At 43.2% G+C, this 288,358-nt stretch overlaps 1 protein-coding gene across 1 annotated transcript; it reads right to left on the bottom strand.

The window, feature by feature from the left end:
- Positions 1 to 57,413: 57,413 nt before the first annotated feature.
- HMGA2 (high mobility group AT-hook 2) lies at positions 57,414 to 226,030 on the bottom strand. Its single transcript, XM_050924290.1, has 5 exons — positions 225,869 to 226,030; positions 223,354 to 223,440; positions 214,604 to 214,654; positions 83,586 to 83,618; positions 57,414 to 60,477 (listed from the first exon to the last, which is right to left on the bottom strand). The coding sequence occupies exons 1-5, from the start codon at positions 225,983 to 225,985 to the stop codon at positions 60,421 to 60,423; spliced, it is 345 nt and encodes a 114-aa protein (XP_050780247.1). The 5' UTR covers positions 225,986 to 226,030; the 3' UTR covers positions 57,414 to 60,420.
- Between the last annotated feature and the right edge of the window lie 62,328 nt (positions 226,031 to 288,358).

Below are 288,358 nucleotides of genomic sequence, written 5' to 3'. Positions count from 1 at the left end.
ATAATTTTGGACTTACTGGGGCTCTGCATTGGCATAGATCCAGCTGTAGGATCAGAGGTTTTAACTGAAACTATGCTATGGAATTTTCAGATTTGTATCTTCTGAATGCTTACATTAAAACTCAGAAGTCCCGTTTAATCTCCTCCATGAGAAGAAGAGAACAGAATTTTTATATCTCCAAAAGGCAGAGGGGTTAAAGACCCCATGATGTCTACTAGGAACTTAGCTATTGCTAATCAATTTTACATAGAAGATACTCAGATGCCAGATGATGCATAGAAGTCTAAAACCCTAAGATGGACAGACGAAAAGACAGTGAAGTGGTGAAAAAATCTTGCTGAATCCTGATTTCAGGAAACATTGTTTTATTATAAAAAGAAAAATTCACAGTACCCAGTGCAAGTTTTGTCTAAGTGGAGAAAAAAGGCAGATAAATGTGCATTTTCAATTATCACACTTGTACCTCTAAGATGCTCTTCCTCAGAGTATTATTAACATGTAGAATGATAAACTGAGTTTGTACTAGCACTAAATTGTTATGATTATAGCAGGTCAGAAAATTTAGAGAAAAATAAAAAAAATACAAAAAATGTTTTCAAGCAAAAGTTTTTGATTTTTCAACAAAAAGTTGAAATTTTCCATGGAAAGCAGAAATATTTTGAAAACACAAGGGTTATCCAAAAATCTCTCAATTTTTTGTCAAAGAACAGGTTTGATGGAACTTTTTTTCAGTCAGCCCTAGTTATAATTTTTCCACATGCTGAGTTGGAAAGTTCAAATCAAGCACAATTAGACCATTTATGTAGTAACTGTCGTCATGTCTGTCTGGGTGTGTCTAAGTCTAATGGGAGGTTTTGTTAAGCACTGGAATAGGCTTCCAAAGGAGGTTGTGGAATCCCTATCACTGGAGGTTTTTAAAAACAGGTTGGGCAAACAGCTGTCTGGAATAGACCAGGTATATTGGATCCTGTTTCAGCTCAGGGGACGGGACTAGATGACCTCTCAAAGTCCCTTGCAGTCTGTAGTGAGGCAGTGTGGCTCCCCTCTGGCCCAGAGGAGGGAGAGCCCAGCCGGAGACAAGAGTTGGCGGGGCTAAGGAGCTCTGAGCCCGCCCCTCAAAGGGTCAGACACCGACCCGGAACTATAAAGGCCGGCCCACAGAGCTCAGTGAGGCCCCAGCAGCAGGAGAGAGCAGACATCCCGCAGGGAGCTCGAGACTGGGAAACACCTGCGGACCAGGCCGGCCGCCCAGACTGGCCTGAGCTTCCCCGCGCCTGCTACCCGGAGGAGCTCCCGGAGCTTCCCCGCGCCTGCTACCCGGAGGAGCTCCCGGAGCTTCCCCGCGCCTGCTACCCGGAGGAGCTCCCGGAGCTTCCCCGCCCTGCTACCCGGAGGAGCTCCCGGAGCTTCCCCGCGCCTGCTACCTGGAGGAGCCCCCTGAGCTTCCCCACGCCGGCTACCTGGAGGAGCTCCCGGAGCTTCCCCGCGCCTGCTACCCAGAGGAGCTCCCGGAGCTTCCCCACGCCTGCTACCCGGAGGAGCTCCCGGAGCTTCCCCACGCCTGCTACCTGGAGGAGCCCCTGGAGCTTCCCCGCGCCTGCTATCTGGAGGAGCTCCCGGAGCTTCCCCGCCCTGCTACCCGGAGGAGCTCCCGGAGCTTCCCCGCGCCTGCTACCCGGAGGAGCTCCCGGAGCTTCCCCGCCCTGCTACCCGGAGGAGCTCCCGGAGCTTCCCCGCGCCTGCTACCCGGAGGAGCTCCCGGAGCTTCCCCGCCCTGCTACCCGGAGGAGCTCCCGGAGCTTCCCCGCCCTGCTACCCGGAGGAGCTCCCGGAGCTTCCCCGCCCTGCTACCCGGAGGAGCCCCCGGAGCTTCCCCGCCCTGCTACCCGGAGGAGCCCCTGGAGCTTCCCCGCCCTGCTACCCGGAGGAGCCCCCGGAGCTTCCCCGCGCCTGCTACCCGGAGGAGCTCCCGGAGCTTCCCCGCGCCTGCTACCTGGAGGAGCCCCCTGAGCTTCCCCGCGCCTGCTACCTGGAGGAGCTCCCGGAGCTTCCCCGCGCCTGCTACCTGGAGGAGCTCCCGGAGCTTCCCCGCGCCTGCTACCCGGAGGAGCTCCCGGAGCTTCCCCGCCCTGCTACCCGGAGGAGCCCCCGGAGCTGTCCTGGCTGACTATCCAGAGAAGTTGCTGGACGTGCCACCCAGCCCTGGCCACGACGAGCCCATGCTCGTGGATCCTGCAGAGGTCGATGTTAGGACCCAGGTAGGTCCCGAGGGGGAGCTCGGAAGTAGCCTGGGGGCAGCCCACCCCTGTCTGGAACCTATGTCAGTGTGTTGCGGCCAGGATCCCCACTGACTGAGCAGCGGATCATCAGCCGCTGCTAGAGCCCCGGGCTGGGACGCAGTGGAGTGAGAGGGCCTGCGTCCCCCCTGCCACCCCAGTCCGGGGTGGCAGACTCCCCCTCTCCCTGGCCTGACGAGGCCGAAGCCAGTGTTTGCTGCCCTGCCCTGACCTAGGGCCGGGTCTTAAACTGTTATTGTTGCTCAGCCCTGCCCAAGGGCCTGAGCTCCTTGCCCCACAGGGCAGGCGATTGCCGTAGTGGGGCCAGCGTGGCTCCCCTCATCCCCCCGGAGAGGGTCGAGCCCCGGCCGCACTTGTGTACACAGTCCTATCTTTCTATGGTTCTATGATTTCCACTCTAGGACACATGTAGTTTTTAATCTATTGTTACATTACTGTACAAATGTGGCAAGTAACAACTGCAAGTATTTTTTACTTGGTGAAAAACTTTAAGACGTATTTTTAAAGCAAATTTAATTGCTGTTGGTCTCAGGAGTGTTGAAAAGTATTAGATAAAGTTTTAACAGTGGATGTATATGTTATACTTACAGCATGATTATACTAAGATACAGAAATCCAGTCTGTCACCATGCTTAGAACAAGCCTGTGAATGTCTGAGATTTAATGGCATATTAACACAATCTATTTTTGACTTTGTCTAATGCAGTCTCAGTGATAAAGGGACAGACCCTGCAAACGACTATAAATGTGAGTAATTTTACTCATGTGCATAAGATTTGATGCAATAAGGCCCCAATTCAACATAATACTTACATGCAGAGTTGGGGCTTTATGCACCTAACTTCACTCACATGAGTAGCCCAAGTGAGTTCAATGGAGCCATTCCTGTGAACAAAGATATTTACATGCAGGATCAGATCTTAAGCTATATTTGTCATGTGAGCAAAAGGAGTCAAAAGGTTTTATTTGCAAGAAAGTCTAAATGTAAAACAGATAATTTTAATGATTGATTTATAGCTAAAGGATTGTTTTTATATTAATTACCTACATAATTATTAATAAAAATGTATAACTGAAAGCATGTATCCTTTCTTCTGTTAAGTGCATCAATTCGCTTTTGTTCTATTGACTGGTTATTCTGTGCTCCTAAAGTCAATATCTGATGACAGAAACAGTCATGGAAGTAATTTAAAATTAGTCATACAGTAGGAACATAGGTATTGTATTACTGTAAAACTAGTGTATGTTTTATTCCTTTGTCCAGGAGCACCAGATTAGGACACTGCTTTTAGGAGTACTCTTTTCAAATGGTCTAGTAGGAAATTCCCTATGAGGAAGGTATCCCCATCTTTTCACACATCTTGAATTTGCGTGGAACTAAGATTGCATATTCTAAGACAGAATGTTTTCTTTCATCAGCACCAGGCGCAAAAGATTTTTTTAAAAACTGGCTTTAAGGATCTCCAGTGCTAATTTGTGTGTGTGAACAAAGCAATAAAACCCAGCAGACTATCCTGAGCTAGGCTCTGAGGTTTGAGAAGAAATCTGAAACTCCTTTTCAATTTCCCCTTTGGTTCCCCTGCCCCCACTCTTTCATATGTCTCCTGATGAAGGAGCAATACCAAGTGCTATTCAAACAGCATCTGAATCACTGTTCACTTGACATCATAGTTAAATGTTGCTGGGGCATTTTGCGCTGTGTGGTATTGCATCTTTTTGCTCTTACTCATTCATCTTCACAAGACTAAAATTTAATTAACTTCTTTAGATTGATGATTTTCAACTTCTTGACAAGTGACTAGCACAAAAAGTGCTCACATCAAGAACATACAGCAGTTATAACTCACAACCGATTCCAGGACATTTCACCAGCATAATGAATAGCAATTTGTTAATTCCATTGTTTGCCTCCAGAGGATAATCTTCCAACATATTAATTATGATAAAATCATTTAAAAAACAATCCACAAAATAATCAAAATATGCAAGGAAATATGCAGGCAAACTACAGTGTCCAATCAAACAGAAATTCAGAAGTTCAGTGTTTTAAACTATTTGTTGATTCCATTGGCAGTTGTAATCATTGCTGAGCTGACAATGGTAGAAATTAAAAGAAAATATCAGTTGCATTTATCATGACATTCAATATAATTGTTTACAGGTATATTTTGTACACAAGAGAGTCTCTTCTTCAGAGTAAAAATTTTGGTACAAAAGTAACATGTTTAAGATCAATGTAACACCTTGCTAGTACAGATACAGTCTGTAAGCAACATAAGCAAGGTTATTTTTATATGAAATAATTACTTCTTTGTGGCCCTGCTGAGAATTTTGCCATTGACTTTAACAGAAGCAGAATCCTATTGGATTCAATAGGAACAGAATCAGCCCTAAACTTGGTTCTAAGATCTGACTTCAGACTTGATGTTCTTGGGTCAGTCTTCTGTGTAAAAGAATTTCTTGGTTTAATGGAAATAATCCAAGTTTTGGATCCCAATACAGCAAAGTATTTAAGCACATGCATAACTTTAAGACTATGAGTAGTCGTATTGAAACCAATGGGACTACTCTCATGTGTAAGGTCACCCAGATGTTTAAGTACTTTGCTGGACTGAAGCCTTGTATCATGGTGATTTCAAAGTATATTTATTTATTACATCACTGTGCTATTCGGGGTACTGAATGAATAAATAAATGAGACAAGGGCAAGTCAAGCAGAAGCTGATTAGGGAGGGGAGTACCACATCCCATTCAAAATAAGAACATAGTAATAAGAATGTAGGAGATATGAATCAGCCACACAAGAATTTATAAATAAAAGAGAGTGGTATAGCTGGCTGAGATACCATTGTATTATGGTACATATTCTATAGCACTAACATATCAGTGCTGTGTGCTTTGGGCTTTAAATCTTCCCACATCTTAGGCAGCAACCTGTTTTCCAAGGCCAATGAGGTTTGGTCTGCGGGAGAGCTCAATCTCTCTCTGCATGAAATTTGATGCTATATGAAGTACAGTAACTGGTGCCAAGACTGCAGGGCACATTCAGGGCTTGGCATTAGATGTGGTATTGTTTTCTGTAGTTTTCTATAGGCCAGGGAACATTATTATTGCTTTTGCAGTGCCATAAGTATGCAAAACGCTTTACAGACAAATAAACCCCAGCAATTTCTTTCCCTGATGTGCTTGCAAACTAAATTAGACATAAGATAACTAGGGATGGCAATAAGCAAAGGTTGTGGGAGAGGATAAGCAAGGCAATGGTTACAGTGTGAAAGGGCATGAGATATACTTATTGGGCTAGATTCTCTGGAGAACTAGGGCCATAGCCTGAAAAATGGTTTGCAAAGGAAAAAAGTGTGTTCATGTCCTTTTCATTTTGTTCTTCAAGCTGTATACAGAATGAAAGCTCTTTTGTTAAAAAAGGTTAATTTTACTGATTGTTTTTCACCTTCGAAACATCAGGAATGCCAAATCTGGTTCTTCACTGGTTTTGTTGGGAGATGCCTTGGTTGACTTAGAACTGTATATTGGGAGTTCTCTTCCTGCTTAAGCAGAAGGAACAGGGGTGTTGAATTCTTAGCATTTCTCCAACTCCTTGTCCCCACCCCACTCAAACCCCTAAAAGTTTTTAAAAGTTTAAATAAAAATCATATCTTCTCTGTTACTCACGTTTAACCTCCATAGTACTTGTGATTTAATACATGTACCAGTTCTCCAGTCATCCATAAAATCACCTAAGTCAGAAAAGACCTGAATTACTAATGTCAAAAGGAAGGAGAAGGGGGCAAGAACTCTAACCCCCCCACCCCCAAAAATGCCTTTTACGGTCATTTTCATACATCATAAAGGATCCATAAAGAGCAAAAGTCTGCTAGTTTTCCTTTGAAGGTCTCCTTCAAGGATCCACTTCATTAGAGATGTTGGCTTACAGCTGGAAATAAAAAAAACAACTTTCCAGTCCTGTGGTGGCTGATGGAAAGAAAAGGCAAGCTTTCTGACCAAATATATCAAAAATTCCATAAGCCTTTTCTATTGAAAGCATGTATAGATATGATAGCAAGGTCACAGATTTATTTATACTTCCCTCTTTGAATCTTGCTAACAATGCTGCTGCCTGAGTATTTTTTAACTTTTTGTTTAGTTTTGCTTATTGTTCACAGATTAAAAAAAAAGATTTTCCCGGCATCATTTGTAACTTCGATATGTAGACTATCGACTAATCTAATAAAATGAAGTTTTACATATAGAAAAGGGCAAAGTCCCTACTATTTCCTTGAAACTCTTAGCACCTGACTTCACATTTGGTAGAATTTACAGGCAAGATGTCAGCAGCAGCTTGGTCACATGCTGCTAGCTCACAACAGAGCAATGACACTTGTTCTGTTAAAAGAGGATGTGTTCCATCCTTTTATTACATCAGCACACAGCATCACCACTGTAGTGAAGGCTGAGTTGCTCTTTCCATTATAAACCTCACTGAGGGTGGGTTATATCATAACTCTGCCTTCTTAGCTAATAACTGTGTTGCAAAGAGCTGAGTGTTATGCAGCTTAAGAGTGTGATCCAAAGCCTGTTGGAATGGGAGTATTTCCATTGCTTTCACTGGGCTTTTGATCATTTCCTAAGCCTGCAAACACTGACATATGAGTGACATTACTCTTGTAGGTAGTTCATTTGAGTAAGCTACTACTCACATGAGTAAAGCTACTCAGATGCGTACGTGTTTGCAGGCTCTGGCCCTTCATCTGTTTCAAGCAAAAACTCTGCAACTGTTTGCTATCTGGTGATTCAAATAACTGTATCTGTTAAACTAGTTTGTTGGGCAAAGGCAGTCTATAAACAAAACAAAATGCCTTTTTAAATGAAGGGCAGGGGAAAGCCAAGAAGTGCAGAGGACCACATGGTTTGAGCAGAATCATCCCTTAGGGATGACTGTATTAAAGGGGTAATTCCATATCCTAGTAAAGAGGACAGAAATAAGTTGGTAAAGTACAGGTGGGAGCTAATGAGGAACAGTCACACATAAGAGTCCCATTTAAAGATAACACACAAAAGCAAACAACTCAATATTGACAAAATTTACAAGTGCTTATGTACCAATGCTAGATGTCTAAATACTAAGCTGGGTGAACTAGAGTGGCTGGTATTAAATGAGGCTGTTGATAGAATAGACATCATGGAATCTTGGTGGAATGAAGAAAATCAATGGAACATGGTAATATCACTGTACAAAATATATTACAACAACAGAATGAGTCATGCTGGGGTAGGAATGGCACTATATATGAAAGAAAGCAGAGTCAAATAAAGTAAAAATCTTAAATCAATCAAACTATACCATAAAACCTCTGCTGATAGAAATTCCATGCTCGAACAATAAGAGTATAGCATTAGGAATATACTATTGACCACCTGACCAGGATGATGACAATAATTGTGTAATCCTCAGGTAGATTAGACAGGCTACAAAGGTAGAAAATGCAATAATAATGGACGATTTCTACTATCCTCATATTGACTAGGTATATGTCACCTCAGGACAGGATGCAGAGATATAATTTGCAGATAATGTTAATGACTGCTTTCTGGAGCAGCTTGTCCTGAAACCCACAAGGGTAGAGCAATTCTTGATTCAATATTAAATGGAGCACAGGATCTGGTGCACGAGGTGAATATAGCTGAACCATTTGGCAATAGCTACCATAATGTAATTAAGTTTAACATTCTTGGAGGGGACAAATTCCAAAGAAAGCAACCACAGTAGCATTTAACTTAAAAAAGAGGAACTACACTAAAATGAGTAAGCTAGTTAAACACAGATGAAAAGGAAGAATCACCTGGGTGATATGTCTGCAAACTGCAAGGATGCTATTTAAAAACACCATAATAGAGGCTCAAACTACATGGAAAAAACAATAAAAGGGCCAAAAATTGCCATGATGGCTGAACAGCAGAGTAAAAGAGGCAGTTAGAGGCAAAATGGCATCCTTTAAAAACTGGAAGTCAAATCCTAGTGAAGGATATAGAAGGAGCATAAACTCTGGTAAGTCCAGTGTAAAAGTATAATAAGGCAGCCAAAAAAAAAAATCTGAACAGCAGCTAGCTAAGGTCACAAGAACTAACAGCAATTAAAAAAAAATACATTAGAAGCATTACGCCTGCAAACAATCAGTGGGGCCACTGCACAATCAAGATGCTAAAGGAACACTTAAGGAAGACAGTTGAATGAATTCTCTGCATTAGACTTCACTGAAGAAGATGTGGGAGAGATCAAACTGACTGTGAAGAATTACAAAGAGATCTCATGAATTGGGTGACCGGGCAACAAAATGGTAGATGAAATTCAATGCTGATAAATGCAAAGTAATGCACATTGGAAAACTTACTCCCAACTATACATATCAAATGATGAGCTCTAAATTAGCTATTACCACTCAAGAAAGAGATCTTGGAGTTCTCATGGATAGTTCTCTGATCCACTCAATGTGCAGTGGCAGTCAAAAAACTAACAGAATGTTAGAAACCACTAGGAAAGGGATAGCTAAGAAAATAAAAAATATCATAATGCCACTATATAAATCCATGGTACAGCCACATCTTGTATATTGCATGCAGTTCTGGTGGTCCCAACTCAAAAAAGATATATAGGGATTGGAAAAATATACAAAGAAGGGCAACATAAATGATTAGGAGTATGGAACAGCTTCCATACAAGGAGAGATTAAAAAGACTAGGATTGTTCAGATTCGAAAAGAGACAACTTGGGGGGGGGGATGTTATGATAGATATCTATAAAATCAGGAGAAGTATTGAGAAATTGAATAGGGAAATGTTATTTACCCCTTCACATAACATAGGAATTAGGGATCACCCAATTAAATTAATAGGCAGCAGGTTTAAAACAAACAAAAGGAAGTATTTCTTTACTAATGCACAGTCAACTGACGGATGTCATTGCCAGAGGATGTTGTGAAGGCCAAGTCTAAAACAGGGTTCAAAAAAGAACTAAATAAATCTATGGAGAATAGATCCGTCAATGGCTATTAGCCAAGATGGTCAGGGATACCATGGTCCCTAAACCTCAAACTGACAGAAGCTGGGACTGGACAACAGAGGAGGGCTCACTCAAAATAGCCCTGTTCTATTCTTTCCCTCTAATACATCTGACACTGGCCACTATTAGGAGACAGGATACTGGGCTAGAGGGACCATTATTCTGGCCCAGTATGGCTGTTCTTATGGTCTTATATTCTTACCTATTCAAAAATGTTTTAAAATGGAAAACTAATCTAAAATATAGCCATTTTAAAAACATTTTTGTTAATGCTGTAGTAATCAATGTTAAAAGCAGGACAGTTTTTAAAATTAAATCTTTGTTGAAATTCTTACAAACAACATACAGTAGCATTTATGTTTCTTGTTTCATAACAGTTAATTCCATACTACTTCTTGAAAGAAAGAAAGAAAGAAAGAAAGAAAGAAAATTAGTTCTGTAGTACAGTAATGCCTCACTTGAAGTTGTCCCAATTAACATTGTTTTGTTGTTATGTTGCTGATCAATTAGGGAACATACTCATTTTAAGTTGTGCAATGCTCCACTCTTACATTGTTTGGCTGCCTGCTTTCTCCACAGCTGGCAGCCTCCTACGCTGGCACAGCGCCTCCTGCCCACCAGCAGACCCCCCGGATCAGCACCTTCCCCCTCCTCCTGGCCTTGACAATCAGCTGGCTTGCGGCATTTTGGAGGCAGGAGGGAAGAGCGAGGACTTGATATGCAGGCTCCTCCTCCCTCCCCTGCCTCCCGAACGCCGCAAGCCAGCTGATTGCCCCAGGCATGAGGCAGGGGGGGGAGGCAGAGGGAACCTGCGTCAAGTCCTCGCTCCTCCCCCCTCCCTCCTAAACACTGCACGGGGGGGAGGTTGCAGGGGAGAAGAAGTGGGTCTAGGGTGGGGGATTGGGGGAAGAGGTGAAGTGGGGGGACTGAGGGTTGATTCCCCCGCCCCTGGTGCTTGCAGAGTAGAGGAAACTGCCCTGGAACCTAACCCCCTCCATTTATATTAATTCTTATGGGGAAATTGGATTCGCTTAACATCATTTTGCTTAAAGTCACATTTTTCAGGAACATAACTACAACATTAAGTGAGGAGTTACTGTAATGCTATGAGAGCTGAATATATGTTAGCATTCCTGTGGTTGTAGGGTTCAGCTAACCTATATTTGTGTGTGTATATTTATTCTGAGGGGGATTTTCAAAGGCATACAGGACAATTAGTCACCCATCTCTCACTGGAAATCAATGGGATTTGCATTTTTGCCTTCCCTCACGCTTGAGAGGAGCTCCCCATGAACATCCTCAAAGCTACCTCACTGTCCTTCAGATCCCTCTTTAAAACTCTTCTTTGCCATGATACCTACAAAAAAAAAAAAAAAGAACAATGGCTTGGCAGTTGGTATGCAGAGACCACTGCTGATCATGCTGATTAATATTAACTCATTTTCTTGTCCTCCCCAATCTGTCTGACTGCCTCCATTTGTTGTCTCTTGCCTTCTACTTAGCGTGTAAGTAAATTCTATTGGGGAGGGAACTGTCTTCTCTTTGTTGTGTTTTTGTGCAGGATGTGGCACATTGGGTCTTGGCCGATGATTCGGGCTTTTAGGTGCTACCAGAATACAAATAATAAATAATACCAATAATGGGAATTGGGTGTCCCTTGTGCCTTTGAAAATTGTCCCCAGAATAAATATAAACACTGTGGCTATTCTGTAACTGATTGCTCTAATCCACAACACACATTCACACAAGGCCATTAGTTTCAAAGAGTTTAGGAAGACTGCACAATGCCTAGCACTATGGGGAAGTTCTATGCTGAGGTCAATGGGAATGAAGCATATTTTTCAGGAAGGGAAAAGTAGCACAGCGACAGACTAAGGTTACAGCTGAACGCACCTCTCAAAAAGGAAAGGTTGTTATATGTTGTTTAGGAGTGGGAACGGCTGGGCAGAGGCAGCAGTCTGGGGTGGCTGGAGTGGTAGGAAGGAGGGAAATTGTTTCACATCACGGGATCAATCACCAGATCTTTTTTTCTTATTGTTTGCCCATATAATCCTGCCCTGCACTCCTTTCAAATATGGTATTTCTTCTGCATGATGCCATTTATGTTTTAGAAGTACGACAAAATGATCCATTGAAAATCCAATTTGACACAATTAACAAAATGTCAAGTTTCAAGCTATCGCTGCTGCTTAGAAACGTGCAAGGCTTTTACTTTTGGACATAATCAAGACAACATGTTGGGTATTGGTTTATCCTTAAAAAGCAAAGTAAAAGCAGATGAAGTGTATTTATAGTCTCATCAGCCAATAAATGGATGAAAGGGAAAGAGAAATTAATGGGAAAATGTCAGCCAGGATGGAGGAGGAACTCACTGTGAAGTTCATGTCCAGACCAACTATTTGGAGTTAATTCTAAGACAGAGGTCTCTTGATTTACAATAGAAGAAGAATTGACACTTTATCTGCAGTAAATTTAGAAATAAAACAGTAAAAGAGCCCAATTTTACTAAGATTCCTTAATCAAGCTCCACCTTAGAAAGGGAAGAACTAGGAGGCACTTAAATCTGGCCATTTGGAAGTGTGTAGCTTTGATTTGACACTCAAAAACCTTAAACAAATGGCGAAGGTAGAAAAAATGTTACAAAATGAATTGCAGAATTCCTAGCTCTCCCCAGCCCCAGATAACTGGAGAGAAAGGGGGAGAGAGAAAGAGAGAGAGAGAGAGAGAGAGGAAAATGAAAGGAAAAGCAGAGCTATAAAGGGATGATGACCCACGTCTTTGTTGCTCTCCTACTAAGCCAAAAACACAACTCTTTGAGAGCATAACCTCATTTTAAAAAAGCCATTTCCCAGCAACGTTAGAGACAGATAAAAGCAGAAAGAAATAAAAGTCTCCATAATGCTAGGGGGAAGCCTGAGCATGGCAGTACAGAATCATCCCTCTTTTAGGGGTTTGGTAAAAATATCTCAAATTCCATAAAAATCCTATAGTCCATTCTAGTTCTCTCTTTAAAAAGGCTGGGGGGGGGGCAGCGGTATTGTAGAGCCAGACACAATGAAACTCAGCTCCAGGAAATGAGGAGGTCAAAGTAATCTAGTAGGTAGGGTTATTGCTGATTTTATTTCAAGCTCTGCTACTGTCTCACCCTATGGTCTTGAGAAAGTCATTTAAACACTCTGTCCATCAGTTTAGCCATTTGAACAAATACATTTTTACCTACCTTATAGGTGTGCAGTGAGGCTTAATTAATTCATGTTTGCAAACTGCTCTGAGATCCTCTGATGAAAGACACATATGTGCAATATATTGTATTATTACTATTCAGTGATTCCACTGAAAGAGCTCCTGCATGTCTTCCATAACTACAAAAGAGCATTTCCAAAAATCCATCTTTCACAAATTTGACTACAGGGGTATTGCTATGAATCAACCCATGCTCTAAAATATAAGCGAGAGTATAGAATTCTGAAATAAAATGCAACTGACATAACATACATACAGCTGGCAATACTTCACAGGTCATGATCTGATGATGAACTTTAATGAATGTATATTAGTTAATGGTCTAACTCAGTGTTAATTTAAATAAAGTAAATTGGAAATTTTGTGTTCACTGGGGAGATGAATGGAATAAAAACTGAACCACTTCCTTAATTCTCGTAGAACTCAGCACTCGAAATAGCCCCTTCAGGCTGGTTCCACATGAGCCATAGTGAAGTTTGCAAACCGGGGCTAATAATACAATTCATGTTCCAGAAAAGCAATAACCTGTGACACACAATAGAGGCTCAATACATAAAACTGTTCTTTTGTAATGTATTATTTGGGAGAGCTATTTCTTAAAAAAATGTAGAGCAGGACTATTTCTTATCGTTCCCACATAGAACAAGTGGTGAAAGGGTTGCAGAAATAATTTTTATTGCTATCATATGTTTTCTCTAAATGTTGCTATAGGAGTAGGCCTTTCTTGGTACTATTTACAATATGCTATTGTTTGACATCCAACATTATAAGTATGTTTGAATAGTTTATCCTTGTAGCATCCTTCTTTTTCTTTGCGGATTTAATTTGAGATAAATACACCAATGTTTTCCTGAGGTTTTAAAATTATTCTCACTGCAGCTGGATGACTGAATACTAAAGAAATGGCATGGATTGCCTTGGTGGCCTACACTTAGTGCATTGCATTTCCAAGTGTGAGATCTGGCTTTGAATCTTAGATTTAATAGCTTTTGCCTCCCAGACCCCAAGACGACTCTGTGTACTGATAGGCCACTCATCTGCAGATGAAGGAAGGGTTTTGTTGGGCCTCTTGGCTCTGTGCTGCTCCACTAAGCAGTGAGAATTCTCAAACTATTCAGCTGAGACTCAGCCAAAGGTCTGCAGCATATCTGGGAAAAAGTAAAGGTCTTCGTAACATTTGTTTTCTTTAATGTATTTGCCTAATTGACAGACACCAACACCAAAAGGTCAAGGAGTGTTCAATAAAGCTGGTGACGAAAATTTCTGGCAGAATATTTTCATTTCATTGGAAATTTTCCAGGTTTTCAAAAACTGAAAAAAGCAAAGAAATTTTTTCATTGTTAAAAGAGATAACCACCCACCCAACCAAAACAAAAAATCAAGCCAAACCCACCCACCTACTCTCTTTCTTTTTTCAGTGAAAATACATACATTTTCCTGTAATTAAACACATTAAAATGCCATTTTTTGACTGTTTTTGCTGAAAATACTTATCATTTTCCAACCAGCTGCAGACCATGTTAAAGACATATCAACTCATGTGCGGGTTTCATATGCTTCCATCGGCCTGTACTGGGCTGGCCAATGGCAACCTGGTCTAGCTCTTCAGCTGCTGTAAATCAGAATAATTCCATTGAAGTCAATGAAGCTATAGCTGAAGATCTAGCCCATAATTTTTATTCCTAATTTTGCCTAATTCTGTCACAGGCTGGGAGGTCTTTGATCATCTGATCAGAAATTCCATTGCATTCCCACGCAGAGTAACTGATGATGTCTTTCATATGTTGTTATAAATCACAGATAGATGAATAAAATTAATCTCCATTGTTGGGGTCAGAGTCTGACATTCTTACTCACACCGAGTAAGACCTTCCTCCACAAACAGCCCCACAGCAATCCATGGAACTAGTCACAGAGCCAGGATGGGATTTGCTGAAGTGCTTTAGTGATTTCAGAGTACAAGTCCCATTAATTTCCAAAGAAACGTGTGATGCTAAATTACAGACACTTTTGAAAATCCCACCCTAAGATATTACTAAGTTTGAATAATAGTGTAAGAAGCTGGCCCTTATTTTATTGCCATTAAGCCACATTTTTATTTAATTTAATATTTGGATGTTTGCACTTTTTCAGTGGGCTGCTAATCCTCAGACAAGCCTCGAAAAAGTTAACTCCCCGAGAGTTCTCCTTCCAGTGGTGACTTCTCTGACGTCTGCAACTGTTAGAAGAAATAACTCCTACTCTATGTATAGATAAATAGGGGGAAAGTATGATACTTGAGCCTGTGTAGGGTGCAGCATGAGTGAGGTGATCAACATTTGTCCATATTTAGAGTACCATGAAAACAAGAAGTCCCAAATTCACTGATGCTAAGTCAGGGGCTCAGAGCAATCTTTGGAAGGAGCCAAAGCCTCTTCGCAATGAGAAATCTTGGACAGGACATAAGTGGTTTTGGGTAAATGCAGTACTCATAAAGCTCTAATACATTAGTGTTGGTAGAAAGGCAGTGTGAAAAAGGCAACTGTCATAAACAGATAGCTAAGAGTTAATGTCTCTTTCACCTGGAAAGGAGTAACCTGAAACACCTGACCAGAGGACCAATGAGGAAACAAGACTTTTTCAAATCTGGGTGGAGGGAAGTTTGGGTGTGAGTTCTTTGTTTTTTGTCTTGTGTCTGACCCTCTCGGCTCGGAGAGTGATCTTTCTGTCTCCTGCCTTTCTAATCTTCTGTTTCCCAGTTGTAAGTACAAAGAGATAAGACAGTAGGGTTATGTTGTTTGTTTTTTTGTGTTTACATGTGCGTAGTTGCTGGAATGTGTTAAATTGTATTTTTTGTGGATAAGGCTGTTTATTCATATTTCTTTTAAGCAATTGACCCTGTATTTGTCACCTTAATACAGAGAGACCATTTTTATGTATTTTTCTTTCTTCTTATAAAGCTTTCTTTTTTAGACCTGTTGGAGTTTTTCGTTAGTGGGAATTCCAGGAAATTAAGTCTGCAACTCACCAGGGAATTGGTGGGAGGAAGAAGTCAGGGGGAAAATCTCTTTGTGTTAGATTTACTAAGCCTGACTTTGCATACCCTCTGGGTGAAGAGGGAAGTACTTGTGTTTCCAGGATGGAAACGGGGAGGGTGGAGTCCCTCTGTTTAGATTCACGGAGCTTGCTTCTGTGTATCTCTCCAGGAACCCAGGGAGGGAACACCTGGAAGGGAGAAGGCGGGGGGAAATGGTTTATTTCTCTTTGTTGTAAGACTCAAGGAATTTGGGTCTTTGGGGTCCCCAGGTAAGGCTTTTAGGGGGACCAGAGTGCCCCAAAACACTCTAACTTTTTGGGTGGTGGCAGCTTTATCAGGTCCAAGCTGGTAACTAAGCTTGGAGGTTTTCATGCTAACACCCATATTTTGGACACTAAGATCCAAATCTGAGAAATACGTTATGACAGCAACATAAAAGCTTTAATTAATTAGCAGTGAGAGAGGCAGTGTGGTCCAGGGAATGGGGTAGTGGTGTGTCAGTCAGGAGACCTGTGTGCTATTCCTATCTCCATCCCAACCTGCTGTGTGACCTTGGACTCTCTATGCCTGTTTTTCTTCCCACTTTGTATGTTTTATAAGCGCTTTGGGATAGAGACTGTCTCTCATGACCTGTTTGTATGATATCTAGCCAAATGGGGCCCTGATCTTGGCCTCTGGGTGTTATTGTGATACAAATAAAAGATTTACATTCCTATTATTATTATTTCTACAGTGGTCAGGCCTGGTAAAGCATAATTCGGTGTGCAGAATGATAGGACATTTCCCCCCTGAGCGTTATAAAGACTACTACCTCCATTTGTACACACTATATGCCGCCAACTTCTATGCTGTGAAGTAATTTAGTCTCAGTGCTAGCTTTATTATTCTGGGTCTCTCCTTAGCAGAGTGATTACCATTTGTGATTAATTATACGCTGCTCTTTGTCATGTGGGCTAGGGTCCACAAAAAACTGAACTGAGACCACAATCACAGAACTTAATTATGCTCAAATTGTGATCCCTGAGGTGGAAGATTTATACTCTATTAGCTAAGCAACCCAATATTTTTAACGGCATTGGGTTAATCAGCTTTCTTCAGGATTTACAGGCAATGGAGCATAATGATAAAAATGTATCTTGAATAGTTATTATAAAGTTTTCATCTCATTTTCAGTAATCATTTAAACAGAAGTGTTTAGTTTTAGATAAATGCTGACATGTTAAGCTGTATTCTACCTCTGTGTACTAACAAAGGTCATGAATAGAGTAATAAGTGTTTGAGGTTTGCTGGATTGCTTTGATGTAAATTCTATTTGCCACTGGTATTCGTCATTTACCACGTATGTCCCTTGGGAATGGCCTGCCTGCATAGCTTATAAATTTGTTATAAATCATAATGTTTCTGTTACATCATTTCCAGCCTATCAGGATAAAAGCACAATGTGATTTCTTTTTCCTATGTGAAATTTCCAGTTTGGTGGCATTTCTACTTCATAATAAATTCCAGATGGTCAATATTTCATGGTATATCTAAAGCCTGGACCTGATCTGGCTGACTGTTGAAAACAGTGGGAGTTTTGGTTCCAATAGGAGCAGAACTGGGCCCTTTATGTGCATTACTTTTATTTGGTGTAGTAAAATGGTGTTTTGGTGTTGGCCTCTTATTAAATAATATGTCTAGGTTTACAAATATCTGATGTGCTAATTATTTGCTGAAATGTGGATTTTGATGCCAGCTGGAAACAGAGGGTTGCTAAGTTTAAAAATCTTTGTTTTTCTTTAAATTATAGGGCTACAGAATGTAACCATTACACATTATAACAATGGTAAGTGAAGAAAATGTCAGCAGCTACTACACAATCGTATCCTATAGTAAAATGATTACAATGCTGTAGCATATTTCTGCTGTATATACGTTCACCATCAAATAGTGTAGGTGATGAAACTGTATAATTATCACATTTAAACTAATAGTCTATAGTACTTGGATTGAAGGGATATTTTGATTAGCTCACTAAAGGCTTAACATGAGTTCTAGTCCTGCAAACGTTTACATTCATGCGTATCTTTACGCACATAAGTAGTCTGTTTGAACTCAGTGGGATTGTTCATGTGTACAAAGTTACTCATGTGCATGTTTGTATGTTTGAGACTTTATTCAGTAAGATGCATAAAGCTGAGGTAAAACTCCTGCCTCTGTAGAGAATAATTTTTGGGGGGACAAATTCTGCCTGTGGATAGGTACATGCATTGAAGTCACAGTGAATCCTGGGCCCGTATCCAAGGGTCTAATTTGATACTTAGTCAGGTCTCTCTGCCTGTTTATGTAACTATTCTCCCTCATGTTTTTTATACCAGTAAAGCAAGTAGTGAGGTGTGTGATTGTGACACAATCAAAGGTAAAAAAAATCATGATGTAGGGTTGAGTAAGGTGCCAGTGTTATGATACAGTACCTCCATTATCACGAGGACTGCTTGAAAAACAGAAAAATAAACATATGTCACAATGTTCATGAAAATTTTCTCTCCTTTTTTCATCAAAAATATTCACAATTGAAAATGTTTTGACCAGCTCTATAGCTGGTTTAAAAATGGGTTGACTTTTTCATGAACATTTCACCAAACATAAGGTGGTTAATTGAACACTGTTCAGCAACATATTTCTCAATTGTTTATTCATGATAAAGTATTTCTTGGTCGTTCTTTAGTACCTTTTATAGTTCTTAAATATGCAGTCAACTTAGCTCCGCCCAGGCATTAAACAGGTATTGTAGATCAACGACAATCAGTTTACAAACAGATTTGTTGAGGCTTTCCAGCTATGAGTCAGGGAAGTCTTTGTGCTCTTTTTTTTTTTTGGTTGTTGTTCGCTCTTGGGACTAAGAGGGACCAGACGTCCATCCAGGCTTTCCAAATCTTTCTGAATCAGTCTCTCGTGTTTCAAAGTTGTACGTATAGTCAGGCAAGGCGTGTTAGTCTTAATTTTGTTTTCTCAACTTGTAAATGTTTCTTTTTGCTGAGAGAATTTTACCTCTGTTTGCTGTAACTTTGAACCTAAGGCTAGAGAGGGTTCCTCTGGGCTATACGAATTTGATTATCCTGTAAAAATCCATTCTGATTTTACAGAGATGATTTTTACCTTTCTTCTTTAATTAAAAGCTTTCTTTTTAAGAACCTGATTGATTTTTCCTTGTTTTAAGATCCAAGGGGATTGGATCTGTGTTCACCAGGGAATTGGTGAAGTCCCTCAAGGCCACTCAGGGAGGGGAGAGTTTGGGAGGGACAGGAAGTGCTCCAGACACTGAAGTTTCTGGATGGTGGCAGAGTTACCAGATCTAAGCTAGTAATTAAGCTTAGAAGTGTCCATGGAGGTCCCCACATTTGTACCCTAAAGTTCAGAGTGGGGAAGGAACCTTGACACCTGTATACCACAGGCAAGATGAAATTCTGACCCTGTTGAAGTCAACATCTCATTGATTTCAATAAGGCCAGGATTTCTCCCCCAAAATTTACCTTATTCTAATAGCACTTCAAAGATAGGTTTCTCTGTTACTACTACAGCCCCTTTCATACCAGGCTATGATTTGGCTGCTAAAATATTACAATATCAGCTTTCTTATAAAGCTGAAACTAATATTTAGATACTATGTCTCCTGGGATTGAGTAATTCATTTTTTATTAAAAAGCCATGAAAGCATTTTTCTGAATTGCCCCAAATAGATTTTCCCACCTAAAATATGCTGATCATTTTGTCAAGGATTTTTTTAATTGTTTTTATGGATTGCTTTGATCTTCTGTTTGACTCCTGCTTCATGGAAAAATGCTCATAAACCTTTACAAAAAGGCTTTCTTTGTTTCTAGCTTATTCAAGAAATATAAACAATTGATAGATCTATAGCAAAGCTATTTTAAGAGCACTTAGTACTAGAATGCTAATTTATTTGCTCACCGCCAGACATAAGGCTTAATTGTCCCATGAAGACTTAGAAAAACACTTTTAAGTGTATAGAAGTTTTCTGATTTTGATTACAGGCTCTAAAAAGGACAATCTTTTGAATATGTGATAAAGTATGAATAAGGTCACATCTATATTCATTCTGAAAAGCCTTCAAGAGTGCTATGGCAAGTCTATGCATAAACACAAATTCTATGGCTTACAAACAAATTATGGCCTGTTGTAATTCCAGGATAAAAACAGACCATAGGTCATTAGAGTGCAAACTAGCAAGCTGCCCTAATCCAAGATTACTACAGTTTTATTGCAGTGACTCCACAAATTACATATGTATGTGGAACTAATGTTTTTTTCAAACTGTTGTGATGTATGCTGGTTAAAAGTATAGAATTAAGAACTCCTAATTATTTAGCACTTATGCTACTAATGGTGTAATTTATTAATCAAACACAGGAAGAAACAATTAACTGTATTTGTTTTGCTATGTTTTATATTGTACTATTCTAATTCTGTTACGTATTTTGCCCTGCTCCATTAAAATATATCCTTTGTTGATTAAATATAGAACGGGTAACCTGAAATATAAAGGTTACAAAGCAAAGATGGAGAGTTATTGCTGCTTCTGTTTTAATGTTTAAGCTTCAGAGGGGTAGCCGTGTTAGTCTGGATCTGTAAAAGCAGGAAAGAGTCCTGTGGCACCTTATAGACTAACAGACGTTTTGGAGCATGAGCTTTCGTGGGTGAATACCCACTTGTTCGGATGTTTAAGCTGATCACATTATATTGTTTACTGATGGGAGAGCATACGCACACGCACTCAAAAAAGCCCTGGGTTGTAATTCCATGAGAGAATTCAGGCAAGTTTTGTTTCACTTGTATCCCAGACCAAAATATCCTAAATTAAAGTTTAACCTAGGTCCTTGAAGAAGCCAGAGCTCAATGACCCTAAAATGGGCCCAGTCCTGCAAGCAGACCATTGGGTGCATGCAGAGCCCATTGAAATCAGTTAGACCTCAACCATATTGCTCAAAGGAACCGCCTGAGAATCACGTTTGACTGCAACTACCAGAATGGATGAGGCTAGAGATTAACAGCAGTTCGTTGCTAAGTGTGCTCAGTGACAGTCTCTTGAGCTGGAAAAACAAAAACAAACTGACATAGCGGCTTCAGAAAGGGAAAGGGCATTTAAAATATAGGCGTCTCCCTCAGTCCTTCATGGAACGGGCCAATAGAATTAAACAGAAAGTGATAGCCTTTGGCTTAGTTTTTTAACCTTCTTTTAGAATTTAGTGGAGACTTCTGTGCCTACTACTGAATTCAACAGCATGGATTAAAAAAAACAATAGAAAAGATATAATTCTCCTTTACATTCCATAGTTTTTTAGGATAATTTCTACAGAATCTGAATGGGTTCATCTCTGTTAAATTCTATAGGATTTCTCAATAGAGGATGGTTGGTATTCATCCCTGGCTGATATTCATCCCCAGTGATTTAAGTCGATGAATTTGGCCAGTGTAGATGCTCTGCTGGGAGCTACACAAGTAGATAAAGGGGGAAGCAGAATCTTTGTAGGGGTTGAGGACCTTTACCGAAAGAATCTTACACAGGGCACCTATACAGCACCTAGTACATAGAAAATTGTTCTCATTTCTCCTATGCGGCTGTTGCCAATGAGGAGTAGAATGGGGTGTCTAAATATGGCAATAAGCCACAGCTAGCTGAACATGCCTTATCTGTGTGTGAGGCAGGAGGCCAAAGGCCTTCAGTAGCCAACTCATGTGTATTATTTTTCGAGTTCATTAGGACCACAGAAGCCTAGCTGCCTTATCAGCAGCAATGTGTGGCCCAGCAGCCCCTTTCACCTCAGGTTTATTTATTAAAAGTAGGGGCCAGATTCTGGAACTACTCACATGAGTGAAGTTACTCACATGCTTACAGGATTGCAGGACTGGGCCCTAAATTTGGCACACTGAACAGCTCCCTGTCTAGCTTTTATACTTGCAAGTCACTTAAAATTGGTTGCAGAGGCCACAACATGTTACTGATAGTGCAGAGAAAATGTATCATTATTTCCCCTCATTCTTCCTTTTCTTCCCTCCCTACCATTCCCACTTTAATTGGCTGCCTGTTCTGTTTCTGTCCTCTCATTAACATTCCTTCCAACATCTCAGCAAGGTGTATTTCACTTAGTGGGTGTAGGGATATTGTTTTAGTTGGTGCACAGTTGTGATGTCATCAAAACGGCCCAGCTGGTCAGTCGAAGTGTGTCTTTCAACAGCCATTGTTCCCAGCAGGAAACTGTATTATGACTTGAGTACCTGATCAATTGAAAGTTCAAAGAAATTAATGATTATCCAGGGCCCGTGTTAAGGTAATTACATTGTACAATGTTACCACATCTTAGCAAGGAGATCAGTCTTTAAATGTTTGATATAAAGTTGTTAGAAATAAAAATCTAAGTAGCTAATAATCTGCTGGGCCTGAATAATGCTTAGAAAATATGAAACAGAAAGTTGGATGATGTGAAAATTTAAATGTGATTTGCACTCTTACTAATCCATTGTTTCACACTGTGCTCTTTCTTTGATACCTTGCTGTCCTACTAACTGTAGTATGACATTTATGCACGACATGACATACCAGGTGCCCTTTGGATAGCTCAGTGACGACCTGAGGTGGAGTAGGGGACTACTCAGTGGGGTGAAAACAGCCAATAAGATGTTTGGCTGTATTAAGACAGGTATAAAGAATAATACAGAAAATGTTGTAGAGGCATCATGTAAATAGATGGTACCATCCTCTCCTCAATTCTGCATTTCATTTTCATAAAAAAGAACTAAAGAAGGAATAAAATAATTAGAAGAGTGGTATAGGCCACATAAAGACAAATTAAGGGCTTGATCCAAACCCCATTGAAGCCAATGGAAATCTTGCCATTGACTTCAATGGTCTAGCTCAGGCCCCGAGAGATTAGGGATGAAATCCTGGTCTCATAAAAATCAGTGACAAAACTCCCATTGACTTCAATGGGACCAGGATTTCAGTGTAGCACTGTTTACTTTGGAAACGAGAAAAGGTGATATGACAGGTGTATGTGAAATAATGAATGGTACAGAGAAAGCTGGTTCCAGCACTCTATTTACCCTCTCTTATACTATATGAACAAATGGGCACTAAATGAAACTAAATGGCAGGAAATGTAAGACAAATTAAAAGAAATATTTTCTTGCATAATACATAATGGAATTTTTGCTGCAGGAAATAGCTTAGTAGAAATAAAAAAATTAGACATGAATAATTACAGCATCTGCAGTTACATTACCTAGTGTAAAATTACAAAATTGCTAGTTGGACTCAGGATGAAAATTTCCTTCATGGTCTAGCGTGATATAATTAGGTATGTTGTGGGGTTTACATCTTCCTCTTAAATGTGCCTAAATGGCCATGCTGAGAACCAGCAAGATGGACCACTGATATTGTTTCAGTACACTAATTCTTACATTTTTTACTCTATAAGGTGTTTGAAAACTAGCAATATCATATGAAAAACTGAAGGCATCTGCAATATATGAACAGTTTTCAGAGGCTGTGCTAACCGTGAGACATAAATTCTGATTCCTTCTCATAAACAAAAACATAAAATGAAAAGGAATATATCTTAGAGATCTACCGGACAAGTATGTTACACTGTTTTAAAATTCAGATGAGTGGCTATGTTGATTTAACATACACACACGAAAAAAACAGACACATACAAGGACATTAGCAGTCATGAAGAGACACTATGATACATTGAGGTCTGACCTTTTAAACTCAGGAAATACAAATCAACCTATTTCTCATTAACCTAATCTCAAAAATCTGGTCAGTGGTACATACTCTTGTGCTTGCACCTTTTTCAAAAATGACTCCCCCTCCAGAATTGGTTTTGTTCACTGCTTAGCACAAACTTCCAATGTTAACAATCAAACTATCTTCTCATTACCCCTTGTATAAAGAAATTCTTCCTGAATTGTTTATGGACTAGCTCCCTCCTCCATTTCAGTCCATGACCTCTGGGTTGTAAATTAGATACTGTGTTAAGCATCTTATCCCATCAATCTGTTACTCCCCACTCAGGATCATATATACTTCCATGGGACCTCTCCTCTGCCCTTCCAGTTTCCTTTTATTTTGAAATAGGTATTTGCCAAATCTGACTCATCTTTCTATATAATTCATTCCTCCCAAACCCTGAATCATTTTAGTTGTCATCTGCTGCACCTTTTTAATCTTAGCAATATTCTTCCTGTAATAAGGTTTCCAAAATCACACTCAGTACTCTGAATATGTTCTCACCAGTGACTTTGATAGTGCTGGACTAGCTTCAGTTGATTTAAAAATCAGACTTCCTATATATCCAGAGAATTTGTCTGGCTTTCTGACAGTTGCCTAGCATGGTGCAGCTGGTTTTAGTTTATCCACCATTTACCACCAAGTGATTTCCCCCTTAAAATTAATAGAAGAAAAATATTTGGAAAGTGATAGCTGCTTGTTAGATATCACTTCTAGCATTCCTGTCCATATTTTTCTTTTTCTTCCCTCCAAGCCTCCCTTATGGATTTAGCCCTGTGATACTGTGGTGCTTGAGGCTGCAATTCAGCAAAGACCTAATGGTGCAAGCTGAGTTTCATTGAAGTCACTGACGTAAATGGGGCCAGGATTTGATCCAGGAAGCTCAATTCTGGCTTTGTCCCAAACCCCAAGTAAGGGAGAACACATAATTGAGCAGAGCAGGGAGCAGATGGTGTCTTAGAGCCCTCCCTTTGTCACCAGGAGCTCCAGGAGGTTAGTCATCTGCGCTAGCCCTGAACCGCGGGTGCATATTGTTTCCTCTTCCATGCTGGCTGGCATGTTGGAAAGGCATAGTGGCTCTGGCCCTCCCTACCTCTGTGGGAGGGGAGAGAAAGGGCCCTGCAGAAGCTGCTGTCTCTACCACTCCCTGCATGCTACTAACAATGATACAGGTAGGTAGCCCGTGTAAAGGAAGTGCGGGTAGATGATAACCCTTGACTGCCTTCCACAACTGTGTCCTTAAACATGGGTTTAATTCTAAGCATGAAAACATTGCCATTAACTTTATATGGCTATTCAGATTTATGCTTAGGGTTAAGCATATGCTTCAGTTCTTTGCTAAATCACAGGGATGTTTTTAAAGGTGAGGAATGCTATTAACATACAGCATGGCCCTTTCCCAAAGACCAGCATTTTACATTTTCCTTCACTGAGCTCTGTCTTCCCCACTTGCCTGCCTTGGCAGGGATGGGTTCCATTTTGGGAAGGTCTATTCCTGGCACTGTGCTATAATTAATGGATTTTAGGATTTTTAAAATCTGAATTTGTGATGCTACTATCCCATTTTAGGCCCACTAGAATGAGACCTGGGAACTTTTCATTTGCTTCTATACCGATTGCATGTGGATATCAAGCAGAGCTGGGAAAGAGGGGACTGGAAGATTTTTCTCCTTTCCTTTCTCTTTCACAAATTCGGTAGGCTAGATCTTTCTAGGTCCTTTCATCCTAGCCCATATGATGTCTCTGGCTGCTGCTAACATAAAGGGCCAGTACTAGTCACCCACAGTTCTCCAGTCATTATTGTGTCACAGTCTTGCAATATACCAGCTACAAGAGCCACTTATCAGAGTAGGATGTTACCATGCTATTTGACTAAAGCCATAGTACTGAGCAGACCTTCTAGAGGGAATGGCTGTGATATATTTGTATGGAGAATGATCCTTTTGTACCAAATATCTTACAACTTGTGAGGAATTGGGGTTCACCAAGCTCCCTTTGACTCCTTTAGAAATGATGTTCTATATAGACTCATAGACTCTAGGACTGGAAGGGACCTCGAGAGGTCATCGAGTCCAGTCCCCTGCCCTCATGGCAGGACCAAATACTGTCTAGACCATCCCTAATAGACATTTATCTAACCTACTTTTAAATATCTCCAGAGATGGAGATGCCACAACTTCCCTAGGCAATCTATTCCAGTGTTTAACTACTCTGACAGTTAGGAACTTTTTCCTAATGTCCAACCTAAATCTCCCTTGCTGCAGTTTAAGCCCATTGCTTCTTGTTCTATCATTGGAGGCTAAGGTGAACAAGTTTTCTCCCTCCTCCTGATGACACCCTTTTAGATACCTGAAAACTGCTATCATGTCCCCTCTCAGTCTTCTCTTTTCCAAACTAATCAAACCCAATTCCTTCAGCCTTCCTTCATAGGTCATGTTCTCAAGACCTTTAATCATTCTTGTTGCTCTTCTCTGGACCCTCTCCAATTTCTCCACATCTTTCTTGAAATGCAGTGCCCAGAACTGGACACAATACTCCAGTTGAGGCCTAACCAGCGCAGAGTAAAGCGGAAGAATGACTTCTCGTGTCTTGTTTACAACACACCTGTTAATGCATCCCAGAATCACGTTTGCTTTTTTTGCAACAGTATCACACTGTTGACTCATATTTAGCTTGTGGTCCACTATGACCCCTAGATCTCTTTCTGCCATACTCCTTCCTAGACAGTCTCTTCCCATTCTGTATTTGTGAAACTGATTGTTCCTTCCTAGGTGGAGCACTTTGCATTTATCTTTATTGAACTTCATCCTGTTTACCTCAGACCATTTCTCCAATTTGTCCAGATCATTTTGAATTTTGACCCTGTCCTCCAAAGCAGTTGCAATCCCTCCCAGTTTGGTATGGTCCGCAAACTTAATAAGCGTACTTTCTATGCCAACATCTAAATCGTTGAGGAAGATATTGAACAGAGCCGGTCCCAAAACAGACCCCTGTGGAACCCCACTTGTTATACCTTTCCAGCAGGATTGGGAGCCATTAATAACTACTCTCTGAGTACGGTTATCCAGCCAGTTATGCACCCACCTTATAGTAGCCCCATCTAAATTGTACTTTCCTAGTTTATCTATAAGAATATCATGCGAGACCGTATCAAATGCCTTACTAAAGTCTAGGTATACCACATCCACCGCTTTTCCCTTATCCACAAGGCTCGTTATCCTATCAAAGAATGCTATCAGATTAGTTTGACGCGATTTGTTCTTTACAAATCCATGCTGGCTATTCCCTATCACCTTACCACCTTCCAAGTGTTTGCAGATGATTTCTTTAATTACCTGCTCCATTATCTTCCCTGGCACAGAAGTTAAACTAACTGGTCTGTAGTTTCCTGGGTTGTTTTTATTTCCCTTTTTATAGATGGGCACTATATTTGCCCCCTTCCAGTCTTCTGGAATCTCCCCCGTCTCCCATGATTTCCCAAAGATAATAGCTAGAGGCTCAGATACCTCCTCTATTAACTCCTTGAGTATTCTAGGATGCATTTCATCAGGCCCTGGTGACTTGCAGGCATCTAACTTTTCTAAGTGATTTTTTACTTGCTCTTTTTTAATTTTATCTTCTAAACCTACCCTCTTCCCATAAGCATTCACTATATTAGACATTCCTTCAGACTTCTCAGTGAAGACCGAAACAAAGAAGTCATTAAGCATCTCTGCCATTTCCAAGTCTCCTGTTACTGTTTCCCCCTCCTCACTGAGCAGTGGGCCTACCCTGTCCTTGGTCTTCCTCTTGCTTCTAATGTATTGATAAAAAGTCTTCTTGTTTCCCTTTATTCCCATAGCTAGTTTGAGCTCATTTTGTGCCTTTGCCTTTCTAATCTTGCCTCTGCATTCCTGTGTTATTTGCCTATATTCGTCCTTTATAATCTGACCTAGTTTCCATTTTTTATATGACGCCTTTTTATTTTGTAGGTCACGCAAGATCTCGTGGTTAAGCCAAGGTGGTCTTTTGCCACATTTTCTATCTTTCCTAACCATCGGAATAGCTTGCTTTTGGGCCCTTAATAGCGTCTCTCAGAAAAACTGCCAACTCTCCTCAGTTGTTTTTCCTCTCAGTCTTAATTCCCATGGGACCTGACCTATCAGCTCTCTGAGCTTATCAAAATCCGCCTTCCTGAAATCCATTGTCTCTATTTTGCTGTACTCCCTTCTACCCTTCCTTAGAATTGCAAACTCTATGATTTCATGATCACTTTCACCCAAGCTTCCTTCTACTTTCAAATTCTCAATGAGTTCCTCCCTATTTGTTAAAATCAAGTCTAGAACAGCTTCCCCCCTAGTAGCTTTTTCAACTTCCTGAAATAAAAAGTTGTCTGCAATGCAGTCCAGGAACTTATTGGATAGTCTGTGCCCCGCGGTGTTATTTTCCCAACATATATCTGGATAGTTGAAGTCCCCCATCACCACCAAAGCTTGGGCTTTGGATGATTTTGTTAGTTGTTTGAAAAAAGCCTCATCCACCTCTTCCACTTGATTAGGTGGCCTGTAGTAGACTCCCAGCACGACATCACCCGTGTTTTTGACCCCTTTTAGCCTAACCCAGAGACTCTCAACACTTCCATCTCCTATGTCCATCTCCACCTCAGTCCAAGTGTGTACATTTTTAATTAATATGGCAACACCTCCTCCCTTTTTCCCCTGTCTATCCTTCCTGAGCAAACTATACCCATCCACACCAACATTCCAGTCGTGTGTATTATCCCACCAAGTTTCAGTAATGCCAACAATGTCATAGTTGTATTTATTTATTAGCACTTCCAGTTCTTCCTGCTTATTACCCATACTTCTTGCATTTGTATATAGGCATCTAAGATACTGGTTTGATCTTGCCTCCCAGCTTTGCCCTGAACCTCCTTTCTCTCTGCCATTATAGCCCGTGCTCCCTCCTGTTTCCAACCCATCTCCCAGGTCTTGTTCCCCACTTACCTGTGGGGTTTGCTCACCTGTCCCCGTCGAACCTAGTTTAAAGCCCTCCTTACTAGGTTAGCCAGTCTGTGCGCAAATAAGGCCTTTCCCCTCCGTGAAAGGTGAACGCCATCTGTGCCTAGCAGTCCTTCCTCGAATAGCATCCCGTGGTCAAGGAAGCCAAAGCCCTCCTGGCGACACCATCTTCGCAGCCAGGCATTCACCTCCACGATGCATCTGTCTCTGCCCGGGCCCCTACCTTCGACAGGAAGAATCGAAGAGAATACTGCCTGCACTCCAAACTCCTTAACCCGTACTCCCAGAGCCCTGTAGTCACTCTTGATCTGCTCAGTGTCACACCTTAGTATCATTTGTGCCCACATGGATGAGTAGCATGGGGTAGTAGTCAGAAGGCCGGATAATCCTCGACAATGCCTCTGCAACATCTCGGATACGGGCCCCTGGCAGGCAGCATACCTCCCGGTATGAACGGTCAGGGCGACAGATGGGTGTCTCTGTCCCCCTCAGCAGAGAGTCTCCAACCACCACTACCCTACGGTTCTTATTATCAGTGGTGGCAGCAGACCTCCCAGCCTTAGGGGTATGAGGCTTCCCCTCCTTAACTGTTGGGGGTGATTCCTTCTCTCCTGTATCAAGAAGAGCATAACGGTTATCTATTACCACAGCAGGAGGGTTCGCAGCAGGGGTGGAGCACTGCATGCTGCCAGAAGTAACCAGCTGCCAGTGTCCACCCTGAGCCATCTCCTCCTCCACTGGTGTGTCAGTAGTCCCGTGAACTGGGACAGCTACGTCGGCTGTCTCCACTGGATACTGTCCAGGAATTGCTCATGGATACGGATGTTCCTCAGCCTAGCCACCTCCTCCTGTAGCTCTCCCACCTGCTGCCTGAGAGATTCCACCAGTAGGCACCTTTCACATTGGATGCCACCCCCAGCCTGGATATCAGTAAGTGGAAATTGCAAGTTACAGTCTTTGCAAGCCCACACCAGAAGCTGGGTAAAAGCATCCATGCTTTGGTGCTCTGTCTGGCTACAGGCGCAGGTGGAGGAGACAGAAGCAGTGCTGCCACAGGTGTTGCGGGTCCTCCTCACCATCGTAAGCCTCCCTCTGTCAAACTCTCTCAAATTCCCGTCTGCAGCTCCCTGTCCGCTCTGCTCTGCTTTAAACAGAAAGGTTTTGGATGTGGCTTTGTTTATAGGTTCAGGGAACCAATGGGTCACAGATGAGACCGACAAGGGACCCCCACTCCCTTCCTACTCCCCTTCCAAACTCCCTAGCAAAACTCCCTGTTAGCGGCTCCTGGTCGCTTGTGCGCAGCTTTATAAAGCCCTGGCCTGAGTGAATGCCCCGCCCACTGGTTAAGGCTCAGCCAATTACCAGAGGCTTCTAGCTTTCAAACCTTCCTTGGTAGCTCTGCCTCCAACTGCCAGCTACAGCTCACGGTCCTTCAAACTGTCATAAACAGATAGCTAAGGGTTAATGTCTCTTTCACCTGAAGCACCTGACCAGAGGACCAATCAGGAAACCGGATTTTTTCAACTTTGGGTGGAGGGAATTGTGTGTCTGAGGTCTTTGTTTTCTGTCTGCCTGCTTTCTCTGAGCTTTGGAGAAGTAGTTGTATTTTCTAATCTTCTGTTTCTAAGTGTAAGGACAAAGAGATCAGATAGTAAGTTATATGGTTTCTTTTCTTTGGTATTTGCATGAATATAAGTGCTGGAGTGCTTTGATTTGTATTCTTTTTGAATAAGGCTGTTTATTCAATATTCTTTTAAGCAATTGACCCTGTGTTGTATCATCTTAATACAGAGAGCACATTTGTATGTATTTTTCTTTCTTTTTTATATAAAGCTTTCTTTTAAGACCTGTTGGAGTTTTTCTTTACTTCAGGGAAATTGAGTCTGTACTCACCAGGGAATTGGTGGGAGGAAGAAATCGGGGAGATCTGTGTGTTGGATTGCTAGCCTGATTTTGCATTCCCTCTGGGGGAATAGGAAAGTACTTTTTTGTTTCCAGGATTGGGAACAGAGAAGGGGAGTCTCTCTGTGTAGTTTCACAGAGCTTGTGACTGTGTATCTCTCCAGGAGCACCTGGAGGGGGGAAGGGAAAAAGGATTATTTCCCTTTGTTGTGAGACTCAAGGGATTTGGGTCTTGGGGTCCCCAGGGAAGGTTTTTCAGAGGGACCAGAGTGCCCCAAAACACTCTAATTTTTTGGGTGGTGGCAGCAGGTACCAGGTCCAAGCTGGTAACTAAGCTTGGAGGTTTTCATGCTAACCCCCATATTTTGGACGCTAAGGTCCAAATCTGGGACTAAGGTTATCATATGAGTGGCAGCTGGTGGGATATAGACAGAATCCAGAAGCCAGTAGGAATATTATATTTTTCTTTTCTCTGCTAAGGGCTTTTTAGCAGAGAGAGAAACAGTTGGTTTTAAAAGGGAACCAGAGAGATTTTTTTTTTCTGCTCTCTCTGGCAGTTTGTGGCTTGCATGTTAAGCGAGAAGCCATTACCAAACTGTTGAGGGCCTTTTGTCATGCAATAGCCCTCCCATTAGGAGGCAAGTACCAGCACTTATATGCATGCAAATAAAGTGGTTTTTCTGGTTTCCCTTCATTGAACATTAGCTAGAGAGAGAAAAGGAAAAAAGCACTGTTGCTAGGCAGACTCCAGGAGGCAACAGAGAACCTGCAGTTCAGAAGATAAACACCGGAGGGCACCCCAACACAAGAAAACAGGAACCATGACTTCTAAGGCAAAAATTGAGGCCGAAGAACAAATCAAAGAAGCTGAACACAGGCGAGAGATGGAAAAACACAAACAGGAACTGGAAATAAAACAAAAAGAGATGGAGATGAAAGAAAAGGAAGAAAGCATGAAACTGGCAGCCTTCCAAAGAGAACAGGCAGCCCAAGAGGCAGCACACAAAAGAAAACTAGAAGAAGAAGAGGTGGCCTACCGAAGGAAACAAGCAGAAGAAGAGTTGGCCCACAGAAGGAAGCAAGAAGAAGAAGAGGCGGCCCACCGCCGAGACATGGAAAAACACCAAAAAGAAATGGAAAAACAACAAAAAGAAATGGAAAAACAACATGAAGAGAAGGAAAAACAGAGAAAACATGAACTGGACTTGGCAAAAGCTGGGCTGCATGTGCCAGCCAACCCTAACAACCCGGCGCCAAATATTGCTCCACAGCACAGGAAATTTCCCACCTACAAGGCAGGTGATGACACCGAGGCCTTCTTGGAAAATTTTGAAAGAGCCTGTCTTGGGTACAACATCCCCGAAGACCAGTACATGGTAGAATTGAGGTCACAGCTCAGTGGACCTTTAGCAGAGGTGGCAGCTGAAATGCCTAAGCTGCAAATGAATGACTATAAACTTTTTCAAACCAAGGCCAGATACCGAATGGGGATAACCCCAGATCATGCCCGTCGGCGTTTCAGAACCCAAAAGTGGAAACCAGAGGTGTCATTTCCCAAACACGCCTACTACATTGCAAAAAACTATGAGGCCTGGATAACAGGAAACAACATTCAAACCTTGGAAGAACTGAACCTCCTCATACAAATGGAGCAGTTCTTGGATGGTGTTCCTGAAGACATCACACGGTACATACAAGATGGAAATCCCAAAGATATCGCTGAGGCGGGGGAGATTGGAGCCAAATGGATGGAACTGGCAGAAAGCAAGAAAGCTACTGTCAAGGGGAACGATTACCCCCGGGGGCACACAGACCATAAACCCTACAACCGAGGACTGCCAAAGACCCCACATACAACCCAAGTCAAGCCACAGACGCCCTACTCTTCCACCTCACCAGTCTCCAGTAACTCACCTCGGCCCAGTGACCCATCAGATGGAAGATGCTTTAAGTGTAATGAACTGGGACATATCAAGGCCAACTGTCCCAAGAACACCATGCGAGTGCAATTCATTACACCACCATCACACCAAAGATCCCCAGGCCCGGATGCCTCTCAAATACCCTTAGAGCGAAGGGAAAATTTGAGAGTGGGCGGAAAGAAGGTTACTGCGTGGAGAGACACGGGGGCACAAGTGTCAGCTATCCACCAATCCTTCGTTGACCCCAAATTCATCAACCCAAAGGCCAAAGTTACAATTTACCCCTTCATGTCACAAGCTGTAGACTTGCCTACAGCTCAACTGCCTGTCCAGTACAAAGGCTGGTCAGGAATGTGGACTTTTGCAGTCTATGACAATTATCCTATCCCCATGCTACTGGGGGAAGACTTGGCCAACCAGGTGAGGCGGGCCAAGAGAGTGGGAATGGTTACACGTAGCCAAACCAGGCAACCTTCCAGACCCATTCCTGTTCCTGAGCCGTCCACAGAGGCCCCGTCTGTGTTACCAGAGACCCAGACAGAGGTAGTGGACCCGGATTCCATGCCAACCACTGAAACAGCCACAGCACCTCCAGTCCCAGGCCCGGAACTGGAACAGCAACCAGCACCAGCGATTGCAACCCCATCTTCAAACTCAACGCCAGTGGGCGCCAGCGAGCCACAACTGGCAGAAGCAACAGACAGCCATACCCAAAAGGCTCAGCCAGAGCCTGAAATACCCTCAGGTGCACCAGCGGAGAGCGGTTCACCAGCAATGGAAACAACCCCATCACCTACATCGCTTCCAGAGGGACCAAGCCCAAGTCCACAGTCTGAGGAAGAACTGGTGACCCCAGCCTCAAGGGAACAGTTCCAGACTGAGCAGGAAGCAGATGACAGCCTTCAGAAAGCTTGGGCGGTGGCACGGAGCACCCCACCGCCTCTCAGCTCTTCTAATCGATCCCGGTTTGTTATAGACCAAGGACTTTTATACAAGGAAATTCTTTCTGGTGGACACCGGGAAGAATGGCAGCCGCAAAAACAGTTGGTGGTTCCAACTAAGTACCGGGAGAAGCTCTTAAGCTTAGCCCATGATCATCCCAGTGGCCATGCTGGGGTGAACAGAACCAAGGACCGGTTGGGGAAGTCCTTCCACTGGGAGGGGATGGGCAAGGACGTTGCCAAGTATGTCCGGTCTTGTGAGGTATGCCAAAGAGTGGGTAAGCCTCAAGACCAGGTCAAGGCCCCTCTCCAGCCACTCCCCATAATTGAGGTCCCATTTCAGCGAGTAGCTGTGGATATTCTGGGCCCTTTCCCAAAAAAGACGCCCAGAGGAAAGCAGTACGTACTAACTTTAGTGGACTTTGCTACCCGATGGCCAGAAGCAGTAGCTCTAGGCAACACCAGGGCTAACACTGTGTGCCTGGCCCTAACAGACATCTTTGCCAGGGTAGGTTGGCCCTGCAACATCCTTACAGATTCAGGGTCTAATTTCCTGGCAGGGACCATGGAAAAACTGTGGGAAACTCGTGGGGTGAATCACTTGGTTGCCACCCCTTACCACCATCAAACCAATGGCCTGGTGGAAAGGTTCAATGGAACTTTGGGGGCCATGATACGAAAATTCATCAACGAATTCTCCAATAATTGGGACCTAGTGTTGCAGCAGTTGCTGTTTGCCTACAGGGCTGTACCACATCCCAGTTTAGGGTTTTCACCATTTGAACTTGTGTATGGTCACGAGGTTAAGGGGCCATTACAGTTGGTGAAGCAGCAATGGGAGGGGTTTACGCCTTCTCCAGGAACTAACATTCTGGACTTTGTAAGCAACCTACAAAGCACCCTCCGACACTCTTTAGCCCTTGCTAGAGAGAACCTAAAGGATGCTCAAGAGGAGCAAAAGGCCTGGTATGACAGACATGCCAGAGAACGTTCCTTCAAGGTAGGAGACCAGGTTATGGTCTTGAAGGCGCAACAGGCCCATAAGATGGAAGCATCATGGGAAGGGCCATTCACGGTCCAAGAGCGCCTGGGAGCTGTAAACTACCTCATAGCATTTCCCAATTCCTCACTAAAGCCTAAAGTGTACCATGTTAATTCTCTCAAGCCTTTCTATTCCAGAGACTTACAGGTTTGTCAGTTTACAGTCCAGGGAGATGATGCTGAGTGGCCTGACGGTGTCTACTACGACGGGAAAAAAGACGGTGGCGTGGAAGAGGTCAACCTCTCAACCACCCTGGAACGTCTGCAGCGGCAACAAATCAAGGAGCTGTGCACTAGCTTCGCCCCATTGTTCTCAGCCACCCCAGGACAGACTGAACGGGCATACCACTCCATTGATACAGGTAATGCTCACCCAATCAGAACCCCACCCTACCGAGTGTCTCCTCATGCCCAAGCTGCTATAGAACGGGAGATCCAGAACATGCTACAGATGGGTATAATCCGCCCATCTACCAGTGCATGGGCATCTCCAGTGGTTCTGGTACCCAAACCAGATGGGGAAATACGCTTTTGCGTGGACTACCGTAAGCTAAATGCTGTAACTCGTCCGGACAACTATCCAATGCCACGTACCGATGAGCTATTGGAAAAGTTGGGACGTGCCCAGTTCATCTCTACAATAGACTTAACCAAGGGGTACTGGCAAGTACCGCTAGATGAACCTGCCAAGGAGAGGTCAGCATTCGTCACCCATGCGGGGGTCTATGAATTCAATGTCCTTCCTTTCGGCCTTCGAAATGCACCCGCCACCTTCCAGAGGCTGGTAGATGGTCTACTAGCTGGACTGGGAGAATTTGCAGTTGCCTACCTCGATGATGTGGCCATTTTTTCTGACTCCTGGCCCGAACACCTACTACACCTGGAAAAGGTCTTTGAGCGCATCAGGCAGGCAGGACTAACTGTTAAGGCCAAAAAGTGTCAAATAGGCCAAAACAGAGTGACTTACCTGGGGCACCAGGTGGGTCGAGGAACCATAAACCCCCTACAGGCCAAGGTGGATGCTATCCAAAAGTGGCCTGTCCCAAAGTCAAAGAAGCAGGTCCAATCCTTCTTAGGCTTGGCCGGATACTACAGGCGATTTGTACCACACTACAGCCAAATCGCTGCCCCACTGACCGACCTGACCAAAAAGACCCAGCCAAATGCAGTTAAGTGGACTGATGAGTGTCAAAAGGCCTTTACCCAACTTAAGGCAACGCTCATGTCTGACCCTGTGCTCAGGGCCCCGGACTTTGACAAGCCATTCCTAGTAACCACAGATGCATCTGAGCGTGGTATAGGAGCGGTGCTCATGCAGGAAGCAACAGATCACAACTTCCATCCTGTCGTGTTTCTCAGCAAGAAACTGTCTGAGAGGGAAAGTCACTGGTCAGTCAGTGAAAAGGAATGCTATGCCATTGTGTACGCCCTGGAAAAGCTACGCCCATATGTTTGGGGACGGTGGTTCCAACTACAAACTGACCATGCTGCACTAAAGTGGCTTCGTAATGCCAAGGGGAACAACAAGAAACTTCTTCGTTGGAGTTTAGCTCTCCAAGATTTTGATTTTGAAATTCAACACATCACAGGAGCTTCTAATAAAGTTGCTGATGCACTCTCCCGTGAGAGTTTCCCAGAATTCAGTAGTTAAACAGTGTTCTTAAAATGTAGAAGTCTGTTAGTTATATACTTAGGAGTATATGTAAAGGTGCATGTGTTGTATTAATCTGTTTATTTTAATGTTCTAGAAGGAAATCGCCGCCAGTGAGCTTCTCCACTGTCTGCAATTTGGGGGGCGTGTCATAAACAGATAGCTAAGGGTTAATGTCTCTTTCACCTGAAGCACCTGACCAGAGGACCAATCAGGAAACCGGATTTTTTCAACTTTGGGTGGAGGGAATTGTGTGTCTGAGGTCTTTGTTTTCTGTCTGCCTGCTTTCTCTGAGCTTTGGAGAAGTAGTTCTATTTTCTAATCTTCTGTTTCTAAGTGTAAGGACAAAGAGATCAGATAGTAAGTTATATGGTTTCTTTTCTTTGGTATTTGCATGAATATAAGTGCTGGAGTGCTTTGATTTGTATTCTTTTTGAATAAGGCTGTTTATTCAATATTCTTTTAAGCAATTGACCCTGTGTTGTATCATCTTAATACAGAGAGCACATTTGTATGTATTTTTCTTTCTTTTTTATATAAAGTTTTCTTTTAAGACCTGTTGGAGTTTTTCTTTACTTCAGGGAAATTGAGTCTGTACTCACCAGGGAATTGGTGGGAGGAAGAAATCGGGGAGATCTGTGTGTTGGATTGCTAGCCTGATTTTGCATTCCCTCTGGGGGAATAGGAAAGTACTTTTTTGTTTCCAGGATTGGGAACAGAGAAGGGGAGTCTCTCTGTGTAGTTTCACAGAGCTTGTGACTGTGTATCTCTCCAGGAGCACCTGGAGGGGGGAAGGGAAAAAGGATTATTTCCCTTTGTTGTGAGACTCAAGGGATTTGGGTCTTGGGGTCCCCAGGGAAGGTTTTTCAGAGGGACCAGAGTGCCCCAAAACACTCTAATTTTTTGGGTGGTGGCAGCAGGTACCAGGTCCAAGCTGGTAACTAAGCTTGGAGGTTTTCATGCTAACCCCCATATTTTGGACGCTAAGGTCCAAATCTGGGACTAAGGTCAAACAACCAAACAGACTGACAAACACAAGCTCAGCACACAGCAAGTAACCCCCAAACACAAACACACACACTGCAGACAGTCACTTACCCCACAGATGCTGTATGTGCTCCTCCTTCACCTGGAGAACTCCCTTGCGAAACTCCCTGTTAGAGGACTGGGCCATCTGATGAGGTTCAACAAGGACAAGTGCAGAGTCCTGCACTTAGGAAGGAAGAATCCCATGCACTGCTACAGACTAGGGACCGAGTGGCTAGGCAGCAGTTCTGCAGAAAAGGACCTAGGAGTTACAGTGGACGAGAATCTGGATATGAGTCAACAGTGTGCCCTTGTTGCCAAGAAGGCTAACAGCATTTTGGGCTTTATAAGTAGGGATGTTGCCAGCAGATTGAGGGACGTGATCATTCCCCTCTATTCGACATTGGTGAGGTCTTATCTGGAGTACTGTGTCCACTTTTGGGCCCCACACTACAAGAAGGAGGTGGAAAAATTGGAAAGAGTCCAGCGGAGGGCAACAAAAATGATTAGAGGGCTGGAGCACATGACTTATGAAGAGAGGCTGAGGGAACTGGGATTGTTTAGTCTGCAGAAGAAAAGAATGAGGGGGTATTGATAGCTGCTTTCAACTATCTGAAAGGGAGTTCCAAAGAGGATGGATCTAGACTGTTCTCAGTGGTAGCAGATGGCAGAACAAGGAGTAATGGTTTCAAGTTGCAGTGGGGGAGGTTTAGGTTGGATATTAAGAAAAACTTTTTGACTATGAGGGTGATGAAGCACTGGAATGGGTCACCTAGAGAGGTGGTAGAATCTCCTTCCTTAGAGGTTTTTAAGGTCAAACTTGACAAGGCCCTGGCTGGGATGATTTAGTTGGGGATTGGTCCTGCTTTGAGCAGAGGGTTGGACTAGATGACCTCCTGAGGTCCCTTCCAACCCTAATATTCTATGATTCTATGATTGCAATTGAGTTCAAATATTGAGGTAAGCACTTTAACAGCACAATAATACATTCCAGTGTACGTGTGTGTGGTTTCTAGCTCAGATTGTCACTGCTCAGGTGTTTGGAGATACAATACACCCAAAACACGTCAAGGGATTCTGGAGACACTGTAACCCATGCGATATTCAAGATGGCATTAAATTACATGGTCTGAAAAAATCTTGAAGGACATAATTCTTTTCTCCCTTGTATGGGTCTCACACTGGTGTTACTTTATTCGTTTCAGGGGAGGAATTGTTCCTGTTTTATGCTGTTGTAGCAGGAGAATCAGGCTTCTAATCGCTAATCGGGTTTTGACCCAGCTTCCCCACTCTCAGGTGGCGTCAGTTCTAGGAACACTTGCCTGCGCCCTCCAGTTTTGCCTCGGAACTTGACTGGTTGCATTTTCATCCTCTACTGGTGTCAATCAGAGTAACCCCATTGACTTCATGGAGCTATGTGGATTCATACCACCTGGGGATCTGGCACAAAGTATTAACATGGAAAGTACATCCTGACGTGGCGTTCTTCTTACATAGAGCAGAACAGCAGTAAGAATCTTTAGTCCTTTTGTTGACCATTCCTCAATCCCGATGTAGGGAATTTCCAGTTGTAAGATCCAATCAAAGCCCATCTGATATCGATGGGTCTCCTCTTCTGAGAGGGGAATAATGGTTTCTGTGGAAGAGCAGCTCTTCATGCTAATTAATGCCCGTCTCTGGTATGGTGATTCATGCAGTCACAGAAGCTCACAATATACTTACATTACAGTATAGAACACAGATATTATAAGTACGATTAATGCATTCAGCAACTCACAAGCATGCACTAGAGACAAAACACTTTCTTTAATTCTAATACCTATTCCATCAATACTAACCCCCAAGTGAGCCAGACAGATTCCAGTGATGTGTCTGTGAGCCTCCAGTTGAGACATGAGGATCTTGGCATGAGCTGGCACCTGGCCCACCAGTATCAAGCACAAATGCCCTTTCAGCAAATTTAATAACTAATTAAAGCTTAACGAGCTCAGCCTGAACAGACTTAGTGCCACTCTGGATGCAGGCAAGATGGAATAGTTCAACTAGTCCTCTCACTACCAACCTACAGTGTACCAATGCCCTTGTGAAATCTCTCAAAATGCACTTCTTCTGGAAACTGAGCCAGGGGATTGTAGAATGGGTACCCAGGGAAGTCTCAGATCTCAAAGGGTAGTTTTCACAAGGGAATCATCCTAGAATGCAGATGCTCTTAGTGGGGTTCTGCAGAGATTGGTACTAGGCCTGACACTAGTCAATATTTTCATCGATGATCTGGAAGTAAGTAAAAAATCACTGCTGATAAAATTTGCAGATGACACAAAGATAGCTGCAGTGATAAATAATGATGATGACAACAGCCATATAGAGCAGGGGTCCCCAGTGTGGTGCCCATGGGCGCCATGGCACCTGCCGGAGCATCTAAGTGCACCCACGTACTGGCCAGCGGAAGAGTATCCTCCGAAATGCCGCTGACAAGCAGCGTCATCCACAGGCATCGCCGCCAAAATGTCGCCAATTTTCGGTGGCATTTCTTTGACGACGCCTCTGGATGCTGCTGTTTGTCGGTGGTATTTTGGCAGTGACGCCTATTGACGTTGCCGCTTGTCGGCAGCATTTTGGCAGATGCTCATCCGCCACCACAGTCCTCCGTGGCTTGTTGTCTGGTGCCCGCCAGATGAAAAAGGTTGGGGACCACTGATATAGAGTAATCTGGATTGCTTGGTAATCAGGGCTAATTCAAACAACATACATTTTCATACAGTCAAATGCAAAGTTATACTTCTAGGAATAAAAAATACATGCCAGAAATACAGAGTGGGAGGCTGTATTCTGGAAAGCAGTGACTCTGAAAAGGATTTAGTGGTCACTGAGGACAAGCAACTCAACAGGAGTGCCCAGTGTGATGCTGTAGCAAAAAAAAAAAAAAAAAGGGGGGGGGGCTAATGCAATCCTTGGATGTATAAACAAGGGAGTAGTAAGTAGGGGTAGGGAGGGGATTTTACCTCTGCATACAGCATTGATGAGACCTGTACTGTTATACTGCAAACTGTTCTTGTACATACATTTTTAAAAAGATGTTGAAAAATTGGAGAATGCAGAAAAGAGCCACAAAACTGATTAAAAGGCTGGGGAAAATGTCTTAGAGTGAGAGGCTTACAGGCTCAATCTGTTCAGTTTATTAGAAAGAAGATTGAGAGGTGACTTTCTTACACTGTGTAAGTACCTTCATGGGGAGAACATACTAGGTACTAACAAGCTCTTTAATCTAGCAGAGAAAAGCATAACAATGGCTGAAAGCTGAAGCCAGACACATCCGCATTAGAAATAAGTAGAGTTGGTTGGAAAATTGTCAACAGAACATTTTTTTCTTGAAATTTGCTGTTTTTTTCACAAAGATGGTTCGATTTTGACAAAATTCTACGAGATACTAGGTTTGGAAACCTGTCTGGTTTCCTGCCAGCTCGCCCACCTGATTCCTTGGCAGCTTGTCTGGAGGCTGCTGGGCAGCTTGGGCTTCCAGACTTCTAGCTCTTGGGCAGCCTGCCTAGCAGCTGACAAGCTCTGGGAGCCTAGAAGTCCTAGGAGTCCTGTCTTTCAGGCTTAGCAGCTCCTCAGTAACCCAAGTTCCCAATGCTTAAAGGCTCCACAGCTCTGCAGTGGCCAGCCAGGTGAGCTGCTGTGAAGTCTTGGTTCCCAGTACAGTTGGGTGGAGTTAATTCTATTCTCTGCCCAGCCTGCTCTAGAAATAAGGCACATATGTTTAACAATGAGGATGAATAACCACTGGAACAAACTACCAAGGGAAGTGGTGGATTCTCCATCTCTTGATGTCTTCAGCCCAAGACAGGACACCTTTCTGGAAGATATTCTTTAGCCATCCACAAATTACCAAACTCAAGGCAGGGGTAACAGGGTGATGTTTAGTGGCTTGTGATATACAGGAGGGCAGACTAGAGGAGCCTATCTGGCTTTAATCTCTATGAATGAAATTGTGTAGGACAGTGCAAGCAGAGAGATTCAGCATGGCCAGTGTGGTTGCACTGAACTATTTGGGCTTAAACGAGTTCTGTACAATGTTTTCCGTTACAAATGGTTCATTTCTTTTGTGTAGACAAGGCCAAAATGCCAGCGCAGAAATCCAAATGAAATCAGAGATGTTGGTAGCGTAAAACTAGGCAGTTCTTTGGCTTGTCTCAACTCCCAAGACTATCCAAATCTCCCTTAGGGTTCCCATGATCTCTTCAGGAAGCCTTTCTAAAAGTCATGTGTCCTCCATGGTATGAAAATGTTTTTTCAATTGTGCAATTAGCACACGCCATGCCTTTATTTATCCCACAATTAATTTGCAACAGCTCTACTTCCCTTTTTGACGATGGAGATGGGCTGCTGTAATGTCCCCCTTGGTACAGCTTCCAGCAGGGTTTCCCCACCGCTTGTAGCTTGTTGTGAATACTGCATTGATTGAGCAGCCAGGATTCTGTTACTCTCCTGCCCCGCTAAATTGTGCCTGTAAAATGGGGGTACAGCTATTCTTGCTAGAGGTGTTATGAGACATAGGGTGGAATGTTCTTAAGTGACTTAGGAGGCTAAGTCCCAATTTCAAAAGTGACTTAGATACCGAACCTCAAAGATATTTAGGCCTGATTTCAATGAGAGTTAGGAGCCTGCATACCTGTGAGGAACTGGGTCCTAAGTCACTCAGGCCCAGATTTTCAAGGGTATTTAGGCATTGCTGTGTTCAGCATCGCAACAGCTAACTGATTTAGGAGCCTAAATCTCATTGTCAAAATGGATTTAGGCACTTAGGACTCCAAATTCCATTGACAGTCAATGGGATTTAAACTCCTATGTGCCTAGACCCCTTCTGAAAATGAAATGTAAGCTACTAAATCAGTTAGGTGTTGCAATGCTGAGCACAGCAATGCCTAGATAGCTTCAAAAATCTGGGCCTGAGGCCCTTTTGAAAATTCCTATTGTTTATGTAGAGCCTGGCAGACCTTTGAATGGAAGGTACCAATAATGCAAATTATGATTATTACTACTTTAAATTTTATAATTGCCCTGTCTGTTCTCCAAGCATCTCCAAACACTTATCACTAGTAAATGATTATTGGGACTAGGTTTCTGCAGACTGGGTTGAATATTTATGGGTATTTATGTGTGTCTAAATAATGAGACAGATTCGAATTTCATTTACAATAATATAAATGTGGGAAAGCTCAGAAAGCTGAGATTCTGACATCATCTGGTGAGCTAAGGCCATTGGGCTTTAAAAAAGTTTTGTCTATACTTAGGGTTGCCAGGTGTCTGGTTTTTGACTGGAAAGTCCAGTAGAAAAGGGGACCTGGCAGTGTCTGGTCAGATTTACGGACCAGACACCAAAAGGTTGGTTACCGTGGGTAGGGGTCATCAACCAGGTCATCAATTGCCAGGTCAGCAACCCATGCCAGTCCCTGCTTTAGGGTCCCCTTCTATCTAAATCTCATGGGCAGGCATGCAGCAGGCTCTGCGTCAAGCTGCAGCTCCCAGCCCAGGAAGCCCAGCTGCAGAGGTGGAGGAAAGGAGAGCAGCAAGCAATGGGGGGAAGGGGAATGAAGAACGAGTGAGGGGGAGGGTCTGGGGGAAGAGGAGTGAGTTGGGGATGGGACCTTGAGGAAAGAACAGCACAGAGATGGGAAGAGGCGGTGCAAGGAGTGGAGCCTTGTAGGGAAGAGGTGGGGCAGGTCCAGTTTTCAGCAGTTAGAAAGTTGGCAACCCTAACTATAGTATCTAAGGCTTTATCAGGCCATTAGCTCTAATAATGTGAAACAGGCAAGGAGTGTTTACTTCTGAATGTTTGGTTGATCGGCTTGCTCTTTTTCATTTTTTCTAAAGAGGAGAAAATACTGTGAACATGAATTAATAACAGAATATCAAGTTCATTAGGAACAGCATATTAGTCTCTCAATATATGCAGTGCCTTGAAGAAGAGCTACAGTTTTTAAGTGCTAAGTATAAGTATGATATTAGCTTTTTTTAATTCTTGCCACTAAAAACAAAGCTTGGGAGTAATGCAGCCATCCCAAATTCATGGTAATGAAACATTTATACTACCAGACCCCAATTATGAGTGTGTCTGTGACTGTATATACTCTCTCTCTCTCTCACACACACACACACACACACACACACACACACACACACACACACACACACTTTCTCGCTCTCTCTGTCTCTCTCTCTCTCACACACACACTCTCTCTCTCTTTTGCTCTCTCTCACATGCACACATATTCATTCTAACAGGTTTTTAAGGAATACATAAGAAAAATCTACTACAGGAAGACATATGTTCATCCTCTTGGGACTTTATTGTCCAAATTACTTATGCAGCAACCCAATGATTTGTGGTTTTGGCATTGCCAGGAAGGGTCTTTATTTATTCAAGACTAGTTACTTTTAGGGTTGCACATCCCAGAGGTGTCTATAGAACCTTGAGCTTCCTCATAATTTAGAGTTTAGAGGCTCACAAAAGAAAATCTGCATAAATCCGCATAATTTTTTGAGCATGAGGAAAATGCAATACCAAGGTCAGCTTTTCCAGGTCAAGGTTAATTACCAAAAAGAATAGAAACAACCCTGAAGTTGTTCAGGGAAAAGAGATAGAAAGAAGATTGTGAATGCTTCCTGTGTTCCAGAGGAAATGAACATTTCCTATATTCCTTTTTAAATCTATTTCCTATGGAAATCGGGACAGGAGATGCTTTATATAATTTTATGTCACTGTTAAGGACCAGGGAAAAACTGCTTTCATATCAGTTAGTTTGTGTCATATAGTTAACTGGATTGTCTACATGAGGGGGTTAATCTGAAGCTTTTCTATATGTGTCAGGTAACGTGAAGTACACAAGCTGCACAAATAGCGTTCACACGAGGCACTTGTGCCCTCTTTCGGTGTGTATCATTCTGTAAATAGAGTGATGTCTTCCCATCCTATGGCCCTTTGCTTTGCTGCTGAACAGTGTGCATCGTGTGATTTTTCTTGCTGTGCATTGTAAGATGCATAGCGAAAGCCAGGAGAGTTCAAATTTTTAAAAATTCCCATATTTCTTCTGTCTCTGCCCCATACTTCCTTCCTGGGTGGGCTAGCACCACTTTTGGATTCCCATTGGCCAGCATGGACCTGGCAATGCTCTGCACTGCTATGCTGGCAACCTTGAATATGCAGAGGCTGTTTGGGCTCAACACTCAAACCACATGACTTCACCTTTGGATTCCACCTACCAGATGACATGATGGCAGCAGCATCTCCTCCAGGTGTAGCAGGAGCTTCAACAGCAGAGGAAGTGGGATGAGGATGAAGAAGAAGAAGACACCGAGCAACTGATAGTACAGGAGCAGTTCCTGGAGCAGCTTCATACCCTGCAGTGCCATATCTGGGCTTGGGAAACCAGCATGGACTGGTAGGAAAGGGTCGTTCTGCAGGCCTGGGATGACCAGCAGTGGGGAGAGAATTTCGGAATGCAGAAGGCAACCTTGTTGGAGAGCTGTGCTGCACTAATGCTGGAGCTGCAGCAGCAGTGTACCAACAGGCAGTCTCTCAGACCCCGGACCAAGCAGTTTGCCTTTGCCATCTGGAAACTGACCACCCCCAAATGCTACCAGTTGATAACCAACCAACTTGACATGGGGCGATTGATGGTTGAGGCCATTGTAATGCAGGTGTATGATGCCATGCAAAAGATGCTGTTGCACTGGTTTATAAAGTTTGATAACACTAAGAAGATTATAGATGGCTTTGCATGCATGGGATTCTTCGTGGGCCTGATGTGCCTATAATTGGTGTAACCTCTCCCCCCACCATCAGGGATGAGAATTCATACACAGAAAGGGATATTTCTCCATGGTGCTCTAAGGGCTGTTTGACCACACATTGAGGGCAGCTGGAAGGGTCCACAATGTTAGGATCTTTTGGAATTCAGTTCTGTTAACCTCAATGGAGAAAGGAATGTTTGCCCCTAGAAACACTATGGACATTAATGTTGTGGACATGGCTTTGTCTATCCTGGGAGCTCCCGTTTATCCTCTGCTTCCTTGGTTAATGAAGCCATTTACAGCATGCTTGGACAGAAGGAAGAACTGTTTAACTACCATCTCCATAGTGGCAGACTGCTGGTGGAGTGTGCATCTGGCCATTTGAAAGGAAAGTCTTGCTCTTTGTGGAATGGGTGGGAAGCAGAAGAAAAAACATGACGAAACTTGGGGAAGCATATTGTATTTTGCACAGTATTTGTGAGAGTGAGGGAGAAAGCCCCAATGCTGGTTGGGAGGCTGAGGTGCAGAGACTTACTCAACAGTTTGAGCAATCAGCAAGGTAGCGAATACAAAATGGAAACTGCTGGAGCAGTATTGTCAGGTGCAGCTGTACGTTGAGCTGTTAACTGGTGCCGGGTGGGCTGGACTGAACAGTTCAGTATTGTTTCTGGGTGATGGAGGGGCACCCTGGTAGTCCTCCTTATTGTATCTTGCGTCTTTGCTCAGATACTTTTGTAGAACCTTATGAATGAGATAAAATGTTGGGTACTGTTCTGGGTACAATGCATTGTTGAAGCCTTCTGAATGACGCTGTCAAGGATTTTATTATCATTAAACAATCTATTATGGATCAAGCAAAACTAAACCTTTAAGAGCAACGATAACGCAACGACGTTTTTAAAAATTTTGAAACACTGTGTTAATCAACTGTGCAAGAAACCTTAGGGCAACAATGCCATGTAGAGCACAACACAAAAAGAGGGGAGGAGCTTAAAGTCACTGATGAGTAGCTGTGTGGCCTCTGCCTCTTCTTGTTCATGGGCCTTCTGGTGTTGAGTGTGGAGGCTTGAAGGTACCAGGAGAGGTGGAGGCCTCAAAAGAGGAGGTGCAACTGTTCCCAGTGCCCTGAGCTTGGGTGTATGAAGGGCATGGCTGCTGTGGTACAGCAGGGAAGTGTTGCTTTTGTTCCCAGTAGCCTGTATTGTCCTTGTGCTACATCACGTGGCTGGGTGCTGGTTTGCCATACTGCATTGCCTGCTGCCCTAACAGCAACATGCACTGCACCAGAGCCTTCTGGCTTTGTATTGCTTTCAGGAGTTGCCTCTGTAGCTCCCTGTTTTTCAACACTGTCTTTTGCCAGGGCAACACTGACCCTGGCACCCGCCCTACTGTCCTTGGCCACTCCCACGATTTCTCTGGAGAGCATTTGTCTGTCCTCAGATACTGCCTCTGCCTCTCCACTGTTTTTATTTTTTTGAGGTGGGGGGAGATTTGGAGGGGACTCTGCAATGATGTCTGTGAACATTTCAGCCTGACTTTTCTGTTTTCTCCCCCTCAGTTTTGCCAGTTTCTCAGCTGTTGATAAAGGCCCTGCCCTTGAGGATCAGGCTGGTGCAGGTGCATGGCTGAGGAAGGATTTAAACCTCCCCCCCAAAGGTGGTTCTTGTTTGTGTTTGACAGATGCTGTGATAGTATTTTTGGCATGTGCATTTCTGATGTTACCTCCCTGAGAATCTCCCCAGTCTGGGGAGGGGGGCACCTCAGAGATGGCAAGTGGTGTGTGCACTTGGCTTTTTGTCTGCATGGAACATGCTGGTTGGCTTTGCTGTTGTGCCTTGGAGGCTGCGTGTGTGTGTATGTGGTTGAGGAATTATGTTTCCAGTCTTGTGGAGAGGAGCAATGGTGGGAGGAGGAGGTTGGGAAGTATGTTCCTAGGCTTTTACAGATCCAGACTAACACGGCTACTCCTCTGATACTTGACACCGTGCAAGTCATGGCATTTAGCCGTATGAAGTGGAAATCCATCAACCTCATGAAGAAACTTGCACAAATACAAACAGATATCTTCCTTTCCAAATGCAAACGGATGGACATCATATCAAATGAACTAAAGGTAAAAAATCCACTGCTATCTACATACTACACAGACCACAGTGAGAGATTATGCCATACTCTATCAAAGAAACTGAGGAACCACCTGATCAGCATCCTATACAGCAAACAGGAAAACATTAAAAAAGAGATCTTCAACCTGGAGACTCTCATAAATAACCAAACTTCCATACAAACGGACTTCACTAAAATAAGACAGGAGATCTACATTACTCACTTCACCTCTCTACAAAGGAAAAAGGACTGTAAGCTGTCTAAATTCCTACCTGCCATATGGGGCCACAACCGTGGTACCCCTAACCCACCCAGCAATATCGTCAATCTATCCAACCACACACTCAGCCCAGAAGAAACGTCTGTCCTATCTCGGGGACTCTCTTTCTGCCCTGCCACCCCCACTAATATGATACAGTTCTACAGTGATCTGGAAGCCTACTTTCGCCATCTCCGACTCAAAGAATACTTTCAGGATAACACTGAACAGCCCACTGATACACAGTTACCCTCCCACCAACAGTACAAGAAGAAAAACTCCACATGGACTCCTCCTGAGGGTTGAAATGACAGTCTGGACCTATACATTGAATGCTTCCGCCAACGTGCACAGGCAGAAATTGTGGAAAAACAACATCGCTTGCCTCATAACCTAAGTCGTGCAGAACGCAATGCCATCCACAGCCTCAGAAACCACCCTGACATTATCATCAAAGAGGCATTATAATCAAATCATCATGAACAGGTCTGACTACCAAAAGGAGGCTGCCAGACAACTCTCCAATACCAAATTCTACAGGCCACTTCCCTCAGATCCCACTGAGGAATACACTAAGAAACTGCACCATCTGCTCAGGACACTCCCTACACTAACACTGAAACAAATCAACATACCCTTAGAGCCCCGACCAGGGTTATTTTATCTACTACCCAAGATCCACAAACCTGGAAAACCTGGAAGCCCCATCATCTCAGGCACTGGCACTCTCACTGAAGGACTGTCTGGATATGTGGACTCTCTACTCAGACCCTATGCCACCAGCACTCCCAGCTATCTCCGTGACACCACTGATTTCCTGAGGAAACTACAATGCATTGGTGACCTTCCAGAAAACACCATCCTAGCTACCATGGATGTAGAGGCTCTCTACACGAACATCCCACTCACAGATGGAATACAAGCTGTCAGGAACAGTATCCCTGATGATGCCACAGCACAACTGGTTGCTGAGCTCTGTGCCTTTATCCTCACACACAACTATTTCAAATTTGATGACAATATATACCTCCAGATCAGTGGCACTGCTATGAGCACCCGCATGGCCCCACAATATGCCAACATTTTTATGGCTGACCTGGAACAATGCTTCCTCAGCTCTTGTTCACTCAGGCCCCTTCTCTACCTATGCTACATTGATGACATCTTCATCATCTGGACCCATGGGAAGGAGACTCTGGAAAAATTCCACCACGATTTCAACAGCTTCCACCCCATCATCAACCTCAGCCTGGACCAATAAACACGGGAGGTCCACTTCCTAGACACCACGGTGCAAATAAGTGATGGTCACATTAACACCACGCTATACCGAAAACCTACCGACTGCTATGCCTACCTTCATGCCTCCAGCTTCCATCCCGGGCACACCACACTATCCATTGTCTACAGCCAAGCACTGAGGTACAACTGCATCTGCTGTAACCCCTCAGACAGAGACCAACACCTACAAAATCTCCACCAAGCATTCTCAAAACTACAATACTCACAGGAGGAAATAAGGAAACAGATCAACAGAGCCAGACGTGTACCCAGAAGCCTCCTACTGCTAGACAAACCCAAGAAAGAAACCAACAGGACTCCACTGGCCATCACATACAGTCCCCAATTAAAACCCCTCCAATGCATCATCAGGGATCTACAACCCATCCTGGACAATGATCCCAATCTTTCACAGGCCTTGGGTGGCAGGCCAGTCCTCACTCACAGACAACCTGCCAACCTGAAGCATATTCTCACCAATAACAGCACACTGCACCATAGTAACTCTAACTCAGGAACCAATCCATGCAACAAACCTCGATGCCAACTCTGCCCACATGGCTACACCAGCGACACCATCACAGGACCTAACCAGATCAGCCACACCATCACAGGTTCATTCACCTGCACGTCCACCAATGTAATATACGCCATCGTATGCCAGCAATGCCCCTCTGCTATGTACATCGGCCAAACTGGACAGTCTCTACGGAAAAGGATAAATGGACACAAATCAGATATTAGGAATGGCAATATACAAAAACCTGTAGGAGAACACTTCAACCTCCCTGGCCACACAATAGCAGACCTTAAGGTGGCCATCCTGCAGCAAAAAAACTTCAGGACCAGACTTCAAAGAGAAACTGCTGAGCTTCAGTTCATCTGCAAATTTGACACCATCAGCTCAGGATTAAACAAAGACTGTAAATGGATTGCCAACTACAGAACCAGTTTCTCCTTCCTTGGTTTTCACACCTCAGCTGCTAGAAGAGGGCCTCATCCTCCCTGACTGAACTAACCTCGTTATCTCTAGCTTGCTTCTTGCTTGCATATATATACCTGCCCCTGGAAATTTCCACTACATGCATCTGACGAAGTGGGTATTCACCCACGAAAGCTCATGCTCCAATATGTCTATTAGTCTATAAGGTGTCACAGGACTCTTTGCTGCTGTTCCTGGACTGACTGTGCAGTTTTGCTGTGCCTTGCAGGTGCCCATCAGGTGTCACAGGGGTTAGTGGTGTGAATCTGGGGGTGAGCAGGATATAGGGTGACCAGACAGCAAGCGTGAAAAATCGGGATGGGGTGGGGGTAATAGGAGCCTATATAAGACAAAGCACCAAATATTGTGACTGTCCCTATAAAATTGGGACATCTGGTCACCCTAGTTGAATAGCAATCCTCTCAACATCCCTTTTAGGCCGTCCTGGCTCTCAATGACATTGCACTGAGCCTAGTGACTGGGAGGCAGAGCATGGCCTTACTGAAAAAGGCAAAGGGCAGATCAGCAAAGTTATTCACCAAGGTGGTCCCCCCAGAAATGCTGCTGGGAGCTATACCGGGGGGGAATGACCCTGCAGCTATTCCTCGTCATGTCCAGACAAAAGCTAAGCAATCTTTCAATCTTACATCTTGCTTTATTTCCCCTGCGGACATGATGAAAGTGCAGAGAAAAACAGATAGGATTCTGCATTGCTTGTGTGAAGCAGTCACTGTTATCAGTCTTTCTGTATGTAAGCCTGTGAAAAGCCACTAAGGGCCTGTCTACACTTCAATTAAAAATCCCGCAGCACTGAGTCTTAAAGCTTGGGCTCACCGGGCTCTGGGCTAGAAATTGCAGTGTAGCTGTTTAGCCTCAGGCTGGAGCCCAGGCGCTGAGACTGCCTCCCTTTGCAGGGTCTCAGAGTCCAGGCTCCAGCCTGAGCCCAAATGTCTAGACAGACATTTTTCGCCGTACAGCCCAGGCCCCAAGAACCTGAGTCCACTGACCCAAGCTAGCCACTGCCATGCTATGGGTCTTTTATTGCAATGTAGAGATGTACCCTAAGAGCTTTGCTATCACTACAGTAAAACTTATGTGCTGTAGGAATGAGGCCTTTATATTTCAGCAGGGACAGGGAGCTATCCTCTTTGTAACTTTACAGGCATGGAATGTCCAGTCTACCTCATGTAAACTGAGAGCACTAACTAAACTTATTGCCTGGGGACCAGTGTTTCAATAAACTCACATATTTCTCCCAATGGCATGTTTTCATTATTCGGATTTGCTATGGGAGGAGAGGGTGAGATACAGGCCGTGGCTGCACCATGCTGCTGGCTGTCACTTGAAGCTGGTGAATGGGGTGGAGAGGGAGAAGGAAGAGGTTCTCTGGGAAGGCCAGATGAGGGAGGGGAAAATGAAAATAGATAGATGGTCATATTCTCCCCAGGGCATAGGCCTAAAAATGGTTGATAGTCAAGTCTTTATCATGAGAAGGCAGCTGATTGCCCAGCTGGCACAGCTGCCATTTTGGAAATGTGTAGAGGGAGGGGGCTGAATGGACTGAGGGGGGGAAGGGGGCTTGGACTGGAAAGTGTCCTAGCACTCACACCTACATTGGCTGCATCCATGAGGCACCTGGAATGGATGGTGACCCGACAGTATAGCACAATGATCAATTGTAAAGCTAGACATGCTGAGGTTTCTTCCATAGGATCAGTCTCCTCAGTCCTGGCCTGGGTTGCTGCCTAGGAGTCAGCGCTGGGTGCAGCAGGGCAGGAATCGGGCTTGCCTTCTACCAGGCCAGTGTCAGGGTCCTGAGTCCTGAAGAGTTCTGGCTTTCCAGGGAGATCTTGTCACTGTATTCCTCATGCTCACTCTCCAGTGAATTTTGCTGGTTGTCCTCAGGGGACAGAGGAAGACAGCAGCCAGCTGGGTTCAGCAGTTGTGCAAAATCCTGTCCAGCTCTTCAAAAAAATGGACAGGATTGTTTCCTGATGGACTTTTTCCTGTCATCCGTGGTTTTAATGTAAGGCCTCCTGAGCTGTGTGCTTTTTATTCAGCACTGGCCCAGTCATGACCCCGCTCATGGACAGCTGTTTAGCAACATTCACAAAAAGATCTTTATTATGGTGGCTGGCCCCAAGAGCTTCCTGCACCGAGGCGTCTCCCCAGATGGCGATGAGCTCTAGGGTCAGCACAACTCCAAGCTGCTGCTTGATACATTTTGTAGGGCTTCTGGCGTAATACTGCAGCAATTCTGATAGGCTCAAATCCAGAAGCAAATGGGCAAAATCAGGCCCTATGCCAACTTTTAAACAGGAGAAGGGCTGTCCAGTCAACTTGAAATGAGAGGCCACACAGGTAAACAGACAGGGCAGCTCGCCCACATGCAGTGTGGGATAGCCACTGGAGGCCTGCTAAAGCCATGTGCAGAGCATTGCATGGACACAAACAATGCACTGCACTAACTCAATTCACAGCAAAGTCAATTCACGTCTAAAGAGGCTTCAGAGTTCATGATAGTTAGTGTGCAATAATGATGCGTGTATGCAAGTATTTTCAAACTAGATTAACTCTGCTGAATCCGGTTTAAACCTCCCCCTCTCCCATGTAGATAAGCCAAATTCTGCACTCAAATAAGAACATCCAATTCTCAGTCAAAGGGACTTGTGTATGTATATCTGACAGCACAATTTGAGCCTTAGTAGTTTAATCACCAGCTGTGGCAAAATTACTTTTTGTTTTTTTAGAGAAGCCTTTGAACGATGGTGCAGTAAGCACCTTTGAATGATTTAACTTCCCATTAGATGAGTGTGTTTCGGTTTTGGATGATAAAAAAAGCTTCTGAAATTTAACATGGGCTGACGAAGCCACCTGCCCTTACTATGTGCCTGGAAAGTAGAGCGATTGTAGCCCTGCTTCAGTGGCTCATCTGAATTAAATCTGAATGATTGATTTAAGGCACTGCTTATCCATGGGAGATGGAGGTTTTTGCATTGCAAACAGTATGGACGCTGGTTTTACTGGGGTCATTGATAAGTGCATTTTTGGAACAAGGAACCTTAGCGTTGCCTTGTCAGGTGACAGTTTGTAAAGCATGGGTGTGAAGCCTCTAGAGATTCATTATAAATAGTTAAGGTGACATTCAGGAGCGGCGCCAGGGTTTTTGACGCCCTAGGTGGGGGCCTTCCGTGCTCCGGGTCTTCGGCGGCAATTCTGCGGCAGGTCCCGGAGCGAGTGAAGGACCCGCTGCAGAATTGCTGCCAAAGACCCGGAGCGCGGAAGGACCCCCTGGTGCCGAATTGCCACCGAGTGGCAAAATGCCGCCCCCCCCCCCAAATCCTAGCGCGGTCACCTAAATGGAAGAGCTGGCCCTGGTGACATTATCCATGGGACCAGGGTGATCCAGTTTTGTCCTCACCCTGACAGGCAGAGTGGGAGCCAGATCTTTTTCTCTTAATTGCAGTTTTTTTTTATTTTATTTTAATTCTATTTTAAAGAGGCTAGGGGCAGGAGGAGGAATGAGAGGGGGTTGCGAGTACCCTGGCCAGCACAGAAAACAGACCAGTTGATAAGGGCAGTAGAAGAGACAGAGAGAAGCTGGAACGCATCAACTGATGGCGTAACTGGGTGTGATAATGCTGGGTTGCTAAGAGATGATCTCTGATGGAGGAAAACAGAGTGAGGCTGATTGACTTATGGAGGGAGGCTGCCCCCAGGAACAGTTGTGGGCTCGGTAAGCCAGAGTCGCAGAGGATATAGCAGAACAAACAGGCACGAGCTCAGATGGAGCCCAGGATCATTTGGAACATGAAGCCGGCGAAACTTCTGTGCTGGCAGAAGCTGATCTTTTGATGTTTTTTTGATTTGCCTCTTCAGATTTGCTTATCTTGTTGAAAAAGCTGGACACTGTTCTCTAAGCGACGCGCCTTATTGGTGAAGGAGGGTAGCGAACTAGACAGACTCCTGTGGTTCATCCTGACAAAATGAGGTGCCCGGGGGGAAAATAGGCAGCACCCCAATGTGCCAAATGATCCTGGCATTTCACTGGGGTTCCTGCCTGTTTGTTGTGTGTGATGTGGATAGAGCCAAACAATCCAAGATGTACATATTGTGAACCTTGGCAACAATACGGGCCTACAGTGTCTTGGGCAGGAGAGTGATACTTCTTGGCTTCAAGTTCCTTTACAGTCCAATGCATTATAAATACCTTTTTGAACATTCTGTTAGTCATTCCTCATAAAATCCTTATCTTACAGGCTTACGGTAGTTTTAAGGATGATCCTCTGCAGTCCAGGCAAGCCCATAGCAGCCCCTCCCACGGAACTGCAGATTGTTTTCAAATGTTGATTTAAGTTTTAGAATTTGTTTTATTATGTGATAGTCCTAAAACTATGTTTTTATGGGTGAATGTGCTCCAGTGTAATAAAACTGTGCTTATTTTTCTGTCTACTCCGTGAACTAAGAATAAAATGCCTCGAGGGACTATATACATTTAATGGATTTTCTGAATTAAAAAAAAAAACCCTCAGATTAAAATCATAGTCTTTGGTGGTCCTACCCAATAGGCTGTTACTGACACTAACATACAACTTGGAAATAATAGTTTTAATGCTGTGACTTCTGCTTTCAGAGAACTCGTCTAGTGAAAATTAGGGTTTCTACTCAGTTTTGGGATCCACTCATACCTCACGTATGCGATTTTCACTCCTTGGTGAGCATTAATATAGTGTACATTAGGATCACTGCTCTCATCCTCTCCAGGAGCTGCCTCACTGTTGCTGACTGTAAGTCTATTACTTTATATGACAGCTCTGAATTTTTTGCTGTCATTAATTATGCCCGTACTATTATCATGCCCATTTTTGCAGATTTAGGTGTATACCTCTAATTGTTTAATCTTGTAATTTCCCTGTTTGCTACTGAGTAGATGAGAAGAATAAGCTTGTCTGCTATATCTATAACTAGCATAGATTATGGAGTCAACTCTTTACTGTTGGTGCTGATGCAGTCCTATTATTTGGCGTGTAAATGGTCAACACATTTCCTTATCAGAAATAAGTACCATTGGTCTAATATCTTAATTGCTAATAATAATTTACTTCATGTATTTTCAGATTATACTAACTGCAAGACTGTTCACTTTGACTATTGGAGCATCTGCAAACAAAGATTGAAGGAATGAGAGTCTGTAGCAGACAAAATAGGTGAACCAAAGGAAACACTAAAGGGAGGTAAGAAAGAGATGCCCCAGATGGGGGGAAAGGGTAATTGGAATGGAAGAGAGGTGATGGAAGGAATGATGCTGAACCTTTGTTCATTGTGTCACAGTGAATCAGCAAGAAAGGTACTGGCAGAAAAGCTCAGTAGTGATGGAAAACAAAGGGAGAATAAATGCAACATAAAGGTAATGGTTTAGTACAACATATGACTGGACCAGGCAGTCCATAGGGGAGACACAATAAATCAACTGCAGCGATCACTATACACGGGTAAATCAAGGACTAAGGTGAAGCAGCTTCTGTATAGAATGTTGTTAGGGGTATAGCAGGGTGGGAGAGCCACTCTGGAATGAAGAAAAGTGTGAATCATGCCAGTACATGAAATGACGAGAGGAATGCAAATGTACAAAGATTAATTTGTTTTTAAAGTATGGCAGCCAAAGTATTTCCTCTCTCTCTCTCATACACACACGAGAGTGATAATGCTATAGGTCACAGTGGTTTCCAATCAAAGAAAAATATGGGGCACCCAGACTTTCACTCACAGCTAGTGGAAGAAAGGTATGGATTCATGAATAAATATTTCTTGGGTTTTAAAAATAAATGCAGAAAGGAAGATTATGGGAAATTCAGAGCAGCTGAGTCCCTAGTGAGATGGGGAAAATTAACAGAAAAACGATGTGAAGGAATGCAAAGGTGTGAAGGTTGGAAATGATACTTCATTATGGTGTCAGGTAAAGAATGGGGTATGACAAGGCTGCATCCTATCTTCTGGGCATAAGATAACAGGAATCGCCACACTGGATCAGACCCATGGTCCATCTAGTCCAGTATCCTGTCTCCAACAGCGGCCAGCACCAGATGTTCAGAGGGAGCTGTAAGAAACCATGCGTTAGGCACTGTTGCATACATGGGCAGTGTCATAAACAGATAGTTAAGGGTTAATAGAACAGGAGTACTTCATGTCTCTTTTGACTGTAAAGGGTTAACAAGTTCAGTGAGCCTGGCTGTCACCTGACTAGAGGACCAGTCGGGGGACAGGATACTTTCAAATCTTGAGGGAGGGAAGTTTTTGTGTGTGCTGTTAGTGTTTGGTGGTTGTTCTCTCTGGGTTCTGAGAGCGACCAGACGTGCAACTAGGTTTCTCTCCAATCTCTCTGATACAGGCTCTTATGTGCTCAGAATAGTAAGTACTAGGTAGATAAGGCGAGTTAGGTTTATGTTTGTTTTCTTTATTTGCAAATGTGTATTTGGCTGGAAGGAGTTCAAATTTGTATTTTGCTGAAAGGATTTTAATTTGTACTTATATACTTAGGCTGGGAGGGTATTCCCAGTGTCTATAGCTGAAAGACCCTGTAACATATTCCATCTTAAATTTACAAAGAGAAGTTTTACTGTTTTTTCTTACTTTAATTAAAAGCTTTTCTTGTTTAAGTACCTGATTGTTTTTTTATTCTGGTGAGACCCCAGGGGACTGGGTCTGGATCCACCAGGGAATTGGTGGGGAGAAAGGAGGGAAGGGGGAGAGAGAGGTTAATTTTCTCTCTGTGTTAGGATTACTTTCTCTCTCAGGGAGAGTCTGGGAGGGGGAGAGAGAAGGAGGGGGAAGGTGAATTTTCCTCTCTGTTATAAGATTCAAGGAGTCTGAATCACAGTGATCTTCCAGGGTAACCCAGGGAGGGGAAGCCTGGGAGAGGCAACGGTGAGGGAAAGGGTTTACTTTCCTTGTGTTAAGATCCAGAGGGTCTGGGTCTTGGAAGTCCCCGGGCAAGCTTTTGGGGGGACCAGAGTGTACCAGGCACTGGAACTCCTGGTTGGTGGCAGCGCTAGAAGTACTGAGCTGGTAATTGAGCTTAGAGGAATTCATGCTGGTACCCCATCTTTTGGACGCTAAGGTTTAGCGTGGGGGATTATACCATGACAGGCAGTGAAACCACTATAAAATGAATATTAGCCAAGCTCCTGCAGCAACAGCATAAAAACCCCTCCCCAAATCTGACGTGAGAAAATGACCTGATGTGAGTTTAGTGACAGAGGTGAAAGTTTATCATAACCTTTGTTACAGTTGTACTGGACAGAGCAGAAACGTGGGAGCTGACAAACATAGGTCTCGATCCTGCAAACACTTGTGCACGTTTTAAACATGAGCAGTCCCATTGGGAAGTGCATCATGGATAGATTTATTGGAAGCTATCTCAAGAAGACAAGTGGGAGTGAGGTGATCTAGAGGAATGACTCATAAGAAGATATGGGGAGTTAAGCACAGTTACAGAAGTTCAGTGAGCTGGCCAATCCACCAGGTGGGCGGGTTACAGCTGGAGCATAAGATCAGATAAAATAACAGGAAGAGTTGAGTGATGGCAATCAGAGGGAGGTAGACCACCAGGAAAACTGAAATGTGAAATGGAATGGTCCTGTAACACTGTTGAGCAAGGAATGAGATTGGAGCAAAAGGGGACAGAAAATGCAATGAATGAAATTGCTCAGATCTCTGCTTCAGAACTGAAGTTACGTATATTACTTCTCAGTACTCGTGTTGGGATTATGTTCCAGGTTATTTGCCTTACAAAATAACCAAGTTCAAAAAGTACATGCCACCAAGCACTAGAAAAAATAATGGTTATAGGTTAGGTATGCTGAAAAGAGTAGCTTGGAAATAAACTAATACAGAGAACATGTGTAACTAAATATATGGACTAATAAGATTAGAACAATCACAGTAAGAGAGTGAGGCACAGTTGCAAACATAAATGTGTGGGCATATACCACAATCTTCCAAACTAACTCTGATTACTAAAGTCTTTAAAAACAACTCCCTTTAACTCAACCACAAAGATCTGTACATTATCCATGGTTCTCACACAAAAATGATTTGCATACAAACTTTTACAAATTTGGCCCACTGTGACCAAACTTTATTACCCATTTCATGGAGCTGTGACAAAAGTCTAAGAACCAAACAACTTGGGGATCACAGAGGCTATTATGTTTATTGTGCCGAACAGACTGTGATAATCCATTAAAGGACCATTTTCAACAAGCAAGCGATTCAAAGTACAATCATAGACAGCAATTCTACATGAAGAACAAAGCAAAAAAGGAACAGGAAAACAGTAACCTGCAGTTAAACATCTTGAAACTTGTTTCCTGCAAACATACCTATCTTGCAGAAATGGTAGAAATGTGTAATGTCCAGTTTTATTTACTAGTGACCAATGACAGCAAAGAACAGTCCTATAAAATTTATCTCCCACAAAAATAAACTATATATATAAAAAATTTTATGATGTTCTCACTGTTTCAATGGCCACGAGCAGTTTTCAGTCTGAAAAATGAGGTATAGGAGGCCCTAAGAGGTAGTAATGTGTTTTGATTGTACTACAATATATAGACAATATAAGATGAACTTGATCAGAGCTGTAAGTCCCTCGGAGCTTGATCCACACGCATCAACTACTTCTGTTTCATCTGTTGAACACTGTGTTTTGAAAAAACAAAACAAAATGCATTTGCTGAACATGAAATTGTTAGGACCTGATCCAGCGTCCTTCGAAGTCAACTGGAGTCCTTCCATTGACTTCAATGGGCAATGGATGCAGTCTTTAATGAGCTACAGAATGGATATGATTAGCCCTCGTTTAGTTAATATTAACATATCTAGTTTTAATACTCTGATCAGCTCTTTCTTGGCAATCCCCAAGAATGAGCCCTCTGCAGTCTTTTGAGGAGATCCTTGTTTCTTGATATCACGTCTTTGAAGAAGCCAGTAAGTAGTTATCTTTAGTTGCATTTGACTCAGTACTAAAGCCAAACTGATAGAAGCCTTCCTGAGAAACTACCCCCGGCCCAGTTAATAATACAATGTCACAAAGCAGATGTACTGACTAGGAGAGAGAGAGCGAGAGAGGGAGAGGGGGAGAGAGAGAGAGAGGAATAAAAAACTCTACATAAGAAGCATTTAAAATAAATCAGGTTTGAAACATTAAAAAAATCACATTTGTGTAAAATACATGAAAATACTTGTCAAGTATTTCCTTACAATCTACTAATTTTTTTTTTTAAAAACACATATTTGTGATTGCATTATGCAAAAGCTGAGCTTGTTGCTTCCCACCTACAAAGCTTCAAGTTTCTTTGAAGGTTTTTTTGTTTTTTGTTTTTAATATGAAAGTAATTTAATATGTGTTCATTTCCAGCAAAGGTCTTTTACAAAAAAGTTTTGAATTAGGGATTAGTTGCAGTCCTGTTTCAAACATCTCAAACTAATGCTGAAAGTAACAAGTTCATTCCATTTAAAGTCCGGAGGTAGGTCTTTGTCAATCGATTAGTCCATTTCTTTAAACAATTCATTTGAGGTACAAACTTGGACAGTAATATTTAAACATTACAACTAATGTTTTTCTATGTTATGTAGTGTCATTGAAAATTATCCTTACAAACCTATGAGTATTCAGTACAAAAATATATTCAAGTTAACAGTACATTACACAGAAATCTAGCAGAGAATAGGAATAAGTACATTAAAAAAAAGAAACATACATAGTCATGCTGAAACACATTAAAAATATTGCGTCATTAAGTGTTGAAGAAAAAAATAAGGAGAAAATAGAGATATTCATGATTATCTACCCAATAATAATTTCCTGCATTGTAGGTGTATAGCAGCATGTATTTATCAGGCTGTTGAGTTAATTGTAAAAATCAGAGGTAGTATTGAATAGTGGGATAATATTGCATCTGTTGCTAAAAGTGCTGTTTTGAGTGGAAAAGATGGAGAAATGTCACTGGAGTAAAACTGCCCAGCGAACCATCCTATGTCAAAGTATATTGCTTAAAGTAATACACAAGCTCACTTGAGGTACATGATATTGATTCTTACATCAAAACTGGTGAGTAATGAGAAGAGATTCATTCCCTTTGAAATATTGATACATGATGGGTAAAATTAGGTGAAGTCAAACAAAACATTTTTTTCTTGGTTCAGATAAGTTCCTGATTCGTTCTGGGATACCTTTTCATGATTTTTATCTCCAAAACCACTGTAATTGATAAATCTATGTCTTTATATGGCTTGAGAGTGTTTTGGTGTTAGTCACCTCTAGTTTTGTAAAAAATGTCTGGCTCTGCGGAAAGCTGAGTCTACCTGAATTTCTAGTTTTCTGAAGATGAGTGCTGTGAGTTTAATTTATTACTACTTCTGCTGATATGTTTGTATCTGTAAGTATACAACGTATCTTTGTCATCCCTTTTGAAAAATGAAAGTACCTATTTTTCCTTTCTTTTGATTATCGGCTGAATTAAGTGAAAAATCAGCTCTCAATTCTTCCTGAAATAACAGTAAGGTTTTAAAAAAATCAAGTACAAATCTACAAGGTTACAAAAAAAAGAGTAGTATCTATCCCTTATCTTTGGTGTTCTAAACAGGGAGTTTACTAAGCTAGGGAGTGGGTTCTTGGAGGTGTTGTAAGGCCAATGATGTTACACACCAAGCCTTTCCTATTTCAATGCCCGTTATAATTATGTTACAAGTCTCTTGTTTATATGCAGTGCAGTGAATGACTTAAATCTGATTCAAAGCTTTCCTGACCCAGTCACCCTTACTTAGCAGCTCAAACAAACTATTAGTAGGTTAAGAAAAAAGAAAACAGTAATTAAAAGTTGCATCGGTAATCTGTGTCCCCTTTGTGTTACAGCAGTTTTTCACTAAACCTGGGACTGTGAAGGGATTACAAAGAAGGTGATTAATATAGTCTTTTTTAAGGTTATGTGATTTTTTTCCCCCCAGGCATAAGTGGAAAGACCATGGCATAGAAAATAAGTGGTCAAGGCAGCGTCTTCTCCCTTCAAAAGACCCAACTGCTGATGAGGTAGAAATTGAATGGTGTGGTCTCCTAGTCTTCCTCTGCAGATTCTTGTGAGGACGTCTCTTCAGTTTCTTCAGTCTCTTCCTGGAATACACAAAATAAATAATTACCATTGTGTCTATGCCTTTCATTTACAAAGGCAGACATGGTTGCCACTGAGGACTTCTGCATAAATTATAATTACTTCCTAAGCTGAATGAACACTCTTTATAACCTTTACATTATTTCAAGGGTCCTCTTCCATGATACCTCCATACCCATGTAAATTAGAACATAAGAATGTAAGAATGGCCCTAGAAGGTCAGACCAAAGGTCCATCTAGCCCAGTATCCTGTTTTCCGACAGTGGCCAATGCCAGGTGCCCCAGAGGGAATGAACAGAACAGGTAATCAACATGTGATCCATCCCATTGCCCATTCCCAGCTTCTGGCAAACAGAGGCGAGGGACACCATCCTTGCCCATCCTGGCTAACAGCCATTGATGGACCTATTCTCCATGAACTTATCTAGTTCTTTTTTGAACCTTGTTATAGTCTTGGCTTTCACAACATCCTCTGGCAAAAAGTTCCATAGGCTGACTGTGTGTTGTGTGACGAAATACTTCCTTTTGTTTGTTTTAAACCTGCTGCCTATTAATTTCATTTGGTGACCCCCTAGTTCTAGTGTTATGAGAAACAGTAAACAACACTTCCTTATCTACTTTCTCTACACCAGTCACGATTTTATAGACCTCGCTCACATCCCCCCTTCGTCATTTCTTTTCCAAGCTGAAAAGTCTCCGTCTTATTAATTTTTCCTCATACGGAAACCATTCCATACCCCTAACAATTTTTGTTGCCTTTTTCTGAACCATTTTCAATTCTAATATATATTTTTTGAGATAGGGTGACCACATCTGCACACAGTATTCAAGATGTGGGCGTACCATAGATTTATATAGAGGCAACATGATATTTTCTGTCCTATTATCTATCTCTTTCATAATTATTCCCAGCATTCTGTTCGCTTTTTTGACTGCCACTGCACATTGAGTGGATGTTTTCAGAGAACTATCCACAATGACTCCAAGATCTCTTTCCTGAGTAGTAACAGCAAATTTTAGACTCCATCATTTTATATCTAGTTGGGCTTATGCTTTCCAATGTGCATTCCTTTGCATTTATTAACATTAAATTTCATCTGCCATTTTTTTGCCCAGTCACCCAGTTTTGAGAGATCCTTTTGTAGCTCTTCGCAGTCTGCTTGGGTCTTAACTATCTTTAGTAATTTTGTAAATTGGAAGGAAATGTTCTCTTCCAATGTCCAGCTATGCCTGTCCAAACTGTGGCTCTGACCTCTTGCCACCAGATGGAATCCAGAAAGAAACCAAGAACTTGGGGACCTCAACCCTCTTGGAAAAGGTACTGACCTGGTTGACCACATCAATTTATTTTTAGTTGTCTTTCAGTCTGCCCACTTTTAATTCTTTATGACCTATGCTGCTTTTATGTTGACTTAAGAGAGGTGAGACTAAATAAATAGCTAGGAATTGGAGGAGGCTTTGAGTACAACCATAATGATCTTGTTTTGGGTTTGACACTGGGGTGACTTTGATCGAGACATTTCTCATGCCAGAGGTACATTAAGTAGATGCAACCTTACTCATGTGTTTAAACAAGGAAAGAGGAGAGCATCATGTTCATTAACACCAGAATGCTCTTTTAGTTCTGATGTCCTCAGACAACATGAAGAAAAATATGAAAATATCTCTACTAAAAGTAGCAACTTCAACCCTGCAGTATTAGGTGGAGTTTCTTTCCTTTAACCTGACATCTTTCAAAGATTAAGAAGAGAAGTTGTTTGAGTAGATGTTTCTCAACTGTTGTTTAGAAGTTTAACCAAGTTCTGATGAACCACTTAGTCTGAACACTAAAATACATGTAAAAACAACTCTGCGGCAAGATGCAGTGTCTGAAAGGTGGGCTAGCCACGAAAAGTATATTTGACATATATCCTTGCAGGCCCCTCTCTTAAAAACAATTGCTCTCCTCTGCCCCATCCCTCTGGCCTTGATGTTTTCCTTCAGCAGGCCCAGCTCTGCCGTGCAATCCTCTTCACATGCTTATTTAATAAATGTGCAATACCTTTCAGGACATGGCTGGTAAACTGTAGACAATAAACATTTCTGATAAAAGGGCTGCTAGTGTGAGGTTGATTTTTATCAAAAGCTGCACATCCTCTCCTAAGACAGCATGTGAAACAGATCTAGGAAGAATAGGTAAACATTTACCCCTACAGCAAAGTGAGACCTTTTAAGAATGACTAGCTTAAAACAGCTTATAACAGTCTTCATACTTTAATAGATTTGATTTTCCACATGGCTTCATTTTGTCTGGGTGGCTAACTGACACAATTTATAACTCTCTTCCTTTCCCAGGCCGCTACAGTACACCATTCAGTAAAGCATGCCTTAAAGCTCGTCTGCATTATATGACCAAACTTCCATTCATTAGTGTTTGAAACACCTCAGCTGTGAAGGGCTCCTAAATGCTACCATGTGTGACAGTGCTGCACAAGAGCAGCATCGAGAAAAAAAACATTGGGCTTTAATCATAGGCCATTGCTTACTGCAATCTCTTTTCAAAAGGTGCTCCCCCCCCCCAAAAAAAAGGCTGAAAAAAGCTGTAAATCCAGGGAATAACCACAAGTACAAATGAATGGATGACAGCTTAAAAAATATAACCATAGCAGCATCAAGCCATGAGATTTCACACTGGTTTTGTTTAGTCTGCTTTGGGTTATGTGGGAAATGTGGAAAGCATGAAGCAAAAGCCCCCCTCCCTGCTAAACCATGGGCCTCAAATATTTAAGCCAGTAGGTTTATACCTCTTGACTAGGAAACAGGCCATGACCCTAGGGTACTCTCTGGAGTACTAGGCACAAAGAAAGATGTAGCATGATCAAAGCCATGGCCAGAAGAAAGAGAGCAAAGTCAAGTGTCAGCTGCCCTCTGACCTTGTCTTTTCAATTAGTATTTAAATTCCAGAAAGGCACTAAGCGAGCATGCAGATACACAATTTTCTTCCTCACAATGACCCCTTTCCAGTGACATGGGAGGTATTTAGATTACTGCAATGAAAGTTGTCACTGAACAGCAAGTGCATGGGTGAATTTTAATCCCCCTCACCAACGTTCAGAATATTCAGGTACTGAACCAATCTTTTTAACACTTCATAAAATTCATAAATACATGATATGTTTTCCCCACTCATTTCCCCATCTTGCAGAATGACATAGGGGGCTGTTGTAACAGTTCAGGCTAGAAGAAAATCAGTATCTGAAGCCATCTTTGTGCTGGCAAGTACTATAAGTGGAAGAAGCTGTTTTAAAACATATTGCATTGACACTCTGCAAATTCAGAGGCTCATCAAGATCACGACGAGCAACCACTTTGCTCAAAGCTGTCAGTGACTATTCAGCTGAAAATGATGACTTTGGATTCTGTTTTCTTTACTTAACATAACATACATAGATTTTTTTTTTAAAATGCTGCTTTCTACTGACTTTGAAGTTGTGTTAGCTTTGACATTTAATTAGTAATGGTATGAGGAGCAGCCTGGAAACCTCCAATGATTTTTAAGGCTATGTAGAGGGCAGCAATGAGTTGCCTGAACTTTCTAGAAGCCCATTTCACATACCCAACAGTTAAGCTACTACTCCTGGGGGAATTCTGTGCCAAAAAAATTAAAAATTCTGCACACAATATTTTACATTTCTGCAAAATTCTGCAAATTTTATTTGTCAAAATAACACTATATAACCATGCCATTTTCAATTATTTTGGTAATTTATTTCAAAACACCTGTCAGCAAGTATGTCTGTAACAATACAGACACACACAGAAATTCCCCTAGAAGGAGAGAGTTAAAGAAACCCCCATGACAACCCAGTTCCTGTTTCTCTGCCCCCTCCTCTCCAGAGCCCGTCTGGGGGGGGGGCTAGACAACCCAATCCCTCCCCCCCTGAGCCCAACTGTAGCCCCCCCCAGCCCAGATACTCATATCCCCTCCCCCCAGAGCCCAGCTGCAGGGCCCTCCCTAGCCCAGACACCCACCTCCTACCACTCAGAGCCCAGCCGTGGGCCCCCCAGAGCCCAGATACCTACACACCTTCCCCCCCACAGAGCCTAGCTGTGAGGCTCACCCTTGCCCAGATATCCACACCTCCCTCTCCTCTGAGCCCAGCTGTGAGGTACCCCCAGCCCAGATATCTGTCCCCTCTACTGCTCAGAGCCCAGCCACGCCCCCCGCCCAGATATCCGCATCCCCTCCCTTCCCAGAGCCAAGTCATGCCCCCCGCAAGCCCAGACACCCACCTCCCTATCCCTCATAACCCAGGGATCCAGAGGGAGAAACAGCCCAATGCTGGGTCTGCATTGCGCAGTGGTGCAGCATTCCCCCAGGAGTGCAGCTACAGGACCACTTGCATCATTTTATGATTGGCTAGTTGGGAGAATACTGCAACCTTAACTGGTTCTTTCTAAGAGCAGGTGGACTTCTGACCACACTATCAGAAAGGAAGAGCGGGGGGTTACTGGCAGCAGTCTCTGGAGAAAGTGTTTGTGGAAATAAGTGTTTCACAGCCAGCCTTGGAGAGCTGAAGAGACATCTTCATTGCCAAAGGGTATGTTGTAGTGCCAGCGTTGCAACCTCTTTTAATGTTATCAAAAGGCTTGTGATATTTAATAGTTTTTCTTAAAGTTCCAGCAAGAGATTGCATGAGAATCTTAGCTATTTTTTTTAAAGAAAGATTCTAGCCCTCATGATTGTGGTAAAAGGTTTGAAAATGTGATCCAAGGGCACCTTAAAGCTGAAATCCCAGAAATCAAGTAAATAGGACACCATATTTATTTATTTATTTATTTATTTATTTAAATCTCATGATTTTAAGACAATCTCATAATTTTGGGACTTGATTCATGATTTTTGAATGTTTGAGGTTGGCAATGCAGTGGATCATTTTGGTTTGGAAGAAGAGCTTTTCAAGAAGAAAAGCAGAACTGGAAAAGTTGTTACTCTGCTAAGGGGAGTGGAATATTGACTTGCAGACTGACAATTGTCTTGTGTGAAGCCTGGTTGAATTCCTTCTATGCAAACACTAAGACCAGAACACTTCGTTTAGGAGTGACAGTAGAAGAAAGATATTTGTAAGTAGCCTAGCCAGTAGTTATTATTTACTGGCTGTTTGGTATTGTACAAAACACAGAAGATGACATGCTTTCTGATTTGGAGTGCTTACCACCTAAACAGAGACAGAACAAAAATTAGGTGTGACAGATATGGCAATTTCCTGCAGTATCTTTGGAGGACCATACTGTCTTAAGCTTATGTATCATTGTGGGCCAGGGATTGCATGTAACTCCAGGGGTCAGGGTGACCATAGCTCCTCCAGGAACTAAGAACAGTGGGGGAAAATTCCCTCAGGTTGTAACTCCTGTAGAGCAGAACCACTGTCTGGAGAGATTTGCATATACTACTTCAAACTAGATTCTCCAGAGACCAACAGACAAAGAAAGGACTTCTGGATAAATAGCCTGAGTTTAAATTGACTCAAGGCCTTCCTTCTGATCTAGCAAACAGACAGGATCTTTTGTCCAAGTGGGGCCCCCAACCTTCCTATGAAAGGCTGGAAAGGCCTATCAAGGTTCTAAAATACTCTGGTAAGTGTTTAGCCTGCATATAGGAACTTTTATTGTTTGTTATGTGGCTTCTCTGTAATGCATTCACCTTAAGAATAAACGTGCTTGCTTAGAAAGAGCTGAGTGGTAACTTGTGACTGGTGGCTGTTCATCGCCTTTGAAGAGAAAGCAAAGGACAGACAGTGGTGTCCCCAGCCTCTGTTTGTCAGCAGATGGAGATGGATGGCAGGAGAGAGATCACTTGATCATTGTCTGTTAGGTTCACTCCCTCTGGGGTACTTGGCATTGGCCACTGTCAGTAGACAGATATTGGGCTAGATGGACCTTTCGTCTGACCTGGTACGGCCATTCTTATGTTCTTATGTACAGTGGCCTCTTTACAATGTCTGGAGCATTGGGCTATTACAGTGTAGGCAGGGAACTGTGCAGCCCAGAAAAACCTTGGTCAGGAGGCAAAGAGATGCATGTCTCTGCCCATGAGAAGTGATAACTGAGGAGCCAGGAGACTAGAGTGGGTGCCCTTGACAGACCACAGAGGGGAATACAGGTGAAGTTGCCTTGAACTGGGAGATCCAGAGGAAGTAAAGTAGTAAATCATCTTTTTTTTTGGAGACAGCACTTTGACAGAGGTGGATTAATGGTTATGGGTTCCATGGAAGAAGAGCGCTTTAAACAGAAATTTGAAAGGAGGGCAGGTGCACTATATACTAGCATTGGGAGACACTTCCTGGTGTTGAAGTTGGCAGAAGTGGTTAAATTTATCAGAATATTGTAACACAATGATTCTCAACCTCTCTCATGCCATGGCTTTATGTTACCATAGAAAAAGTATCCTCCCAGCCTGCTCCTGTGTAGCCACAGAATATCAGGGTTGGAAGGGACCTCAGGAAGTAATCTAGTCCAACCCCATGCTCAAAGCAGGACCATTCCCCAGGCAGATTTTCACCCCAGTTCCCTAAATGGCCCCCCTCAAGAATTGAGCTTACAACACTGGGTTTAGCAGGCCAATGCTTAAACCACTGAGCTATCCCTCCTCTGCCTGAAAAGGTGAGATGGTCAGGATCTTCTGAAACCTGTTTGCTACCCTGCTAGGGTTGCTTCTCTGACGGTGTGCAAACTTGTGCTGTTATACAGTATTCAAGAAATTAGAGCTCACTGAAGTCAGTGGGACTATTCCCATGTTTAAAGAGAAGCAGGTGCCTAAGTACTTCGCTCAGTTCCTTGCAGGACTGAGCCACTAGAGAGGAAGACATCACAGTCTTATGCAGTGCCTTCATGAGAGGATAATGTATTTTACACAGACCTACTGACTTGTATCTGGTGTTGCTGCATGCAATAGGACCAGGCACTGAGACAAAGCTTCAAACCAAAGAGAAGGATACTGTGTGATGGAGCAGGGAAACAGTCCCAACATTTAGGAGAAACAGGATGCTGGAATGAAAGGTTTTGTGGGTTCAGATGAACTCTGACCGAACTCAGCAGAGACACACATAATCTCAAGCATGAAGGGACAGTCACTGGGTGGGCATCAGAGATCCTGATCACGCAACACCAGTGCTAGATCCACCTACGGACATGCCACAAAATCAAGAACAAAACCACAGATCATGGAAATGGTGCAATCAGCTAAGCAATCAATTGAAAGGCTGCCTGGCTATCCTTAATTCAGGCACTTCTTAGCTTCTGAATGCTTGATTTTGCAACCTTAACTCTTTTAATGCAGTTATCTTAGCTGTAAGAGAAAGGCATTGTTTGAGTTAACTCGATTGTTCTGTAATCCAGTTTTTGCATTTATATGAAAAAATTGCTTTCTTTGTAACTGCTGCTGTTGTAGGCAATTAAAGGAGGACTGGTGGGAAGTGGGAGAACTACAAAATGCCTCTCAACCCTCTCCTGTATGGACTTAATTGTGACATAGAGTAAGGGGTGGTGTCTAGCTGCACCATCTCAATGGGAGCACTGAGGTACATTTTTCAGATGCTCTTAGGCACATAGAAGCTGAACAACTGCTACCACATCACTTTCTGTGGTGCATCTTATTGTCTCCTTGTGTGGCTGGCCAGATCAGCCGGCTGATGTGTAGGGGCAGGCCGTGACATGCCTGTGCATGTTTCTTGTTCCTAAGTGGTGCTGTGTGCCCTCAGGGAAGTAGGGACGAGCATTCCTAATGCTTCTCAGAGTGTAGGGGCTGCAGTTCTGCCTCATTCTCTTGCAAGCTGCTGCAATAAAAGCATGAAACACAGGAATTCTGGCAAGGGACTGCACTTTATTTCCTAGCTCCATTCCCATGACATAGGTTGGGACATCAAAAGGTTAACATCCCCCCCACATCATGTGGCAGGCGCTAATATCCCTGACTCCAGTGGCTACTGTTATATCTCCCTTCCTTCCCATCCCCCATTTTTTTTTGTTTTGAAAATCAAATGCATATAAACTGTCATATCAATAAAAATAACAACCACAAACTAATCCAACTACTTAATAAAAGTTAGAAGTAGAAACAGCTAGGATGGCGCTCAGGGTACAGCTGCCCGTAGGCACCCTATCAGAACCTCAATGCCTTTTTGATCACAAAGTTAGCCACTTCTTGTTCTCAAAACACTTCCTTCTGCAGTGGCCTAATCAGCTGCTGAGGTGGATCTGCTTCCTGGTGTCTTTGTTTGCTGCTCCTCATGTTTGCTGTTGTGAATAACCATGTGAGCATGTGTTGCTTTTGTAAGTACTGTCAGTAGCATTTTGAGTGTTCTCAAGACCAACAAGTCAGTGTATTCCTTGGTCTCCTTTGGATGTCGTCAGTTCCTCTTTCAAGCCTGACCCTCAGGGTAATTATGACATAAGACTTAGGTGATGAATCTAACATTCTCTCCCACTTGCAACAGGGAATAACTGCGTGGCATTTTTGCCATAGTATTTCTTCTGTTTAGTTTCCTAGTGTAAAATTCTTTTGTCACCACTTCAAGGTTAATTATCTTTGGCTCAAGAAGCTTGTTGGATGTTCGCACTAAGATTTTGGCAATATTCTAGCAATGCTAAGTAGTGATCCCTTGAATCTGCCGGGGCTTTCTTTAAAAATCAAATGATTTTATTTATACAGCTTTCTCTTACTGTGCCTTGTAAGGCCACGATGGGGAGTGCTTAAACTGATATGCCAAAGAGAATTGCAGAAATGACCAGCTTATGAACTGTGGACCATTGTCTGTTGCTAACTCCTCTGGAATTCCATGGAGAGCAAAGCAGGATTGTAACAGGAACCACTGGAGACTGTTGCTACTGTTACAGCTGCAGAAGGCGAGTAGGGGCTAAATGTGCACCCAGGTAAGGTCAGCGCTGTAGCTGGTAAGAATTTTAGCTTGAACCAAGTCTAGTTTGTTAAGTTTTGGCACTAGGAAGTGGTTTATCTTTATTTCTCTTGTAAACATTTCTGCTTTAATGCCTTGTACTTGTACTCACTTGAAGCCTATCTCTTTGTAGTTAAATACATTTGTTTTATTCTTTAATCAAAACTGATCCAGTGTTTTGGTTAAACAGGGCTCTGGGGTATCTCCATTTGAAGTAAAAACAGTTGGATATTGTTCCCTTACAGGCGCAATGGACCTCCAATATGTGGACTGTCCAGGAGAGAGCTGGACAGTGCAGAACACATGTTTTGGGGGAGAATTTGGGACTGGGAGTGTGGTGTGGTCAACCTGCATGTCGTAACCAGAGCTGCTGGTATCAGTGTTCCTGGAAGGCTGCAGTTACACACACACATTCAGGGTGTGACCTGCACGTTGGTTGGCTGTTTGTGAGGGGCTCAGGTTGGGAGCTACAGCACTAAAGCATTGTGAGGCACCCCAGGTTGCAGGGCAGGTGGTGACACAACCCCTGACTGGTCAGCACTGCATCTCAGAATGGGACACTTACTCTGCTTATAGTCCCAATGAAGTCAGTGATGTTACTTAATAGCAGAGTAAGGCTCTAGTAAATGTGAGTAAGAGTGGCAAAATCTGGATCCAAGGCCAATATTTTAAAGGTATTTAGGCATCACTCCACTCAGTGTTGCAAGTGACTTACACACTTAGGAGCCTGCGTATCACTGAAAGTCAATGAGACTTAGGCTCCTAGGTATCTCAGTCGCTTTTGAAAATGAGACAGCCATCTAAGTCACTCAGGCCTTGTGACACTGAGTGGAGTGATGCCTGAATACCTTTAAAAATATGGACTCACCTGACTAGAACTACAGTAAAAGCTGTCAGCTGGCAAAATTGAGCACTTCTTATAACGGGTCAGAGGACTTTTTGCACAGAGCAGAGTTCAAGCATATATTCTATATAGCATTTACACTGGGGACAAATCCTGCTTGCAGAAATCTTAGGGGGGCTGTACAAACTCAGATAAAGAGATACACCCTGCCCTGGAGAGTTCACATGCTAAAAGACAAAACCAGGTCACCTAGGAGTGAAATAAAATATTAAAGAAAGTAAGGAGGCATTCCTAATGCATATTGGTTGAATCAGTAGTGTGACCTTATACAACCTTGTGGCAGACTGGCAAATCCCAAGGTTTGGAAACAGCTTTTACAAATTGTCATTTAGACTATAAGCCCGTTAAGTTAAGGACTATAATTTACTATATGTTTTCACAGCACACAGTATAATGAGGCCATGACCTGGATGGGTTTGAGGTGCTAAAAACAATATAAATAGAACAACTGATAATAATAAATTAACAAGCACATAGCTCTGAGGTCAGTAATTCCTAGTATTTAGGCCTGTGCACTACACTGACAAATTACAGGCCTTGGTATAAACTCTTCCTCCCGATGGTAGAAAAGATTATCAGTACCAGAGAAATGTTCCTGTCAATGCAGGTGGAAATGATATAATCTATAATACCATTGAAGAGTTCCTAAAGACTCATGCATGAAACAGCATATATTTCTGTGCATCCCACCTGTTTAATTACAGTCAGTATTACAGCAATGATTTTGTTTTTGGTAGGCGTGAGATGTCAGAATATGAAAGAACAGGGAGACGACAATCCAAATAAAGGTGTGGGTTGAAATCCATATGACCTGTTTTAGCCAAGCCTAACATCATGATCTCCTATCTCACTGAAGTGAGAGTCTCCTTAGGGCATGTCTACACTGCAATTAAAAACCCGCAGCTGACTTGGGCTTAAGGGCTCGGGCTAAGGGGCTGTTTAATTGCAGTGTAGACGTTCGGGCTTGTGCTGCAGCCCGAGGTCTGAGATCCTTCCTCCCTGCAGGATCCTAGAGCCCAGGCTGCAGTCTAAGCCCAAATGTCTACACCTCAATTAAACAGCCCCTTAGCCCAAGTCAACTAGCACACGTCAGCCGCGGGTTTTCAATTGCTGTGTAGACATATCCTTAGTGTGTGTTGTAGAATAGGAAAGAAGAGGCACCAATCAGATATCTGGGGGGCCTCCTGTTATAAAAAGACATACAAAGCTGAGGACAGAGTTTTGTCCTTTTAATTCCTCAAAAGAGTAATTGCTTGTTGCAGGCTGATAAGGAATGCCCAATGACACTGAAATCCTAACCATAACCTCTTACAACAGCATTATAATTAATTTACAGACAGGTGGCAACAATGATTTTTCTGAGTAGCCAAATTGATATTATATATATTATTAATAACTAGCATTTGAAACACAGCTGAAAGGTTTTGCCAAGTGCTAAAACTTGGTTAGACCTCAAAGCTCCTGCTTTGAAGTAATAAGAAAGAGATTGAAAAACTGTAGCCAAGAGCTGCACACACCTCATTAGGGCCAAGCAATGTGGGAAGGCCAACCTGCAGCTTCCTGCTCAAGCGTGCTTATCCATTGGAAAGGGGCTTCAGGAAGGTAAGATAAAAGAGCCTTTCAAAGTGGAAGTGCACAGTGCCATTTTTATGAGTGCTAATCATGAAGGCTTCTAAACACTGAACAACTCAGCCATTTACATAACCTACTTCACAAAGAAAACGACGGCTGCTACAAGGAGCACAACAAGCCCATTCTTTGAGGGAAGGGGAAGGTTGAGTTGGAGAACTTTGTTTTTATTATTGCTGTTTCTAAATCTCACTGATTTGCTCTTCATTTGTTTTCACTCATGAAAGGAAAAGTTTAACAAATATGGCTCTACCTTACCCCCAAGAGTGCTCAGAAAAGCTCCCAGAATAAGAAACATATTTCTGAAAGAAAGCTGGGTCCTCTGACTTGGTTCAACAAAGTTCATGCGAGACCTTGCGGTGTAATATATCTACATGATTTGTCTCTTAAATAAATAAATAAATCAACAAAATCAATGAAAGAAGAAAACACTAAAGGCTAAAAGCCTTGTAAAATCGCTTTTAAAATGTCTGAACAGTTTAATCCGAGATTTTACCACACAGACACTGGTGAGGCTGTGCGCTGGCAGCAAAGCAGAGGATTTAACTTTGAGAGCCTAAGTGCTGGGTTTAATTTTCAGTTTCAGACTAAACAGAGGGTCTGCAGTTAAAGGCAGGGCAACGAGGACTCCTGAGTGAAATGGGGTAATGGAAATGGTTTCCTTGCAAGCTTTAGTGATTGTGTAATCATGGAGCACCTCCTTGTGCATGCAAAAGAACACAAAAATCAGAGAACTTTGTGTAGGCTTTAATAAGAACCCCTGTTTTCCCTCTCTTTTTTACTGCAAAAAATTCTGTTGCTATTTTATTATAATATGCTGCGGGCTAAAAATATATCCCTAATTTAAGCCATCTTGCCAATAAATCTACAAATATCTGGTAATCCAAAAAGGGTAGTTATGGTTTAATGACATACTCTTCTTGTCATCTTAATATGTTCAACTCCTAAGGGATTTAGAGTCACGCATTTAAAGATTTTTCAACTTCTTGAATATCTCTGAGCAGTCTGGTGGAAAAGGCAATAAAGTATGGACCTCTTCATCATGGCACATGAACCAACTTTTTGAGTTCCATCTGCTAAGTGATTCATATTACCACAGAGCTGAGACTTTTCTTTTTCTACATTGGATAGTTTGATTTAAAAATACATAGGGGCTGTCTCATTTAATGGATGGTGATTATTTCCTTTTGACTAGAGAACTTTATGGTAGTTTTTTTTTTAAATGGAACATGTCTAACCCCTATAATCTAATAGAAAAAAGCACCTGATGGAAACCTATGCACAAAATACTTTTTCTTTGAAGACAAAGAAAGATTTATGGAAGTTTATACCTCAGTGTTCAACTGTTTTCCTCTTCCTAAATGTAAAAAAAATTGAACTAAAATAAATTACAGTTAATGCCTCATTATATAACATTCTTCTTTGGAAGACTTTGTTAAAGTGAAGGGGAGGCGGCCTAAAATACTCTATCTGTCCCTGTGTTGTTCCGATTTCAGTTTCCAGATTTCATCTCAAAGCAGCCATGGGAAATAGGGAGGAAAAAACCTATTCACTGTCCTCACTGTAGATCCCTGGGTCCTAGAGCTCAGTGTTTCATTCTGCCAGACTCCTTGTCTGGTTTCAATACAGTGCTCTCTTTCCCTCCCCACCCCCCCATCCATCCTGTCTGTGAGATTAGCCATTGGTAACTCTGAGAGACATTATAAACTGCAATGTGGGAAACTAGAGATGAAAATTTAGGCAGAATTTGAGTGATTTGGTTTTTCTTTATTTCTCTCCTTTTTTCCCCCATGGCTGTTGGGTGGCAGATAATCTTCAAAACCAGAGTTCAGAGATCAGAATCAAACTACTTCAGCAGCTCGCTGACCAAAAATTCAGCAAGTTTAGGAATGATAGTTTTCCCTTCACTTCATCAGATGTCAAGATTCTCAAATGCTATAAACAGGGTTAAGATAAAGCAAGGGGTATCATAGCAAAACTCTAGTGGAGTTAGACAGAATCAGGGATCATTAAAAATAAAGTACAGATTGTGAGCAAAATTTTCAAAAGCGCCTAAATCCCATTTTCAGAAGTGCATAAGTAACCTGACTTTTCATGGGACCTAAGCTGCTTACACTTAGGTGCTTTTGAAAATATTACTGTGCGTCTATAACCACAGTAGTACCATAATATCAGTAATCACAGTAATTGTGTAGCCCATGATAATAGTGCTCTGACCTACTATTGCAACAGGATGCCTGCAGCCTCCAACCCTTTGCACGGTCCAGCACAGCACTGGGATAAGGGTGGCTTTTGGAACCTTCAAGTTAGAGCCAATAAACAAGCAAGATTGCTTACTACCAACATGCCAACATACCAACAGAGGCAGACACGGTGAGAGTTCTATTCCAAATGATGTGGATTCAGCTGGAGTTAAAAACATTTTTTAAATGTGTGTGTGTTCTGTGATTTTGTAGGTTTGGATTTTCGTGGGGTTTTTAAAGGTTTTTTTTTACTAAGGCCCAGTTAATGCACATGAGGGGGCACACTGGTATGCCTGCATGGTCTTAGCAAAGGTACTGGTATCATGCTCTGATTGGCTGCCCATATGTGGTCCGGAGACAGCAATCAGCACTGGTGTAGTGTGATATAACCGTGATTTCAAAGAAAACAATTCTATAACTGCCCATCATTAATATAGTAGCTGTATAATGCTTCCTATTCATATTCTAAGAGGTTTTTTGGTGTGTGTTTGTGTGATGGGGAGGGATTGGGGCTTATCACTTACTCTTCCAGGGACAGTTTTCATAGCGAGACTTTATAAAATGCCAGAAATACTGAGGAATCCTTAAAGAATAAAATGTTTTTCTCCCAATCGTCTTCTCCCAGGAAGCATACATCAATAAATGATTATAGATTATTAGGGTTGGAAGGGACCTCAGGAGATCATCTAGTCCAATGCCCTACTCAAAGCAGGACCAATCCCCAAATGGCCCCCTCAAGGATTGAATTCACAACCCTGGGTTTAGCAGGCCAATGCTCAAACCACTGAAGCACACAGCTATTTCTACTCACAAATTGTTTTTTTTTTTCAGTTGTGCTTGGTATGAAAGGACCATAATTGACAATAATAGGCAAAGACTATATTTAATCAATGACAATGCATTATATTCACTGGTTCATTTAGTCATTCTGTGGTTCCTATATTTTCCCAACATTTCTTATTCTATTTCTGCTACTTCATATCTAAATGTTTGTATGTATTATAGTACAACATGTGAAACCAGTCTGAAAAGACCAACGGGCTTGGAGATTTCAAGCACTGGGTAATAGATATCTTTGTATAGGAAATTAAACTGTGAATCAGTTTTGTCATCTGAGACGATGTGGTACAATTCTGAGAGAACAATCTGATGCATTAGTGCTTTATCTTCCACCCTTTCTGATGTAGTTGATGATCTGTTATGTCCTTGTATAATTTTAGTACATCCAAGCATTTAAAGACCTAATCCCAAACCCACAGAAGTCAACGGGAGTCTTTCCATTGACTTAACTAGCTTGGTGTTAGGATCTATGAACTTGATTGTAAAAGTTGCTAAACACTCATAACTCTATAGGTGTTCTATGAAACCCTGTCTCCTGGATCTAATAAATGTCTTTTTTTTGAAGTAACACTCCAACTCACATCACCTTCAATGATTAGTGTGATGGGACATACAGGTCACACACTGGCAAGGATGGGGTTATTGAGGGCCTGTGGACCAAACTGCCTCTGCCCCACCGCACCTGTAACATGTCAGGAGTGAAGAGGGATACCCAGCTTGATTTGAGGCTGACCAAGGAGGAAATTAGAGCTCTGCTTCTCTGTTGGTGAGAGAGGCCTGGTTTCAGCCAATAATCTGAGACCGCTTGCTGCCTGGACGAACCTCCTGGGGGATGGGACAACTGAGACCACTGACTGGCTGAATGAAGACAAGCCCTAAGCAGAAGGGTGGCATCCTGCCAAAGACTCTTGGGACAAATCTAGTTTTGAGTTCATAGTATTCCTTTAGTTTCTAACTTTATATCTTGGAAGGGGTGAGACTCAATTGTGCCTTGGCCAGAGAGCTAAAGTGCCACTGCACCAGACAGTGAGAGGTGGCAACCAATCGTTGAAGTCCCTACGACAGCTTGAGCAGTGTCCCATTGGGGCATCATGGAGAGAGGTCCGGTCACAACTGGTTTATTGATTATCTTTGTTGTCACAGGTATAAGACAAAGTCCAAGATTTTCTGGGAGTTCTTATTTTTTGATGTCTTTCTGGAGACACCTTCAAGTGGTTTGAATTTAGAGAGTGGGTGCTCAAAATTTCTGGCAGTCAGGCTCCTTTAAGATGTCTCAAGTTGGGCACCTAGAAATTATAGCACTCAAAGAATCACAGAAATGACACGCTGGAAGGGACCCCAGAAGGTAATCTAGTCCAGTGGTTCTCAACCAGGGGTCTGTGGCCCCCTGGGAGTCCATGATATGTGCTTGGTATGTAAACCTGGTGCCCCAAGCCCCTGGGGCTGAGGCTGACCCCCGGCGCTCCCATGGCACAAGGCTCCCCCAAACTGCTGTGCCTTACCCAGAGTGGGGCAGTTCCGAGGAAGCTCCTTTCCCCAGTCCCTCTCAGGCCCAGCCCTCTGTCCAGGTCATAGGTGAGAAGCCAGAGGCATGCAGTGTGCGGAACCTGCTCCTCTGGCTGGTGGTGCCATGGAGCGGGCAGCCGTGGCATTCCACCGTCAGCTGCTGGGGCCTGGAGTTGCGTCTGCTCCTCATTTCCCAGCCCCTTTGACTGCTCACGCAGCCGGTAAGAGCTGCCTGGGCAGGGTGGTGTCTTGCTGAGGTGAGTCAGGAGGTGGAGGTGGCACTTCATCCCTGGACCCTGCTATGGAGAGCTGTCCCAACAGATATTTGTCTAAGTTGTCTTAATGATATATCACTGCAGGAAATCTTGGCTAAATTATATGATATAAATAATGGCAAAACTTTTTATTTACTGGCAACGGTAATTGTTTTTTTAATAGATGCACCCCCCACACCATCATTCTCAATGATGTTGCCCAAATATACTTCAGACACCCTTTCTGCTGTGTCTACTGTTAGGGATATTTTGGGCCCTTTCAGCTCTGGACTCAGTTCTTAACTCCATGTAGTTCATCCCCTAAGCATCTTTTGCCAAATATGCTTCTGTGGACTCCTGACTACAACATAAAACATAAAGATACTCTGCGCACAAGCACCATCTGCTCTTCTCTGCTGTTGAATAGCCAATGGGATAGAATGACCAATGCTGACTCAGGGAGGTATAGCCTTTCCTTTCAGCACCAGTGGGAGCAAAAAGTCCTCTGAAGACCACTTCAGAGTAGGGTAAGACTATGAATCCACTGACTACTCCTTGGCATGTATCTAGCTATATTTATATTTATCTCCTAGCATCATAGTACCTAATGGAAGCAGGATGGAAAAGACCTCTCCAAAGACTTCAGTCCTTTGCAGGCATTCTGCTTCAGAACACATCCGATTTGGTTCAGAACAAAACATCATGGAGGTGCATAACACACTCAGTGTCCTCTACACTGTCCAGATAGCATGAGAACTAATTAAACATAGTGCCCAATGGATAGCTTTGTAAAGGTATTTGGGCACCAAAATCAAAGGGAGTTAGGCACCTAAATACTTGTGAAAACCTGGCTCTGAATGCTTTACAACCATTGATCAAATCACTAGTGGGAGGGAGGCAAGCACTACCTTCCCCAGTTTTACAGATGGGGAGCAGATCCCCAGATCCCATAGGCAGCGGATAGAATAGACCTGAGGGGGCTAAGCCTCCCCTGTGGCACAGCCGCTGACCTGCTGCCTTTTAGCGTGCGGATGACTGGGTTGTGGTGGCTCTGCCTGCACTCTGCCCCCAAAGTCCCCTCCCGCTTTTTGCCCTTGACCCCACCCACCTCTGCCTCTTCCCGTCCCTGCTCACCCCTCCGCTGAGGCGCCTGCCAATTCTCATTGAGTCCCTCCTCTCCTGAGATGCCCCCACCTCCTGCCGCTTGCTGAGTTCCTCCTCTCCTCCACCCCTCTCACCCAAGGTCCCCACCGTCTGCCACTCGCTGGGTCCCTCCACCCCCCAATGCTCCCCCCCACTACTCAGGAGAGGGGGAGGGACTTAAAGAGTTGGGGAGGGCCACGGGGGATAGGAAGTGGAAGAGAGGAGGGACTTGGTGACTGGTGGGCAGGCAGGGGGGGACCTTCGGGTACGAGGCCTAGCATGAATGGGGCCTGGGGCAGAGTGTGGGTGGAGCATGGGCAGGGCCTCAGGGGGAGGAGGCCGAGTGGGGGTGGGACCACGGTCTAGGCACTGAGGGAGTTTCCAGCACTAAGGCCAGCCTCCCCACGCACCGCCCATGCCAGATTCTCAAAGGTATTTAGGTGCCTAACTCTCACTGATTTCTGTAGACGTCAAGCACCTAAATACCTTGGAGAATGTGGGCCAGAGAGACTAAACACCAGATTTTTAAAGGTATTCAACCATCTAAAGATGAAGACAGGTGCTTTGTAGGATATTCAAAAGCACCTGGATACCTAATTCCCATGGAACCACAAGGCGATCCTTCATTCCCCTTCATAGAGGGGAGCCAGCAGTGCAATGAATACTCCAGCCCTGAGGCTGTTCAACAGCCTAGGGAAGATATTTCCCTCCCTTCCACAGAAACTCCCCTCCAGAGCAGAGTCTGGTTTCCTGGGCTATGAACTTGGGGCAGGATTAGGGAAATTCTTTGAGGGAATGGGTCATGACGTATGCATGTATTTGTAATTCACTTTATAAAGACCTGCTGGGCATACTCTATATTCTTGGTGAAATGGTGGAAATGCTAAGTAAACCCTTCAGTAGCTTTATCATAGGTGTTTTCAATAGGTTTCATAAGGGAAAATGTTCAAATCAGCCATGATCGACGCTAGTTCTTATAAAGGTGAATTTCATTGTAGAGAGCTATACTTGTGCTGGCTCATTGGTTGTCACCCTCTGCTTAACAGGTGTCTGCATTTCCAACCTGATGCAGCTATACAATTGGTAAGTGCTTTGTGATAAAAGGCACTATTTAAATGCAAAATAATAGAGTAATAACAATGCTTAGCGCTTGCCCAGTTACTTTTATCTTCAGATCGCCTTACAAACATGAACTTTGCTCTTCAGATTGGCCTTGTGATTTGGGACCTTTTTAAAGGTGATTAACCTCAACATGTTCTTTTTTAAAAGTAATTTTTCTCCCTTCCCTGCCTTCTTCTTGGCCACGTAAAATCTTGGCTTGTTTAACTCATTTAAAGAGGAGTTTCTGGGAAGCAGCAGTCTCAGAAATGTCACTCAATATAGTTACAAAATAAACAAAAATTACAAAAAATATTTAGAACCGAGGAAATCCAAATCTTAGACCAGTTTGGGAATCTACAAAGAGCCTAGGGCGCAGTAACATTCTTTAGATTCTGCTCAGAAGTGATGTCATATAAACAACAAGAAACTCCCTTCCAAAAAACATCTGATTTCCTCTTCTAACCCCTAGTTCTTTAATACAGCTTAGTTTATTGCTTCATCTGTTTACAAAATCAGTCACTAAACTGCTAATCATTACTTGTTTGTTTTTATTTTTTCTTTCTGAACAGACATCTTTTGGCGTGCTGTCAGAGCTCTCAAAAACTGTCCTTGTGGGGGTTTTTTTCTTGCTCATCATAACAACCTTTGAGGCACCCTGTCATGGTAACATCCTACTGCCCAAAGAAGACTAGAGACAACTTCCTGTAGAAACCATACCCAACAATGCTATATATTCATCATCTGAAGTGATAGGAGTTGCTTTGGAGTGAGTCTAAGGGCTTGTCTACATTACAGAGCCATGGCTGGCATAGCTATGGCAGTATAGCTATGCTAACAGAGCCCTCTAGTGTCGACGCAGTATAAGCCAACAAAAGGAGCTCTTCTGCCATCATAGCTACACCATTGTCTACTGGAATGATATTAGCTACGTCATATGCAGTGTTGACATTTCAGTCCCAGGATATTAGAGAGACAAGGTGGGTGAGGTAAGATCTTTTACTGGACCAACTCTCATCAACAGAAGTTGGTTCTATAAAAGATCTTACCTCACCCACTTTGTCTCTCTAATTAGCTATACTAACAGAAGCATTCTTCTGTTGGTATAGTTATGTCTACATCAGTGGTTTTGTTGGCATAGCTATGTTGACAAAGGACTGTGATTATTTATTTTCAAAACTTTGTGGTGTAGACAAGGCTTAAACACTCAGCCTATGCTGCATTGTCCGGCGGGAAAGTGAGAGGTTGGGAATAGAAATCAAACTTGTCTCTCTCCTTTCACACTGGAGAGCAGTGCCACCTCCTAATTTTTTAACCTGATTCTGCAATTCAGCGGCTTGTTGTTACTCTAATTCAGGGTTCGGCAACCTTCGGCACGCAGCCAATCAGGGTATTCCACTGGTGGGTCGCAAGACATTTTGTATATGTTGACCGTCCACAGGCACGGGCCCCCCGCAGCTCCCAGTGGCCGAGAATGGGAGCTGCCAGGGGCCATGCCTGCAGACATTCAACGTAAACAAAATGTCTCGTGGGCTAACCTGATGGGTTGCGTGCCTAAGGTTGCTGACCTCTGCTCTAATTTTTATTTGTTTTATGCTCAACAATGTTTAGAGATATTTTAAATATAAACAGTTGAGCTAGTCAAAACACAGAAAAACAGTTTCAAACTTGACCCATTTTCCATTAAAGTTTCTGTAAAATTTAAGATAATTTTTTTATCAAAATCATGTCCAAAACTGTTATAGAATATTTTTGTTCACAGAAAGCTGCATTTGGGGTAAGCAAAAATGTTTAATGATGATTTCAAACATAATTTAAATTTAAAAATTTGATTAAAATGTCACAAAACTTTCACAAAAAAACAGAAACATTTCAAAAATATCAACAATTTTTGGCAAAAGATTCCATTTTTTAAAAAAAGGCCAAATTGCTATGAACTTTTTGTGCAAATTTTTTTGACCAGCTCCAAAAACCATCCTTACCACTGCCCTTGAAGTCTCTGTGAACACAGCCAATATTTGCTTAAAATAAATAAACAAACAAACAAAAAGTAAGATAACCAAATGTTTTGGAAATTCTTTTGCAATGGCGCTTGTCACCCCTATACAATTACTTCCAGGTAACAACTATATGTGCTATTGGACAATAAAGCTTCCTGCCTCTTATGAATTGTAAACTTCCAGTTCTCAGCCTCAATGAACATAGAATAACTACATTTATCCTTATGTGCTAAGGGACTGATTCAAAGCCCCTTGTAGTCAATGGGAAGATGAGTGAAGTCCAATGGACTTCAGTCCCTAGAGGATTAAATTTATGTGATACTGAATAATTGAGTCAATGAGCACTGAAGGCATGCCACTCCTTGCCAAAGGGTAGGCAGCACTTCAGAGGTTCAAGTTGCTGGAGCAAAGTTTAGACCCCAATTCAGGAAAACACTTAACCATATGCTTAACTTTAATAATGACAGGGATTCTTTCGTGAATGAGGACCTTAATTAGCAAGTAAGACACACAAAAAATTTACTGGATTTGCATTTGTACCTATTAAAAAAGAATGCTTTTCTTTTTTCCTTGTATTGTTGTTATCGTGTTCATTTGCTTGGTGTTTTTTTTTTTAATTTAAGCAATTTATTTACTATTAGGTAAAAAAAGTTACTTAACTGCAGGTAAAATATATTTGGACTCATGTTCTTTTTTCTGAATTCAGTTATGAGATCCAGAGACTCTAACATCTCTGATATTTAGGCTCCCCCCCATATGGATCATTAAACCGTTTCAAAAGCTAGTGGACTCAGACTATTTCTATTCTGCAGAAAAGATAAAAATAAAACCTGTCCTGTTCCCCAAAAAAACTCTGATAACCTTCATGATGTTTCCCTAAAAAATATATCAATTTCTTTTGTATTACTTAAGAACGCAGCTAATCTATATGCCATCAGCTGAGGATCCAGCTGTTACAAATCACTTAAAAATGAGGAAAGTGGCTACTTAGTCCTTACTTAGTCACTTAAATGAGAATATGGTAGATCTTACTAGTAAGATCTGTTTGTTTGTTTTTTTCTGGTGACTAAAACCTATTTGAAGCAGATACCTGAGACTTCTCATCTTTTGAGATTTTTAGATACCTATCCTTCACAGAGACTTTAAATTTACTGATGGCTTGCAGTAAGATTTTTCCAGTGTAAGTTCACCATGGTATGTGTGTGTGTTTCCCCATTGATACAAGTCACCTGGTGACCATCATGAATACATACAGATCGTATGATTTACATGTTTGCATTGATTCTGTGGACATATCTCTTTCCAGTGGAACTTGATGTTGCATTTACCACCGGCAAGATGGGGAATCCTTTGGGTTCTGTGGATGTTTGACAATATCATAGGTGTTTACATGGCACTGTCATGGCCTTAAACTGGACAGCAGCTGTCCATAAAAGGAGATATAGAGAATGCCTGAGACCTGGAGAATGCCTAAAACCTGGGACATGGTGACATTTACAGAACTGTTATGACTACAAGAAGAACTATCTGTTTTTGCTTCTGTGCCTTTTAAAATGCAAAACAATCAACAGTCGTTCCATCTGAGTTGGCAACAAGGGTAACAACTTGATGTAAACTAACACTAATCCAAAATCCTTGAGAATGAACATCTCCAGAAATTCAAACCACAGCATTCAATGATAAGTCTGATCAAGGGTTATGCTTCTTTTATTCAACCAAACTGTGGCAACATACTCACTATCACAAAGCAGTGCTTGAACGTAACCTTTCAAAGCCCCGCTGATGAAGAAAAGATACACTTCTAACTTAATCCAGACTGCCACATTGAAAAACCATCTGTGAGGATATTTTGAAGGAAACAGATAGAAAAGGAAGAGATTCCTCTGAATGCAGTGTAAGATTTACATTATCCTCATGAACTTCCATGTAGTCTGCATGTTTATATAATTTATCACTATTTCCTTAGACAGCTCAGATTAGTAAACTCGCATGAGCTCATGTTCGTGCTGTTAATTCTGAGTCTGAACTCCTCTCCTTTAAAGGGAAATTCAGTAGTTTTATTGATTTTTTTTTAGAAACTGGACTCCTACACATGCTTTGGAGAGCTTATATCTTTTTACCATTAGAACTTTCTGTTTCTATTCCTAATTCAGGTTATTTTACAGCAATACATTCAAACCATAAGAAAGACTAGCAAAAGTACTATTCCTTCAAAAAAAGCAGACCTATCTCAAGAAGAGTTCTGTACCCTTAGCAGTCCACCTGTATTCATCAAAGCACTAAGCACACGCGTAAGTACTTTTCTGAATATGGATGGACTTAAGCCGATATGTAAATGCTTGGCTGAAATGGGGCCTATATATTATACTGAAAAATATTTAGTGGACAAGTTGGGTTTATTTTCTTGTGTGGTTTTAATTGATTATTTAAATGATCAGTGCATTTTTCCATTTATTAAGTACTAATTACATTACTTACAACAAACATTGCTAATTTACGTGCTCAAGAACCAAGGATATTAAGGTAATCTACAGAATTAATTTATATAAACATTTCTTACCTGAGCAGGCTTCTTCTGAACCACTTGTTGTGGCTGTAAAGAAAAGTAAAGATTAGCCTTTTTATGAACAAGAAAATACATTGAGGTCATATTTCATTTGCTAAGGTCTGAAACAACATATAGAAAAAGGACCAAATTCAAAGATGATGTGAAAAATAGTGGACATCTCCTGCACTCACTCAGACACCCTAGTCATACTTACATCCTGTCGCCCAGTGTTCAAAGGTGTCTCAGTTGATGTAATGCACACTGTGTGGAGGCAGACATATATGTAAGGGTAAATTAAAGCAAGGTGAGGGCTGTGTTAATATGCACCTTCCTCCAGCTCCTCAGGGTGTGTATTACAGGAGCTTTACACATCAGAAGAGTTTAAACAGTTATAGAGTCTGAATGTAGAGGAGTCTGTTACTGTAAGGGAGTCTGCCTTATAGCATCTTCTATATCCCCTCTGAATTTGTCCCCAAAGATGAAATTTTAGTTTAGTTTCAAAAGTAATTTTATTGATACTGTGTTAGATTTTGATATGTGTTTGTGAGTACATATCAAATAACTTTTGGGAAGCTTATATTACCCAGAAATGTTCCTCATATCTGACACTGAACATTCTGTAAGCAGGCTGACCCCCATTCAGTCTCTCAGAGCTGTCTGTGTGGTTGCAGGTGCACATTCATACTCCAAAAGTGGCATTTCTGTGGTCCTATGATCTGGCTGGCCCGGGAATGGGCACACAACACCATTGCAGACCCCTGATGATTTTACTCATTCCAGCAACACAGGTAATTCCAGCAGAGGATGGGGGGATGGGTGAGCTAACATAAACACACCAATCTCCTTGAGCCCAGGTCCTATCTGAAATACTATCTCTGTAGCTCTGATGACCTGTAGAGCATGACCTCCACAGGTCTTGATAAAGGCACAAAATAATAAAACTACTTAGCACTCAGAGGGTGAAATCCTGGCCTCACTAAGTCAATAGGAGTTTTCCCAATAACTTTAATGGGGCAAACTTGCACTCACATAATTTTTTTTAGATATATTCAAAGCACATCTAATGATTTTCTTCCTGGCCATTGCTTTCTGGATGTGTTACCTATTCCCAACTTTGCCTGTTCCCAGCTCAAGGCCTGTGTTTGTCTCCTTACTTGGGCATAAGCCAATAAGTCATTTGGATATCCAAAGGCTGATTTTCATTATAATGTGTTAGAAAATTGCTTAAATTTTTCAAAATAAACAATGTGATGTATTTGGGCCTTCAGAGCAATATTTTAGTGGGTGGGAAAAATCAGTGAAAATGTAAAACAAAAGTAACTGACGCTAGGATCAATTTACACTGCCCACCACAAAGCATTCTATTTTAGCAATAGATACTTTGTTTACCTGCAATATCTTTCTAATTCTGTGGAGTCCTGTTAATGATATATTTTTGTATCTGTGCATAAACCTCTAAGGAAATACTAGAAAAGAAAGTGCCAGTTACTAAGTCCATTTTTAAAAATCTTAGCGTTGACCCTTTGTTTTCCATTAGATAACTGTGCAGTGGAGAAGCAATCAAAAATGCACACTTTTTTGTTGATGTCTTCCCCAGGTGACCACAGGCCCTGGGCTGATTAGCACATTTGCTGCCTCTTGGGAAATGAGTGTTGGTGCAAAGAGATGATTTGGTTCAAAAGAATCATTTGTAACAATAGAATTCATTGAGCTCATCAATAATCTCAATCATTAGCACTTCCCTGACTTTTCTTCCCCCTGCTGATTACACCTGTACACGTTTACTCACAAACCACACAAAATCCACAGACATTCTCACTGGCTGACTTGATTCCTATAGCTCAGAAATACCCATTTTTTTTGGCTGTGGACCCTGCATTCATGTGACTATTGCACACTATAGCTCAATGAAATCCACTGAAAGAGCTGCCAACTCACCAAATTTTCCATGAATTAGCTCCTGACACTTCAATGAGGGGAAAGACAATGTCTGAAACAAGGCCAGCTCTGGCTCCTTGCCTAGTATGTGTCACAGTAATTCTACCAGCTGCCCTTCTACACAGCACTTCATACTTTTCAGACCACCAAAAAGACCCTTGAATACTTTCAATACCAGTTGGGGTTAGAGCTGCCAGTATGTTTTCCCAGGCTCTGGCACCCGATGGCTTCAGATTGAACCTAGAAAGTTTTGTGTGTGTTTGTTCTGTTTTTATTTTTATGAATGGCTTTAGTAGAGGACTCTGATTGAAGCACAATACTGCAGTCATTCATAAAAAGTGAAGGGAAAATGTTGTACTTTGCCTGCCTGGAAACTGTTTCTGATACTGACCAAGTTTTATGAGACTCTTACTCACTTGGGACCTTTGCTATCTTACTGCTGAGAGCAGTTTGTTCCTTGCTAGCTAGAGTTCTTGTGATTCAAAATACTGTGGATTTGTGGTCTTGGATATGCTGCTTATTATGCTTTTATAAGGAAGAATGAATGACTTAGATTAAGCTTTAAAGCAGGGGTCAGATCCTCAGCTGGCGTAAATCAGCATATTTTCTTGAAGCCCATGACATTTAAAGCTTTGCCACTTCGGAAGCAATGATTTGTATGAGCTGGGAGCCTGCAGTTTGAATCAATGGGTGCTTTGTTTGCATAAGGGCTGCAAATATTGCTTGGTAAAGTCAAGCGAGATTTAGTCTGGTCCCCTGAGGCTTGGAGTGTCCCCTGCCTTGAAGGCAATGAGAGAGTTCAGGGAAACTGACTCTGCACAGAATCAGGGCCTATGTGTCCTGCTCTAGTGATGCTTTCTTCGACTGTAGCAGCTGCGTATCTGTTGGCTCCTTTGTCAACTCTGAAAAGCTAATGATGTAACCTCCTCTGCTCACTAAGCTTTCACTTCATTGTGTTAACAGATCTCTGCATCTTCCAATGAGTGTCTTGAAATGAGACACCTCTAATTCAAAAGGCTGTTGCATTTAAATGTACAACTCGCTGAGGTGAAAGAGAATTCATCTGGGATATTAAAAAAAGTTAGCGCCTATAAAAAATGCCAGAGACAAAGGACTTCAAAGAAATCCTTTAGAGCAAAATAACATTGTACACAGAAATGGACAGCCCTGAATAAAAGACTTCATCAGCTGAGAGTATCACTTATGGCTTCTGTACAGCAAAGGGTGGTATCTCTGACTGTAATCAAAGATGTCTAGTCTTGATTATTTCAAAGCTCACATTTGGGATAGCTTAGCCCAATATAAAACTTTCAAGTCTTATTTTTTGCCTAGTTTTAAAGTAGACTATTTTATATTGCCTGGAATTTCAGTCACAAGTCTGGACACGTGAAAGCAAAATTCATCTCTTTTGGTCAAACACGATTATAAGACACAGTTCTATACTGCGTCCTCAAATTCATGCACTACAGGGAATACAAAGCAAAAGTGTTAAAATGATGACAGATATTAAAAAAATTCCTGTGAGAAGAGAATTTAAATAGCAATAATTTCTTTTAGTATAAAAAGGAAACTAGAATAGAGCAGGATTTTCTTCACCAACTTTAAAATTGTGTTGTTTCAGTGTGCTAGCTAAAGCAAAATAAAATTAACTGTATACTTTTATGGTACGATACTGCACTTTGGATGGAAAAAAACAACTGTGGTGACAACATGAACAGACCTTTCATATGTCTTGTCCTCAGCTTAAACTTCCCACAATTAAATCCTGACTCCTTATCTTTCCTAACAAACCTTCTTCACTTCCTTCATCCTCTATTACTGCTGTCAATCACCACTATTCTCTCTGTCACCCAGGCCTAGGGATTAGTTTTGACTTCTTTTCTCTTGCCCTGACATCCAGGTCATATCCAAATCCTGCCACCTTTTCCTTCTCAACATCCGAGATGCATCCTTTCCTTTCCCTCCCCACAGTCAAATCTCTTGCTCAGCCCTCATTGTATCCTGCCTCAATGACTACAACGTCCTCCTCTAAAAAGTCCATAATATCAGATATTGTCTACCTGTGTAGGGAACTACAGACCCTGATCAAATCACTTCTTAACCCGTCTCTTCACAGACTAGTTTGAGCCTGTTTACTCTCTCATTGTAAGACATGATCTCCAGACCACAAATCATTTTTGTAGCTCTTCTTTGAACCCATTCAATTTTTTTTAAACTAGACACATTATTCCAGCAGTGGTTTCATCAGTACCAAATACAAAAGCAATATCATCTCCATACTCCTGCTCAATATCATCCTGTTTATATTTCCAAGTAGGAATGCTAAGTTAGCCCTTGTTAGTGTTTCATACTTGGACGTTCACAGACTTTGCTGAATGCCATGCAAGTAATCCTTCCAATGTTTTCAGTATTAATTGGGAGACTTCGATAAGTTAGATTTTGAAACGTCATGGCACTGGCTGGAAGAATATGCATAGCTTTTCCTTTAAATAAAATGAACAATGCTGGAACACATATATAATGATTATAGATGAAAATACTATGCATGAATTCAATCTATTAATTGATTTCTGTCCCCAAAGTGCAGCAATCCACACTGTTCTTAAGTATTAAAAGTTTGCATTTGGATCTGTCTCTCTCCCTTATTAAAGTGAGTTTAGTGCTGTGAAAAGTGCTAGATGGACAATCCCTGGAAACTAAAGTTCTCTGTTTTATCCACAAGCAAATACAATATCAACAGTAACAATAAAATTCTATGTCGGTAGCTCTGTTTGTGAGATTAGCAAGAAAGGTGAAAAACTAATGGCAGTTACGATAGCTACACTAATGCCAACTAAGTACTGTATTGAGACGATCAACTCATTTCATAGGTAACCCTAGCATTTGTAGCTCTAATTTAACAGAAGTGTAAAATGATATGTACAAATCCCTGCTGATCTACACACCCAAGGAGGTTCAAGAACTCAAATAATACTAGCTAAACTGAAATGAATCCAAATCAAAAAATATATCCCTCCAAACAGTTTCAAGAGGTGGCACAATTATTCCTGTTTTAACCCCAACTTCCCTCAACCAGTTTTAATCCCACTTTGGCCACGCCTACTTGACAACTGTGCATATTAGGCGATCCGTGTTTTGGGAGATTGGAAGTGGATCCTTAGTTATGGACAAAGGCTGCTTTTAGCTTCTTAACTGCATACATGAATCCACAATGCAGAAAAGATGGTTACTCACCTTTGTAACTGTTGTTCTTCGAGACGTGTTGCTCATATCCATTCCAGTTAGGTGTGTGCACGCCGTCTGCATGTTCGTTGGAAGATTTTTACCCTAGCAACCATCGGTGGGTCGGCTGGGCGCCCCCTGGAGTGGCGCCACTATAGCGCCGGATATATACCCCTGCCGACCCAGCCACCCTTCAGTTCCTTCTTGCTGGCTACTCCGACAGTGGGGAAGGAGGGTGGGTTTGGAATGGATACGAGCAACACATCTCGAAGAACAACAGTTACAAAGGTGTGTAACCGTCTTTTATTCTTCGAGTGCTTGCTCATATCCATTCCAGTTAGGTGATTCCCAAGCCTTAACTAGGCGGTGGGGTCGGAGTGAAATGTGGCAGAATGTAAAACTGCTGAGCCAGAGGCTGCAGCATCTCTTGACTGTTGAACCAGAGCATGATGCGAAGCAAAGGTATGGACCGAGGACCATGGAGCTGCGTGACAGATCTTGTGGGTAGGTACACGAGCCAGCAAGGCGGCAGATGAAGCCTGAGCCCTGGTAGAAGGCACGGCGATGTGGCTTGGGGAAATATGAGCCAAATCATAACAAGTGCGGATGCACGCCATCACCCAAGATGAGATCCTCAGAGGAAACGGGTAGGCCTATCCTTCGGTCTGCTACCGCAACAGAGAGTTGGGGGGTTTTACGAAATGGTTTTGTCCGCTCAATATAAAATGCGAGCGCTCTACGGACGTCCAGGGAGTGAAATTGTTGCCCCCATTGCGTTTAGTGTGGTTAACATGAAAGGCCGAAACCACCTTAGGGAGGAAGGCCAGGTGTGGTCGTAACTGCACCTTGTCTTTGTGGAACATAGTGTACGGTGGAACCACCATAAGAGCCCTGAGCTCGGAGACTCGTCTGGCCGATGTAATGGCTACGAGGAAAGCTGTCTTCCAAGACAGGTATAGCAGCGAGCAGGTCGCTAATGGCTTGAACGAGGGAGACATAAGTCTGGTTAAAAACAGGTTGAGGTCCCAGGTTGGGGCTGGGCGGCGTACTTGAGGGTATAAGTGCTCCAAGCCCTTGAGGAACCTTGAAACCATAGAGCGTGAGAACACGGAACGTCCACCTTAGCCTGGGTGGAAGGTAGAGATGGCTGCCAAGTGTACCCTCAGCGATGATACTGCTAGGCCCTGCTGTTTTAGGCCAGGGGTAGTCCAAAATAGAGGGGATGGAGACCTCAGTAGGAGTAAGATCAAGCATTTCGCACCTGTAGGAGAAACGCTTCCACTCGGCCAGGTACTTTGACCAGGTGGAAGGCTTCCTGCTACCCTGGTTTAGCCGCGCAGCAGCCACACCGTGAGGTGAAGAGACAGCAGGTCTGGGTGGCGAAGCCTGCCGTGGTCCTGAGTTATGAGGTCTGAGTGGAGTGGCAGGGTAATTGGGTTGGCTATCGACAGGTCAAGGCACGTAGTGTATCAGTGCTGCTTGGATGATCATAATGATGCGCGCTCTGCCCCCGTGGAGTTTCAACAGGACCCTAAGAATCAGCGGGAACGGTGGGAAGGCATAAAGGAGTTGGCCCTTCCACGGCATCAGGAAAGCGTCCGAGATCGATCCCGGGGAGAGACCTTGGAAGGAGCAGAACATCTGGCATGTCCTATTCTCCCTGTAAGCGAACAGGTCTATGTGGGGAAAAAATCCCCACTTCTGGAAAACAGAATGCATTACATCGGGGCAGATCGACCACTTCTGAGACAGGAAAGACCTGCTGAGTCAATGCGCTAAGGTGTTCTGAACGCCTGGGAGAAAGGACGCTACCAGATTTATCGAGTGGGCTATGCAAAAGTCCCAGAGATGGATGGCCTCCTGACAAAAGGGGGAGGACCATGTCCCTCCCTGGTTGTTTATGTAGCACATGGCCGTTGTGTTGGCTGTAAACATTGAGACACCACAGCCTTGCAGCTGCTGCTGGAACCCTTGGCACACCAGGCGGACTGCTCTCATTTTTGGACATTTATGTGGAATGCCAGCTCCTGAGAAGACCAAAGGCCTTAAGCTCAAAGGTGACCGAGGTGAGCACCCCAGCTGAGAGATGACGCGTCCATCGTCAGGGACATTGAGGGCCGAGGCGGATGGAACGGCATCCCTGCCCACACCAGGGAGGGAGTTAGCCACCATTCTAGGGAGCCTAGAGTGCTCGAGGGAATGGTGACTATTGTGACCATTGGGTCCCTGTCCAGGCGGTACACCGAGTTGAGCCAAACTTGGAGAGGACGGAGGCGGAGCCTGGCAATTTTGGTTACAAACTTGCAGGCAGCCATGGGATGCAGGAGACCAAGACAAGTGCGAGCCGAGGTCGTTGGGAAAGTCTGCAGACCTCGGATGAATGTTGCCATCGCCTGAAACCGTGGCTGTGGTAAGCAGGCTCCGGCTAGATTGGAGTCCAGGATAGCTCCTATGAAGTTTAACCTCTGCGTGGGAACCAGAGTGGATTTTTCTATATTTATCATCAGGCCTAGACATGTGAATAGGTCCTTGACGATGCCCACATGCTGAGTGATTTGTGTCTCGGAGTCTCCTCGGATAAGCCCCAATCGTCCAGATACAGAAAACGCATATCCGACGTCGGCGGAGGTAGGCGGTGACTACGGCCATACACTTGGTCAATACCAGTGGGGCTGTAGAAAGGCCAAACAGGACCGTAAACTGGAAATACTGATGGTTGGCTAGAAAGCGGAGGTATCTCCTGTGCGGAGGGAAGATGGAGATGTGAAAGTACGCGCCCTTCATATCAAGGGAGGCATACCAGTCTCCAGGATCTAAGGACGGGATAATGGTTCCCAGGGGTACCATGTGGAACTTCAACCTTATCATAAACTGGTTGGGTCCTCGCAGGTCTAGGATAGGGCTGAGACCTCCGTTCAACTTGGGGATTAGGGAATAATGAGAGTAAAACCCCTTGCCCCTTTCGACCATCGGCGTCTGCACCTCTTGTAAGAGGAGTTGCTCGTGAGAGGGGTCCCTGAAGAGGGACAGGGTTGGAACAAATTGGAGGTGGTACCCATACTCCAGCCTGTGTAGGACCCAGGGATCTGAAGTTAACTGGGACCCCGTCAGGAGGAAGTAGGAGTGGGAACCTGGCCTGTAACTGGTAGGCCGCCCTCGGGTGCACCTTCAGAAGTTCGTCTTTGGTCCCGGTGGTGGTTGTGAGGGACCTTGATCCTGGCCCTCTTGGGGTCCTGACGGTCGTCTGCGACCACCTCGGCTGCGCCGCCTGCCAAAGTCCTGTCTCTGGCTAGGCACAGAGTACGGCGGTGTGGCTGCAGACGGAAAGACCTGCGTTTGGTCACCGGCGTATGCATGCCGAGAGAGCGCATTAGGACCCTGTTGTCCTTCAGGCTTTGCAGCCTGGGGCAGTCTTTGCTGCAAAGAGGCCTTTACCATCAAATGGTAAGTCCTGAATGGTATACTGCAGCTCCGGTGGGAGGTTTGAAACCTGAAGCCATGAGATGCGCCTCATGGCAACACCCGAGGCCAGAGTCCTGGCTGCTGAGTCTGCTGCATCCAACGAGGCCTGGAGGGAAGTTCTGGCCACCTTTTTCCCTTCCTCCAAGAGGGCAGCGAACTCTTGGCGGGAGTCTTGAGGGAGAAGCTCCATAAACTTACCCACTGCCACCCAGGTGTTATAATTATAGCAGCTAAGCAAGGCTTGCTGATTTGCCACCCAGATCTGTAAGGCCCCTGCAGAGTACACCTTGCAGCCGAGTAGGTTCATTCGCCTAGTCTCCTTCGATTTTGGGGCTGGCACCTGCTGGCCATGCCATTCCCTCTCCTTAACGGACTGAATGACTAGTGAGCAGGGAGGAGGACGGAGATACAAGTAGTCGTACCCTTTAGAGGGCACCATATATTTACGCTCGACTCCCCTGGCCGCAGGAGGGATAGAGGCTGGGAACTGCCATATAGTACCAGTATTCGCCTGGATGGTCCGAATAAACGGGTAGGGCCTCTCTATCGGGGCATCCGGTGATAGAATGTCCACTACCAGGTCCTCTACCTCCGGGACCTCCTCCACCTGGAGGTCCATATTGAGCGCTACCCTCCTTAGGAGGTCCTGATGGGCTCTCAGGTTGTTGGTGGGCACATCAGAATCGCGGTCCTGAGCACAAGAGCTGTCCGTGTGGAATGACACTGATGTGTGTCTGGATGGCCATGGAGGTGCTGAAATCCATGGGCATAGTCTCTGTCTCTATCGGACCTTGCCCAACTCGGCACCGGGGACCGGTGCCAGGAGGCGTACCAGTACCTGGAACAAGATCCGGATCTGCGGCCAGAGTTATGCTGGGAGGTCGACTGAGATCTTGAGGCTCGAGGTCGGGAGTAGCTTCGGGAGTCACGATGCCTGTAGCAGTGCTGGGAGCTGGAATGGTGCCGAGAGTAGCGGGTCGGCGAATGGGATACCGACCGGTGCAGCGAGTGCGACTGGTACCGAGGAGGAGAACAGCACCGGGACTGCAAGTGGCGTCGGGAGCGAGAGTGCCGACAAGACCTGGAGCATCTGCGGGACCATGATTATGAACAGTGCCACTTGGCAATGAGATCCCTCACCATTGGGAAAGTCTCCAGCGTGGAGGGAACAGTAAGCTCAACCACAGCGCGTACCGGGGAGCTGTCAGGCACCGGATTCGACGGCCCTCGTGGGACCGGGATCGACGGTGCCGATGTTGTCGGTGCCTCGGCAGGTGTCGGTGCTGGGTGATCCGACTTAGACAGGCTCTCTGGCTGCGGTGCAGTTGGCACGGAAGCAGCAGTAGCAGGGAGCTCAACCACAGCGCGTGCCGGGGAGCAGTCAGGCACTGGATTCGGCAGCCCCGTGGGACCAGAATCGATGGTGCTGACGTCATTGGTGCCTCTGCAGGTGTTGGTCCCGGGCGATCCGACTTAGACGAGCTCTCTGGCTGCGGTGCAGTTGGCACGGAAGCAGCAGGAGCAGGGAGCTCAACCACAGCGCGTGCCGGGGAGCAGTCAGGCACTGGATTCGGTGGCCCCGTGGGACCAGAATCGACGGTGCCGACGTCATTAGTGCCTCTGCAGGTGTTGGTCCCGGGCGATCCGACTTAGATGAGCTCTCTGGCTGCAGTGCAGTTGGCACGGAAACAGCAGGAGCAGGGAGCTCAACCACAGCGCGTGCCGGGGAGCAGTCAGGCACTGGATTCGGCGGCCCTGTGGGACCAGAATCGACGGTGCCGACGTCATTGGTGCCTCTGCAGGTGTTGGTCCTGGGCGATCCGACTTAGATGAGCTCTCTGGCTGCAGTGCAGTTGGCACGGAAACAGCAGGAGCAGGGAGCTCAACCACAGCGCATGCCAGGGAGCTGTCAGGCACTGGATTCAGCGGCCCCGTGGGACTGGAATCGACGGTGCCGACATCATCGGTGCCTCTGCAGGTGTGGGTGCCAGGCGATCCGACTTAGACGAGTGCTCTGGCTGTGGTGCAGTTGGCACGGAAGCAGGAGGAGTCTTAGGTTTTCTTGACCTTGGAGAGAGGGAGCGGTGCCGAGTCGACGTCGGTGCTGGCGACGGCCGGTGCCAAGAGGCCTTGGCAGTACCGGCGCGGTCCGGTGCCGAGGAGGTGCTTTGCCCGCTGAGTGACCAGCGCTCGGTGCCGAAGGCGGAGGGGTAAGTGAAAGTCCTGCTCCTTTTTGTTCTCGGCTTAAAAGCCTTGCAAATGGGGCACTTAGCTGTCAAGTGCGATTCCCCAAGGCGCTTCAAACAGGAGTCGTGCGGATCTCCTGTCGGCATCGGCTTGTGGCAGGCCGAGCCCGGTTTGAAATCCAGTGAGTCGGGCATGGGCTCCGGCACCGGGTGTGGGGAAGGGGCTACTCCCCGAACCCTGCTAACTATTACTAAACTAACTATGCTAGTAAAGAAAAAAATGTATAACTATATATAGATATATATATATATATAAATATAAAAGGATTATAACGATATAACTATATACAAGATAACGAACGAGAACTACGAGTAGCTAGGGAAGTGGAGGTCAGCTAAGCCGCGCTCCACTGTTCCAACGACCGACACGGGCAGTAAGAAGGAACTGAAAGGTGGCTGGGTCGGCAGGGGTATATATCCGGCGCCATAGTGGCGCCACTCCAGGGCGCGCCCAGCCGACCCACTGAGTGTTGCTAGGGTAAAAATCTTCCAACGAACATGCATGCGGAGCGCACACACCTAACTGGAATAGATATGAGCAAGCACTCGAAGCAGAACTTGTGATATATTGGCTTATATATATGCATACTCTTGCCCTCTATCCAATAAAACCAAGTATGTAGGTTTCTCAGTTGGAGACTACTGTGCACTACAGTGGTTAGAGACCTAAAAACAATATGTATGTCCAACCGTCACCAAGAGCTACAGCATATTCTCTATTAGCTCAGTAAGTAAATGCCTGAAAATTTTGGGAGCAAAAGATCATGAATTCTATTGCCTACAGCCCATGTTTGCAGTTAACAGGCAACCATGGTATCTGTGTATGCGCACAGCCAAGGGTCACTAGAATCTAAGGGCTTGGCTACACTGGAGAGTTGCAGCGCTGGTGGTGGCTTTACAGCGCTGCAACTCACACACCGTCCACACTTGCAAGGCATATCCAGCGCTGTATCTCCCTGGATACAGTGCTGGCTGTACTCTACCTCTTCCTGGGGAATAACGACTGCAGCGCTGGTGATGCAGCACTGCTCTGCCAGTGTGGCCACCAAAAGCACTGTTATTGGGCTCCAGAGGTATTCGGAAGTATCCCAGAATGCCTGTTCAGCCACTCTGCTCATCAGTTTGAACTCTATTGCCCTGGCCTCAGGTGACCCGCCCTTTAAATGCCCTGGGAATTTTAAAAATCCCCTTCCTATTTGCTCAGCCAGGTGTGGAGTGCAATCAGTGAATCTTTCCAGATGACCATGCCTCCACGCGCCAAACGAGCCCGAGCTTGGAGCAATGGTGAGTTGCTGGACCTCATCAGTGTTTGGGGGGAGGAAGCTGTGCAGTCCCAGCTGTGCTCCAGCCGTAGGAATTACGATACCTATGGGCAGATATCAAGGGCCATGCTGGAAAGGGGCCATGACCGGGACGCGCTGCAGTGCAGGGTTAAAGTGAAGGAGCTGCGGAGTGCCTATTGCAAAGCCTGTGAGGGAAACTGCCGCTCTGGTGCTGCCCCCACGATCTGCCGTTTTTACAAAGAGCTGGACGCGATACTTGGGGGGTGACCTCAGCGCCAATCTGAGGACCATGATGGACACTTCAGAGCAGGGAGGGGAGGCAGAGAAGGGGTGGGGGAGGAAACCGAGAGTGAGGGTACTGGGATGGGGGGGACACCCCGGAGTCCCAGGAAGCATGCAGCCAGGAGCTCTTCTCAAGCCAGGAGGAAGGTAGCCAGTTGCAGCAGCCGGTACTTGGTGAAGGACAAGCAGAGGAGCGGGTTTCCAGTAAGCGGCTTGTATTTTCAGGATGAAAATGTTTCAGGAGAGGAGGGAGGGTTAGGGCTGTATGCATGCACGCCTAGATGTGGAATAGCCCATTGATGTGGTCTATCATGTCGTGGTAATTGGCCTCGGTAATCTCTTCAAAAGTTCCAGCCAGAGCGTGGGCAATGCGCTTGCACAAGTTTATTGGGAGAGCCACTGTGGTCCTTGTCCCAGTCAGGCTAATGTGTCCACGCCACTGTGCCACGAGGGGTGGGGGGACCATTGCTGCACACAGGCAAGCTGCATAGGGGCCAGGGCGGAATCTGCATTGCTGCAGAAGACCCTCTCGCTCTTCCCAGGTGACCCGCAGCAGCGAGATATCTTGCAGGATCAACTCCTGTGGAAAATGTTGGGAGACTGTTCGGTGTAGGTGCCCCCTGCAGCTGTTTGCTTTCCCCAATGCACAAAAACCCCAGTACAGCCCAGAAGCAATCAGTCCCCCTTACTTACCATTTCGGGGCTCCTGTGGGTTATGTGCACTCTCTTTGGCATGGGAAAATTATGCTATTGTGAAGACTGTAAACTCCTTCACTGTGTGGGAATAACTGTCTGAGATATAAACAATGCTGCCTCTGTTAACTGTTGCCTTTTTTGCCTTTCTACAAGTAACCTTGACTTCTCGGATGCCCGTGTTATCAACAGCTGAAAGACTCCAAAACCTCCGGAAGAAGCCGTGAAAAAGCAAAGACGACCTGCTGCAAGCAGTTATGGATCACTCTGCGAGAGAGATCAAAAACTGCAGGACTGGAGGGAAAAGGAAAGCAGGATCTGCCAGAGAAATGCAGCGGCCAGGAAGAAAAGCACAAAGCAGCTGATAAGCATCCTGGTGCGCCAAGCGGACTCTATCCAGGCGCTTGTAGCCATGCAGGCAGAGCACTACCGCGCCGGCCCCCCCCCCCATCCCAAAGCTTTTTCACTTGTGCCCCAATGTCAGCTCAAAACCCCCTTCCCCAGCACCCAGGTTCTTACCACCACCAGCTGCCTCCAACACCTGTACGTTCACCAACTAGCCCTGAGAACTACGACCCTTACCCTCTGCACTCAACCCCCATCACCATGTAGTATAGGCATCCTGAAGTGCAGCAGTCATTGCACAGCACTCCAGACAGGACATATTCAAACCTGTGACTGTACAGTTCCCCACAGCACCCCCCTGCCCTTTTAGGTTCCTAAAATGTTGTGTGTCTGTCAATAAAGTTATTTTCTTTTCAATAAATGAATTCTTGGCTTTGAAAACAGTCTTTATTATTGCAGAAAGTAAAAAGATACCTTAGCCCAGGAAAGAAAAAGGCACTGCAAATCAGCTTAGGAAAAACATATTCCTACTAACTTTGTAACCACTGAACTTCACTCCCGTGCAAGGCACCAAACATTACTGTTGGTTTTCAGCCTCAAATTCCTCCCTCAAGGCATCCGTAATCCCTGAAGCCTTGTGCAGGGCCTCTCTACTAGCCCTGCTCTCTGGCTCTGCAAATTCAGCCTCCAGGCGTTGAACCTCAGAGGTCCATGCCTGACTGAATGTTTCACCCTTCCCTTCACAAATATTATGGAGGGTACAGCACGCAGATATAACCGCAGGGATGCTGCTTTCCCCCAAGTCTAGCTTCCCATACAGAGATCTCCAGCGCCCCTTTAAACAGCCAAAAGCACACTCCACAGTCATTCGGCACCGGCTCAGCCTGCAGTTATAGACTCATAGACTAATAGACTCTAGGACTGGAAGGGACCTCCAAAGGTCATCGAGTCCAGTCCCCTGCCCTCATGGCAGGACCAAATACTGTCTAGACCATCCCTAATAGACATTTATCTAACCTACTCTTAAATATCTCCAGAGATGGAGATTCCACAACTTCCCTAGGCAATCTATTCCAGTGTTTAACTACCCTGACAGTTAGGAACTTTTTCCTAATGTCCAACCTAAATCTCCCTATCATAACCTTAGTCCCAGATTTGGACCTTAGCGTCCAAAATATGGGGGTTAGCATGAAAACCTCCAAGCTTAGCTACCAGCTTGGACCTGGTACTTGCTGCCACCACCCAAAAAATTAGAGTGTTTTGGGGCACTCTGGTCCCCCTGAAAAGCCTTCCCTGGGGACCCCAAGACCCAAATCCCTTGAGTCTCACAACAAAGGGAAATAATCCTTTTTCCCTTCCCCCCTCCAGGTGCTCCTGGAGAGATACACAGACACAAGCTCTGTGAATCCAAACAGAGTGACTCCCCCTCTCCGTTCCCAGCCCTGGAAACAAAAAGCACTTTCCTCTTCACCCAGAGGGAATGCAAGATCAGGCTAGCAAATTCAACACACACAGATCTCCCCCTGATTTCTTCCTCCCACCAATTCCCTGGTGAGTACAGACTCAATTTCCCTGAAGTAAAGAAAAACTCCAACAGGTCTTAAAAGAAAGCTTTATATAAAAAGAAAGAAAAATACATACAAATGGTCTCTCTGTATTAAGGTGACGAAATACAGGGTCAATTGCTTAAAAGAATATTGAATAAACAGCCTTATTCAAAAAGAATACAAATCAAAGCACTCCAGCACTTATATTCATGCAAATACCAAAGAAAAGAAACCATATAACTTACTATCTGATCTCTTTGTCCTTACACTTAGAACCAGAAGATTAGAAAGCAGAACTACTTCTCCAAAGCTCAGAGAAAGCAGGCAGACAGACAAAGACCTCAGACACAAAATTCCCTCCACCCAAAGTTGAAAAAATCTGGTTTCCTGATTGGTCCTCTGGTCAGGTGCTTCAGGTGAAAGAGACATTAACCCTTAGCTATCTGTTTATGACACGCCCCCCAAATTGCAGACAGTGGGGAAGCTCACTGGCGGCGATTTCCTTCTAGAACTTGAAAATAAACAGATTACTACAACACATGCATCTTTACATATACTACTAAGTATATAACTAACAGACTTTTACATTTTAAGAACACTTTTTAACTACTGAATTCTGGGAAACTCTCACGGGAGAGTGCATCAGCAACTTTGTTAGAAGCTCCTGTGATGTGTTGAATTTCAAAATCAAAATCTTGGAGAGCTAAACTCCAACGAAGAAGTTTCTTGTTGTTCCCCTTGGCATTATGAAGCCATTTTAGTGCAGCATGGTCAGTTTGTAGTTGGAACCGCCGTCCCCAAACATATGGGCGTAGCTTTTCCAGGGCGTACACAATGGCATAGCATTCCTTTTCACTGACTGACCAGTGACTTTCCCTCTCAGACAGTTTCTTGCTGAGAAACACGACAGGATGGAAGGTGTGATCTGTTGCTTCCTGCATGAGCACTGCTCCTATACCACGCTCAGATGCATCCGTGGTTACTAGGAATGGTTTGTCAAAATCCGGGGCCCTGAGCACAGGGTCAGACATGAGCGTTGCCTTAAGTTGGGTAAAGGCCTTTTGACACTCATCAGTCCACTTAACTGCATTTGGCTGGGTCTTTTTGGTCAGGTCGGTCAGTGGGGCAGCGATTTGGCTGTAGTGTGGTACAAATCGCCTGTAGTATCCGGCCAAGCCTAAGAAGGATTGGACCTGTTTCTTTGACCTTGGGACAGGCCACTTTTGGATTGCATCCACCTTGGCCTGTAGGGGTTTTATGGTTCCTCGACCCACCTGGTGCCCCAGGTAAGTCACTCTGTTTTGGCCTATTTGACACTTTTTGGCCTTAACAGTTAGTCCGGCCTGCCTGATGCGCTCAAAGACCTTTTCCAGGTGTAGTAGGTGTTGGGGCCAGGAGTCTGAAAAAATGGCCACATCATCAAGGTAGGCAACTGCAAATTCTCCCAGTCCAGCCAGTAGACCATCTACCAGCCTCTGGAAGGTGGCGGGTGCATTTCGAAGGCCGAAAGGAAGGACATTGAATTCATACACCCCCGCATGGGTGACGAATGCTGACCTCTCCTTGGCAGGTTCATCTAGCGGTACTTGCCAGTACCCCTTGGTTAAGTCTATTGTAGAGATGAACTGTGTTCAGCTTCTTTGAATTGCTCTTCGGCCTCAATTTTTGCCTTAGAAGTCATGATTCCTGTTTTCTTGTGTTGGGGTGCCCTCCGGTGTTTATCTTCTGAACTGCAGGTTCTCTGTTGCCTCCTGAAGTCTGCCTAGCAACAATGCTTTTTTCCCTTTCTCTCTCTAGCTAATGTTCAATGAAAGGAAACCAGGAAAACCACTTTATTTGCATGCATATAGTGCTGGTACTTGCCTCCTAATGGGAGGGCTATTGCATGACAAAAGACCCTTAAAAGTCTGGTAATGGCTTCTTGCTTAACATGCAAGCCACAAACTGCCAGAGAGAGCAGAAAAAAAAATTCTCTTTGGTTCCCTTTTAAAACCAAACTGTTTCTCTCTGCTAAAAAGCCCCTAGCAGAGAAAAGAAAAATAAAATATTTCCACTGGCTTCTGGATTCTGTCTATCTCCCACCGCTGCTACTCATATCATAACCTTAGTCCCAGATTTGGACCTTAGCGTCCAAAATATGGGGGTTAGCATGAAAACCTCCAAGCTTAGCTACCAGCTTGGACCTGGTACTTGCTGCCACCACCCAAAAAATTAGAGTGTTTTGGGGCACTCTGGTCCCCCTGAAAAGCCTTCCCTGGGAACCCCAAGACCCAAATCCCTTGAGTCTCACAACAAAGGGAAATAATCCTTTTTCCCTTCCCCCCTCCAGGTGCTCCTGGAGAGATACACAGACACAAGCTCTGTGAATCCAAACAGAGTGACTCCCCCTCTCCGTTCCCAGCCCTGGAAACAAAAAGCACTTTCCTCTTCACCCAGAGGGAATGCAAGATCAGGCTAGCAAATTCAACACACACAGATCTCCCCCTGATTTCTTCCTCCCACCAATTCCCTGGTGAGTACAGACTCAATTTCCCTGAAGTAAAGAAAAACTCCAACAGGTCTTAAAAGAAAGCTTTATATAAAAAGAAAGAAAAATACATACAAATGGTCTCTCTGTATTAAGGTGACGAAATACAGGGTCAATTGCTTAAAAGAATATTGAATAAACAGCCTTATTCAAAAAGAATACAAATCAAAGCACTCCAGCACTTATATTCATGCAAATACCAAAGAAAAGAAACCATATAACTTACTATCTGATCTCTTTGTCCTTACACTTAGAACCAGAAGATTAGAAAGCAGAACTACTTCTCCAAAGCTCAGAGAAAGCAGGCAGACAGACAAAGACCTCAGACACAAAATTCCCTCCACCCAAAGTTCAAAAAATCTGGTTTCCTGATTGGTCCTCTGGTCAGGTGCTTCAGGTGAAAGAGACATTAACCCTTAGCTATCTGTTTATGACACTCCCTTGCTGCAGTTTAAGCCCATTGCTTCTTGTTCTATCATTGGAGGCTAAGGTGAACAAGTTTTCTCCCTCCTCCTGATGACACCCTTTTAGATACCTGAAAACTGCTATCATGTCCCCTCTCAGTCTTCTCTTTTCCAAACTAAACAAACACAATTCTTTCAGCCTTCCTTCATAGGTCATGTTCTCAAGACCTTTAATCATTCTCGTTGCTCTTCTCTGGACCCTCTCCAATTTCTCCACATCTTTCTTGAAATGCAGTGCCCAGAACTGGACACAATACTCCAGTTGAGGCCTAACCAGCGCAGAGTAAAGCGGAAGAATGACTTCTCGTGTCTTGTTTACAACACACCTGTTAATGCATCCCAGAATCACGTTTGCTTTTTTTGCAACAGTATCACACTGTTGACTCATATTAAGCTTGTGGTCTACTATGACCACTAGATCTCTTTCTGCCATACTACTTCCTAGACAGTCTCTTCCCATTCTGTATTTGTGAAACTGATTGTTCCTTCCTAAGTGGAGCACTTTGCATTTATCTTTATGGAACTTCATCCTGTTTACCTCAGACCATTTCTCCAATTTGTCCAGATCATTTTGAATTTTGACCCTGTCCTCCAAAGCAGTTGCAATCCCTCCCAGTTTGGTATCGTCCGCAAACTTAATAAGCGTACTTTCTATGCCAACATCTAAATCGGTGATGAAGATATTGAACAGAACTGGTACCAAAACAGACCCCTGTGGAACCCCACTTGTTATACCTTTCCAGCAGGATTGGGAGCCATTAATAACTACTCTCTGAGTACGGTTATCCAGCCAGTTATGCACCCACCTTATAGTAGCCCAATCTAAATTGTACTTTCCTAGTTTATCTATAAGAATATCATGCGAGACCGTATCAAATGCCTTACTAAAGTCTAGGTATATCACATCCACCGCTTCTCCCTTATCCACAAGGCTCGTTATCCTATCAAAGAATGCTATCAGATTAGTTTGACACGATTTGTACTTTACAAATCCATGCTGGCTATTCCCTATCACCTTACCACCTTCCAAGTGTTTGCAGATGATTTCTTTAATTACCTGCTCCATTATCTTCCCTGGCACAGAAGTTAAACTAACTGGTCTGTAGTTTCCTGGGTTGTTTTTATTTCCTTTTTTATAGATGGGCACTATATTTGCCCCCTTCCAGTCTTCTGGAATCTCCCCCGTCTCCCATGATTTCCCAAAGATAATAGCTAGAGGCTCAGATACCTCCTCTATTAACTCCTTGAGTATTCTAGGATGCATTTCATCAGGCCCTGGTGACTTGCAGGCATCTAACTCTTCTAAGTGATTTTTTAATTGCCCTTTTTTATTTTATCTTCTAAACCTACCCTCTTCCCGTAAGCATTCACTATATTAGACATTCCTTCAGACTTCTCAGTGAAGACCGAAACAAAGAAGTCATTAAGCATCTCTGCCATTTCCAAGTCTCCCGTTACTGTTTCCCCCTCCTCACTGAGCAGTGGGCCTACCCTGTCCTTGGTCTTGCTCTTGCTTCTAATGTATTGATAAAAAGTCTTCTTGTTTCCCTTTATTCCCATAGCTAGTTTGAGCTCATTTTGTGCCTTTGCCTTTCTAATCTTGCCTCTGTATTCCTGTGTTATTTGCCTATATTCGTCCTTTGTAATCTGACCTAGTTTCCATTTTTTATATGACGCCTTTTTATTTTGTAGGTCACGCAAGATCTCGTGGTTAAGCCAAGGTGGTCTTTTGCCACATTTTCTATCTTTCCTAACCATCGGAATAGCTTGCTTTTGGGCCCTTAATAGTGTCCCTCTGAAAAACTGCCAACTCTAATCAGTTGTTTTTCCCCTCAGTCTTGATTCCCATGGGACCTTACCTATCAGCTCTCTGAGTTTATCAAAATCCGCCTTCCTGAAATCCATTGTCTCTATTTTGCTGTACTCCCTTCTACCCTTCCTTAGAATTACAAACTCTATGATTTCATGATCACTTTCACCCAAGCTTCCTTCTACTTTCAAATTCTCAACGAGTTCCTCCCTATTTGTTAAAATCAAGTCTAGAACAGCTTCCCCCAGTAGCTTTTTCAACTTTCTGAATAAAAAGTTGTCTACAATGCAGTCCAGGAACTTATTGGCTAGTCTGTGCCCCGCGGTGCTATTTTCCCAACATATATCTGGATAGTTGAAGTCCCCCATCCCCACCAAATCTTGGGCTTTGGATGATTTTGTTAGTTGTTTGAAAAAAGCCTCATCCACCTCTTCCACCTGATTTAGGTGGCCTGTAGTAGACTCCCAGCATGACATCACCCGTGTTTTTTACCCCTTTTAGCCTAACCCAGAGACTCTCAACACTTCCATCTCCTATGTCCATCTCCACCTCAGTCCAAGTGTGTACATTTTTAATATATAAGGCAACACCTCCTCCCTTTTTCCCCTGTCTATCCTTCCTGAGCAAACTATACCCATCCACACCAACATTCCAGTCGTGTGTATTATCCCACCAAGTTTCAGTAATGCCAACAATGTCATAGTTGTAGTTATTTCTTAGCACTTCCAGTTCTTCCTGCTTATTACCCATACTTCTTGCATTTGTATATAGGCATCTGAGATACTGGTTTGATCTTGCCTCCCAGCTTTGCCCTGACCCTCCTTTCTCTCTGCCATTATAGCCCGTGCTCCCTCCTGTTTCCGACCCATCTCCCAGGTCTTGTTCCCCACTTACCTGTGGGGTTTGCTCACCTGTCCCCGTCGAACCTAGTTTAAAGCCCTCTTTACTAGGTTAGCCAGTCTGTGCGCAAATAAGGCCTTTCCCCTCCTCGAAAGGTGAATGCCATCTCTGTCCAGCAGTCCTAGTTGAACCGGTCCTTGCTCCTGTCAAGCTTCCCTGTATACGGTTTCATGAGCCAAGGTATTAACGGGTAAGCAGGGTCTCCAAGGATCACAATGGGCATTTCAACGTCCCCTACTGCGATCTTCCGGTCTGGGAAAAAAGTCCCTGCCTGCAGCTTCCTGAACAGGCCAGCGTTCCGAAAGATGCATGCATCATGCACCCTTCCAGGCCAGCCTGTGTTAATGTCAATGAAATGTCCACGGTGATCCACAAGCGCCTGGAGAACCATAGAGAAATACCCCTTCCGATTAACGTACTCAGATGATAGGTGGGGTGGTGCCAGAATAGGAATATGCGTCCCATCTATCACCCCTCCACAGTTAGGGAAACCCATTTGTGCAAAGCCATCCACAATGTCCTGAACGTTCCCCTGAGTCACGGTTCTTCTTAGCAGGATGCGATTAATAGCCCTGAAAACTTGCATCAAAATGATTCCAACGGTGGACTTTCCCACTCCAAACTGGTTCCTGACCGATCGGTAGCTGTCTGGAGTTGCCAGCTTCCAGACTGCAATAGCCAGCCGCTTCTCCACCGGCAGGACAGCTCTCAATCTTGTGTCCTTGCGCCGCAGGGTGGGGGCGAGCTCAGCACACAGTCCCATGAAAGTGGCTTTTCTCATCCGAAAGTTCTGCAGCCACTGCTCGTCATCCTATACTTCCATGTCGATGTGATCCCACCACTCAGTGCTTGTTTTCCAAGCCCAAAAGCGGCGTTCCACGGTGCTGAGCATTTCCGTGAATGCCACAAGCAATTTAGTGTCATTTAGCGTCAGGCGACTCGCTATCATCGTCGGACTCCTCATCACTTTGGATCATAAGGAATAGCTCAACTGCCAAACGTGATGTGCTGGCGAGACTCGTCAGCATACTCCTCAGCAGTTCGGGCTCCATTTCCCACAGAAATCGCGCTGCACAGAAACCGTTGAGAGAGTCAAGATGGTGCCAAATGTGGACGGAAAAACAGGGATTGCTGGGATGTGAAGCGATCCATCACGAGGCGTTGGAACAGGAAGCAGAATGACAAGCACCCTCCGCCCCCTTCCCACAACCCACGGTGCCAAAATGGGACGAGGTGCTCTGTGGGATAGCTGCCCATAATGCACCACTCCCAACAGCGTTGCAAATCTGGCCACACTGCAGCGCTGGTAGCTGTCAGTGTGGCCACACTGCAGCGCTTTCCCTACACAGCTGTAACTCCCAGCGCTGCACATCTGCAAGTGTAGCCAAGGCCTATCAGTAATACTATCAGGCCCGTATAGTGCAAAGATTTCATAGTCCTCTGTGTAGTCTCATAAACTGGGATAATAGTAATCTGTGGAGAATTTTGGCAAATATGTGCTATTTCGAGCCTTTATTTTCTATCCTACTTGGTCCTATTTTTAGATTTCAATAGCAAAGACAAAGTAGGATCATTGAAAAACTATTCATTAGTTTATTAAACTGACCTTCCTGCTGCTGAACTTAGTTTTATAGAAACCCACAAACTTCCACAAGCCACACCACTGGAGACCAATATCCTTTAGCCTATAGCCATGTAAACACCACTCTCATCCTAATTGTTAATGACAGTAGCAAGGAACTCAGTTATCTCAATAGAATATTTAATAGGATACTTCACTGTTTGCATATTCAAAACATAATTATAGCAAAACCTGTTCAGATAACAGAAATTTCAGGCTGTTACATGTATATCCAATATGACAAGCACATTAGTGGACATGAGGATTTAACAGGCAATAGTAACTTTTTATCTAGGTACTTTTATGGCCTTTGTATTTGATCTCCTTGGGTGAAATTTCTAGGCCCATTAGTGTCAATAGCAGTTTAGTCACTAACTTTAGCGGAGCCAGGATTTCACCCTTTGTGTTTACACAGTGAAGGCTATCTTCACAACAGAAGGCTACATGCCTGTTATGTTTTTAATAGTTTTAGGTTGTGGGGAAAATATCAAAACATGAGAGAAATCCCTGGGAAAGAGCTAATGGGTCAGATTCGGCTCTCATTTACAGCAGGATAATTCTAGTGTAACACTAATTTAAATAGATTTACATCTGGATAACTGAGAGTTACTGGCAGATTTTCCACAAAGAATTCTTCAAGTTTGAAAGGAATTGTTGGCAAGTAAATTGAAAAAGTCTAAATTTCTTCTCAACTGTTAATTACTGATCAACAATATCCAACAGAGTTTATCAAGGATGTAATCAAGACTCAATGCACAGCAGGTGAATGTAAATATATTTTATACTCTGTTGCCTTGATATAAAACATTTTTGATTATTTTAAATATGTCAATCATCTACACTGGGCTGGGGCTGTTAAATATGTCAATCAACTACACTTCTCTTAAACTTCTAGGGCAGGACAAGTTACAAAATAATTAGTCATTCAAAAGGGGCTTATATCTCTGTTTGAAGGTTATAAGGCCTGGTCTACACTAGGTGGGGGGGGTGGAATCGATCTAAATTACGCAACTTCAGCTATGTGAATAATTTTATTCAAGTGAATAACGTAGTTGAAGTCGACGTACTTAGATCAACTTACCGTGGTGTTTTCACCGCAGTGAGTCAACTGCTGCCGCTCCCCTGTTGACTCCGCTGGCGCCTCTCGCGGTGGTGGAGTACAGGAGTCGATGGGAGAGCGCTTGGGGATCGATTTATCGCGTCTAGACTAGACGCGATAAATCAACCCCTGCTGGAGATCGCTGCCCACCGATCCAGCGGGTAATCTAGACATGCCCTAAGTCAGATTCTCCACTGTGTTACACTGGTTTTACAACAGTGTATCTCAGCTGAAATAAGTTTTTTAAGTCATTCTCTATATGTTTATATTGAATTCAAATATGGGAGCCCACTAATAGCCACAACCATCAGAAGCTGTGGTTAGGGCCAAAGTGTGCTTGGTCTTGCTCAGATTCACTGTCTGGAGGAGGGCACAAAAAGTCTTCTCTTCTTGCACATCTCAATTGCAGTGCCTTCATCATCATTTTCCCTGTTCCTTGCTCTCTTTCTGCCCACCTCTTCATTTTTTTAGCATCCCCAGATTCCATTTGCTTTTCTAAGGGCTTGTCTATACAGCATGGGCAGTGGGTGAACACACCCTTGAGGGAGGCTAGCCCCCAGCCCTCCCCTTCTGCCTCCCTCCCCCACCGGAGCCCAGAGAACCCTGCTCCTGCAGCTGCCGCCCTTCCCTCCCACACCCCAAGCCCCCATGCATCAGGCAGGTGGTGTGGTGGGTTGTGTGGCTGGAGCACCCCAGCTCCAGAAGGGTGGTGCGGCCAGAGCGCCCCCAGAGCACTGGGCAGGCAGTGCAGCTGGAACAGCCCCAGCCCTGGAGCACAGGCGCGTGGTGTGGTGTGGTGTGGCTCCAGCCCTGAGGTCTTGTGTACATCCGCCTCAGCCAGCCTGCTCACAGCCTCTCAGCCACAGAAGAGCGGGAAGGGAACTGAAGCAGGCAGGAGGAGGTCTGGGGGTGGAGCATGGGCAGGGAAACACCAGGCTGTTTGGGGAGGCACAGCCTTCCCCTGTCTAAGCTACCCGCTGCCCATGCTATACGGAGACTTAGTGTGCGGCAAGCCGGGGTGCGGATATACAGTGTACCAGCCTGCAGCGCACTACATGGCTGTTTGAAACAGCAACACATCATAGTGCACTACAGAACTTTGATTGGTTGGCAGCAGACTCCACTGGCTGCTTAGTACATGACAAGCTGATGCAATGTAAATTCATACCCCAGCCTGCCATGCACAATGTCTCTTTATAGTCAAGCCCCTACATTTTAAAACTTTAATGTGACTTCTTAAGAGCTCTTGAAAGGTGACAAACTGACAGCTGCGGGAACTGACACACCCAGTTTGTCCACAGAACAGATAAAATATGTGGTTCTCAGCCAGGGATCCGGGGCCCCCTGGAAGGCTGCGAGCAGGTTTTAGGGGGTCTGTCAAAATAAACCAGAGAGCACAGCCAGCATTAGACTCACTAAGGCCAAGGGCAGGAAGATGAAGCCCAAGCCCTGCCACACGGGGTTGAAGCGGAAGCCTGAGCAAGTTAGTTTTGCGGGGCCCAGTGCGGTGTGGGGCCCTGGGCAATTGCCTTGCTTGCTGTCCCTTAACACCGGCCCTGGCTTTTAATCTACTGGATACGCAGAAAAACAGTTGTTGTGGCACAGGTGGGCCGTGGGATTTGTATAGCAAGTTGCAGAGGGGGCCTCAGAACGAAAAAGATTGAAAACTCCTTTAACGGACCTTTGTCTATGTGCCCAATCAATATGCATCAACCTGAATCTAGTGGGGCTACTTTTAAGGGAGAGAAGGTGGTTCAATCTCTTTGCCTTTTCTGATAACACTGCCAACTAAGGTCTCACTTAATGCCCACTATGGTCCTGATTTTTGTGATGTTGTGAATCTGGTCCCAGGGTGCAGCATGACAAGAATCCAGTTTCCTCCCAAATTTTTTCAATAACCTAAGCCAAGGAATCTGACACACAGCATCATATGTGTGTGGTCATGCATGTCTTTCCAAGTAACACTTTCCTAGTTGCAGCCAATTACAGTTTCTCCTTCCTTTCATCTGCATGCTCTGCTGCAGCCACTGCCTTTTGTTTCATGTTTTCAGCAGCATCTTCTAAAAAAAGAGGAGAGGCTCATATCTCACTGAATGAGATGATGTGAGAAGGTGAATAAAGAGAAACATGATCTTTCGGGGTGGGTTGGGGCTTACAGGGGATGTGGATGATATCATCTGTACTGTGCCTCTTTCACAGCCATGTTTGGTACAGGGTTTATGCCTTTTGATGTTCTGATGGTTTGGAATTGGCACCTGACAATTACATTGGATAAGCTGCAGCAAAGGTCATCTGAATAACCATGGTGGCTGACCTTAGCTTATATATCTGAGAGTCATCCATGCTGAACAGAGACAATCGAATTTCTGATAATGTTTCAGTAGGAGTCAAGTGCTTCATTGTAAGTGATCACTTGGCTTGGTCCTTCCCAGCAAGCCAGTCCCATTTATGGCCTTCCACTATTCTGCCACAGGCTGGAAGGATTTCCCTTTAAAAGAGTTGCCTACAATGAATGAGGGCAATCAATGGAGCTACACCCATTAATAGCAGCTGAAGATCTGGCCTGATATATTTATCTTGAATGTCTTTAATGTCTGAGCAAATGTGCTGGTAGCCAACTGGTTGGCTAGAGATGTTTTTGTATGTCTGGGATAAACAGATGTTTTTAAGGTGCCATATTTGATAATTACTGTTGCATCCAGGATAGGGTTGCCAACTTTATAATCACACTAAATTGAATATCCTTGCCCTACTCCCTGCCCTGCCCCTTCTCCGATGCCCCATCCCCGCTCACTCCATCCCTCCTCCCTCTGTTACTTGCTCTCCTCCACCCGTACACTCTTGCTCATTTTCATAGGACTGGTGCAGTGAGTTGAGGTGTGGGAGGGAGTGAGGGCTCTGGCTGGGGGTGTAGGCTCTGGGGTGGGGCTGGGGATGAGGGGTTTAGGGTGCAGGAGGGAGCTCTGGGTTGGGGCCAAGGGATTCGGAGTACGGGAGGGGGCTCAGGGATAGGGCAGGGGGTTGGGGTGCAGGCTCTGGAAGAGAGTTTGGGTGCAGGAGTGGGCTCAGGGCTAGGGTAGGGGATTGGGGTGCAGGAGGGGTTTTGGGGTGCAGGTTCCAGGAGGGAGTTTGGGTGCAGGAAGGCGCTTGGGACTAGGGCAGGGGGTTAGGATGTGTGAGAGATTTCAGGGTGTGGGCTCTGGGTAGTGCTTACCTCAGGTGGCTCCCAGGAACTGGTGACATGTCTATCTGGCTCCTAGCTGGAGGCACGGCACGGGGCTCTGTGTGCTGCCCCCACCTGCAGGTGCTACCCCCACAGCTCCCATTAGCTGCGGTTCCCAGCCAATGGGAGCTGTGGAGCTGGCGCCTGGGGCTTGGGCAGCATGCAGAGCCCCTGTGGCCACCCCTACACCTAGGAGCCGGAGGGATATGTTGCCACTTCCTGGGAGCTGCGCAGAGCCATGTAGGGAGCCTGCCAACCCTACCAACTGGACTTTTAATGGCCCAGTCAGCAGTGCTGATCAGACCTGCGAGGGTCTCTTTTTGACCAGATGTTCTGGTCGAAAACTAGACACCAGGCAACCCTGATCCAGCAAATCGATGCTGCTGTTGCAAAGTTTCTGAGAGAGTTCTAGTGGAGTTTGCTGAAATCCTAGCAAAGTTTTATACGGGAGTCATTATACTTCATCCAGAATATAAATATATTTTCCATGTACCAAAAATATACTAGTGACTTAGCCAGAAATAACAGAGGGATGGGGGGAGGATGCAGGGTCACATTCCCCCCAACTCCCTAGATTTGCTGTTTGGTTTGTACTCAGCATGCTCACATGGACTGAGCATGCTCATTTACACTGCTGCCCTCACTCTGCCCTCCCACTATTTGCTGGCATGGGTCGTCTCTAGGCTTAGTGCTGCATTATTGTAGATAATCCATTTCCAGACGTGCAGGGAAGATGTTGATGTGGAACCATTTTGCTGTATGGTACATTAGATGTTGCACTTGGCTCATGTTGTTATATTTGAAAAGGAATCATAGGTGTGTGTTTCCCAGGGTTCAAAACAAATGATTTGTGCAATCCTTGCAAAGCAGCATAAAAGCCAAATTGAATTTTTGCTATGTTTTTACCATCCAGACAACAAATGCAACATCTCCATATACAGTATGCTGTAATCCACAGTATGTAAAAATAGATTTAAAAGATGTTAGCAAAGCTAAATTCCTCTTTATTCAGCTGAAATCAGCTGTTAAAAAACTAATTTACGGATGAATACTCAGCCTCTGTAATAACCTACCCTTAACATCCTGGTAACCATAGCGAAAGGAATGGAGTGTGTTCCTGTGTGTGAGAGAGAAAAAGCTCTCACTTCCTCTTCCTGCCAAGATGGCAGTGGCCTCAGATGGTGGGACTGAAAGGGGCTTTATTCCTGCAGTACATTCTCTGGATGTGAAGGTGCAAGAATCCATCTATTTGGAGATTGACTCAGAAGTTACTGTGCATAGACTGGTGGATCCTGCCGTGCTTTTGGCTGATGTTATGATTAATAGATTCATAGATTCCAAGACCAGAAGAGACCATTGTGACCATCCAGTCTGACCTCCTGTATAACTCAGGCCATAGACCTTCCCCAAAATAATTCATAGACCATACCCAATTAGCCTTGTTTCTGTGGTGCCTTGAGGTACCTGTGGAGAAGCTGTCTTGGGAATTGCTCGGGGGTACGGGGAAGGATTTGGGGTGAAGGGACAGGCATTTGGAGTACATAATCAAAAGGAAAAATAGTTTGCTTTGCAGCTCCTTGCTTTGAGGAGCAATTGCCAGAGGGAGCTCTGGGAAAGGAGGGGTGGAACTATGTCCTTTTACTCTGGGAAATGGTTTGCAGGGCATGTCCTCCATTTAAAACACTACATAGACTCTTGAGGAGAGGCAAGAATACAGTGGAGCTTGGCCACAGTTGGGCTGTATCAGTAATACAGGGGTAAAGGACAATTTAGTAGCCACACCTGTGGCCTTCCTATCCCCTGTAAGCTGACAGGAAGTAGTACTGGGATCTTCTCTGTTGCAGGGGCTCCATTTGCTTTAAGGAACTCCACCCAGGGGATTATTCAGCCTCTTGACCAGAGGGAAAAGTGGCCCCCATAAGAGGCATTTTTAAAGAATCTAAAGTAGGGTCTTTTGTTTTTCATGCCCCTGAGGTTCCCAGCAACACAAAGGGAAGCCCCCATGCTGAGGAGGGAGCACAAAGGTCTGTCCTGAGTGACGAACTGAGGAACAGTGACAATAAGGAAGGACCTGAGGTATCTGTTTCCAGCATGGGGTTCCCAAGGGGCTGGATAGGAAGAAATCCCATGCAACAATCACAGTCAGTTGGGACCAGGCGTCTGGGCAAGCCTCCTCACAATGAAAGCATTGCCCTCAGCAGAGATACATGATTGGACTGCACTACACAAGGGACATGCACAAAAGTCCCACTAGGGATTTTGTTGTTGGGACTCTGTTAAGATTATTTAGGATTCGCTCCTGCACGTCTGCAAGCTGTGATATACCTGCCAGGCAGCAGAGAATGCCTTGTCAGAGTTTACTCTTATGGCAAAAAGGATTTTTTTTCTGGGAACAGTTTGGAATTAGGAAGAGGACAAGGGATTGGGGTGACATAGTAGCCATTCTTTATTCCAACCTGCTATGAAGCCTGTGACTACTTTATTCTGCAGTGAAAATGTACAAGAAGCAGAAGTGCTGCACTGAATTCCACGTAACACTAAAGTAGTACCGCCTCCGGTTAAAGTTTCTGATGGATTTAGGGTTTGGAATGGTGAATTTAAAGGCACCATTAACCTCTTCCAGATAAATAATACAGTGCAACATCTCCCCAATATATTTTACTTAGGTTTGAAGTGGGGTTACTGTAGGGATCCCGGGCAACCACTCACTTGTTTTACCTGTGGCTCTACAGAGCATTTTAGTGTGTCTGGGGAATGAAGAAGTGCATGTGCTGTGGTTAGGGGGACCAGATAGCAAGTTTGAAAAATCAGGATTTGGGGGAGAGGGTGTAATATTTGCCTATATAAGACAAAGCCCCTAATATCGGGACGGTCCTGATAATATCAGAACATCTAGTCATCAAGGCTGTTGTTCTAATGCACAGAACTCTGAGGACTACAGGGACTTCAACAGATGCAACATGCGTGGGAGAAGTGGGCATGTTTATAATCAGTGCCCCAAGACATGGCCCAATAGGGGAAGAAATCATTCCCAGCCTTGCAAGGAACCTTCCTTCTTCCCTGAGCCAGAGGCTCAGATGATTTCGAGCAGCCCTTCAAGAGTTGTGGCAAGGCCTCTCTACTTCTGGGGGAAGGACTGGGGGACTTTGTTCATTACTGATTCAGGACTGGAAAGGAGTCAGGGTGAGGAAGTGGGAATCACTGAGAGCCAGGATGATGCAGTTGGGGAGATGAGCCCTAGTAATGTGGGGGAGACTATCAGAGTTGGGCAGGGGGGAAAGGAGAAACTGGGGAAGGAACATTTGCCAGCACAACTGGTTATGTAGGAATCCCAATCACCAGGGATGGACAGGCAGGCTACGGATATGGCAGACTTGGTAGCTGGGAAGCAGGTTTTGATGTGCTCAACTTCAGGAAAAGAAGAGTTTTACGCAATCAGACGGGGAAGGAGAGGATCAACGGAGAATGCTAAGTAGCTGAAGGTGGCCTGCAGCTCTCCAAACCACACAGGATTTTCATAGTTCCAATGGGTAACAGGTTTTCTGTATAGTTGCTGTTGCAGATGACGGAGAGCAGGCATTACAAATACCTTTATTTGGGGAGGCAGAACTGAATGTTATTGGGCTTGAGCAATTTCAGAAAGAACTACCAGAGTTGGGATCAGGATCTGGGGACTCAGGACACCTCCCCCCGCCCAGTTGACAACAATGGACTAGTCAATAAGAAAAAAGTAGCCAAAGAAAAGGAAGGCATGAGAGAGATGAGTAAAATGGAGGGATTATCAGCAGTGACACGGTGGACAACTAGATGAGGATCACAAGTACCCATAAGAACTCGGAGCTGAGCCTTTGTTTAGATAGTACTGAAGGTTGCAAAGTGAACCATATGTTTCATTCTGAGTGTGTGCCAGAGGCAGATAATCTTTTAGTTTTTGGAGGGGCAATATTTGGATCTGCTGGGGATCCAGCTGTGACAAGGAAGCTCAGAGGGATTGGAAGAGGAGCCTATCTTTTTGGTCCACAGTGTTGGATACTTACAACGGAGTAGGGATGCTGTTTTATACTTAGGCAGTGTAGGTACAGAGCGTGGTAGAACTGCAGCTGGGAAGGGGATTCTTATTTGATTTCTGTTATTTGCATGTGAGGTATCGTTGTGTCAGCATCTTTGATCCACAGTGTCAGCAACTGAGGAAAGATCTTTTTATAGAGGTTGCTCCTCTTGACAGTTGTTTTGTACAGGGGATTTTAATTGTTTAGCTGCAGTGACTGACAGAGTTATCCTTAATGGACACAAATCAGATATTAGGAATGGCAATATACAAAAGCTTGTAGGAGAACACTTCAACCTCTCTGACCACACTATAGCAGATCTTAAGGCAGCCATACTGCAGCAAAACAACTTCAGGACCAGACTTCAAAGAGAAACTGATGAGCTTCAGTTCATCTGCAAATTTGACACCATCAGCTCAGGATTAAACAAAGACTGTGAATGGCTTGCCAACTACAAAACCAATTTCTCCTCCCTTGGTTTTCACACCTCAACTGCTAGAACAGGGCCTCATCCTCCCTGATTGAACGAACCTCGTTATCTCTAGCTTGCTTCTTGTTTGCATATATATATACCTGCCCCTGGAAATTTCCACTACATGCATCCGACGAAGTGGGTATTCACCCACGAAAGCTCATGCTCCAAAACGTCTGTTAGTCTATAAGGTGCCACAGGATTCTTTGCTGCTTTTACAGATCCAGACTAACATGGCTACCCCTCTGATACTTGACAGAGTTAAGCAACCTACAACATTACAAGCTGATGAATCTTAACTTACAAGTTGTGTGTGATACTCCTGGGTTAAAAGATGTTTTTGGGCATCCTTGTTTAAGAAAGGAGGGGGCATTTACATTTTTTATACGGCGGAATTGTGTAGTCGATTGGACAGGGTGTATGTGATCAGATTATGTGCATTGCAATCTGTAGTTTTCTGACCACCGCTTGGTCCATACTTTGCAGAGTATGGAACAGTGATGTTTGGCTGCAGTTTTTGGAAACTAAATACCTTACTCAATAACGCTGTTGCAACCAGAAAGACTGAATACATCTTTATGGTATGAAAAACAGTTCGGGAGTTTTATGCATCCCAAATGGAACAATGAGAAGTGACCAAGCAGAGCCTGGTGATTTCTCTACATTCCTTTTTCAGGCTGCCTGTATACAACTGATTACAAGCATTATTTAGCATTGCAGAGCTATTTGAGAGATCTTGATAGTTGACTGTGGGCTGGAGAATGCATAGAAACAAGTGTCTTTAGAGGAATTAAAAAAGAAATATTACAACGGTACAGGAGAAAGCTGGAATCAGCTACATTTGCAAAGGACTTTAGGACAAAAGGTGGGGCAACCTCCTCTGATATATATGCAGGATGTAAGGAAAAGAGACTTCAGAGGAGTATGATGGGGTTATGGTATCCTAAGCAAAGGGCAGGTCCACAGGGACACCATTGGCATGTTGAGGATAGTTCAGGAATATCACAGTGAGCTCTTTCAGGGACAAATCACTCCTCCATTCCCGCAGCAGCAGCAGCAGCAGCAGCAGCAGCAGCAGCAGTTTTTGAATAGTATTGCAGGTTTTCCAGCACTGGCAGATGAGGAACAGGACTTGCTTGTGAGGCCAGCAGAGCTGTATCTTGCCACTGAAGAAGGGAACATCCCTGGGGATGCACGGTTTGACAGTGGAATTTTATCAGAGATTTATGGATCCCTTCTCTGTAGTGCTCTCATGTGCTTTCAATGATGCCTTGATTAGAGGCACATTGGGCTCTTCCTTTTATTAAGTCCTTTTGGTTTTTTTCTTGGCAGACAAAGAGGATTAGGCGTTGGGGGCCTATTGCTCTTTTGAACATAGATTACAAAATGTTGGCTTCCATTCTAGCTGAGAGATTGGGGAAAACAGCTGGAAAATTATTGCATCTCTGCCAATCTAACACAGTTAAATGTCGCACAGTGGCAGACGCTTTTGTGTAGTTTGTAGGAAGTATTTGGAACTGGGCAACAAGGATAGTGTGTGTGTGGGGGGGTTGGCTTTGGATCAAGCCAAAGCTTTGGACAGAGTGAACCTGCCTTCCTCGTGGGATGAGCCCTCGTGGGGTTATAGATATTTTGTGACTCACCTTTGTCAGTGATTCAGTAGTTGAGTTGAACTGGGAGAAGCAGTTTGCCTTCTGCCGGGTTAAGGTGATGAGGTGGAAGAGGTGGACCCTGACGCTGGCAGAAGGAGTGATGTTAATTAAAACATTTCTGTTACCTCTCTGCATTTATGTGGCATATGTGTTTCCTCCCCTAGAAAATTATTGGTCAAACTGACCTAGTTATTTTTTCAGATGCTCTGGGAGAATAAATGTAACCTAGTGAAGAGACATATCGTTTATTTGCCGTTAAAGAATGGGGATTTGGGGATGATGTGCCCTGAAGCTTTCTTGATGTTATTGGTTTTGTTTTTTAATTTTCATAAGGTTTGCATGGTTGGGGGCAGGAAATGTGCACTTATTTTCCAGTATTACAGGGAAGTGTCACAGGAGAAGAAATGGAGTAACTGGTGGGGAAAGGGGGATGCCCTAAAAAGGAATTTTTTTTCCTGCCCAGCAGGCTCCCTCTTACATACAACTTGCCTCAAGTCATATTTCCCATTGCCAAATTCAGGCAACAGCACTCCAGCATGGTGGCTCACAGTTTAGGAGACTACTATATTGGAGGGCACTTAAGGGGTATTTTTCAGAACTCCATATGGCAGTACTGACTTGCCCAGAAGATTGTCTCAGTGAGACATTGTTGTACCTTTAAAATAAGAGTTCCCTTCAAGTACAAGGATGTATGGTGGTGGGTATCTCACGGTAAACTGTCTGTTAGAGGTAACTTATGAGGAAAGTACACAGTTGATATAGGCTGCCCTGAGTGAACCTGGTCTGTATCAGAGGAGACAATGGAGCACTTTTTACAATTCTGCTCCTTTAATGTCCACAATTGAGATTTGTTGGCTTCAAAACTGAGAGTCTCACTGTTGTGTGGCCAGATTGATGGACTACTGGATTTTGGACTTTTTCAGACACCAGAAGATTCAGCACCTACCTGGATCAGACATTTGCCATGTATTTTCTTTGAGAATTTGTCAATTGTTAACACAGTAGTTTTATACTATCTATTGCAGAGCTGCTGTTCAAGCCTGTCTTCAGGCACAGAGTGACACACCTGAAACTCTAGTTCACACTACTGTGCAGTTATTCCGTTGCTGGCAATGATGGAGAAAAAACTAACAAGTTCAGCAGAACAGTGGGCAGCATGGGGACCTAACATACTGGATTGACCGTCTAGTTTTCAGGACAAAGAGTCTGGGGTGGGGAGGGTATGGACAGCTTCTTTTTGTGTCTGATTTGTCCTAATTGTGACTGTATTTTTGGTCTTTGTTTTGAAGTTTTCATTTAAATAAACATGAACACACACACACAGAAAATATACTCTTGGTGACCACAACGTAATTTTGAAGTAACTCTGTTGAAATCAGTGAGTCAGTGAGGTTACTGTGAATTTAGACCAGTGTAACAGATAAGAATTTTCTCAATAATTTAAAAAGAACTATTATGTAACTGTTTAGCAAAAATTGTTTAGTAGTCTTTTAGAAGCTGTGTCTAACCTGAAGATCACATTTGTTATTTGGATCTAACATTGTGAACATCAAAGATGTGTGTGTTAGGTATGCATGCAAATCCCCTGCAGCTTTTTTCATAATATTACTGTAACATGATACTGCATCAAGAATGCAGTGCCTAAAGCACTTAACTACAACCCTGCTAGCCATTACAGCTTAAAGTGGTTTCCTTGTCCCCATATCACAAAGCACCATATGCCACTGGCAAAGCAGTCCAGTTTTAAAATGTACTGTTGTTCAGGAGCTGTCTTGAAAGGAACATTTCAGCCAATCACATAGCTCAATAATTTACTTATATTTCCTGGTACTCACTTTCTTTTTTTTTTTGTAAGACAAAATAAAGTAATTAGATATAAGTGTTTTTTATAAACACTGAGCCACATGCTGCTCTTGGTTGAAAGAATTTATCCCACAATGTAAACACTTTGGGCCCCACCCCAGCTAGGCATATTTTATTTTTGGTTAGTTAAATATGTGGTCTGGGGATGCCAGTTAGTGGCAACTGTGGCTGGCTGAGCCTGGGAGGCAAAGTAAGAACGGCCTGCTGGATAAATGAAGGGGATGGTTGGCCCCAAACTCCTGCTGTGGCTGGCATTGGGAGTTATGTCTTTCAGGAGATTATGCATCAACCCACCATGAGACACGAATGGGAGTTGGGTTTGCCACAGCTCCTAGTCTGCCTACATGAGATCAGATTATATATCAGTGTGGCGGATGAGGGCAATTACAAGACTGTTTGGCTTTGGCAGTGAGACAGCTACGGCATGTTGATATATGAGCGGCTGATGATGGTGCAGAAGAAAGTATAGCTGCCTCCCTACCAGGATTTCCTGCCTTCAGGATTCAGGTAGTTGGTTATGTATTAATAAACTTGCATCCTTTTCAGACACTCTTTAATTTCACTGTGTGTCTCTCCTTGCTGATGTGGGTGTTTTTGTAAATGGAATTCTACTGCAGGGGCAACGCCATGAAGACTGACACTTCCCCATTTTGTCAATGGCTTAAAAAAGGTATGCTGCCACTGGTGAATCCTTCCTGCCTGGTAGGTGCAAAGACTGGGGGATGGGGGTCTCAGCTATTGTGACCAGATGGTAAGTTTGAAAAACTGGGACGGGCATGGGGGGGTAATAGGTACCTATTTAAGACAAAGCCCCGAATATCAGGACTGTCCCTATAAAATTGAGACATCTGGTCACCCTAGTCTCAGCTTGGACTGCCCATTAAATGTGGACCCAGGGCCGGCGCTACCATTTAGGCAACCTAGGCAATCGCCTAGGGAGTCAGAATTTTTGGGGGGTGCTATTTTGCTGGGGGGGCGGCACACGGGTCCGGTGGACCTACCACGGTCATGCCAGCGGACGGCCCGCTGCTGGAAAGGCTCCGGTGGAGCTGCCGCAGTCATTTCGGCGGACGGTGCGCTGGTCTAAAGGCTCCGGCAGACCTACCGCAGTCATGCCTGCGGCAGGTCCACCGGAGCCTTTAGACCAGCGGACCGCCTGCCGGCATCACTACGGCAGCTCCACCAGAGCCTTTCCAGCAGCGGACCGTCCACCGGCATGACTGTGGTAGGTCCACTGGACCCGCAGGGAGCGGTGAAATGGCCATCCGCCTAGGGCATCAGAAACCCTGGCGCCGCTCCTGTGTGGACCTCTACTGTTCTGCATTCTCTCCACCCTGCCGTTATATGTGACTTTTGTGTGTTGATGTGCCTTTGGTTTGTTGTATACTTTTAAGAGATAGATTTTAGGCTTTCACTTATGTCAAGGGCATCCCACCACTTTGCAAGGTTGTGTTTTGGGAGTCAATAGGAATAGTCTGATTTTGTCATCTTTGCGTTGTGTTTTCTTTAGCTACTAGGATCAAATATATCCCTTTAGAGTGGACCTTTAATAGTGATGACCAGGGGTAAAGAGACTCCCTTCTTCCCAGATGGGTGGAAAATAGCAATGGTGATGGCAGGTCTGCTAGCTGCATTATTCTTGGGAGTTGACAGATATGCCTCTTCCTGTAAATAAGGAATCAACCCACCATTAAGGCTGATGATAGTTGGATCCACATTCTCCCTGCACAAGAGATCTAATGACCTCTCAGTACAGCAACTTGTGCAGAAATGCAGGTCTGTTTAGGGGTCGTGGTTAGATTCCCTTTGACATGGGACAGCTAGGATGCTCATTTTTATAGGAGCACTAAACGGGTGAGGAGGAGTGATGGCACAGGTGTTACTGTTGCCTCTTTGTCTTTCATTATCTACCAAGAACATTTGCCTTCGGGGGTAATCTAGATGGGTTTATATTAATGAATGTGTGGCCTTTTTAGCCATGGTTTAACTTCAACTTGTGTCTGCACTCACTGGCACATGCCGTCAGCAATTTGTGATTAGCTTGCTCATTTGTGGTTCATTGGGTATTGTATAGTTGTCCTTTTGTACTCAGTCTAGATAATTTCTTGAGGTCAAGCAAACATAGCTCATGAAGGTGAGACAGCCTAACTTTAGTCACTTTACATATTCAATTACCTTTTGTGCTTATTTATTTCTTAATAGTAAATATCGCATTTTGCAAAACAGTCAAGTTCTAAACTGCCAATTTCATGTGTCTTCTGGATACCCAAACAATCCTGGGCCTAAAAAACCATCCTTTTCTATCTGGGGCTAGTAAGCAAAATGACCACTCATTGTCAGATACAGATTTGCTGGTGATCTTCATGTTTGTGATCTCCTGGCTTGATTAGTGAAATTCTCTATGTCTCTAAGTGAAACCACCAGTGCTAAAAAAGCTACAAATGGTTTAGAATACATCAGTCTGTGTGCTGAGCAACACAGAGTGTAGAGGACACAGCATACACCAGTGCACCACTCTCTGCATTGACTCCCTAGTGAATACTGAGTCAAATTCAAGGGTTTGAATCCTCATCTTCAAAGCCTTCAATGGCACTGGCTATACTTATCTGGGGACAACCCTATACTGCATAATCATGACATTCCATCACAGCTGGGTTCCAGTGCAACAATGCCACTGTCAAGCTCCTGGGTCAGACATGTAACGGAGACTAAGCTCCTGGAAGAGATCAAGATGTCCTTGAACTTCAGAGCCCTTCAGAGAAAAATGCAAAACCCACTTCACTGATGTAGCATTCTCATGATACCACCAACAAAACTTAACAAGATCCGAGTCCTGCAGACGGAAAGGAAAAGAGAGGACTCAGTATAGCCTGAATCCTACAAATTGATGCATGTGTGTGCAAGGGCTAACCTATGCAGATAAACATACAGGATTGGACCCTATATCATTATATGCATACTTCAGCATTTTGGGAAATGCTTAGAGAATTGTATAAAGAATCTAGATGGAAAAATCTGTCCCTTGAGGTGTTATTGGTAACACCCGTAAGGAATTTATTTTTACATTACAAAGTATTTTGTCAGAGATCTGTAACGGATCACAACAGTGTCATTATTGGGTCAAACATTGGATTTTGTTTCTAAAAAGCATATAAATATGCATTAACCAATAATAGCAACAACAATAGTAAAATATATCACCTTACATTTGCACATCATTTTTAATTTTTAAGAAAGGAAGAACATAAGAATGGCCATACTGCCTCAGACCAATGGTCCATCTAACCCAGTATCTTGCCTTCCGACAGGAGCCAGTCCCAGTCCCAGATGCTTCAAAGGAATGAATAGAACAGGGCAATTTATTGAGTGATCCAATCCCTTGTCCAGTACCAGCTTCTACTAGTCAGAAGTTTAGGGACACCCAGAGCATGGGGTTTCTTCCCTGACCATCTTGGCTAATAGCCATTGATGGACCTATCTAACATATCTAATTTTTTTTTAACCCAGTTATACTTTTGGCCTTTACATCATCCTCTGGCAATGAGTTCCACAGAATGACTGTGCCCTGGGTGAAGCAGTACTTCCTTATATTAATTTTAAACCTGCTGCCTATTAATTTCATTGAGTGACCCCCGGTTCGTGTGTTACGTGAAAGGGTAAATAGCACTTCCATATTGACTTTCTCCACACCATTCATTATTTATAGACCTCTATCAGATTGCCCCCTCAGTTGCCTCTTTTCCAAGCTGAACAGTCCCAATCTTTTTAATCTCTCCTCATATGTGTTCCATCCCTCTAATCATTTCTGTTGCCCTTCTCTGTACTTTTTCCAATTCTAACATTTTTGAGATGGGGTGCGTAGAACTGCACACAGTATTCAAGGTGTGGGTGTATCCTGGATTTACATAATGGCATTATAATATTTACTGTCTTCTTATCTATCCTTTTCCTAATGGTTCTTAACATTCTGTTAGCTTTGTTTTGACTGCTGCCCCACAATGAGCAGATGTTTTCAGAGAACTATTAACATTGACTCTAAGATCTTTTTCTTGAGTGGCAACAGCTAATTTAGATCCCATCATTTTGTATGTATAGGTGGTACTATGTCTTCCAATGTACATTACGTTGCATTTATCAGCACTGAATTTCATCTGCCATTTCCTGACCCAGTTTTGTGAGATCCCTTTGTAACTCTTTACAGTATGCTTTGGACTTAATGATCCTGAGTAATTTTGTAAGATCCCAAAGTGACTTACAAATACTATACAGGGATCCATTTCACTCCCCACTGAAACACAGCCATCTCTGGGATGATATATGGCATCTGTTTAACAGCAGAGCACCGTTACATATGTTTAGGGCATGAGATGAAAAATACCATATCCAGTTTAAGCTGCAGGGTAGGAAGGATGTCATTATCCAAACTGGAATTTGGCCAGGACACCAGGGTCAATGCACCTACTCTTTTGAAAAGTGTCATGGGAACTTTAATGACCACAAGTGGTCAGGGCCTTGGTTTTACATCTCATCTGAAAGACAACACCTCCAGCTGCACAATGCTCTTCAACACCCGCATGGGGCATTGGTTCCTTAAGTGATTCCGAAGGAAGAATGCCATCTAGTGAATCACCAATGCCATTTCCTTCTGCATATAGGTTCACTAGAGGTGTCAAGTACTGACCTTGTCAACCCTTGTTTAGCTTGTGAGATTTGACCAAATGGCGGTGCAAGGGGGTATGGCTGCTGGAATACAAACAGAACAGGACACTGCCACAAAACCATGCGCTCCTGCTGCTCAATTCATGCTGATGAATTTATCAAAAATTTACACCTCTTCACATCACTACCTATTTTCACAGCAGAGACTTTCATCCTGTGATCATGTTTTTATTACAGGGATGTTATTTCTGTTGTATAAAATGAGAAATGTAGATTAAGCTGTTTTTCCAAACTATACACTTTGGTTCAATGGAATGGTGCCTGCTTCTTGTGGTATTATTGACCTGCTGTATTCTGGTTATTTTAAGGAACAGGGATTAGACCCAAACTCACTGCTACTGATCTGGACAATCACAGAAGATCTTAATTCAAACAGTAAAGTATACTCTATTTTTATGATTAAGATTTTTTTTAGGCCTTGTATACATTGCTCCGTAGTTCAGACTACAAGGGTATGAATAGCAATGCACACCAAAGTGCTGCACTGTAATTCTCCTGTGTGGATGTTGCAGGCGTGAAATAAAAGGTTCCTAGCTCACGTTAATGTAGTCCTGGTAGAAGAGGATTATACTAGGAACCTTTGAGTTTTCACCCACAGTGTCCACATGGTGAGAGATATAGTGCAGCACTTTGGTGCACACTGCTATTCACATCCTCATAATCTGAACAGTGAAAATGACTGAAATTTCTTTCTTACTTCATTTCTGAACAATTTTTATCTTGTAAGTGAAGTTCAGCAATCTGACTGCCCAGTTCTGATCCTATTTGGCAGAATACCATAGTGTTTCCAAATCACTATTATTTATCTTACTGTGGCTCCTATGGTATGTCTACACTGTGTTTTAAAACCCACAGCAGCCAGTCTCAGAACTTGGGCCTACAGATTCAGGCTTGTGCTTTGGCACTAAAAAATAGTTCTGCAGACTCAGGTGCTGAAGCCCAGGAAGTTCAAGTCTGGGTCAAAAGTCTATACTGCTGTTTTTAGTGCCATAGTGTGAGCCAGGGCCGGCTCCAGCTTTTTCGCTGCCCCCAGTGGTGAAGCAGGGGGAAAAAAAAATGCTGATTGACAGCACTTCGGCAGCAGCTCAATCACGCCGTTTCATTCTTCTGCAGCAATTCGGTGGTGGGTCCTTCGCTTCCTCTCTTCCTTTTTGGGGGCACTTCGGCGGCAGCTCAAAGAAGAGGAAAGGGACTGAGGGACCTGCTGCTGAATTGCCGCCGAAGAGCCGGATGTGCCACCCCCCTTTCCACTGGCCACCCCAAGCACCTGCTTGGTTCGCTGGTGCCTGGAGCCGGCCCTGGTGTGAGCCCAAGTCTGTAGACCTGGGCTCTTGGTCTCACTGCTGTGGGTTTTAGATTTACCCCTAGATTTCTCAAGTGAAATTGGGCCCCATTATGACAGGCACTGTGCAAACAAATACTTTGCAAGAAATGGTCTCCATTGCCACTACTATTATATTATATTATTTATTATTATTATTATTATTCGTAATACTGTAGTGACTGAGAACCTCAGTTATGGACCAGGCCCCACTGTGTTAGGTGATGTACAAACACACAACAAAAAAGACAGTCCCTGCCCCAAGAGCTTACAATCCCCAAACACACACATTCTAAAAAGAGAAGACAGAAAAGGTGGGAAGGGGAAAGAGAGAGAGAAAGAGAGGAAATGACTTGCCCAGGGTTGCACAGCAGTTCAGTGGCAGAAATGGGATTAGCATACTGGTCTCCAGAATCCCAGCATAGTGCCCTATCCACCAGACCACACTGCTTCTCCGATTTTGTAAACTATGCCTAGGTGAATATTATAGTTTGCCAACTTTGGCCAAGTGCGGCCAGTACATAGGGATTTTTCTGTGGTCAGTAATTTCAAACAATCTTCTTGAGAATATCAGTCATGACAAAATTCTATGGCCTATGGTTAAGGCTACGATTTAGTCATGGGTGTTTTTAGTAAAAGTCATGGACAGGTCACGGGCAATAAACAAAAATTCACGGCCCATGACCTGTCCATGACATGTACTATATACCCCTGACTAAATCTTGGGTGCTCTGGAAGGGGTTTCTGGGGGCGCTGAAGAGGTTTCAGGGTCACCGTGGGTGCTCCGAGGCAGGCGGCAGTTGGGGACTGCCGCTGGTGCTGGGGGCCGGGCGGGGGGGCAGCAGTGTGTGGCCCAGAACCACCACTGCTGCTGGGGGAGGGGTGTGGCGCATGGCCTGGGACCACTGCTGGTGCTTGGGGTGGGGTGGAGGGAGCGGCAGCGCGCAGCCCAGAACCATGGCTGGTGTGGGGAGCGGCAGCGACGTGCGGCCCTGGGACCACAGCTGGTGCAGGGAGGGGCAGTAGTGCGCAGCTTGGGATCATCACTACTGCTGGGAGTGGGGGATGTGGTGGCCCAAGACTGGGTCAATTGCACCGACCACTGCAGAAGTCATGGAACTCCTGGAAAGTCACGGGATCCGTGACTTCCATTACAGACTCGCAGCCTTAAGTTAGTCATGTCAATTATTGCCAAAGGTTTTATAGTATTACCTTACATGAACACACACACACACAGAGGAATTACATAACAAATAACTGTTCAAGCAAAGTGAAGGAGACAACTTAAAGTCCAGTAAAACAAGGAGCCCAATACTGCAGACCCTAATTCATGTGATTAGTGCTATTGAAGCCAACCTGGCTGAAACCAATGGGAATGCCCACATGAGAATGGACAGCTCATATAAATAAGGGTTGTGGGGTTTTGCCCAAAGAAAATTAACTTCATGACTCATCATGTTGTGCCTAAGTATTGGATAGATTTCCTGGCCATGAGCTGGTTTATACACAACACAATATATGAATGCGCAGCAATATCCATGTGAGAGAAACTAAGAATGGGGTTTCAGTCTCACCTTTACCTAGACCCTGGATGTAACTTGAATAAATGTAGGGGGCATTATTTAAATAGACCAGTATCTTTTCATAAGTTCATTCATCTGAACTACAAAGTGGCCAGTGAGATCAAGAGACCCAATGACTATTGAGTCTCTTTTATAAAGCAAAAGCCCTGTGGTTTTTAGAAGTTATGAGAGCAAGTAAGTTTTGCACAATTGCTGTCTGACTGTAATCAAACATGCTCTCCAAGCAAAATTCAATGAATGGAAACATACCGGCTCTTATTTTTACCTGTGATTTTACGGTTAAGAGCATAATTCAATATATTTCTTTTTATCTGGAAGTACACAAGTATTAGCACACAGGGACAAAATTGAAAAAGCTGCACCATCAATAAGTAATGCAACTTTATAAATATCAACTGGTTTGTGCTAAATAGTATTTTGCATTCGATTTTGGCCACACAAAAATGTATCACAATCTTTGCAATGTTTAGCCCACTGTGTCTAAAATAAGGCTTGCTTTATCACTATGCCACCCCCACTAATAAGAGTTACAAAAAAACTTCTAAAATCTAAGCCCTTACTCGTCTCTCTTTCGCTCCTCTCAACTTTACTATCCCGCTGGAAAGACTCTCATTGTTTCACTTTAAATGTTGGACCTTGATACCATGCTCGTTTTCCTAAGTCAATTCATAATATCATTTTCCCTGAAGGTCAGAAACAATATATCAGGAAATACCACCTGCTAGTCAGGGATATCACAGGAAACTTGCATTTCCACTTTGTAAAGTGTTGTTATTTTGGACTGACAACCTATATTATTTCATTATCCCAGAGTGTTAGAACCTTGATAGCTACAAAGAGAAAGAGAAAGAACAAGAATCACTGTCCTGGCTGCCCTCCTACTGGCATTTCATGGTCATTTACAATCAGAGTGAGAAGACAAACAGTCTGTTGCTGAAAGATATGCATGCTTTACACATAGCTACAAAAATATGGTAGCAATTCAGTTCCCTCAGTATCCTCCAGTTTGGCCAAAATGTCCCTGAGAGCTGGGTTACTGCCAGAGTGCATTCTTCCATCTTCTGCAAACAGCAGTTGAAGAATGAGGTGGTGTGGTCATGGCTGTATGCTTTTACCTCATTCCAAAGGCTATGACAGACTCTGATACTGTTACTGTAGAGCAGTGGTCTCCAACCTTTTTATGCCCAAGATCACTTTTTTAATTTAAGGGCAACCCAGGATCTACCCCACTCCTTCCCCGAGGCCCCATCCCTTCGCAAAAGCTCGGCCCCACTCACTCCATCCCCCCTCTTTCCGTCACTAACTCTCCCCCACGCTCACTCACTTTCACCGAGCTGGGGTAGGAGGTTGGGGTTTTGGAGGGGATTTGCAGTGTGGGAGGGGGCTCTGGGCTGAGCCTGGGGAAGAGGATTGGGGTGCAGAAGGGGGTGAGGCGCGCAAGCTCTGGGAGGGAGTTGGGTGCAGGAGAAGGCTCCGGGCTGGGGCAGAGTGTTGGGGTGCAGCAGGGGGTGTGGGATGTAAGCTCTGGGAGGGGGGTCAGGGCTGGGGCTTGCGGTGCAGGAGGGAGTTCAGGGTGCTGGCTCCGAGAGGGGGCTCAGGACTGAGGGTTGGGGTGTGGCCTCCCATTGGGCAGCACTTACCTCCAGCGGTTCCCAGTTGGCGGTGCAGTGTGGCTGCTGCTAAGGCAGCCTTCCTGCCTACCCCGGCCTCACGCCACTCTCGGAAGGGGCCAATGCACCCTGTGGCCCTTGGGAGGGGGGGGCGGGTGGCACATGCCCTGTCTGCACCTCTCTGCAAACATCGCCCCTGCAGCTCCCATTGGCCATAGCTCCCCATTCCTGGCCAATATACAGTAAGTTGTTCCCTGTTCCCGGCCAATTGGAGCTGCAGGGGCGTTGCCTGCAGGCAGGAGCAGCGCGCGGGGGGAGACCCCTGCCCCCCATACTCGCAGAGCAGCGCTGGCTGCTTCCAGGAGTGGAATAGGGCCGGGGCAGGTAAGGAGCCTGTCTTTGCAGCAGCTCCACTGTGCCACCAGAGATTGCAATCAACTGGGATATCCTCTAGGATCGACCAGTCGATCATGATCGACTGTTTGGTGATCACTGCTTTACAGCTAAATAGCCTTCGCTAGATCTTTACATATGTCATGGTACAATTCCCCACTATGAACCTTAGCATCCAAAAGATGGGGTACCAGCATGAATTCCTCTAAGCTCAATCACCAGCTTAGAACCTGTAGCGCTGCCACCAACCAGGAATTCCAGTGCCTGGTACACTCTGGTCCCCACAAAACCTTGCCCGGGGACCCCCAAGACCCAGACCCTCTGGATCTTAACACAAGGAAAGTAAACCCTTTTCCTCATCGTTGCCTCTCCCAGGCTTCCCCTCCCTGGGTTACCCTGGAAGATCACTGTGATTCAAACTCCTTGAATCTTGAAACAGAGAGGAAAATGCACCTTCCCCCCTCCTTCTCTCTCCCCCTCCCAGATTCTCCCTGAGAGAGACAGTAATCCTAACACAGAGAGAATTTAGCCTCTCTCTCCCCCTTCCCTCCTTTCTCCCCACCAATTCCCTGGTGAATCCAGACCCAGTCCCCTGGGGTTTCACCAGAATAAAAAAACAATTAGGTTCTTAAATGAGAAAAGCTTTTAATTAAAGAAAGAAAAACAGTAAAAATGATCTTTGTAAATTTAAAATGGAATAGGTACAGGGTCTTTCAGCTGTAGATACTGGGAATACTCTCCCAGCCTAAGCATACAGGTACAAATTAAAATCTTTTCAGCAAAATACCAATTTGAACTCCTTCCAACCAAATACGCATTTGAACTTCTTCCAACCAAATACACATTTGCAAATAAAGAAAACAAACAGAAGCCTAACTCGCTTGATCTACCTAGTACTCACTAGTCTGAACTTATAAGAGCCTGTATTGGAGAGATTGGAGAGAAACCTGGTTGCACGTCTGATCCCTCTGAGCCCCCAGAGTGAACAACCACCAAAACTAACAGCACACACAAAAACTTCTCTCCCTCAAGATTTGAAAGTATCCTGTCCTCTGATTGGTCCTCTGGTCAGGTGACAGCCAGGCTCACTGTTCTTGTTAACCCTTTTCAGGCAAAGAGATATGAAGCACTTCTGTTCTATTAACTCTTACTTATCTGTTTATGACAACATAAATAGTCAACCAGTTTGAAAATCAAGTGCTTCTGGATTACTCTTGGAAAGAAAAAAACAACTCTGCCCTTAGATAGCAGCTCTCAACTCGTATGAATAGCCATGAGTGCTCTGAGTGAATAGTTCAAAACAAAATTCAGCCCTTGAAGTAACCAGAAGTACAAACTCCAGCAATTGTATAATCTTACAAATCTCAGAATACTGATATGGGCTCATAGAATTTAGAGATGGAAGACCGCTAATGGAATCCATATCGCTGCAGATTTTTAGATACTGTTTCTAAAGAACAAAACAGATGTTAAACTTGATCTTAGATAAGAGGCCTTATTATCAATACCCTCTACTTTCCATACTCAAACATAGTTGTCTTTCTGGCCCGTCCTACTTTTTCCTTTTGAGTTTACATGTACAGCACAGACTGGCAGAGCAGGCTACAGTCCAAAGCCATATAGAGTGTATTTGATGGAACCTGAATGAAAGTAGAAAGACATGTTGCTAAATGGATTTTATTTACGAGGATATGGTGGAGCTCAACTCAATGGTTTAAGACAAAGCGTCACTACTGGGGCTTTTTTGTACGGTACCTAGCTGGCTGGCTGTGTCCCTGACAAGAAAATATCCTAGAGATTTCACTACAAGAAATAGTATTTTGAAACTTTTTTTTATAATGAGGGTGTTTCAATACACAATCCTATTTCAAGCACCAGTGACAGATACTCTTATGAAGTGGACTGGGCCAAGGCTGAGACGGGACATAGCAGAAACAAGAGTAGATGGGGAAATAATCTTACTGTCTGTGTTAAGCAGCTCCTTATTGAAGGGAAACTTAAGGCTCATCCCTGAAAGTGGGAGCAAAATATCTCGAAATTAGATGACACCTAGTGAAAGGCATTTGCAGGTGAGACAATGCGAGGCAAAATGTAGAGTTTCTAAGTAAGTGACACACTGGCCCAGGTCCTGTTCCCCGGCTTCTCCCACCCAAACAGCTTTGCTCTGTTGTGGCACTGCAAAGCAGTTGGAAAGTCAGGTTAGCCTGCTACCCAAGGAGTCATCAAGTGGTATGGAGTTAGAGCAGCAGGTCTCCTGGCACCAGGTGTAGGAGGCATGGCTTCTCCAGCAATTCCCAGCTGCAGAAATAGCATTCTGGGGCCTCTGGCACTTGGTTCCAATTAGATCAGCTCTGAGACTGCTCTAAGTTACATTATGGCTGGATTGGTTCCCACTACCGTCATCCCAAGGGGATGAGGGAGTGCAAAGGTAGTAAAAAGCTATCATCCCCTGTGCCCTCCCTGCCCCCCACCACACCCACCTGCGATGCAGTAAGTATCTCACCACAGCTGAGGATCTAGCTTATTGTTTCTGGGTATGTGAATTTGCTAGCCACACAATGATACTCTTATTAGCAAACAGGATCAGTGAAAGCATCCAACTGGTGGAAAAGTGCTATATACTGGCATTGATTTAGGTGGTGGGTTAAGAAAGACTTTCTTAGGGCTGGTCCACACTAGGGGGGGAAATCGATCTTAGATACGCAACTTCAGCTACGTGAATAAGGTAGCTGAAGTCGAATATCTAAGATCGGATTACTCACTCGTCCACACCGCGCGGGATCGATGTTTGCGGCTCTCCGTGTCGATTCCGGAACTCCGTTGGGGTTGATGGAGTTCCGGAATCGATATAATCGATATAGATTAGACGCGATATATCAATCCCTGAGCAATCGATTTTAACCCGCCGATACGGCGGGTAGTCTGGACGTGGCCTTAAAAACTTCTGACTGATAAAACTAATGACTGTGTTGAAAGATGCTCCTAAAACATTGACTAGCCCCCTATCCTATCATAAAGCTACTGCTGATCTTTCAAATGGGTTGGAATGAGCTATTACCTTATACTCAGTGCTTAACTGGAAATAGCAATCTGTTTTACACATCAGAACACTTGGGCCAGCAGTCAAAAAGTTCAAAAGGTAAGAATCACCTCTCACCATGAATAAACACCGACGTGCATTTGAAAATAACCTTTTCAATTACAATTAGCCTTTTGGAGCCTTCTGCTGCTTGGCAGTTCTCATGCTGAAAAGTGACTGAGATACAGCAAGAGACTGTAAAACAGTTTCCAGCCTAGTTTAATGGTGGTTTAATAATCAGAAGAAAAAACGTCAGTGTTTAGTATTAAAACAAAAAATGTTTAATTTTTAAACATTTATGTTCTTTTTATGATTGTTAAACCAACATTAATGCAGAACGTAAACTGTTTTATTGCCTCGGCGTAGGACTCCCTTGCCACTGCTTCCACAAACAGTCCACTTTCTTGGTAAGACGAGCGCCACCTGCAGGAGGTTCAGAAATGCCAGTAATAATTACTAACACCAGATAAAAAGCGTCAGTCTTTGTTCGGCCAAAATTCTTACTGACTTCACTGACAATTCTGCCTGAGCAAGGATTTCAGGTTTTGGCCCATTACTGTCAAATGAAGAGAACAGTTTATTTGTGATCTGAGGTGCTTCCTCCTGTCTGAACTTTCAGTTTGACAAGCTGAGCCAAAGAGGAGCTGTTTCAATTTAAAAGGGCTCTCTCCCTTTCCCCCAAGTTTGTGCTCTCTCTGTTATTCAGAAGGGCACCAAGATCTTATTATTATCTCAAGGTTCTCTTACTATGAGCTTAATCCTGCAAGCCCTTCACAATAGACTAGAGAAAGGACGTTCAAGCGATAAGTGGGTCTTTACAATAGGCTTCAAAAGAACTGAAAAAAAACTTTTCCCAGAGTTAGCCTTCAAACAAAGAGCCCTACTGTACAATTCTTTATAGGTACTGCATAGCATTCATCACTATAGAACAGGAAGACCTACATCAGTGGTGTGCAACCTGCGGCCGCGGGCTGCACACGGCCTGTCAGGGTAATCTGTTGGCAGGCTGCAAGACAATTTGTTTACATTGATCGTCCGCAGGTATGGCCACTTGCAGCTCCCAGTGGCCGCGGTTCCCAGCCAATGGAAGCTGTGGGAAGTGGCAGCCAGTACGTCCCTGAGGCCCGTGCCGCTTCCTGCAGCTCCCATGGGCCGGGAACAGCAAACTGCAGCCACTGGAAGCTGCAGGTGGCTGTGCCTGCGGATGGTCAATGTAAACAAACTGTCTCATGGCCCACCAGCGGATTACCCTGACGGACTGTGTGCAGCCAACGGGCCTCAGGTTGCCCACCACTGACCTACATACACTAGGATGTGCCGTACTTCTTTAAAAAGAATGATGTTCTATGGGTGAAAATCAGGCACAGGGTGTCTGAAGTTGGGCACTCAAAAACTAAGATGCTTGCAAACAGCGGCATATTGAAAATTGTTTCTGATGCAGGTCTTACAATGGTAGAATAGTGAGCACAGAACCCAGAGCACCCTGCTCTATTTGTCTTTGCTGCAGCAAAGCTTTTTCAAGAGTGTTCAAATGGTAAATATTTACAAACAAATCTCCGTCCTATAGTTCTATGGATTGAAATATCACAAGTCTATCCTTCCTCCCAGTCATCTGTACAAAGTGCAAGCTGGTCTCCATACTGGAAAAGAAGGTTCAAGGTCTAGAGAAACAAGTCTCAACCCTGCACTGCATAAGAGAAAATGAAGATTTCTGGACAGACGTCATGATACGCTTCTACAGGCACAAAATTCTGAAGAATCAGAGCAGGCTGCACAGTGGGGACAGAAGGGCGGTGAAGAAATTTGGCAGCACGTGACCTCCAGAAGAAGAAAGAGGAGCATCCATGTACCAGCAATGCAGATACAGGTGAGCAACCGTTTTCATGTTCTCTCCACTGGTACTAATGCGGAGAGTGGACTAGATGGTACATCTGAGGGAAGGGAGCAGAGGGAGACTCCACCGACTGGAAGGCATGAGACGCAGTGTCCTAGGGTTAAGGGTTCCACAACCACCGCTCCCAAAAGGAGGTGGGTGGTGGTGGTTGGGGACTCCCTCCTCAGGGGGATTGAGTCATCTATCTGCTGTCCCGAATGGGAAAACTGAGAAGTGTGCTGCTTGCCAGGAGCTAGGATTCATGATGTGATGGAGAGACTGCCGAGATTCATCAAGCCCTCCGATCACTACCCCTTCCTGCTTCTTCACATGGGCACCAATGATACTGCCAAGAATGACCTTGAGCGGATCACTGCAGACTATGTGGCTCTGGGAAGAAGGATAAAAGAGTTTGAGGTGCAAGTGGTGTTCTCGTCCATCCTCCCTATGCAAGGAAAAGGCCCAGGTAGACTGTTGAATCGTGGAAGTCAACAAATGGCTACGCAGGTGGTATCAGAGTGAAGGCTTTGGATTCTTTGACCGCAGGATGGCGTTCTAAGAAGGAGTGCTAGGCAGAGATGGGCTCCACCTAATGAAGAGAGGGAAGAGCATCTTCGCAAGCAGGCTGGCTAACCTAGTGAAGAGGGCTTTAAACTAGGTTCACTGGGAGAAGGAGACCAAAGCCCTGAGGTAAGTGGGGAAGTGGGATGCCGGGTGGAAGCATGAACAGGAGAGCACAAGAGGGGAGGACTCCTGTCTCATACTGAGAAAGCAGAAAGATCAGCGAGAGAAGCCTGGGAAACAAGCAGGAAGAACTGGAAGTCCTGGCACAGTAAAGGAATTATGATGTGATTGGAATAGCAGAGACTTGGGGGATAACTCACATGGCTGGGGTACTGTCATGGATGGATATAAACTGTTCAGGAAGGACAGGCAGGGCAAAAGAGGTGGGGGAGTTGCATTGTATGTAAGAGAGCAGTATAACCGCCCAGAGCTCCAGTATGAAACTGCAGAAAAATCTTAGAATCTCTGGATTAAGTTTAGAAGTGTGAGCAACAAGAGTGATATGGTGGTGGGAGTCTGCTGTAGACCACCAGACCAGGGGGATGAGGTGGATGAGATTTTCTTCCGGCAACTAACAGAAGTTACTAAATCACAGGCCCTCGTTCTCATAGGAGACTTCAATCACCCTGATATCTGTTGGGAGAGCAACAGAGGTGCAGAGACAATCCAGGAAGTTTTTGGAAAGTGTAGGGGACAATTTCCTGGTACAAGTGCTGGAGGAACCAACTAGGGGCACAGCTCTTCTTGACCTGCTGCTCACAAACAGGGCAGAATTAGTAGGGGAAGCAAAAATGGATGGGAACCTGGGAGGCAATGATCATGAGATGGTAGAGTTCAGGATCCTGACACAAGGAAGAAAGGAAAGCAGCAGAATATGGACTCTGGACTTCAGAAAAGCAGACTTTGACTCCCTCAGAGAACTGATGGGCAGGATACCCTGGGAGAATAACATGAGGGGGAAAGTCCAGGAGAGCTGGCTGTATTTTAAAGAATCCTTATTGCAGGAACAAACTATCCTGATGTGTAGAAAAGATAGTAAATATGGCAGCCAACCAGCTTGGCTTAACACTGAAATCCTTGTTGATCTTAAACAGAAAAAAGAAGCTTACAAGAAGTGGAAGATTGGAGAAATGACCAGGGAGGAGTATAAAAATATTGCTCAGGCATGCAGGAGTGAAATCAGGAAGGCCAAATCACATTTGGAGTTGCATCTAGCAAGAGATGTTAAGAGTAACAAGAAGGATGTCTTCAGGTATGTTAGCAACAAGAAGAAAGTCAAGGAAAGTGTGGGCCCCTTACTGAATGAGGGAGACAACCTAGTGACAGAGGATGTGGAAAAAAACTAATGTTTTCAATGCTTTTTTTTCCTCTGTCTTCACAAACAAGGTCAGCTTCCAGACTACTGCACTGGGCAGCACAGCATGGGGAGGAGGCGACCAGCCCTCTGTGGAGAAATAAGTGGTTTGAGACTATTTAGAAAAGCTGGACGAGCACAAGTCTATAAGGTCGGATGCGCTGCATCCAAGAGTGCTAAAGGAGTTGGCGGGTGTGCTTGCAGAGCCATTAGACACTATCTTTGAACATTTTTAATCATTTCTTCGCTAAATCACAGGGATGTTTTTAAAGGTGAGGAATGCTATTAACATACAGCATGGCCCTTTCCCAAAGACCAGTATTTTATATTTTCCTTCACCGAGCTCTGTCTTCCTCACTTGCCTGCTTTGGCAGGGATGGGTTCCGTTTTGGGAAGGTCTACACCTTGCACTGTGCTATAACTAATGGGTCCCTGAAGGATTTTTAAAATTTGAAATTGTGATGCTACTATCCCATTTTAGGCCCACTTGAATGAGACCTGGGAATCTTTCATTTGCTTCTATACCGATTGCATGTGGATATCAAGCAGAGCTGGGAAAGAGGGCACTTGAAGATTTCTCTCCTTTCCTTTCTCTCTCACAAATTCGGTAGGCTAGATCTTTCTAGGTCCTTTCATCCCAGCTCATATGTTGTTCTCTGGTTGCTGCTAACATAAAGGGCCAATACTCATCACTCACAGTTCTCCAGTCATTATCGTGTCACAGTCTTGCAATATACCAGCTACAAGAGCCACTTGTCAGAGTAGGATGTTACCATGCTATTTGACAAAAGCTGTAGCACTGAGCAGACCTTCTAGAGGAAATGGCTGTGACATATTTGTATGGAGAATAGGCCTTCTATACCAAATATCTCAGAACTTGTGAGGAATTGGGGTTCACCAAGCTCTCTTTGATTCCTTTAGAAGTGATGTCCTATATAGACAAATTAGAGGATTGGGCCAAAAGAAATCTGATGAGGTTCAACAAGGACAAGTGCAGAGTCCTGCACTTAGGATGGAAAAATCCCATGTACTGCTACAGACTAGGGACCGAGTGGCTAGTCAGCAGTTCTGCAGAAAAGGATCTAGGGGTTACAGTGGACAAGAATCTGGATATGAGTCAACAGTGTGCCCTTGTTGCCAAGAAGGCTAACAGCATTTTAGGCTGTATAAGTAGGAGCGTTGAGGGACGTGATCATTCCCTTCTATTTGACATTGGTGAGATCTCATCTGGAGTACTGTGTCCAGTTTTGGGCCCCACATTACAAGAAGGAGGTGGAAAATATGGAAAGAGTCCAGCGGAGGGCAACAAAAATGATTAGAGGGCTGGAGCACATGACTTATGAGCAGAGGCTGAGGGAACTAGGATTGTTTAGTCTGCAGAAGAGAAGAATGAGAGGGGATTTGGTAGCTGCTTTCAACTACTTGAAAGGGGGTTCCAAAGAGGATGCATCTAGACTGTTCTCAGTGGTACCAGATGACAGAACAAGGAGTAATGGTCTCAAAGTTGTAGTGGGGAAGGTTTAGGTTAGATATTAGGAAAAACTTTTTGACTAGGAGGGTGGTGAAGCACTGGAATGGGTTACCTAGGGAGGTGGTGGAATCTCCTTCCTTAGAGGTTTTTAAGGTCAGGCTTGACAAAGCCCTGGCTGGGATGATTTAGTTGGGGATTGGTCCTGCTTTGAGCAGGGGGTTGGACTAGATGACCTCTTGAGGTCCCTTCCAACCCTGATATTCTATGATTCTATGATCTCCTCACATATAACAAGCTAATTCAATCACTGGAACAAGAGGTGCAATAGTTGCCTCTCCCCAGTTCCTCCTGAGCCCTGTTCCTAGAAGACACCACACAGCAGCAACTCCATTAGTTCCCACTCTTCCCACAGATTTTTTTTATTTTCTTTGGGGGTGGGAGGGGAGGAAGCTGTTCTGCAATATATTTTACTGATGATTTAAAGCATATGGTCTGAAAGCTCTGAGTGCCATGGAAGATTATTGTCACATGTCCCAACCCACTGCATTTCTGTTGACACAGTATCACCTTTCATAAATTGCTGGATATAATTTTCCCATCAGCATCACTCTAAACACAGGAATTATTGCCAGGACATAGATCCAAATAACCTTTATGTGCTCAATAAAATAGATAACAATTGGCCTCTTAAATATCTCTCCTTTAAAGGAATTTTTCTTATTTTAGATAAAATACTTCCTGGGAACCCATGTTAATTTGTAATTTCCAATGCCACAAATAACTAACATAAAGAAAAAAGCAGAACTCACACTGAATTAGCCTGATTTTTTTTTTATTTCAAAAAATTTGCTCATCTAGCGCTCTGGGTGCACACACAATTTTTAAACAAATGCATAAAGAACAAGACCACTCTGATGCATCAGATCGGCTTTTGCATCCTTAGCTTAGCTCTACATTAACGGAGCTAAACCAATTTATACTACCGGGCCCACAAAGTTCACATGAACAATGAAATGTCTTTATAAAGCCTCCTCCTTCTCCCACTTAAGCAAAGCAATTAAAGGGTAATACTGTACATCTCCCTATGCTCAGAACTCATACTGACTATCTGGGTCACTTCTGAGTCAGGCAAGAACAAACAATTTCATTCAGATGAAGGCCCAATTTTCTGTAGAAAGACGTTTTGATGTAAAATTTCCAACTGGCTTGAATCAGGACATTTTCCCTTGTTGTAACAACACACGCTATTGTGTGTTCCTGGACCAGTCTATATCACAACCCCACCCACAAACCCCACACACATTCCTCCCTCACAACCTATATACACAAAGCGCCTAGGAGAATACATAAGCTCTGCAATGTGTCATGAAGTTCAATAGATTTTGGCTCCAATGGGCCAGCAAAGGAGTAAGTTCCCGAGCTGGGGAACCGCTCACTAAGAAATCCCATTCTGCTAACCTCCTGTTGTTTAAACCTGGCAGTTGAGTGCCACTACTCAGTTTAACTGTTGCATGATCACATGAGTAGAGAGGTGGTCTCTATGGTGGCATCAAACCACATCAAGATTTATAGGTTGAAACCAACAACTTGCACCTGGAGACTGGTCAGGGCAAATTATGGAGCAGAGATATAATGTGCTCCAGGTGGGAAACACAGCTAAATAAGTGAGCAGACACATTCTGTACTAGGTGATATTTCCAAGTGGAAATTACCTTACAGTAATCCAATCTAGAAGTGGCAAAACACAGGTGGGGAGTGTTCCCCATTACCACAGTATCAGAACATTTCCTACCTACTTAAAAACAGAATTAACAATCTCTCTATCTCTCTCTCTTCCTTCCTATGGTCTATGAGAAACAGCTTAATTACTTCAAAGAATTTATCTTAAAGCTAAAGTATTTGTTTGCATTTATGAATTCTAGCAAGGCCCAATCCAACTTCAAATTCATTTTAATGGCCAAGTTTACATAACATAAAAGAATCTATCTTGTCATCTTTTAATGTCTACTTTGGTTGTTTCGTGTTCCATAAGTCTCTAAAGCAGAGTGTAGTTGCACTATGAACCTTCCATCACATCTGCATGAATCTTTGTCAGCTCTGATGTAATGGTGATTTGGGAGCTGAAACATTGTACTATGTCAGCCTATACACAATATAGACACTTTCAAAAAAGGATCTTTGTCAGGTGCAGTTTATGACGTACCACATCAGTGTAGATTAGAGAGACACTCACCCCTTCCCCATGGGCCACCATGTTTACTAGTCTGCAGAGACAGTGTTATTTGAAGAGCCAGCATTCCAGGAAAGTCTGACAACTTAGACGAGGTGTGCCACATGTGCAATGCAGTACTACATGTGTACGTTCTGTGTCAAGTACCTTGTATATTACAATTAACTGATGAGATTAAGATGCAGGTCAGTGACACCACAACCTTACTGGTTCCTTCAAAGTGGTTGTCACATCAGTTCCTGTAGGAAACCTTAAAGACTAAACGCAGATGTAGCACATGCCTTATAAAGTTACTCTGTTGTGAAACAATGCGTTGGTGTCAGCCCAGTTCCCCGCAGACAGGTTCTCACTGCACAACCAACCATGTTGCAACTGATACTAATTGGAACCCTTGTTGGCAATCCCAGCAGAGTCCAAGACTTGGCAAGGAGGCTTACTACTCTGTCATGCCTCCAGGTGGGGACTTTAACTTGCTAATATTTTAAGTATGTATGGAGCCAATAACATCACCAGGCATCAACATGCCGAGACCAGACAGCACTGGCCCTATCATGGGGATTAACAGAGGACTTCAATTTCCAGGGCTGTCAATCTAGCAACTTTCACAAGCAACACATTCACTCTGAAAAACAGTATTTAAAAGAGAATTTAAATATTACTGAACCCGTGCAATAGCAGACTGGCAAATATTGATGATTTGTTAGTTTTAAAACTTTAAATAATAATAAAGTCTCCAAACAAGCCAAGTTTATGTTACATGCTAATGATGCCTACAAAATGTCATCTTTTTTTTTTTTTTTTAAAAGAAGGGTCAGATTCTCAGGTACCGCTGAAATGCACAGGGTGCAATGGGTAAGGAGATGCAAAGGTGGCTTAAAGTTTGCCTTTGCACTCCCTTGTCCTGGTGACACTTAACACAGGTTCAGTCTCCTTACATGGAGTTGGATCAGCCGAAAAAATTGCTTGAACTTATTCCAGGCTGCAGTACCTCAGGAAGCTAAAGATGCAGCCAAGAATCTGTGTAGGGTGGTGTTGTCACACCCATGCTTACTTTCCTCAGTTCACGTCTATGTTAACTGCTACACTGGCAGCAAAGAAAGTGTTGTAATAGTTCTCTGATGCCTCTACTCCACCAGCAGATCATCCTTCTCCTGAAGTGAGCCTCTCTGGGCTGGTTACACCTGCATTCGGGTGATGAAAAGCAGCTGTACTGTATGGTGAATCTGGCCCCAAGCCATTTTAGTGATGGAGCTTGACCACAGGTCATAAGTGTTAGGGTATATCTACACTGGCAAGTTTCTGCCCCACAAGTTATACCACTTTTATTAAAATGCTGGAATTAAAATGACTGCTGTTGTGTGTTCACACTATGCTCCTTGAGCGCATCCACATTATCAGCTCTTGCAATGGCAAAGACAGCAGTGCACTGTGCAACTGGCAGCAGGGTACTTTTGGAAGGATATGTAATGCCTCATGGGGCAGGCACAGTGTCACATGATGCAGGTTTCCCAATCTCATTGTTCCATGGGCATCCTACTACATTACCAGCTTCTTTTCAACTGAAGTGGGGTGGGGGGAAGAGTGTGTGACAGGGAGAGTGTGTGTGTATGGAGGGTGGCGGAGAGAGACTGTGTGTTTGGGGGGGCAGACTGTGTTAGTATGCTGTCTTGTACATTCAGACAGTGGCAGGAAGCAACCAGTCCTGAGGCAGAGAGAGGGGGAAACCCTGACATCAGCCCCCACCTCCCTCCCTGGGCTCTCTACACAGCAATCTCTCTCTCTCTCTCTCCACACACACCCACACACACCCCTCTGTGTTCAACAGCACAAGCATTCCTCATTAATGGTTTGCTTTGTGTCCTGGAGCAGATCAGCACAGCACACAACCGCTGTCAGAAACGGAACTTTGGAAGGGAAGGAGCACATGTCTTCAGGGCAGCCGAGTTCAAAACAATGAGCAGAGTGGTCACTTGCTGCATTATGGGACAGCTCCGGAGGCCAATTACAGCGCAGAAAGCAATCAAGTGTCTACACTGGCAATAGAGCGCAGGAGCCGCTGCACAAATAGCCTTAAGACTCCCAGCGAGGTGGTTTTTTTGCAGCGCTGAAGCTGAGGTGTTTCTGCGCACAAAGTGGCTTGACAGTGTGTTCCCGTCTGCAGTCTGAGTGCAAAAAGCTACTTTACTGCACAGAAACATGCCAGTGTAGATAAACCCTTAGTCAGATTTCAGAAACATGTTACATTTGAGGCGTATCAACCCTCCCTCCACTGCGTGTTAAACTTATTAAAGAGTGAGGCATCTGCTTCACATTGCTCACATTTAAAAAAAAAAATCCCAACTTTTATCACCAATTGTTTCTGCCTTTGCTCTGGAGCTGCCAGGCCTACAAGGGTGCTTACCCATGCTGAAGAATAGGGAAGCATAAACTCCCTCTCTACCCAGGCTTCTCTTTAAAACAATTTTCATTGATGGTAACACTGATAAATATCAACAGAATGTCACACTGTGGGATTGTTACACTCAGCAAAAGGCATTCAGATAGTATAATGATGGGTTCCAGAGAGAGATAGTGTGTCAACTCTTCTCTCCAGCACACAGTCTTTCAAGCTCATTGGAAACCAGAGGAGAAGGGTGGGACGGGGTGGTGGAGGACTCAGGTGAATAAACTCATAGACTCACAGATTATAAGATCAGAAGGGACCATCATGATCATCTAGTCTGACCTGCCCATTGCAGGCCACAGACCCTCACCCACCCACTGTCTCTATATCCTTTTGAGCCTCAGACTGCTCTTACTTATATCCAGTGGAACCCCATTAACTGAGGATGCACAGAGTATAAGTCACAGCTGACTCTAGCACACTGATTGAATTGTTTACTTTTGCCTGATTCTATATGTATAGTTACAGAAACTAACGGCGAACTGAAAAGGTAGATTAGTGCCATTTTACAAAGTGCACAAACAATGAGATGTACATCTAAATCCTCATGCTTCTGGCCATAAGTCAACCATTAAAAGCCTTGGGTCAGGAAGAAACTTCCCCTATGGCCAGGTTGGTCTATAATTTCCTGTTATGGGGATTTTGATCCATCCTATGAAGCATCTGGTTCTGGCCACTGTCAGAGACAGGACATAGGGCTACATGGACCACTTCTCTGATCCCGCATGGCAAATTCTTAGTCCTACTCTCAAATAGAGTTTACTTCTTTTAAATAAGATTTCTAAACAATTCTTCCAGACTGAGACAACCTTGCCCACTAAGAAGAATAAGAATTGTATCAGGCCTAGAATAGAATCCAGTACAAAGAGGTATATGGCCCTATGACATATTTACATATGTGCTCCTTTTGTCCATTTTTTGCTGAAGTCAGTCAAACATATGTGAAGTATTTTCTTTTTGACCAGCTCTCTAATTTTGTTAAACATAAAAACAATACAAACAATTATTACTTAAAAAGCATTTGTTTCTTTTTTAGTGAAAGGAATGCAAAAAATGGCAAAATTCAGCCAAAATACTATTTTTGACATCTTCTAAATAATAAATCATGGCCAAACCGATTTCCTTCAAATATTGTGGAAAAGAAAAATGTTCTTGGATCTAAGCTAAGAGTTTGTGCATTACATTTCAGTCTGGATAGATCTTTTATGGCTGTGTTATACACTGCTAATATACAGAGTTTGTAATGGAAACATTGACAGGACCTCCACTGAAGTGATACCAGGAAAGACCGCTGTAATAAATTCAATTAACAGCTAATAGAAATTGTGATCTCATCACATGCCAACTAACATTACCACTGACTGGCTTCTGTCAATTCTCTAAGACTCCTATCCTCAAATTCTATCCACAGAATAGCAGGCTTTATGAAATTATGTGTCTTCTTCAATGTAAACTGACAACTACTGATTTTAGGCCACTCTGAATCTCAGTTACACTGGTTTAAATCCAGAATATCAGCACTGGAGTTTTCATCCCTCACTCTCTGCGATGAGATTGCACGGGTGTAACTGAGGACAGAACTTGGCTCAGAGGCTATTAAAAAGACTAAACAGAAATTAGTGATTCCTATATTATAAAGTATTTGGATTCAAATCAGAGTTAAAATCAAGCCCTTGTTCGTTTCCTGCCCATAGGACATGCTACACCTAACATCCTTTTAAATTCCAGAGGTAATAAAATTTATACTAAATGAGGCAGGTCCCAGCACAAGTCTGTACTGATGCCAGGTTTAACAATCACTTTGATGTGTACTGTTTTGAAAGTACCAGGGCTGAAAGGCACAGGGGTTTATGGAAAGACAGGGCTTGACATTTCTACTGATAACATGATTAAGCTGATAACATGATCATTGCACATAGTACACTGACAAGTTAAACAATTTTTGTATGGGGGTGGAGGTGGTGGAAGGGGCAGGGAAGTGTGAGAAACAAGGAAAACAGCATCAGTACAAAGCATAGGATGCTAACTTCAGTTTCCTAGAAAAATAAATAAAACAAACCCTTTCCAAAGGGATGTGCTTTGAGCCTGAATTTCGTAAGGTGTAGGCATGATCTATGTTGTAAAGATAATTACAGTGGAATTCAGGTGGGGCCCAAGTACACAGAGTATAGTTCTGCAAGGTTAACCAAGCCATATAACAAGGGGCCCAATTATCTGTTCCTGCTGAGATGCACTCAGTGTGGGAGCAGAGGTGTATGGGGAAAGTAAACCAGCCAACTTTGTGCCTCATAACTTTTTTTTACTGACACTCGGGCTACTTACCCCAGGAGAACTTGGTGTGCAGTGGTGCATGGACCCTGTCCTGCTCTCCCTATCCTTAAATGGGGCTGCAAGAGTCAATTGGCATATAACCATTCCATCAGATCAATGCCAGCTGGGGAGCCTCCTTATAGAATAGATATTTCTGGGGGGAATTCTGCTGATTTTAAGACCCCTTTATACTGCTGGAGAAACATGTGGGGGCCTTAACACAACAGGAAATTGGATGTTCCCACAGAAGCAAGGCATCGTTTACAAAATATTATTGAACTAAAACAAACCCTAAAACACCAAACACAGATTCAAAGATTTTAAGACCAGAAGAGATCAGTCTCACCTGCATAACACAGAAACCTCATCCAGTGATTCCTGCATCAAGCCTATAATGTCTGGTTATAGCTTTTGGAAAGACAGCCAATCTTGATTTAAAGATTGCAAGTGTTGAAGAATCCGCCACAACCCTAAATAAAGTGCTACAGTGACCAATTACCCCCACCGTTGAACATTTGTATCTTAATTCTAATCATGTGAGAACTAAAAATACAAAGAGTAATTGAATCATCACCAAATCATAGTGCTATGCCAATTTACTTCAGTTGAAGATGGGCCCTTAATCTCTTTATGGCTTTTTTAATCCCAAAACAGAGCATATACTACCAATCTGAAATATTTTTGTGTAAAAATCTAGAACTAGGCAAGAAATGTTTTTTTCCAACCCATGAGAATTTTCAAAATTTCAAAACATTTTCCCACCTCGAATCAGAATAAAAAGTTGAAATCTTGAAAATTTTTGTGAATTGAAAATCCCAACTTTTTTTGGATTGGGTCAATTGAAACATTCATTTTGATTTTGATCTTTGTCTTTTTTTAACCTATACATTTTGAAACAAAAAGTTGTTTCAAACTGAAATGCAGAACTTTTTATTTTGAAAATGTCAAAACGGCATTTTCAAAAAAATGTCAAAATGAGAAATACATTAAAACTGACCTTTTTGCAGAAAAAGTTTTGGTTTTGACATATCGGTACTTTCTGACCAAAAAAAGTTTTGTCAAAAACTAATAAAATCTGATGGGCCTCAACCAACTGTTGTGTATCTAGAGTTTTATCAGCAATTGTGGGAGGGCCATATGGAGACCAGACAGACAGAATGATTCTCTTCACACTAACACAAGTTGAAAATCAAATTACTTTTAATTTACTCTAGTGCAAATGAGAGAAAAGCCAGGCTTAGAATTCAGAATACACTGCTCGATGGGAAGCAACTAGCCACAGCAAATCTGCTCGTAAACAGAGGAACAAGGAACCAATAAGCACTATGGTCTAAGCCTTTTTGAGGAAGTAAATGCTACATGTATTTTGAGAAGGATGGCCAAAACATGCACATATGTGCACAGTCATCTATTGTGCCCTTGATATTGGTGATTTAAATCCCATTAGCATCACTGATACTTAAAGAGAGGAGGGACTTTTCTGTGTATTCTGTAAAAAGGACTCTGATTTAATTTGCAGTCCTGTATTGAGAGTGGATTCTACTTTTAAGTATAATTTTCTGTCCCACTTCAGTGTTTTTTTAACCTAATCAATGGTTTAATTACTGAACATGACACCTGCAGGAATCAAATAATCTAAAAGGCTTTGATTACGGACCAAAGCTTCCGATGGTGTAAACCGTCTGGTGTAAAAACTAATAAATGCCATCTGAGGCCAGGATCAATGTCTCTTTTAAATGCGTTGTCAAAGGTGGAACAACACATGTGCGCACATCCTTCTCTCCCAAGTCAGCATGTCCTACGTGTGGAGGGAAAAGGATATTTTACATGAGCTGCCATTGATTTCAAACTGGTACTTTTACTGTTCTTAGGAAATTCAAGTACATGTAGAATAAATCTGCACAAAAGTGGAGCTTGTTGCAGGAGACGCTGACCTCCAGGGCGACCCCTTGATGATTCCGCTCTAGTCTCCAACAGAACACCAAAAGAACTTCTCCTTCAATCATTGTTAAAATGTGACCTCACGGTTACTTCCCCACATGAGTTTAGCTGCAGGCCTATGTTTTAAAGTTCAGGCACTATAAAAACCAGATTATTAGATGCAATCAGGAATTAGACTTCAAAGGCTATTAGTCTGTCATTTGAAATTAACATATTGGATAGCAATTAAGCCACTTTTAGCATTTTATAGCACCAGTTCTTTGGGAAGAATGGAGCTAGTTTTTAACAATATTCATCAGAAAAGATTTCATTATTTAAATGCACCTTACCTTTCTAGCATGTTATAAACTGCAGAATTTAATTATGGAAATCTATTTGATAACACATCATTGGAGATAGTATCATTAGAAATCAAGGCTATAGTCTCAAACATAATGTTGCATTCATGTTGTTTTATTACAGTGCGTTAGTGGCACTGACTTTTCTAGGGGAGTAGGCTGTGTAATTAAAAAAAGAATTAAAATAGAGGTGTCAAAACACTGATTGGAATAATAAAGTATGTGTACTATGAGGCTACATAGCCCGATGTAATACATCCTGAAGTATGCATTAAATACATTACAACGTTTGACTGCCGCTGTTCATTGAGTGGATGTTTTCAGAGAACTATCCACAATGACTCCAAGATCTTTCTTGAGCGGTAACTGCTAATTTAGAACCCATCATTTTATATGTATAGTTGGGATTATGTTTTCCAATGTACATTACTTTAGATTTATCAACATTGAATTTAATCTGCCATTTTGTTACCCAGTCATCCAGTTTTGTGACATCCCTTTGTAACTCTTCACAGTCTGCTTTGGAATTAACTATCGTGAGTAGTTTTGTATCATTTGCAAATTTTGCCACCTCACTGTTTACCCCTTTTTCCAGATCATTCTGGTCAAGGCTAAGACAGACCTGACAGCTTATATGTTTTGTATTGTATTACAGTCATTTCTAGCCCAACTTTCTTCAAAGACAAATGTCCTCTTATTTATTTTCATTTATTCACATTCATTTTCATTTTAGAGCTGTCAGCTGAGCTGCTGGCACGTTCAATCTCTCCCTGGCTCTGTTAGCTATATAAATCCCCGCCCCTCCTTTGAAAATGTCAGGAAGGAATTAGGAACCCTGAAAAGGTAAGAAGAGGCCTATGATTTAGTTTGGGAATCAAACAAGTTAAGTCTTCAGGTCTAGCCATTTTTTGATTTCTGAGTGAATGAAAAATTTAGAACAATTTCCATAAAATGGAAAAGTACATTTTGCCCCTTAAGCACTGTAACTCAAAACTAGAATGTCAGACTAACCTCAAGCTTTCGCAGAAAAGTTTGTTTTGCTGTAAGACTAAGCATACACATTTCCACCAATAATGAACGATTTTTTTTTTTTGCTTAAGTTATGGAGATATGGAATCAAAAATAGTCTTGGAATGGCAATTTACAACTTCAAGACACTAACTTGGTCCATAATCCAGAGAGGCAAATCCTGGTCTACTAGCAGTCAATGACAATTTTGGCCAAATGGGACCAAGATTTGGCATAGAAGATACAATGTGTTTAATAAGAGTTTTCTATATATCTATGGCATAAATTGTTTGTTCTTCCTGATTTAACCTAATGACACTATCTATTACACTGTGTTTGTTATGATTCTACAACGGCAACAATTTCAGTTCAATATAAAAAATTCTACTCTTGAAAAATTCCATCCAGTTTTAACATATTCACTTTATTCTTTCCTGCTCACATACAAACATGTCAAAATGACTCAAAAAGATACAACTATAAATACTTAGCTCAAGATTTTAAAGGTATTTAGGCACTCTCCATTCAGCATTGCTGGTGTCAGTGATTTAGACTGCTAAGTCTCATTTTCACAAGTGATTTAGGCACTTAGAAGCCAAAGTCCCATTAATTTTCAATGGGACTAAAGTTCCTAAGTCACTTTTGAAAATGGAACTTACCTGTCTACATCACTCAGGGCTTATGGAACAACATCTAAAAAATCTTTAAAAATCTGTGGTTTATTGTCTAATTTCACTTCCCTTAGTGACAGGTTTCAGAGTGGCAGCCGTGTGAGTCTGTATCAGCAAAAACAATGAGGAGTCCTTGTAGCACCTTAGAGACTAACAAATCTATTTGAGCATAAGCTTTTGTGGGCTAGAACCCACTTCATCAGATGCATGAAGTGAAAAACACAGGAGCAGGTATAAATACATGAAAGGACGGGGCTTGCTTTACCACCTCACACTTGGTAAAGCAACCCCATCCTTTCATGTATTTATTCCTACTCTTGTATTTTCCACTGCATGCATCCGATGAAGTGGGCTGTAACTCACGAAAGCTTATGCTCAAATAAATTTGTTAGTCTCTAAGGTGCCACAAGGACTCCTCGTTGTTTTTACTTACCTTAGTGTAAATCAGTGGTAATTCTAAAATCTATGAGGTTACACGAGTGTGAGATTAGAATCAGGCTGTAGTGTATTTATTCAGTTACAGCCACTTGCATTGAACTGAGTAGTAGATTCCCTTTAATGAGGTCCATTAACATTCTAACTAACCAGCTGTCATATGTTTCGTGCTTATACCTTTTCACAAGCTAGACAATCATTTTGAATCTTGTATCTTTCAGGTTTTTAGCTTTTCAATTCACATGTCAACATAAGAAAGAAAGAAAGAAAGAAAGAAAGCCTAAGGCTATATGAAAACTTGAAGAAAAAACTACTGCCTTCAGTAGCTTGTCCCAGAAAAGGATTACAAATGGGCATGGTTACAGTATTAATGTTATGATTCCACAAAACTAACCACTGCCATCAGGTGCTTGAGTTCAGGAATCCTATTCTGAAGAACTATGAGAGCTGTCCAGTGTACCACAACACTGAGTTGTCAAGTGTATTGTCTTGGTTTAGCAATCCGTTGATGTATCGTTCACATTTTTTTAGAATAGCACCCCAATTTTCTTGCAATATATCATCTTCCATCGTGACATTTTCAGAGTAGACTGACACCCGGGGAATTATTTATCGGCTCATAAATGTGAGAAGCCATGTGACACAGACATAGTAGGCCACACTTTGATTTCCATTTCACACGTTTCTTACATCCTTCTCTTTGTGAGGAACATACTATTATTTTCACTAGAGGTGGTAAAATCACACATTGAGATGCTCTTGAGAAGTAGTGTTGTCAAATCCTTAGAGCAGACAACTGAGAGTCAACACCCCAGGTTCTATTCCCAACTCCACCACAGATTCACAGCCTGGCCTTCAACAAGTTAATGATTATTTCTTGCCCTAATTCTCCTCTCACTTATACCAAGGAAAACAGAAGTCAATGAAGTTAAGGGGTCTAAGTCAGAGGAGAATAGACTCTAAGTGGAAGTTTACATGTCTATAAAATTACTAGACCTGGGTGAAAAAAAAATTGTGTAGAAGTTTTCCTGACCAAAAAATATAGTTTAATTGAAACTGAAATTTTTCATTTGAAAATGTTAATTCTAATTAAAAAAAATTCAGTTTTCCCATGGAAATTTTTTAAATTAAAACTTCTTGCTTCATTTTGACTTAAAACAATGTTTTATTTCTCTATTTGTGGTTTAAAAAACTGAAATTACATGACATTTTAAGTCAAAATGTCAATTTGAAACGAAAAACAAACTGCTCTGAAACTTCCAGATGGCAGCTCAACGTTTTTTAACTAAAATTTTTCAAAGTTTTTGTCTTCAGAATTTCTTGCGAGAAATATTTTGTTTGTCCTCCCAGCACTGAGATAATGGAAGGTTTCATCAAATAAGGACAGAGATCTTTAAATGAAAGGAACTACAGATCTTGCAAAGGGATTCACCCGTAGGGGCCATTTCACCCACATGGAATTCTACTGAAGTCAATGAGGCTCCATGCTGGCTTAGGGCACATGATCGCTGGTGGGCTGCTTTGCAGGTGTGGAGCTCATGTTATTAGTACACAATGTTTTAGCATCATGATCTCAGAAATGCCAATAATAAATAATAAAACTTCCTTCCATCAGACTGAGAAAACAACTTTCTAACATTAGCCATTCCCAGGATCAAACATCCTTATTAGAAGGAGCTTCAGAAGATTTACATTTTATTTGGTTCCTCCCCTCTAAAAAATAAAAAGATGCAGTATTGTCTGATCTTTGGTTGCTGAGATTATTTTTTATCAAGCAAAACTAATTTTTATACCTCCCCTTTGAGTTCTGAAAAGTACTTTTCTCAACATATCCATTACTAGAAAAGCATAGTACTTGTTAACCAGCTGCTGGGAGAAAAAAACCCTGCAAATGTGTTTTCTAAAGCACTACAAAATAACTATATCCAGAGAGACAGAGATTAAGTGCAGTGGAAACTTGAACTCATATTCTGATGCCAAGGTGAGACATTCCTTAACATCCTGTCCTTCCCTTCCTTCCCCAAATGCCAGCTATTTATGCGATGCAAACTCAGAAGAACCTACCCCAATGTGAAGGAAACCTCTGAATCAGACTCCTTACACATCCCTCCTCCTAAGGTATATAAAAATAAATTACAAAAAGGAGGCCACGCAGTTACTGTATATGAGTTTATGGAATCTTTTGAGGTCCACAATGGCCTTGAACTGGCCCACTGACTTACTGGGGTGCACAAAGATCACAAGATCTGCTTCTAAAAATAGCCATGTAGACCAAAAGGAATGTACATTCATAAGAACAGGGAAAGAATGAGGAAAAGACTAAAGGGAAAGAGAGGACAGGGGAAAATGGAAAGAATGAGAGAGAGAGAAAGAACCACATTTCCCTACAAGAGCAGCTTTGTGATTCCTTCAGTAATGTTCCTTAGTTTTGTTTATCATGAAAAGAGCCCATTAGTGTCCCAGCCCAATCAAACAGCAGACCAAGTCCATGAATGGCACCTATCAGAGCCCAGGGTAAATCCAATGATTAGAGGGAATTCGCCAAAGGGCCTTTGTAGCTGAGAAAAATGCCTACTCCAGAGAGGAATGCAGAAAATTCCTGGGAGCACAGGCACTCCTTTGTTGGCAGTCTGGCGGTATTCTGGAGCAAATAAAGGCACACAAAAATGGGATCTTAGATGCAATGAATATTCGAAGAAAATGTTCAAAGACCTCCTTGAAACAGTCCTTATTTTTTGAAACTGTACTAACTCTGTTTAGGATGAACTAAAGGGCTATACTCAGAATACCACTTTTTTTAGTATTGCATAATTTAAATGTTTCCTTACAGGAACAACTTTGTTTATTTCTTTTTCCTGATTTTTTTTTCTAATTCATTTTTTAAAACTGATATAAGGTTTGAGGGGCCAGATTCTCAGTGAGTATAAATCAAGGTAAATCCACTGACGTCAATGAAGCTTCAATGATTTACACTCGCTGAGAATGTAACCCCGAGGCTTGCAAAAGAGAAAATAGAAGCAATATTCAGAAACAATGGAACAGCTCCACATCTGGAGTAGAACTAAAGTTAATGTGGCTTCGCTGATTTACCTCAGCTACAGATCTGGCTCCATGTATATACAAAAATAATACATGCAGTCTATGAACTGTGATGCAGGAATCACACTACTCTAGAGAATGAAAGACATGTCTGGCTGTGTTCGGCTTGAAAATACAGAGACATTCCGCCAGAAATAAAACTCACTAGATAGGGCAAGACAGGACAGCACCTGGCAAATAACAGAAGACAAGTCATGTGGGACCTGATTCTTCCCTCACTTACGTAAGTGCCACTCAGTTTACTTCAGCTGAGTTAAATCCTGATTTAAACCAGTGTATGTATCAATATGTGGAGAATCAGACCCATGGAATTCAGCCAGATTTTATTTAAGTTACAATTTGTTATGCAACATTATGTCCACGTTTGCTTACCAGGATTCTGTCAGCTAAATTACAACAATATGAACAGTACTAGAAAATGTTTTTATACCAAATAGCCCCAGGCCATGTATAGTGGCAATGTTCTGTCTACTGTAGGTCAGATTCTGATCTCATTTACATCAGTGTAAATCCAGAGTAACTCCACTGATTTCACTGACACTCAAGTGAGATCAGAATTTGGCCCTGTAGCTTTTTCATTCTATTTTCTTCAGAGAAACTAAAACCATTTATTGTTATTTGTTTGGTGTGAAGAATCAGATACAGATTTTATGGCTGAATAAGAAGGTTGTATCTGCTTCTGAAATCCTGAACTGAATAACTGCATGTAATCCTCACCTAAACACTTTCAATAAACATGACTTCCTCCCCTGCCCCCACTTCCTAAGGTCTGAACAATCTTAATGACTTTTTTTCACAGTGTGTCCCTAGCTGCAATATGTTTCCTCATAAATCCAAGTATATGCTTTTATTTTATGTTCTGTTTTAGAGAATTTGCTGGAATGAGCAAGGAGTGAACTAAAAGTCTTGTTCCTGTTAGATTCTGTGTGTGCATGCATGCATATCTGAAACCTAATAAAATATTATTTATTTGCAACTTTGGAGATTAATTCACTAGCATTTTTCAAAATGGGAGGGAAGTTGTTGCAAAGGTGGTACCTTTATTGCTCTGCAAATGTTGTTCATTTTACTATTTGTTTTAAATACTTTTTTACTGGTCCTGGAGGATTTACATCTATTAAGAAGCGCAATGGCAGTCAGAAAATACAGAGTTATACAATCAAACAAAATATGGCCTATTCAGAGCACTGTTAACATTACTCATTGCTTGACTATCTGTAAGAGTCCAGCAATGTTAAAAGGACTGTTATTGTCTAATAATTAAAAATCAATCCAGGGGACTAATAGAGAGAGAAACAACTACCTTTTCCCTACTGCCAGTTAGTCCAATACCAAGCCATTGCTACACAGTATTAAGGATAAGGGCCACTCTTGCTCCCATCAAAATCAATGAGAATTTTGCCATTTTAACAAGAGCGGGATTGAGCCTTTAATCAAACGGAAACAGAGACAGATTCTGACATCCTTGTTCATGCTGAATCATTTTCAATGGGACTCCTAGAGGAGTAAGGTACCATCCTATTTCACATGGGTAAGGGTCGCAGAATCTGACCTGCAGGCAAAAATGAGAAGTCAGCCATTCTGAAAGGCCATGTGGCATTGTGCCCTGCATGTCTACTGTTTCTGCATTTACATGGACAGAGATGGAAACAAAGGGTTGCAAGGGGCCAGTGCTTCCTACCAGGTGCAGAGCACCCTTTACTCTCATTAAAGTCACTGGGAGTTGAAGCTACTCAGCATTTTGCAGGATTAGGCGCTAAAAGACCCCCACGACAGAAACGCACAATTAATTCTAGCAGAGAACAGACACGCTGACAGAACAAGCCATTAATTACGCTTCCTCGAAAAGGGGTGCATGTCTCTACACACCAGCTCTTTAATTACCATCAGCTGCATGCATCCTAAGAGCATCTTCTGCAAGATAAGTATCAACTAGGAAAACAGGTCATCAAAGAAAAATGCAGAGCCTGCAAAAGGCACATACAAGCACACACACAAACACATACTCACACAAATGCACGCGCACACACCAAAACTTGACTTACTGAGCCCTATTTTCAAAGCCGATGGCTGACCTTTTAAAATATATTTCTAAAAGTATCCCCTCTTTTTTACCCCAACAAACAGCCCTTAACATCTTTGGTAATATTTTTTTTAAACTACTTAAAAGAAGGAATAGTACAGTAAATCAATGTGACTGAGATGCATACTAGTGGTGAAATCAGGGTATCATGGAAAAGCGCGAAAAGTTGGAGCTCTCTCTTCCAAGCTGAGGCTGTATAATCTAAACACATGCTCTTTTTACTATTTTGTACATTTGGCTGTGCTCAAAAATTTCCATGAATTAACCACTGATTTACTAGCTGTTCTGAAGCATTAATTGTAGTACAAAGAAAACAAATCAACTACTTACAGAAAATTTTATGGGGCCATTATGTATTTTTCAGTTGTATCTTATTGAAAAAAAAACAAAACAAGATAAAGCTGGATAATTATAAGCAACTGACATCCTGTAGAGACAAGGCTGGGTGCTTCAGGAAAGTCACTTATAGTACATCTACATTGACTTGGGCTCTGGATGTGGAGCTATGAAATTGTAGTGAGGAATCCAGGCTTGGGTTGGAGCCTGGGCTCTTGGACCCCACGAAGGGAGAAGGTCCCAGAGCCCAAGCTCCAGTCCAAGCCCTGGCATCTACATTATAATTTTATAGTCCCAAAGGCTGAGCCCCATGAGCCTGAGACAGCTGACACAGGCCAACCATGGGTGTTTTATTCTAATGCAGACGTACCCTTAGGGCCAGATTTTTAATGATACTTAGGACCCTAAAGATACAGATAGATTATTTCAATGGGAGTTAGGTGCCCAGGCGCTTTTGAAAATCCCACTAGCTGCCTATCTGCATCTTTGGTTGTCTAAATAGCTTGAAAAGTCTGGCCCTTAGTCTGTCAATGCCTCAGATCCCCTTTTGTACAATGGGGATAATAGCACTTCCTTACCTCCCTGGGGCATGGAAAGGATAATGACATTCAAGATTGTGAGGGGCTCAGATACTGTGGTTAATGAGGGGCCATAGCTAGCTAGTTTCATACCAGTCCTCTCTTCTAAAATAAAAAGAGTGAGGATTTATACTGATGGGCTTTGGATCTGGAATGGTTTGAAGTCCCCTCTCATCCAAAGCCAGAAATGTTTTCAGATTATTTATTATTTTTTGCTAGAAGCAGCCAAACCACCATTAAATCCTAAAATCAAACTACTGATTAAAGCAAACTTTCTATAAAATAAAAACAGCTTGACTGGCCCAGATGCTGAGTTGCAGCCAAAAAGTGCTCAGCACAACATAGTAGGGGTGTGCTACGGGAGCTTTAAACTCCCTTCACATTCCCTTAACCCTGAGGAGGGTTCAGTTTCTCTCATTTACGCTAGCTGTCCGGCACCCGGAGGTGTCATTTCTACTAATCAGAGGTTGCTGTGTCACCAGGGAAATCTGACTATGCCTGCGATTCTCTGGCTGCACCTGTGTCACTGGTTGCATCAAGGTGGAGGCAAAGCAGCTGATACTGCATCTTTATGCCACCTAGTGATGCTCTAGTGCCTGCATAAGGAAGCGTAGTGCTTATCCTCCTTGCTCCTTCCGTTGTCGCAATTTATCCCCTTTTAGCTTCTCCATTTCTCTTCACATACATAGAGTGTGCTCTCTGGATTGAGTCTTGTAGATGTTTTTTGGTGAGGGGATCAGATACCATGGTGATGGTCTAAGTGTAAGAACCCAGACAGATTTGGTATGTTAGAGGGATAATCCTTGGTTGGTTCACCCTTCAAATGCAAATGAGGAGAGCATTTCCAGAGTACAAGCAACATGTAAATTTGAGAGTGTCACTCTCTAAATGTATGTTAGTGTTGCCTCTGTATTGGTCCTGATTTAGAGCTTACACCTATGTAAATGAGAAGTGATTGAAGCCAATGGTACTCATCTTCTACAAGTGAGATCAGAATCAGACCTGTTGTCTACTGGAGGAGTTTATGGGTGCGATTTTCCAATGTCCCAAAGTGACTTAATTTTCAATGGGCTTTGTGCCCCATGTCACTTTGAGGCTTTGGAAAATCCTACTCTAAGTGTTGGATTTTTCTCTCTTCCTATCACCATGAAATGTCAGAGGAATGGGAGAATCTTACATAAAACAAATCAGATAAATCAATTACACTTTCTGTTCACTTCTCTGCTTCAGGAATTGTGGCTGGCATTTAAACATCTACCCTTCAGTAGTGATTCAGTCACTCAGCAACCATCCATGAGCCAGCAGGAAGTAGCTACTATTGAGGTCAGACAGAAGAACATTGCGATTACCCCTCTAAACCTTTAGAGGGTTCATCAGGATATGAATGTATTTAAGCAGGAACAGGTACTGTTTCCAAAACTAGATCTGTGCAGTGTTAAATTAACATTCCTAAGCCTGAAGCCTGAAATAACATATGCTGGTGTTTAACTTTTAGTATTTTGCATTCTACATGCTCTTAATTAAAAGTGCAGAAAGGGTCTTGAAAGTATTGGGGAACTTAAAATAGCTGTGTTCTTCAAGCATTAAAGTACATCTGACCTTTTATAAATAACCTTTATAAATATAATGAGAGTTACTGAAACATATTTACTGACTTTTCTTTCCACCGGGGGGTGGGGGGAAGAAACACGGACTGCCTTAGCATAAAGTAAATTGGTGAAGAGAGTGCAGAGGTAGCTCTGGACACAAAACGTCTTGCTATATTTCTTAAAGGTTCTCCTGTAGTAACAGCAATTAGAAAGTTCAGCTGTAATTTCACCCCTCATTCATACAGGACCTTGTCTCACCTTAAACAGGAAATAGGGACTGAGTTAGTGGAGCTTGAATATAATAGAAGTCTGTGACTGTAGTGCAGTGCAACCATCAATATAAATCTGTCAGAGACACACTCAGTGAGGAGGAAGAACTTCCATATACTACAGCCCCTATATTTTTTGACGCAGATACAGATTTATGGCACATGGGGAAGCAATAAGCCTTTGAGCCAACAAGGGCCTTGTAAATGTGCAGGATTCCAGAGACTTACATTACAAGATACAGCTACAATTTTCTAACTGTGTTTCTAGTCAGCTCCCTAAAAGACAACAGAGCTTAGTCAGAATAAAACTGAGGGGTCTACCCAATAGCAGGTCTTCTGTCATTTCAGTTTTCATAACAGGGGGAACTGACAAAGGAGACCTAGAATTTTTCAGAACTAGTAAAACTACATTAAATCAGACTTGGTCTACGGCCTCTCTGCAGCATATGCTTCAAGATATGATGTTAAAACAAATAAAGAATCAGATTCTGTTTCCCTTACTCACATTTGCTCCATGTGTGGGATCACTCGTAGGATAAGGGGCATGAGTAAACGTAACAGAATCTGGCCTCAAATGCATCAGTTGGGTTGCTTTTCTAACAAAATACTAACATCGACTACCAAAACACAAAACAAAACAAAAAACAACCCATCTATAAGGCACTTAAGTCAAGTGCCTGAATTAAGACAATTACTCTTCTGAATTAAGGTATCTTAAGAGTGTTTTCACATAAAAGAAACTACAAATGAAAGAAGTTTTTAGCAAATGAAAAAAACAGCTCAGTGTCACTATTAATTAAAAACAAATTTTCTAAGTTAGCCTAATAGAAGGCTTCCTACATGCAATCAGTAACTGATTAAGTGAGTGACTCAAGCAGTAAAATCACAGTTGGGCCTATTTTCTTCATGCTGGAAGGCCAAGTTCAATATTTTTCCTATGAGGCATGCCTGTGCTATAAAAAGAATATGATGTTTGAATGTGAGTGTCTCTGCTTTCTCTGTGCTGGCACTAAAAGCTTTTCCTAGCCCTCCTGCCACATTTCAAGAGTACAGTATGAATCAGAATCATGTGGCTTACCTCCCTGCCAAATTCTTTTCTTCTGCTACCACTGAGAGTTCCTCTCTGATCTCTGCCAACAGTATCTGTTTCCTAGCCAAGACCATCAGCGTGAGTGTCAGTGGGGGAGACAGGGCTTTCTCTTTTATTCTTCCACTAGGAAACAAGTAGGCAGATTGTTATAAAACTGCAGTCACCAGACTGACTAAATAGATGGTGGTGTTTGGAAGCAGAGGGTTAGAAAGAGAGAAAATAAGTAGGAGGCCAAAAACGAACAGAGACACAGAAGAGAAGAAACACATGTGCGACTGAATGGACTCTGCAGCCCACACTTGGAGATGCAAGGCGGCTCTCCTTCCTTTCACACACACCCAAATTATAAGCATACTCTTAATCCATCAGACCAAGAATGTATGATCAGCACAACACTGCTTTCAACCAGGCATATCTCTTAGACAACAGAGTTTCCTTTGCAACAGAGCAATGAGGATGTGTAATCTTATCACAGGCCACTTCCTGCAGCAGTAGCATCTGGGCCCCAAGCTATGGCAGAAAGGCAGATGGGAAGGAGGGTATTAGTTGATGAGGAAGCAGACTGGGTTTGAGGATAGCTTGTGCAGAGATTGTACCACTGTATTGCTCAGACCAGGAATAAAGATGGTAACAACTGTAAAAATGCTTTTAATCTACCATATCCACACTTGCAGGCCAATAAATACGGACTAGACAGAATGTAAGATCAATGCACAGCTCAGTATAAGTCAGAGAAGTGCAGAAGCTGCAGCAAATGATTACACAGCTCACCTTACTGAGTGACAAAAATGCTTTTTGCCATCTCCCACAAGTTACTTTTACCATCCCTTTTTGAAAATCTAGCAATCTGGAAGTCTATTATTCTTCCTAACCCTTCCCCATTGGAGCTGAGTTCCAGAGAGACCCAAGGAAACAGAAGGATCACCTGTGTTCCCTCTCAGTGTATATAGCATTCAGAGGTGTGTTCACAGGCCATGGTGATGTATGTGCAGGGCCGGTGTAACCACTAGGTGAACGAGGCAGCCGCCTAGGGCGCTAAGATTTGGGGGCACCAAAACCGGTGCCCTCCAATTTTTTTTTACACTACAGTGGAGTTACATCTTATGCGGGGGCTAGGATCTAAGGTCAGCACGTAAGAGGAAAATCGCATATAGTGAAAATTACCATAAAGCACAACACACACAGTATACACTGTATACACTAGAACAGGGGTCCTCAACCTATGGCATGCGTGACAAAGGTGGCACCCGAGTTGATTTTTTTTTAATGGCCGGCTGTGGGTCCCAGCCACCACAGAGCTGCTGCCGACCTGGGGTTCTGTTCACCAAGGCCTGCAGAAGGCTGAGCAGAGCCGGCAGCCAGGACCCCAGCTGGCAGCAGGCTGAGTGGGCTGAGCGGGGCCGGCAGCTGGGATCCTGGCTGGCAGAAGCCTGCAGACGGAATCCTAGACCGGCAGCGGGCTAAGCAGCTCAGCCCGCTGCCAGTCTGTGGTCCCGGCTGCCAGCCCCGCTCTGCCCGCTGCTGGTCTGGGGTTCTGGCTGCTGGCCCGGGGTTCTGGCTGGCTTTGCCAACCAGGGTCTCGGCTGCCAGCTCTGCTCAGCCCGCTGCTGGCCCTGAGTGGGCTAAGCGGGGCCTGTGGCTGGAACCCCGGCTGGCTCAGCCTGCTGCCGGCTGAGTGAACAGAACCCCTGGCCGGCATTCGGTCAGCGACGGACGGGACCCACAGCCTGCCATTAAAAAAAAAATCGGCTCGCATGCCACCTTTGGCATGCATGCCGTAGCTTGAGGACCCCTGTTCTAGTGTATACTGTGTATACTGTTTGTAGTGTACTTTATGGTAATTTTCACTATAAGTGATTTTCCTCTTACTCACTGATCTTAGAACCTAACACCCGTGTAAGATGTGACTCCACTGTATTCATTTTTGAAAGTTTATAATAAGCGATGCTCCAGGGGGAGGGTGAAGGGAGGAGGGGTGCAAGGTGCAAGTTTCACCTAGGGTGCAAAATATTCTTGCACCAACCCTGTGTATGTGGTGTAAATACACAAGCAGACAGTGTAGAAGAGAATGAAGAGGGACAACTAATAGTGTAACTGACATGGGCGAGGGGTCAGAATATATCAGGCAAGTGGCAGAAACTTTTCTGATTGGTATAATTCCCATGTATGAGAGTTCTTCATTTTACAGAACTGCCTGTCCATTTGCAAAAGATAAATTTGAGGATGGAGTGGTCTGACAAGTCTAGCAAACACAATTACAAAACTACAATATCCGCACGAGGAAATAAGGAAACAGTACCCAGAAGCCTCCTACTGCAAGACAAACCCAGGAAAGAAACCAACAGGACTCCACTGGCCATCACATACAGTCCCCAGCTAAAACCCCTCCAACGCATCATCGGGGATCTACAACCCACCCTGGACAATGATCCCACACTTTCACAGCCTTGGGTGGCAGGCCAGACCTCGCCCACAGACAACCTGCCAACCTGAAACATATTCTCACCAGTAACTGCACACCGCATCATAGTAACTCTAGCTCAGGAACCAATCCATGCAACAAACCTCGATGCCAACTCTGCCCACATATCTACACCAGCGACACTATCACAGGACCTAACCAGATCAGCCACACCATCACCGGTTCATTCACCTGCACATCCACCAATGTAATATACGCCATCATATGTCAGCAATGCCCCTCTGCTATGTACATTGGCCAAACTGGACAGTCGCTACGGAAAAGGATAAAGGGACACAAATCAGATATTAGGAATGGCAATATACAAAAACCTGTAGGAGAACACTTCAACCTCCCTGGCCACACAATAGCAGACCTTAAGGTGGCCATCCTGCAGCAAAAAAACTTCAGAACCAGACTTCAAAGAGAAACTGCTGAGCTTCAGTTCATCTGCAAATTTGACACCATCAGCTCAGGATTAAACAAAGACTGTGAATGGCTTGCCAACTACAAAACCAATTTCTCCTCCCTTGGTTTTCACACCTCAACTGCTAGAACAGGGCCTCATCCTCATGATCTCTAGCTTGCTTACATATATATACACCTACCCCTGGAAATTTCCACTACATGCATCTGACGAAGTGGGTATTCACCCACGAAAGCTCATGCTCCAAAACGTCTGTTAGTCTATAAGGTGCCACAGGATTCTTTGCTGCTTTTACAATTAGAAGACTAAGGCTTCGTCTACAGTGTTGCCGGGGGTGTAATCTGCAGATCATGTAGATACACCCATGCTAGCTTTAATCTAGCTACTTCTCTTAAAATAGCAGTGAGGATGCAGTGGTGCAGACTTCAGCATGGGATAGCAATGCCAGTATGTGCCCAGGAGGATTGGGGGGCTTTTACATCTTGCACTGAACCCTGTGCTGCCATTGCCTCACTGCTACATTTAGCCACACTGTCCAGATTAAGCCACAAATTATGTGCCTGGCTGCAACATAAAGGTATCTTAACACTTCCTCTTTGAATAAAGCCTTTCCAGCATAACAAGAATGATATTCACAAGGTGGCACCCCCACCTTCCAAGTGCACGCTCCAAAAACCAAAGGAGAGAAATCCAAACCCCAAACAGGGCATTTACTCCAAGAAGGGAGAAGAAGAAGAGGCTCCACGAAATCCACCATGGACATTGCTATTACTATCAATTTTGCTTGCAAGATGCTCAGACACTGCAGTGAGGGGTGGCAATATAAAATCCTAAAATAGATAAGAGAATAAGCAGAGTACATGACAGTGACCTCAAATGGAGTCATGCACGGACTGTCACCAAGGACCTGAAGCACTCAGGATAATATAAGCTCCTCTTGAAAAAACACAACAAATAGGGGGAAATCCACAAGCTACTTATTGCAGAGCGTCAGTGAATCCAGACAAAGGGTTCCAGTGCTCAGACCCCTTTCTGCTGGTGCACTAGTATTATTTACCTGAACAAATATTATTGTAAATCCTCAAGAAAATATTTTCCTTATGTAGGAAGGAGTCGTGTTACTGCTTTGAGCTATTGACTAATGTAGCAAGATTGGAGGGTTAAACAGATCCCAGTTTCTAAGTGCTCCTACCAAGAACTCATTCAAACTCTCCTCTAATCCCTAATCTCTCTCCCTACCCAAAAATACCATCGCAGTTATTGCTTCAATATCTCAGACAGGCAAACTGCTGGGGGAGCTTTCCTCATCGCGTGTGGGGGTGTGAAAGGCTCACTAACATTGGGAGAAAGAGTGTGGTAGATCGCCCAAGAACCTCTGCTCATTGATAAACCCAACACAAATGAGAGGAGCAGTTCTGCTGGTCCTGCTCCACTGCATGTGCTTCTATTATGAAGGGCAGGAAAGAATCACTCTTAAAGGCTACCAGAACTTATAACTAACCTTACATGTGACTGAACTGGTTCTCATTTCCTGAAAAAAATGTTCAGCATGGGTGTGTCTGGTCATTGCAATGTTTTGCTGGGAGACAATCTGAAGAAGGATGGCTTTTAGTTGTCCTACAGTGCTCAAGGGTCAGGGTTAGAGTTAGGTAATAAAGCACTTGCTTTACATTAAATTATTCAGGGCAGAACTTTGGCAGGTGTAAATCAGCATAGCACCATCAACTTCAGTGGAGCTACACCGATTCATACCAGCCAACCATCTGGCCCTTAACATTTAAATAGAACTGAAGCTGGAGCGTTTGCAGTTTACTGTTTGCCATAAAGAATATACAAGGTCTACAACACCTGCTTACGTGACTCTCAGAGATTTACTCACTGTCTATAAAAAGCAAGGAAGCAAAAGTACCCTACCCCAAAGGATATTAAATTCTAGACTCTCCACGTTCTTCGTGTAATGTTACCAAGCCTAGACACTGTGCGCAGAGGTTGTAGACTTTACAAAAGCAGATGCCCTAGGTTCAGAAGATATTAAAGCTGCGTGGATTAGGGAGGCTGGATCACATTGGAATATGAATCTAGCACACTGCAGTTATAGCTCAGTGTTGCTTGCAGGAAGAAGAGTAGCCCAATGATTAGGTTTTCCATTTTCAAAGTATTCCCAACTATGAGGAGACTGGGGGAAGGGGGAAGATTAAAAACTGCAACTAGGTTTCCATTTAAACAAAGGAATATTTCTTGTTTAAAATTAATTGCAGTAACTGAAAGATATAAGTTACTTCATAATAAATGTTTGCATTAGTTAGAGCTAAAACTTACCAGAACAGCTAAGATTTTTTCCTACAGTTATAAAATATATTTATTATTGTTTTTATTATCAGAACACATTTAGGGATTAGAAAGGCTGCAGAGTTGAGTGGATAAGTAATGAACTAGGAGTCAGAAGAACTGACTTCCATTCCCATCTTTGCCACTAACTCACTCTCTGCCTCAGTTTCCCCATCTACTAAATGGAATGATGATAGCTCTTCAAGCTTGGCATAAAAGAGAGTATGTTTAAAAATGCTGTGTAAGTGGCAAGTGTTAAAAGTATTATATTTCACTATTGGTAAAAACTGTTCCTCTAATCAGCATCTCAGAAATACTGAGAAGAATAAATACCACTTAATACCTTGATGCATATGAATCAACAGTGTGCCCTTGTTGCATATAAGTCAACAGGGTACCTTTGTTGCCAAGAAGTCCAACGGCATATTGGGCTGTATTAGTAGGAGCATTTCCAGCAGATCGAGGGAAGTGATTATTCCCCTCTATTCGGCACTGGTGAGGCCACATCTGGAGTTCTGTGTCCAGTTTGGGGCCCCCTATTACAGAAGGGATGTGGACAAATTGGAGTGAGTCCAGTGGAAGGCAACAAAAAATGATTAGGGGGCTGGGGCACATGACTTATGAAGAGAGGCTGAGGAAACTGGGGTTATTTAGTCTGCAGGAGAGACGAGTGAGAGGAGATTTGATAGCAGCCATCAACTATCTGAAGGGGGGTTCCAAAGAGGATGGAGCTCGGCTGTTCTCAGTGGTGGCAGATGACAGAACAAGAAGCAATGGTCTCAAGTTGCAGTGGGGGAGGTCTAGGTTGGATATTAGGAAAAACTATTTCACTAGGAGGGTGGTAAAGCACTGGAATGGGTTATCTAGGAGGTGGTGGAATCTCCTTCCTTAGAGGTTTTTAAGGCCTGGTTTGACAAAGCCCTGGCTGAGATGATTTAGCTGGTGTTGGTCCTGCTTTGAGCAGGGCATTGGACTAGATGACCTCCTGAGGTCTCTTCCAACCCTAATCTTCTATGATTTCTATGAATTCAAAGGGGTGCAGGTCTTTTTAAAATATGGATTTTTCCATTTTAAATAATGATTATTAGGCTTCTCAAAACACCTTACATTAATGTTAGTCTAGAATTCTTAGAAAGCTGAATAAAACACTCTTAGTGCAGGCTGTTCCTTTACAGGATGCCAGCTGAAGAAGAGGAAGTATTAATGCACAGAAGTATGTGCAGGCACTAATAAATTCTTGAAATAAAAGTGTCTGAGTCCACTGAAACCACACTGTTCCTCACAGAAATATTCCCCTCCATCACTCTTGATGGCAAGTTACTTTAGAAAATACTATGGTCCAAATTTAGTTTTGAGATGCAAAAACTAGTAAGTAGCTCCCACTGGAGTCCACAGAAGGAAGCAGTGCAGAGAGTATGATATGGCCCTATGCGTGGTGAGCACATCAGCAGTATTGCTGAAAGACTGGTTCAGAATCAGTGGTTAGATGAAAAGCCTAAAGATCATTTTTCAAGTTGGATACCGTAGGCAAAATTGAGCCCGGGTGAATGCTGGCATAATACTACCGATGCTGGTGACAATGAGCCTGCTTCCATCGAGGCTGAATTTGGCCTAACAGGACTAACAACCACAAAATGCTAATTATGGGATCAAATCTTTGACCAATATAAACTCCATTAAAATTGCCAGGACACATTTACAATTCTGAAATGTCTTTAGGCTACTTCTATATTCATACCTTTTAAATAGCTAGGGTTTTTCTTACCTTTCCCTCTCTTCACTCAAATTTTTCAGTCCCTCTAAAGGTATTTCAGTTGTGGCTCTAACTTGGACACAAGACACATTTAGTGCATGCCCAGGCTGCACATGTAAGCTGATGACTCAGATTCTCTCGTTACATGCTGTTCATATGCAGCATTTACCATTTCCTGTACAGAGGAGAAACTGCAGTTGATTTGTACTTTTCAGCTGTGCTAAAGTTCAAATAAACTGGATCAGTTTAGATCGGGTTCATTCACCTTTACCTAAACTTGACTAGAAGGTGGTTTGGGGGGTTTCTTTTTTGGCTCTTTGGTCTAACAACGTAACTATTCTAGTCTAAAGAAATGTACACACACTTTTGTTTTTGTCTCTAAGTAAATAAAAGGTATTGCATGAAATGGCACTCGGAAGAGTATGGCAGAGCACCAAGATGCCACTGCAATATTATTCAGTGGCTTTATTTGTTAATGAACACAGACGATTTGACCGGGTTGTTTTGTTTTGTTGCTGGATCCACTACAAACGCAAACCATTGGCAATTCAGCTAGAAGTATATGAGAAGGGGCTTCCTCTCTCACCATAGTGTTTCTGGCTGTTTGAGCATGAACAGAAAAGGTGGACTGAGGCCAATTGGCAAAAACAGTAGAAATAGCAGTGCATGATTCTAATACAAGCAGCAAAAAGCACAGGCACACGGCATTTTTTTCTCTCTCTTTCTTTCTTGCTTGCTTGCTTTCTCCCATTGACCAAGGTTGCTTTTGGCACACATCAGCACAAGGCTCTCTCATGCTTATTTTCCTCTGGTCAGAGCAGATAACTTTAATTATGTAGCAACACGAGGTAATACTGTACATTCTCTGGCACCAGCGGTCAACTAGGGTGGTAAATGAATGGCAAGTGTACTGATCAGCTGTCAAGAGGCTCATAGATACTCCCCACCTTGACTTTCTAATGAAATTCCACATAAAGGGGCTTATTTGGGGACTTCCCAGGAGCTCTCCTCAGACCAATTCACATGCACTGCATGAACACATGGGAAAGGGCGTACAGCTAAAGGGAAGGAAAATGTGTAAACAGCAGTGACTCAGTAATCCCAGCACGTTTATGAAAGGCAGGTTCACTGGGATTAACATGCTTCCTTCATAAACAGATCTTCATTAACAACTATTCTGAGTGTGCGCATGTTTCTGTGTGTATGGAATAGGGCAGTGGATGAATCAAATTCTTTAGCAGTTTGCTTTCTATTTTTACCCCCTGCAGGATATCGTCTAAAAACAGCGCCAGACCCAACCTGATCTTTCCACTATTTAGCAGCCAGCACATGGATTTGCTGGAGTGGGTTTTTTAATTATTATTTTCACTATTAACTGAAAGACTGCTTCATAATCTTTAAGATTTTTTAGCCAGCTTTTATGTTATGACCTGCAAAAGCAGTGATCAATCCATGGATTTCACAGCGTGAGGGCAGCAATCAGAAAGCCTCTCTCAAAACAGATGATGTCTTTCCTGAAAGGAAACTGATCTTTTCACCAAAAAGACAATCATACTTTTCCTGTAAATACACGGCTGCTTCTGCCAACTGTAATCTGGTTTCCAGACACCAGGGGATAGGGGAAAGTGATCCAGGGGAAGTGACACTTACCGGGACTGGAGAAGCGGGAACTATGAAGAAATATGCTCTATGAAGAAGCATCTTCACATGCTCTTGAAGGGTGGTGAATTCTGTTCCCTATTGGGCATGTCTACATTGTGATAAAAGACCCACCTCACGGCCGAGGTCAGCTGACTTGGGCTCATGTGGCTCAGGCTGTGGGGCTACAAAATTGCAATGTAGACGTTTGGACGTGGATTGGAGACTGGGCTCTAAGACCCTCACCTCTTGCAAGGTAGCTCCAGCCTGAGCCCAAATATCTATACTGCAATTTCATAGCTCCACAGCCTGAGCCCCACGAGCCCAAGTCAGCTGAATTGGGCTCTGAGATTTGGTCCTATGGATTTTTTATTGCTGTATAGACTTACCCAATAATGAGATCCTACTGGCATCTTGCCAGAATCATGACAGCTGCACCTAGGGCCTGATCTAATGCCCCAAGAATCTGATGGATCTTTCCCCTGACTTCAGAGGGCATTGGCTCAGGTTAATAATTTGCAGAGCTGTCTATTAATTGCAGTTAACTCACATGATTAACTCAAAAAAATTAGTCGCAATTAAAAAAGTTAATCATGATTAATCGCAGTTTTAATTGCACTGTTAAACAATAAAATACCAATTAAAATTTATTAAATATTTTTGGATGTTTTTCTAGATTTTCAAATATATTGTACAGTGCTCACTTTATATAATTGTTTTATTACAAATATTTGCACTGTAAAAATGATAAACAAAACAAATAGTATTTTTCAATTCACTTCATACAATACCATCTCTTTATCATGAAAGAGCAACTTACAAATGTAGATATTTTTGGTTACATAACTGCACTCATAAACAAAACGATGTAAAACATTAGAGTCTACAGGTTCACTCAGTCCTACTTCTTGTTCAGCCAATGACTAAGACAAACATGTTTGTTTACATTTATGGGAGATAATGCTGCCCACTTCTTATTTATAATGTCGCCTGAAAGTGAGAACAGGCATTTGCATGGCAAGACATTTATGTGCCAGATATACTATACATTCATATGCCCCTTCTTGCTTCGGCCGCCGTTTCAGAGGACATGCTTCCATGCTGATGCTCATTAAAAAAATAATGCATTAATTAAATTTGTGACTAAACTTGTTGGGGGAGAACAGTATGTCTCCTGCTCTGTTTTACTCGCATTCTGCCATATATTTCATGTTATAGCAGTCTCGGATGATGACCCAGTACATGTTGTTCATTTTAAGAACATTTTCACTGCAGATTTCACAAGCAAAGAAGGTACCAATGTGAGATTTCTAAAAATAGCTACAGCACTCAGCACTACAGCAAGATTTAAGAATCTGAAGTGCCTTCCAAAATCTGAGTGGGACAAGGTGTGGAGCATGCCTTCAGAAGTCTTAAAAAAGCAAAACTCCAGTGTGGACCTACAGAACCTGAACTATCAAAAAAGAAAATCAACCTTCTGCTAGTGGCATCTGATTCAGATGATGAAAGTGAACATGCATTGGTCTGCACTACTTTGGATCGTTATTGAGCAGAACCCCTCATTAGCATGGACATGTCCTCTGGAATGGGGTTTGAAGCATGAAGGGATATATGAATATTTAACACATCTGGCATGTAAATATCTTACGACGCCGGCTACAACAGTGCCCTGAGAATGCCTGTTCTCACTTCCAGGTGATATTGTAAACAAGAAGCGGGCAGCATTATCTCCTGCAAATGCAAACAAACTTGTCTGTCTGAGTGACTTACTGAACAAGAAGTAGGACTGAGTGAACTTGCAGACTCTAAAGTTTTACATTGTTTTATTTTTTAATGCAGTTATTTTTTGTACATAATTCCACATTTGTAATTTCAGCTTTCATGATAAAGAGATTGCACTACAGTATCTGTGTTAGGTTAATTGAAAAATACTATTTCTTTTGTTTTTTTAAAGCACAAATATTTGTATTAAAAATAAATATAAAGTGAGCACTGTACATATTGTGTTCTGTGTTATAATTGAAATCAATCCATTTGAAAATGTAGAAAACATCAAAAATATTTAAATAAATGGTATTCGCTTATTGTTTAACAGTGCGATTAATTTTTTGAATCGCTTGAACGCCTTAATAAATTCATATGTATTTTTCAAGCCAGAATAAAGGCACTCAGGCATAACATTTGCTTGCACTGTATCAGATGACTAGAGATGGATTACTGTTTGGATTCACTAGTAATAAAATCCCATGCATGATCAACTTTGTCCTCACTGTACAGTTACAAAGAGAAGGCAGCTGTGAGACGTATTTTAGGACATAGAGGGCTGCATTTAGCTCATGAGCATCCAGATATAAGGATTTAGGACTCAATCCTTGCTCTGCATTCAGGCAAACTGCCTATGAAGTCCATGAGGAACTCAGGATCAAGCCCTCAATTATATCACCAACTATGTATACTGTGATTTTGGGCCTGATCCTTTGAGGTGCCCGGTGCCTGTTACGTGCTGAGGTTAGTGGACGATAAGGGAGCTCAATACATAGTAAGAAGTGTTCAGCACCTTGTCATATCAGAACATGTCTTTCTGAAGAGATAGAAGAAACAGTTAACATGAGAAATCTCTTCACCTCACCACTACAGGCCATATTTTACTACCAACCTCGATACACTGATTTCAGCAAGGAGTTCTGTATGGTGGAAGACTAATGGCAGAAAATTGCTCTGTGTAGAGGTTTGAATGGTGCAGCTTTAATAAAAGAGAGAAACTCTTAGCAAACTCTCAGCAAGGCAAATAAATCCACAGATATGCAGGCTACACCTTATTGTAGTGCAAAAGTACTATGAAAGCTCAACAGCTCCACAGAAATAGTTGCTTGCAGCATGCTTAACTAACTGTTCCACTGCAATTGAAAAAAATCCCCTGCCTTTTGTCTGTGGGGTGGGTGGTGGGGAAGGGATGGAGGGAATGTTGGTTTGTAAGAGATATGGAAGTGCCTGTGTTTCCCCATGGGAAGTGCCTATCATTATCTCCAGTGCTCTAAAGTCAGTGTCAAAGGTTTGTAAATGGGTTTTTAGAATGAGCAAGTGGAACCTCCCATCTTAGCAGTCTACATTTTTTATAACCACTTGCATACTTTTGGTCAACCACTGTAAAATAAACAGTCTTTCCCAAATGTTTTTGTTTTCTTTGACAGCACAGCAATAATTCACTTGGAATGCTGCAGACTATAATAGCACTTTATTGCTGTTGTAAAGCTGCCTTTTTATTATTTATATTCATCAAGTTGTTTTTAAGTGAAAAGGATACCAGACCTGCAGAAGTATAAAAAATTGGAGGATATACTGTGTGTGGGTGTTTGAGGGGATGGAGAGGGCTCAGGCTGGAAAGACTATTTTTAATATAGTTTTCACCTGTGATTTTTGCAGAGAAGCACAGATCACGTCTGTGCCTTTGAATGTGTCAGCAACACTTTATGCCACAGTAAGGTTAAGTTTCATGACTCCTGAAATCTAATCAATAAGACCCAGATGAAACCCATTCAATATTTACTCCTAGAAACAGAACAAACCACCCTACTGACTGATTGCCTGGCACACCCACCTGTGCAGAAAAAAAAAAATTATGAAGGACTTTATTGCATCTAACCAGAAGAAAATTCTTACACCTGCATATAAAAATATTAAATGGGAGCAAATGCAATCCGGAAAGACTGATGCAGAAATCTATGACCATCACTACAGTGCCTACTGTGTAGTACAAGGGAGCTGAGCCAATGTACCTGCAGTTATTTGGGTCTTGATGCTGTTGCTGTATTTATCTTTCTCATCCTCCTCTCTGAAGAATCTGTCTCCAGCCTGCACAACAAAGCTCCTAAATCGCACTGTATGACAAGCATGAATAAGTCATATGTCAAGTTTGATCTTGAAGGCTTAGAGGTTATCAGTTCAGCCATCGCATCTGCATTCCTGACAACCAGCTGGAGACCAGGGAGGCCTAGCCTAGCTCAGAGCTTCTCCAGCAGAGAGCAGTGATACACTGTCAGTGAGCTCAATCCTGGAAAGCAGGGCAGTTTCCGAGCATGAAAAAAAGGCAAAGCTCAAAGCTGGCAGGCTCACCAATGTGTTTCGAGGAATGTCAGAGGAGCTGATCTTGGAGAAACAGATATAATAAATAGGGGTCATTTAAAATAAAACAACAGTTTAAAAAACGACCTGCAAAGGTGGTGCCTGATCATGCAGCCTTTATTCACAAACGTCAATGGGACCTGTTCTGTAAGGGCTGCAGCATGGGGCCTGTGATTCTCGCAGCATTATGGCCACGTCTACACTACAGCATAAAATCGAAATTACTAAAACTGGTTTTATAAAACCGATATTATAAAATCGATTTTATGCGTCCACACTAGGGCACATTAATTCGGTGGTGTGCGTCCATGGTCCTAGGCTATCATCAATTTCCGGAGCGGTGCACTCTAGGTAGCTACATTAAAGGAATGAGACCAATAACTTCGATTTCCGTCCACACTAACCCTAAATCGATATAGTAATATCTATTTAGGGTTACTCCTCTCGTTGGGGAGGAGTACAGAAATCGATTTTAAGAGCCCTTAAAATCGATTTAAAGTGCCTTGTAGTGTGGACGGGTACAGAGTTAAATCGATTTAACGCTGTTTAAATCGATTTAACTGTGTAGTGTGGACCAGGCCTACGTGTGGCAAGAAAGGAACAGGTGCAGGTGATGTTACATTTGCACTGTAAAAACTCAGCACCTAACACTACCATGGCAGGAAGTGCTGCAGATGCTTACAGTTGCTCATATGTATGCCAAAAACATCCATCTTTAAGGGAGCAGAAGAGAGTTTGGAGGCAGAAAACAGAAACAGAAAATTGCTGTGTTATAGACTATTCTTCTTCCTAACACAAGTTTTGTGAGCTATGTATCCAACCGTCCGCTCACATGTATACACAACTACTTCACCTTGTACTGCGGCTTTTTGGCCTGTTCTACAACCCCAGTTGCTTCTGCTCAGATCTTTCTTGCCTTTAATGAAGTCATAATGGAAATTGCTCCTTAAGACTAGATAAGTAGTAATGACAAGTGTTGACTGTTTAATTACAGCTGCCATCATTGTGAACTAAACATAAAAGACAGATACAGAATGTGCGCTAGCTGAATGCTGCTAACTCCTTCAAGTTGTGAGGACTAATCTGACCTTCTGGATAAAAGTCTTCCCATGAGTGCAGGGGATCCATACAACCTTATCACCAGTGCATTCTATGCTGATCACATTAACTATTTTGCATGTATATAGCAGGTTGCATCTGGCGAGCTCAAAAAGATACATAAGTGTCATTATCCCTATTTTACAGATGCGTATACTGAGGCACAGAGTGGTAAGTGACTGGCCCAAGGTAACATAGTAGGTCGGTGATAGGCTATGTCTACACAGGGATAAAACACCCTGGTTGGCTTGTGTCAGCTGATGCAGACTAGCAGGGCTGAAAAATCCCTGTGTAGGTACTCAGGTTCGAGCTGGAGCCTGAGATCTGGGATATTGCGAGGGTCTAAATGATGACTTCCAGCCCAGCAGCCTCAGCTCCGCAAGCCTGAGTCAGATGACCCGGACCAGACGTGGCCCTTTTACCATAGAGTCTTGGACTAGAACCCAGGTCTCCTGACTCTTAGTCAACAACAAATTTTCAGAACGAGAAAGCTAAATATAATTCTGTTATATACAACTGTAACTACCCCCACAGTGCATATCTTTAGCAGGGCTTGAACCCTAAGGCTACAGCACTTCCAGACAGACTCCGACCACTTGAGCTACAGGACTAACAAGACTGACCAAAAGCAGAAGAAGGCTTTTTTCCCAGAGGTGGTGAAGATGGAGGTTATGGGTGTGATTGGTGGGGGGAATGAGGAAAGTCTGGCCCAGTCCCTCACTCTTTCCATCCCCCATGGGAGGCGAAGGAGCTTCTGACTCATGTGGCGTTATATGCTGGGTGAGGGGGATGTGTGGGGGAGGAGGGGTAAGAGCCTGTTTATAGGGTCGGGAAGCACAGCCTGCTTCCAGCCCTAGGTGGTGCCCCCAAAGGCACCAGCCACTAGACCCATGTACTAGGTCCAGGGGAAGAGCCTATCCTGGCCCTACCCCTCATTACACCTGCCAAGGCACCTCTAAGGTGTGTGTGGCTCCTGCAACTTTGTCATTGGAGCCACTCAAATATTGGGAAAACTATCAGGGACAGGATTTTACAGTGGCAAGAACTGGAAACCCTACTATTCTCTACCCTTTCAGTCTTGGCTTTCCTTTGTCAGAATATCAGAAGTCAGATATGCTTTTCTATCTGAAGGGTGCATCTTGAGCCAATTCCCTTTTACTCAAACAATAAGTCTCTCTCTTCCTGTGAGGACCTCACCCATTTAATGTTAAATGCTGCCCTCAGATCTGTAGCACAGACCATTTTTCAGATAATTTGAGAAGAGAGCATTCTCTATATCAGAGGTTCCCAGAGGAAGTCCGCAACACAGTCCCAGATGCTCCGCTGGCATAAAATGAAAAGGAAATGTACATTGTTTATTTGCAATGTTACAGTTCATATGTATGCAATAATTAAAATTAATAATTTTCCTCAAGAAGTGTTAACAGTGGGGCTGCAGTGCCTATTGCAGCTGCACAGGTGGGCCTCAGGGAAAAAGGTTGGGGAACCCCAGCTCTATATAGGAATGACCATGGGAGGAGAATCCAAGGTTTCGTTGGGTCACGTTCTAGCCCTGCCACTAACCTAGTGGGTGGCCTTGAGCAAGTCACCTAACCTCTGTTTTTGCCATCTGTAATATAGGGACAATAATGTTTCATATTTGTCATCACTATGGTGAGACTAAAGTTTTACAGTGCTTTGAAACTGTTAAGTGTTATTTTTACTAATTATTATTATTAGTAGTAGTTTTACAGTAGTGCCTTGAAGCCCCAGTCATGGATCAGCACCCCGTTGTGCTAGGTGATATGCAAACCCAGAACAAAGCCTCTAAGTAGTAAAATGATGCTCTCAATCTTTATTACATTTACTGTCTCCTAAAGGCTGAGTTCAAGGGCCAGCCGCAGCCCAGGGGTTTATGCGATCTGCCTGAGTAATAAGTGAAGCATCCAGGGCTTACACACAACAGAAGGGAAAAAGATCAATGTGGTATCTTTCCTAAAATGCACACACACAATTAGATGAACTTCAGGGGGCTGGCTCAAATCTTAAGACACTTCAAGTTTAGCATTCCTTTTTGGCGATTGTAATCTTTTTACTTGATGCTAGAATCTCTACTGACCAATTCTATCTCTTGCGCTGAAACAATCCACTTTCCCTCACACACACCCCGCCCCATCACCACTACCATCACCATGGGCCCTGCTTCTGGAGGACAGTAAATAAAGCTGCAACCAACACACCTAAAGTCAGTGCTTCCCTGCTATTGAAGAATGCAGGCTGATGCAAAGGCTGAAAAGCTTGGGAAAGTGCAGCCCTACTGTTCCGTGTCAACATTCCACCCCCTCTGCCTTTCCCAAGGTCTCAGGCAGAAAATCCTTTTTTGTTCTTATCAGTTCAAACAAGAACAATGAATTCCTCAAGCCCGCAAGAATGTGACAAGGTGCCAACAAAGCCAACCAGGAAGGTGATGTATGGTCTATAGGCTGTAGCTCAAATAAATCACTTCACAACCCAGGACTTGAAGGAGTGAATTCAAGCAGTTTAGAGCTTGTATTTTAAGTTCCCCGCTACAGATTTTCACCTGCAAACCATCCCAGATATAAACAGTTTGTGTGATGCTAGAGGGCTGCATGTCCTTTGCTTTCATTACAAGTAATAGCTATACAGTATGTAATTAAATCTATATTACAGTAGTGCATCTGCACAGTTTCAGGGAAGGTTGAGTTGCAGTCTCCATTATAAACCCCTAGATTCAAGGGTTTACAACTGTCAGTAAAAACTGACTCATAAAGCAAAATTTGGCACATACAGCTGTCAGCTTGAGAGTAAATGATTTTTATTCAAAAATAATTGGTTTGGCTCTTTTTAAAATCATACGAATGCTTAAACAAATGAGAAGGTTACTAGGCCTGGATGCTACTTAGTATATATCTTCCATTTCTACAAAAGAACACTGGCAGGCTGTTTGTCTCATAGCCAGGTAGTTTGAAGAGGAAAAAGAAAAGAATAATGACCAAGCTATTCAGCCCTGAAAAGGTGCCTCTGCAAGTAGATAATACGAATTTGATCAGAATGCTTATTTTACTAATTTCACTTGGATAGGACACATCCTAAATGAGACTTTACATGCCAGTCTCATGGAGCTGGAGTCTATGGAGAAATTAGAAGATATAAGAGATCATCAATAAATCACGCTCATGATGGGGAGAGACACTGGTGCAAATCCATAGGACAGTAACTAGGCTAGGTGCTCAATAGAAATGCATTCTCCCCATAAGCCAATGGGGCAATGAGGCAGCCCTATGCTGCCCTAGGGTGAAATCCACGCCACACACATAATACTCAGTTAGTCAAGGTTTATGTGAATGGCTAGGGATGTGAATTCCATCTCTTGAAGTCAGGCCAAGCAGGTGAGTGGCTGTACAACTTCCTCATGGCTGCTATTCCAGCTGCTGGGCTGGAGCAGTGGCTTCAACCTCTATGTTACATGAAGTACTGTGATTACAGGATCCTTGCAAATGTGGATCTCCAGTGCCACCCCCTGCCCACTTCCACCATGGCTTCCACTCTGACCTATAGAGGGCTGGTGCTTAGGGGATGTATAGTTACATCACCAGCACCCCGCAACACACTCCCTATACAGAGCTTAACTGGTGCCAAAGGACCTCCACACCATGAGTGAATTTTATTCCTTATGCACCATCTCAACTCTGCTGGAAAGAGGATACGCATAGAAACAAATTCACAAGCATTGCTCCTGTTCCTTTCTCTGGCCCACCTAAGTCCTGCCCCCACCTGCTGTCTAGAGAGCCCTGTAATACTCAGCGGATGCACAACCCCCATACAGAAGAACCACAATGGTCCCACTGCCAGGGGATTGTCTGTGGCTACAGGGACTGGATTTGCCCTGTTGCAAATGTTTCCAATTTGCAAGCTAGGGGGTGAGCAGAGAAGCACAATAAAAAAGCAAGGAGAATGCCCCCCAGATGGAGTTTCTCCCTTTGTTTTGACAATTGCAGCTCAATTCTAACTGCTTGTGTTAATCATTCATAACGTACCAGTAAATGTTCTGCAGAATATTTTGTAAAAATACTCTGTAACATGAGACCTCACTACAGCCCTGGGCTATTAAATCTTTGCTGTGTGGTGGGGAGAGACAGACATTTTTTGCTGAGAATTATATAGTGTGTGGCTTAGCGAGATCCCATTTAGTCGGCCATTTTCAAAAATTACTTCAGTGGGAAATTTGACTGAGTTAAGACTGCAGGAATTGGATCTCCAGATTTAACCAATAGACTTGAATAAAAGAAGCTGAAGAAGAAAAAGCTGAAGAAACTGTTTTGCTTTGCTGGGCACATGATGCATTTGCCAAAAAAATTAATGCCCTAAATACATATTTTACCCAACAGACCAGAACAGTCAAGTAAATAATTTATAAACATGTATTTATATGGTAGATCAGAATGGCTGCCTTGCAATTACTGCACTTGACATCACCTAGAACAGGTTTTTTAAAACCTCACTGAAAGACTCCTGTGTAAAGGTTATTCTGGTACAGTCTGAAAGATGCTCTTCTGATATGCACCTTACCAACTACACTCACTGGCAAAGTACCTATGGGCCTGATCCTGGATAGGCTTATTTACAGGGGTAGTCCTGACATATACCATCATCAGTTATGTCAAAGTCAGTGAGATTACTCCTGCCTTGGAGGCTTATATTACAGTGGCACACAGAAACCCCAGTCAGAATCAGGGCTTCTCATGATTTTTGGGGCCTGATTCTGAGTGTTTGGTGTTGGCAATCCTGTGGCATCCATGGGATTTGCGCGCCTGTCACTTAGATGCTTTTGGAAATCCCATCCACAATCCCTACACCGAAGCTCTTACAGTGGAAGAGGAAAAGGATATGTGAAGGCAAGGGGGAGAGGAATACAATTAAACAGAAACCATCTGTATATAGCTAGATACATTTGAATTTAATGTTAGTAATAAACACAAAGTAAAATGATCCCCCATCTGTTCCACAGCCTGCCAAACCAGCTAAATACCTATCAAAGGAATTCAAAGAGCTTTCAGGTCAATAACATACATTTATTGTTGTGCCTTGAATTCACTTTTGCCTTTTAATTTTAATTAAGGTAAGAATGTATTAAAATGTATTTACAGTAAAATTTTTATCAGGTATGTTGGGGTAATGGGGAGTGCCAATAAGTCAAAAATTCCAGTTAACTAAGAGGGAGGGAGTTTGGGTGTGGGAGAGGGCTCGGGGCAGGGGGTTGGAGCACGGGAAGGGGCGTGGGGTGCTGGATCCAGGTGGCGCTCACCTCGGGCAGCTCCCCACAAGCGTCAACATGTCCCTGTTGCTCCTAGGCAGAGGCGCAGCCAGGCAGATCTGCGTACTGCCTCCACCCACAGCGCACCGCCCCCACAGCTCCCATTGGCCGCAGTCCCTGGAGAATGGAAGCTATGGAGCCAGCGCTTGGGGCAGGGCAGGGGAAACACACGGAGCCCCCATGGCCATTCCTCTGCCCAGAAGCTGCAGGGACATGTCGCTGCTTGCAGGGAGCCGTCCAAGGTGAGCACTGCCTGGATCCAGCATCCCGAAAGCTCTCTTCCGCCCCAACCCTCTTCCCTGAGCCCCCTGCTGCACTCAAACTCCCTCCAAGAGCCCGCACCTCCTCCCAAAATGTCAGTTTCTAGAGCTTTCCCATTGGTAAAATGCTGGATAACACAGCTTTTACTATACAATATAAAGGTTATGGCAGGAAGCTAAGAAAGAAAAGCAAATTCTAAATTAGCTCCATTCTTCTCTTTCTTTGCTCTCTTTGGCACCATGCTTTCAATACAATAATGGAGTCCAGGATGGAGTGTGACAAGGCTAGTGGTGCAGTAAATTAATGCAGTTCACCTCAGGAGCCCCAGGTATTGGCAGAAGACACAAGCAGAAATGATTTTTGGTATCATCCCACTCCCTTTGCACAGAACAACTAAGCACACACGCAATTTGGCACAACCTTCTCTGCTCAGGAAAGGCTTAGTACAACATGAGAGTGGATGTAGCAGGTCTGGGCTGGGATGCATTCACCAACCTGCCAGTATGTGCATATGCAGTCAGCAGACACAACCATGTCCAAATAGCCTTACTCACAGAGATACATTTTTCAGCATCAAAGAATGGTATGACAGACTTAATTACAGTTTCCTAATCTGTATTTCAGATTTAATCTATAAATCGGGCTGAAGAAAGGGGACTGTCTGATTGGCTAATAAGTTATAACTCAAACTACTGTCTAGTCGAATCCCCATGGGCAAGGTCAAACATTTTGGTACTATTCTGGCATCCCTGCCCACCTGCTTGACAAGTGAAAATGACAGACTAACAAGACTGATTTGAGCTAGGGCAGACACATGGGGCCAAATTCTCTGCTGGTGTGAACTGGTGAAGCTTCACTGACTTCCTGTAAACTGTGCTAATTTACACCAGCAGAGAACTTGGCCCATGCTTCACACTGCTCTGCCATGCATCCCAATCTTCCTCTGTTCTTCTAGTCCTAAGTGTCTCTTGAACGAAACCTGTACTAGTTTTGTGATGTCCACCAAAAGGGGAATTCATTTTCATCTCTGACCTAAATGAGCCCTGTTGAGATAGAAGAACGAATGGGTATAAACTGGACACTAGGAAGTTTAGACTTGAAATTAGATGAAGGTTTCTAACCATTAGAGGAGTGAAGTTCTGGAACAGCCTTCCAAGGGGAGTAGTGGGGGCAAAAGACATATCTGGCTTTAAGATCAAGCTCGATAAGTTTATGGAAGGGATGGTATGATGGGAGAGCCTAATTTTGGCAATTGATCTTTGATTATCGCCAGATACGTATGCCCAGTGGTTGGTGATGGGATGTTGGATGGGATGGGATCTGAGTTACTGCAGAGAATTCTTTTCTGAGGGCTGGCTGGTGAGTCTTGCCCACATGCTCAGGGTTTAGCTCATTGCCATATTTGGGGTCGGGAGGGAATTTTCCTCCAGGGCAGATTGGCAGAGGCCCTGGAGGTTTTTCGCCTTCCCCTGCAGCGTGGGGCATAGGTCACTTGCTGGTGGATTCTCTGCAGCTTGAGGTCTTCAAACCACAATTTGAAGACTTCAATAACTCAGGCATAGGTTAGGGGTTTGTTATAGAAGTGGATGGGTAGGGTTCTGTGGCCTGCTTTGTGCAGGGGGTCGGACTAGATGATCACATTGGTCCCTTCTGACCCTAGAATCTATGAATCTATGAATCTTTACTCTGGAGGAAACAGTAATCAACTAGCCTCCCCACTGATCCAGTCCTGCATACTGTTGACTTGTACCTACAACTCCCATGAACTTGATGGCATTCATCACCTTGAAAGAGCTACTCAGTACCACAAAAGATGACATCCTTGTGGAATTTATAAGTAGCAGAGCATATTAATTAACGTAACTGAAGTGTGCATTAGTGATTTAATTTAACATACAATCCTAATATGATAACACACCTGATACACTACTCTTTACTCACTACTGTGTACTGTAGTAATATCACACTCATTTGTTTGTCCTTTGGGAACTCTCCCTACTGTAGATCATCTTACACCTCTTTTCGAATCTCATCTTAAAACAAATCTTTTCTCCCTGGCCTCTATATCTCATAATTCCTCTCTGCTTGGATTTATAGCTAGAGGGCCAGATTCTCCACAAGGGTTGAGGAGTGAGTGCTCAGTGCAAGTCTGAAGGAGGCCTTGCTTCTTCTTTGTGATCTCTTCATCCTGAAACTGTCAAGCACTGACCTAGTCCATGGTGGAAATTACAACTGTTGGTGCTCTGTCTTCTTCTGGGTGTCAAAAGTCCTCAGGGACTGTTACAGCAGCTGGGGATCAGATGGATGCAGAGGCACCCAACCACAACCCCATCAGCAGGGAGAGGGTGTAGGATCCATTAGGGCAGTCTAAAGTGCCCAAGAATTTCCATGGGTAAGTTCACACATCTGCAGGTCTATGTTTGCTTTGTACTGTCGGGATAGCGCAAAGCAGCCAGAATGCTCTGGAGAATTGGGGCCAAGGTTTTACTTCAGCACCTTGCATGACCAAATTTTCAAAGGACCCCATGTACATCTTTCCAAACTTGTGCCTGCAAGTTGGCATGCACAGCACACGAATAAGAACAGCGTGAGCAGACTGAAAAGCTGGATCTCTTCTCTACCCAATGTACAAAAATCCTAAGGGGTGTCTACAAAAGAGTTGCAGACACTAAATGATAGGGATTAGTTCGGAGTCTCATTATGGACATTTGTCATAAGTTAAATAAATATCAATCAATATGCAAGTATCATGAAAATAAATGGAAATGAGACAAAGCCTAATAAAAAAACTGGATTAAAATAACTAAACTGGAAAGTAGAAAAATGGTTAATTTTTTTTTTTAGATAATAATGCTAACAGGCAAGGCTTACAAACCAAGTTACAATGGCCAAAAATAGTGGCATTTAACAGAACTGAAAAGGAAGAAACAATGGCTAGGTACAAGGGCATCTGGGGAGAGTATGTGTGTGTGTGTGTGTATATATATATATATATATATAACAAGACTAATCACCCGCCTGATCATTTTGCTTTCATATAGTGTCCCTTTTAGCCACCCTTTGTCTGTGTTTTGTCTTTTTGATTGTAAGCACTTCTAGGGATGGCCTGTGCCTGCAGAGGACATAGCACATTTTGGGAACTACTGTAATATAAACAGCAAATACTGCTGACTTGGATTGTGTCCCCACTTCCCACCCTCCAGAGCCACACATGTAGGCTATTTTTTCCATGTAATGTGGCTCTCCTCCAGAATGGGAGTCTGCCACCATCTCTCCTCTGGATCCTGAAGTGGGCTTTCCACAGGTTTGTGACATGGCAGGAGGCATAGAATGGATGAGCTGGGTACAGGAATAGGCAGAACAGGTGTGTGGGTGGTGGGGGGAATGATGTCTCATCTTGTCCTCCCTCCAAAGCTGCTGAGATTTCCCAGTGAAAACAATACGGCCATGGACTGATTTGACTGAGTTCTGAGTATTCCAAAACCATGTCCTGGACATGCACAGTACAGGTTTTTTGTTTGCTTTTGAACTAAGCTTCTTAAATTTGCACTATGGAATGATGCAGTACGTATGCAGGCACCGCTGGATTCGTTTTTTGGTAACCTGAACTGTTCCAAATTGGTCCTGATGACATTCCAATTGTTCTGGGAAACCCAGGGTCTGGCAAAAGACACCCTTGTCTTGCTACTACTAAACTGTCCTCTTAGCCAAAGAGAATGTATCCAGAGCCAAAAGGTAGGAGGTCCTGACTTCTCTTCCTATGTCTTTCACTAACTGGACCTAAAACAAGGGTGGAATTTCAGTTCTCTCACTTAATTTACTAGCCTGGTGAAAACAGATGCTGTATTGTCACAGCCTTTAGCAATGTCTCTGTATTGAGCACGGGCCGGGGTATTCACATGTTCACTAGGGGTTTTTGCATTCACCTTGGTACCTCTGGTTCTTTGTGAAGTAAAATAATGTTGTCTAGGTTTAAACTACTTCTGATCTACCTCAGCATGAGAGTTGCAGGCAATACCTTATTTAGCAATGTTTTTCCTGACCTGAACTAACCCTCTTTAAACATATTTTTAAAAGATTACGCCTTTGTAACTGCTACTCTATATTTGATAGGAATCCCAACAAGGGATTAGATTAAACTGCAATATCCTAAAGTACCTGAGAACACAGATGTGCTGTTTAAAAACATTGCGTAAAGTGCTCTTAAGGTGCAGTAGGTGAGAAGGGAGGAAGTATGAGCTAGTGGATAACAAATGGGTCTGCTAGACCTATATTCTCTTCTTGGCTATGCAGCAGATTTCCTGTGCTACCTTGGCCAAGTCAATGACCCTCAGTTTCTTGGGGATCGGGATAACATTTCAGAGGAGTTTTGTCCAGCTTAGGTCTCTAATATTTGTGAGATGCTGATACTAAAGTGATAAGTGAATAATACATTTTATTATTTATTTAGTCCCTCAAGGTCCATCTCATATTACAAGGTAAATTTACAGGGCAAAGATTCACTTCTGATTTATGCAGGCTTCCATTGTCATAATCCAGAGGACATGAGGTTCCTGGGAGCAGAAAGTCTGACAAGACGGTGGATGTAGCTGTACAGGGGTGCCACAAAGGACCAGTGCAGGTCTAAAATTGTGCATTAATAGCCTAGGAAAACTATAGCTTTGTGTTTGGGACATGCTCTAATCCAGCATTTCCTCACTGACAGCAGAACATCCCTTGTGGAAACCAAAGTTGCTCTTGCCCTCCGTGTAACTCCTATGGAAGAGCAGAGGTGGAAACCTCATCTGCTCTCCTCTGGATGTGAACCTGCCCCTTTATCTGGGACACCTCTCTGAGCTAGCTGAGGGGAATCTATTTCTGATTTGAATCTTTCTAACTTTAAATTGGTCATGCCAAATTCACCCTGGTGTAAATCCATTGACTCAATGAACTTGTACCCAAGATGAGTTTTGTCCACTGTTTTAAAAGTTTAGGGGAGAATATTACTGCCTGCCTAAGCTCATGTTACCATGGTCCAACTTGGGACAAGCTAATAGTAAGCTCTAATGTACACAATTCTTCCAAACTGTCCAATACATAGATAAACATGTTTTAACTGTGCGTCTTCCATTGCTGAAGACAGGCAAATGGAAGTGTTAAAATGAAGACTGGTCCACTTACAGCACACCAAGAATTACACATGGAGACACAAACAAGTGCAGTTTCACTGCACAGCAGGCAGCTTGCCCATTTTTTAACCTTGACTTAAGGCATCTCAGTAGAGATACTGCAGTTAAAGTTGAAGCTTCACTTCTATTCCGAGGGTCAAATATCCCCTTGACTGTGCATATCACTCGCTTCTCATTTATGGTTTATTGTGTAAGTCAGTGATGCCATATGGCACTGTAAAAAAGAACAAAAGAGCTGATGCAACAGGATATCTTTGCCCCACTGTGACTTTACTACAGTCATGTACAAATGCAATGTAATGTATTTCAAAAGTAAGCTATAAGTAGGTATTTTATATGACATATTTGGGGATCAGACATCTCTGGGATTGGCAATGAGATATAGAGGCTTTTGCCTTGACCAGGTTGCTAGTGACCTAAAGTTGTTACAGCCTGACAGCTGCTCAATGGCTTATGTGAAATGAGTTGGTGGTCTCAGATCCTAATGAAGAGAATTCCCCATCTCAAGTTCCACTCTTTGGGGGATTTAAGTTGAGAGGACAAAATGAAGCCTAACCTACTCTCTCACCCTTTAAGTGGTCCCTCAGTGGGCTGAGGAACATTGTTGGGATCGTGTGAGGATATCTGCAGTTCTCCTGCACATACTCTACTTTTTCTCTGTATGCAGAATGTTCTTTTCTTCAGGCTGTCTACCCAGCATCTTTCACTAACACTGTAGTCATACAAAGACATTATATTTTATACAAATTGTCACGACTATGAGTCACTGCTCCAGATCACTGACTTTTCAGGTGAATCAAATATTTGAGTCCTCCTTGGCCTAACCAGACCTAACAAGAACTAGAACTGTGGCAATAACTGTTTTGTGATGAACAAATTTAAAGGCCCTGAGGGGTTGTTGTTGTTGTTTTGGGGCGGGGGGGAGAGGAAAGAGGGAGAGGAGGTTAAAGGGGCCTGAATTCTGCCAATGATTCTCTGGCCAGAATCTTGCTCCCAGAAATAACTACAAGTGCAATTTCACGGGTGCATTTTCTAGCTCTTAGATGTCTAATTGCTTAATTTGTAGGTGCAACTAGGTCATTAGAGTTCTAAGTGCTATAAACAGCAACTACAATTATTTCCTGAAGCAAAACTGAAGGAACAAAAATTAAGGTCACTTTTCAAAATCATGCTCAAAATATGTTTTGAATTGTCCATGAAAACAATTCTATCCTATTACCCGCAGCACTAAAATACAGTTACAGGTGTCATGTCTATAGTGGCACAGGCAGGGGACGTAATTGTTATATATTAGCTGCATGTTAGTGAAGCTGTAAATGTTACGGTGTAACAGGTACTCTATTATACTAGGATCCTTCAACAGTTCTCTTACTTGTTATAAGTGGATTATCAAACTTGGCCAACTGCTGGGCAAATGCATCAGAGTGTGTATGTGTGTGTGTGTGTGTGTAAGCAAAGGAGACCTTTTCACTTTCTGTTTAAGTCTATGAGATAGAGTAGATATTGAGGCAAATATTGCTGTGAGATACGTTCCTGCAACCCTAAGGATCTCAATGGGGTTGTGTGTGTGTGTTTAACTCAAAGCAGAAATAGGTCTATTGTTCTCAGGTATCTCATTTTCTGCGGATTAAATGAATGAAATGCAAATAATTCACAAGGTAAATATATAAGTATGAATCACCCTTATACACAATACCTGGGCTGTAATTTCATTATATCTTCATTCTGACAGTAGATAGCATATTGACTTATCCTCACACCAACATTGTTTAAAATGTGATATGGTGGGGTGGAGACTGCTTGGAAATCCAGGGAGTGACTTTTTTGTCCAGCTCCTGTAGTTTTCATTGTTTCTGCCCTTAGGCTTATGGTTTTCTGGTAGCTTAACCCAGCTAACAGCCTAACTGTTTTCAACAGCGGATGCAGCACAGGGATGATCCTCAGCTGGTGTAAACTGTCAGAGCTCGCAGGACCTGTGAGAATTCACACCAGCTGCAGATCTGAACCAAAACTCCTCTCCAACTTCACGCATGCAGAGCTTAGTTACAGCCCTGCAGAGCTTCACAGTTCCATGGGATGGAAGCTCCCAATTATCTAAGCTCCTTGATGGCTTCAGCTATGTCTATAAATTCTGTTTTTCCATCTGTATATAAAGTATTCTTTGCCTGCCGTTGCCTCCTATAATACCAAATTATAAAAGCAAAGCTGAGAAGTCAGCACTCTTCAGTGGAAATGCAAAGCCCTCCTCAATTACCATTTCTTTAGCACAAAGCTCCATCTGTGAAATGCTGGAGCTAGTAAACTGAAAAAAAAGACTCAATATAGAATACTTAATTGTCATTAGATGTGAAAGATATCTCTCCTAAACTTCCTGACCTGGAATGTTAAATGGAACATATGGCACAAGTGGGTGGAGAGCCTGGCTGTGAAAATATAGATAGAGTGCACTTTCCAGAAAGCCTATGTAAAGGAACTTAGTGATTAAATAAAGTTTAGAACTCTGAGGACACCAGATATGGTCAAGGAATGTTAGAGTTTTAGGAATTCCTGATTAATTATAGAAACCTTCACTTGCTTGCATTTATGGGTGATCTGGTACCCACTATGGTAAAACTGATTATGAAGGATGAACCCATCTAATGAAAGGGCAAAGAAACAAAAAGAAACTGGAAAATAATACCTGGAATCTTAATGACATTTGGTTTCCTAGCTGACATGAAGGGATAGAAGTATGTTACTATGTTGAGTAACTAACATTGGAATGCTATCTAAATATTCCTAGAGTGATACTAGAGTGTAGAGTTTGCTGGGTGATGATTTAACCAGCTCTGTGTTATTTCCCCTCCACCCCCTTAACTGTGGACACTAATGGCAGAAATATTCTGTTTGGTAGGATTTATATGAGAGGTTCCCCACCTTGCTACACCAACATTCTAGTCAGAGGCTGGGTCTCCTTAATTTTGGAAACACTCATCAAAATGCAATGCCTATAAACTTTTACACTTGCTTTTCTAGCTGTGTGTTTTGGAGACATGAGCCTGATCCAGAACCCCAAGGAATCTTTTCTTTGACTGCAGTGAGCTTTGGATCAGGCCCCACCTTCACAATCTACGAAGTATGGACTTTTCATTCAGGACTGCTCAGCATGACTTTCCAGAAACAACAACTCTTCTTAAACAGCAGCCAGTGTCACTAAGATAAAAATTGACTCACCCTGATCTTGGTCTATTTTAAAAAATTTCTGTTTTCATTTTAGACATTTTGGACGTTCCTATGTGGTGGTGTCCTTTTCTTCCTATTTCTAGAAAGAACTGCTGGCCTGCTGAGAATGGAATACTATAATTAAACTTTTCACCATGTAGATGATACTGTATAATAGGAATAACGATGCTACAGGGCAGGGGTGGGCAAACTACGGCCCGGGGGCTGCATACAGTCCTTCAGACATTTTAATCTGGCCCTCGAACTCCCGATGGCGGGGTAGGATCCGGGGCTTGCACTGCTCCGCACACGCCGTGTCTCCGCATGGCTCCCGGAAGCAGTGGCATGTCCTCCCTGCAGCTCCTATGTGTAGGGGCAGCTGGGGGGGGGGCTCCACACACTGCTCCTTCCCTAAGCACCACCCCCACAGCTCCCATAAGCCGGGAACTGTGAGCATTCATGGCCCGCCATACAATTTCCATACCCAGATGTGGCTCTCAGGCCAAAAAGTTTGCCTGCTCCTGCTACAGGGCCTGCTCCATTCCCCTCTGAAGCCAATGGGAGTTTTTCCACTGATATCTGTCAGTGTTGCATTGGGCCCATCAGTTAATTGAGATTGAAAAAAGAGAGAGTTTGAGTGCAAACCCACTCTCTGCTATGATTTCCCCCCCACATGCTTCTCTAATGTTAATATTATCATAGAATCACACAAGATGGAATTGTCACAGACCTCTTAGGCCATCTAGGCCATCTGCAAGCTAATACAGGATTGTTCCTCACAGTATGTCTATGAGTGCTTTGTCTATTGATTGAAAAATATTGTAAATCAACTTTCTGATACATTTTGTGAAGTATAACTTGCTCTCGAGTTTGCTGTACTTTCTTACCCTTCCTGTCTTCATTCCACTTTTCCTTTCGTTTCTGTGGTATAACAGATTATGGCATGTCTTTTCCCATTTTGTCCTCAGGGTCTGTTTTCTTTTTCTTCTCTTTACATCCATCTTCTGTATCTTTCTTTTTCCTCCTATAAGGTGTTCTAAACCCCTATGCTCTACCTCTCTATTTTGTGTCTTCTTCCTTCACCCACCAAAATCTCTCCCAGTTGGTACCATACTTCTCTTTTCTGATTTATCCCCACATTTTCTTTCTCTTCCACTTACAGCCTCACATATTTCTTCATTCACCCCCTCAGTGACAGAGTTAGAGGACTAAATCTACTAGTCAATAACCTGTAAGAAAGACCCACATACTTTCCCCCCAAAATGTAAGAACAATATGCAGGTGAAAAGCCAAAACTCCTCTAGCTGCAGGGAAAAAGAAAAGGGTGCTGGGATTTAGGATTCCTACCAGAGTAGTGTCTCTGTACCTTGCCTGGTGACTCCATCTTTCATACCAACCTCTGATGAGTTGACTCCCTCCCCTCCCAAGCTGCTGAAGGAGAGAAAGAACATTCTCTCTGTTTGCTGCTCTAAAGCCTTCTGTTTGCTACCACTATGAGATGGTCTCTGCTACTATACCTCTCCTCCAACTTCTGTTTTTGAGCTCTCCTCCAAGTGAATAGCCACAACTTCTCAGTTTCACCATTGTCAACAAGATTCTAAACAGCGGGAATGGAAACTGACAAGATCCTTGGCAAAGCTCTGAGCACCAGTAGAGGCACAGGAACTGCCTATCTGCAGACTCAGGCAAACAGCACCATATTGATTTATATTCAATTCACGTTTTGAAGGTAACCTTTGTAACCATACAAACTAGAGACTTCTTTTTTTTCCCCACTGAATACTTAGATTCTGTAAAAGTTAATGGCACTTGCCAGGGAAAGCTTCCTATTCATCACATATGAATGAGGGAGTGGATTTTTCAAGGCCTGGACGACAGCATAAGTCTCCTGGGTATCATGGCATCTGCAATGTTACATAATGATGAATATTCAGCTCTCTTTGGCACTTTCTCATTTACGAGAGAATTTCCAGGGCAGGGAGGAGAACTGTAAACATTTAATTTTATTTTTGTGCTTACTGCTGCAAATATAGCTAAGCTTATCTCAAATTTCATTTTAACTTAGTGGTTGTCCCTTAAGTGATTCAAGCAATAGAGTTTCCAGTACATCCCTTGGGAGACTGTTCCATGATCTAATATATCTTGCTCTTTGGAAATATTCCTGATAGTCAAACTAAATTTTCCTTTGTTCATTTTTTCCCTATTTCCCAATTTTATCTTTTTTTTCTTTATCGTATCCTTTTGTTCATTTTGCTGCTATATGTATCCCAAACACTCTACATCTGCTAATGCCCTTTATAATATCAAGCTGTAAATATTTAGGGCTAAATTCTGCACATTGATTCTCACAGCTCCTTATGGAAAAAATCCTATAGAATTTAATAGAAAAAAATGCTCCATAGATTTTTTAAAACGAAAATTTTCCTACAGTATTTAATACAGAATTATATCCTTGCTATAGAATTATATAGGATGCCCCAAAATTCCTATACAATGGATATATTTTTCTATTAAATGGATTTTAGAGAAATTTCTATAGAACCAAATTAAACTTCTTTATAACCCTATTAACTGGTAAAGGATTTTTCTATCAGACTTGATTCACAGATTTGATATTCTGCTCATTTGACATGTGCAAAATTCCCAGCAGGGGAGCAGAATATTAAAAAGCACAGAGAAGAAATATTATTCTACTTGGAGATCAGCATTTTGTTCATTGTTATTTTAAATTTTCCACTTCATAATTCACAGGTCTTGGTGCATATATTATTATTACTATGTTGTTTTTTATATAAATGAAACCAAAGGAAACTGCATGCCAAAAACTACATTAATAAACTACATTAATAAATGTAAAGGATGAGATTTTAATCCCACAAAACTCAGGTAATTGAGCATTATGATTTCTACCTGACCTGAATATGCAATAAACAAACAGACCAGAGGCATGCTTTGACGTTTGAAAGGGAAAAAATGCTTTTCATGTAAGGACAGAAAAAAAAGAGTTAATCTAATTTGCTTCCTTTACTTGATTTTTTTTTTTTTTTTTTTTTTTTTTTTTTTTTTTTTTTTTTGCAAACTGACCTTAGAGACAGAGACAAACATATTAAAATCAAAATTCTGGACTTTAGCTCAGCAAACAGATCTTATTGCTCAGCACAGTAAACTGCATTCCAGTACTAAAGAAAAAAATCATTTACAGCAATAGTCAAACTAAAATTTTATTCTAGCATTTTCCTACTGTCTGAAAATCTCAAATGATCAACACAGACGCCAAAGTTAAACTTTAATTATATCATCCCAATAATTTATATGTTGTCTGATTATTAAAGTCAAAACTTAAATTACCACCTACCTGCAAAATCATATTTTGTAAGAACTATACCTTAAAGTTTAAACAGATCTATCTCTTAATTCATTTGTAAAACCCTGATCAATTCCCATAAAGTCAAAGAAAGCCTTTCCTTCGGTTTTAACGAGAGTTGGATCAGGTTTAAAAGATTAACATAGTTTTTCTTATCAAATGTTAGTTTTATAAACTAAACTTTAATTCCATTCCTTTAAAGAGTCATGTTAGTTGATTCAGTAATTGACCAGTTACTCATTTAAAAGTACTTCCTTGGTTTTAGGTACTAGAATAGGGTTGCCAACTTTCTAATCACACAAAACCAAACACCCTTGCCCTGCCCCACCCCTTCCCCAAGGCCTTGCCCTTCTCTGAGGCCCCACCTCTACTCACTCCGTCTCCCATCCCTCCGTCGCTAGCTCTCCCCACCCTCACTCACTTTCACTGGGCTGGAGCAGGGGATTGGGGTGCGGGTGGGAGTGAGGGCTCTGCCTAGAGGTGCCGGCTCCAGGGTGGGGCCGAGGATGAGAGGTTTAGGGTTTAGGAGGGGACTCTGGGCTGGGGCAGAGAGGTTTGGAGTGCAGGAGGGAGTACAGGGTGCAGGGTCTGGGAGGGGGCTCAGGGCTGGGGCAGGGGGTTGGGGTGTGGGAGGGGGTTCCAACCTGGGGCCGGGTGTTGGGGTACAGGAGGGGTTCAGGCTCCAGCCAGGCAGCATTACCTTAGGCAGCTCCTGGTCAGCGGCACATCAGGGCTAAGGCAGGCTCCCTGCCCACCCTGGCTCCAGACAGCTCCCGGAATTGGCTGGCTCCTAGGCAAAGGGGTGGCTAGGCTGCTCTGCACGGTGTGCGCTACCCATACCCACAGGCGCTGCCCCCACAGTACCCATTGGCCAGGAACTGCAGCCAATGGGAGCTGCGAAGCTGGTACTCGGGGTTGGGGCAGTGCAGGGAGCTTCCCTGATTGCACCTGCGCCTACTAGGGGCTGCAGGGACATGCCAGCTGCTTCCAGGAGCCGTGCAGAGCCAGGGAGCCTGCCTTAGCCCCACTGCGCCACTGACTGGATTTTTAGCAGCCCAGTCAGCAGTGCTGACTGGAGCCACCAGGGTACCTTTTCGACCAGGCGTTCCGGTCGAAAACCGGGCACCTGACAATCCTATACTAGAAACTGATTCATTCAGCAGATATTCTTGCAAGTGTACTTGTCACAGGTTGTCTGGCTTCTTTAAGGGAAGATGGTGCCAGCCACACCTGTGCCATAATTAGTTAAATGCTTCCCAACCTGAGGAAGTGTGACAACCAAGGGTCAGGTGATAGATTAATAGACATCTGGGCCTTAAAAAGGACTGAAAGAGCTCAGTCTGGGGGGTTGTAACCATGGGGAATGGGTAGGGACCTGCGAAAGGCCCGAGCCAGGGGCTGAGGTGGTCAGAGACTCCAGGGGAACTAGCCAGGGACCCACTGCTCTACCAGAATGGGCTGGAACCACAGGGAGTGGACAGTCTCCTGTGTGAGGCCTTGAGCCAGGGTCTGCAGAGGAAAGGGTACTTCAGAGGAACCAGTCTGGGGTCAGTGCTCTAACCCACAGCAGAGAAAGACACTCTCCAGCCAAGTCACAAAACAAGAATTCCAAACCAAACTAGAGGGTTCTTCTGCCCTCTGGGGCTTCTCTTCAGCCCACCCTATGGGTCCTGTTCCAAGGCCCTTCTAGTTTGTTTGGACTTCTTGTTTTGTGACTTGGCTGGAGGGCTAAGCCACATCTCCAGCACTGACCTGTGTGTGGAGAGCTGAGGAGGCCCACCCCTGGAAGGAAACTAAGCCAGAGAGTGCCAGCAGTGCCATATTTGGCCAGTAGGGGTTGCTGCAGGAAGGTGATACCCATAGTGTACAATTCCTTGGTGATGTAAGTTGATGCCTTTAGAATAACAAGATACCAATTTCCAGGGAACAAAACCTAAAACCAACTACAACAAAAACTTGAGGCAGCAGTTAACACTAGCCTTCTTAGAAAATTTCTTATAAGCATATTTCATTTTTTAAAACTTCCACAACTTTTTATATCTGGGTAACTTAACTTAAAAACATATCAAATATTAGAAAGTATGGAAATATTCAATAAAGGGGATCTGAAAAACCTTAACTCTGCTCACCAGCAGTCTTCCAACCTTCATAGCTATTTTGTAAAGTGGTATTTTTATTGCCATCTTCCTGAATGAAATTTTGTGGAGCATTTTTCCTAAATACTTTATGAATCCAGAGCCTATGTCAGTAAACACCTTACTTTTGGAAAAAATGTTGAACAGTCTGCATGTAAAATATGTCATAGTAAATAAGGATGATAAAGCACTGGTTCCATACGTATGAAGCGTGATTCTTTGCCAATTCATTAAGCTTTACTCTTCCAGGGCCGGCTTTAGGCACTGTGGGGCCCAATTCGGAAGAGCTGCCGCTGAAGAGAGTGGTGGGACTTTGGCAGCAGCCCAATTGGCTGCCGGTACCTTCGGCGGCACATCGGCAGAGGGTCCTTAGGGACGTTGCAGGGTCCTTTTAGGGGCACGGGGCCCGATTTGGGGGAATCGGGTGAATTGCCTTAAAGCCGGCCCAAATCTTACACTGTAAATGCCATAAATTAAATAGTTAGGCCTTAGAATTTTCTATCTGTAGATGCAGTAGCTCTATGACTGACATACATAATGGGTGACAAATGAAGTGGGGGATGTAGCTGGTTTTTGAAACAGTAGGGGGTCTGTATGGTTTAAATGGAAAGGAGTTATACCGGACGATGATATAAACACCGATGCAGTTTGATATAGATGACAGTACGGTACATGTTCAAGATTAAGACTAGAGCTGGTGGAAAGTTGGGTGAGAATTCATACTTAAAAAAGAAATGGTTCCATTTTTTGTCAACATTTCATTTTCATTAACATATGCCAAAGAACTCTAATTAAGAGCAAGGTATTTTAGTAACATGTATTCTTTATTGATAGGAGTCAGTGCTTAAATGTACCTGTGGGAATTCTTTGTGGAAAAGGTTATCTTCAGTACTGGTTGTTCTGAGGGAAGCAACATGGGCAGAGAAAAAGTTCTTTGGACGACCTTGACTGAGCATTTTCATACTTGCCAGCTTTTTTTTCTTTAAAGTGTAATTTTTAATGTTGGATTTCCCAAGTTTTAAAATATTAGTTAGTATTTTATAGAAAGCTGGTGATTCAGTTACAATCTGCTCAACCATAACTACGGTTTAACCAAGATTTTTGCTTGGGAATTTCCTTAGGTATTTAAATATATTTAAGAATTGCTCACCCCTGGTCTACACTGGGGGAGCGGGGGGAATCGACCTAATACACAACTCCAGCTATGAGGATAGCGTAGCTGAGGCAGACGTATTTAGGTCTACTTACCACGGCGTGTGCACAGCATTGAGTCGACTGCTGCCGCTCCCCCGTCGACTCCGCTTGCACCTCTTGCGGTGGTGGAGTACCAGAGTCGACGGGAGAGTGCTCTGGAATCGATTTTATCGCATCTACACTATACGCAATAAATCGATCCCCGATAGATCGATCACTACCCGCTGATATGGCAGGTAATGTAGACATACCCTCAGTTGTGCGTGTCTGAGGTCCTCACGAATCACAAGCCATTCAGGGATGGACTCATTCCCAGAAAGCATCCCATCTCCCCAGAGGCATTCTCCTTCCCATTCCCCATATTGGACACTATCACTTATGCTCTCCTCATCTGCTCAGATCTGACCTAACTGCCTTGCATGTGGTTCCCTACATGCTACTCCTCCATCATAATCAGCTTCCTGCAGCTGGACTATACAGAAATTCTAAAGTCTGCAGCAGGCAATGAAGACATTAATCAGGCCATACATACATCATAGAACGACCCCGGGCCACGAGCATTTTGTAAAATGAACATAGGCATTATAATGCACACTTCAGGATTTATTGTGTAATTGAAAACTATAGTCAATATCTAAACAATTTGATACCAAAATGCCTTCAAACTAGTCACTGGCACTGCTACTTCATCGAACAACAGAATAAAAGACCTGTTTTGGAGATAGGGAAAAATAATCAAAATGAAACCAATCTCAACTTTCTGAGCTCCCAAATCTCTCAGTTAATGTGTCTGATTGTCCCAAGATCTGGCATCAAAATCTTCCAGTACACCAGTTTGATTCTTGGCTAAGACAGAGGGCTGGTCCGAATTAAAATCGACATAACCTAGATTGATTCTCAGATTTATGAGCTCACAGCGGCAGGAGACCACTGCTCTGCTATGGCTCAGGTTGCAAAGGAGGCGTGGGTATGAAGAATTCCAGTGAACACCACTCATTAATTTCTTCTGGCATTAAAATGTCTCACATTGTTACTCATGTAATTATTCCAGGTATAGTTACTGAGAAATAGAGACTAAAATAACCACACACCTCATACCTAAAAAAATACCTCTATGTGCACAAAGGTGACTGACTTTTCAGTTTGTCTCAACCAGATTCTAGGGTGTCTCACAGGCAGAGTATGTGCCAAAAAATGTACTCAATATTTCCCTATTTTTTTCATCTACTAATGGGTATAGCTTGCCTGATAAATACCAGGTGGTTTTTGCCTCTTCTGCCTCTTGTTTTAGTTACTTTGGACATCCCAAACTGGATTGCAGACCAAACATATCATTGCTATTTTAGAAGGTTCCCCCTTTGCTGAATAATTTGCTGGGCTTATTACTTGCCCATGGCTCCTGATGAAGACTAAGTTGGCCACTAGGGTAAATGTTTCTGGGAACAAAGTTCTCTCAGGCTAGGATACTAATGAGGCAAAACTAAAGAAGCAAGAAGGTGGCCACATCCCATTGGACTGGGCATAGGGAAGAAGAGTGACACAGTGGAAAGACGAGACCCTAATAACTATACTCTGATTTCTTTGTTTCATAGACTCTAGGACTTCATACCAGCTCTCAAAATTGAATATGCCACCTCCATTTATCCTCCTACAACCTAATCAACATTTTCAAGCAGCTTTACTGCCCAATACCTCCAAAGCATGCCTCCCAGCCCAGGTGGACAAATGTGCTAAGTCTGCTTTGGCTAGCATGCCAAAGATTGCAGTGTGGACATTGTGGCATGGGGTAGCCACCCAAGTACAGACCTGGGGGGTGGGCAGGTTTGTACTCAGATGACTAACCCATTCTGTCCCCTGTGCCGCAACGGCCACACTGCAATTTTGAGTGTGCTATAGCGTGTCCATCTACCCATACTGGGAAGCACTCTCCCAGGCTGGGATACGCACTCTCAGCTACAGTGTAGACATATCCTTAGAAACCGGATCAGTGCTTGAATTGCAAAAGTAAGCCAAATGTTCAAACGGTGTAAGTATTGTTTCTACACGAGCTTAAAGCTAAAAGATAATTCAGGCAATCTACCTGACAAGTGTACAGGGCTCTGATCCTCTGTAAATGGCTTGCACATAATACAACTGAAATGGCATCACTCATAAAAAGTGCATGCCTATTTTCCCTCTTCAGTTCATAAAGCAACCTCAGCACAGGGCATTTCCTCAGGATGGGTGACCAGCTGGGAAGATCAGTTGAAAGCCAATGACTCCTCCTAGCAAGTCCTACTGCCCAGGAAATGCCCTGTTGTCATAAACAGATAGTAAAGGGTTAACAAGTCCAGTAAATCTGGCTGACCAGAGGACCAATCAGGAGACAAGATATTTTCAAATCTCAGTGGAGGGAAGTCTTTGTTTTGTGCTGCTTTTGTTGTGTTCTCTCAGGGATCTAAGAGGGACCAGACAGGTATACAGACTCTCCAATTTTCTATTCAATTTAATAAGTACCAGTTAGAAAGGCGGTTTAGTCTTTTTGTTTGTTTGTTTTCTTTATTTGCAAATGTGTATTTTGCTGGAAGGATTGTATCTCTGTTGCAACTTGTATTTGTGCTGGGGGGGAGGATTCTCCCTGGTGTCTATAAGCTGAAAGACCCTGTAACATTTTCCATCTTAATTTTACAGAAACAATTTTTACTTTTTCTTTCTTTTATTAAAAGCTTTTCTTTTAAAAAAACCTGATTGATTTTTTTCCCCTTGTTAAGGCTCAAGGCAATTGAGTCTAAACTCACCAGGGAGTGGTGGGGGGGGGGGTGGGGGGGAGGCGAATTTCCCTTTGTTTTAGATTCACGGAGCTTGAATCTGTTTATCTCTCCAGGATAGCCCAGGGAGGGAAAGCCTGGGAGAGGACACGGTGGGGGAAGGGTTTATTTTCCCTTGTGTTAAGATTCAAGGAATTTGGATCTTGTTTCACCAGTGAGTTGGTGAAGCCTCTCCAAACGACCCAGGGAGGGAAAGTCTAAGAGGGGGAAAGGGGAGGGGATAGTCAGTTCCTCCTTGTTTTAAGATCCAGGGGGTCTGGGTCTTGGGGTCCCCTGGGAAGGTTTTGGGGGGACTAGAGTGTACCAGGTACTGCAAGTCCTGGTTGGTGGCAGCGCTACAAGATCTAAGCTGGTAATTAAGCTTAGAGGAATTCATGCTGGTACCCCATCTTTTGGACGCTAAGGTTCAGAGTGGGGGTGCATACCATGACACTTGTTCTTCAATTTTTATTACTTAAATACCATTTATGAGAATTCTTTCTTCTGTTTCAAGAGGTGCAAACAAAATTGTGTTACAAAACCCAGTGTATATACGTCACTTAACAGGCCACTATGGGGTAGAAGATGCAATAATTAAAACTACAGGAAATAGAAAGACACTACCCAAACCCTGCCAAGCGGAAGGAAATTTGGAAATCATTTAAGGTTGAGAAACACTGGCATAGAACAGACACTTCCTCTGTCTTTCTCAAAAAATAAAAGGAAATGGGCACAAGATGGGTGGGTATACCTTAGGCATGCAGACTCTGTTGAGCAGCATAAGATTGTCATTAACTAACCAAAATAAGTAATTAATTAACCACAATTATATTTAAGCTTACACTGAGATTTGAATTTGACAGATGTTGAAGAGCAAGTGTAGACAGATTAGCTCTCTAATGGGGCATGTTGGCCCTTTAAGGGAAGTCTCCCAAAGTATGCTACCCCTTGCCAGGGGATTTTCTGTAAACACAGACCTCGGGAAAAAAGGAGGCAGCCACTGAGAGAGAGGAAGTGGTCCCAGGGTGGCAGTTTATGGTTTGAGGTGAACCAAGGCTATTAACTCTGTGTAGGGCCTGGAACTGAAGCCCTGATGTGTGGGCAGGGAGAGGCTTCCCTTTCTCTTAGCCAGCCAGCCAGAGAATCATAAATAGTATAGTCCCAGGACTGCTATGATTCATGGGCCTTCCCAATGGAGCATGCTGGGAACAGTGAATGGAGATGGAGCTGCTGCCAGCGACACAGAGAACTTTGTTTGTTTGGACTGGCCTGCCAGATCTCTGGAGAATGTCTGGAACCCCTGCAAAAATGCCTGAGAGGAAGAAAGCCGGGGGAAAATTGGTTTATTTGTTTTGAAATTTATCATAAGTCTTCTAGTTTGTTTGTTTGGACTTGCCTGCCAGATCTTCACGAACATCAGGAACCTCAGCAAGCCTGGCTGGGAGTCAGAAACCCCATGGACGGGGCTGATTTGTTTGTTTTGAACTGTCTTACAGATCTTCAGTTTCTTGGTTTGGATTTTGTCACCTCTGGGTTCTCCAGAGAACGAAACATTGGCCAGGGGCCATATTGCTGTGCTTGGTTGTTGGAGTTTCTTTGGATTTTTTTTTTTTTTTGGTTTTGATTTGTTTAAGCCTCCATGGGCATGACCTTCTGTTCTCACATGCGAATGATCTTATGGAAATGAACTACTATTTCAACAAGTAAAGCAAGAAATAAGCTCATGTGAATGACTTCATTGAAGGCCCAACCAGAAGAACCATAGCTGAGGAAGAAAACCCACATTTAAAAGTGAATATCTTCAAATGTAGCAAAGATAACACTGAATATTACTAGTTACGTACATTTCCATCTGCATAAATAAGTCTCACTTTCCATTTTCTTCAAGTGTGAAAATGCTCCATGAACATGTCAGTTTTGTTCACAATTCACCCATTATCCATTACACCTCTATCCCTATATAATGCTGTCCTCGGGAGTCAAAAAATCTTACCGCGTTATAGGTGAAACCACGTCATATTGAACTTGCTTTGATCCACCGAAGCGCGCAGCCCTGCTCCCCTCCCCGGAGCACTGCTTTACCACATTATATCTGAATTCATTTTATATCGGGTCGCATTATATCGGGGTAGAGGTGTACTTATGTTTTTCCACTCAGAAAGGACAAATTCAGACTTTGTGTTAGTGATGTTTGGGCCAAATTCAGTGTAAACAGTGGTTAAAAAAAATCATACACTATGGGCCCGATTCTGTGCTGCACCTTTCAAGAAACACATCACAAACTGTGCAGCTTAGGAAAGAGTGTGAGGGCTACAGCTGCGCCTCCCAGAGTCTGGCCTACTCCATAGGTTGACATGGCTCTCAGCATAAATCAGAGCAGCACTGTGCTCCACCCACACCCCCTATGACAGAGTAGGAAGAAGCTGTAGAACCAGCTAATAGTGTTGTGCCACCTCAGCTGACTGGTGAAGTCAGCTTTCCACTTGTTCTGTGTTGCCAGAGCAGGAAGTATCAGATGGATCTGGCCCTCTGATCTTTATATCAAAACTACAATTTTTCCACTATCAACTAACGTTACTTAAAAGAGGCAGCTAAAATGATCACCATGCAGTCTTAGCCCGCCAGTCCTAACCCTTATGTCACTGCTATAAGCACATGAACTTTCAGGGCAAGGTCTTTGGACACTTTGGTTTCTGAGAAACAGTAATTGTTTTCAGAACACCTTTAATTTCCAGACTCTGTTTACAGTAAATGTAAATAAAGTATGATTCAGGATGCACTGAGATTTCACTGCACTTCTTTGACTAAAAACTGATGGTCTAGATGCACTTTTTCCTTTATAAAATAAACAATGTTTGTTATGGGTGAAATCGTGGCCCAGCTTGTATGGCTGCACAGAGGAGTAAAAGGATGTAATGTGCTCCTTTTATCTCCTGTGTCATATGTAGCTGTGGGGAGGGAAAGCAACCACAGCTGGGTCACTACATTTCCTCCCTCCCATGTGGGTGGGAATCTCCTAAAAGGGGAGGGGAATGGACACTGCCTTGGCTCCAGTCTCCCACTCAGCCCCCCACTACACTCAACAGTGCCAACTCAACAGTGCTGGTACTCTAAAGGGTGTACACTGCACCAGGCATTAACACGGCGCAGTGTATTTCCCCACCATAGAGCGGGGCAAACTGGAGGTAGACTGTGGCCTGGTCTACACTTAAAAGGTAGGTCAGTATAGGTGTGGCACTCAGGGGTGTGGAAAATCAAGACCCCTGAACTCTGCAGCTGTGTCCACTTAAACCCCTGGTGTTGGCAAGGGTAGGTCAATGGAAGAATGCTTCTGATGACCTAGCGACTGTAGCTCGGGGAGGTGGCGTTAGTTTTTTACAGTGATGGGAAAACCCCTTCTTTCACTGTAGTGTACATCTATCCTCAGGCACTGCAGCAGCATAGCTCTATGGTGCTGTAGCTGTGCTGATGTAGTGTCCATAGTGTAGGCATGGCCTGTGACTCTGAGGCTCTTGGTTTGCCCTTGCAAAAATGGACTGCCTCTTGCTTGGAAAAAAGCCACCATTTGGCCCTTTGATGGCAACAGTAAATTAATAACAAAAATGTAGTGGGAAAATAATTGTCTGTTATGTTGTGTTTTGTTTGGTAACCAGGCTAACAGTATTCATTTTTATTACAAGTATCCTCCTGCAATAATCAGTTAAAGTGAACATAACTTTATCATTATTGCTCACAGCAATATTTGCCTTTGGGAAAATACCATTTCCAGTTCCTTGGTACTCAGCTGAATGCTAATTAGTCACCTCTAATTATACACCTCTCATTTTCCTGAAAACTGGGGCTCAAGTTATTTGTAATGGTTTGTTAGAGATCAAAACAGAACCATGGTCAAGAGAGCTCTCCAAAGCAGACCTGCACACCAACATCCTGGGTGCAGACAGTGAAACCCACACCCTGCCTGAAGACATCATTAGAGCCCTGCATGGATACATTTGTATCCACATCCGATCCACACTCTGCAAAAACGATCCACGGATGTGGATATCTGTAAATATAAAGCAGATATTCACAGATTTGCAGGGCTCTAGTCATTATTGCTGTGCAGAAGTTCTATCACTTGATGCTAACATTGTCACAGTCAAGGAGAGCAATGGATTGTGCCAGTGCTCAGATTGCAGAAAAGGATTCTCCTTCCGACGACTATCACTATCCTCAGAAATAAGCAAGAATGATGCATGTGTAAGTGTGTGTGCTCCTTTAAACACTCTGCAGCTGTCCATCACATGGATGCAATGATCAAGATCACGCAGTACGGCCAGCCTCTGTGGCACAAACACCATCAGGGCACCCACATTTTTGTGCTGAAGCAGCAGAATGGATATCTTTTCCAAATGCTGATGGATGTCACCACAATCAGATGGGAGCAAACACACAGCCCACAGTACTTGGGTCATGAAAGGAGATTCTCCACAGTCAGGTCCAGGGCCGGTTCCAGGCACCAGCCCAGCAAGCAGGTACTTGGGGCGGCCAAGGGGAAGGTGTGGCACGTCCAGGTCTTTGGCGGCGGGTCCCTCACTCCCTCTCAGAGCGAAGGACCAGCTGCCGAATTGCCACCAAAGAGTGGAGCGGCGGCAGCAGAGTTGCAGTATGTGATCACAGCTTTTTTTTTTTTTCCCTGCTTTGGGCTGCAAAAAACCTGGAGCCGGCCCTGTTCAGATCACTAGACCTCCACTATATTTCCAGTCACTATTGCTAGAGCTTATCTTGTTTTCACTGCTTTCTAGATACAGAATATAGTAAAAAAAAAAAAAAATACTGTGCACATCTATAGCTCCATTCATCCAAGGATCTGGAAGTACATTTCAAACGTTAGACTGTACCACAGCCCTATGAGGTAGATATTATTATCCCCCATTTAACATTTGGGAAAATGGAGGCAGAGATGTTAAATAACCGGCCCAAGGTTCTGGAGGGCTCAGCTGTGCCTTTAAGGAGCAGTGTGCAGCCTCCCCAAGGGACTTCCAGAAGGCAATTAAGTATAGGAAATTTCCCCTGGTGTTCCCTAGCAGACAAGTCCCTCCTGTGTGCTATTAAAACCCTCAGAGGTGCAACATATTTCCCAAATGTGCCAGACCAACGTTTTGGGGCAAGGACCATAGTTTTTTTCTGTTTCTACAGTGCCTAGCACAATGGGGGTCCTGGTCCATGATTGGGGCTGCAAACCACTTTGGCAATACAAATAAATAAATGCAGATCAATGCATGGCAAGCTATGGCACCACCTCTTCCCTGCCCCTCTAGGATGCTTTGCACTTCAGGGAGTCTGCTGAGGTAGCAGTTCCTGCACTCTAGGAAATACAGGGACTGCCATTGTGCCCCACTGCTGTGATAAATAGGGGACAGGGCACCTTTGCACTCTCCTTCCCTACTTTGAAAACACTATATCAGAACAGAAGGATACAATCTGTCTCCCATCTGGTTACTAGGAGAGCCAAGACAAGAATCCAGCCATGAAGATTCCCAGTTTCCTCTTCTACTGCTGCTTATACATGATATAGGCTACGCTGCAGGATTAGCTCTGTAGTGAAGATTCAGAGAGTGTGTTCATTCTAAATGCCTATTTTCTGCCACTTGTTATATGACTTTCTCAAAGGCTACCTGAAATTTCTATATGTATATTTTCTTGGATAGTTTCCAAATAAATCCACTTAGACATTTTTTAATGAAATAAATGTCCTTTTAAATTTTTCAAATGCATTTTGCTCAGATTACTACAACCCAGACCTTTTTCAAGGCTCATATCCATGACATTTGTGTACTTCTGAAAGAGGAAAGGGGGGATTCAAATACAGAACCAGAGAAGAAAGAGAAAGAATGTGGATATGATTCTTCCCTGCCTTGCACAGTGTGGGAGTAAAATCCCCTTTGCACAGGTGGAAATGAAGATACAAGGTATGATGCTGGAGAGAATCAGGCCCTGGGTTTCTTATGAAATACCTTTTATAAGAGCCTTTTTAACACAAACTAGTATGTTTTAACCAAAAGCAAGGAGGCAAATAAATAAATGAATCCTTTTAAACATCTCCTTGCATAGTCCAATATTCCCACTGAAGTAAATGGGAGTTCAGGTGCACAAAGAATGCAGGACACAAGGGATGGGGGTAATAACTGCAAAGGATACTCTATGTGAAGCAGGGCAGAGTTAAGGTTACTTTGGAACTGTGCATTTGTTTGCATTTGAATGATTTAAGTCTTAACCTTAATGATACATTAACACAGGTTTCTTCACCCTCCCAAATTATTTAGAAAGATCATGATAGCTCCAACTGGGTCTGTTACCCTAAATCACAAGTGTTTTCTCTATATGGGATTATTATTCTTTGCCTTGGACTTTATAAAGCAGTAGCACCCAGTTTACCATCACTGGATGTGCCATTAGAAGATACCCTAGTGACTAGCTGAAGTTGTTTTTGTAAAAAGGATTATTAAAAAATCTGGTTTTAAAACAATTTTTTTTCAAACTGTGACTAGAATAACATTTCTCTTTGGGTTTCTGTGCTATGGACTCTTTTTCTTGGCTATACCTACAGAATTTCAGTCTAGCTGTTAAAAAAAATGGTATGATACATAGAAAAGAAAGGTTACCCATGTTGTGTTACCAGAGTTCTTTGAGATGTGTGGTTCCTATCTCTATTTCTCTATGGGTATGACAACACTCCAGGCACCTGAGCCAGAAGATTCTTGCTAGCAATGTCTATTGATCTGCAACTGTGCTCTTTCCCTCCTTGAGCTCTGATCCAAGGGCAAGAGGGGTAGTGAAAAACTGACCGCTTCTCCAGTTCCTTCTCTCCCATGAATCAAATATTATGATCCAAAGCAGAGAAGGAGAGCAGGTAGTTTAATACAGCCAGAGATCGCAAGTCTTGAAGAACTTTGGTGACAGAAGGTAAGTAACCTCTCTTTCTTCTTTGAGTGCTGGTCCCTATGTGTATCCCACTGTGGGTGACTGACGAGTAGATCTCATGATGGCAGTGGACATGAGAATCTCTGTCGTATTGATGACTACAGCACCACTAACTGAGACTGAATGCATCCCTATCTTCACACTCTATACACCATTGTAATGGTGAACAAAATATGCCTTTCTAAGGTACCATTTGAAAACTAATAACTCACTGATCAATAATAGCATGATGACATGTGTGTAGCAACATTATATGGAAAGTTATGTATTCCCCTGACTGATGTTGGTAGCACATGTTCAAGCCCACATAGCCCTGGTTAGGCATGACTGGTCAAGCAGGTCTTAAACACAAGAATGTGTGTTTATATCAGTGGCTGACAACCTTTCAGAAGTGGTGTGCCGAGTCTTCAAGAGCTGAAGTCAATGACATTGTGTTAGTGTAACTTAGCGGACACTAAATATTAATTACATTGCACCATAGGTATTTACATATAAATACATGGTATGAAATCCTGGCTCCATTGAAGTCAATGGGAGTTTTACTATTGACTTTAATGGAGCCTAAATTTCACCCATGGTCCTTGACCTGAAGAATATGGCCCATGGAGTAATATATTCTGAATGTGTTTTGCAGTGGTATCTAACTGTTCCCAGCATCCCACCTATGCCATGTCTGCCCTCAACTGAAGGCTACACTAGTTTAGGCAGCAAGATAATTCAAGTTACTGGATCTTTCTACACCACAGAATACTTTGCTGGTGTAAAGCTATGAGTTTGACTTTTAAATTGTCTGCTTCACTGAAATGATTAGAAAAGAGTAAGAATTATCTGAATTTTTAAAGTAGCAACACTATGTATTTGATACATATGACCCTTTTGTAAAAACATCAACAAAAAGCCTGTTACATAAGGGTAGGATATACAAAGGTATTTATGCACTTCAAGTCCAGTTTTGGCCTCACTGTGATCCACAAAATTCTCTCCAAATCCTGTAGGCACCTAAACTCACTCGGCACCTAAGTTTCATGGTAAAAGTTCCCTAGATGTCAACATTTTTGCCTCTGGGTGTGTATATTCCTGCCTCCCTTGAGGCAGCTGGATGCCCATATCTTACCTAAGCACCAGAGCACTCCACAAATTGGGGGAAGATAGGCATTCTGCCACCTACGTTGTGTGTGAGGCCTGATCCTGTAGACATGCTCCCCTGGATCAGGTCCCATTCAAAATCCAGCTGGATGAGAAAGTGGCGGTGGAGTCTACTTTATAATTTTAGCTCAGTGGCTAGAGCACTCACCTGGGATGGGGGACACCCAGGTTCACTCCATGTTCTCTGCCAGAGTGGGGAAAAAGGATTTGAACAGGGATCTCCCAATGCTCAGGGGGGTGATTTAACCATGGAACTATAATGACTATTTAAGTATTTATCAACAGTGGATCAGCCATTGGGGCAGAAAGAGAGAGAGCGAGTGAAAATGAATGACTGTAATAGAGTAGTGGGAGATCTGTGTCCAGTCCCACTGCTCCAATCTCTCTTTCATTACATAACCACAGCTGAACAGCTTCAACAGAGGAAGGGGCAGGGGGTGGGGAAGAGAGAGAGAGAGAGATCCCCCCTCCCCACCACACAAATCAGAATATCTCATAGCCCTATGGTTACAGCACTCTCCTGTGATGTGAGAGACACCTGTTCAAAACTTCTCTCAGCCTTTAGCAGAGAGAGAGAATTGAACCTGGGTCTCCTACATCCCACATGAGCACCTTAACCACTGGGCTAGAAGTTATAAGGGGGCTCATCTACCCCATGCCCTATTTTCTATGGAGTGAAGCAGGCATTTAATTCATTCCCACAAGAAATGCCTTAGGTTCCTAAGCTGCCTGACTCCAGGCAACGAGTTCCCATTCATGAATCGCTAGCAGAGCTAGGTAGTGCCTCCCTGCAGCTTAGACTTAGGACCCTGTCTCTGAGAAAGGAGGAAGTTTAGCACTCACCTTTCTCTTTGGCATATCCCACTGGCTATCTTAGGCACCAATCTCTCCCCATTCATTGTACAGGGAGACTAGGTGCCTAACTCATCTTTGTGGATTGCGGTGTTGTTCCTGTGATTTTTAGGTGCCTAAAAGTTGGTCACCACCATGATGCTCAGTGTTGCAACGCCTAAGTCCTTTTGTGGATCCCATCCTAAATTTCTGTACAAGTCTAATCAATCCTTTCCTTATGTGGTATTGTCTGCAGGAGGTGCTTCCACCTTCCTCTAACCAAAACACAACCAAACACCTAAGTAAAATGTGTACCAAACTTATTAAGATTCAACCGTTATTATGATATACGCTTACAATGTACTCAACATTGAAAAAAACACAAATAATATTTTAAATCTGTGTAGCAGATGAATATTTGGCACTTATGTCAGTCTTTTTCATCAACGGATCTCACAGTTTTATGTTAGCATGATAATAATCCCTCATTTTATAGACAGCTAGATGACTTGCATAAGGTCACACACCAAGTCAGTGGTAGACTAAGAACTAGAATCCAGGGATGAATTGAAAAGGACTGTTCACTTCAATGAGACCAAGATTTCACCCTACATCTCCTGGATCTCAACCCCCTGCTCAATCTACTCGACCATAGCCACCTGAAGTATTTACTAAAACAATCTTTACTTTCATATAAGGCCTGATATTACAGCTGTTTCATGCCTGGAAAACTTCCATTGATTTCATCATGAGTTCTCTGAATGAAATGTTTCCAAAATCAGGCAAATACAGTCCAGGGAGACCTCTGTTGCACCTAATGGTGGCATAAACTGTTTTTACACCTAGACATGCATCACACAGGAGTCTAGTTTTTTTGCTCTGAATTTTTAATGCTGTAAGCCAAGTGCTGGATCAGACAAACAATGGAAAAAGGTTCCTGAGCAGATTTTTCAAAGCATCATTAACAGGAAACAATGCAGTATGAGTGGGCAGAGTATCAATGAGTTCAATGCGAATACTAAGAAAACCCAAAATATATGTGAGCACAATGCAACTTTGATAAGATCATAATAGTGAAGCGCACGTATGTGTTACAAATTTGTATTACAAATTGTAAAAGCTCCCAACTGATCTTTATTAGGATAATTGATGTAACAGTCAAGATGGATTAAGATAATGTATTGGATAAAGTTGCCATTCTCTCTGTATACAGGAACTACCACTTGTAATGAGTTTTAAGTGCTAAGCAGTTATTCTAAACAGAGAGGATGTAAAACATAAAATTCTAAACGTGTCTGATTCATTAATAATTTGAATGGCTCCAAAATGTAGGCTATGCCCATCGGTTCACTCAAGCATACAGACCTCTATGGGCCGGATACAAGTGTCATTTACACTAGTGTAAATCCATTAAAATGAATGCGGTTACTGCAACTTTAGCTTATTAATATTATTATGTACATCACTGTAACTAGGAACAGAATTTGACCTTCCAATTTACAGACACCTAGACTGGCAGTCTAGAAAAGGATAAATTTATGACGATCTGTCCAAATAAAATGTACAGTAGAACCTCAGAGTTACGAACTCCAGAATTATGAACTGACCCGTCAACCATACACCTCATTTGGAACCAGAAGCACTCAATCATGCAGCAACAGAGATTAAAAAAAAGGCAATTAGAGTACAATACTGTGTTAAACATAAACTGCTTTTAAAAAAAAGATGAAAAGCTTTAAAAAAAGATTTGACAAGGTAAGGAAACTGTTTCTGTACTTATTTCATTTAAATTAAGATGGCTAAAAGCCGCATTTTTCTTCTGCATAGTAAAGTTTCAAAGCTTTATTAAGTCAATGTTCAGTTGTAAACTTTTGAAAGAAAAACTAGAACGTTTTGTTCAGAGTTACGAACATTTAAGAGTTACGAAAAACCTCCACTCCCAAGGTGTATGTAACTCTGAGGTTCTACTGTAACAAACAAAACAAAAGAGTACATTACACACTACTAGCTTCCATAAATTGCTATGAAAAGAATTACGATCTTGAAATCTTCCCCAAAATATGTCAACTTACACAATATATGTATTAAATTGCCTAAGGTCCAACGAGTAGGAAATGAACTACTATTTCAACAAGTAAAGCAAGAAATAAGCTCATGTGAAAGACTTCATGGAAAGTGGCTCTCCTTGTCCTTCTAGCCACACTGTAAAACACACAAGGACCATGTTCCATGAATGTACTGAATTCTGCAATGTTAGCCTCCAGGCAAAAATAATGAAGCCTACAGATGGCCATATTCACAGATGTAGCACCTCCTCCTCAGATCTGTCAACTAAGAGTGGCCCTGAGGATGCTCTTGGACAATATAAAGGTCACTGTTCCACCAAGAAATCAAAGGAATGTTAAAGCTGGACAAACCAAGTGAGCAATGACAAAAAAGAAAACTCTGTGACTGACAGTTCCTTCTGCTTGTAAACAAGGAATTTATCCTACATCAACAGTCACTGACACAGACCATACTGATAGGAGTGGTTTGTAAAATCAGAATCACTTTGAACAGAGTATGACAAAAGACTGCAGAACAACAGTGCATTATAAATGTTATCATCTATAACATCAAGATTACAAGCTCCTCAACATATGACTTTTTCATTCAGTCATTCACCTCGCTGGGCATTGGCGCTTCCTACTATGGAGTCTCTCTGAAGAATGAAAATATTTGAATTCTCCTGTTCCTTCATTGACAATGTCACTGATGCATCTTAAATTGCTAAATTATATATCTTAACTGACTCTTTAAATGGTAAAGATCTGGATTCATCTTTTTGTGATGTTAGTGTTTTCAGATTCAATCAGCAGGTTTTGTCCCAGTATTTTATTTTTCTTTGAAGATCTAAAGAACACTGCACATAGGTTCTGAAAAGGAAAAATAATCGCTCTGCTGTAAACGTGCCATGTTCCTCACACTTTTTTAATTTGAATCTGTATGAAATTTGAGTGGATATAAATGGGCAATGCTAACTAAAGACACATATAAGGTCCATTGTTGTTGGTATAAAAACTGATTTTCCTGAATCAGGTGCTTGTACTTAATGAGAGCAGCCCTCTTTCTTGTTGAAAGTCCTGTACTGTAACTAAAATATAAAACTGAATTTCAACATGAAGCAAACCTTTGTCCTATGATTAAGGGAAAGGAAATAATAATAATAATGCTTGCACTTACGTCATGCAATGATTTCATTCAAGGACCTCAAAGCATTTTCCAAACATTAAGTATCCCAAAACCATCAGAAGAGACTCAAACCTGCATTGCATCCAGATCTCCAATTGGGGTAGGTAAAGAATGTAGAATCAGGCTTAAAGCATCACTGATAATAAGTATTATCAAACTCCTTATTTCAGATGGGTGAATTTAAGCGCAGAGGGCCTTATTATCATTTACACTAAGCACCACCACTCTAGCAGTATAAAATGAGAGGAAATTATCATTACCGCTAGAGGCCATAGTGTAAATGAGCACTGGGCACAGGGATTAAGTGGCTTCCCCCATACTGCATAGAGAGTAAGAACTGGAAGAGAATCCAGGCGTCCTGACTCTCAGCCTAACCATCAGTTGACACCTTTACACATGGTATTCCATTCATTGTGTCAAGTTTCCCCCCAACCCCCATATACTCAAGGGTGTAAGGTGTTGACTTTTTTATTTCAAAATTGGAAGGCAGGGGAGGTGCTAGCCCACTGGGGGTCCTAATCAGGAATATTTCCCCCCATGTCCCCAACACATACTAATAAACTAAGCTGAGTCTGGAGCCCTGAGCCTTACTAACAAAGGCAAGTTCTTATGAAAATAATAATAAAAAATCAAACAGGGGGCCCCCTTGAGCTGCACAGGGCCCTTAAACAATTGCTTAGTCTGTTTATGCCTAGTGCCAGTTCTGGTGGCAGCCCTTTAACTGGACATATCCAGCATCTATAGCAAAAATCAGCATAGATTACTTACATTCAGAACATTTAAGGAATTATACAGCTAGGTTTGATGATTGTATTTCTTATTTTAAAAGACAAATGCAGGAGTTCTATATGCAATGAAGATGTAAGAAGGAGATAAGTTCACTAGGATTCACACTTCCGTCAAATAGAAACTAGAAAAATAGAAAATAGAGCCCAGTTACAGAAACTCACGCTGGTCCTGACACTCCCTCATCCATCTTGTACACAAAGAGTATGCAAGGCCCTTCCAAGTCCTCCCTACGTCATTGTTCTGACAGCTACACATGTGCTGGATGCATCGTTAGCCTATAGGAATTGGAAACAAGCAGATGCATTGGTTTGGGAAACAATTCAAATGTGTGCTTCACTCCATCAACTAACCTGTAGACCAGTGAGAGCTACTAAGAAATGACAACCTTCCTATGATACAAGGCAAGTGTCAGGAAATCAGAGTTCTATTCCTGGCTCTTCCAAAGATTTCCTATGTGACCCTGGGCAAGACACTTAGGGCCAAATTTCTAAAGTATTTAGCTGCTTAACTCCCATTTATTTCAATGGAAGTTAGATACCTAAATGTCTTTTAAAATCTAAGCTCCTAACCTCTATGGAGTATATTTTCAATGAGCTGAGGCTCAACATCTCCTTTTATACTCACAAAATTTTCATGGCGAAAAACTGAACTGCAGGAGCAAATATGACTGCCTGCACCTCTACCTAACTGATTTGTACAGTCAGGTCCTTAGAGACACAGGTAGTTAGAACTGTACCTGCAACTGAACTGTGGCTGCACATACTGGAGACATAAAATGCCCTCAGAAAAAGTGGGCTACCTTTTTGGCAATGTAGCTCCTGAATCTGTTTTCCCATATATAAAAAGAGGATGCAGGAATACTTACCTAGCTGACAGGAAGTGCTATGAAAATTAAGGGATACTGTCAAATGAAAAATCACTTTTAAATACACTAACTTTCTTACCTGTGCATCTAATAACACTTGAGATTATAAAAAATAAACATTTTAAAATGTCAACTTACTTTTCACTATTGATACTGTTTCCTTACTTATTGCATTTCGCTCACTTTCAACCATGAACATTTGCTGTTTGGGGCCAATCTGAATTCGCAGTTTCCCTTTAATGACTATGAGTGCTTTGAGAAGCTCAGATAGAAAATGCTATAGAAATGCAAAGTTTTGCTCTTTGGCTAACTTGGACATCTTGTGATACCCCATTCTGGCATAGAGGGCATCAGCGAACTACCCTTTTGATAATATAAATAAAAGCCCTTGTTAAGGTCTGGTCTATGCTACAGACCTATATCAGTAAAACTGCGTCGCTCAGGGATGTGAAAAATACCGACCTAACCCTCCATGTATTGGTGCTACAGTGGTGCAGCTGCGTCAATGCATGATGCAGCTGCACTAATGCAACATTTTAGGTGTAGACGTGCCCTAACTGTAGGCCATAAAGATCTAGGATCAAATTCTCTACTGGTATAAATGGGCAGAACTCCATTGCCATCCATAGAGTCACACCCACTTATACCGCAGAGAATTTCGCTCCAAAATTCTGAGCAGGGATGATAACTGTGATATCACATACAAAATCCTTTACTTGAATCTGATCTTAGACCTAGCCAAGGCTTGTACAGAAATGAAGATGCACACACCTCTTTAAATATATCCAAGGCAGAATATGTTTTCTCCAGAATGTCAATGGAAAGAAAATAATTAAATGGCAAAATTATGAATCTTTAAAAATTCACCAGTAATTAGAGATAATCTTAAAGGTTGCTAGATAACTTGCTTTTGCAGTCATTCTAGCCTTTTGAGAAATTATACTTTTTGCAGATCATCCTGTTTGGAAATGATATAAATAAATATGATGCTTTCTAAGACTTTTAACTTGTTCTTCATGTAACTTGACTTCATGTCACTTGTTTACACTTTCAGCTTAGGAACTGTGAGGACACTGGTAATTAGTCTGACCACTATAGCTACAAAAGCCCATTCAAGATCTTTAGGTGGGTAAAATGATGACCGTCCACAGGCAGTAGTCTTGCCTGCATTGATTCATTCATAAGGCTGTACAACAGGGGTGGGCAAACTATGGCCCGTGGACCAGATCAGCCCACCAGCAGTTTTAATCCAGCCCTGGAGCTCTTGTGGCTCCACTGGTGGGCCGTGAGAGAGTTTGTTTACATTGACATTCGCAGTTCACGGCCAATGGGAGCTGCAGGAAGCAATGCGGGCCAAAGGGACATGATGTCCACCGCTTTTCACAACTCCCATTGGTCGGTAACAGCGAACTGCGGCCACTGGGAGCTGCGGGTGGCCATGCTTGTGGACAGTCAATGTAAGCAAACTGTCGCGCAGCCCGCCAGTGGATTACCCTGACAAGCCATATACAGCCACAGGCTGTCCACAACAGATCTAAATCATTAATGAAGATATTAAACAGAACCAGACCCAGAACAGATCTCTGCAGGACTTTATATACTCTTCCAGCTTGACTGTGAACCACTGATAACTACTCTCTTGGAACAGTTTGCCAATCAGTTATGCATCCTGCTCTCTCTCTCTCTAGTAACTCTATCTAGGCTGTATTTCCCTAGTTTGTTTATGAGATGGTCACATGAGACAGTATTAAAAGCCTTACTAAAGTCAAAATACACCACATTTACTGCGTCCCCCACCATCCACACAGTTTGTTACCCTGTTAAAGAAAGCTATTAGGTTCATTTGATATGATCTGTTCTTGACAAATCCATGGTGACTGTTACTTATTATCTTCTAGGTGTTTGCAAATTGATTGCTTAATTATTTTCCCCATCATCTTTCTGGGTACTGAAGTTAAGCTGACTGGTCTGTAATTCCCTGGGTTGTCCTTATTCCTCTTTTTATAGATCAGCACTATATTTGCCCTTTTACAGTCCTCTGGAATCACTCCCATCTTCCATGACTTTTTGAAGATAATCATTAATGGCTCAGCTATCTCCTCAGTCAGCTCCTTGAGTATTCTAGGATGTATTTCATCAGGCCCAGGTGACTTGAAGGCATCTAACTAAGTCTAAGTAATTTTTAACTTGTTCTTTCCCTATTTTAGCCTCCGATCCTATCTCATTTTCACTGGCATTCATTAAGTTAGATGTCCAATTGCTACGAAACTTTCTGATGAAAACAAAAACAAAAAAAGTTATTTATCCCTTCTGACATTTCCACATTTTCTGTTATCGTTTTGCCCCTCTCATTCAGTAATGGCCCTACCCTGTCCTTTGTATTCCTCTTGCTTCTAATGTATTTGTATAATTTGGAGAAAAAGTTATCAGCTAGAAATCATTTGCTTCACTTTTTTAAAAACAGTTTTGTACCTCTTACTCTAGTTTTCAGCATTTAAGGTGAAATTCTGGCCTTACTGAAGTCAGTGGCATAACTTCCATTGACTTCAATGGGGGTAGGATCACATCCTTAAACTTCAGAAACATAGATTTGTACACCTACGCATGTTAAGATCAGCTCAAACCCTTGCATAAGGAAATGGAGTTTAATTCTGTTTGTTTTATTGCTACCAATTTGAAATGCACTCTTTAGCACATTTGGCAGTAAATATAGCTGCCTGAAAGGGGACATGGCAATGGAGACCTATTCCTGCTTCTCACTGACTCCAGTGTCAGTAGGGTTAGGCTCCACAGGTGAAATCCTGGCCTCGCTGAAGACAATGGCAAAACTCCCATTGACTTCAATGGGGTCTCATGTCTTTATTATCTCTGTAAATTGCTGTGAACATCTATGACACATACAATAGTAATTCTCCTAATAAAAAGCCAGGTTGCTTCATCTGCATGTTCCACTGGCATCAAAGAACCTAGATCATATCCCTGTATCAAAACTTCTAAAATTAAAGAGTAACAAGCATACAAATAAATGTTTTTATCATTAAAATAATAGGATTTTCCCCCAAAAAAAGTTTTATTGTACTGCACACATATGTCCAGCAACTTGTGATGACAGATGGGTTCTACTACAACTGAAACTGAATTTCTGATTCCAAATATGATGGTTCCCATCTGGTTCTTCCTTATTATCTTCAGTGCTTTTAATCAATTAACTCTAAATATAGGTGGCTTTTCTTTATAACCAAATATTTATTTCCTATAGAGCCACTCACTTTTTATTGTTTGTTCAATAGACAAGGATCTTATCTTCCTGGACTATTTTTCAAAGTACACATTATTTTATTAAAAATATTACTTTGTTTATTGTACACGTCTGGTAAAAGAGGTTTCCATTCACTTCACTTCAGCTTTTTTCTCCAGGTTTTATTCATAGTCAACTAGATTTAATCCCTCTTCTAAAAAAAATTGTGAGTCACAAGTATTAAATACTTAATTTGAACTGGCAGAAAGACTGGCTACCAGAATTCTACAGAAGTCTGTTAGCTAGTTTATTTCTGCATGTGCATATTGAAGGAAACAGAAGAAATAATACTTTACTTTTTGATGAACAACATATGATACAAAACCTCTGAACTCACAAAAATAGGTTATAAACTTAGAAAAATATCCGTCCTATACAATTTCTTGCCCCCCACAAACACAAAGGAAATCAACGCATTCCTTATTTTAATTGATACATAACTGTTTAAAGTAATGCTTGATACAAACATGCTAGATCGGGGGTAGGCAACCTATGGCACGTGTGCCGAAGGCAGCACATGAGCTGATTTTCAGTGGCACTCACACTGCCTGGGTCCTGGCCACCGGTCCGCGGGGCTCTGCATTTTAATTTAATTTTTAAATGAAGCATCTTAAACATTTTAAAAAACTTATTTACTTTACATACAACAATAGCTTAGTTATATATTATAAATTTATAGAAAGAGACCTTCTAAAAACATTAAAATGTATTACCGGCACGCGAAACCTTAAATCAGAGTGAACAAATGAAGACTCGGCACACCACTTCTGAAAGGTTGCCAACCCCTGTACTAGATTAACAAAGAAAATAACCCCTAATGTACTTTAAAAACCCAAATGAAATTCATGTGATAAAAAGAGGTGTTTTCTGAACAGAAGCTAGATGTTAAAACACAGTGGGCCCTATTATGCCATGCCCATCTGTTTTTAGGTAGAATCCCTCACAGATTTCCACAGCTAATACAGTACTGCTTAAAAATTGTTGGTATGATAATGGCTCCTAATGATTTAACAATATATTTTTCATGTACAAAATGTGATATGACTCTCCATTTTACCACATGTAAAGAGGAGCCTGCAAGCCTGACTCAAGCTGGAAAAAAGAAAAGCAGGAGAGAGAAAATGGCACTTTTATTTCCCAATGTCTACAACTTGATCCCATTGTTAGGTGCATGCTCGTATATTATTTCTGAAATTCACTAAAAAACAAACCTCCAGTACAGTAGTGAATGGGTAAAGGATTCCGTTTCTGATATTTGCAATAAGAAAATACTGCAGAGCTTTAAAATAGTCCCTAATTTAAAGGAAATGAGTGATATTGTTGGAAAGCATTAAACTGGTTGCAGAATAAAGATTGCCTCTCTTCAAGAATTTATTTCTGCAGTTCAATTTTTTCATCCAAAGGACCGTATTGTATTTATTTCTTTGCCCTCGTCCAGACTAACCCGCGGCATCGGCGGGTTAAAATCGATTGCTCGGGGATCGATATATCGCGTCTAGTCTGGACGCGGTGTATCGATCCCCGAGCGCGCTTACATCGATTCCGGAACTCCATCAATCCGAACGGAGTTCCGGAATCGACGCGGAGAGCCGCGGACATCGATGGCGCCCCGTCCAGACTGGTGAGTATCTCGATTTTAGAAATTCGACTTCAGCTACGTTATTCCCGTAGCTGAAGTTGCGTATCTAAAATCGATTTTAATTCCTAGTCTGGACGTGGCCTCAGTTGCTACTGCCTGCTCACTCTTGCCAGTATAAGCTACACAAACCAAAGTATAACATGCCAACTATCAAAAAAAATTGTTTTTTCTCTTCAGAGAAGATACAGCTTAATCTCCAGATACAATGGCTGGGATGGTGCACCTCTTAGCACTACAGACTGTGAAGCTTTCCATTCCCACAGAGTTAACAACCTTCTGCCTATAACCGCATACACCAAACCTAGTATAGAGGGCTTGGATGTTATAAATTATTCTCGTAAAACAGCCATTCATTTTGCCTCCCTGGGGACTGCACCCAATATAAGGAATAGACGAGTTGAATTAGCATCCACATATACAGTCTCAGGCCCTAGTAAACTCTAGACAACCTTATAAGGAAACTGACCGTAATTGCTATACATTTTACTGAGCTATTTAGTGTTTGCCTCATGCAAGTCACCTTTGAGAAGGTTACCAATTCATGTAAGTTTTTATAAACTATCTAATCTCCTAATGCCAATGGGCTTCTTCTCTGTGTACAAAGAATTTGCCTAGTCTAAATACTGTAGACATGTATAGTATATACTGTATGTGACTGTCTGATTTTCTCCACAATATTCGAGGAAGATCCTCAGGCACTTTTATCACTGGACCACAATAGGACTATTTTTATAGCATATGTTAAAGCCATCCCTTCTCTCTTGCGCTTAGCTGCTGACACTTTGGGGAATGTCAGTTGTAGTTATAAGCTTCCTGTGGTGCTGTTTTAGCTCCAGGAAGCCTGTATGTCTTGACAACAGTCTTAATATATATTGGAAAGGAAAAGGATGAGCTAATGGAGGGAACATGACAACATAAAGATGAGGGAAGAGAAGAAGGAACATAATAAAGGAATGAAGAAGAAGAGATGAGGTAGGAAAAAGAAGTATAGAAAAAAATAGAGGACAGAGGTGTAGAAGTTACAGGTAAAGGGAGAAGAAAAACTAGATAGAGAATATATTATGGAACATATGGTTGCACTGTCAATTTCTCCCATTAACTCAGGTGACATTCTCATCACTTTCCTTTTGAAAGTGTGTGTATAAGGGAGAGGAGTAAAAAAGAAGTACTCAACAACTCAACACTGAATGTCTAGACTCCAAGCGACCAGAAATCTGTATGACAAGAGGATCAAGGGCACCTTCCAAAAATGCATTTGTCTCTGACATCAACGTCCAGGGAGCCAATAATAGTGTGAAAGAGCAATATTTTAAATTTTAATAACAAGACAAATGAAAAATATAACAAATCACCCAGTCTATGTGAGGTATACAGCTGGTCCAGACAGGGAAAACATTCGGTGCAAGTTACCCAACATTTATTTTTGTTCCTTTTAAGGTTTTTGGGAGAGAAATGTACTCTGTTTCTTAGGGACTGTGGAGCATTACTAAAGAGACAAAGAGGTTTTGTTTTTTTAACTTTATCTTGTACACACTGCATTTGAATTTTATCACCTTTCATAATCACTTTCTGATGCCTGATAATACCCCTTTAACCTTTGTTACTCAATTACGGAACAAGATATCTCATTGTTACTCTTTTTTGAAGGAAGAGTTGAGACTCTTTTCATGCTGATAAGACACACAAGTATTCAATGCCAGCAAACATTTAGTAGTAAAGTGTCTTGAGCAAACTATCAGAGTCTAAAGGTAGGAAGTTGAGATAAGGTTTCTGTTGCCTTAACCCTTTCGTCGACCACCCAACACAACAGAAAGAAATGAGACAGACATTCTTTTTAAAAAATGAAATAGAAATAGTCTTCTTCTAAAGAATGGCATTAAAACATTTTATAAAGCAGAAAAATAAATCAAATGACTAGAAATGGATTACTTACCCATTTTCTGGGCCGGCCTCTGGGTCGTTTTTCTCCAGTGGCTTCTGCTTTCTGTAAAGTCAAAAAACAACATATTTTATAAGCCAACATTATTTAGCAGTTCTGGTAACTGGGAACATATTTCTTGTAATATTATCCAAAATTATGTATCTGCTGATTAGATGGGTGGCATTAAGTCTCTATCTCTCTCTCCCCTATGGCTTGAATCTTAACCACATTCCTTTTTCTAATATTTTATAGCATAGACTTAAAGATATTAAAATCCCCTCTTGTGGGGTAAAAAGCATACGGTTTATTTCAAGAAGGAAGGAAACTTTTTTAAAACTGATGGGCTATTCGCAATGGTCTGCCTGTTTTTCCTCTGTTGATAATGTTCAGAAAGTAAACCAGCATGTTTGACAAAGAATATCATCTTGAACATGTGTGTATTTCTACTTAGTGATACTTTCCTGATTCTGAGTAACATTTTCCTTTTCAGGTGCAAACACGTCCTTTAAACGCTGAACATACCTTTCACCATTCCAAAATATGTCTTCATTTTAAGGGTTGAAGAAAATTCAACAGTAGGTGCACTAGAAATGGCACCTGATATGTAAGCATGGCCTAGCAATTAGTGCAAAGAGCTCAAACAGAGAAAACACAGATGCCATTCAGGACTCTGTCATTAGTTTGCTTGGTGACTGTGGGATATACTTACCCACTTTTGTAATACAACTTTGAAATCCTTGGATGAAATATCACATATAAAATGTTGTTATTTACAGACAAAGAATGTCCACCATACAGATGTCAATATCTGATTAATAATAATGGTAGTTAGGTAGATGACCTACAGATGAAATCCTTGCCCCACTCAAGTAAGTGGCAAAACTCCCTTCTATGGGGCCAGGATTTCACCCTATGTGCATAATCGCTCCTAAGAATCAAGGTTTTTTTGTATGCCTGGTGCATAATACGTGTTTTCATATATTGCTTCTTCAAAGGAGTGTGTGTATTTGACTTCCCCCTCAGGAGTCAATTGTCTCATTACATAAATCACTTATTGGCATATCTCTGTAAAATGTGTGTAATGCCTTGTCATGTAAAATTAATCCCACAAGAAGAGCTGGGAAAGTACTGGGGCCAATCCCTATAAACCCTACACTATAAGTGCAGCGAAATGACCTTGAAATAAATCTCACCAAGAAGAAATGTGTGAAAAATAAAATTCACATTCCTAAAGGGCAAAATTATCACTTAGACTTGTTAAAAGAGTAAACTTGCTCTTTAACAGTTTATACCAGTGTTACGTGTAAGGTGAAACCCTCTTATGAGAATACATTTTAAAGAAGTCCATTTGCTGTATTCTCTAGGTATTTAAGAGGTTTTTGTTTCCCTTCAAGCCCTTCATTATTATGTCCTTATAAGCTGGACAGTGCAAATAGGGATTAATTTTAGTGTATGATGTTCAATAGACAAATAGTTATTGTTTGAACTGAGGCATTAATTTTTAAGAATGGATCAGTTTAAAATGTTCTAAATCTACACTTGACATCTTAGTAAAGGAGCAACAACCCCCCTCCTTTTTTTAAGGTTTTTACTACTCTTAAAACTAAGATCATGCTGGCAGTGTCCTTAAAAAAAATGAACATGAACTTTTTAGACCAACAGCAAACCTGGTCTTGAAATCAACTTTAAAAACCCCAGTAAGTTGACCTAGACCAGTGGTTCTCAAACTTTTGTATTGGTGACCCCCTTCACATAGCAAGCCTCAGAGTGTGAACCTTCCCCTCCCCCTTATAAATTAAAAATACTTTAAAATATATTTAACACCCTCATAAATGCTGGAGGCAAAGCAGGGTTTGGACTGGAGGCTGACAGCTTGCAACCCCCTGAGGAGTCCCGACTCCCAGTTTGAGAACCCCTGGGGGTAGCTCAGTAAAATATTCTTCAGGTTTTAAGACACTTACGCTTTGTCTACACTGGCAACTGAAAGACAAAACTTTTGTCATTCAGAGGTGTTAAAAAAAACCCAGTTTGAGAACCCCCAGTTTGAGAACCCCTCACCTAGACTATATAAAGTAGCTTGACTGGAAAGAGTACATGCAGATTTCTTTGAATAATCAATCTTCCTTTCCAGTCCTGAACTTCATGCAGTGTGGCTGAGTGCTGTTAACAATATGTATCACCCCAGAGGTGGCTACATTCAGTAGTGGATAGTGTTCCCTGTGTACAGTTTGTATATCAGTTTGTAAAGTGCTTCAGGACCCTTTGGAATGAAAGGCACTATGTTAGTGATGTATATGATTTCCACCTCATGTCAGAAGAAAAACATTTCTATAGTTCTTATCAAAACCAAATCTTTCCCAGAGGTGAGCTGGGCAAACAGAACTGCATTCCAGTTCATTATGTTTTGGTACAAAGAGATGCTGTAAGCAAACAGGAAGGTTTCCATAGACTAAACTGCAGAAGATGAATGACAAGGACTTCCATAATGGACATTTTATCTCTACTCTAAAAGGCAAAGACAAAACACTTCTTGAACAAACAAGGAGGAAAATAATGGTCAAAAGATTATAGTAAAGACAAGGAATCTAGGAAACATAGTTCCAGTTTTTCACTGGGATATTTTATTATTATTAATATTAATATTTTGACAAATATAGCACATGTTTACTTTGGGAGCACAATATTGTCACAATATAAATACCTGGAGTCATGACTAGTTATTTAGCAGTGATCCTGTAAAATAAATAAAATTGTGTGGAAAAATGTAAAATTTAATTAACAAGAAGTTAAACACATCAAACCAACAGCACTACTTTGCCTTTTTAATAGATATTTAGAGCTATTTAATCTAATTACTCTGCTAGCTGTTTGCTTTTATTACATTGTTGTGTCTTGAGTGAGGGACAAATCCAGAGAGAGCACCAAACTTCCCAAACATAACAAACAGTATTATTTAGGCGGCAGCTTGCAAGTGATCTCAACTATCCCGCTGCAGTTTATACCTGCTTAATCAAACGAAGCTGTTTCTTTTTAATCCTCTGACGCAATGTAGAGTAAGGTGTGTTGTGTTGGGTTATATCTCAGCACATGACACAACATGCTGAGACTTGACTTTGCTCTATATAACATAGTACAACAACATTTAACACTGAACATAAAACAGAGGAGGGCTGAGCAAGAGGAGGGAAGGTTAGCATATATGCAGTTTAAGGGTGTTTTTCTTTTTTTTAAATTAACACACTTTCATATGCAATATTATAAGCAATTAATTGCTGTGATAAAACATTTTGGGAATGAACTGAATTAAGTAGCTTTTTGAGCACAAAATATGTCTGAAAAAATGGTATTTTTCATGCTATCACAATTGCCATTTCAGTCTTTTTCATATTAAAGACAGTTAATGGTCAACGGAAAGGTCTGCAATTCATCTAAGCTTCAGTAGCACAAGGCGACTTGAAACTGCTTCATAACCTCACACTATACTGGGCTCAGCAAAAATGGAGTCTGACTTTCCCACCACCAGCGCCTTCTTGGTGCATGGGTGGGCAATGCCAAGCAGAAATTGAAACTGTACAGTTGAAGGCAATTAACAAGACAAGATGAGTGTAAATAATTGAATGGATATAAAGTGTTCTTCGGGCATCCATATATTGTCGAGCATGAACCCAAATGCAACAGAATCCATATCTTGTAAACTCTATCTGTTTTGCAAAATGATCTGTTGAGATGTCAAGATAAAATGTGCCAGAGGCATAGGTCAGCTGGAGTAATTGATAGCTCTCTCAACAAAGATCTCTGTTGTCAAACCTAGTCAAGAGAACTTGCACAATGAAGTGTCCCTCTACTGAAGTCACTTTGTAAAAAACAATAATAAAAGGACTCAGGTACTGAACAGACATAATCTTGTTATAGCTTCTATGTCATATTTACCCAGTTTATCGCTAAACAGGGTGTCGTGCCTGACACATCTTACTGAAAACATCTCAGTGGCTGTAGTCTCCATGTTTTAGGTGCAATGGCCACTTGTACACCACACGGAATCATAGAAATGCAGGGCTGGAGGGGACCTCAAGAAATCATCAAGTCCAGTCCCCTGCACTGAGGCAAGACCAAGTAAACCTTGACCATCCCGGCCAGGTGTTTGTCTAACCTGTCCTTAACAACCTCCAGTAATGCAGATTCCACAAACTCCCTGGGAAGGCTACTCCACAGCTTAACTACCCTTACAGTTAGAAAGCTCTTCCAAACATTTAATCTAAATCTCCCTTGCTTCAGATTAAGCCCATTACTTCTTGTCCTAACTTCAGTGGACATGAAGAACAATTGATCACAGTTCTCTTTACAACAGCCCTTAATATATTTGAAGACTGTTAACAGGTTCCTCCTCCCCCTAGTCTTCTGTTCTCAAGGCTAAACAAGCCCAGTTTTTTTAACCTTTCCTCATAGGTCAATCAGATTTTCATCAACCAACGTAGGTTGAAATTGTGGCCCCAAAGAAGTCAGTGGCAAAACTCTCACTAATTTCAACAGGGCCAGGATTTCACCCGACTATTTAATTTAGAGACACAAACTTCTCTTCACAGAAGGCATATAACAAAGTGTAGATACAAACAGTAACAGTAACTTTTGTTTGCAAAGTGTGCATTTCCCAACTCATGCGTTTTTGAGTTATTTAATTTCATTCTAATGAAAAACAAATGACTCAATTTTAGTTGAGTCGGACCCAAACTTTTAAATTGAAGGTGAATTTGACATAAGAGCACTTCTTGGGATGCATTTCTGAAGTTTTCTGTTATGGCACATAGTAACTATTTCTATTGTGTTACTCCAAAAGCGTGTTTTTTCATTCCAAACAAGGGAAATTTTATCAAGCACAAATATAGGAGCTAAACAAAGAAAAGCCCTGAATGCATAAGGGAAATGGAGATGTACTGGTAACAATGCTACCACAGTCTAACAAATAAAACATAGGTACGGAGTAACCAAGAAGATAATAGAGGGATGTCAATATGTTGTCCTTTTTCCAAAGTCAAACAGATAAACCTTAGAAAAGAGAATACCTCATTTTTTGGTTTAAATCTATGACAGCAGGACATAAGCTCCAATGATAGAGTAATTCTGAACATTCTAGTACAATGTGATTAGAGTACTTTTATGTCTGTCTCCAACTTGTCATCTGTTAAATATGTTACTCGCATTCACTGTTCGTGGAAAATTAAAGCAACTGAGAGGTTGGGGTGTTTTTTGGTAAAATGCAGGTTTACCTTATATATTCATCTAATAAATACATGTAATAAATATGTTTAAGCTTGGTAGAATTCTATTCTTATATAATTTTGACTGATATTGGTTTATTTCTAAGCCTTTTTTATTTTCATCTATTTAAATTTTCACTGTTGCACAAAATCATGGGTTTTAAGCATTATTTAAAAAATTGTATCAATTTAAATTTTCACAGTTGTAGGAAATTGTGAGAGGGTCAGACAATAATTATTTAATGACAGCAGACATTGAGATTTAAAAAGATAAAGCTTTGTAACCGTTCAAACATAAATTGTGATCACATCAAATTATGCAAAGTAAATATCCTTAAATCAAACTCCAGTTATCAGGCAGCATTTTTCGTACTTTGCCTATATGTAAATTTTGATTACTATTGATGGAAATATTTTTCATTGATGTGTGTGTGAACAGTGAAATCAACATTCACCAACAAACATTTACAGATAAAAATCTATCTTTCCAAGCCTAGATATATATTATATGCACGTCAGTTTTTATGTGTGTATTACCTGAAATTAGAGTAATTGCTGCATTATTAGCTGTCCAATTGGTCTTGCAACATTCTGCATGCATTGTCAAGTTTCACATTGCTAATTTCCTAACAAGCACAGTTTGTTTTCAAATGCCCCAAGGCCAGTTTACTAAGTCCAAACACAAGCTCTGCAAGTAAAAAAAAAAAAAAAAAAAAAAGAACCATACAACAAGAAATTTTAAAAGTACCACAGAATCATGATCACAGGGAAAATGGTGCCTCAACTGATTTAAGGATATTTACTTTTTAAAGTATAACAAAACAAAGCTCCAATACTTGTCTGAGTATTTTTAGCTCTCTGCCAGTTTGTGTAATACATTTTTAATTGTTATGTGTAATGGTTTGCAAGAGAACACCCGATCAATTAATCATGAGTGCCTTCTCACGTCAGCTCTGTGGGTTCTAGTGGTGTACGTTTATCTTACATGTTGTGAACACTACAGTACATTTCAACGAGCTCACTTTGAAAACCATAGGCCACACACTATTCTATAGAAATTCCAGCAATTTTCAACTGCATGTAGAGCAACCAAGTTTACATGTATAGGGTCTTAGCACAGTTAACAAGCAAGGCTTTGAGAGTTGGAAAAGGATATAGAGGCCCTTCAATTAATATATATTAATATATATATAATAAAGTTACAACTGTATTTCATTATTTTAAAAAGTGATAGCAACAACAACTGAACCATGAGTTTTTGTTTGTTTTTAAATGAGAAAACTTTTCAATTCATGTTTACTATGAAGAAATTTATCATAAAATTAATTGTATAAAATAAAAACTTTGAGGTGTCAAATGTGATATTACAACATCTATTTTTAAAAAGGGCAACAAATAGGTAATTGAAATATGATCCTAAAGCTTTTACTTTATTTAGTTAGTTATTTTTAAAAGTTCTACAGCTGTTTTACACTTTGGAATATTTACGCAAGACTTGTGCATCTTACCCAAGATACATATTTTAACAACCATTCCATCACAAAAATTAAAAAAAAAACACATCAAACTTATATTTAAGGAAACATCAAAGATTTTTTAATAGTAAATAAGACATGTCCCTTGATCAAATTTTATTACACATAACATTCTGTAGAGTTTGCCTTAGTTACAATAGTTCCTTGGACTCTGAAAATCAAAAAGGTGCTATTAACTTGTTCAGTTCTTAATTCAGACTAAAAAGGATCTACATGCACCAAAATGATCTGAATGTAACTAAACTGCATAATATATAATTTTATATAATAAAAAAGGCTTTTCTAATTTATGGTGATTTAAATCACTCAGATTTATTAACAGCTTTTAATATTTCTACTAGAAATATCTTTTAAAAATACATTTCGATGAAGAATTACTTTAAAATTTTATTCTTGCTAGAAATATTACACACAGTACTGCCTACTCTTCCAACAGTAATATTCAAAATGTTTAATCTTAAATTTTGATTTTCCAAACTAATAAAAATGTGTTTTCTCTCTTTTGAAGAATTAATTTTAAACTGTTTAATACTGAATCTGATGTACATTTTTAATATACAAAGAAAAATACCTACATTTATTAGGGTAGCAAAGTGGTTTTTGTATATTTTAAATATCTAACCTGAAAAGGACAATTTTTACCAACTTATACATTTATTGATTGAATTGTTTTTTTCCCAGCCCAGACACTAAAAAACAATTGGAAATTCAAACACTGTAGGAAAATGTTCTTTTAGCTAATATTCAAAACATTTAAAACAGACATGAAAGAATTTAATATTTATCACTAGTTGCTATGGTAATTTATAACACTGAAAACTATCAAACTTAACATGGTCAGTGCCTACAGGCACAAAGTAAACCACATTTAAAAATTAACCATAATTAGATGAGCCAACAGCCATCTTCCAACACACATTTTACCACATAACTACCAAAGAGTAAAACCCACTGATACACTTAAGCACCACAGTTCACTCCCACATTTCATAACCTTTTGTTTTCAACTTAGAACCTGCAAATTAGTGCTAACTGCTGTGGACCCCTCTACAGAACCATTACTCCCGTACTTATTTTCAAAACTACATACTTCTATTTACTTCTTATGTTCACCAAAAAAATGTCATATATAAATGTATTATTAGCCTTGTTAGCAAGATTTTATAATGCACAGCATTGGCAAATTTAAATTTAAAATTAAGCTAGTTTTTCAGGTTGAACTTACAATTTAAAATCTATGAACTAAAAGGATTGTCTTCACTGGACTGGTCTGTACCATTGCTACACTATTCAGAACCACTATGGTATATATCTGCTAACACCACCAAATTGTAGGACTGGTTCAAAAGACTAATATTGCTTCAAGAAACAACCTCTTTGAAAGTGATTACTAAACAATACATATCAGGCTGTTAAGGAACTCTCAGTTTACTATCACAATTTAAAACTGTAAATTTCAAGAAATATTTTTATCAACACATAATTGGATTTACTTCTAATTACCATGTTTGACAAAGCACTTAGCTTGAATAGACAGATTTGAAGTAATAATGTAAATAAATGTACAGGAAATTAATTTTCATTTTTGTGCACAGAAGACTTTTTAAATCTTAAACTGGGAAAATACTATTAATAATAATAATTAATAATATTGATTTTATTTCTAGACCACAATGCTAGCTGCAGAAGATCTCAATCAATACCTCAAATATGTCATATTGTTTCATACTGTATGCACTGTAGAAAAAGTAAATTGACCTCACATGTTCTGTGCTAGGGTCTTTCTGCAGCAAATGTTAACTCTGATCTTACAAAGGTAAAATGCAGAAAATATGTGGCCTCCATTATTAAAAATGGTTCAAACCCTACAGTTCAAAGGCTGAATGACTGGAATAATTTGGAAACTAACTGATGAGTGGACAGCAATTGTTAAGAACTCTCTCTCTCTCCTCTCTCTCTCTCATAATCTCACCTTCTGAGCTGCTTTAGAAGGACTCTTGTTTTTGCTTCCTCTTGGCCTTCCTCTTGGTCTTTTAGGAGATGGTTCTCCAGTTGGTTCCTAAACACAGGAAAACATGCTATTGTAGCAAGAATCTCCACAAGACACTACCCAAATAGACCTTAAGTATAAACAACTGAAGAGCTACCTAAAAACTTGAAGTATAAATGAATGATATAAAGTTTAAAGGGAAGTAGAGAACTCTAGTTTGCATATTAAAGGAAGTGTCATTTAAATTGTAATTATGTAAAAACATCATGAAAAATTGCACATTCTAACAACAGCAAAACATACCAGAAAACACAAATTGTTAACAGGGATGGAGATTGTGAACTTTGTGGAAAGATGTTTTTTTCAAAATTAATTACCCATTTCATTTACGTTTCATCATAAAGGTATACAACTATGGTAAGTCGTTTCTATCAGAAACATTTTTTGAAAAAGCTCAATACCGAAAAACTGGGAAGTAATCTGCAGTTTTCTCTTCAGGGCATAATTTTTTTTTGCCTTTGTTTTATTTGTCTAAACTTAATTGTCTTTTGTTAAAATGTAAATGTAATGATTTCTTTACAACAGATTTTTGGCATGCAATATAGATTTGTTGAAATAAAATATCTATAATGAAAAAGTTTAACACATCTATACAAGAACAGTGATTATTTTAGCAATTTTCTTAACTGGTCCCTGTGTTTGATAGTAAATAAACCAGTCATTAAAATGGATATGAATGACTAATAGTTCGGATTCCAAATATTTATTCAGTGAATCATAAATACTATAAAGCTCTTCTAGTTCTAAATATTGAACATTTCATTCAGATTACAGGATGTGGTAAAACTAATTAAATACAGTTTGTTAACTTAAACCAGCCTAAAACCCTTCAGATTTTAAATTCCCTGGTACATTTAGATAGTCTGGAAAGGAGACTAAATGATACGATTCTCAGTTGCGAGCCTGAGCGACATGGTGCACATCTGGATCGAACACGTTTTAGGAGATGCAGTTTTCTTTCTCTCTGAGCCATTCAAATGCTAAAAAAAAGCCATGATCAAAACTTGCAGAGCCCAATGCTACTGGTTGGTTTTGTTGCAAGGCCACTTTGTCGGAGCTAAGTGTAAAGTGAGTTTGTGGGGATATAAAGCTGAAATCGCAAAGCTAAGTAAGTGTCACAGGGCAGAGCGGGAAAACGTGGGACTCCAGTTTTGTGGTTTTCCATAAGTATTTTTTGTGCATTTTTAGGGGCACACTGAAGGGGCAGGAGGAGCTGCATCTCCCCCAGACTAGGGGGATGCTTTCGAGGATGTTCTGCATCTCAGAGCTCCCATAATATTTTCTAATCATCTGACATGCTTTGAATGAAGTGGTGGGATGCTAACGAATGGAATAAACATGTTTAAAGCCCGCGGAAGTCAGTTTAAATGAGCTCACTAGAAATCCCCACACACTTCCAATCGCTACTTCCGAAGCCTGCGAATTATGGCAAACAAAACCTCCAGCTCGGTGCTTCCCCATGCAGCCCCTGCAAAGCTGCAAGCTTAATTGGTTGCATCCGCAGGCAAAATCCCCGCAGCATAGACCGCTTCAGAGGGGGTGAAAAAAGCCGGACTCGGCGAAGCAGAGTGGCAATGTCACTCCAAGAAAGGGGGGCGGGGGAGAGGCACAAGTCTAGCAAACTTCAACCCAAGTCGGGTCCTGCAAGCGAAGAGGGGCCCGATGCGCCCCTTTTTGGAGTCCCTGAAACTGACCAGGGGTGCAAAGCGAGGGGGGAGCGCCAGAACCCGGAACAGCCCCCCCGGGAGGTGGAAGAACGACCTGCCTGGCAAAGGGCTCCGGAAATGCAAAAGGTGTTGTGACTGCGGCGCTGACCCCTTCCAGCAGCCTCCCCCCGCCGCCGGGAGTGGGGGGCACCTTCGTGCACACGAAGGGAAGTGGGGGGGGGACCAAAAGCCAAGCGATTTTGCAGCCGCACCCCCCCAGCCCCAAGATCTAAGGGTTGGGCTGGTCAAGCTCGGAGGCGGCTGCAGCCCCCGGTGGGACCCGACTCCCACAGCCCCAGAGCTTGCAAAGGCTCCGAGAGGAGGGAGCCGGAGCAGCTCAGTCCCTTCGCCCTCTCGCAATTTCAAACTCTGCTCGGGGATGACCCAGCGCGCGCTGGTTGGCCGGCTCCGCGCTGCTCCATGCTGCACGTTTCCATTGAGCAACGCTGCCACCGCCACCACGCCGCGCACAATAGCCAGCGCCTCTGGCCGGCAACCCGCCCCGCGCCGCCGCTGCGCCTTTCCCCCCTCCAGCGGGCGGGCAGCTCCGGCCCCTCTCCCGGCGCGTGCGGCGGAGCCTCTTCAGTGCTTAGCGGGGAACGGCGCGCAACAAAGCCCCCCGCACCCCCGCCGCCGTGTCCCGTCCCCGGGACTCCAGTGGCAGCGGGAGCCCGTCCATGGCCACGCTCGGCTCCTCTCGCGCGCGCTCCGTGTGGGGAGCGGGTACTGACTTGTGGCTGCTTCCTGGGTCTGCCCCGTCCTCTCTTCGGCGGCGCTGCGGCTGCAGGTTGCTCCTGGGCAGCAGTGGAAGTGGAAGGCTGGCCGGCTCCTTCCCCTCGCGTGCTCATCCTGCCGCTGCCGCTGCTCAGCCGGGAACAATCGCTCCGAGCACCTTGAGAGCTGGGGAGGGGGGTGCGGGGCGGGGGGGTTCAGCCCGAGCGCTCGCCGCTCGCTGCCACCACCGCACACCGGACGTCCTGGTGCTGCCAAAAAGGAGAGAAGGGGAGGAGGAGGTGGTGATGGTGGTAGCGGTGCTGGTGGTGGTGGAGGGTGGGGGGGACTCTGCTCTCTTCTCTCCCCTACGCTTTGGGAACAGGGATCGCTAGTAACGCGGAGCAAGTCAAGAAGGGGGGTGGGGAAGGAGGGCGAGAGGGTGAATTGCAGCCCTACAAATGCCAGGAGGGGGGACCGCTGCAAGCAGAGCAGGAGCAAACCAAGTGGGGTGGGGGGAATATCTTCTTGCCAAAATGGGAAGCAAGCGGTGGCTATCGCCCGGGGATCGGCTCAGGACCCAGTAAGAGAAGACACATTGGAAAGGCACGGGGGACTCGGCCCTCTTGCCAGGAGTCATGCACACTGTGGAGATGGGGGGCTCGGGAGCGGCAGCGAAAGGGCGATCATTTATAAGAAGACCGAGCGGGCGCGAGCTGTGGTGTCTGTGATGTGAGTTGCTAGGGCTAGAAATATTCTTAAGCGAGTCCTGCCCACGGATTAAACTGGGATGAGTAAAAACAAAAACACCTTTGCCCGTGGGTGGAAAAAATAGGAGGGGGCTGTGTGAAAAAAAAACACGAGGAGGAGTAGGAGGCAGGACGAAAAACCTAGGATCGGGGGCTGGACCTAGGCCAGATAAAACATTAGAAATACAGCAGCAGTGGAAGCAGAGGCAGGCTAGAGCACACTAAGACCAACTCACGTGTCCAGCACCGTTCATGCCCAACTCCTGCTGCAGGTTTAAAGGGACAGACCGAGGATTCCCATTGCCCCCCAGTCCTCTCCTATAGGTGATGGAACTAGGGATGCTGCCGGCACGTCGGGCCTGAAGTAATAATAACCCAAATATGTGGTATTCACCTTCAGCACGCCCACTATAAAAAGTGTCCCCGCACCACTGGTCGTCTCTCTCAAACCTGAACTAGCCAAGTCTGAGCAGCTGCACAAATGCACCTCAGCTCCTCTACTACAGCTTGTCAGGCATAAAGATTTGTCAACCAACCTTTCTAATAGCTGCTTGTTTGCCTCCTCCAGTGACTTCGTTATTTTGTCCTCCCCCTCCACTCCAACGTCCAAAACTGCACAAAGGCTCCAAATGAAGGGTATAAGAAATCCAATAAGGGAGGATGCAAATAGCATCTGATTCAGAAGTTGACATTTCTGATGCAAATAACAAAGAATAATTTGAAAAGTAAGATATCTACACCAGGATATGGCACAGAGATGCACTAGTTGCATTGACAACTCCTTACACCCATGGAAAAGGGCAAACACTACTAGAACTCTCATCAGCCTTCTGTACAATTAGCCACTAAGTGCTGGCTCACCAGGTTCACCTCTCCTTCAGAAGATCTCTCACATGCAACAGTCCTGAAGTTTTGGTGCTGCCTTCCCTCTTATATGTCTAATTAGTATCTCAGTATTACAGCTGCACTTGCTGAGAAAGAGACAATGCAGTTACTCATCTCTACTTAGACTCTGAAAGAAAAACAGCTCCTGAATAAAGTGCAGCTGGCTCCAAATGAAACTTGATTGGGTGGAGGTGATACTGATAGGAAAGAGGAACACTTTAAGGGACTGTTTGAAGCCCTTTGTCAAAAGGTGGGTCCTCTAACTGTCTAGGAGGTGCCCAGCTTAAAAATCTTACCAAACTCATCAGCTAGCATCCAAACATGTCTTCTGCCATCTTCAGCCATTCTTTCCTCTCAGATGCAGACCTACCCACAGTTATTCATGCCTTTATCTTGGCAAGGGTGGACTCACTCTACATAGAGCTGATTGTGAAGGCTACATGAAGGCTTCCATCTCCCAAAACAGAACACTGGGAGTACCACAGTAGTACTTCATAGGCTATTGTCCCCTCTCATCTAATTCCATATCCACTTCAAGGTCTCAGTTCTTATCTTCAAAGCTCTCAATAGGTTAAGATGTAGCTGCCTCCAGGACTGTCTCTTTCCCCTCAAATGAGCTACAATCAGCAGGGATGATGGGGCCAAGCAGCAATAAAGCCCAGTATGAAACAGAGCCCACAAAGCAACTAGCCATGAAGATAGAGATAGCCCTGAAATTTTACAGATGGACTATCACAATAATCCTACAGACAGAAAGCCACTTTGAACAACATTCAGTTTTCTTCACATTGCGAAGAAATCTGTAGAGCCCTGTAAATCTCTGGATATCTGAGGACCATGTTTGAGGATTGCAGATGGATGCAGATCCAAATGTTATATCTAGAGCCCTGCAAATCTGTGGATATCTGCCTTATATCCATGGACCATGTTTGCGGATCGCCGATTGGATGAGGATACAAATTTTGTATCCGCACAGGGCTCTAAAAATCTGAAGATCTCCAAGTCCATCCAGTACATCAAAAGATTTAGCTGTTGCATGAAAGAGCAAGATTTCAAACAAAGATCATAAAATCAATAGTTTCAGGTGTAGCAGTAAATAATTTTTATAACATCCATTCATCTTGTTGATGTCTCTGTAAGACAATGGTACATAAGATTCCTATGACCTTTTATCTCCAAAACCACTATTCTTATTGATTCATCCCATATGGGCTATTAATAGTCCTGTGTGTCTTCACCAAGTTCTTAACAGTTCTGGTGACAATGCTATGATTCAAAGGTATTAATGTAATGTCATAATCAGACAACATTCACATCAGACAACTGTCCAGAACTGTCTTTGAAAGCTGTTCAGTGCAGGGGCTGTCACTTTCTGTACTGGTGTTCGCACTGTACGTAGCATGATGGAATTTTAATTCTGGTTGGGCAATACAAATGAATAACAATAACAACAGAAAATAAATAAGTGTTATCATCTGAGATATAAAAGGCCATGAGTTCATCATTCATCTGTAACTGAGTGTATTTCTTCATCTCCTGAAAACCGCTACAACTTGAATCAACATGGTATTCTTGATGGACCAAAAGAGGAAGAATTTATCATACAAATCTGCCTCTGACTAATCAAACAGCTTAATTTTAATTCAAGCCACTCATATCCAGGGAATCTGAACACAGAAGCAGAGAGGACATATAGCACTCAGAATGGATTTCAAGCGGCAAAGTTTTTGAGGCAACTGCTCACAAGCAGATATGTTTGCATCAAACTGTAATCAAAAGGTGAGCAAATATTTCTCAAAGGACACAATAGTATGAGGAACAGATGCTATCTGCCCACCTGGCTGAAGATACTTGTAACAGGCAGGGCCATTCTATGCATTCCCGTATGCCCAAGAGTGGCACTGCAGGTGATCCTCACCTTTCTTTCTCCCAGCTTGGCATCAGTAAATTATCTTGCACAGATCAGATTAATAAGAAGCCAAAACAAACTAGTCAAAATAAGTACATCTTCTTTAATGGAGCCCCAGGGAAGGAGCACTTGGAAATAACAGTTCACAGATCATTACCTCAGGACCTGGGTTCAGAGCTCCCCAAACAAAGTCCCTGTGCCTGGTCAGGCTAGCCTTCTGGAGATGGAGAGAGCTCACCACCCTTTTGCAGACTGTTCAGCTTCCATTCTCCTCCCACCCTGCTCAGCTTCTTCCCATTTAAACAGGTCCCTAGAACAGAGTGGGGAGTCTTCTGCATTATCCCCAGGCTGTTCTGTTTGTGAGTTCCACTCTGGCCCTTAAATGGGCCTACACACTCCTACACAACCTTCTTATGCACTTTCCCACTAATCTTACTGCTGAGCAAGTTCTCAAGTAGCCATGTAGCCCCTGGTTTTCCACACTAGTGGTCAGTGGCGATATCTAGGAACCAATTCTTTTAACAGCTACCCAATCTTGTCAAGTAAGGATCATTGTTCCACTTAGACTCTGTATCCCTGAATTTGATGTTGTATTAATTCAATGGAGCAGCCAAAAAGAAGAATGACGACAGCCTGACTGGGATACCCTACTTTCCTCCAGGAAATACTGCATAAAGTTTTGGCTTAGCTTTATCAACAAAGATCATAATCCCAAGAATTAATTATTATTATTATTTTACTCTGGTAGCAGCTATCATGAGCTAAGTATTTTACACACATAAATGAATGCATCGTCTCTGCCCCAAAGAATTTACAATGTGATCATTAGGAAGATAAGAATTAGAGATTTATTTATTTAAATACTTAGATTTTTATTAAATGTGCCATGTATCCTGGATTATGTAACATTTAAAACACCAATCTATTTTATTAAATAAATTAATTAACTCCTGCTTACATATTTAGTTATTCAGGCTCAGTAAAAACCATAGATTTTAAAGCCAGAAGGGATGATTAGATCATCTAGTCTGACTTCTCTCATAACACCATAGAATTTCACCCAGTATCAAGCCCCATAACTTCTGCTTGAGTCAGAGCATATCTTCTAAAAAGACCTCCAATCTTCATTATAAATTATAGGTTAAAAAGTTATGTAAGATTATACATTTTAAAAATAATTTCCCTGGCTCATTTTTCAATCCACCCCTTTCTCAAAATCCTGGGAAAACAGACAGAATTTGAACTATGTCCTGATGTCAATGGACTCATGCTGTGTTATACCAAGGGGACACACAAGTCCCATAGACAAGAGCCCTTCTCTGAGTACACACTGCCAATAACTCCCACCTGTGTTAGCCAGAGTCTCAGATGCTCTGAATTGCTGAGATATTACATAACACGAGATGCAAAGGAAAGATAGGAAGAATAGTAAGAAGCCAACACGACTCCATCCAGAGCTCTTTAATGGCCTGAAAATCAAAAAGGAATACTACAAAATGTAGAAACACATGGCAAATTGTTAAGGAGGAGCACAAAAGACTAGCACAAGCATATAGGAACAAAACCAGAAAGGTAAATGCACAAAATGAGTTACATTTAGCAAGGGGCATAAAAGGCAATAAAAAGAGGTTCTTTAAATACATTAAGTTCAAGAGAAAGATGAAGGAAAAAGTAGATTCTTTACATATCAGGGCAGGAGAGCTAATGACTGACATCAAGAAGACTGAGGTGTTTAATGCCTTTTTGCTTCAGTCTTCACTAAAAAGGCTAATTGTGACCAGATATTCAAACATGATTAGTATTAACAACAAGGACAAAGGAGTGCAAGCCCAAATAGGGAAAGAACAGGTAAAAGAATATTTAGATTAATTAGATGTAGTCAAGTCAGCAGGGCCTGATGAAATTCATCCCAGGGTACTTAAGGAACTAGCTGAAGCAATCTTGGAACTATTAGCAATTATCTTGGGGAACTCATGGAGGACAAGTGTGGTCCCAAAGGACTGGAGAAGGGAAAATATAGTATCCATCTTTAAAACAGGGAACAAAGGGAACTCAGGGAATTATAGACCAGTCAGCCTAACTTTGATACCAGGAAAGATACTGGAGCAAATTAATAAAAATCAGTTTGTAAACATGTAAAGCAGTGGTTCTTAACCTTTACTGCAGCCTGCACCCCTTTGGTTCTCAAAATATATTCTCGCACCCCTTATCAAAAATCAAAATATGTTCTTGCACCCTTAAACCTAGATATATTTTGTTTGTATATTACAGTAATCCTTAAAAAATGTATAATGTTAATAAATACATAGATTTGATGAAACAATTTAGTTATATTTACATGCCTGTGCTTTATTTGTGTTTTTGATGATTTACCTTCTAACAAAATCTGGCATGTCTCGCACCCCCAGAAAGGGCATCTCACACCCCCATAGGTGCATGTACCCCAGGTTAAGAACCACTGATCTAAAGGATAATAGGGTTTAAAGAATACCCAACATGGATTTATCAAGAACAAATCATGACAAACCATTCTTCTTTGACAAGGTTACTGGCTTAGTGATTGGGGGGAAACAGCAGATGTGATATATCTTGATTTTAGTGAGGTTTTTGACAAAGTCCCACATTACATGTTCATAAGCAAACTAGAGAAATGTGGCTGAGATGAAATTACTATAAAGTAGTTGCAAAACTGATTTAAAGACTACTCAAAGAGTAGTTATCAACGTTCACAGTCAAACCGGGAGGACTTATTTACTGGAATCCTGGAAGAGTCAGTCCTAGTTCAATATTTTCATTAATTACTTGGATAATGGAATGGCAAGTATGCTCATAAAATTTACAGATGACACCAAGCTGGGAGGGGTTGCAAGCACTGTGGAAGACAGGATCAGAATTCAAAACGACCATGACAAATTGGAGAATTGCTCTGAAACCAATAAGATGAAATTCAATAAAGAGAAGTGAAAACATATCACTTAGGAAGGAAAAAATCAAATGCACAACTACAAAACAGGAAATAACTGAGTGGGTAATAGTACTGCTGAAAAAAATCTGGGAATTATAGTGGATTACAAATTGCATAAGAGTCAACAATGTGATGCAGTTGTGAAAATGCTAATATCATTCTGTAGTATATTAACAGGAGTGTCATATGTAAGATATGGGGCGGGGAGGTAATTGTCCCACTCTGCTTGGCACTGGTAAGGTCTCAGCTGGAGTACTGTGTCCAGTTCTGGAAACACACTTTAAGAAAGATGTGGATAAATTGGAGATAGTTCAGAGGAGAGCAGCAAAAATGATGAAAGGTTTAAAAAACCTAACTTATGAGGAAAGGTTAAAGAATCTGGGCATGGTTAGTCTAGAGAACAGAAGACTGATGGGACAACCTGATAACAGTCTTTAAATATGTTAAGGGCTATTACAGAGGACAGTGATCAATTGTTCTCCTTGTCCACTGAATGTAGGATAAGAAGTAATGGGCTTAATTTGCAGCAAGACAGATTTAGGCTAGATATTAGGAAAAACTTTCTAACTCTAAGGTTAGTAAACACTAGAATAGGCTTCCAATGGAGATTGTGGAATTCCCATCATTGGACATTTTTAAGAACAAGCTGGACATACACCTGTCTGAGATGGTGTAGGTTTACTTGGTCCTGCCTCAGAGCAGTGGGCAGGGCTAGCTGACTTCTTAAGGTCCCTTGCAGCCCTGCATTTCTGTGATTCTATCAGTGGTCTTTCAGGTGGCTAGATATCTTTGAATGCTGCAAAACAGCCTATGGGCCACAGCAGAATCACATTATATGTTAGATGGTGCTTGGCCATTGTTTGAGTGTTCTTAGGAAGGGTGCAAAGAGCAGGGAACAACTGAAGTGCAAAGACTCCTCTCTCCTAAAATTCACAGGAGAGCTATGGGATGGGATGAAGGTAAGTTTTGGCAGCAACTTTTACAGTGCCAGCAAGCAAGGATTTCTGGACATGGACAGGGGAGCAGTTTGCAACATTCTAAGGGATTGTGCAACATGCTTTCTCCCTCTGCTTCTTAGAGGTGCAAGAAGAATTGCACCTTCTAAGAGACAGACCCTCCAGGAGCAGCTCCTAGAATGACCTGGCTCAGCAGTGCCCTGAATGCTGGGTTAGTAACTTAAAGGCAAAATCTAGCCCAGTGGTTCTCAAACTTATTTGATTGGGCCCTATTCTTTGTATCTGTAGTTGTTCACACCACACCCCCCAAAAAACATATTCCGCCACCCAGCTTTGAAGGCAGAGCAGAGAGCAACAGCTGCTGGCCGGGAGCCCAGCTCTGAAAGCAGCACGGTGCCAGCAGGAGCACAGAAGTAAAGGTGGCAATGTGAAAAGTGATATTCGTCATTATCACTTTTCACAGCAGACTTAGCATCCCATCGCCACCCTTACTTCTGTGCTGCTGCTTCCACCCTGGGGCTGATAGCTGGAGCCCCACTGCCTCCAGGTGAGGGATTGGGGTGAGGGGGAGGGAAGGAGAGCCTAAACCTGGGCCACCTCCTGGAGAGGGATTCACCGGGGGGCAGAGGGAAGAGCCCAGGAGGCAGGACTGCAGCTGTCAGCCCCAGTCCAGTGAGGCTCCAGCCTCTGGCTTTCCTCTTTATCCCCCCATCCTAGGTGTGCATGGCCCTTCTGCATAAACCCCAGCCACTCGGAGTTAAGAGCCAGAGCTCTTAAAAAAACAAAAAAAGCACATAGCTCGTGCCTCCCTTAACATATTCTCACACCTCCCTTGGGAAGTCCGCCCCATAGCTTGAGAACCACTGATCTAGCCCTATAGGTGCAAGTGGCTACGCTATACAGTGAACAGACAGCTGAGGCAGGTCTGGCTACGTTCTCCTGTATCATGGGTCATCAGAGTGGCCAAACTCATAAATCCATTTCAGGAACAGTATTGTCCTCCTTGGAACCTAGACTGGGTTCTCCGAGGCAACATCTTTCGTATATTGACTGTCTATCCATGGAAAACTCATCCTTCCAGGAGGAGAATTAGATTCCCGAGAATATCACCTTCATTTATGAATAACAATATCTTTCATTTTCACTGGGCCTGTTTGATTAGGCTCCCTTCATTCTGCAGAAATACAAAGTACAAGAAAGAAAAGTATGGGCACAAACTGTATGTGTGAAGAACCTTAACTGTATGTATCAGAGGGACCAGAGTGAACTGCAAATCTTCCACTCTTTTCTTTCATTCCACCCAGATTGCTGGGATCAACGGAACTGCTGCCTTAAAAATCAATGATCTGCAGATGGCTGAGAGAATGCATGAGGGAAGCAAAATTGAAATTGACAAACAAGACCCAGAAAAAATTTTTTAAGGCTCACTCTCAGGCTTTGTCAACGCTGGGGAATTTTTACAGAAAATTCCCACCATTGCTAATACGAGTACAGCTGCACCATCTTTAGCAATGCTGGGAGCTCTTACACAGAAGGATTTTCATCTCCAGAGCCATTTTCAGAGCTGTCAATTAACCCCACTCAAAACAGAGTTAATTGACGCAATGCTGAAAACGGCTGCCGGAGCCGGAAAGCCGTCTACACTAAGGATCCCATTGTTGCTAACATTGGTGCAGCTGCACTGGAATTAGCAAGTGTGGGATTTTTTTAAATTTATTATTATTAATTATTATTATTATTATTTTTTGGTAAAATTCCCCTGTGTAAACACAGCCCCAAAGTGTCGTATATCCACCGTGTGGGCCAAAAGTTCTTTGGCTTCAGCCCAAGAAATATGCAGAGCTGCAACCAGGTTTCAACGTTATACACAAGATTTCTGGTACACTCTTTGTGATGCAAAGAGAAGATGCTCTAAGAGGAAGTCTCTGTATTAATATCTTAAATTTCTGTTTATTAGATTTCTTTTGGATAGCTTTGTTTCTCTTCTGTGTTCTTGGGATTGTCATTGCTTGTTACTTTCCACTAGTGCAGATGTGGGAGGAGGAAGAAAGGAAGATCTCTTGTCTGGTAATTCCGTTTCAATTATTAATATATTTGTTAGTCCACAATCATCCTGTAATTCAGAGGTTTTTTCCATATGAATATCTGATTCTTTGCATTTGGGCTAGAGACTCTTGTTTATTTAATGCAAATAAATAAATACGGGCCTAATTCTGCCACCCTTACTCATGCTAAGTAGCATCTTACTCTGTGAATACTGGTATTTATTTCACATGGAGTAAGGTACACCCAGTATGAGGAAGGGTGACAGAAGTAGTCCATCAATTAGTTTTAATGCATCTTTGAAAATGCCTGAAAGGCTCTGGGTCTTCTGCCCTGCTGAGCAGGACTGACAGGTCTGTATTGCCCCTACTAATTGGGCAGGGAATTAGTGTGGTAGAAATATTCCTTTTCCATAAAACTACTGATCTGGCAAACATTAATGATCACATTTTCAAAAGGCCATGCAAGTCTGGGTTCTGAGAGCGCATAGAAACAGGCCCACACAAACCTCAATTTGAGGCCCCAGTCCAGCAAAGCATTTAAGCACAGCTGCCAAGTTTTGAGGAGCTTCATGTGTGACCATTTATGCAAATCAATAAATCAGCTAATTTGCATATCTTTGTAAACTTCTGCTTATGGTCAACACACCCAGCCCAAAGTAATGGGGAGAAGGAAGGACAAAAGAGAAGGAGCTGCAGAATACTTAACAGCGGTTAAGGGTAGGGAGTAGAGTGCTGGGGTGAGTGGCAGGCACTAGATGTGCTGATGGGTGAAAACGGGTGGATGTCTAAAGGTGCCAGGAGCTAGCTAGGGAGGCAGCTGAGTGCTTTTTGGAGGGAAGATGGAAGTTCTTTGTTGAAGTGTCTGGGTCAGGATATGGCTGGGAAAAGGTGTAGTGTGGCTGTGTGGGGAGGAACTAGCGGAGGGTTGTCTAGGGTAGAAGCTGAGCTGTCTGGCGATTTCTGGAAGGGGAAGCTGGGAGCCAGCTGAGTGAAAGGAAGCTGAATGGGGTCTGTCTGGGGCCAGTACTGGGCACCCTTCATCTCTGTCCCAACTACAGCCACCAAGTGCTCTGTCCCCACTCTGATCCAGCAGTGGAAGAAGAGGCAGAGGTGCAGAGAGGTCTTAAGTTACCTGCAGAGCAGGTGCTACAGCAAGCCCCAGTGGCCAGGAGAGGCTGCAGGTGATCACCTCTGCCCAGCTGATATAGGACATGTAGCTGGGCTGCAGGAATTAATGATAGAGCTCTGAAGTCATGAGTGTCACAATAGACGCATAGCACTTAGCAGCAACATTTAAGCATAGTGTGTGATCTAGCAAACCACTGAAGTGCACATATTCGGTGTTCCACAGATGCTAGATGAAAGGTGCAGAAGTGCACGTCCTTTTGCACACAATTTTGAAAATTTGGTCAAAAGCTCCCATCCCCAAACTCTGTAGAATCAGCTCTTTTTCCAATATTAGGAGTGCGAACTTGCATATTTTGGTACGATTCTTTGTCATTACAAGTATTTAAGACTAGCTCATTTTTCTCTGCAATGAGTTGAATTATTTCCTTTTTAGACCTTCCAGAATTAACTACACCATATCCAAATATTGGCTGCAGTCCACATGTTTTAGATCATTTTCTATAATAGTCTTGTTGTTATAGAATGCTATATGTGTGTGTGAGAGAGAGAGACAGACAGACAATTATTTGGAATGAGAAATCATAGTATATTAATTCCATAAGTGTTTTTTAAAAAATAGTAAAATACAAGAGAGAAAACCCTGAGTAGTGAAAGTATTGACTTTTAAGGTTTTAACTTGTGCTTGTGCTAGTTAATGCTTCTGATCCCAGCACATTGTGGTACTATATGTATACTAATAACACTATTAACTCGCCTTTTTGTGATGTATAATTTTCAAACACAGATCAATTTAATGTTGCTTATTCAGAATTCCATGTTCTCTCCTTTATGACTTAATCATTTAGAATGTATCTTTCTGATTTGACCCTCAGAATTTGTTGATTCATTGTGAGCTGACATAAGAAGATGAAACAGAGGTGACAGTTGAAAACCCTTGTTCTTCACAAGAAATCAAAGACAGAGATTTGTATCCTGTCAAGACTTTTAGGACTTACGCGAAAGCAGATACTGCAAGCCTGGGACTATTCATGTGGATAAGGTGAACAGGATTTGATGGGGGTACAAGACAAACTGAAACAATGTCAAAGAGTGAAATACATTTTGCCCATTTAGCACCATAATGTGCTGGTGAAGTTCATGAGGACTGGATTGAGTACTGCCCTCTCATCCTCACCTAGGGAGAGAATGAAGCCAATAGATCTGTGCCCATGTCACCTTTTACCAGCTCTTCCCCTCCCTCCTACCCCCCTCACTCTCCCAGCATGGAGGAGCTGTAGAAATCCCTTGTACTGGCCAATCCAGTTGTCACCCACCTTGGAGGGAGCTGATTCAGAGATAAAATGGTGCTGACAACCCTATGTATACCCTTTGTGTTGGAGTGAATTTCACCCAAAGAGAACACATTCAGCTTCTGTAACTTCTTTTCAAGCTAAGACAAATTTCTGCTAAGGTCCATTAACAATACTTGTATTTTTAATCAGAATTCATTTTGTTCCGTGTTTTCTTTGGAATTAACAATATTACAGCTTATGTGAAATACAAACAAATGAGGGAACAATTTTTACCTCCATGTATGAATAGCATTTTGCAATTTGTCATTGTGATATATTTATCCTTTGAACTTTCAGTGAGCTCAGCTGAAAAAAATGCTTCTCTTCAGCACTTTACTGGAAACTATATTACACCATGGAAGTATATTACCATTTGAGTTTAGAAATTAGAGGCTAACTATATTTTTCTGCTCTATGTTTTACAAATTTTGTAGTAAGTTATTTGGTATGCAGTAGATGCTTACTAGATACTTCAGAAGGTGTTAAAAAGTCAGCATTCCTATTCAAATTAATGTCTATTATGCAAACTTTCATTATGATTATTCTGGGTCTGGCTGCTCAGGCACTACAAATTAGTATAATACAGTTTCAGTGAAACAAGTTGTCAACAATGTCCACAGAGAGACAGATCCTCAGCTGGTGTCGATGGTCATTGTTTGGCTGCAGCAATGACTGTTTCTCAGCAGTTGAAGATCTGCCCTTGGATTTTTATCTACAGCTTCATGCCTCAAATTCATAGTGTTATATGGCCATTGCACTCCTAACAACTGTATAGTCTAATAAAGTAGCATTGCTGGTGTTACTATTTTTAAATGATCTTTAAGAAAAATTTATGCTCACCCTAAATGGTCCACAGTGGTTGACCTTAGAAATTTTCCATCTTTGATAACTAAATAGCTTTTCCTCCATATTCCTTACATAAGCAACTTAATTAGGAAGGCTGATCCAGTTGTCATGGCACTAGCCTTAGGCCTGAGAGACATGGATTCAGTTCCCTGCTCTGACACAAACTTCCTGTGTGACCTTGGGCAAACCATTTAGTCTCTCTGCCTCTGTTTCCCATCTATAAACTGGACATAATAATGCCTCCATACGTAACCTCACATGGGTATTGTGAGAACAAGTACATTAAAAATTATGAGATAATCAGATATTAAGATAATGAGTGTCATAGTTCTCAAGAGAGAGAATAGTGTAAATACTGAGGTAAATTTGCTTAGTTATCTAAAGGCAAAGAAACATTTTTGAAGTTTTTGCGTGAGACTGAAAGTAGTAAGAAGGGGTCAAACCTAGATTTTCAAAGTCCTAACTATCCTATCTGCAAATAGTCATGTTTTTTATTATTTTTCTAAGGATATTACTAAGCATCCATGATATAATCACAAAAAAATGAAAACTCTCCAGGGCATGAGCTTAGCTGTGTAATTAACATGGGTGGCTGAAAGAACAAAGTAAACCTGAAGCAAAACTTGTACCAAAACCACACCTAATTATATCTTGCTGCTTAAACCTGTCATAAATATCTGTGTTTGCTACACATCTGCCATTTAAGGTATGTATTATACGCAATGTTATATGTTATTTAGATTTAAAAATTTAAAAACACAGCATGACAAGCTGTGTTACTATATTCACACATGCCTCAAGGGGCAGGGGTGTACATCCTAACATACTCCTCAGACTGTATTCTAATTCACCACTACAGAGTTACAAATCATTTACGTGATTTTCTTTTGTAAATAGTATACCTATTTCCTCTTGCTCATCCTGGTGTCACTCTGGAGCAAATCCATTTAAGGCAATGGAGTTATACTAGTGAGAGGAGAATCAGGCTCAATATACAGATTTACATTTATTTGACCAAATCCTGAAGTCTTTACTCAGTGCACCATGCTCTCCTCTGCTCCTATGAGCAAAGGGAACTGAAGCCTCTGGATCTGTCCAGGGAAGGCAGAAAAGAGGGGAGATCCAGCTCTGAGGCAAATTTCCCTTTTTAGTTCACAGCTCCAGAGAAGCCCCTCTGTAGGATTCCATATCTGTGATTGGGGAGGGCTGCAGATGGGGCAGAAGGCCTACCTTTTTAAGGTTCATCTACACAGCAAAACAAACAAACAAAAATATTACCTGGCAGTGTGTCTCAGAGCCCAGGTCATCTGCCTCAGTTTCTTAGCATTCACAATAGCAGTGTAGACATTGGGGCTTGTGCTGAAGCCTAGGCTCTGACGCTTCCCCCCTTTCCATGTCTCAGAATCCGGGTTCCAGCCTGAGCACAAATGTTCACACTACTATGTCTAGCCCCACAGATGATCTGGAGCTCTGAGATTCACTACTACAGGGTTTCTTTTGCTGTGTAGATGTACCTGTGACGGGTTCCTTCCCGGGTGCCACCTGGAACTGGGGTACCAGCGAGCCCTCTGACCCACCAGTCTGGGCTCCCTTTCACACTGTGCTGCTGTGACAAGTTGCAAAGCCCTCCAAGCTTGCACTTTCACCAGCATTCATACAGGTAGGGACACACCCAGCTGCAGTCACATGCAGGCTCTCTAACCACCAGCCTCCCAGCCTAGGACCCCAGAGCAGTACCGTCCTGCCCTGTCAAATCTGGTCAGTATATGGGTTTAACACCCGGTCCACCTCTCCCTCAGTGTGAAGAGGACCATGCACACTTGTGGTAATGAAGCTGAGATTTTCCCCAGACATCTTAGTCAAACGCACACTGGTTTGGATTAAAACATAAAATACGTTTATTAACTACAAAAGGATAGATTTTAAGTGATAGCAAACAGATCAAAGCAGATTACCTAGTAAATAAACAAAACTGCAGGATGAGCTTAACATACTAGATAGGTAGGATATGAATTAGCAAATTCTCACCCTGAGTGATAAACAAGCTGGCAGATTCTTAAGGCACAAGCTGCCTTGGCTTTTCAGCTTGAGTTTTTGCAGGTTTTCATACACAGGCTAGAAATCCCTCTAGCTGGGATCATCACTTCCCCTCTGTTCAGTCTTTGTTCCTCAAGGGTTTCCAGGTGTGTTGTAGGGAGAGAGAGGTCCTATCATGATGTCATTTCCCACTTGCTGGAAAGCTCTTTTGCTGTGACCTGGGTCAAACAGTTCCCATTGTGTAGTGCTATTTCTGAGAGGTTTCTATTGTACACAGTTCCTGGGGTAACCCTTGTGCTTGTGTACATTTCCTTAATAAACCATTAACATTGTTTGGCCTTTTTACTGTTGTACCTGAAAGGCTGCTTGTGGGTGTTTTCAATGTCAGAACATTTTTCAATAACACATACACAGCCAAATTTCATAACTTCTCATACAACGATAGCACATAAAATCCAATGAGATATTAATGTCGAGCAGATCAAGACTTTTAGAATGATACTTCACAAGGCTTACGTTGTACAATATATATCCTAATCACATGACGGGGTGAATATTGGGATGCCAGGGTGTCACTGTCCTCATATATTGTCCCCACCTACACATGTACGGCCACCCTATGCAAGTCTCCACAGTCTACAGTTACTTGTGTGGATTACCTTCCTAATCAGACTCCCCTTTGGGGGATAGCTCCTGGGATGGCTGGCTTTGGAGAAGCCCCTCACAACACGGCTCTTTCAATAAGTCATGCTATCTAGAATCTGTATGGAGGAAGGGGTCTCTGCCTAGCTTCCTCTAGCTATCAGTGGACATCAGGTAACCAGTTGGACTCATCTGTGAGGCAAGACAAACCTGGTTTCCGAGATGAAAGACATGGAAGAAACTCTGTGAAAGCTGACCCATCTGGAGTTTTCAGACCCCTGTTTGTGAACAGCCCGCCTGGGGAAAAAAGGGGAGCACACATCACATAGTAAACCCAGACTCCTTCCACTCAACCCTAGAATTTGCTTCTCTCACTGCATGGATTTATCCGATATCACAGAGAAGATCAACTGCATGGGGTTGGCCACCCGGAGCATGAAGAACAGTAGGCTGAATACAGAATCATAAACATATCAAAGAATTCAGTCCATTCACACAAGTAGGCAAAGGAGCACTGATGGCAACCAGAGCCGTCATCTGTGACTCTGCACCATCCCTTCCTGGATGGTAGAGAATAGTAGAAAATGTCGGGCACATACTAAACCTATTTTGTTACTAGGGTGTTGACATTACCCTACTTTGTCAATATCTCCATTGATGAGGGAAATCTACAGCCCAGCCTACACCATACAATAGACTGACCAGTACAAAAGAAAACTCACTCCTGGTGGCATTGTGGAAACATTAGCCATCTTAGATTCTGCAGACCTAAGTTTTAGGCCCCGCATCCTTACAGGAACAAAGACAGCACCCATTGCTTTGGTAGGTGAGTACGTAATGTTCATAGAAAGAAGGATGCCAAAATTCATCCTGTTGGACTGCTCTTCAGCATGTAACATAAGAATGGCTATATTGGGTCAGACCAATGGTCCATCTAGCCCAATATCCTGTCTTCTGATGCAGAGGGAATGAACAGGACAGGGCAGTTAATTGAGTGATCTGTCTTCGCTTCTGGGACACCCAGAGCATGAGGTTACATCCCTGATCATCTTGGCTAATAGCAACTGGTGGACCTCCATGAACTTATCTAATTCTTTTTTGAACCCACTTATATTTTTGGCCTTCAAACATCCTCTGGCAACAAGTTCCATTAGTTGATTTTGCACTGTGTAAAGAAGTACTTCCTATTGCTTTTTAAAAATGTGCTGCCTATTAATTTAATTGGGTGACCCCTGGCTTTTGTGATACATGAAGGGTAAATAATGCTACCTTTTTCACTTTCTTCATGCCATTCATAAATCTCTATCATGCCCCACCCCTTAGTCATCTCTTTTGTAAGATGACCAGTCCCAGTCTTTTTAATCTCTCCTCATATGGAAGCTGTTCCATACACCTCCTAATCATTCTTGATGCCATTCCATAGATTTTTATAGTGGCATTATGGTATTTTCTGTCTTCTTATCAATCTCTTTCCTAATGATTACTAACTTTCCATTAGCTTTTTTGACTACCACTGCATATCAAGCAAATGTTTTCAGAGAACTATCCACTGTGACTCCAAGATCTCTTTCTTGAGTGGTAACAGCTAATTTAGACTGCATTGTTTTATATGTATAGTTGGGATTATGTTTTCCAATGTACATTACTTTGCATTTATCAACATTTGACTTTCATCTGCCATTTTCTTGCCCAGTTCCCTAGTTTTGTGAGATCCCTTTGTAACTCTTCCCAGTCAGCTTTGGACTTAAACATCTTCAGTATTTTTTTTTATCATCTGCAAACTTTGCCACCTCACTGTTTACCCCTTTTTCCAGATCATTTCTGGATATGTTGAGCAGCACTGGTCCCAGTACAGATTCTTGGAGGGCTATTAACTTCTCTCCACTGTGAAAACCTACCATTTATTCCTACCTTTTAACAAGTTACTGATCCATGAGAGGACCTTCCCTCTTATCCCTTGACTGCTTACTTTGCTTAAGAGCATTTGGTGAGGGACTTTGTCAAAGGCTTTCTGAAAGTCCAGCTGCACTATATCTGCTGGATCACCCTTGTCCATGTGTTTGTTGACTCACTAAAAGAATTCTTATAGATTGGGGAGGCATGATTTCCCTTTACAAAAGTCATGTTGACTCTTCCCTGACATATCATGTCCATCTACGTGTCTGAGAATTCTGTTATTTAGTATAGACTCAACCAATTTGCCTGATACTGAAGTTTGGCTTACTGGCCTGTAATTGCCTTTTTAAAAAAAATTGGCATCAAGTTAGCTATCTTCTAGTCATCTGATACAGAAGCTGATTTAAGCAACAGGTTACATACCACAGTTAGTAGTTCTGCAATTTCATATTTGAGTTCTTTCAGAACTCTTGAGTGAATACCATCTGGTCCTGGTGACTTATTACTATTTAATTATCAATTTGTTCCAAAGCCTCCTCTATTGCCAACTCAATCTGGGACAGTTCCTCAAATCTGTCAACTTAAAAGAATGGCTCAGGTGTGGGAATCTCCTTCACATCCTCTGCAGTGAAGACAGAAGCAAAAATTTCATTTAGCATCTCCAAAGTGGCCTTGTCTTCCTTGAATGCGCCTTTAGCACCTTGAATGTCCAGTGGCCAATTGCAGTGTGGATGTGGGGGTTGGGCTGGAACTGGGCTCTGGGACCCTGGAAGGGGAGAGACTCCCAGAGCCCAGCTGCAACTTCAGCCCAAATGTCCACCCTGCAATTTTATAGCCCTGCAGCCAGAGTCAGCTAACACAGGCCAGCCAGTGTGGACATACCTAAAGTCACATGTCCTGAAAATGCTCTATAAAAATGCGCTTTTTTTTTTTTAATTAAAGAGACAGCACAGCTAATCTGCCTAGCAATGCAGATCACTGTGAACTCACCATTCCAGTACTCCAGTTCCTGCGTGCTGGGTCCCATTTGAACACAGAGTCCAGTTCAAGGTTCAAGAAAGGTTGTTATTTTTATTTCTATTTTTGAATGCTTGGGAGGTGCTCAGATACTATTCATTGCTACAGGGAGGAGGGCAACATAAATACAGAGACAGATAAAGTTCTTAGTCCTTACTCAGGCAAAATTCTGCATTTTCATTGTTGTGTGTTTAGGATGACTGCATTACTCATGAGCAGTAAATCCACAAATGTATTATGCAAGTCATCCCAAACAATGCTAATACAAATCTTCATACCACAACATAGCATCATGTGTTGTTTGGCTTTGATCTTGTTCCTATTCAGTCTGTTCACACAATAATTAAGTGTCTAAATTCCTATAGGCTTCAAAGAAGGCTGGATTGGCCCTCTCATGCGCTACATATTTCACAGAAACTTCTTTTTAGATACGCTTTAGATTTATTTTTTTTAAATTGATGCTATTTTTCATATCCCTCCACCTTTAAAGTCAGGCTGCCTTAGTATCGTAAGTCCAGCTATGCAGACCTTAATGGAAGGAAAAACAATGTAATAACACTTATTAGAAACCTCAGAATATTATCTAAAATAACTTTACAGTACATAATAATGTGGCCATTCTAAGGTCTATTACCTTGTAATTGACCAAGGCTAGCAACTAATGCCTAATAGCACTGGAAAGGAGAGATTCTCAACTCTCCAATGAGATAAAGTTTTACAGTCCCTGACAGTTTGCAAGCAGATACTGGACACTGAACTTAAGGCTGGTCCAAGTGGAACACTGCTTGCTTATCCTTAGGCTTGACAGAATTTGATTCTCCTCCTGCCCCAATTTTAACAATTAAAATCTATTTTATATTTTTTGTTTTGATTTTAATCAAATTTTATTTTTACAGGTGCAGGAAATTAAGGAGGACAGTAGGGTTGGGCCCAGGGCAAGGGAAGCACTGACAGGAGGCTGCAGGGGGCACCCTGCATGGCTAATGAGCCCAAGACACCCCGGCACAAGGCTGCGGTCCTGGCCCAGTAGAGCAGAGATCTCCAGCCCAGGCTGCAAGAAGGAGGTTGAGACCCCAGTGACAGAGAAGGTCACCCCACTGCTGAACAGTTCCTGCCCAAGGGCAGCTCTCACACTCCTGGCTGGTGAACGAGTGAGCATGGCTGTGACAGTGGAGCTGCAATGGTTTCCCTGCATGGCCATGGGACCAGTGATATCTAAGACTTATCTGTGCAAGGTGCAGGGTAGCCTGTGGTCCTGGTGGGGCAGAGTGGAGACCACTGAGCCAAGGCTACAAGGAGGAAGACAGGCCCCCACCATGGGAGAGACCACCTTGCTGCTGAATGGTTCCATCCTTGGGCGGGTATCATTCAGCATAGGAGTGTTCTCCCTTGCAGCCAGTGGCCCCTCTTGAGGCCCTAGGCCAGTGATCTTTGCTGTGCTCCACCAGGACTGTAGCCTCCCCCGAACCTTGTACCTACAGGGATCCAGTATCAGCAGCTTCATGGTCGTGCAGGGAGCCTTCTGCAGCCCTGCTCTCTCAGCCCCACTCACTCACTCCTGTGACAGTGGGCTGCAGAGGATACTCAGCAAGTTTTGAATAGGATCTTTTGAGTATAAATTACAGGTAAATCCTCAATTAACCAACCCCCAGCTATCTGAATGTTGCATGATCCAAAATATGTTTGTTCCTCAGATCCAAAATTCATTCATTTATTTGAACTGATTGGACGTGCTTGGGGCACTCAGAGAACTAGAGTTGGCCTGTATTTAAAAAATCCTAAATTCAATCTTCATAAATTAATCACCTTAGCTAAACAATAAAAATAACCAATGACAAATAACAGCCATCCAAGCTATAATACAATCCACATAGCATTATTCAGTATTTCTAAACATATGGTATTGTCCAACCAAGCCATCTTATCTTCACTGAAAGCTCCATATTACAAAGTGCTAAGTGCTGTGAATCTGATCCAGCAAAGCAGATAGTCCCAGCCTCTTCAATAGGACTACATACATGCTTACAGTGCTTTGCTGGATCAGGGCAAAGTGCTCAGCACCTTGCAGAATCGAACACTGCATGTATATGGACTGCGGGCTCTATTTTACAGGACTCACTATATTTGAAAATATAGAATCAGTAGAGAACCACATTAATTTGTGAGGAAGCAACTCTGGTGTTGGTTTTGACCTATTATGGGCTATAAATCACCTTGTAAGATACTGCCAGAGATGCAAGCAGCAACCGTGCTCAAACTTGAGCCCCCTTGGTTTGAAAGAGAGAGACTTTCTTTTGCCTTTGGAATTCAGTCCCCTCCTAGGTCTGATGTAGCCCAAATGTATTAGCCTTCAGGGCATGCTGCAAGGTTGATCTACTTCCTCAGGTTTTGGGGGAATAAGCAGATGGAGGAAGATTGCTGAGGGTCAGTATGTTTGGGGAAGGTGGACTGCTTCCAATGTCATTATTTTGTCAGTATGTTTGCTCTGTGGGGAGGACAAACTGCTATGAGTCATGTAACATTTTATAAAAACTCCAAGAGCCATCTGTAAAATGGATATAACAATAATAATACGTACATGACAGGATTGCTGTGATGGCTAACTCTTTGGATGATGACATGTGCTATGGGTGTAGAATTAGCAGTAGTAATAAAATACTGGAGTCCAGTATGAATAAGGCAAACAGAGTTTACTACATTTATAGTGATACTATTTACTGACAGTACCTATTGCTGTCACCACTATATCTTTGTAAGCACACAAACCCCTATTAAATCAAGAACTATAACAATGTACATAGAACAGACAGGAAATGTAATATTACAACAAGTAATAATAAAAGGAGATACTTGGAGTTAATAAAATGGAATACTAGAAAAGCTAAACCACTTTTACATGTCTAGAGGGAAAGATTACAGGGTCTGAGTTCTAAAGCATTTTGTTCCCCACGACAAGTAATCCAGGGTTCCCTTGGATTTCAACTTACACAGATTACACACTTGGGCATGGAGGGTGGGGGTGATGGAGCGAGTGGAGAGGCACACACATGTGCACTTGCCATGGTGTTACTGGCAACTTCTGCTCAGAGGTTGTTTACTATAATGTTCTTTATGGGATTATTTAACAGTATCTTTCTTTTCTAATCAATTTATTTTATTTTCAGGTTGCTGTTTATTTTTCATAGGTGCTTCTTGAAGAGAAGAGGCTGCCAGTACAAAAGGGAAAGGTTCCCAATCCAAAGACATACTTTTCGATATATTTCTCTCCTCTGGGAGTGTGTTTAGCAGGGAGAAGCATCTGGAGAAAGAGCTGAGTCTCCTTCCTTCGCCACAGTGCCAAGAAATTTTAGTGCAACAGTGAAACCAAGTTTTGCTAGATCAAAAAGTATTGTCTCCCCCTGATGGATAGCAAGGAATATGTATCATGGGGGCAAATCTTAAAAGCTTTACTCAGGTCTTGCTCATTCCTTCCTTGGGAAAAACTCTCATTGACTTCAGTAGTTTTGCCTGGATAATAATGTCAGGGTTCAGCTCTTAATGAATACTGTGAGTATCTTAAAAATTATCCTAATTGCAATTACAGTTCTTAAGGCAAAAATGTATTCTTATGCTCTCTGAATTACCAGCCTGGAGTCTAAATTGGAAGTGATCTTAAGCCTTTAAAAGAAAAACTCAAACATTACCAATGGAGTTTGAGAGTACTGATTAAAGACAATGCTCTCCTACCTAGAACAGTTTTGAGGCTCTGGAAAATATCAATAAAAGCTTGAATTTGGGGGTCAATCAAGGTTTTTGAAGGCAAAATATCCCTCTATGAATCTAATAGATATATATGAAATGATTATAGAGAAGAAATTTGATCCCTCTTTAATTGTAATTAAAACTGTTGCATCTCCACAAAAATACTCCAAAAGCCTGGTGATCTCTGATGGTTTATACTCTGGGGAGAACACACAGATACGAACTTTAATAGTGTCTTTTGGTAATGTGGTGAATAAAGACAAATTGATTACAGCAGTCTGGAAAAAAGCAGGTGATGCATTACCAGGGCCACTGGGTTAATGTTTTCCCAGACATGGTGAGGGCCACCCAGATCGTAAAAGAAAGTTGATATCTTTAAAGACTGACTTGTATGATCTGGGGCTTGATATGGCTTTCTTGTTTCCAGCTACATTGTGGATTATATCAAAAGAAAAAGAAATTTCATATTTTATGAGCCAGATTCTGGCCTCATGTACACAAGAGCAAATCTGGACTCTACTCACTGACATACAATGGATTTACTCCAGATATACACCAATGTAACTAAAAGCAGAATCTAGCCCTGTGACTATGATGACATGTCACCATTTAACATTTCAACCTCAAAAAAGTGAAGGTGCAAGAGGGTGATTTAAACTTTGAAGAAGAAGTAGTTTGTAATTTAATCATCCCAGCTTTCTTGCTAGTGTCTCATTAGTTAATTGATACATTGTAGCAATAACTGGCATTCCCAATGATATATTTCCCTCCACTTCACTCATTTATCAATTAATTTTGAAATATTATTTGTATTGTAACACAGTCAGACCTACAGTCCACATTGTGACCCTTCTCTCTAGAGCACTAGCAGGAAAAACAGCCAACAAGTGAAATTGCTTTGAGGTATTTTTGCTTGTACAGGCCAGGCACAGACAGAAAGAAACAGAGAACAGTGGAGGGACCATTCTGCAGAGCTCTCCTCTAAAAGTACAGCTTACAGTCCCCCTCAAGGGCACAGCGAGAGCTAGCATCAGCCTTCTGTCTAGGTCATAAATAGGTGTACCAAGGGGATTGGGGAGCATACCCCTTGCATGCTATTTTCCCCCCCAATCTGCCCTGCAGATGGGCAGGGGCACCCAGAGCAGAGACATAAGGTGATGTAAAGCATTTCATTAACATATTGAGAGATGCTATTTCAAAGAGGAAGCAAAATATACTCTATTCCACCTTTTTATTTCATGTTCTCCTCTGAGCTGGAGGTGGATGTTGCAAAGAATGGCAAGTTTAAGTTAAATGACACATAAGGCATTTTATCTGTCTGTCTTTTCCCTGGTTTTATCAATTATTTATTGTGTTGATTAATTTGTAACATGCATATATTATATAATATTGTAGAAAAAGCCTCTTATGCTTGGTTGGAAACAAGAAGCTATGGAAGAATCTCTTCTCCAAAACCACTTGTGAGTAATAAGCAGTGTGTGCTGGAATTTAAGGCACTGGACTGGCAGCTGTGTGTGCTGGGTTGTAGTCCCTGTCATGTCTTCTGTGTGACAAGTTGTATTTTTATCTGCCTCAATTTCCCCCTTTATAAATTGGGGATAATTACCTACCTTTGAAAGTGCTTACCCAGGGCAGCCGTGCACTATATAAGAGATATGGGCTAGATTTTGTCACAAAGGGAAGTCCCTTGTAAGGAGCAACACACGGCCATGCTGCCCCAGCAGCATTTCAGGGAAGGAACTGTGATTCCCTAAGGCAGAGTGGCCGTGAATCCCTCCCTGCTTCCTGTTTCCTCCCTGGGCTTAGTAATTTACTGCTTTCATACACCAGCAGTAACTCACTACCCTCCCACCCTGGTGGGTGAGTTGCACTGGCCAGGAAGTTGATGGCAGGAATGGAGTCAAAGTGTGAGCAAGTGGACATCTAGCCTCACTTGCCCCTGTGCACCCGGACCCAAGGTCTGGTCAGCCTGTGCAGAAGTGAAAGGAGAGTCTTTGCTCCCCTGGGTGGGTGGGTGGCCAAGTCACAATCTAACCCCAGGGTATTTTTGTGAATCCTCAACGTTCTGTCCAAGTCGGAGATGAAGCGGCTAGAACAGTAATGCAAATCAGATGAGAAGAAAGCTGGGACCAGTACCTTTTCTTCCAAAGGTCTGCACTGCTGGGCAAGTCCACAGCCACAGAGCAGCTCAAACCTCTCAATTAATTCAAATATTATGTTTCTTAAAATACCTACATCTTTTGCTTAGGATTTAATTTTTAGGGGCCCAGTTATGCATCCCTTACTCACGTGGAGAGCACTTCCTCATATAAATGAGTATTCCTTGACTTCACTGGAACAACCTCTGTGAATAAGAGATGCACAATCAGGCCCTGTAATTGGATTTACTCTTATAAAAGGGCATACAATTCTGATAATACTGTATTATATGATACTAATTTTGTACAGAGATATTTCTCAAGGGTATTCAACACAACTCCCCAGCTAAACAATAGCAAAGTTAGAACTGCCTGAAATGGGCATTAACAGACAAAAAACAAGCACTGCATAGTAACTATCATATGCAGTAGATAGAATCCCTCACTGGATAGACGGGACTCAGACAAGAATCATCTACAGAGACAAAAATCACACAAGATTTCAAGAGCAATATTTACTATCTTTGGAGAGTGACCATGAAGAAAAATTAAAATGCTATTGTGATTCAATTTAACTGTGAATTTTGTTTATTGGGTTCAATTTTACAACTACTTTTGTAAACCACCATTTCTACAGCTAATACATTATAACAAAAAAACAAACTGGCTTATTGATGCAAATATATGGGTTTCCTACAAACTTGGGTAGAGGGGGTCTGAGGCTGGCTGCTTGTTTTTGCTTTGTTCTGGAGAAAGCCAGGGAGATACTTATCATAGAGTTTGGTTTGGATTGTTTTTTGTTCTTCCTTGGCTTGAGTAATTGTGCTTGTCATAGAGCTAACCACAGTGTTTTAACCTATGCTGCCCCTGCTGGTCAATGCTGCCAGAAAGACTGACAAAAATATGCCACAGCATGGCTTTGAAAACTTCTACAGAAAAGCAGGTACTAATTAATGAGCGTGGAGGGCAGATCAAACAAACATGGGAATTGCCATAATGGATCAGATCAATGGGACATTTAATCCAGCATCCTCTCTCCAACAGTGGCCAGCACCACATGAAGCAGCAAGAAACCCAGCCCTTGGCAATTATGAAATACACTGTCCTCAAGGAAATTGTCTTCATAGCTCCCATTAGACTTATGCCCTGAAGCAGGAGGGTTTACGTCTATTCCATAAATCTTGTTCTTCTGTGGATTATTTTAACTCCTGACGTTATGCATATAAATATCTAGTTGTTTTCTTTAATCCTGCCAAGCTCTTGTCCACAATGACATCTTGTGGCAATAAATTCCCCAGAATAAATGTGCACTTTTATTAGTTTTAATTTTGCTGCCTCTCAATTTCACTGACTGCCCCTATGTTATTGTATTATGAGAAAAGGTGAACAAATGTGTCCTATTTATCTTCTCTCTGCTGTTCATTATTTTTAGGCTTGGCAGAATTTGATTTTTTTAAAATAATTTTCTTGGATAATATCTATAATTATTTAAAGAATTTTTTAGATTTTTATTGAATTAAATGTCACCGTTGTGCAAAATTATAGGTTAAAAGCTCCCCCCGCCAATTTTTATGTAATTAAATTTGGGAGGGGTCAGACAAAAGGTGGTATAATAATTATTTAGTGACAGCAGATGCTGAAATTCAAAAAGTTAAAGCTTTAAAACTGTTAAACCACAAATTGGCAACATCACAGGTCAAATATAGAAAGTAAATATACTCAAACCAAACTCTAAAAAGTTCTCAAGCAGCATTTTTCTCACTTTGCCTATTTGTAAATTTTGATTACAGATTGAAGTATTTTTTCATCAGTTTGGGTGTCTATGATGAAATCAGTGTTTGCTGACAATTTACCAATAAAATTTGAATCTTTTCAAGCCTAATTATTTTGCATACCTTGATAATGTTTTCTTTTTAAATTAAACAGTCCCAATCTGTTCACTCATTGTCTGGACTTTCCTCCTGGACGCCTCCTGGGCATATTAGCCACCGGAGCTGTGTCTCTGCGCCTGGTCTTACCTCTAAAGTTCAGAAACTAGCTGTGACTGACTTATTTCCTATCCTCACTTAGCTGCCAAATGTGGCTACACTATAAGAAAAAGTCCTCCCACAAGAACTATCCATGATTCCTTTTAAAAATGTGACCAGCTTTCAAAAGCTGTCCAAGGCCATGTGAAACTCATTGACCTGGCAACATTGCGGCAGGAAGCCTAAAAGCAAAAATTACTCAGTCAGGAGCATTCCTGAATTATCAGAGGTGGGACAGAGGCCTAGTCATAGCAGACAGCTAACGAAGAGAGGCAATACAATTTTGGTGGAGGATGGGGGCAGAAGAGGGTTGTTATATGATGGACTAGTGACTCCAGAAGTCAATGTGAGTGCTTGTTTCTTAGGTAACTTTCATAGGCTGCCAAAGTTGACTGAAGGGAGAATTCAAAAATCAATGCCTACTGTTTTACAGCCACTTTTGGGGGCTTGCTTAGGCAGTTCTTGACTTGTACGTCTGGCAACACTGCAGTGGGCCCAGGTTTCACAGAACGCGGTTTGGATCCAAATAATCTATAGGGCTTTCTTGAGTACTCCTTTGTGAATTTTGCATGAAATATCTTTCCTTTGACAATTCCTGCAATAACTTGTCTGGGTATCTTTTTTTCTTTTTGTTCCCTTCTCTGAAGTTTTTGAGTAAGTTGGATTATAGTTACCACTGATGTTAGAGATCCAAATATGGAGTGAGTGAAGAGGGAAAAGGTTGAAGACTGATATAGTAAAATGAGCACACAGTGAGAAAGATGTATTGACCTCCCTCAATGGCAACAGAGGAAATACAAAAAAAAAAATCTTTCCCATTAGCTGGTTTCTCTCCCCCATGTAGCCTGTGCTCTATCTTTTCTCATTTTTCACAGTCTAGCAGATGAGTTAACCGTGAGGTTACATCTCTATAAATTAGGGAATCCATTTTAGTATGTCAACTGAGTTAGTTGGTTAGTCCTCCCATTGGAGCAATTTGTTAACAGCAGGAGTGTATGCAGCAAAATATAGTTCTTTGCACAGACCTCCCAAGTTGTCCCATCTCCATCAGAGAATCTTTTGTGGGATATGGTGAAGGGAGGGTCCTTCTTCCCCGCTCCCCTGAAGTAATGTTTAGGTGGCAGAACCCTAGAAAAATTCCACAGAAGAAAATCTCATTATGAACCCTTTCACCGCTGAAATATTAGCAGGGGAAATGCATCATTAGAGTGGAAAGATGAACTTACAGTACAGCTAAAATGCAGGGCTTGGAGTCATAAGAACATAAGAACAGCCATACTGGGTCAGCCCAAAGATCCATCTAATATCCTGTCTTCCAACAGTGGCCAATACCAGGTGCCCCAGAGGGTATGAACAGAATAGGTAATCATCAAGTGATCCATCCTGTTGCCCATTTCCAGCTTCTGGCAAACAGAGGCGAGGGACATCATGCCTGCCCACCCTGGCTAATAGCCATTGATGGACCTATCCTCCATGAACTTATCTAGTGCTTTTTTTAACCTTGTTATAGTCTTGGCCTTCACAACATCTTCTGGCAAACAGATCTACAGGTTGACTGTGCGTTGCGTGAAGAAATACTTCCTTTTGTTTGTTTTAAACCTTATGCTTATTAGTTTCATTAGGTGACCCCTAGTTCTTGCATTATGAGAAGGAATAAATAACATCTTCTTATTTACTTTCTCTACACCAGTCATGATTTTATAGAGTCAGGGGGATCTGGGGTCCTTTCCCAACACTGCCATGCAGTTCCTGTGTGATCTTAGGCAAGTTGCATACCATTTCCCTGCCTCAGTTTCCCCACCTGTAAAAAGGGAATAGTGCTATTGCCCTCCCTTATTGGGATGGCATAAGGCAGATTTCATTCATGTTTATAAAGTGCTTTGAGATCCTTGGATGGAGGGACCCTAGATTTGAAAACAAAATAAAATTCCTTTTTCCTTTTCTTATTTAAGAGAGAGACACTTGGCACAGGTCTGATAAGGTAGTTACAGCCATGCCCAAAACTACAGGGATCAATCTGCAAGCTAAGCCCCAGTATGATATTTCTTCTGCACTATTTCCAACAGCCTTCTGCAAATTGCTATCTGCACTCTTTTTTTAAATACAGTAGAAAAACTGCCTCAGACCACCTACCCAAACTGTCAATTGGCAGGATGTGGCTGGTGTTTCCTTTGAGGGCTTCTGTATGTATAAAGAAAATTAGATTGTCTCCCTCCATCACCACCCCCCTCCCCAGAGCAGCACCTATTTTATCTGGTCTTTAGGGGTGGCAGTGGCAGGTATGCAAAGCCAGTTCTGTTGCTATCCAAAAGGTTAAGTGGAAGATCATCTGACTGGGTTTTAAGGAGAATTAAATGTTTGGGTTTTTTTTCTAGCATTGTTATGAGTTTAAGTTGTACACCTGGGCTGCTTAGTTGTTAGTCTAATACTTATTTCTCAGTAACTGTTTCACATTTCCAGATATACACACAGAAATATTTTTGCAATTGGCCACTTCAGCACAGGGAGATGGTGTAGTCCCAGATCAAGGCATTGGTGAGAGTGAAGAATACCAGGTTTTAACTCTCTCATTGCTCTAACAATTGCTTTACTACAGATATGAGCACTGGGAGAACTGTCTGATTTCACATGTATTTTTTTCCAGGGGTAATAAAGGGATAACATTAAACATCTTTAAACAAGACTCTAAAAAGGGAGATGAACATTTTCTAGTCTATTTTCTATTTTATTTCTCCGATAATATTCAATTTGTGCACGCACATTTTGCCTGTGAAAGTTGAATAGTTAGACATACACACACCCATCTGGGTTAGCAGATGCCCATTTGTGCATGTGACTGGAGATTTTATGGGCACAAAACATTGCATGTATACTTTTGCAAGCATAAAAATAGAGACGACGGCTGAAACATTGCTCCTCAAGCTGTAGGCTCTCTATGATCTAAACTGATTGTGAGCAATTTAAAAAAAATGCACAAACAGTCCCAAATGTATATGGTCTAAATGGATTTTTGCTCCCTTAGAAAAGCCAGGGAGGGAGAATATGAACTGTAACCTTCACTGTACTTTTGCAGTATTGCAGCTGCTCTCAATTAAAGTGAGTGGTGGTTTCTAGGGACTGTATCTATGCTATTTGTCTTCCAAACTTTTTATTATTATTATTATTTTGCAATGATTTCATGCATCACAACTGTAGCTCTATAAAGGGGTGTTACAATCAGGACCATATTGTCTGCATATTTCCTTTCTGTTGAGTATCCCAAAAATTTAAGATACAGTCACCAATAAAATGGTAAAGAAGAAAGGGTTAAATATTGAAAAGAATATTCCCAATGCAAGGCCATGTGAAGCAGAGTTCAAAGGGTTCCAGTGGAAGTGGGTTTGGGCCTGGGACCATCGGGGGGCCATAAAGGGCCCTATTTCTTCTTTACTACTTTTTTTTTTCCTTCTCACTCCTTTCTTCTATCATGGGTCATGAGGCTTCTCTGCTTAGTATCCCAAATGTACTATTTAGGGCCTCACTGACTACCCTAAATGGTGTATTCAGGACAATGTTTAGTGCCCTTAATGAGCCATTGTTCATGCTTTGGAGGTGCCTTTGACATCCACATCAAAACAGGGGGGGTCTTCTGAGAATCAGGGTACAGTGAGATTCACTGGAGTTGGGAGACTTTCTAGTGACAGGATGAAGTGAGATTCAGGGTCCCTTAAATTTGGGGGGATATCTCGGGGGATACAGGGCTGGTGGTGTAGTGAGATTCAGTGAGGTGTATAGTCTTTTTGTGGGTGCAGCCTCTGCCCAGCTAGTCCTTTCCTGCCCCTCCCTGCTGGCCTGGCTCAGAGCCTGTCCATACAAGGTGCTTGGTTAGGGTTGCCAACTTTCTAATTCCAGAAAACTGAACACCCTTGCCCCAGCCCCTATCCCTTCCCTGAGGCCCTGCCCCTGCTCACTCCATCTCCCCCGCCCCTCTTCATGTGCTCATTTTCACTGCAAGGCCCAAACAAACACCAGGAGAACGCCAGGAGCTGCAACAGTTTGAATGTGAGAGATGGAAACTGGACACCCAGTCACCCTAGTGGCAGGAGACTTCCTGTGCCTGCAGGCCCCTCCCCCTGGAGGCTGCAGTGCTGCTGTGAAGATTGGGCCCCAGAGCAAAGGGGCCAGAGGCTGGCCACCTGGCACTGAGGGGGTTCTGCTTTGTGCCCCGGGCTGCTGGCTGAGTATTCTTGTTTAGTTTTATTGCCTTTTTATTTTCTCTCTGATTATGACGTTGCGCGGGAGGACTCTACTCTTCCAGGGGCTGCCTAAATCACCTGGCTGGGAAGGGACGAGGGTTGGCTGGAAGGGAAAAGAGGGGGGAGCGTGGAGAAGAGAGGATGGGGGGGAGAAGAGGCCAAGGATGAGAGCAGAGTGGGGATGCGAGGGGGCAGTGATGGGGAGAGGGGTCTGTCAGGTGGATGGGGATTCAGGGCAAGGCAGAAGGCTACAGGTACATGAGGCTGTGGGGGCACAGGGTGTATAGGGACATAATAGGAGTGCAGAAGTGTATGGAGGTGATTGGGGTGCAGGACTGTGGGGGGGTGAGGGACATGGGGGTCGCAGATCTGGGAGGTGGAGAGGATGGGTGAGGAGTGCTGTAAGGGGTACAGGGCTGGGATGGATAGGTGTCGGGGGGCAAGGTGGGATGGGGAGGGAGGAGTTACCCGGAGTCCATGGCTGCTGGGGCCAGCAGTGGACTCAGGAGGACTGTCCGGGCTGGGGGCAGGGCTATCAGGGCAGAGGAGGTGCTGGGCCGGTGCTGCTGGGCTGGGCTGAGCCCCAGAGGTGAAAGTAAACTGGTCCCCTCCGGTATGGCATACCGGCAAGAGCCAGTATGCCGTGCCGGACGGCACCAGCTTCCACAGCAGGGATTTAAAGGACTCTGGGCTCCCTGCCGCAGCGGTCAGCCCAGAGCCCTTTAACCCCCCCGCCCATGGCTCCGGCGGCTGGAGCTGGGGTGGGGATTTAAAGGGTCCGGAGCTCCACAGCAGCTGGAACCCTGGGCTCTTTAATTTGCCCCAGGGGCTCCCAACCACCTCTGCAGCTGAGAGCCCCAAGCTGATTTAAAGGCCCTGGGGCTCCGAGCCACAGCCGGTGCCCCAGGGCTTTTAAATCTCGAGAGGCCACGCCTCTTCTGGTTGAGGCCATGCCCCCCTCAGGACTCCAGCAGTACTGGTAAGTCCTGTAAGTTACTTTCACCCCTGCCCACCCCCAACTCCATGAGGTGGCCAGGCTCTGGGTTCATCTCATTCTCCCCTCCAGCAGCCCCATTCCCAGCACTCGGAAACAGGGATACATACCTTGAACTCCTGGGTGCAGGCAACGGAGCAACAGACCCCAGTTCACTGCAGGACACGCGCCGCAGCTTGAGGCTGTGCTCCTCCTGTGGCTGAGGAGGAGAAGAGGGCCAGCAGCATCAGGAGAGACGCACCACAACTCCTCAACAGCCTCCTGCTGAGCGCTCACGAGTTGTGCTAGTTTGTCTCCTGCCCTGACCCAGCCAATAGGAGCTGCACCTGCAGGAGGGGCAGCATGCAGACCCCCCCCCCGCCTGCCTCTAAGCCTAGGATCCAAACATGCCAGCTGCTTCCTGGGATCCACGCTGCACGGTGGCTAGCCATGAGGCTGCCAACCCCTGTGCGGTGCCACCAACCAGACAGTCAATGGCCTGGTCAGCAGTGAGCTGCCAGAATCCCTTTTCAACTGGGGATCCTGGTTGAAAATGGGACACCTGGTCACACGATGCTGGATGGCTAGTGGAAGAGGGTTCACACTCCCTGTGGCTTCTGGCTCCTCCCCAGCTCCTAGGAGGAGCCTGTCCCCCCCACTGCCCGCTCCCCTCCCACCACCCCTTCTACTGTCCAGGCTGCCGCAACTCTTAGCTCTGCTACGCTCCCCTATAGACACAGGCACTACCCACTTCCAGTGTGCTGATGGAGGCGCTAATGAGTGGGTAGTGCCTGCCCATGAGGGAGTGGAGGAGAGCCTGGCGTACTGTATGAGGCTACATCAGAAGTTCAGGTAGCTACATGAGGCAGCAGCTCTAGAAAAAGATAAGCATGGATCTTAATGACTCTGCTCAGGCTTAAAAATATATTTTTTGAGCAGGTGGTCCTGTGTAGCCCTCCACATACACTTTGTGAGACAGATATTATGTGCTTTTAACGATTTCTCTCAGAGCTATTAGTTATGCATCTTTCACCTGCTACTGCAGTCATTCCAAACCGCACAATTCATTCATGAAGAGCATGGTGGGTGAATTCTTATGATCAACTGATTTCGGCCATGAATACCTACAAGCATAACATTGGTGCTCAAAAGTGCAAGCTGCAGCAGGCCCCTGAAAAAGATCAGAAGAGTACACGTGGTTGATAAAGATTTTTCAAATGCGCAAAGTTCAACCGTGTTCCTGGTGATAATCTGTGGACAGTTCAGCTAATTGCACTTTGTATCTTTCTTAGCTGGTGAGGATGTTGATTTGGGTTTGACAGGTACAAGGACACGTGGTGCAATATTTTACGTCATCCTTTGGATATTTTGCTGTACTTAGGTGAGTGGTATTTAGATTTGAGAGATTCAGACAAGATATTAGTCCTCTAAATGGTAATTTTGGGGGGTTTACTTGAGTTTCCTGCAACATATTGCGAGATCATATAGAAACTATTAAGGCCAGTACTGCAAAAGGCGAGATACTTCCCAAACCAAATTCAAAATGTATTGGTAGGATTGCAAGAAAAATAGTGGAAGAACTATTTTCAACAAGATTAGGAAAGCTAAATACTTCTTTATTATGGCTGATTACACTCCAGACCTTTCCAAAGCAGAACAAGTGTCTCAGGTGTTAAGGTATGTTGACATTTTGAAAGATGGAATGTTGAGAGCTTTGTAGATTTCACTGATATCCACACCAAAAACAGGGGAAGGTATTACCAAGGTTATTTTAGAGAAGCTGAAAAATATGGTTTAGATATGGCTGATTGCAGTGAACAAATCTATGACCATGGAGCTAACACTGAATACAATTCAGCAGGTAAATCTATACACATCTTTCATCCCATGTGTAACCCACTCACTGAATCTTGTTGGAAAAGCTCCTGCAATAGTTTGTTCAAAAGTCGTTCTCTTTTTTGGAATTGTTCAAATATAATACCATATTTTCTGTTTCTACTAGACATTGGGATGTGTTGAAAAAGCAGATTAGCACTATATTAAAATGCCAACTGATGAAAAGATGGTCAGCATAGGTAGAGGCAATCATCCGTGATGAAATCAGGTTGGGGTGTTTTTGACACGTTAGAAAAGATTGAGGCTTCACACAACTTTATGCCAGAACTTCACTCAGAAGCGGATAGCTTGCAAACAAACATTCCAGAGTTTGTTTCTTGTGTTGGCTGAGATATGGTGTACGATCTTATAAAAAAAAGATAAGTGCGAGGAAAAAGTTTCAGAGTCTGCTCTTGACATTCAAACAACTTGTCATTTACTTGGTGGTCTTTGAGATGCTTTATCAGAACTATGGTCTTCTGGGTTCATTGCATGCAAGGAAGCTGCTACTCCACAAGCTGAAACATTAGGAATATCTATGCAGCTCAAAGAGAATTGATCTTGAGGGAGGAAAGTAATGCCAGGTGAATGTGCAAAGGAAGAAAGATGGTTAGATCCTGAAACAGTTTTTGAATGTGAGGCCTTCAGCCCCATCTTAGAACCAATATGAATACAACTGGACGATTGACTCCATTGTACTTACATAGTCTGAGAAAGGTTTGTTTGACAGGCAAGAAACTGAAGTCTCAGCAGTGAAGAGCTAAACAAGCATGCTCAAAACTTAGCAAGCAGCTACCCATGGGATTTAAACTCAGAGTTTTGAGAACAAGATAGAGCTCTGTCAGTTTTTTCAAGCAAATTTTTAAGGATGACTTGGAAACAAAGGCACCCATTGCTCTCCTTAGCTACTTGCACAAGAGGATCTTTAGGTGGGAGTTTCCCTAACAGAGAAAACAGCACTGCATATTTTTGTTGTCTTCCAGTAAGTGGCTGTTAATGAAAGAAGTTTCAACAAGCTAAAAAAAAAAACCAAAAAACAAAAAAAAACACCACAATCAAGACTGCCTAAGAACATCCACGGAGCAGGAAAGGTAAAGCAATCTGGCAGCTATTTCTATAGAGAACTCAGAAGCATGAGGAACAGACTGGGACTACTAATTAATGAGGTTGCTTAAGAGAAGGCTAAGATCTTTGTAATAGTAGTTAGTGGCGAGTGGGGGAGGAAGTGGGTAATTGTGGACCAGGGAGGAGGAGGAGGAGCAGGGCATATCTGATTCTCTGAACTGGACTCAGAACACCCTTGACTGCCCCCTGCATTCATTAGTATCCCACAATGAGGAACAAAATGTTAGAGAAATTATGTGCTTTCATGAGGCTTGAGACCGACAGCTGTATGTGAGGCACCAAAGGGAACACTATACACAGCCAAGTCCTTGTAATACAACCTCTAAGTAACTAATGGGACTTCATCCGACCATTTTTCTTCATAAGGTAGTCCCACTGAGGTCAATGGAGACTTACCTGCAAATCAGTCACACAATAGGCCAGACTATAAATGTTCAAAGGGAAATGTTATTTGTAGAAGAAGATCCTCACTAATCAGTTCCATTTCTAACCCAGATGTTTTATGGCAACAGGTCTTTTAAAATCTGGCCATATTCTACTCCTCTTATATATGCAACTAACCCCACTGAATCAAAGGAAGAAATAGCCTTGTGGTCAAGATACGGACCTAGGAGTCAAGAGACCAGAGTTCTATGGTGACTCCCACAGGCTGTATGTGTCCCTGGTCAAATCACTTAAGGCTAGTCTGAGTGTTTAGGATCAATCCTGTGTCTGGAATGGCTCAAAGGCACAATTTCCCCTCTTGCTTGAGGGGGATGATTAGATTACTACACCTCTTTTTTGGATTGGTACACTCCCGCAGGTACACCTGGCTAGCTCTGTCAGTTGATGCATAAAATGAGAGAAGCCAAGATTCTAACTCCCTGCCTCCTGCACACATCCCAGCCCCCAACTACTAGACTCCATACATCCTCCTCCCCATGAGTTATCTGCTGCTTTGCTCCTCAAACCCAGAGCTGCGGTTTGAGAGGGTGCAGAGAAACCTTACTTCCTCATACCACCTGCATGGTGGCATTGGGCTCAGGCACAATCCTAGCCTTAATATCTCAGGGCTCTGTTATGCTACTTTTAGGGCAGGTCTACGCTTAAAACGCTGCACCGGTGCAGCTGTGCTGATGCTGTGCTTAAGTAAAGATGCTCCTACATGAAAAGTTCCTCCCATTGGCATAGTTGATCCACCTCCAAGAGGCGGTAGCTATGCCAATGGGAGCAGCTCTCCTGTTGACACAGCGCTGTCTACATGAGGAGTTGGGTTGGTAGACCTATGTCTTAGGTATGGATTTTTCACACCCCTGAGCAACGTAGTTATACCAATATAGTCTGTAATGTAGACTTGGCCTTACTCATGTTGAGTACTACTTTGCTATGCAAACAGTGCCACTGAAACCATGGCACTACTCATGTTTTAAGGTACTACTCCACATAAGTAAGGATGGCTGAAACTGTGCCACACTTTTCGGATCTGTAAAATGAGGAAAAGAATGTTTCCTTACCTCTCAGTAATGAAAATTAGTTCATTACTGTCTGTAAAGAGTTGTGAGGTCCTTAGCGAATGGAAAATGCTATAAAGTACAATGTTGTACTATAATCATATGTAGGTTTTGTAAAATGCTGTGCCAGCTTGGTTCAGAGTTTAAGAGGAAAAAGGTTTTTCTAGAAATCCAAAATTTTCCAATATTAAAAATAACTAATCCAGAATATCCAGAAGACAATCTTGTAAACATGCCCACATAATTAAATCTTTCCACTTTTGGATAGATCAAAATGCTCCTTTTTTATAGGTAAACCACTTTTGCTAAATGTAACACCAATACTTGGGGTGGGTTGAGGCTGTTCTTTCCATACTTTACTATTCCAGGGGACTCCCACTGGCAAAACCTTTCTGCAAAGGTACACTTGACATTTTCACATTGCAGTGGTATATTTTAAGCATCAACCGAGTTTAACGTCTAAACACAGCATTGTACATTACGATCACTGGGGCTCCGGAGCTTAAGTGTTTTGGAACTGGAAAGCACTATATTCCAGAGAAAGAGCCAAGCAGCTGTAACAAGGAAGGCAGCAGAGCCTGTGGTTCAGGATGTCCTTGTCTGTTTTTTTTGTTTTTTGTTTTTAATTAAAGTAAGTATTTCACACACTTACAGCCAGCCATAGTTAGCTCTAGCCAACGCTTGTTATTTTGTATCCTGTGGCACCAACCCTGAGAGTGGTAATAGACAGACTTAACTGATGTCACATAACCCCCCACTTCCCACCAGTATCCCACAGAGGGAGCTGAAAAATGAGAGCGATCCATAGCAACAGATGTGTTTTGCCATTAGTGATCAAACTAATTCAGCTTTAATTACCCAGAAGTCCCAGTATTATGACAGTCCTGTAAAATGCTGATCAAGTCAGAAATAATTTTAAAATAAAGACGGAAAGCAAAACTAGGGAGCCATTGCTAAAGCGGCCTGCTTCTGAAAACCAGTCACCTATTTAGCTAGAGAAATAGCTTTAAAATATTTTAACAGAATGTGAGGAGAAGGCTTGAACAATTCTGATGCCCAAAGGTGTGTGTGTTAACAGATATGCAAACTCAAAATAGCAGCTTCCTTGGGGGAAAAACAAACACACACCAGACACAACACCCCCAGCCAACCAACCAAAACTGGCCCAGATGCTCTTCTTAACTGGGAGGAGCAGAGGGAACGAAAGCAAAGTCACAGGACAGGCTCCAGGTGATCTGCAGCACCATGGGACCAAATTCTGCAGCAGTAAGTGTGATTCCTGAATTCTGTGGCCACATTAAATTGTATTGATTTATTCAACAAATTTTTCCATTATGTTCTCCAGGCTTCACTCCACAGGCCTTAGTACCTGCTCTGTTCTCCAGGCTGCCTAACTCTCCAGCTTGCACTTTTTGGCTTTCGCAGCTGGATTTCCACTTTATTCCCCAAATTCCTCTTGCTCCATAGCACAGTTCAGGGAGTGTGCATATAATCCAATTAACTCCCCCATTGGCAGAAAGCTGCAGGGCAACTGGCAGTTGCTTGCAGGGAAGGGAGACAGGCACCCATTTCTACAGTGAAATGTTGAATCTCATAGCATTTTAGAGAAATACCAGATTATGGGACTACAGAGTCATGGCAGCCTCAGAGCCATGAATGAGATGAATGTGGCAGTTCACACCTTTTAGAACTAGTGGTTTAGACTGTTTGCAGGCTCACACAGGCATCATTGCATTGTTTTAATCTCAGTTCACGTCTTCAAGTTTACCTTATCATCCAGATGGACTACAAACACAAGTTTTTAAAAACTGAAAGCTCAGATTCTTTAGCACAGTTCTGTGGCAAATAGTGAATTCTGTGGCTAATTCTGCAACTGCCAAATTTTGCAATACACCTCTACCCTGATATAATGCAACCCGATATAACACAAATTCGGATAGAACACGGTAAAGCAGCGCTCCGGGGGAAGGGAGGAGGCTGTGTGCTCTGGCAGATCAAAGCAAGTTCAATATAATATGGTTTCACCTATAACCTGGTAAGATTTTTTGGCTCCCAAGGATAGCGTTATATCGGGGTAGAGGTGTACGTAAGAACAAGAGGGGAAACTCAATGGAACAACCACCCTCCACCACATGGCTTCAAGATTGCATGGATTTCCCAGCTAATATTAGTTAGAGAAGCATTCAAAGTTGCTCCATGACCTTGCTTGGAGGAAGGCTCTGGAAATGCAATCAAGGAAACTCAGAGCATGGTTCTCTGTGGTGATGGGCAAGATAGGCAGCATCACAGATTAGGCAAACCCCCTGGGCACAAAGACCCTTTGATGGACAGAATTTGTCTGAGGATCCTCAAGCTTCCTGGGGCATAACAAGCTTCATATCTACTGGCTGGTCCATGTGACTGCAGACTCCTCCCTTAGAGGGAGGGAAGCTTTCAGCAGAAATTCCATGGGTTTGATGGAATCCTCACAATATGCTTTTTTTTTTAAAGTAGCAGAGGATTATGACCCATAAGTGACTTTTCCTTGTGCTGCCATATGTTTCTGCTTCAGCTACAGTATGTTCATAGAGGTTACATCACTCCATGTGCTTGATATAGCTTCAAGAGTTAAAGTAGGGCCACACTAAACAGACATTTTGACAGAGAGGAGGGTGAAGGATAAAACAAGTACAGTCCATGTGACTCTCTATTAATCTTAGGATTTTCTACAGCACCCATTGCAATGAGCAAGATTTGTGGAAACTTGAAAAAAAAAAACACATGCTTCAGAAAATTGTATTGGCTTTTTTTTGTGCACAGTAAACATTTCTAATATCCTACATCTATTTTTGTTAGGAGTGCCTTTGTTCCTGGTGCACAGAATAGTCCAAAGGCTTGTTTGTGGCATATGGTGCTTTTCACCTCTAGATAACTGTATCTGATCCAAAGGAGGTTGGATTGGATCTAAATTAGTTCCATCTGGTGAGCTATTTGGTAGCTTATGAGCTAATAATTTTTGCTCTCTTCCTAAGGGATCACTAAAAACACCACTGCCAACAATGATGCCAATGGCAGTCTCAACAGGGAGAAAGTAGGCATGGAGTGTGGCAGGGTGCAAGCATGCTGGCCATGTGGAGCAACTTGCATAGCTGTTGCCTGTGCTGTGCATGTCCCAAGGATAAACTGAAGAGTTCAGTTTCTGATACTTGCCACTCTAGTACTTTTGACAAGCCTCCCCCAAATGTTCACGAAAAACAACCCCAGAAGATCCTTTTCCTTGAGTAATCAAGGTTTCAAATACTTGGGAATTGTAGTTTATATAAAAAGGTGGATAAAATTGGTTATTTAAGCAATAAGACACTTAAAAAAAAAGGTTAACCAGAGTTGGACACATGGTATTGCCGCCCTCATTACCGAAAGAACAGAAACTATTAAGATGAATATATTCCCTAAGTTTTTATTCCCTTATTGTCTCTGCATTAAGCCAAACAACTCATCCCCCCCTCATTAGACAAGTCCGTCTCAAGGTCCACTTGGTGTGGGAAAGAGCCAAAGATAAAAATAGAAGAGAACTGAATGTGGGCTGCCCCTTCTCAGCTTTCTGACCTGTTCCCAGGAAGCTCATCTGAAGTATTTAACAGACTGGGTGAAAGACCCCTCAGGGACAACATGTTCACAAATAGAAATGATGCCATTTCCATCAATTCCCTTCTGCAATCAGAATAAAAAGACAAAAATACTACAAATCCCTACATCCTTACAAATCCTTTCCACTTGGAAGACCTTTTTAAAAAGACCTATACAGAATGATCTGCTGAAGGCCAGACAACCTCTATCACATACCTGAATTCCTTCTGAGTTTCCACTGGCTGCAAGGAATGGGTGGTCAAAAGGACTTGTGTCCCTTGAAGCAATTCTGAAATCTCCAAATCTTTTGAACTACAGGGACAATACAAGTTTCAAAGATCAAATTTCTTTAAATAGCTACAACCGAGACCTTTTGTATTCACAAAGATTGGCCCTGGTTAGAGGAGCCACTGCAACCAATTAAGATCAAAATTAGAGAAAAATACAATAACTCTAGGAATATTGGTTAGCCAGAGTACTTTCTGACACAGAGCCTGATCCTGAAGATGCTGAGGACCCTCGCGTCCTAATGACATCAAAAGAAGTTGAAGGTGATGAGTACCTCTCTGGAGATGCTCAGCATCTTTCCAGATGAGGTTCTTACTGCAAAAGTAATAAGAAGCAGGTCCTAAACAATCTAAGGATCCACAAAGTTCTTAAGTGAAAGATATATTGCTATCTGTAGAATTTGAAGCATGAAAAGAGATTCAAAAGAAACCAACATTTTCATCACAGTTACAACTTCCCCAGACTGAAGGGGATTCTAATTTCCTGTACTCCACATGCAAAGCATCATAGGCTAAGATTTCAAATGTCCACTAATGTTAGGCACCCACTAGAGATATCTTAGGTATCTCAAAATGTGTGCCCACAGATGAAGACATCCCAAATTAGTGGACACTTAAAATGTAGTTCTTATCTGGTTTTGATCCTTCTAATTACTATAGCTGTTGGCAACAAAAAACACAAACAAAAACCAAAACAACACACAGCAGTCAGACAGTGACATTTCTATGTGCTCCAGAGTTATCCAACCATAATCTCATTTTGGAGAACTATTCCTAATTTAATAATTGACAATTTGAATGCAACCCACTTTGCTACAGTAATTTTAGTACTGACAGCAGTAAATAAATATTTGTTTCTATTAATGACCACTGCAGCCAAGCAAACAGAACAGAAAATTGGTTTTCAAAAGCTCTCCACCGCTTGAGCACTGTAGTTACAGCAACGTCATATGATGGAAGAAAATACATCACAAGTTCTGGAATCCATACAATTTAATTGTTCTGCAAATGCCACCAGTGATTTACGTGTTTAGAAATGCACTAGTTTAGTGGCATCAGACTAGCTAGTAAACAAATCCAAGTTGGCGGGGTGGCACCTCAAACAGCAAGCATGTTTGTAAGACTGGCTATGCTGAAATGTCTAAATATGTATGTACAGCTCTACAGAGGCAAAGGGTGGTATGTTCAATAACTGCATGCAGTTTATACCTAGGGATTAGAAAAGAAAAAAAAAAGGACATTTTGTTTAACACTTTGTTCTTTTCCCTCTGAAATACACTGAGATTTCCAGGCTGTACTTACATATGCTATTGTTATAAATATAATCTAGCTATTATTAGGTTAGTATCATATGCTGTAAGGGTCTAAAAGATATTCATGTGGATTTGTAATGACTCTACATTTGAAAATGGCCCTAGTGGAAGGTGCTAACTATATTTTAAAACCTAGGAATAAGTCAATAGGAGATTTACTATTTACTTCAGTGGGACCAGGATTTTACCCTCAATTTTCAGGTCCCAGAGACAAAAAAGGATGGATGACATTATACTGAATGAAAATAGATCATAGACACTAGGAACCTATTCTATGTATTGAAACATCTTCCTTAGTCTTTTGAGGAACACAAGAATTGTTGTTAGCTGACTGGTTGGTAAATAAATAGGGAACTTTAAAAAAAAACAACAAAAAAAACCCCACCACTATGGAGCATAGCTTGGAATTGCATCTATTTGGTTTACTACTGATGTTATGTAGTCACAAACACACCATAACAACCACACACGACATTTCAAGCCACCATTTCTTTCCCATCCTTCTCTTATCTTCCAACTTCCTACCTGTTCTTCCTCCCACCCCCTTCACCCTTACCATATTCAGGCTGCTCCAAACCACTACTGCATCCTATTTTCTCCATTTCCACCCCTGCTCTCTTCCTTTGAAATCTTGTGTTGCATTTGTTCAGAAGTGAGAAAGAACAGGCAGATTTCTACAGGGACAGTTGCTACAGTGGGAGAAAAAGCAAACCAGTGACAGTGTTCAGTCTCACAAAGGTTGTGGAACAATGCTAAATTGTACCATCTGTGGTTTCAGCTGGAATGTCATTCTGCAAGGGGCCTGGGAAAGGGACTAGAGAGTTACTGGTGAGAAGGCACAGCATGAAAAATGGGAGTAACAGGTGTACGCTGTAGTAACATAAACTAGTGACACCTGTGACCGATAGTCACATGTCCAGAGTATAGTATTGAAATTGACTTTATTAAAGCAAAAATATGCCTGATTTACTAATCAGTCTGTTACTGGCTGAAGAGGATTTACACACAGCATTAAGGCAGTGGTGGGGGCTACACTGGCAACCTGCCTAGCAATGGGTTCCTGAGCTTACCCTGGGCTATCTGCACTGGATGAGCAAGAGAGGGTAGGTTTGTGTGATTAGTGAAATCTGGATTGTGTGGGCAGAAAGAAAGGTTGGTGGGTAAGGAGTCTAAATAGGGAAGGGGTAGCTATAGCAGCACCTGCATAGGAGGAACTAAAGGGATGGCTCAGGTCTGGTCTACACTACGCGTTTAAACCGATTTTAGCAGCGTTATATTGATTTAACGCTGTACCCGTCCACACTACAAGGCCCTTTATATCGATATAAAGGGCTCTTTAAATTAGTTTCTATACTCCTCCCCGATGAGAGAAGTAGCGCTAAAATCGGTATTACCATATCGGATTAGGGTTAGTGTGGCCGCAAATTGACGGTATTGGCCTCTGAGCGGTATCCCACAGTAAACCACTGTGACCGCTCTGGACAGCAATCTCAGCTCGGATGCACTGGCCAGGTAAACAGGAAAAGCCCCGAGAAATTTTGATTTTCATTTCCTGTTTGCCCAGCGTGGAGCTCTGATCAGCACGGGTGGCAATGCAGTCCCAAATCCAAAAAGAGCTCCAGCATGGACCGTACAGGAGATACTGGATCTGATTGCTGTATGGGGAGACAAATCTGTTCTATCAAAGCTCCTTTACAGAAGACGAAATGCCAAAGCGTTTGAAAAAAAAAAATCTACAGGCTACACAGTGCTGCGTGACAAGCGTAACGGGAAGCCAGAGACTCAAATGGACGCTCATGGAGGGAGTGAGGGAGGGGGTACTGAGCACTCCAGCTATCCCACAGTCCCCAGCAGTCTCTGAAAAGTATTTGCATTCTTGGCTGAGCTCCCAATGCCTGTAGGTTCAAACACATTGTCCGGCGTGGTTCAGGGAATAGCTCGTCAATTTACTCCCCCCCCCACGTGAAAGAAAAGGGAAAGAAATCATTTCTTGACTTCTTTCAGTGTCACCCTATGTCTACTGAATGCTGCTGGTAGACGCGATGCTGCAGCAGTGAAGAGAAGTATCCACTCCTCTCCCCTCCCCGGTGGCAGATGGTGCAGTAGGACTGGTAACTGTTCTTCTTATCAACCCGTGAGTGCTCCTGGCTGGCTTCAGGTGAGGCTGGCCGGGGGTGCCTGGGTGAAAATAGGAATGACTCCCAGTCATTCCCAGTAGATGGTACAGAACGGCTGGTAACCGTCTTCATCATAGCAACTGGGGACTGAGCTTCAATCAGCCCCCTCCCTTTCATGCGAAAAGAAAAGATTCTGTACTGCCTGGACTATCATAGCAGTGGGATGCTGGGCTCCTCTCCCCTACACTGCTTAATGTCCTGCCTGGACTATCATAGCACCAGGAGGCTGCCTCCCCCTCATTTTATGTCACTAAAAACTCAGTGTTTCTTATTCCTGCATTCTTTATTACTTCATGACACAAATGGGGGGGACATTGCCATGGTAGCCCAGGAAGCTTGGGGGAGGAGGGAAGCAACGAGTGGGGTTGTTGCAGGGGCACCCCCCATGAATGGCATGTAGCTCATCATTTCTGCGGGATCTGACACAGAGCAGCTGTACTCTCTGATACACTGCTTCTCTAGTACATTTTCCCCATATTCTAGGCAGGACTGACTATTTTTAGAAACCATAAAGGAGGGATTGACTCAGGGAGTCATTCCCAGTTTTGCTTTTGCGCCCCCGGCCGATCTCAGCCAGGGGCACCCATGATAGCAGCAGACAGCACAGAAGGACAGATAACCGTCATCTCATTGCCAAATTACACTGGCAGCAGACGGTACAGCACAACTGGTAACCATCTCTGCTATCATGCAAAAGCAAATGAATGCTGCTGTGTAGCGCTGGAGTATTGCCTCTGTCCACGGCATCCAGTACACATATGGTAACTGTAAAAAAAAAGCTGAATGGGCTCCATGGTTGCGGTGCTATGGCATCTGCCAGGGCAATCCAGGGAAAAAGGGCGCGAAATGATTGTCTGCCATTGCTTTCCCGGAGGAAGGAATGACTGATGACATTTACCCAGAACCACCCGTGACAATGATTTTTGCCTCATCAGCCACTGGGCTCTCAACCCAGAATTCCAAGGGGCGGGGGAGACTGCAGGAACTATGGGATAGCTATGGAATAGCTACCCACAGTGCAACGCTCTGGAAATCAACGCTAGCCTTGGACCATGGACGCACACCGCCGAATTAATGTGCTTAGTGTGGCCGCGTGCACTCGACTTTATACAATCTGTTTTATAAAACCGGTTTATGTAAAATAGGAATAATCTCATAGTGTAGACGTACCCTCAGTCAGAGCTGCACTGGGAGAAAGGAAAGTGGTTTGCTAAGAAGGGAGTGGGGGGAGGTGGGATCTGTGCCAGAGGAAACAAGGTGAATGTACTGTGGAGAGGAGAATTGCACTAGGGGTAGGAAAGAAGAATATGTAAGCTTTAGGACCATAATTTGCACTTGGAGGAAGGAGTATGGGTAGATCTGCACTGGGGAAATGAAGGGGGATGAGAATGAATTTATACTCATGAGGAGGGAATGCATAGTTATACCAAAACAGGATAGGGTAACACTACAGAATGCTTCCCACTCTGCCAGCATTTTCAGCAAAAGCTGGAGTTTTCTCCTCCATCCTCCACCCAATCCAAGATGTTTAGGTTTGCTGGCAGATTTGCTCCTGCCTGACATGCTGGGTATCAGGCTTCCAAACAAGTCCAGATTCATCTCCACCCATTTTCAAGAATATTGGTCTGGTTCTGGCTATTTTAAAAGCTTGAAGAATTGAAGTAAATGCACTGTTTGGGGATCTGTTTTGCAGTAGAAAATCATGTTTTATAAAATGAAATTCAGTCCACAGAGATGATTAGCTTCTTAGGAACTTGTTTTTATATTACCAATGGGGGAGTTTTAGATTTGTAAAATGGCTACTGCATGTGCATAGTACTTTCATATTTAAAAAAATGCTGTGGGTGAATTTGGTGCACATGAAAGTCAAGGACAAACCACACTGGCTTGAGTCAAGAACAATTGCGGACAGATGCTGTGCAAACTTTCATGCATAGCTGTCAAAGCAACCATGTCCTTATTTACAACGCTCCTCTTTGAGTCTTGAGCAGTGTTATGGCAAATGATGCCAGTTTTGCATTGTCCTGGGTTTGATCCAGCCTATCCTTGTTTATGTGAGTATTCCTACTGACATCAATAAGTCTACATGCATAAGTAAAGGCTATTCACGGGAGTAAGAACTGACTGTTAAGGACCTCACTTTCTCCTGTGACTAAAACCTGGTCTGAACTCCTAGGTTTTTAAAGTTGGGAAAGCTTAGGGCACCAACATGCATTGCTTTGCTGAGCATCTGGCATTTTTTCTCCTCACGTGTATCTCTATTCACAGAATTGGTCCAGGAGTCAACCATAGATTTTCTTGACAGATTACATTAAGGTTTTATGAAGATATGTTGAGAAGGAGCCAGTGGCCCCATTTTTCAAGACCAGCCAATGGTGCTCAGGATAGGGCCCAAGGAGGGTGGGCAAGTGTGGCTTTATACCACTTCTGTAGCTCTAATTCTGGAGATGGCTGGTGGGCGGTTTGGCCCCTGGCATATGTTAATACAATTACCCATAGCCCCAAGGACCTATTCTGGCAGGAAGGAATAGCTGGAGCATAGATATTTTTTGGTCAGGACCTCATCTGTCCCATGTCATGTACCTTAAACCAGGAGCTCCAAAGACAAATGGCGTAGAGATTCTATGCTAACTTTATGCCACTGAAGGACGCCCCTGTGCTGGGGGGGAATTCCCATAGAGTTGGATTCATGGCCCCGGTTGTGTTGTTCAAGTGTTATAAAGAGGCCAGAGCAGACCTGACAATCAGATCCACAGTCTGTTATGTAGGTATGTGTTTCAAATAGAGTCCAATGACAGAATGAAGTGATTCTTATATTTAAGTATATGGCTCTCCAGACAAAAGAAAAGGTCTAACAAATTATTTTACATTTAAAAAGAGCTGCAGGGTGACCAAAGTGGCCCTGTAGGACAAATTCAACTCTGTTGTAAGCAGTTGTCCTCTGCTGACTTTAAAAGGTAAATTTGGCCCCATGTCTTTGTTTTCCTGCCATAAATTCAGCAGTTTCTTATAACTAAATGAAAAAAATTTCCATCCAGCTGAAATTTACAATATTTTGACATTTGTTTTCATCCCAAATAAGGACAAAAAGTCAAAATAGTTCACTGCATGAAAAGTTCAAAAATAAATTTGGAAATGTCGGAATGTTTGTTTCAACATTTTTGATCTAAATGAAATGGTTCTGCATTCACAAATCAAAACACTTCATTTCAGTTTGTCAGCCTGAGATAAGTTTTATTTCAAGTCAGCATTAATCTCTGCAGCTTTCTGTACCATCACAGCACTTTAGGAGAGTTGTAGTTCCAGATTCCTCATGCCCTCAAGGGACCAGCTCCACAGAGTACATCTCCCATAATGCACCAAGCTCAGGCACATGCAAAAAATTGTCAGCCTGAAATGAAATTTTTTGTTTTAAATTTTCCTGACAGATTTCTGTCCAAATTGTTCTTTTCTGTGGAAAATTTCAATTACACTGACAATTTTCCAACAAGAAAATTTTTTATTCAAATTTTTCCATCACCCCCTAGTTCTGACCTGGTTGTTGGAATGCAGGTCTGGAATGTAGGTGATCTGGGTTTTCTTCCTGATCTGCCATCTATATCCCATGGGCTCCTGGACAAGTCACCTAACCTCTACGACCGTAAAATGGGGTAGTATTTTCCTATCTCCCAGGAAAACACTGTGAGGGTAAATTCATTAGTGTCCATAAAGGGCTCTAAGCTTTTTGGGGCTGTTATATAAACTATAGACATACCATGCCTGGATATTTCAGCATATGTGTCATAAAACTGTCAGATATTAGAAGGCTTCCCCAAAGCCATTCTGTCAGGCCTCCCCAGGATGGTTTTTAGGTATTAGGTAAAAATGGCAGAAGTATGGTATGACAAGATGGTATCTCTCGCCATCCCTCTCTCTCTGACACGAGTCCTACCAGTCTTTTTTTTACAAATTGCCTTGTGAAAGAGGGCAATTTTTGTAGGTGTGATTTAGCTGAACTTTGTGTGTGTGCGCACATGCGTACGCACACACATGCTCAGGTAGCTTGTGATGCCAATCAAGTCTCACTAAACTAAACTGAATGCCATCTAATGCACCTGCAAGGAGTCTGAGTTAACCATCTAGTGCTGTCTAGAGCTCAACACCCAGAGCATCCACTACAAAAGTAGCTGCTTTTTTTAATCATCGAACCATAGGACTGGAAGATACCTCAAGAGGTCATCTAGTCCAGTCCCTTGCACTCAAGGCAGGACTAAGTATTATCTATCTAGACCAGGGGTAGGCAGCCTATGGCACGCAAGCTGATTTTCAGTGACACTCACACTGCCTGGGTCCTGGCCACCGGTCCGAGGGGCTCTGCATTTTAATTTAATTTTAAATGAAGCGTCAAACATTTTTAAAATGTTATTTACTTTACATACAACAAAAGTTTAGTTATATATTATAGACTTATAGAAAGACCTTCTAAAAACATTAGCATGTATTACTGGCAAGCAAAACCTTAAATTAGAGTGAATAAATGAAGACTTGGCACACCACTACTGACAGGTGTTTGTTCAACCTGCTCCTAAAAATTTCCGATGATAGAGACATCACAGCCTCCCTAGGCAATTTCAGTGCTTAATCACCCTGACACTTAGGAAGTTTGCTGCAATTTAAGTCCATTGTTACTTGTTCTATTCTCAGAGGTTAGGAAACAATTTTTCTCTCCTTGTAACAACCTTTTATGTCACCCCTCAGTCTTCTCTTTTCCAAACTAAACAAATCCAATTTTCCCCCCAAATCTTTCCTCATAGCTCATGTTTTCTAGACTTCTAATCATTTTTGTTGTTTCTCAGGACTTTCTTCAAATCTTTCCTGAAATGTGGTGCCCAGAACTGGACACATTACTCCAGTTGAGGCCTAATTAGTGCAGAAGAATTACTACTTGTGTCTTGCTTATAACACTCCTGCTAATACATCCCAGAATTATGTTTGTTTTTTTTGCAACTGTGTAACACTGACTCATTTATCTTGTGATCCACTGTGATCCCCAGATACCTTTCCACAGTACTCCTTAGGAGAGTCATTTTCCATTTAGTGTGTATGTGTAATTGATTGTTCCTTCCTAAGTGGAGTACTTTGCATTTGTCCTTATTGAATTGTATAATATTTACTTCAGACCATTTCTCCAGATCAGTTTAATCCTATTCTCCAAAATACTTGCAACCCCTCTCATGTTGGTATCATCCACAAAATTATGCCATTATCTAAATAATTGATAAAGATATTGAACAGAACCAGAACTAACACTGATTCCTGAAGGACCCCACTCAGTATGCCCTTCAAGCTTGACTGTGAACCACTGGAAGACTACTCTCTGGGAACAGTTTTCCAGAGTTGCACTCACCTTACAACCTAGATGGATCTACTGTATTTCCCTTGTTCTTCTTCGAGTGATTGCTCATATCCATTCCAGTTAGGTGTGTGCACCGCGCGTGCACATTCGTTGGAAAACTTTTACCCTAGCAACTCAGTGGGCCGGCAGGTCGCCCCCTAGAGTGGCGCCATCATGGCGCTTGATATATACCCCTGCCGGCCCACCCGCTCCTCAGTTCCTTCTTACCGCCCGTGTTGGTCGTTGGAACAGTGGAGCGCGGCTTAGCTGACCTCCACTTCCCTAGCTACTCGTAGTTCTCGTATATAGTTATGCAGTTATAATCCTTTTATATATATATTTGTATAGTTATACGTTTTTTCTTTGCTAACATAGTTAGTTTAGTAATTGTTAGCGGGGTTCAGGAAGTAGCCCCTTCCATGAACCCGGTGCCGGAGCCCATGCACGGCTCACCGGGTTTTAAAATGGGCTCGGCCTGCCAGAAGCCGATGCCGAAGGGAGATCCACACGACTCCTGTTTGAAGTGCCTGAGGGAATCGCACTTGACAGCTAAGTGCCCCATTTGCAAGGCTTTTAAGGCGAGAACAAAAAGGAGCGGGACTTTCACTTACCCCTCCACCTTTGGCGCCGAGCGATGATCAAGCGGCTGGCAGAAGCGCCTCCTCGGCACCGGACCCCGCCGGTACTGCCAAGGCCTTTCGGCACCGGCCGTTGCCGGCACCGAAGTCGACTCGGCACCGCTCCCTTCCTCCGAGGTCGAGAGAGCCTACAATTCCTGCTGGTGCCTGACGGCTCCCCGGCACGCGCCGTGGTTGAGCCCCCTGCTCCTGCTGCTTCCGTGCCACCTGCATCGCAGCCAGAGAGCTCGTCTAAGTCGGATTGCCCGACACCGACACCTGCAGAGGCACCGATGACATCGGCACCATCGATCCCGGTCCCACAAGGGCCGTAGAATCCGGTGCCTGACGGCTCCCCGGCACGCGCCGTGGTTGAGCTACTGCTCCTGCTGCTTCTGTGCCAACGGCACCGCAGCCAGAGAGCTCGTCTAAGTCGGATCGCCTGGCACCGACACCTGCTGCGGCACCGACGACGTCGGCACCGTCGATCCCGGTCCCACAAGGGCCGTAGAATCCGGTGCCTGACGGCTCCCCAGTATGCACTGTGGTTGAGCCTGCTGTTCCCTCCACGCCGGAGACATTACCAACGGCGAGGGATCTCATTGCCATGACAGAGTCGATGCTGCCTGACCCCGGCACCGCCGGTGCGGGTAATACAGTCTCTTCATGTGACCGTCCTCTGTCAGCACAGCAGAGCGGCACCGTTCATGATCACGGTCCCGCAGACACTCCAGATCCTGTCGGCACGCCCGACACCACTTGCAGTCCCGGTGCTGTTTTCCTCATCGGTACTGGTCGCACTCGCTGCACCGGTCGGTATTCCGTTCGCCGACCCGCTATCGGCACCGTTCCGACTCCCGGCACCGCGACAGGTACCTTGACTCCTGTAGCCTCTCCCCGAGCCTCGAGATCTCGGTCGACCTCCAGGCACCATTCTGGTTGCGGGTCTGGATCTTGTTTCAGGTACCGGTACGCCTCCCGGTGCTGGTTCCCGGTGCCGAGTTGGGCAAGGTCCGATAGAGTCAGAGACTCTGCCTGTGCCTTCTTTTAGTACCTCCATGGCCATCCGGACACGCATCCGTGTCATCCCACATGCGCAGATCTTATGCTCAGGACCACGATTCTGATACGATGGCCAGCGGGCGCCAGCCCCGAAACCGAAAGAGGCTTGGCGAATGAACCTGTTTGGCCGCCAGGTGTACTCTGCAGAAGCCCTGCAGCTCTGGGTAGCAAAGCAACAAGCCTTGCTTAGCTGCGATAATTATAGCACCTGGGTGAAGGTAGTTTAGTTTATGGAGTTTCTCCCTCAAAACTCCCACCAAGAGTTCGCTGCCGTCTTGGAGGACGGGGGAAAAAAGGTACCCAGAGCGTCCCTCCAGGCCTTGTTGGACGCAGCAGACTCTGCAGCCAAGACTCTGGCCTTTGGTGTCGCCATGAGGTGCATCTCATGGCTTCAGGTTTCAAACCTCCGGCCGGAGCTGCAGTATGCCATTCAGGATTTACCCTTTGTTGGTAAAGGCCTTTCGCGGCAAAGACAGCCCCAGGCTGCCAAGCCTGATGGACAATAGGGTCCTAATGCGCTCTCTCAGCATGCATATGCCAGCGACCAAACGCAGGCCTTTCTGTCCCCAGCCGCCATACTCTGTGCCTAGCCAGAGACAGGACTTTGGCAAACGGCGAGGCCAAGGTGGTCGCAGACGAACGTCAGGACCCCTAAAGAGCCAAAGTCAAGGTCCCTCGCAATTACCACTGGGACCAAAGACGAACCTTCCAAGGTGCGCCTGAGGGCGGTGTACCAGTCACAGGCCGGGATCCCAATCCCGCTTTCTCCTGGCGTTGCCCCAGTTAATTTCAGATCGCTGGATCCTGCGCACGGTGGAGCATAGGTACCACCTCTAATTTGTTCCAGCCCTGTCCCCCTTCAGGGACCCCTCTCACGAGCAATTCCTCGTACAAGAGGTGCAGACGCCGATGGACGAAAGGGGCAAGGGGTTTTGCTCCCGTTATGCCCTAGTCCCCCACTCGAACGCAGGTCTCAGACCTTCCTAGTCCTGCATGGACTCAACCGGTTTAGGATAAGGTTGAAGTTCCGCACGGTATCCCTGGGAACCATTATTCCATCCTTGCCTCCTGAGGGCTACTATGCCGCCCTGGATATGAAGGACGCGTACTTTCGCAACGCCATCTTCCCTCCGCACAGGAGATACCTCTGCTTTCTAGCCAACTGTCAGTACTTCTGGTTTACGGCCATAGTCGCCGCCTACCTTCGCTGATGTCGGATATGCGTTTTTCCGTATCTGGACGATTCGCTTATCCGAGGAGACTCTGAGACACAAACCACTCAGCGCGTGGGCATCGTCACGGTCTTATTCACAGGTCAAGGCCTGATGATTACTATAGAGCAATCCACTCTGGTTCCCACGCAGAGGTTGGACTTCCTAGGGGCTATCCTGGTCTCCTACCTAGCCGGAGCCTGCTTATCACAACTGCGGTTTTAGGCGATGGCAACAATCATCTGAGGTCTGCAGGCTTTCCCAACGACCTCGGCTCGTACTTGTCTCAGTCTCCTGGGTCCATGGTTGCCCGCAAGTTTGTAACCAAACACGCCAAGCTCCGCCTCCGTCCTCTCCAAGTCCGGCTCACCTCGGCGTACCACCCGGACAGGGAGCCAATGGTCATGGTAGTCACCGTTCCCTCGAGCACCTTAGGCTCCCTAGAGTGGTGGCTAACTCCCTCCCTGGTGTGGGCAGGGATGCGGTTTCATCCGCCCCAGCCCTCACTGCTCCTGACAACGGACGCGTCATCTCTCTGCTCAAGTGCTCATGGTCACCTCCGAGCTTAAGGCCTTTGGTCTTCTCGGGAGCTGGCATTCCACATCAATGCCCCAAAAATGAGAGTAGTCCGCTTGGCGTGCCAGGGGTTCCAGCGGCAGCTGCGAGGCCGTTGTATCTCGGTGTTTACAGCCAACACAGCGGCCATGTGCTTCATAAATATCCAGGGAGGGACATGGTCCTCCCCCCTTTTGTCAGGAGGCCATCCATTTCCGGGACTTTTGCATGGCCCACTCGATGGAGCTGGTGACGTCCTTTCTCCCAGGCGTTCGGAACGTCTTGGCGCTTTGACTCAGCAGGTCTTTCCTGTCTTACGAGTGATCACTCTGCCCCATGTGAGGCGTTCTGCTTTCCAGAAGTGGAGATGTTTCCTCACATAGACCTGTTCGCTCACCGCGAGAGCAGAAAATGCCAGATGTTCTGCTCCTTCCAAGGTCCCTCCTCGGGATCGATCTTGGACGCATTCCTGATGCCGTGGAAAGGCCAACTCCATTATGCCTTCCCACTGTTCCCACTGGTTCATTAGGTCCTGCTCAAACTCTGCAGGGGCAGAGCGCGCATCATCATGATCACTCCAGAGTGGTCCAGGCAGCACTGATATACCACGTTGCTCGGCCTGTCAATAACAGACCCAATTACCCTGCCACCCCACCCAGACCTCATCACTCAGGGCAACGACAGGCTTCATCACTCGGACCTGCAGCCTCTTCGCCTCACGGTGTGGCTGCTGCGTAACTGAGCCGGGGTGACAGGAAGCCTTCCACCTGGTCAACGTACCGGGCCAGGTGGAAGCGTTTCGTCTACAGCTGCAATACGCTCAGTCTTGCTCCGGCTGAGGCCTCGATCCCCTCTATTTGGCCTGCCTCTGGCCTTCAGCGGCAGGACCTGGCGGTATCATCGCTGAGGATACACTCAGCAGCCATCTCTACCTTCCAGCCAGGCTAAGGTGGACGTTCCGTGTTCTCACGCTCTATGGGTTCGAGATCCCTCAAGGCCTTGGAGAGCTTGCACCCTCGGGTGCGCCGCCCAGCCCCAACCTGGGACCTCAACCTAGTTTTAACCAGACTTATGTCTCCCCCAGTCGAGCCGTTCACGACTGGCCCTCTGCTATACCTGTCTTGGACGACAACTTTCCTCGTAGCTGTTACATCGGCCAGACGGGTCTCCGAGCTCAGAGCTCTTACGGTGGTTCCGCCGTACACTAGGTTTCACAAAGACAAGGTGCAGTTATGACCGCACCCAGCTTTCCTCCCTAAGGTGGTTTCGGCCTTTCATGTTACCCACAGCTCAACGCAATGGGCACAACCATTGCACTCCTTGGACATCTGTGGAGTGCTCGCATTTATATTGCGCTGCCAGCACCATTTCGTAAGGTGCCCCAGCTCTGTCACGGTAGCGGGCCAAAGGGAGGGCTTGCTTGTTTTCCTCTCGGAGGATCTCATCTTGGGTGATGGCGGACTTCCGCACTTGTTATGATTTGGCTCATATTTCCCCAAGCCACATCATCGTACAGTCTACCAGGGCTCAGGCTTCATCTGCCGCCTTGCTGGCTCGTGTTCCTACCCACGAGATCTGTCGCGCAGCTCCATTGGTCCTCGGTCCATACCTTTGCTTCGCAGTATGCCCTGGTTCGACAGTCAAGAGATGCTGTAGCCTCTGGCTCAGCAGTTTTCATGCTGCCACATTTCACTCCGACCCCACCGCCTACGTAAGGCTTGGGATTCACCTAACTGGAATGGATATGAGCAATCACTCGAAGAAGAAAAGACGGTTACTCACCTTTGTAACTGTTGTTCTTCGAGATGTGTTGCTCATATCCATTCCACACCCGCCCTCCTTCCCCACTGTCGGAGTAGCCGGCAAGAAGGAACTGAGGAGCGGGTGGGCCGGCAGGGGTATATATCAAGCGCCATGATGGCGCCACTCTAGGGGGTGACCTGCCGGCCCACTGAGTTGCTAGGGTAAAAGTTTTCCGACGAATGTGCACGTGCGGCGCACACACCTAACTGGAATGGATATGAGCAACACATCTCGAAGAACAACAGTTACAAAGGTGAGTAACCGTCTTTTTACGAGAAGACAATATACAAAGCCTTACTAAAGTCACGATATACCACATCTACTGCTTCACCTGTATTCACAAGGCTTGTTACCCTGTCAAAGAAAGTTATTAGGTTGGCTTAACCCGATTTGTTCTTGACGAATCCATGCTGACTGTTACTTATCACCTTATCTTCTAGGTGCCTGCAAATTGATTGCTCAGTTATTTGCTCCATTATCTTTCCAGCTACTGAAGTTAAGCTGACTAGTTTGTATTCCCCAGGTTGTCCTTATTCCCTTTTTCTAGATGGGCACTATATTTGCCCTTTTCCAGTCCCCTGGAATCTCTCCCATCTTCCATTATTTTTGGAAGACAGTTGAGCTATGAGTGATTATCTCCTCAGTCAGCTCCTTGAATATTCTAGGATGTATTTAATCAGGCCCTGATGACTTGAAGATATCTAATTAAGTCAAAGTAATTAACTTGTTTTTTCACTATTTTAGCCTCCAATCTTACCTAATCTTCACTGGCATTCGTTGAGTTAGATGCCCAATTGCTACTAACCCTTTTGTTGAAAACAAACAAAGTCTTTTAGCAATTCTGCCATTTCTTACCTACTAACTCTGAGTCTGCTAAAATCTGCCTTCTTAAAAGCCATTATCTGTATTGTGCGGTTTTCCCTCCTATTATTCCTTAGAATCATGAACTCTATCACTTCATGATCACTTTCACCCAAGTTGCCTTCCACTTTCAAATTCTCAATCAGTTCTTTCCTATTTGTCAAAAATCAAAGCTAGAACAGTCTCTCCCTTAGTAGCTGTCTCCAGCTTCTGAGCATAAAAAAGTCTCCAATATTCAACAAGTTCTTGAAATGTAATCTGTGTTCTTCTGTTAGGATAACCAGACAGCAAGTGAAAAATCGGGACGGGGGTGGTAATAGAACCCTATATAAGAGAAAGACCCAAAAATCAGGACTGTCCCTATAAAATCAGGACCAGGGCCGGCACTACCATTTAGGCAGCCTAGGCAATCGCCTAGGGTGCCAGAATGGTGGGCGCCATTTTGCCAGAGGGGGCGGTAGGCGGCTCCGGTGGAGCTGCTGCAGTGGTGCCTGCGGCGGGTCTGCTGGTCCGCGGCTCCGGTGGAGCTGCCACAGTCATGCCTGCGGACGGACGGCTGCTCGTGTGGCTCCGGTGGACTGCCTGCAGGCATCACTGTGGCAGCTCCACCGGAGCCACAGAGCACCGGACCCTCTGCAGGCACCACTGCGGCAGCTCCGGCGGAGCTGCGGAACCAGCATGCGAGGCGGCGAAATTGCCATCCGCCTAGGGCGCTCAAACCCCTAGCGCCGGTCCTGATCAGGACATCTGGTCACCCTACCTTCTGTGTTATTTTCCCAACAGATCTCTGGATAGCTGAAGTCCCCCATCACCAAGTCCTGTGCTTTGGATGATTTTGTTAGTTTATAAAAATCCTCATCCATCTACTCTTCCTGGTTAGGTGGTGTGTAGTAGACCCCTCCCATGACGTCACCCTTGTTTTTTATCCCTTTTATTCTTAACCAGAGACTTTGAACAAATCTATTTCCATCTCCACCTCAGGTCAAGTGTATATACATTTGATATGCAAGGCAACACTTCCTCCCTCTTTCCTCTGCCTATCCTTCCTGAGCAAGCTGTACCTTTCTATACCAATAATCCAGTCATGTCAGGGAGAAAATATTCTGAACCTGGGAGATGGAGGGAAACTCAACACAACATTGACCAGATGTGGTGGAGTGCCCACACGCAAGGAAGACATTCTGGAGACTGAAGTTGAGCCCTCTGGATCTGACCTGCCTTTCACCTCACCAAGAGACATGTCTCATCCCAGTAAATGCTGCAATCTCCCTCTCAAGTTCTGAATACACTTTCCATTCTGTGTTCTCTCACATGCAGTAATTCAAAAGGCTATTGGACTGGAGGAACACTATCAGTACTAGATGGCAAAAGCACCTTTATTTCTCATGATCCATCCACTGGGCTGGATCATCCTAGGTAGAGGTGTCCATAGAGGGTTTCCTCAGCACACAGATTTCTCCCTTTATGTGCAGAAGGAGAGTGCTGCTACTAGAGCACCACCCCACAGATGCCCCTCCACTTGGGTGCTACAGACCCATTGCTCTGCTCCCACATTTCCATATGGAAATCCAGGGGAGGTTATACAGCCAGAACAGTAGTGTTAGGGGAGACAGTGGTGCAATTTTTGTCCGTGCAAATAGCTCCTATTTTTGTGAGGAAGGGAGTTTCCTTCCCTGTGAATCCCCAAGATTTGCAAAGTTGGGAAGCAGCAGGACTTTCATTGTCCACACATACCCCAAATCCCTCTCACCAGAATAAATGGTTCTAGGAAAATTCAGAAGGAAATTACACCAAGCTTTCCTCCCCATCCTGCAATCCCTTCTGTGGGTTTATTTATGGGAGGAACCAATCTGGCCCACTGGTTTAGGGACCTCTAGAATGCAACACATCCAGATATCACAGAGACCCAATTTTGTACACAGAGCTCAAAATTATCTGAAAGATGTGTGTCATAAACAGATCATCAAGGGTTAATAGAACAGAAGTACTTCATGTCTCTTTTGACTGTAAAGGGTTAAGTTCAGTGAGCCTGGCTGTCATCTGACCAGAGGACCAATCAGGGGACAGGATACTTTCAAATCTTGAGGGAGGGAAGTTTTTGTGTGTGCTGTTAGATTTTGGTGGTTGTTCTCTCTGGGTTCTGAGAGTGACCAGACATGCAACCAGGTTTCTCTCCAATCTCTCTGATACAGTCTCTCATGTGTCCAGACTAGTAAGTACTAGGTAGATAAAGCGAGTTAGGCTTATGTTTGCTTTCTTTATTTGCAAACGTGTATTTGGCTGGAAGGAGTTCAAATTGGTATTTTGCTGAAAAGATTTTAATTTGTACCTGTATGCTTAGGCTGGGAGGGTATTCCCAGTGTCTATAGCTGAAAGACCCTGTAACATATTCCATCTTAAATTTACAAAGATAATTTTCATTGTTTTTTCTTTCTTTAATTAAAACCTTTTCTTGTTTGAGAACCTGATTGTTTTTTTATTCTGGTGAGACCCCAGGGGACTAGGTCTGGATCCACCAGGGAACTGGTGGGGAGAAAAGAGGGAAGGGGGAGAGAAAGGTTTATTTCTCTCTGTGTTAGGATTACTTTCTCTCTCAGGGAGAGTCTGGGAGGGAGAGAGAGAAGGAGCGGGGGAAGGTGAATTTTCCTCTCACTTTTAAGATTCAAGGAGTTTGAATCACAGTGATCTTCCAGGGTAACCCAGGGAGGGGAAGTCTGGGAGAGGCAACAGTGAGGAAAAGGGTTTACTTTCCTTGTGTTAAGATCCAAAGGGACCGGGTCTTGGGGGTCCCCGGGCAAGGTTTTTGGGGGGGACCGGAGTGTACCAGGCACTGGAATTCCTGGTTGGTGGCAGCGCTACAAGTACTAAGCTGGTAATTGAACTTAGAGGAATTCATGCTGGTGCCCCATCTTTTGGATGCTAAGGTTCAGAGTAGGGGTTTATACCATGACAATGTGTAAGTACTAAGACAGCTCCCCATTGGCTCAGGCTGCTCAGGAGTACAAGTGCAACTTTCCAAGGTTACTTCAAACTTGGACTTGCTAGATTGGCTCAAGCTCTAACTACACCTCTACCTCGATATAACGCTGTCCTCGGAAAGCAAAAAATCTTACTGCGTTATAGGTGAAACCATGTTATATCAAACTTGCTTTGATCTACTGTAGTGCACAGCCCCGCCCCCCTGGAGCACTGCTTTACCGCGTTATAGCCAAATTTGTGTTATATTGAGGTAGAGATGTATTTGGGACTTCTAGCAAAAGTGCCAATTTTAGATCAAACCACACCCCCTTTTGGAAACCTTCCATTATAAACACAGAAGACATGGGTATGAAGAACCAGACTTTCAGGAGGAAGGCAGAATACTATTGAATTGTAACTTCAGTTCAGGAGCTGCTGCTATTTTGCCCTCAGGCACTGAAATTAACCACACATTTTGGAGATCTACAGTTCAGTCTTAAGGGATAGAGAAATGCCAGTTTTTAATTTAAACTAAATTTGTTAACGGCCAGGATGACTGTAATTACAGTGGTTATTTATGTTCTGGTAGCACCCAATGGTCCCAATCAGGATTAGGATCTTTTTGTGGGAGACACTCTACAAACACCAAGGTAGATGTTTAGGAGCCTAAGAATTGCCATACTTGGTCATACCTGAAGTTAATCTAATCTAGTAGATGACAGTGGCCAATACCAGATACTTCAGTAAGGTACAAGAACCCACCGTAGTCAGATGTGGGATAATTTGCCCCCTAACCCTCATTGGTTAGAGATTAACAACCTGGGAAACAGAAGCTTTTCTCAAAAAGAACAGGAGTACTTGGGGCACCTTAGAGACTGAGGCCTTGGCTACACTACAGAGTTGCAGCGCTGGTGAGGGGGTTACAGCGCTGCAACTTAGGATGTGGCCACACTTGCACAGCACGGCCAGCGCTGCAACTCGCTGCGCTCCAGAAGGAGAAATTATGATACCTATGGGCAGATATCGCAGTCCTTGATGAGAAGGGGCCATGAACGGGACGCGTTGCAGTGCAGGGTCAAAATAAAAGAGCTGAGGAGTGCTTACTGCAAAGCTCGTGAGGGAAATCGCCGCTCAGGAGCTACCCCCACGACCTGCCGTTTTTACCAGGAGCTGGATGCCATACTTGGGTGTGACCCCACTGCCAATCCGAGGACCACGATGGAGAGTTCACAGCAGGGAGGAGTGGGGGAGGGTGTAGAGGAAGGCGACAGTGAGGCTACTGGTGTGGAGGGAGACACCCCGGAGTCCCAGGACACATGCAGCCAGGAGCTCTTCTCAAGTCAGGAGGAGGCTAGCCAGTCGCAGCAGCAGGAAGTTGATGGTGAGGAAGAAACTGAGGATCGTGCTCGGGGTAAGTAGATTTTTATGTTTTGGGAGAGGAGGGTTTGGGTTATGGCTGCCTGCATGCATACCTAAACGTGGAATAGCCCATTGATTTGCTCTATCACGTCTCTGTAATCTGCCTCGGTAATCTCTTGAAAAGTTGCAGCCAGAGCGTTTGCAATTTGCTTTCTCAAGTTGATCGGGAGAGCCACCGTGGTCCTTGTCCCGGTCAGGCTAACTCGTCCGATCCACTGTGCAGCGAGGGGTGGGGGGACCATGGCTGCACACAGGCAAGCTGCATAGGGGCCAGGGCGGTATCCACATTGCTGTAGAAGACCCTCCCTCTCTTCCCAGGTAACACGCAGCAGTGATATGTCTGGCAGTAGGAAACCCTGTTGAGAATTTAGGGATACTTGACTGCAGGGCGGCAGGTTCGTGTTTCCCCAGCCCATTGCGCTCTGTTGTTCCCCCCCCCCAGCACGTAGCTAGCCCCGCGGTGCCCTCCGGTCTCCCCTCCCCCCTCCCAGCAGGCATCCAGCACCACTGTGCGCTCCGGTGTTCCCCACCCCCCCTCCAAGCACGTAGCTAGCCCCACGGTGCGCTCCGGTGTTATGCACCCCCCTCCCAGCAGGCATCCAGCACCATGGTGCGCTCCGGTGTTCCCCACCCCCCCTCCAAGCACGTAGCTAGCCCCGCGGTGCGCTCCAGTGTTATGCACCCCCCTCCCAGCAGGCATCCAGCACCACAGTGCGCTCCGGTGTTCCCCACCCCCCTCCAAGCACGTAGCTAGCCCCACGGTGCGCTCCGGTGTTATGCACCCCCCTCCCAGCAGGCATCCAGCACCATGGTGCGCTCCGGTGTTCCCCACCCCCCCTCCAAGCACGTAGCTAGCCCCGCGGTGCGCTCCAGTGTTATGCACCCCCCTCCCAGCAGGCATCCAGCACCACAGTGCGCTCCGGTGTTCCCCACCCCCCTCCAAGCACGTAGCTAGCCCCGTGGTGCGCTCTGGTGTTATGCACCCCCCTCCCAGCAGGCATCCAGCACCATGGTGCGTTCCCCCCCCCTCACCAGCAGGACGGCATGAACGCGGACCAAAGCCCACCCCCCCCACCAGCAGCTCGCCACGCCACCTTCCTGTTCACTACTGTCCCCTGTGCAGGACACCAGCTACCTCCTGTACCCAGTGCAGATAAACCCCAGTGACCCATTGGTCAATTCCCACTCCCAAGGGGAACTCGGGGGAAAAACACTCACCCCATTGCTCGCCATGACTTAGCTTCCCTGCCCTCTCTGTGTTATGTGAGGTATGTGAGAAGGATGCTACCAAAAGTCTAAAAAGTCCTTCACTGTGTGATAATAAACAATGTAGCCTCTGTGTATTACATGGTTCTATCTCTCTTTTTTCTAGTGACCTTGACTAATGCAGCCGGATCACCGGCCTCACGTAGATTGCAGAACTTGAGAAGAAATCCCAGAAAATCAAAAGAGGAATTGATCAAATCAGTTATGATACACTACAACAGAGAAAGTAGGAAGACACAGGAATGGAGACAGAAAATGTATGAATGGAGACAGAAAATACATGAATGGAGGCAAACAGAAAGCAGGAGAAAGGAATTGGCTGCCAAAAAAACCACAAAGAAGATGATAAGCCTCCTGGCTCGCCAAACTGAGTCTTTCGAGTCTCTCGTAGCCAGGCAGGCAAATATTTACCGTGGTAACCCACAGCCCTCCCAAAGCCCTCTTTCTTGTTCCCCAGTATTTCCACAAAACAACTTTCTCCAGCAGCCAGTTTCTTATTACCCCCAGCTGCCCCCAAAACCTGTACGATCACCTACCAGCCCTGATAACTATAATTCTTACCCTGTGCACTCCACCCCCATTACCCTGAAGCATAGTAATCCTGAAGTGCAGCAGACATTGAATAGTAGTCAAAATAGGACATATTCAAACCTGTGAATGTACAGTCCACCACCCTAGCCCCCCTTGCCTTTTATGTACTGTATGTTGAATAAAGGATTTTATTTCTCTTTCACTACGTTACATTATTGCAGGAAGTGGTAAATATTGTACCCCAAGGTAGAGCAAAGCACATCAAAGGCACCAAACATTACTGTTGGCTCTCAGCATCAAATTGCTCCCTTAAAGCATCCTGAATCCTTGAAGCCCTTTCCTGGGCCTCCCTAGTAGCCCTGCTCTCTGGCTGAGCAAACTCATCCTCTAGGCGTCGAACCTCGGAGGTCCATTCCTCAATGAATCTTTCACCCTTCCCTTCACAAATATTATGGAGGGTACAGCACGCGGATATAATAGCGGAGATGCTGCTTTCCCCCAAATCTAGCTTCCCATAAAGACACCTCCAGTGGGCTTTCAAACGGCCTAAAGCACATTCCACAGTCATTCTGCACCGGCTCAGCCTGTAGTTGAACCGGTCCTTGCTCCTGTCAAGCTTCCCTGTATACGGTTTCATGAGCCATGGCATTAAGGGGTAAGCGGGGTCTCCAAGGATCACAGTGGGCATTTCGACGTCCTCTACTGTGATCTTGTGGTCTGCGAAAAAAGTCCCGGCCCTCAGCCTCCTGAACAGGGAACTGTTCCGAAAGATGCGTGCATCGTGCACCTTTCCAGGCCATCCTGAGTAAATGTCAGTGAAACGCCCACGGTGATCCACAAGCGCTTGCAGAACCACGGAGAAATACCCCTTGCGATTAACGTACTCTGATGCCAGGTGGGGTGGTGACAGAATAGGAATATGCGTCCCATCTATTGCCCCTCCACAGTTAGGGAAACCCATTTCTGCAAAGCCATCCACAATGTCCTGCACGTTCCCCAGAGTCACAGTTCTTCTTAGCAGGGTGCGATTAATGGCTGTGCAAACTTGCATCAGCACCATTCCAACGGTAGACTTTCCCACTCCAAACTGGTTCACCACCGATCGGAAGCAGTCTGGAGTTGCCAGCTTCCAGATTGCAATAGCCACCCGCTTCTCCACTGGCAGGGCAGCTCTCAATCTCGTGTCCCTGCGCCGCAGGGTAGGGGCGAGCTCAGCACACAGTGCCATGAAAGTGGCTTTTCTCATCCGAAAGTTCTGCAGCCACTGCTCGTCATCCCAGGATTGCAGGACGATGTGATCCCACCACTGAGTGCTGGTTTCCCGAGCCCAAAGGCGCCGTTCCACAGTGCTGAGCACGTCTGTTACTGACACAAGCAATTTACTGTCTTCAGCGTCAGGCGATTCAATATCACCGTCTGACTCCTCACTGACACTGTCACTGTCACTTTGCAGCTGAAGG

The sequence above is a fragment of the Gopherus flavomarginatus genome, chromosome 1 (genome assembly GCF_025201925.1).
Source record: "Gopherus flavomarginatus isolate rGopFla2 chromosome 1, rGopFla2.mat.asm, whole genome shotgun sequence".
Lineage (NCBI taxonomy): Eukaryota > Metazoa > Chordata > Testudines > Testudinidae > Gopherus > Gopherus flavomarginatus.
This window is presented reverse-complemented; position numbering and strand designations above follow the sequence as displayed.

Coding starts and splice junctions, on each gene's coding strand:
- HMGA2 (XM_050924290.1), bottom strand. CDS start 225,985: ATGAGCACGCGAGGGGAAGGAGCCGGCCAGCCTTCCACTTCCACTGCT. Junction 214,655..223,353: donor CTTCTAAAGCAGCTCAGAAG/GTGAGATTATGA, acceptor TTGACTTTACAG/AAAGCAGAAGCCACTGGAGA. Junction 60,478..83,585: donor TTCAGAAGAAGCCTGCTCAG/GTAAGAAATGTT, acceptor TGTGTATTCCAG/GAAGAGACTGAAGAAACTGA.